Source organism: Scardinius erythrophthalmus (genome assembly GCF_964197995.2).
Source record: "Scardinius erythrophthalmus genome assembly, chromosome: 19".
Lineage (NCBI taxonomy): Eukaryota > Metazoa > Chordata > Actinopteri > Cypriniformes > Leuciscidae > Scardinius > Scardinius erythrophthalmus.
In genome coordinates, this window is record NC_138239.1 from 21,898,885 (window position 1) to 22,187,242 (window position 288,358).

The following is a 288,358-nucleotide window of genomic DNA, read 5'->3' on the forward strand; positions in this document are numbered from 1 at the left end:
CTTGTCTTTAATAATTTTTGAAATTTAAATTTAAATCTAGTTGTTGTTGCTGGGGTATTTTTGTTAAAACCATAGGCAAAAGTTCCTCTGTAAGTGTTTTTTAGGCTGCTGATTTTTGCTCTATATATAGCTAGGCTATAATGTTTGATCTAAATGCTTAACTTTATCATTTGGGTTACCTTATTGGAAGCGAAACTGGAATCGATAAGATTCAGAATCGACTAGCACAATCGGAATCACTAAAAGTCAAATGATACCCAATCCTAGTTTGGAACAACATGAAGGTAAGTAAAAAAAGACATACGTTTAATTCTTGGGTGAACCATTTCTTTAACACGTAAGCTACTTTTATTGCTATACTCAAATTCAATGTTTAAGGCAACTAAACAAAGTGTGAAATTAATGCATGATCATATTAAAGTACCTCTTCTTAGTGTAACCTGTCAAACATGAAGCATTTCTCAGCCACTGGAGTAAAAGTAAGACATGTTTACACAAGTATTTCATATGCAGAAAGAGTAAGACAGTGGCAGGGTCATATTAAAGGGCTAAGCTTTTGCTTTCCGCCCAGTCTTCAGGGCTTCCCGCTCAGAGCCGTGCGAACAGCCTAGTGCCCGGGTAGGACAAACAGTACGGCTTCAAGGTGGCACTGTGTAGTCTGAATCAGCGCTCTCCTCACGCCCCGCTGGTCCCCAGGGCATCCGCGCCAAGGCTGCTTTCATTTGCACCCACCACCACAAAAAAAACAAAAAAAAAAACGATGCAGGGATTTGAATAATTCTGCATCGTAGTCACACAACAAAGGTAGGGAGGCAAAAGGGAAAAAAAATATGGAAGCTGAAATTTCGCAGGCTTCTCCTCTTTGCTATGCTAAGGCTTAGCGCACAAGCAGCGGGCAACATTTCAGGTGCAGCAGAGAAAGGCTGATAAAAGCAAGCGTGGGATTACACTTCATGACCAAAGACATTCATCTCTCCTTTTTCTTCATTTCTCATTCCTTTTTTCCCTCCTTTTGTTCAAACGGCATCCTCGGCTTTTCCCTGTCAGCTCATCAGAGTAAAGCCACTCAAGCAGAATGCCTCAGCGCTGCTTGTATAATTAGCTGGACATCTCTTTCACCTTGCTGCACTGATAGTGGAGTGTGAGGCTTATGTCCCCTGAGGCATGTACAATCCCCTCCACCCCCCACCCCCATCAGGCCAACCAAAAGTCTTCCTCCAGAAGTACAGTACTGTACTGTACTGTCCTGTCCTTTAAGCCCGATGCACACTGTACAATTGGCCATGATTTAGCCCCTGAGACTCATGTTGAAAATCGTAAAAGATTTTTTCTTTTTTCTTTTTGGTCAAATTCATGCTCATGACAACCAATAGGGCTGGATCTTAGCATCAAAAAAAGTTCTGACAGGGTCCGGAACTCCTGCTGTGTGACTGCAATAGCAGATAAGAAATTTATGACGTTTGAACATGCCAGAGAGATATAGAAAGATGTAGGTAAGGCTGCTTGATTATGGCAAAAATCATAATCACGGTTATTTTTTGAAAAAAAAAATTTGGTCAATATTGAAATCATGATTATTAGCACGATTATTGGTGGGCGATATGATCAGTCTTTTTTGAGTAATTTTAGATAAAACTTCACAATTATCGATAGGTTACTTCAGAAAAAAAACGAATACTACTTTAACTAATATAGCTAAGTAAAAGGCCAGGGTGCCACAAAGGTATATATATATATATATATATATATATATATATATATATATATATATATATATATATATATATATATATATATATATATATATATATATATATATATATATATATATATATATATATATATATATATTAGGGCTGGGTAAAAAATATCGATTTCTCGATTTTAATCGATTCTCATTTTTACGAAACGATATCGATTCTTAAATCCCAAGAATCGATTAGTCATCCTGTTTTCAGTTGATGAATGAATGTAACATTGATGCGTGCATCCCATCCAATAAATCGCAATAATCTTTGTGCTTTGTTATTATTGATATGGAAAAGTCTCAGATTTCAATTTACGTCCATTTTCTTACGAAATTCAAAAACATAATTACCATTTTGGCGCTGTGGCGTGATATCGCTCTGGCGCAGCTCTAGAGAAGCACATGATCTTCTCTTCCGCCTTAATAATACCAGTTACAGCACAAAATAAACATGAATGAGCATCTGAAAGTGTGTTAAAAGATAGTGTACAACTTATCGAAGTCCGTATCATGTGACATGGAATCGCTCAATCAGTGTTTTAACCATGGAAAGACGTTAGTAAACAATGTCATGTAACGTCACATTTACCTCCGAAAAAACATATCCAGTGACCATAAACTCGTTAGTCAGCTAGAAAAATTAACTCTAGAGAGGAGCATTTTGTCAAATATATGCACCATATTACATATTCATTGTAATTTTTTATGTTCTTCAATATTTAATGCATTTTTGAATAAATCTGGAAAGTTTTTTATGACAGCCACCATTTCAATTTTTATATAATTTCATATAACTTTACTATTATAAAAATAAATAAAAGTGTATTTTAAGTGTTTGTATACAAATCAGTTAATTTTTACCTTCAATATTATAGTAGGCTAATGAAGCCTATAGGCTACAACTGACTCCCATAGTTTACAATAATAGTTAAGAGATTTTTTTTCCTTGAGAAAATTTGCCATGTATTGTACCTGATATCCAAAATAATCAATATTGAATCGAATCGTAGTCGAAATCGAATCGAATCGCAAGCTTGTGAATCGAAATCGAATCGAATTGTGAAATTTGGGTCAATACCCAGCCCTAATATATATATATATATATATATATATATATATATATATATATATATATATATATATATATATATATATATATATATATATATATATATATATATATATATATATATATATATATATATATATATCTATATATCTATATATCTATCTATCTATCTATCTATCTATATATATATATATATATATATATATATATATATATGTCATGCGAAAGGGTTTTACTGTGCAAACTCTCCAACAGTTAGAGTACATCATGCCCTTAATGTCGACTTCACAATCAACTGACTAATCAACTATTTTACTCAATTATCCCGTGTTTAAACAGCGATATACTGGTCTCTCAGCCCATCCACCTCACTCCCTAGAAACAATGACACATCTGAAATAGAATAAATGACTCAATTATGACGACGGAGCACGGCAGTACTGCGATGTGGAGGCAGGAACGGTGTGTGCGATCAGAGGCGTTAACTCAGCAGGGTGTTAATGCAAAATGGGCCAAACTCCCCAGCAGGGGCAGCAGCTGAATGACAACCACCCAACTCTGCCGACGGGCCCGATCAGCCCATGCTGTCCAGGCAGGAGGCTCCCCCTACAACCACTGACACCACAGGAGTCACACACAGCTGCCTTACCGACAGGACAGGTACTCGGATCCCTCACAACACACATTCTCCCTCTAATGAATAGTGTGAACTGTGAACACAGATTCGAATCAAATTCTAGGACAACAGAATAACTTTCCAGATAATTTTCCTATCATCTGACTGCTTTCTAAGTCATTAAAACCGCAAAATGACACAAAAATAAATAAATGTTCCTTTTAGCAATGTCAAGTCAAGTCAAGTCAACTTTATTTATATAGCGCTTTTCACAATACAGATTGTATCAAAGCAGCTTCACAGTATTAAATAAAATAGTACATCAGTGTTTGTTTCTAGTGTAAAACGTCCACGTTTGGTAATGCTGATCAATAGTATTGTTGATTGATTAATTAAATTAAGTATCCCCAACTGAGCAAGCCAAAGGCAACGTGTCCAAAGTACCAGCAACAGATAACCAAGTGACCAATAATAAAAAGTTTAAACTATTTTGACCAAATACATTTTAAAAAGTAATAATTTTTCATATACAAGTCAATTTAGATTACTTAATTTAGATTAATTACTTAATTTACATAAATTTAGCATTACATCATTATAATGTACAGTTATGAAAAATGAATATTCATTTTACAATTTTCCAACAATTACATTTAACACTATGAAATTTAAAGTGAGCTTTAGATGGCATCAAATGTATTCTAAATGTAAGTAATAAGCATGCACAATGAAATATCCACTATGTACGTAATATCGACTGATACAGATAAAAGTTTTAAAAAACTCTAATATCGGGGGATAAATCCCTATATTATAAAACAAAAAGTTTGGTGTCTGGAAAAGCATCATGCAAGTCATAAAAAAGAGCTCAAGAGAGCATGTAGATAAAACCACACTTTTCTGACTGGCTGTGGTTTTGTTGAGTAGCATAGCATTTCCATTTTCAATGTTGACGGCCACATTGCTTGTCATTAGAATCGTGGTACGTCATGTCTGGTAGAGACACAGACAATAATATGAACAGGTTCAGATACTAGTGTGGTCTCTTGGTTAAGAAATGATTAATGAGACCAAATGAATGCGTGACTGGTGAAAGGGGATTCAGAGGGAAATAATATCAGCTCTTTGCATCATGAATCTGATCTAAAGCGCTTTAATCGTGACGCAGGATGCCGTCACTTCCATCTAGAATGAAGTACTTATTCACTTAAAACTGATTAATATTCAGAAAATGAGATTAAAAACAAGTTGAAGTATTTAGTGCCTCCTCAACAGCATGAGAGAAAAAAACATTTATAGAATAAGCATTTATCAAAAGCAAAGGCAAATGTAGGCTACTAGTTGATTTGTGAAAAAAAATAGAGCTAAATATGAGTATGCTAATTGAGGTGACACTGACTACCCACATATGCCATATTCAAAATATAGTCAAGATGCACAGATTATGCAACATATTCCAGTGGACGATCAAATAACCAATGAATAAAATGAACGATAGCATGTAGGACTGCATGATCCATAGAAAATTATCACAAAGGTACTTACGGGTTTGGAACGACATGAAGGTGAGTAATTAATGACAGCATTTTCATTTTTGGGTGAACTAACCCTTTAATGTTATTAGGAGCAATAAACAAAGTACTCACACGCACCTTTCAACCCGCAAACTAAAAAAAACAACCCGTGGCAACAATGTAAAAGTAGCCCAATTCTGTGGGAAAACAGTGGACTTGGCAACACTGCTGCTTCTGTGTGTGTGCTTAATGTTAGTCAAATAACAAAAGACAAAGAGAAAACCACACACTGCTGTTGACGGAATAACTTTTGTAGCTTTAATAAGAATCAGTTTATATATATATATATATATATAATTTTTTATTTATTTTTTTTCGCACAAAAGAATGTGAAACATGAATGTTGGCAATATCATTTTCAGTTTTTAAATATATTTAAACATAACTGAAAATCACTTTACGCACTTAAAGTATTATCGTATCTCACATCGAATATTGAGTTATCACATTTTGCATTTTTATTCAATATCATGCAGCCCTAATAGCATGTTTAAATAGCCCCAAATTAATGTTTATGTAAGGGATGGGCAATGTGGCCAAAAATATTATCACAATACGATATTTACCACAATATTAATTTACTATTAATAGGTGTTCATTAATATGTTAACAATTTGAAAATATCACATGAAAATACAACAATTAATTAACAACAAAACGATGACGATTTTTTATTTTATTTTTCAAATAAGATGCTGCACAACAGAACTGCATAAATTTAAAACATGGATGAAAAAAAGATGTTGGTTGTGTGATATTGTGTGAAAAATATTATTATTAATTCGATTTTTTATTACTAGTAGTAATACATTTTAGTTTACAGTAGTGAGATATTTCTGTCATAATTTCTTGAAGTTAAACCAAACTTTTATTTTGACCGTTTGACGTGAAGATCTTTCAGTTTTAGTTTCAGTTTCAGTGTGAGATGAAGTTCATGTGTTCATGTCCTCATAAATTTAGAGGGCAGAAGCTGAAAACACTGTAAGCGTCATGTGTGTGAGTTTGGGTATCAGACGAAACCGTACAGTTTCATTCACAGAAATCACTTATTAGCGACATGAACTGACTGGCTGTTGTCGCATTTATGTCTGCTGTGTGATAGATGTTTGATTAATCCATATCAGGTAAAAATGTCCTGAGCTTACCAGCGTTATCAACGTAAATTTTGTCTTGATGGTATAATTTATCGCCCAGCCCTAGTTTATACAGTGTTTCCCATTCATTAACTTAGATTGTGGCGGCCGGCCATAGTCTAATCTGCCCCGCCAGTTTCATAATAAACTGAAAATATATTTAAACTTCTCACATAAAAGGAAGAACATTGTTTTAGTTGTGCATTGTTTTAGTTTTGCTTCGTCTCTGCATGACTTGTTGACTAATTAGAAACACTGATATTTCAGCCCGTTCTCATCCTAGGGCATCATATATTGACGCTTTTGACATTTCGTCGACATCGAACGCACATGGCACCCTTTAGCGTCAATATGAGACGCAGATGTAAATGGGCCAGAAGGCGCCTCCTAGCGGTCTAACCCTAACCCTACCCCAGACCTAAACCTACCCATAACCAAACAAAGCTCTGTGCGTGTCATATTGACGCTAAAGGGTGCCATGTGCGTTTGATGTCGACAAAATGTCAAAAGCGTCAGTATATGACGCCCAAGGATGAGAATGCGTTGGATATTTTTAAATTCATGACGTTACAAAAGTTATTATCATGAGGATTGCTAGTCTGATATGGTCAAAAGATGCAATTTTTTTATAACTAGCTAGCTAATAACACCTTCACTATAGGCTTAAAGGAGAACTCCGGTCAGTTTTAACATTGAGCTAATTTTTTTGTACATTTGGAGTGCTGTCAATACAGAGAACAACGACAAAAATCGGTGTTGCCTACACCGAGTTATTCTATTTTTAAAATTTGCACCCTGATTGCCGAGTTCACGCGCGTGATCATAGGTACTAAACCTATGTAAACAAAGGTATTTGCGCTGGCTTAAATAACATCATTTTTATACATTTCTTTCACATCTACTGCAGTCAGATCCACTCGTGTTCACTCTGAAGGAATCACTCACATTTTCTGTGCACTTGTAATGACACATCAAGGATGTTAAGGGGGCTAAAAGCAGGTTTAGTACTTGCCCTATTGAAGTCAACAGGGTGCAAATTTTAAAAATAGAATAACTCGGTGTAGGCAACACCGATTTTTTTCGTTGTTCTCTGTATTGACAGCACTCCAAATGTACAAAAAAATGAGCTCAATGTTAAAATTGACCGGAGTTCTCCTTTAAGAGATATAGTCAGTTTAGATGGAAAGGATCTCAAGTTGACTAACTGAAGACGTTACTGTAGCTATACCCATTAATAGATTAGATTAATAAATTTTCCCTATTTACGAATATGACGAGACACGCACAGGCGAGTGACATATGTACGCCATTTCCCGTGAAAACCATCCAGCCCGGTCTAAAACATAAACACTTATAATAGGCTTACCAAAGTGAATACAGGGTGATACAAAACATGTGTTTGAAGAAGGATTGATGATGATTGATGATTTTGTTAATTTTAAACAAAAAAAGTTACATAGTTTACCTTTAAATGAAAAAATAGTAAGCAACTCATAATGTTACTAAAATCTATACTCGACATTTAAAAATAGGGGCAAGCCTTTTGATCTGTCCAGACTTCCTGTTTATGTCCAGGCAGAACATCAAAACCCATATTTTATGAGATCTATAACATCTGAGATTTGTTCTTTACATTTGTTAGGATTAGTAAAAAAAAAGTTAAAAAAAATTGTTTGAATGAAATGGTGCTACCACTCAACAGTGTCTGAAGATACAGCTCTCTTCTCTCTCTCTATCTCTTTCTTCAGTTTTTTCCCTTTCAGGGAGCTCTTTTTCCTCTGGAGGCAATCACTCAAAACCCCTCCTCTGTGTGGTTCTCCACTCGAGACTTGAGCAGCTTTTCAACTTCATCTTGTCAATACGGGATAAGGAGTCCGCCTGAAAGTTCATTAATTCCTGAGTAACCTATGCTTCAGTTTTGCTAATACCCAGTTCTATTGATGTTTTCTTTCCCATGGAGTGGTCCAGGTTAACCCCTACACCCCACCCCAGGTCCTTGCCAGAAACAGCACATTGTCAAGCCCCACATTACGCCACAGAGATGTACGAGGGGCACAAATGGGGCATCATTATGGTACGACCCAGTGCAAGGGAATGCTGGGATGGTTGCGTACCCAGACCCACCTGCCCTGGGAGACTCTACGCTCAGCCCTCGCCTTACACAGCTTGGGGCCTGGGCAGGATGTATAGGCCCTGACCCCTGAGGTCATGTTCCGTGTGCAAATTCAAAAGCTTGACATCTGTTGCCTGGCTTTTTGATCACGCAGAGAAAGAAAAGCTCAGACCGCTTGTCAGCCAAACACTTGTCCTACGTGAAATAATATCCCTGCAAGCCACCTAGGCCATAATTAAGGGGTTTTGTTGTTTGTTTTCTTTTGTTTTGTTTTTGTTTAGACCAATGAAAAGAGAATTGAAAGTGGGATGGGTTTAGTTTTGCTGGGAAAGGGGTCTGCTCTTTGTTTTACAGGACAATGGTGTCCATAGAGCCTATGCAGGGAGGACTTCTGTCACGCTGGCCTTACCCTTATTCATACTGTATCATATTTGATATGTGAATTTCTAAGGCCTCTAAATTATTAACATGGTCAAACACAATTTACTACATGCCTTATGATCCATGGTTGTTAGTTCATACTTTTTTTTTTTTGCAAGTCTTTTAGTATAATTCGAAAAATGCCCACCTTCAGGTGATAGCCTACATTTTGCTTTGAAATCTTTGAAACGCAAGAGTAATATTTATATTGTTGGTTATATTTCAAAGTGAACATTGAAGCAACTTAGGTTTACTTGACTATCCATACATATTTGTTTTAAATCATGTTAAATGTAAGTGTCATATATGATACATCAGGCTTTTGAGGATTCTCTAGTCTAAATCATCATTGTATTGCATTGCATTATACATTGTGCGCCCCATAAGTAAAACTACAGAGCTTTAATCCTAAAACTAAGCATTTTAATATTGCCAAGATATTTTATTGGGAGATATAGAGTGATAACTTAGGCTATATTTACATTTTATGTAAATAGTCTGCTATTGATATAAAGATAAGCTATCAGAATTTCATCCTACTTTTGGCCATATAAATAACAACTACCAAGCAGAATATTTTTGTGCAGTTTGGTCCTCTGAATAAAAATTAGCCTAGTTGTTGTTGTTGTGTTTTTTTCTTCTCAAGTGTGAGCTCCATATTCTCCTATATCATAATATGGGATGTAAAAGCCTGTTGTATTAAATATGATACAGAACAATACTTTTTTTTCCCATTTTTAAAACAAATATTCTTTAAGTTTCGATCAAATGTTTCTAACCATTTTACGGGTTTTCCCAGGCCCATGTTTGCATTTTCACAGGATTTCATGCTTTCAAATCCACAACATTTTATAAGACATCAAACTCCTTCAAACATTAAAATAGTTTGAAACTGTTAAATGCATTTGAATGCGTTTTACATCAAATACAGCATATTCAGATGCTAAACAAATGAGTCGCTTTGAATACCACTGTTTCTCACAATTTCATTTAAAACCCACCCGAATGTGGGAGAGACAATATGTATGAAAATGAGTTTTGGATCCTCGCTCCCTCTCTCTTAAAAAAAAATAAAATAAAAAATGTCCTGTTCGGTGAGGAACTTTCCCAACTGATGAGAGGCTTATTCTGTTTTGGGTGGGATAGACCTGCATTGTGGCTTTTGAAGGTCCCTGTTTTTTGATGCGGAGATGTTTAATAGTTTCCTGGCACAGTTGGCATGGTTACCAGTGGAGAAAAGCAGCGACTTAAACCTTGTGACTGAATCTCCGTGAACCTGCGATAATCTCCGGCCAATCTCCGTATTAACACCCAACTTCTACTCGATCTGCCTTCATGCCCCCAGCCTCCCTGCACACGCTCGCTTCCAGGCGCCTCACAAAGGCTTTTGTATCGGGATAAATGGTGTAAAAACGGGCGCCCTTGGAATCATTTCCCATCAAAGCCCTTTTATTGCCAGACATGTGGCATTTGTCTTTTTAATTTAAAAAAGAAAATATCATGCAGTCAGTGTTGACTGCCGAGGACGTGCCGTGATTGTTTGGCACGATGCGAATGATGAAAATATAGATGAGGGGTTTAGCGTTCTTCCGTGGCGAGCTTACTGGCCCAGAAACTGTATGTAGGGTGAGTATGCCAGCCAAAGCCTTTAACAACCCCTGCCATGATTAAAACACTATATTAAAATGACATGGGTGGTGGAAACGCATTCTTGCCCTCAGCTTCTGAACCAAAGTCTGCATTATTTATTACCGTGGCCTATATTGACCGGGTTACATTTGCCATTTTCATTTCTGTATACATACACGATGATTGCTTCAGCCTGACCGAAAGTGCAAGTGTGTTTGGGCATATTCACAGTCACATTTATTGAGAACGTGCATGATTTATACCGTCTTTAAATAAATCTGGCCATATTCAAAGTTTCTAACTGGGCACTTACATACTGATGATGCTTGCTGTCGTTTGGATCAAATGGCGGGAGCGCGGCAACTCGAAACCTGTAGCAGCTAGGTCTCCATCAGCGGTGTCAACTGTCAAGACGAGATAAACATTTCACATGTGGGTAATATAGTGTGTTACAGCATACATACAGTGTATAGAATGTGCTGTGCTTTCTTCAGTTGGTGGAGGACTGTCAACAACGGTGGACCGAGAACTATTTCAGACAGGTACCATATTTACCGGAAGTGAATAATGTCAACAACTCTGCTGAATCTGCAGCGCGGCGAGTGTAGTTCGATTCTTGAACGAATTGCTGGGTCCGAAATTTACGGAAGAGGATTAGGGCCAGGCAATAATAAAAAAATAAAACCATCTCGAGATTAAAGTCATTATAATGCGAGATTAAACTCGTTAAATTTCGAGAAAAAAAGTCGAAATACAATCTTGAGAATAAACTCATTAAATATCGAGAATAAAGTCGTTGTGTTGCGAGAAAAAACTCGTTAAATTTCGAGAAAAAAGTCGAAAAACAATCTCGAGAATAAACTCATTAAATATCGAGAATAAAGTCGTTGTGTTGCGAGAAAAAACTCGTTAAATTTCGAGAAAAAAAGTCGAAATACAATCTTGAGAATAAACTCATTAAATTTCGAGAATAAAGTCGTTGTGTTTCGAGAAAAAAAGTCGAAATGAAATGTACAGAATAACGCATTCGATCAGTGTTCATTGCATAGCCTCGATATCAACCTCATCGAGGTTTCGTGGTTTCCCAGGATACCATAAGACACATTATTAATCGTTGTTGGTTGTGTACGCCTCCATCCACAGAATGTAACGACTGTAACCATCTATACAGCCATTAATGGCAATGCCGTACGGTTTTAATTTATCATGGCTGTCCATATGCCAGAATGTATTTGGGCCAGCGAAAGTGGCGTCTTCTCAAGCGTCTCCTTCGTCGAAATTCCACACCTTGAGGATCAACAAGTTTAATAATGCGTCTTATGGTATCCTGGGAAACCATGAAACCTCCATGAATTTCATGTTGGACAAAAGCGAGTACATCGCGCAAATTGGACTGATTTTTTCTTCTAAAAACACCTAGCCGACCTAGACCTAATGTTCTATTCTTTGTTACTGAAAGAAAGTCAAAAATATAGATTGTCTAAGTGATCTAACTCTGCCATGTCCTCTATCAGGTTATGCAATGAACACTGATCAAATGCGTTATTCTCTAACGTTACATTTCATTTCGACTTTTTTTCTCGAAACACAACGACTTTATTCTCGACATTTAACGAGTTTATTCTCACAATTACTTCGACTTTTTTCTCGAAATTTAACGAGTTTTTTCTCGAAACACAACGACTTTATTCTCGAAATTTAATGAGTTTATTCTCAAGATTGTATTTCGACTTTTTTCTCGAAATTTAACGAGTTTTTTCTCGAAACACAACGACTTTATTCTCAATATTTAATGAGTTTATTCTCAAGATTGTATTTCGACTTTTTTTCTCGAAATTTAACGAGTTTAATCTCGCATTATAATGACTTTAATCTCGAGATGGTTTTATTTTTTTTATTATTGCCTGGCCCTAATCCTCTTCCGTACTACATACTCTATTCACCTTATTTTTAACGGAAATACGGACGCAGCCAGTTGACGGTATTTTGTGCGAGACTTCCGGTCAGGCACTTCCGGTAACTGGCGCGCTGATCACTTTTCACCATATCGGTTAATTAAACAAGTGTTCCTAACAACTAACTCATCGTCATGGCTTCGGGGAAGACCGGGATTGTTTGTGCAGTTAGAGGTTGTCATAAACTGATACAAAAGAAAGGTTTACTTGGAGCAGGAGTGTTTTAATCATCGAAATCATTGACATTTTAATCAGGCGCCCTACGACCAGAGACACACTGGCTGCGTGGCGTTTCTGTTGCGTGGCGTTTTACATGTCTTTGCACACCAGTAACGTGTCTGACGCGGCACTGCTAGGTGACATATGATCCTCATTCATTGGTGATTATATTCGACATAATGGGGAGAGAGTTGTGGAAGGCCTTTAATGTTAAACATATATATAGCAGCAAAGACAACGTCGGCAGTATTGACGGCAAAACAGGCTACAGAATATTTCGTTCTGTATTGACAGGTGCAATATTAGAAAATCGATTTTTTTTCATTGCATTTATATCTGCATTTGTCAAAACCTAAAATTTCAAACATCAAAATGTAATTTATTAATATGTATTCATGTAAAATTAAATACAAAGATCTTTTCCTATTCTATTTTGTCTGGAAACGCTTCCAAAACGCTTGCGTGTCGCGTGAAAAATAGGCGTCGATTCTATTTATAGCATGCACGCGTTTTCCGCGCCTGTGAGACGCGCGTGTCACGCAGGCAGTGTGCACGTTCTAACCTGTTAACATGGGAGCCGAAATAAAAACGGACACGCAGTGTGTCGCCGGCCTGAGGAATCCCTTCGCCTGTGGTTAAAAGCTTTACATTTGAAGAAACCATCGAAACGACCGTATGTTTGTTCTTTTCATTTCGTGAGCACCTATAGAAGACCACCCGATACCAGAAAAGTGGCTGGGCTATGAACATAGGCGTCGATTTCGGGGGGGACGGGGGGGACGTGTACCCCCCGGTTTTCCTCATGAGTCATTTTGTACCCACCACTTTTAACTTCCCTCCATATTAATTTGACTTTTGGTTCGATTTTTTGACAGTTTTCAGTTGGGAGGAGCATGAGAGAGAAATTTGGTAATCATTGTCTGACCCAACAAAAAAACATTATAATATTCGTTTTATTTTATTTTCCATGTTCGCATTTATGAGGGAAAAAAGTTTACGGTTACGGACGTAAAGCGGTCTGAAAGCGGCACTAAAAGACTGCTTTAAAACTTTCACAGACACCTCAAACAGAACAGCTGCCTTTCTTTAAAGTGAATTTCGTTTTGTATTAATTATATCTTAATTTTAATCAGTGTTTCATGAACCATTTGCCTGGATTTAATAGCCTATATAGCTAAAAAGTAAATATAGCAGAATCATACGGTGACGCATTGCACATATATTATTTTTTCACCTCAATTATGTCTAATAACGAAATCTTATGTCGTTTTAAAATAACGATGCATTTTAATTGTTTATTAATGAGCTAGTCTTTTCTAAATCAGTGTAGGCTGCCTGCATCTCCACATCTCCGCTGTAATGTAGCCTAGATGCGCCTTTTATACGGACAGGATTACATAATCAGATGGTAGCTACCGTATTTGCTTTCGATTGGATTTTTTTTTCGTTGGTGGACATTTTTTTTATTAACTTTATTGTTATATTTCTCATGTCTGTGAGGCTTGTCTACTCTATACACTGTTTGTCAGTTCATTTTTGAGGCGCGCTCCATTTCACAGAGATCATGAAAGCGCGCCCTGTTCGTTTTCTTTTATTTTACAAAAGCACACCGTTTTATTGTTGTTGTGAGTTTACACAAGTAAACGTAGTTGCGACTGATGTATTATTATTTTCTGTATGACCAGAAATGGAGTATTTTAAGTTGTTTCAACTGTTGATAGGAAAATGCGAGTGATGGCACCGGCGCCTCTATCCATGTCATATAGTGCGCGCTCCACACTCCGCACAAACACTCGGATATGCGCTTCATAACAACAAACATTTAGGTTAACGTTAGAGCGAGCGGCCATGCCAGACGGATAATCATCTTCATGTTTAACTAATCAAATTCTGTTGCATTTTCTTGCGCCAGTTTGAAAAGGGCGTCTGAAACACTTAGCCTATAGCTTCAGATAAACGCCAAACGCTGGTGTTTTTCTTTAAACAAATTCGTTTAGGCTTTAAAATAAATATTTTTTATGGGCTAATTAATGCCACAATAATTTGTTTATTTTATTGGCTAATTGTATTTTTTAATTTTTGTTTTGCATTGAATACCATTGAATATTTTCATCGAATGCATTGAATATTTGCTGTGCACCGCTATGCCATCCTCCCATAGAAAGACACGTTGAGAGCCACCTATTTTAAATAATAAAGGGTTTCTATGGAAGGAAAACGCTTAATCTATAATTAAATGCATTGCGTTCATATTCTTTATCACTGAAGCTTTTTCTTTATTATAAGGGTGTATCATTCCATTAAAAAAGGGACTGTTTATAAGGTGACAATCCGTTATACATCTTAATTAAACAAAATAAGAACACAATGTTGTAAAAAATAAACAACTTATGTTCTGTTAGATGTGTTTTGACTACTTTTTGTTTAATTATATCTCTAGGTAATGTAGATATAGCCTATTAACAAAAATACATCTTATTAGGCCTGTATAATATATAATATTAAAAAAACGTATAGGCTATATAAAATATAAAAAAGCCTATATAAAATATATTTTCAAAAAGATTAATTCATTGATTAATTTTGCATGATTGGGGGCTGATACTATTTGCTTAAGCTTTTTGAGCGTGTGATAAAGATACACATTCACATTCACGGCGTATTTAGACACATTTAGACGCATTCATAATCATTACTTTTACGAAGTGGACCAGCGGAGCGGAATATTCAGAAATGCGCTCTCCACTCTGATCGGAACTAACCCGAACCTCACTGTCTGCTGAACTTACGCAGAAACATCAAAATATAACCAGCTTTTAAAAATGTTTTTTAAAACTAAGCACTATTTTAGCACAAATTATGAGGTTATTGGCGATTTTTTTTTAATAATTATTGATTATTTTTTAATCAAATTATTAATTATCAAATTTTTTTTTTTTTGAAAGTTTTGGGTGGGCCTGTTGAAAAGTGGGGCCGTGTCTGAGCTACAGGACATCGTCTTATAACCTGCGCGAAAGAGAGAAAAAAATGAATGCGTCATTGTACCCAGCACTTCTGAAAATGCACTTCCAAATGCGTCTCTGTCCCCACCACATTTCAAACCAAACTGACGCCCATGGCTATGAAGTCTCAATAAAAACCATGATAAAAACTCCAAGGAGAAACAAAATCATTATAGAAACCCCTGTATAAAATCTAGTGATCATGGCATGATGGCATGATCATGGCATTTATTTTGTATGATTTACAACTATTTATAGCCATCTACTTATTGCTATCCATCCTATGCTTTGGTTGCATTCTTATGGCATTATTAATACATTTGACATGACAAAATACCTCTATATTAGTCCAGCGTTGGCTCGACTATGTTTAGGGCGGGGCTGAAGGCGCCGGTGAAGTTTTGTCACTCTGCCAGCTAGATGCATGAGTGTTTTCAACCAGGTCCGGTACCCTAACTGAGTGAGGCGGGGCTTTAGTTCTTTGTAGTATTCATCTGCTACGGCATGTGTAACATTTTTCTATCAACTCTGCATAATCCTTCGCGATCGATATGTTATTTAGCCCAGGGAAGCGAGGAAACGGAAGTGCCGCACAAAAACCGGATATTGGACCCATGTTTACTTCCGCGTTCGAAAATAAGGTGGATTGAGTAGGTAGGCCTACTTATTTTAAATAATCACTTCACTACCGATAAAAAAAAATATAGTATGAGTGTGTGTACTGTAGTATGAATGTAATCTGGACGTAGCCTACTACATTCACCGTGTTGTCATTATCATGTGATCTAAAGTCAGTTGCATTGCTTATCTGCCATAGGCAAATCCTCTAATGACGATGATAATTGTTGTTAATGTTTTTTTATCCCCCTTTTTCTTTTTCTTTTTTTCAAGCATTTAATAAAAAAATAAAAATAAAAAAAATCCTCTTCCATGCCCTCATGGGATAGTAGCTAAAGTGTGCTTCAGAATCTCGCTGGAAGTAGTCCGGGTACTTTTTGCCTACTCTTTACTGTGAATGAAATCGGACATAGGGCCTACTTATTTTGTCTCATACTGTTTTTCGCCTATTATTGTTGGGATGTGTGATTTCGGATGCAGGCAATGACTTATGAGGTGCTTATCAATTGAACAAACAGTCATTCACGAGCCATTAATACAACAGAACGCATGAGTCGGAAATAGAAGTAATATTTTGCCGTTCAGCCAATGAGTCACATTAATTAAGTTACTACTTAGAGTAATTCTTAACTTTTTATACACTGTACTACAGCGTTCACGCTGTATATTTGAATCACTAAATAAATGCATATACTGGCTGCATCCGAAATCGCATAGGCTACTTCCCTACTATATAGTTGGGGAAAAACAGCATGTGACAAGAAGTATGTCTGAATTCACTGTAGGCCTACTCATAAAAGAATAGGCAAAAAATACCCGGATGACCTACTTCTTCCAGCGAGATTCTGAAGTGTGCATACGATGGACACTTTACTATCCCAAGAGGCCACAGGAGAGGATTTATGAATAGCAGTGAAGCAACCTAGGCTACCTGACACTGGTAGCTAGGTCACATGATAATGTGGCAAATGTAGTACGTCCATAGTACATTCATATTACACACATTCATATATAGAACGTATACTGTTTTAGCAGTTGTGAAGTAAGTAGCCTACTTATTCAAAATAAATACCTACTCAAGAGAGTATGCGATTTCGGATGCAGCCACTGGCTCACTAAAAAGAACTGAATCTTACAAATCATTTGTTTGGAGAATCAAACTAGTCCAGTTGCTTCACGATTCACTTAAATGAACAGGTGCATAAGGGTTATTTACTTCCTTTTTTTATTCACTTGTTGTTATTAGCCGTATTTTATAAAAGTAATGAAATTAATATAATAATTGTATTAATTGAATGAAACATATTACTATAGTTTTAGAATGCTTAGTATTTGTATTTAAATACAGGCAATTGTTCAGGTCAGTTATTGGACTGCAATTATGCTGTCTCTTAAAAGGTCATTTAAAAGTAATTTAAAGACAACACTTTTACAAGAACTAACATTTATCTCTAATATACTATGTCTGTTTTTTTAGAAATCTGAAATTATCTCATCATTTGGCAACAGACTGCATGCTGCGGGCAATCTATATACAATATGATCCAAGAATTTATTTTATCCTAATATTTCTTCCTCCAAAAAAAAAAAAGTTAGTTAATTCATTAAGGAACCAGGATCATTAAGATTGGAATAGGAACCGGAACTGTTCAATTTCTTACATCTCTACTGTCAACAGTGTGCCCAGTGAGGGGTCCAAAAGCTGTGTCTGAGCACACAAACACATATACACACTAACATAACAGGAAAGCAGCAGTCAGAGCGAAAAACACCAGATAACAAGGACAAGTGGACTCCTGCCGTCAGCTCAGTTCAGAGACAATGCATGTCTGCCTCAAAGACATGTGTCTGTATTTCTTAACAAACAAGCGGACACCCGGAGGTGTGGGCAGGGTCTGATCAGCTGTCAGTCGGCCCTTGAAAAAATCACAGAAACATACTTCAAGTATGCATTTCTATACTTAAGCCCTAGAAAATTGCGGTCACTTCTTTGACTTTTTGACTGCCATCTCTGTAAATATTCTTTTCTCTTTTCTTGTTGCTTTATTTTTATTTCTTTGGGGGTGGGGGGTAAAGTTCTTCATGACAACGCCTTTCTTTCTCATCTTTGGCTTCACTTTGAATGTCACCAGGATTGACAGAATAATATGCACTCATCATTTTGCAGATGCAAAAAAAAGAACTGTGAACACTGGGTACATTTTTGGGGGTATTTGCTTCTTTTTAATCAATGGAGAAAGACTGACGTGTCCAATCATAATAACACATCAACTGCTAAATGGGCCTTTGCAATCACTGTCAGTTCCATTCCATTAGGGAGTCCTGTATGTACGGACATCAATCAGCTTTTTGTGGCGTTATTTATTCATAATTTTATAATTTAACTATTTATCTATTTATTCATTCTAAACAATTGAATTCTGCACTTTGACTATGCCCTTGCCTAATCAAACAATGCTGGTACAACAAATTGCTTGTGTGCAGGTTGTCTAATTTTGCAACAATAAAGTGTACAGTTATTGTATTTAAATAAAATCTAAAAATCTTCCTGATTCCTGAAAAAAAGATAAGCACGTGCAATCAATGATTGAAATTTTATGCGGCATTAAAGAAACTGAATTCTGCATATCAAACAAACATAAACAAAAAACTTACTTAATTTTTCTAATTTCATGTTATGCTGTGGAAAAGCCTCTTAAGGACTTGTAACCCTGCATAAAATTGTATATAAAATAAATGATATGTAAAGATCAACTGTGGGAAATCTTGTATTAATATCTCAAATGAAGCAACCATGAAATTATTTGCCTTCATTTAAGACGGCATGCAATCCAATTTAAATATTGCTTACTTTAAATCCAGGCTGATTTCTTTTTATCCTCCAGAAAAGAAAATCCAGTGGGTCACCCACATACTGGCAAACAGATAAAGCCTGCATGAAATTTTAGCTAAACCATAACCCACTGTCTGTCCTGAAAGTTCATCAAAACTAGATCCTCAATATCCAAAAGCCATGTTCCACTCACATGTAGTTTCTGTTATCCTGTGGTACGCCATTGAGTTTCAAAGCAGTTTGCCAGAATTGTGAATAATTCAAATAGAATTATATTAGGGAAATATATCCGTTTTTTTTTATATAAATACAATGAAAGTCTACAGAGACCCTAAAGCAACATGGTCATGTTGAAAATTTGAAATGGGAGGAAAAATTACATTTTTTAAAATTATAGTTCTCTCACAAAAGTATTGCGTTTTTCCTGAGAAACTTTGCATTCATTGTAAAAGCACTGAAATATAGTTTTTCCTCCCACCTCATAGTATTTCCATCACAAAAGTTTTGCGAGCGAACCCAAACGTTTATCAGAGTAACTGAGAACGCAAAGCATTGAAATATAATTTTTCCCATCTGCTTTTTGTACCATCACCATGTCCCTTTAAGACCTCACATTCAAAATATTGTCTTTTGTGTTCCACAGAAGAAAGAAATGCATACAGGTTTGGAACAATATTAGGTTGGAACAACATTTTTGAGTGAACTATCCCTTTCAGATGATTTGTTAAGCCTAGATCAATAGCAATCGATAATCTTCATCTTCATCAAATATTGACGTACAGTGTTCAAGTGGATGAAGACATAATGCTTAATGCATTATCCAGATTGTAATGATGCATGTTGATAAGGGAAGAAGGAGACGGGAACTGGAGAACATTTAACACTTTAATATATAAATGAACACAAAACGAAAGTAAAAGCGGCAGCCGCACACACATAAACAAAACATAACATAACGTCCAGGCCTGGTCCTCTCTTGTCCTTCACTGTCATCGGTTCTCCTTTTCTGCTTCCGAAGCTCCTCCGTGAGAGATATGAGACCGGTACAGCGTGCAGGTGGCGCTCATCATCAATCACGCCATCGGCCTCACGCCGTTCTCTCACGGCTCTTGGCCCAGCCCTGCTTGCCACACAGATCACAAATATTAATAAAATGAGAAGCAGACATCATGCCAGCCTATGAAGTGTGCACACGGCACACCTCACTCCGATGGCCTTGGCCTTGGCCTCGTGCCCAGCAGGGTCAAAACTCAGAAACCTGTCTAGCTGCTCACGTCCATTAGTCCGATTGCTAGCAGCAACTTGGCATGGCCAAGATCCCCCTCTCTCCCTAACTCACCAGACAGGTTGTCAATTTATCACGGAGAGGTCACTATCTCTCATCTCTTCAAAGTGTCGTCTAAACCTGAGCTCTGCAGTGTGGATTCGACGGGCTATTAAGCAAATTACTGGCTGGTCAGTTATTGCACTTTGTGCACTGCTCATCACATAACTCAAAAGGCCTGCTCATCTCCTTTTGACCCCCAGGCCCACTCTGCATATCTTGCACTGCTAATTCATTGATTAAGTGCTTGTAGCTCTTGTTGTTGCTAAGAACGGCAGGAAGTGGGAAGTGGGAAGGAAAAAAACAAAGCACCGTTATCGGAATGGAAAGCAGCGGGAGGGTTTGTACAGGCACGCTGGCATAGCATCATTTGTTTGTGTTTGTAAAGCATGTAAATAATATAGCAGTAAGTATCACTGTGGCTACACATAGTTTAGGAAAAGAGCAGGAAGATTGAAGGTAATCAGATTAAGACCACATGCTGGCTATAGACAAAAAGCAGCAGTATAATACTCATTTGTACAAGAAAAATAATGATAATTCAGGTAGGTGTTATTGAACCTAGCTTTGCAGAGCAATGGTTTTGGATTGTGAGGAGACTTGACTTGAAAAGTAAACGGTCATAATTGTTTAGTATGTGGCCAGTGACACTACATCAGAGGTCAACATGCCTTTAAGACTCATTTCTGGCAGTAAACAGAGAAATAAAACAGCATACTTGTATTTAACGAGCACAATTGTGTGTAAACTACTTAAAATGCCTCTCTTTTTCTTTTCATGCTAGCTAAGCCTCTATGCCTGTACTCTCACACTGAGCTATATGGTAAAGACTGTGTTATTTTTTGTGTGTGAACATGTGTGGGTGTGTGTTCGTGCATGTTAATGTGTGTGGCGTATCTAAACCCACAAAAGTGTCTACCTTAATGCTGTTATCCAAACTAGGACAGAGGAGAGGGTATCCCTAAATGAGATTAACATTGCTTGTATATTGCATAGGTACACAGAGGCCTTGATCATCATGGATGGAGCTCAAAGATATTCAGAACAAATACAAACCTAGATCTACAGCAACCGCATTTTTAAGTGACATATCTCTTGAACTCAGTTTAATGTTGGACAATATCATAGTCTACACTGATACAAAATATATTTTTTATTTGCATTAATTTACTGTATGTACAATACAGGTGATAACTAGACACAGGATGGCTGATTGCAGTTCACTTTGCTTTGATTCCCATTGTGTGAACTCTGGTACGCCCTGCAATTTGTATTAAAGTAATCCATCTTACCTCATGGACCACTGGAAGTATACAATGAAAATAGTTTCGCAAAAATAAAAATGAGGTCTTACAATTCATAAAGGTGTTGATTTCAGCCAATTATATGAGTCACTTACGAGATTTTCTGCTGGCCTCAAAGATACCCTTATCTTGTCATGGTGATTACTGAAATAAGTTCCTTTTTCCTCTTTATTTTTGCAAGTTACTAACCATCTTTTAAGAGGTCAACACTCCCTGTCTTGATTGACATACTTGAATGTATAATGAACTGCTCGGCTGTTTCCCACAAAAAGCCTCAGCTGGATCTCAGAATTCCAGCGAGCTGCCCTTGATGTGCATGAGACCGGGCTGACGAACCCCTATCTGCGCTAATCATTACCCGCCAAGGCCTCCTCTTTTTTAATAAACGAGATAATTGGCTATCATTGTCTGGCTGGCTCTGTTTGGTGAGTGGGAATGGAAATGGCAGTGACCAGATGCCTCGCTCCCACTCTCAAAGCTCTTTAATTAGAGAGGGCCCAGCGAACCTAAGGACCACGCCATTACAAAAGCAGGGAAAAGGGCAATTAACGGCCGAGTGGTCCCCTCTCCGTCCATCTGTCAGAGCGCAGGTGAAAGGATGATGAAGGAGGTCTATCCTCAGAGGCCCATATGGAGATCCTTATGGGCAAAGTCTCTCAATGCCTTTCCTTTAAGAAACATAGTACTTTTTTCCATCCTTTTGCACTGGCATCAATAACTGCCTGGGAATGCAATGAGACAGCTGCGTGGTCAACAGACAGGCAGTCTACCTGTCTTGTTAGATGGTGCACATGTAAATGGGTTTTCTCCATGCATGGTTCAATGTGATTTTTTTTCTTTCTTTCAAACAATGCAGTCATCAGACAGCACACCCCCAGAGAGTACATATCGGGTGAAATTTCATTCCATTCACCAGTGTGATTTTCCCCTTACATAAATTTACCATACAGTAGTACAATGTTCAGAATAGCATACTACCTCTTTTCTTCATTTATTTTGACAATATACTGTATATACTGTATACAGAATGAAAATGATTTTTAACATCACTTTTTAAATTATTATTTGCATGGACTTCCAAAATTTAAGACATGATTACGAAATTGAATTAAATGTTAAATATCTTTTTATTATTACTTATTTACCAACATTCTCCAAAATATCTTCTTTTGTGTTCAACAGAAGAAAAAACTCATACTGTAGATTTGGAACGACTTGAGGGTGAGTAAATGATGACAAAATGTTCATTTTTTGGGTGAACTATGCCTTTAATACTACTGTTTTCATTTGGAGTGAACTGTTTATTGTTACAGTTTGTTTTCTGGTTTATTGTTGAGTCTGTTTTCTTCCTGTTTAATGCCTTACTGTATGTATTTATGCTTTCATGTGGCACAAGTCTGATTCCCGAGCTAATGGCCGAATTTGGAACCGCATAGTATTACTCTTTCTAGTACTATATATATATAGTATGTTAGTGTGTGGTTCCCAATTCAGCAAATGATCCAGTTCTTTTTAGTGATTTAAAAACACTTCTGAAAAAATTGGAGCAGTTCATGATTTAATCCGATTCACTAACTGAACCTTAAATCATTCTTTTTATCAAGTCCGACTACAACCAAGACATGATACTCTGTTAATGTTAGTTTGTGAGAACTTTCTGCGTATGATTCATCGACTCATCACAGTGAGTAGTTAGAGATAGACATTATAAGTTTTGATAGTGGTATTTATAATATATATATATATATATATATATATATTATAAATACCACTATCAAAACTTAGAATGTCTATCTCTAACTACTATATATACTATATATATATATATATATATATATATATATATATATATATATATATATATGGAGGAATTTGCTCAAGTTTCATTAATTCATCCATATTGTAGTTGCAAAGGAGTGTTTATTTATGTACATAAATATTTGTTACATATTTATTTACATTACATTTGCACATCTGAATGGTTGCAGGCAGGTGCGGTTTAGCAAATAATATAAAGAAAGGAGAAAAAATTCTGTACATTTCTATAACTTGCAAGAAATCGAATGTTTATTGAGATAGCAATGAAAGCTTCTCTGATTGGCCATTCACAGAGATTCAATGTCCGCCTTTATGTAGGCCTATTGCTATGTCAAATTCTCAACAACTTTACCTTGAGCAACATGACATTTTCTTGGCAGAGGTTTAGAGACACCTCACATAGGTGAGAAAAAAATCACCTTTTCAACAAATCCAACATTATTAACATGCTCTTAATTAAGACCAACAGTAATACAAAATTGTGAACATGAGGGGGGGCAGGCATGTACTTTTATGAAAAGATTATTCATTTGAAGCTAAGTGTACGTGATCATTAAATACTGTAATGACTGTGAACAGTGCGGCAGAACGTCTGGGGAATGATTGTTGTTGCGCTGAATTAATCCAAGTTCTCCACGCAGTATATTTACTTAAGCCATTAAAATCCATGACAGAATGCCGTCAGGCAGAATCAGTGGTATTCAGATGACCTGCTTTTTGTTTGAACGTATCATTGGCCCTGTGCCCATTCAAATGTCTACAGCCATTGCACTTATCAAACGGGATCTAAATGCAAATTCACATTTTCTCACCAGCCGCAAAAGCTCTGGCAGTTTACTATTTAAATAGAACTCTTCAGCAATTATATGTAATTAGATACTATTATTAGATGCAGCAAATTTCAAGCATTTAACTTCTAGGTTTTTTCTTCGACTGACATTTGTTTATATTTTACTAATATGACATTGGAGATTATACAATGGCAGAATTTAAATTTCTTAGCTGAACGATTTATTTAAGTCTCGACAGTAGCTCTCTCCCGTGGTGCTGACATCTTCAGGTCAAATTATTCAGTAGGCCTACCCTTGCAGGGCCATTTCTAGGCATAGGCAGAAAAATTCTTCTTTTTATATATATATTTCCGATAACGGAGCATATATTTGCACTAAGTGCTTGTCTTTTTGGCAAAAAGACACCTACTAAATATCTACAGTGGCATACACTCTTAAAAATAAAGGTTCTTAAAAGGTTCTTTGTTGGGGTATATGGTTCTGTGAAGAACCTTTAACATCCATGGAACCTTTCCATTGCACAAAAGGTTCTTTGTAGCGCCAAAAGGTTCTTTAGATTATAAAAAGGGTTCTTCACCATCAATCTCATGTGACCTCACATTGTTGGAGTAAATTTGTGTTTCCTATACAATGATTTATTTGTGGCGGCCTGCCACAATATCTACACTGACCGCCACAAATAGATTTGTGCTTCCTATGTTAACTAGACTGTAGCGGCCCGAAAATATATTTAAACTTATAATAGTAACTTAAAAGGAACCTTTGAGAAGGGTTCTTTGCAGTACCGAAAAAGGTTCTTCTATAACATCGCTGTGAAACCCCCTTTTTGATTCTTCCTGGCACCTTTATTTTTAAGAGTGTAGGTCATAGGGCGTGAGGTGCTTGAAAGTATTGGCGCGTTCGACCCGAGGTCGAAATCTGCCTTTTGCCGAACTCGCTCTTCTCCCTTTCCCAACCCATGAGATGTAAAATTTATAATAAAGGTCTCTAGCGTTATATTTTGCCAACAAACTAAAATCGAAATCGTGATATGGCTTTGTGCCTTTATAAAACAGCACAATACTTTAATTAAGGATCCTATATAGGCATTCTGTTTGTGCTACATGATGTAAAGAGAAATGCGCACTTTGCTTCAATAGGGGGATTCAATAGGAATCTCGCCTAGGGTGCCAAAAAGGCTAGAAACAGCCCTGCTAGTAGTGACCAGTGTTAGGGGTAACGCATTACAAGTAACTAGAGATACGTAATCAGATTACTTTAAAGTAACTAGTAAAGTAACGCATTACTTTTAAATTTACAACAACAGTTATTTTTTCAAATAAGTAAAGCAAACTATACTTTGTTTTCCTATTTATTGACTGACAGCTGTCTTGTCCTCATGTTGAGTGAAATCGGGAGTATGCAGAGACGCTGAGTGTGAACATGATGCTTATTGTAGTTCTAGACTAAATGTGAGCATGCATGTACTTGCACAAAAAAAGATTCAGTATTCCTTAAAGTCCAACTGAAATCAAAATTGAACCTATTTACTTTGTTAGCGCATATTACTAGTCGTGTGGTGAAAAATGAATCTGTGCAAGTTAATACACAGAAAAAAATTGTTTGCCGTCGTAATCTTTAATCAAAGTCTGAAAAGTTACTTCCGGTCTGGAATGGCGTTCCTTCTCTGATGATGTAGGTTTGACGGCTTGGGTTGGGAAACGCATAACCACTCCCCTCAAACCGTTAGTCTGTTATGAGTGAGAGATGGAGAGGAGGAGCGCTAGAGTAAAACCCTGCCCTCTGCTCAATTTTCCTTTTCACTGGGAAATACGTCACAACACTGGAGAAAAGTCGTTTGCAACTTCCGGTTCACGCGGACTTTAAAATGAATAAAATCAGTGAAATGCTAAATCAGAATACTACGCAAACCTCCAATAATTAAATGTGTTAAATAAAACAAATGTTTTCATGCATTTAATCTCACTTTTTTTGACCAATGTACTTGCTACTGACCTTCGATGGTTCAATTAAACCATAAGCAAAAATGACTTTAGATTTTTTTTGTCTTTATTGGTGAAGTAAGAATTATTAAAGTTTCTTCTCCATCCAGAATGGCAGAACAGCTGAAAGGTTTGTTTGAGCTGTGCCCTCTACTGTACAGACGTGAATTTGCATTTCCTTCAGCCTTATTATTTCAATTTTGATGTGAAAGCATTTACCAACGCCCCACCCCCCCACCCCAAAAAAAGCCAAGCCCAGGTGAGAAAAAGTAACGCAAATGCAACGTAACGCATTCCTTTTCTTAAAAAGTAACTAAGTAACACTTTAGTTACTTTTTAAGGAAGTAACGCAATATTGTAATGCATTACTTTTCAAAATGACTTTTCCCAGCAGGTAGTGATGCTGTGTGCTTTATACCACTATCAGATCTGTATGTGTGGGTTCTCCAAAGCAGCTTTTGGGATATCGATCCTCACTTTGTCCACACACACTCTGGGACAGCCAAAGATGCGGGTGGATGGTAGAAAACAGAGCGAAGGGGAGTTTAAACAGGTCTGCACCTGACATTAGCAGACTCTTGGTTGTGTTGATTGTACGTGTTTTTTTATGACATACCTGCTGAAACACTGGACAAGGATGAATAGGCGTCTCATCACAGCCGTGGTACTGACCCAGAGGAAGGCTTCAACCTTCAAGTAAAAGAGGCCCATGTCGATTTATCATTCTAATTATCTGAGGCAGCTCTGGGGCTGTGCTGCCCAGTGACTGTCTGACTAAGGGAAAATGCACCAGCAATGCACAGCTAAAGTGAATATTAATAGGGCTGGTGGTTGCAGACTTAGGATGCTTTTTATTACGAAGACTAATGGTCCACTTGAGCAAACCCTCATTGCAATATCTCAGCTTGTTTGACCCTTTATGGCCTGCTTTGAATATAATACCAAGATCTGGTCAGGTCACCATCTCAGAACTCAATATCACCCAAGGCAATTTCAAAGTTAACCCTGCAGCCGCCAGCGTCTGTCACGTCCTTTCATAAAGACCCTTTGCGCCGAAATTCCCTGTTCTCTTTTGGACTAAAAGGCTAAAGTTTGTTTTCACACTGCAAAAATTGATTGTAAATGTAATGATAATTTTTTTTTTCTAAATGTTGCTTCTTTACTGTAAAGGTCTGTCAACCACTGCTGCCACTTTTTTTATTTAATTTAATGTACTTTTTTATTTTTTTTTATTTTTACAATGCAGCAAAACAGCTTTACATTTCACCCTTTCCGAAACAGTGCAGTAAGTGTGTATTATCGCTGTCTATGAGGTGCTTCCTCGCACACACCCACATGCAATGTCCTGTGAATATTCTCCAGCCTGTCAACAAAATATTTTCTCCCTTAAGAAACACAAGACTGTTAAATCACAGCTCCACTGCCTGGTCTTGTTCACAAGGAATGCCGTCGCAACCAGAGAAAATGGTATGCGGCGTGTTTGGGGGGCGAGCCAAAGGGAAACTCTGTGTTTTATAGCATGTACAGTACATACAAATACCACAAAGCATTCAAAAACTGCCCTTTTTCTTTTAATCTTACCACATTGGAATATTGCAATAACCGCTCAATCTGATGCCGGACCGCGATTTCAGAAAGGTCAACTTATCTTTCAGACGCACATATGCATGCAATGGAGGGTGAAGAAAAAAAATGTGTAATGATAATTCACTGCACAGACAATGAAAACGAGAGACAAAAAAGATTTTATCATTAAATAAAATATATACATGGAAGAAGAGGCTTTGGATTGGACAGGGCGAAGGCGAAGTGTTTTGCTTATCAACTGGAATCGGGAGATTGAAAGACACAATCGCCAGACGCCCCCTTCCGAAACGGTCCCCCTCCCCTCCCATTTCCATTACTGCATCGGGATGCTTTCATCATCTAATTTGGGTGCAAAAACGGAGGTGAAAAGCTTCACACTATTAAAGTGAACTCAGCTAAGGTTAAGAAGCCTTGTTGTGCACACACTTCCACACACCTACATGTACGCTTCTCTCTTTCTGTTTCAAAAGTTAGTGAGCTTCCTATAAGCATCATAGGCTGGCTATGTATTTTAATTATGAAATATAATATATAAAATACTTAATTTAGACCAAATGCTAAGAAAGCATCACATGTAGGCCTATCATTTGTGGAAAATGTAATCCCAGAATGCAATATGAAGTGCTCAGCAAATATTAATTATAAATAGTGTATATATTTCACATTTCATTCTGCACTAAAGGCATAAATAAAAAATAGTGTTGTTAAAAAAAAATATTAAAATATGTTTAAAAATACCAAATATTTGTTTATGATATGTGTTTTTATGCTTTTTAGACTAGAGTACAGCAACATTAGCTTAGCAACATGCTATAATTAATTACTTTTTAAGGTCAGCATAAAATTAAAATTCAACATAACTATTTTCCAAATGCATGTTATAGATTTTATTGTGAATAATTCAACCATCCATTGATCTTGAAATTTTGAATAAAAAAGTCATAAATGGATATTCCGGTGAAAATGACAGACTTCTCTCTGGTGACATATGCAGGACTTTTCACATCATGTGGTTCTCTTAAACCCCACCCATGCAATCTCACGTTCATCAGCCTCCATTTTTGAGTGCAATGCACACATTTCAAAACCCAATCAACAGTTGATTGATTTAAGTCTCCGCCCTATTTTTATTTATTTTTTGATAATTTGTTACACTCGGATGTATATCACAATATGGAAGAAAAGATCTGTTGCTACTTCTATATCATCATTGCTGCGTCCGAAATCGCGTACTGTATGAGTAGGTATACTATACTGTATTTGAATTTACTTTGCATATGCTCTTTAAAAGTAGGCTACCCTCTATATATGAATATGGGTATGAATGAAATTCGGACGTGTACATCCACCACATTTGTACTGTCATGTGACCTATCAGCATCAGTGGCGTCGCTTCACCTACATTCATAAATCCACACCCGTGGCCTCATGGGATTGTAAAGTGTCCATCAAATGCACACTTCAGAATCTTGGAGTAAGTAGTAGTAGCTCATCCGGGGGCTTTTCGTCTACTGTTTTTTTAATACTATGTATCGAACATACTACTCTTTTGGCGTATTATTTTTCGTATACTATACAGTAGGGAAGTATATGGATGCAGCGCATGACTTTAATCAAGTGAAGTTGAGTCAAGTGGATCGCTATATGTGCCATGTGGATTCACTGCCTATGTAGAGCATAATAAATCATTCACTTATGAAGTTTAGGATGCTGTCTGAGAAGGTAGCTGCCTATGTAGATAGTGAGCCAGCTTACTAAGTTTTGGAAAAGAGCTTGTGTCTCTTCTCTCCTCCATAGAAACCATGTAATATTTAAAGAGAAAAAAGTGCTTGTTTTTTTCTGCTAAATGTTCAACCAGGAGGAGGGGCTGGATCTAGGGTTTCACTCCTTCTCTGGCTTGAGGGCTAGCAGGCATCTATTGAGAGGTATGTAAACCACGGGAACAGGTCAGGGCAGTTCAGACACTGAGTGGTTTCTTAACCCCTCACTGTCTCATCCTGAGACTCTTATGTGTTCTTGATGGACCTCAAAGTTGTAGAGCTGGCAGCCAAGTGGAAACTGACCCATTTGACATTTGACCCTGAGGTCAGTATTTGGAAGAAAATTGAGTAGATGGAATGATGGATCCTATATATCTGAAGGGAAATAAATAATGGGTCCCAGTGGTTTTCTAGAAAATGTTTTCTGCAAAATTTTACAGCCACAGGTGTTGATCAAGTAAATGATTTACATTTTCTGATTAAAAAAAAAAAGACAGAAAAATAAAATTGGGGCTTAGCAATTTGCACATGTACACTGTATAATGTGCTGTGGTGCTCATTTGAGCAGCATGAGTTTTGTTTCCTGATACCATCCTTCCTTGTTTCTCTCAGAATTTCCCATTTTCTCTCTATTAGCAGTGCATCCCACAAATCCAGTCAAAAATATGTCCAGGTCATTTCACCACAAAATGTAAAAAAAAAAGAATATATATATATTATAATAAAAAAATAAAGAAATTATATTTTGCATAAAGAAAATAGACAAGAAAGATTTTCTGCATTCTGTAGTCAAAACTAAGCCAGGGGACAGGGGCCCTCTTGTGGGCCTCGACCAACTTCCAAGGGGTGGGGGACGACAATAAATCTTAACGTTATTTAAATTGAGTTAAATACAAATATAATTAAAATGCTAAAAAGGAAATACACTAAAAACCAAATTATTTTTGAGTCTGTATATTTTTTAGTACAACAGAAGAACCAGCGATGCATATCAGCCTAGATAGAAGGGACTATGAATATTGTCTTGGACAAACCACTGCACTAGGTAATAATCAGGGACAAAATCAATTAAAGGCGTCTTATAATGCCCTTTTCACAAGATGTAAAATAAGTCTTTGATGTCCCCAGAGTGTGTATGTGAAATTTGAGCTCAAAATACCCCACAGATATTTTTATATACAACCCAGAAGCGCTGCGCTGTTAGGTGAACTCACTCAGAGGCCCACACAGAAGAAAATGAATAGTTGAATAAAGTTGTTGTTTTTTTGCGCACAAAAAGTATTATTGTCGCTTGATAAACTTAAGGTTGAACCACTGTAGTCACTTGGACTATTTTAACGATGTCTTTACTAACTTTTCTGGGCTGGCAGATTACATAGAAGCCTATGAAGGAGTGATCCAGCTCTCAGATTTCATCAAAAATATCTTAATTTGTGTTCCGAAGATGAACGAAAGTCTTACGGGGTTGGAACAACAAGAGGGTGAGTAATTACTGACAGAATTTTCATTTTTGGGTGAACTCACCCTTTAAGGGTGTGTTCACACTTGGCAGGTTTTCAAACAAAGCTTCTTCATTTTTGTGCAACGGAGGAATTCCTGCCGCTGTTTTGACTCCTTTACACGTTTTATGAACCCTTCACAAGTTCTCAGCTGGTCATAATACGCACATAAAACAAGCGCATTTAGTCCAGCACTCAGCATAGGTTTGGATGTTCGGTAAGTTCTGTCGCAAAATACGTTTTTTTATCTTTAGGTTCGGTCTTAAAAATGACAGTGTGAACGCTAAGCGAACCAAGACTAAAGGTATTATTTTCATTTTTGGTTCATACCAAAAAAACCAAGAGAACCAAACTACAAGTGTGAACATACCCTATAACTGTGCCTGCATTCATTCCTCTCTTCTCTCTCTCTCTCTCTCTCTCTCTCTCTCTCTCTCTCTCTCTCTCTCTCTCTCTCTCTCTCTCTCTCTCTCTCTCTTCTCTCTCTCTCTCTCTCTCTCTCTCTCTCTCATTTACTCATTCCTCCCTCTCTGTTTTGGACGAGTGCTTAGTTATCACAGCTCTTTAGCTTCTGCTGCCAGATCTCTCATTTTGTGGCCTTTTGATCATAGACTGGTCAGAGAATTTGGCCACAAAAACAGTGTTTAGTAACTCGATATTGAGAACAGAGCCAAACGGGCCCAGTCAGTTCAATAGGGAAAAAAACTCCCTACATACAAACCTACCCAGGGAAAAAACTCACACAAATGCACATAAGCAGCTTTTAAAGATCTAGGCTCTGGATCCACAAGCCGAAAGAACACCCTGTTTAACAGGGTCCTGGTTTTACAGAGGCCTGTCATTTCGGTCAGCTTATTGCATCGGCCTTTGTGAGCCACCTACAATCTCTACTGAGGGAAATTTCCTGTCATTGACTACATACAGCTCACTTAGACGGTCTGCGCCTCATCTCAGACACACATAGGCATTTAGAAAATGTGCATGGACTGTTTGCTCTAGTGTGGAACAGGATTACTGGGGTTTTTATACGTGAAGGACTTCATTTGTAACATGATATTTCTGTGGATTCGTTGTTAAAAGCCGTCTGACCGCTTTGAAGCAAAGCTGAGTCAACGGGAGACACTTTCTCAGGCTCTCCGGCTCATCGTCATTTCACATTAGGACAATTGATAGGTCTGAGCGTCTCTCCCCTGAAGGCGTGTCAAGATAATTGCATTGTATGACAATAAAATTAATGCAGTGATGATAAAGACTGAGAGTAAACTATTTTCATGCTAGCAATTTACATTTCACATCTGCATTTTGAGGAGGAAATGCCTCTAACAATATTGACCAATGGCGTACCTAGAGGCAGAGTGTGGTGACCCCAATCTGGAATCTTATTAAAAAGGTCTGCAAATTCTGGCCAAATTATCCACTAAGTTGTTATGAACATTAATATCGCCTAGGGGAAGAGAAAAAAAAAAAAAGCTGATACCGTTCAATACGCCACACAGGGAAAAACCTCCACCACAGAATTAAAGGTATGGGTAGGCAATTTTCAGAGAGGCTAGCAATAGCGAGCTAGCTTTGAAAGTGTAAGATCCCAGCTTTCCTTTAGAGCGTCTCCAAAACCACGTCTCCTTCAAAACACATGAACGTCCACAGCAGGGAGCAAACAAAAGCGTAACGAGTGATGGTGTTAAATTACTTCATGTCTCAAAGCACATAACATTACAATAATAATGAACATAATTTAAAGAGCAGTGTACCACCTGAATGCTGCAGTTTCATTTTGCCGTTGAAAGTGTTGCCATTAAAAAGCATACATTTTAGTCACAAACCGCTCTGAGTATTATGTCACAGGTTTCCATTTCTTCCAAATTACAGTAGTTCTGGAATATACGTTGCAAGCTCATTGTTTTGTGAACAATTGGAACTGTAAGGTGTCTGCTGTTTGTTTACGGCGCTCTGTTACTGACGTCTGTCTAACTCTGCATAGCATGAAACACGCTGATGACGTGTAACGTCTGCGCGACCATGTGCGCGGAGGCATGAAAATACATACGTTGACAAGCAGGTAGGACATCGTATTATTGAATTCGGACCGAATGCCAATCATTTTATGGTCCTACACCTTCCACAGATGATATATACATTTAGACATTTAGTGATTGCTACCATGATGTGAAGAGACTTTCGACCAGCATAACTAAAAATCTTTCTGGAACAAATCACCTACCCTGCCTTTAATCTACTATACAAGACCATTTAAATAAATAACAACCTAAGCATATTGAAATAAAGCACCACTAACATTAATTGGAAAGTATCTAGTATCTGCCAATAACCTAAGCACAAGCTCCACTCTTCAGCACAATGGTAAAAAAAGAGTAAAAAAAAGAAACTCTTCTAAATCTTCAATATAGCAAAACAAGAAACACTAAAAAGTATTTACCCTGACTCAAAACATAAAATAACACATACTGTAATTTCCCCTACTATTCTAGTCCATCTAGACAATCATGCTGGGAGCTAGAAATCCATGACCTACAAAAAAATAATGAATGCAGTCGAAAGGATTTTGTATTTTTCTGTGTTAGTAGCATGAACTAGAATAATAAGCAGATTCTACACTGTAAATGCAAACATCGTATTTAATTAAAAATAGTTAATTGACCTTAATCATTTTTTTTCAACCTGCTATTAACACTCACTTTTAGTAAGTTACTTGTACTTTGAGGTTGAAAAATCTTACCAGCTCAGTCTACTTGAGCTGGATTCATTTAGAAAAAGTACGTTTAGGACCTGTGAGCATGCGCAGATCAGTCCTCTCTACGCTAGACGGCGATATATGGCCACGCCAAGACTCGCCCTTCAATAGCTACTATTGGCTGAAGGTGAAAACCGTAATTTTAAGCCACCATTGTGGTGATTAGTGTTTGTTTTAGTTGGGCTCTTGACCCTTATATCATTAATTTAACATTTTGTTTAGCTGCTGTATCTGAGTTATATCAGCCAGATGAACAAATAGAAAAGGTGATCTGATGGTGATGGTTGTGTTTAAACTTAATCGTTATTTCACAATCATTTGACCTGATTCACTGAACTCATATAGAGCCCAATTTCTGAGTTAGGTTTACTTTATTAATTATAGCAGCACTGTCCTGGTACAGCATATTATTTTTATCCATTTCAATGAAATCCAAAAAAAAAAAAAAAAAAAACTTTTTTTGTAGGCACACACAGACATCAAGAATTAGCGTATGAATCTCATCAATGGTGACAAACAGATCACCCCTGATCATAAGCTCATTATTTATTCATGCAGCAATGCATGATGGGAGCCATGAATGAGTTTTGATTGGTTGCACCCAGAATGCACTGCAACATGCTTTATAATTGTCACCATTGTTGAGATTCACAGGCTGATTCTTGATGTCAATGTGTCTAAAAACTAAAAAAAAGATTAAAAAAAATAAAAAATAAAATAAAATTTGTATAATGGAAACTTTTAAGAAATTCTAAATATTATGCTGTACAAGGACAGTGCTGCTATAATTAATAAAGTAAACCAAACTCAGAAATTGGTTTCTTTAATTTAAGTGAACTTGAAAAATGGGTGAGCAGAACTAAAAGTGTTAAGTTATAGGTATTTAGTAATTCTAAGTGGGGTTAAATTTATATAAAGCAATCCACACAAAATGAAAAAACTAAGTTAACACTAATTATGGCTATTAAGTTACATGAACATAAAAAACGTGCTAGTGGTACTACTTGATTTAGTACTGCACACTTAAAATAAACAAGCTTTTCTAACTCACTAATCTTAAGCTTACTTTGCTTAATTTTTTTGAGGCAACGAGTTTGCATACTTTTTTTAAGTAAGGTCAACTAATTACATTTTACAGTGTACATTTTTACTTTATTATTTATTACTTGGGATTGTTGTATTATTTTTGCTTTGTTACATTTATAGTGAGATCTCAAGTATTGATTCTAAAGTAAAAAAAAATTGTATTCACAAATTTGAGTATGTTTCAATAGTTTAAAAAATTAAGTAAATCTACTTAACCTTACAGTGCAGGTGTTCCCAGCATGCACTGGGGCATGATTAATGAGGCAGCATTTTTCACAATTTCACAGTGTTATTTGCTTTTTTTTCTCTCTCTCTTTTCTTTTTCCATTTCTCTTTTCAAAGTTCATTTTCCACTCAGAATGATTCGCTTGTGAACAAAAAATAGTGTTATTGTGTTGTATGTACCAAATGTTAGTTGTTTTACTGCAAATAAATTTCCTTTTAGTCTTTGCAGTAAAGTGATTTACAAATGTTTATTATTTCCATAATGATTCATTCTAAAACTAAATCATCCTCAAATTAGAGCTGAACATGCAGAACATTACGTTTTCTGCGTGTGGACGTCAGCCCGCCGTCTGAGGAAACACAAAACGTGAGCTTATATCACGACCGCACTACACACAGATTCAGAGTGAGGTTTTTATTGCGCTGAGAACGGTATCCATAACAATATTTGGTTTCAGTCAAGAAGTCATCACCCGACTATTCAGAACAAAAGTCAATAAAAGCGTTATTGCTGCTCAGGGACGTGAAATGGCTCGCTCGAACTCCAAGCATGGCAGTGCTACACTGTAAGATAATCTAATTGGGATGATGAGTGTGAGGTCAAAACGATGAATGAAAAATCACTTGTCTCTCTACAAGAAGCCTCAAACATGTTGTACACTGCCGGTAAGCTGTGTATCATGACCTGATATTGAAGGTTTTGCTCAGTTTCTTTTAAAAAAAACTCAAGTTTAGAGTTTATGAGAGGTGAGTGGTTCTTAAATCAGTGTTTCAATGTCCAATATATCATACCGTGACTTCGAAAACACCTTTCAGATGGCAATGCAGTTCATGAGATGTTTTTCCCAAGCAATTCAGAGTGATAGAGGACAGGTTATGCTATTCTATTCACACTGTCCTCAACCCTCAACAGAACTGCAAGTGTGTGGCACAGAGATGTCAAGGCTCAAAGCGGAGATAATACAGAAATAGCCATCTCCAACTGTGCATGCATCTTGCAAGACATCACACCCTCACACACAGAGAGACGCCGGCATAACGTATGTTATTGCTCAAGAGCACTTGTCTATTTTTCAGAATGCTCCTATTGACAGACTTTCCTTTTGTATCAATACGAGACTGACTATTTTCTTTTCGCTCTCTAAGAGTGTGAGTTGAAGGTTAAGGGAGTCTGAAGCCTCACGTATGGATGTCAGAAGTGCTGTTTTACTCCTCGGTACAGCCGAGCCAGGGGCTAAATATCCATAGAGCAGACAGAAAATTAATAGGCATCGACATTTTTCTATGTATGTTCTGCAAGATGGGTTCAGGCCCATCAAGGCCATCTGGTCTTAATATAACATCAATTGATGTGAACAGGAAGAGAGACCAATTTGTTTTCTCACTGGGGGGTTTGGGGCCGATTTGTAAATCTTATGTCCGCACTCGCACACACTTGCTAAAACAGTCTTCCTCATTCTTGGCATTGCAAGTCGTGGCTTTACAGTAGACAAGCCTGAGGCTTCCTATGTAACGCGTGTGTGCGTTGTTTAAGTGGACGCAAACAGGAGAGGGCAGATTCCGCACTTCCTTAAGACGTTCTCCGGGCTATTATGAAAGGTTGTGTGCGTATGCATGTGTGCGCATGTGTGTCTGTATGCATTCAGGCGTCTGTTGAGGGTTTTGCCATTGTGAAAGGGGTTGAGGGAAGGCATGAATACCCTCAGTCAGCCAGCTGGCAGTCTCGGGTCTTTGTACAGCCCAGCTTTTCATATTGTCTGCTCAGTTTACAAATAAACATGGCTAGGGATGAGGCCTACAACAAACAGATAGCCCCATTCATTGTGCCTGACAAGCTGCGGGGAAAGCCCAGGTCCCTGTTTCCACAAACCACTCCATTTTAACACACGCATTCGGCCAAAAAACGTCTCCTCCTAGCTTTGTATGGATACATTAGATGGCATGCACATCATTTTCATCACTCACTTCCATCACCTCTCTATCTGGGATGTGTAAGTTTGGTTTCGTACATAGTGAGGTGCTAAAAATCTATGCTTCTAAAGTGACACTTTATATAAACAATATTATGTATTTATTGTTTTTTAAATATTTTGAAGTATTTTAAATATTTTTGTGATAAATTACATCAGCATAACAGTTTTTGTCATCCATTTTTCATCCAAAAATCATGCTTTTTGAAACCCATTTCATTTTTCTTCTCTTGAAACCACAGTAGGTTTTATTTTTATTTTATTTTTATAGCAGAGTGGCCAAGCAACTATTTTCCAAAAATATGATAATGAATGGTGACCATGACTGTCTAGCACGATTTTCAAGTGCAAATAACATGAGCTTTTAAAGACTTGGAATATAGTGGAATGTGAATAGTGTAGAAAACATTTGTTAACCTTTCAATGGTGATTCTTTGGGTTTTTGGAGCCCAGTTCACTTCTCGTCTCCATTCGCTTTTCATTTGTATCAAAAGGAGCACCAACATTCATCAAAACTTTGACACAGTCATACATGCATGGAGTGGCACTTAAGTTTGTCTAAGATCTGATCCTGTTCTCCAGAAAGATTTGAAACTATTCAAAGAGCAGCTTGTGCTTCAGTGGAAGCAGAAACATCTGACTGTCTTTACAAAGGAGTCACATGTTCAATGTAACACATTTGCATATTTAATGAGCGACCTAAAAATAGTGCAGAATCTTTACATTTTACATTTAATTTAACAGTAGCTTTTATCCGAAGCGACTTACACTACTATGCAAAATTGTTATTTACTTGCAGGTTTAAATTAGATTTTATATTCCATATTTTCAATATGGCCTCAGACGTTTGGATCCCACTGTACAGTTGAGCTTGTGTTTTGTATTGCATTAGCCTCATTGATAGCACATGGCCAGCTTGGAGGTTTAAGCACAGATAAAACATGACAAAAGACCTTTTGAATCAAATGCTCTCTTTTCACACACTCAAAGTACAGCCTCTCTCTCTTTCACATGTTCTCTCTCTCTCTCTCTCTCTCTCTCTCTCTCTCTCTCTCTCTCTCTCTCTCTCTCTCTCTCTCTCTCTCTCTCTCTCTCTCTCTCTCTCTCTCTCTCTCTCTCTCTCGCTTGCTGTCGAATTTTTATTTTTTTAAGGGAAATAATAGCTGGTTGTATGGATCCGCCTCCTGGCCAAGGGAGCTACTTTGTCTTAATTACCTCAGGACGAGTGAGTGGCCCCTGAAGCAATCATCTTTGTTTGTTAAAACAGCCGTTATCTGCTTCGGTAAGGTCCATAAATAAAACATAGCCCAGATTACAATGTCATGTTCCTTAGGACTCCAGAACCTGGGAACCGATCACAACACAACAAGAGCAAAAAAATCCCTGAGCGCTGCACACACACATGCAAATAGAGATGATCTCTGTACGTTGTTATCTGATGTCAGCTTGTCGAGACTGTCAGCGCTGAGTGATCGAGAGCGAGCTGATTGTGAATATCCACAGATGTAAATAACCTTTTTCACTAGTTCAAGGTGGGCCATCTGTCCACTGTCATTTATTTAGTTTATTACTATGAACTGAGGGACAGCACCAGTGTCTGCTGCAGGCGGGAAAAGCAATAAATAATGACCTTTCTGTCTGAATTATAATCACCAAAGTGTTGCTACGGCACAGATCTGTGGCACTTGCTCTTAGCAGCAGGGAAGCATCCAATCATATGTCGGACATATGGATCCTGCCCAGACCTGGTGCTGGAAATGGCTCCTTATGGAAATATATTCCAGTAAAATACACCTTGCACATTTGGGTCTGGCGTGAGTTGTGGAAAGTGTCTTCAGATGTATGTAGGCCTACAGGTGCATCCTCAACAAAAAGTGGCATTAAAGCAAAGTAACCTACTGCATGAGAAATTCAACTTTATATAAATTACCTTAAAGGAGAACTCCGGTCAATTTTAACATTGAGCTAATTTTTTTGTACATTTGGAGTGCTGTCAATACAGAGAACAACGACAAAAATCGGTGTTGCCTACACCGAGTTATTCTATTTTTAAAATTTGCACCCTGTTGACTTCAATGGGGCAAGTTTTAAACCAGCTTTTAGCCTCTTAACATCCTTGATGTGTCATTACAAGTGCACAGCCATGTGAGTGATTCCTTCAGAGAGATCACGGGTGAATCTGACTGCAGTAGATGTGAAAGATATGAATAAAAATGATGTTATTTCAGCCAGCGCACATACCGTATTTACATCCTGTTTTCGGTTGAAGTCCAAAGTAGTCGATTGCCGAGTTCACGCGGGTGATCATAGGTAACTAAACCCATAGACATCATATAGGTAGACGCCCTATCGACCGCTACTGCCTATTGGCACGGACGAGCCGTGGGGCCGCCATCTTAAACCGGTCAACCGCTCCGCTCAGTGTAATCTGTTTGGCAGGTGTCAGCACATTTAATTAATCATATCTCACTGAATACCGAACCGATTTTCACGCGGGTTTTTTTGCTGCAAAGGTCATACATGTAGCTATGATACAGGATACATTGCATATTTTATTCACAAAATACAACCAATAGTACGGTAATGTTAAATGTTGAATCTAACTTGTGAAAAGTAATCCCCGAGCGATGGTCCGCCGATTTGAGCAGGAATATGCTGCACAGTGCTCTGGCGTCTACTGCTGCTATGCAACGCAAATAGGAGTATGACCGGTTTAAGATGGCGGCCGCATTTCTTGCGCCCAGCGGCCAATAGGGCGTCTAGCTATATATGATGTCTATGACTAAACCTATGCGCGTGAACTCGGCAATCGACTACTTTGGACTTCAACTGAAAACAGGATGTAAACACAGGTATTTGCGCTGGCTTAAATAACATAATTTTTATACATATCTTTCACATCTACTGCAGTCAGATTCACTCGTGTTCACTCAGAAGGAATCACTCACATTTTCTGTGCACTTGTAATGACACATCAAGGATGTTAAGAGGCTAAAAGCAGGTTTAAACATTGCCCCATTGAAGTCAACAGGGTGCAAATTTTAAAAATAGAATAACTCGGTGTAGGCAACACCGATTTTTGTCGTTGTTCTCTGTATTGACAGCACTCCAAATGTACAAAAAAATTAGCTCAATGTTAAAATTGACCGGAGTTCTCCTTTAATGGATATGTAGTGTTGTCATGTTGGAAAATATGGGATTTAAAAGGAAATTTAAAAATGGAACAGTTTCTTTAATCATTTTGAAATTACTCATTTTAATTATTTCATTTATTACTTTTTATATTATTGTTATTATTGTAGGCGACTGAGGAATTACTAATTTATTAACTTATTTTTAATAATAATTGTTTATATATATATATATATGCATTATCATTATTATATTGTATTAATAATTATGGATAATTAAAAAGATATTATTATTAAAAGATATTACTAATCAAATATATATATTATTAATATATTTTATATACAGTATATATATATATATATATATATATATTATTCATATATATAATTTGAATATGTACAATATATTGCATTTATTTTATGTTATTTTTATAAATAGAAAGAGACCAAGAAATGTAGCCTACCATTTTTTTTCTGCACATTTCCAAGTGCAATAATTTCTCAGCTTTCATTTCAAAGTGTCATAAACTCCTCGATCTTGCAGGGTACAAGAATTATGAAAATTATCTTGGCTTATCAACTTTTGTTTCATAAAAGGAAAGTGGAACCAGGTATGTGCAGGAAACAAATTTTAGCAAGAAAATGTATGGCTCTGAGATTCAATCCACTCTTGAAAATCTGCATTCGACAGTATAACCTAGAGAAAAACTGTCTGATTTCAATCTCTTGCCTGTGATGTAAACCGAATCACAATCACAGGAAATGAATCCAATCATGGAGGGGTGGTGCAACAATCTAGGTCAGTTTTGGAAATGACTGCTACAGGCAATAAGATTAAGGAACGCGCCGATTCGCTGAAAGACGAATCAGTAAATCAGCTCTGAATGAGTAACACTTTGCTTCTGTTCTGTGTCTTCTGTGTAGCTAATGTTTATTTTCCCTGCTTATTTTTTATGATGAGGGCATAAGAAAGAGGCATTATGTATCTTTGTATCAACAGTACAGAGGATGAATTAGAAAAATATATATATTTCCCCCATCTCTCGTTCGCTAACACCCCCCTCCCTCCACACACACACACACACACACACACACACACACTCACACACCTTCCTTCCCATTTCTCCAGCTTAACTTCATTGTCTCAAACCCTTTCTTTCATCTTAAGACAAAGATTTATGTAAATCTTCGGGCCCGGCGTTAATGCGAGCCGCAGTGTGAGAAATAGCATCCCTAAATCGCAGTATTGTTGTTGAAAATGACAAGGCAGCCCCATAATCCCACAATGCGATCATCCAAATGTGTCATAATGCTCTGTGTAGGCAGGCAAATCTGAATATCAAAAAGACACCACGCACCTCGCCAGAGCCTTCAGTTCTTTAGAACTGCTTTTTTAAAGAACTCACCCTGTTGTCACTTAAGGAAAGGCAAAAAGTAGAGAGAAAAAAACACAGAAAAGTGACATTTGAGTGACTGGTTTGGTGTGCTGTTAAAGGAATTTCCTTTCTTTGTCTAAATGTCTCGTCTCTTTTTTTTTTTTTCAAGAGTGACCTTCTCAATCCACATCTAGAGACTGTTTTTCTTCATTGACTTTGATTAGAAAAGTTTGATAACTGACAGGATCACTGATATTTATTGATGTTTGTGTGTCTGGCGCTATCAGTATATTTCTAGATAACATTGTTTCATTGGGTTTTTTAATTGTATTTATTTTTTGCAGTTATAAAGTGGAAAGAGTTGGATCAGAATGGCCTGGTTTCACAGACAGGGCTTAGATTAAGCCAGGATTAGGCCCTAGTCTAATTATGACATCTAAGTAGGCTCATTTTTATAAAAGTGCCTTAGAAACAAACATCACTGGTGTGCATCTTGAGACAAAACAATGTCACTGACATATTTTAAGATAAGTCAGTGCAAGTTGCTTTCAGTTTAAACAGCTCAAACATGCATTTTAATTCAGGACTAGGCCTAAAACTTGTCTGTGAAACTGGGGGAATATGTCATAGACTTAAACTAGACTTGCATTGCCCACATGAGCACCACATGTTAGCCTTTCTGAAACATATGTGCTAGCTCTGATTATTCCCCCCCGGTTTCACAGACAAGGCTTAAGATAGTCCCAGACTAGAATGCATGTTGTTTTAACTGAAAGCAACTTGCACTGGCATATCTTACAATATATCAGTGCCATTGTTTTGTCTCAAGATGCACACCAGTAGTGTTTTTAAAGGATGTTTATAAAAGCTACTTAAATGTCCAAATTGAACTAAGGCCTAATCCTGGCTTAATCTAAACCCTGTCTGTGAAACCAGGCCTTTGTGTTTTCTCAAGCAGAACTATGCATTAATTGTTTAAATGATGATAAGAGTTTTACTATTTACACTATCCTATTTCAAATATTTAGTATGTCAGTACATTCCTAGATAACAAAATATTCAAAACTGATTTTCTTTTTACAGTTATATTATATCTTTATGCACTGTTTTCTTGCCAAGTGCCGATGTTTATGCATCTGCTGCAATTCCGAACGACTCTGACTTGAAATGCTACATTTGTTAAGCGTCAAATTGATTTAAACATATTTGATTAGTTTCCTTGTCATTTGTCATGCCGATCTGTCTGTCAGAGCAAGAGAAGAGGAGGAGAGAGCGACTGCTTTTGGAAACAGCCATGAAACAGCCATGCCAATCAATTGGACAAGGACAAGTTGGTTGAATAATAATATTAATAATTACAACACAAGTCTAGGGAATCCCTGATTTGCCATGACTCCCTCATTGAGCTATCTTCCACAGAGACTCCCTCGTTCCAATAATTAAGAGCACCATTCCTCTTTTCCTTTTCATTTTCTGCAATTCCCCCTGGATCAGGTACAAGTCCAAAAAAGAAGAAAAGAAAAAAAAGAGCAAGAGAGAGAAAGAAAAAAGATTCCACACCTCACTCTGAGCTCTATTTAGCAGTTTGGATTTGCCCCCACCCCATCCGACAGTAAAATCTCGGGCCGTTACTTGAAGCCTGGTGGGGGATTTTGTGGGAAAGAATAGCCATGTTGATCTTGAAGTCTTAAGTCTCACCGTACCTGTCAACACTCTGGCTCAGCAGTGAAGACTGTGGCTTAAGTCACTTGAAGTTGCCTTTTAATGAGAGGGGAGGTATGCGCACGCTGTCAGACTGAGCCGAAATAATGCCATACCTTCTGAATAACCCAAGCGTGCCTTTTAATCCTGCTGCTGTTTATGTAATGGAAATAAGCAGGAACAGGTTAATGAGAGGGTGAGCTCTGGCCTGCCTGCACACACACACACACACAGAGAGAGAGAGACTGGATCTGGTATGAAAGTGATATGTGTGTATGACAGACTGCTTCTCTCTCTTTTAACATATTCTAAATCAAGATGATTATAATATTTTTGGCATTTCATTCAAACTGATAATGGCACTTCCCTTTCCTCTAAATCCCAGAGGTAGGCTCTTAATTATGTCTAATACAAAAATTTTGGTTCGAAATTCAAAATACAGATTTATTTTTAGCATTTTACCTAAAAAGGCAAATGTATATACGGGATTGTGCAAAAGTCTTGGGCACGTTAGTATTTTCACATGCACAAACACGCGCAAAAATGTTTTAATACCAGTTATTTCTATATTTTGCTGTAGTATGTCAGTAGGAAATATCAGTTTACATTTCCAAATATTCAATTTGCCATTAATTGTAATAATACAGTGAGATTTTTATATGCACAAGGACAACAGCCGGGATGATCTGATCTCACCATCGTCGAGTCTGTCTGTCTGTCTTCATTACATGAAGAAACAGAAAAACCTGAGACAGACTAAATCCAGAAGAACTGCGGGAACGTCTCCAAGATGCTTGAAGAAACCGACCTGCAAATCTACAGAACTCTGAGTTTTAAACACTTGTGTAAAAATGCTGTAAAGTTGAGTATGCTTACAAAAATAATGTCATAAATAGATTGTATTCATCAATTAACTTATATTAACTAAATCTAATCAATATATGGTGTGACCACCCTTTGCGTTTAAAACAGCTTTTGTCCAGGTACACATAGTTTTTCACGTATTTGCAGGTCGGTTTCTCCAAGCGTCTTGGAGACGTTGCCGCAGTTCTTCTGGATTTAGTCTGTCTCAGTTTTTTCTGTTTATTCATGTAATCCCAGACGGACTCGATGATGGTGAGATCAGATCATATCGGCTGTTGTCACTCATTGTGCATACACAAATCTCACTGATTATTACAATTAATGGCAAAAGGAATGTTTGGAAATGTAAACTGATATTTCCTGACACACTACAGAAAAATATATAAATAACTGGCTTAAACTTTTTTTTTTTGAGAGAGAGAGTGAAAATACTAACGTGCATAAGACTTTTGCAAAGTACTGTATATATAAACTTTTTGACAGTTGCATAGTGGAGGAAGAAAGGATATTATGGCTTGGGAAGAATTAAAGGAATAGAACCATTAGATATAAATCATATTTATTAAATTATTATTATTTTTATTTATTGCTTGTTATTTAAATTTATTTCTTATATGCTTACCAAACTCAAACCTTGTTTTCTATCATTTTTTGGATATGGATGTATTTATTGTTTAAACGCTAATCAGAATTATTCCACTTTTCCCTAATTTTGGAAATTTACAGGAATATGTAGAGAATCTGATTTCTTCACAGCCTTCCTCACTTCTCCTTCCCTTCCATCTCTCATTCCGTCTGTATTTTTTCTTCTTCCCTGCTTTTTCCTCCCTCACTCCATCTCTTCTTTTCTTTCAGTGGGAATAATCCCCCCTACAGGAGACTTCAAAGAGCAGGCCAGGCAGGGACAGGCTTAATTACCCGCCTGCCTTAAAACTGATGCCAAATCAAAACTTGCTCTGGTCCATCTCTGTCCTGCTTTGGCAGGGCTAATTGTGGCTTTGGATTCTATTTTGGAGAGTTTTTTTTTTTTTTTAAAGAGGAAAAAGTCACAATTAAATCAAAACAAGAAATACGTGGGCAGCACATCACACATCATCATGTAGACTGCTTTATATAGCCTTCTGGAGGCCTTGCCTGATTTGTGTGTGTGTGTGTGTGTGTGTGTGTGTGTGTGTGTGTGTGTGTGTGTGTGTGTGTGTGTGTGTGTGTGTGTGTGTGTGTGTTTATTTATATATAGCTATTTCAGGGTATAATATAGCCTATACTGTTAGACGTTGATCCATTTACACAGTAGTATTCACAGTAAGCTAAATAACTCCTCAGTATATTTGTTATGTTTGGCCAGTCCAGAAAGTAAGTAGCCTAGTTTACTATACTTTTTCCATGTTTTTAATCTTACACTGAAGTAATCCAACCCTCTTTTATAAGCGCGTGAAGTTTAAACCCCATCGGGATGCGCCGGGAGGTGTCGATGGCTGGCCGAGGTAGAGCATTACGTCGGGGTTTTTAACACCGCGGAGAGTTGGATACGAGGAGGCTTAATGATGCCGTAGCAGTCGGGATGAGCGCTAATTCACCGCCCAGGGCCCACGACGAATGGGGCACCTGCAGAGCCAGCCATCAGTCAGCTTACCCACCCTCGACAGGTCCCGGGAGGGGCTCCGTATCCCTCCGACTCATGGAGCTCTGCCACTCTCCACAAAATGGCCTCATAATGACAGACGAGTGCGTGAGGTAATCTGCATCTTTGTTTTTTTCTTTTCAGTCTGACTAAATAGATCTCACTTGAAAATTGATTTCAACTAAAAACACATAAGAATTTAAAACACATATGTTTATGTGCTCTAAAAAGTCTTGCGTTCCTTTAAGAATTCCCGCACAAGAACGTGCCCGGGAGCCAGTTAAATTGAGATTACAGTAGTCTAGTTTTATCTGTGGCATCAGAGCAAACAGAAGCTAATGAAGCTAAGCTAGCTGAATATACTGAGTGTAATAGCCCCCCACCCTCACTGGTGTTATCATTTCAGTTTCATATAAAAGGTTTAATATTTTAGCTCAGTAACACATTTAAACATTATGATGAATCGTGAAGTGTGAAATAATGAGTAAACAGCATTAAAAAATCTTGTTTTTTTTTATTCAAGACCTGCATACCAAAGTTGCCTCAGTCCAAACAAGGGGCATCAGCTTCTAATGCTTTGGAAATACGGGAGAGAGAAAAAAAGACTAAAATATACACAGAAGGGCAGCTTTCAAAAACAACTAGTATAACACAAGTGAACATAATTGTCAGTTTGAGATGAATGTACTGTATAAATAAGTGGACAAACAGTCATACAGAGCTCTCTGACCTCCACAAAGTGCCACATCTTTTTTAAGATGCAGATACCAGAGGTTAATACATTCTGGGAAAGGGTTCGAAAGAATACATGGTGGGTCAGGCTGATTGATTCATGTCTGTGTGAGTGTGGTCAGTTTTAGTAGCTCTTAATGACTTTAATTGTAGCCTTTGGTTGGAGGCAAAAAGCTTTGATGTGAATTGCGCACAATTGAAGAGAAGATCATATACAGCAAGGTTTGTCTTGGCTTGGCTATCCTGTTACCTACACATTTAAAAAGTCCCCTGTGTCGATTATTTTAGACATATTATGAGCGAGACTGTTTCCTGTATGTGTGTGTGTGTGTGTGTGTGTGTGTGTGTGTGCAGAGAGAGAGAGAGAGAGAGAGAGAGAGAGAGAGAGAGAGAGAGAGAGAGAGATACCTTCCAAACTTTCCAGACCTTTTTCTTTACTTCCCAATCAGAAAATGATGACACAATAATGACTTGAATAGGTAAAACATTTTGTATTTGTGCTCTATTCTTCTCATGCTAAAAGACCTGGACTTTACGGGCCCCAGAAATCAGGCATTACGCTCCCAAATCAGAGGAAAGAAGGGGCTTTGTTTAAATAAAGACAGACTGCTGCCAGTGCTAGTCAGAACACACAAATTTAAAGAAAAAAAAAGGGGGTGGGGGGGGTGGACAGAAAAGTAAAAGTTTGGGCAAGCATATAAAATTATTTACAACCAAGATAAGAGTGAACAAAACATTTACTGTTGTATATGTAGCTACAGTAAAAGGTCAGACAACCTCTTAAACTCATCTGTACATTTTTTAATTTCAATTTTCACAATTGTATCCTGCCAAATGTGTGTACATATACAGTATATATATATATACACACACACACACACACACGCACACACACACACACACACACACACATAAACACATCATAGTGCCTACACATGTATTTCATTCCAGCCATTAAGAAAATTCATTACTGAAGAAGAAACCAGAAAGATACACATGACAGGAACCTCAGTATTTTTCCTGTGATCATCTTTCCATACGTAAAAGTCACTGGCCCCATTGCAGTTCTCTTTTAATCGATTTAATCTTTATTTTCTTACACCCAAGGCAGAAAAGTTACTAAAACTCAAGACTTTTACAGTTACAGTGACAAAACATTTTAAAGACCCACAATTTAAATTGGACTGTAAAATGAATCTTTAAAAAAAAAAAAAAAAAAAAAAAATGAAAAAGACAGAAAGAAATTATAACGGGGGAAAAATATTTTTTCTTTTTCTTTTCTTTTCTTTCCTTTTTTTTTTTTTTTTTTTTTTTTTGTAAATTGCCCAGGCATTCTCCAATATTACAAATACTGGTATACTTTTACAGTAAACAAGAGAAATGTCATATATATTTATATATATATATATATTTTTATATATATATATACTTAAAATCCCATCACCAAAAACCAATATACACACGCCACTATGGCATTCAGGAAACTTTATAAGCAAACTTGAAAAAAAAAAAAAAGAATTGTTTAAAACACACATACACAGAAATATCATTTTACCCTTGTACTTGTTTCAATACTGTAAACGTATTTTAAGACAGAGTGCACTAAACGTTTTACTTTTTTCTTTTTTCTTTTCTTTTTTAAAAAAAAGTTTCTGTAGTTCCTGATTTTTGTCCAGTCTCTTCTTTGACTATTTGTAGCAAAAGAATCATCCATTATTTTCAAGGGACGCAGTCCTGTCCTGAAGTGAAAAATTTTACATATATATTTATATATTTGCCTATTGTGTGTGTTTTTGTGCAGTTATATGTACATATACATACATATATACACACATAGACACACATTAGTATTGTGCTGGCTAATTCTCATTTTGTCCAACTTCTTTAAATGACCTACGTATCTGTTTTTATCATTATTCTTTTAGAAGCAGATTAAAACCACATGGACTTAATTTTTTCTTTCAATTCTTTGCATCACAAAAGTGTAGCATTTGTCTTATAAGACAATAAATAGGAAGATCAGTATTCAAGGCACACTCATGTCAAATTGAATGGCAGTACAAAAACTGTCCAAATAAATTAATTTCATTTTTATAGTGCCAGCATTGTGAAAGCCAAGCCTATCAACACTGGCACTTCAATCTCAGATGCTCCCTCTAGCAAGGCCTAATAAATCCGTTTTTAAACATAATTTCTTGCTCAGAAGCCGTTTTCGCCATTGTTCTCAAATATGTAAATCAAAATAATAAAGTGCGGGTCAACTGCGAAAAGCTGTGTATGTTTACTTTTCTTTCTCTCTCTCTTTCATTAGTTTGCTTTGCTCTTTTTAAACCACGATATTCCCTCGCTTCAATCGTTTGCGCTGGTTAGGGCATCTTGTCGAAAGAAGGCTGTTTAACTGCCAATAAATCAGTTGGATAGAAGAGAAAAGAAATGGGAAAATTCAGCTGTGCATTCTGTAAGCGTGTTGCTACTTCTGAGAATGCGTTCAACTACACATCACAGGAAGTCCTGAATGAGAGGAAAGAAAGAAAAAAATTGTCTTACTGTTTTAGCACACGCTCAACAGGTCATGACATACACTCTTTACTGTGCAATTGACTAATCTGCATACCTGCTGATGGCTTTGACACACGGGATATGACCACATTAACCAGATAAGTCAATATCATATACGTTTTTAACTTTAATCAGATTTACTGTGCAGTATAAATTTGTCTCTCAAAATGATTGATAAATATATATATATGTACAAAAATGCATAGGGCTGTTTCAAGTGATTTAAGAAACATTGTAATAGAATGACAACATTGTTGAACGTATAATTGAATTCATTCTAATCTAATCTGGTTAAAGTGGTGACTCCCTCTAGAACCGCAGCCCCTAATACCCAAAAATGACACAACAGAACTGAACACAAAATAACAATGTTTAGATTTAAATGTCAGTCAATGGAAACAGAACAGTGATGCTGCCTTGCTTTTGACTAATGTGCTTTTAGGTTTACTAACCCGGATTGGACTGTAAAGACCCTTCTCTCTCTTTCTCTTCCTGCGTGCGTGTGTGTGTGTGTGTGTGTGTGTGTGTGTGTGTGTGTGTGTGTGTGTGTGTGTGTAAGTCACCCTCCTAGTGTACAAAAACTGCCTCATCCTCTGGCCTAGATGTCTGTCCCTTTAACTTAACAACAATGTAGTATGACAAGCCACTTTTATGTGAAAGATGGAGTTGATTCATGACATTTAAGGGTGGTCGGCAGTGTAATATGAAGTGTGGAGACGAGACAAGACGAGGGTTGTGAATGAGCTGAACCAGAGGACTGGACTGCTTTATCAGAGAAGACGGCTGAGATCAGATGGCAGACTTGGCAGAAGTAGCTATGCAGCTCACCCTGAGTTGTTTTAAAGCCGTCTTCCTTCTACCATTATTGTGCTGTTCAGCAAAATCAAACGGGTTTGATTAAGTGCAGTGTCTATGGAAAGGGTGCTGGCGATTAAAATTCACTATTGAGACCTATAGCACAATCCATCCTATGACTAGCGTTGTCTGGGTCGGTACTAGGTACCGATAAGCAGCTGCCTTCGCTTTTGTCTGTTTTTATAGTCTCCTCTCCTTGATTTCGAGTAGACAGGTTTTCAGCCCCACAGTCCTCTTTAGATTTACTGTTAAAACTGATATTCAGTGCTACATTCCCAATTAGATTGACATGCTTATAATCAGTTTGTGCTACAAGGTCTAAGGATTGTTGTCCGCTCATTTAGTATGAATAATAAACAAAAAGGAAAACAAAAAGAAAGACATAGCTTTCTCAATTCAGCTTTTGAAATTTGAAGATTGAATGCGGCTTCTCTTCAAGAAATTACACGTGTAGCTTAAATAATCTACATTGTAAGCAGCGGCCTATGGATTTCTCAAACGATACTCTGTTTTGCTAAAAACAAACAAACAAAAATCTCAGGATGTTGTTTGGGTTAAAAAACAACAAAATCTCAGCATTTGAAATAAATCATAAGATAATGGAATAAAAAAATGATGAACTAAAAATTAACCTGCACATGCCAAAACATTTTTTTTAAAATCCAATAAATACAGAAATTATTGCACAGTTAAAGGCTCCATTTAAAATATTGTCTAATGTATCCACTCATTAATAAGGCGGTTTATTCCGGCTCCAAATTAAATTTCCCTCTTTTTTTGCATTTTTTTTCTCTTCTTTAATGTCTTTATCATTCTCAGATGGCAGTTTCTTAGGACAAACTAACTCAAACCATTAACTTGAAAACAAACAAAAAAGCAACAAAAAAACAGACTAAAAAAAAAAACAGAGTATCCAGCTACCCCTTTTATAATCAAGGAATTGTGAGGCAAAATAGGAAATCTGGCTTAGCTTCTCTCTGCTTGTTCAATTTTGACCTCATTTGTCATCAAATGTTCCCCATGCCACTTTTTCATGTGTTTCTCGAGCGTGCTGTAGACGCTGAAGGGCATTTGGCAAATGTCACAGCGGTACACTTCCTTACCGAGCTGGCCGTGTGTCTTCATGTGGCGGGTGAGCTTGCTGCTCTGGGCACAGGCGTAGTTGCAAAGCTCACACTTGTAGGGCCTCTCGCCTGTGTGGCTGCGTCTGTGCACTGTCAGATTGCTACAGTTCTTGAACACCTTCCCACAGTACTCACAGGTGTCACTCCTCCGGCTCTCTTTCGAGCTGGGCCGGCCCGGTCCGGCCCCCCCACCCAAGTGCGGGGTGCTGCCTCCGCTAGCGGTACCACTGCGGCCAGAGAGGCCCCCGTCCAGCAGGTCCCCAGGTGGCGTGGAGAATCGCAAGCTGCCGTTCTCAGAGGAGTGCTCCGAGGAGGTGGCGAATGGAGATTGTCTGGAATCGGTGAAGCCAAGAAAGGGATCTTTGATGAAGTGGCGGGATGCTGCATAGCCCACTAGCCACTGGGAGTAGACGTTTTCAGATGGGATTAGGGGGGCTGGGGGTATGTCCAAATCCTTTTCGATTTTGATCCTCTTGTTAGAGGAGTTGGAAAGGCTAGGACTGGTGATGGGAGTGGGCTTGCGGGGAAACAGGCCTGAGAAAGAGTCGCCCGAGCCACAGTTCCTTCCGTTTACAGTTGCCCGCTCCACTTGGTCCATTTCCCCCACTACTGAATCATTGTCGCCCACATCCCTCTGCCCCTCTGAGACCCTTTTGGAGAATGGAAACCTTTTCCGATTGTCGACTATTAAGTTATTGTACTGCTGGATGGAGCTGAGTCCTACGTTTTCCACCATCTTCCCCAAGGAGAGGTTCTTCTCATCCGAAGGTGGCTTTGTGCCATTCTCCCTATTCCGACAGAACTCAGAGTCCATACTGAAGTTTGACTCAGGCCTGCTCTCATTTTCCAACTCCTCCTCTTCTTCCTCTTCCTCCTCCTCTTCGTTGTCAGGGCCCATGCCCTCACCTCTGAAATCGCCATCCCTGTTCTTCATACCCTCCCCGGTTACGTCACTAGTGCCTGGCTCGGGTGAGCTGGTGGTGGACAGGCCATCGTCAGAGCGCCCTGTCATGGAGCCAGACTTGTGCATGTGGGTCTTCATGTGGCGTTTCAGTTTGCTAGCCTGAGAACAGGCATGGTCACACAATTGGCACTTGTAGGGTTTCTCGCCCGTGTGGCTTCGCCGATGAACAACCAGATTACTCTGAAACTTGAAGGTCTTGCCACAGAACTCGCAGGATTTCGACTTTCCCTGTGTCTGTGGCGGAGTGGTGCTGTTAGGGGGCATGGGAGGCAGCGGAGGGGTGCTCAGAAAGGGCGACTTCGGACTCGGCTGGAAGGGGTTGGGATTAAGGAGGCGATGCATAGGGTTAGCACGGCTTGGTGACAGCGGTGGAGTGGAGTTGTTGTTTCCAGCAAGCTCTCTAAGTCGGCGGGAGAAATCCATGGACTGGGACTCCATGGCCATGGGTGTCATGCGCATCACTCTCTCAAAGGCACTGGGATGCTGGGAGATTAAACCCATTTCCTCTGCACTAAGGCGTTCCAGGCGATGGGGATCTAAATGATGGCGTGGAGGGGGGCTGACAAAGGGAGGCGTATTGGGGAGGCGGTTTTCCACAAATCCTGGTGGGGGCTCTCGGAGTAGGGGCCCAGCCATCCGTAGGAGGTGGAAGGGGTTGTTGTCCCCCAAAAAGTTGGTTAATGGGGACTGTGGTATGGATTCAGCACCAATGGGGGGAGGAATAGTGATCCGTGGGGTCAGGGAGGTATTCGAGGGGTTGGTCTCCAAGTATATGCGGATCCCATGCGTGTTCTGAGCGTGCTGCAGAAGGAACCAGGCGTTGGTAAAGGGCTGTTTGCACGTCGTGCATATGTAACTCGAAGGTTCATCTCTACCTGCAACCAAACAGAAAACAACAAAGATCTTTATTTACGTCTCATTCTAAAACCTCTGCAGGTCTTTACCACAACACTTGTGCCATAGTGGTAGAAATTTAGCCCTGCTAAATAAATAACCCCCTAAAACCAGATCTGAATTGATGGAAAATGAGACATATGGTCAAGAATGATTACATGTTGCAAAGAACAAACTTTGAGGTATCTGACACCTCTCTAAATTTGCCTTGCACTTTGTGCAATGGGCATTGTCGTGTGCCCATCATGCTGTCACATGAACAGGGCAACTCATAGTTAACAGAGCTTTGACAAGTGCATTTTCATACTGCTCCACAAAGGGCTGGCGCAGTGTGAACATTACATTTCCCATTTCAGCTTGTCTTTAATCTTCGCTTTTCACAAATGGCTGACTCATTTTAGAAGTATAATGCAAGGCAAGAACACTAAACTGGGAAACCCTCCAAGCACCAAGACTGTCCAAGGATGCTGGAGTAATATGCCACCAAATTGGAAAAGTACAATTTAAACTGTGATTTAGGGGACTCTCATCACTATAAAACAAATAAACTTAAGTTGTCTCCTCAAAGAAACAACAAAAAAAAAAAAAAATGAGAGAGGAGGGTCTGGGTTGGGGGGGAAGGGGGAGCACACATCAAGATAAATGGTTTCAAATAAGGAGTGAAAACACTGCCTGTGATTTAAGAGGCTGTGGGGGGAAAAAGTGCACCGGTGTGAGCGTTAAAGTCTGTGGCATTTAAAACAGCTCAAGGGTATTATTTACTGTTCCATTAAGAATTTCTCAAGATTGTTTTTCTTACTTCCTCTCACGTTTTTATCTTATTCTATAGTTACACTTCCTGGAAAGCCCCCTCCCCCTTAATGACGTCATAGTGAATCACTGCTTTTCTGAGAGCAAGTTTGATTACAAAAAAATGTCTCACCAGTGAATTAATTGCACAATTTCTCTGATAACAATTTTATTCTTCATTCTACAGTTTTAATTATATAATTAAATACAAGAAAGTTAAATGTGTGAAGTTTGCATACACTCTGGGTTCAGGTAAAGTATAAACAGTATCAGTTCTCGGATCAGAGGATGTGTTAAAAAGTGGCTCCTGTGCTTGGTGCGGCTCTGGAGCTTTAAATATACATGACTAATTGATGCTACAACTTCACCGTTACATCGGTTCCGCCATGCAAAGGGGACTCATTACCATGGCAGCACAAACAAGCCAAGTGTACTGAGTATACAGTGAAAAAGGATGCTAAACCATCTCTGCTGTACTCCTGGGGCACTGGTGTAAAAAAAAAAAAAAAAAATCTACAAAGTCGAAATGGTAATTGTGCACTAGGAAATGAGTTTCATTTATTTATTTAATGAAAGCTTGCTGTTCTGACCTAATGCAGCAATTTAGGATACGCAGGAAAACATATGCTGCTGTAATTGTTCAGGTTTTTGATTTCTGGCTGTGCTTTGTGTACCTTTATGAGTGTTTTCATGTATATGTATGTGTGCGAGAGTGAGCAACTGCTGAGAGAACAATGGGGCGGCAGTCACACACAGGGCTCGGAAAAGCTGGGACTAGGAAGCCCTCATGGGTGTCTATTTCAATCATGGCCATTGTGAAGGATCAAAAAGAGCAGAGAGAATGAATGGTTAGTATCTGTTCTAGCATTCCTTTACATGCTGCCGAAAAGCAATGCTAAACAGTGGAGTGTGTTTTCATCTGAAAGAAACAGAGACAAGGGATTATATACAGCAATAGCCTGAAGCTTCATCTTATTGGTATACTGAAATGCAACATTTCATCAAGGAATTTGAATAGTAAGCACACAAAAATGTAAATTACCAAAAAAAAAAAAAAAGAGTAGTGCTATGCTCATTTAAAAAAATTCAAAACTGCCACATTAACATAAAAAAAATGAATAAATAAAAAAAACACCTGTAAATGCTAAAATGTGACGTTTTCTTCTGCAGGTACCATAGCATCCTTCTGCACTTAGAGAAATACCATCATCATTAGTTTAACCTTCATGTTCTGTTTGGGGTCTGAGACTCCAATGCCCTTTAATAATAAAAAAAAAAAACACATTTAGCATTTACATATGTTGATTCTGAATGACTTTCCTAACCTAATAAAATCTCATTATAAACAAATATTTTAAACATCTTCTATGAAAAATCAGAAATTCTGTCTCTGATACCACGGGTACAAAACATGTTTTAATGAAAAAAATGTTCACATACACAATTCTAGAAAAAATAATGCAAACATTTATATATATATATATATATGGGTTTTGATTAGCTCAGAGAAACATAATTTACAATAATAATAATTTAAAGGGGGAGGCTAAATTTCAATTGAGTTTCTTACATTAACCATTTGAGACCTCAAATATAAAGCATGAACAGTCACTCTTAACAGAACATGAGGGTTAAAACAAAAATCTTCTATTGGATGATATGCATTAGCTGATATATGACATGTCGATTTTTTTTTTTTTTCAGTCAATGTCCTTTATCAAAAAAACTTTAAAAGATAAACATTTACAAACACTTAAATGCATTTTAAAGGTTCGCTTGGAGGGGGTGGGGAGGGGGGGTGTATTATTATGTGGCTGATGTGCATTCATAAGAACATCTGTTTACCTCTACCCTTGTCCTGTAAAGCCTTTGACTTAATTACAGCGGACAGAGCATAAGCTCCAGCACAATGGCCATCTTCCCCCAGCCTCTCAAGACCTACATATATGCATACACACATAAAACACACACACACAGACCTCCAACCTCCTCTTTTTGTTTTATGGCAGATGCATTCAAAGACTAATGCTCCATGTAAAGAAAGCCTAGAAAACAAGTAACGTCTGTGTTTACCAGGCACTGTTCTTTTCCTCTGTGTGTGTGTGTGTGTGTGAGAGAGAGAGATAGAGAGAAAGAGAGAGAGAGCCTTTCTCTATGCTAACAACCGGGGCGTAAAACATAGGCTACTGTACTAGCTGATCCTTTTGCAGACAAACAGAAGTCATCAGGGGGCCGAATGTTCATTTCTGCCCCACAATTAAGACGAATCAATGGTCGCTGCCTGAAATGGTATTTGTGGCCGTGCTGAAGGGACTCGGGCGTGAGTTTATTGAGAAGTGTTCAGCGCCTGCACTCCCGAGGGGATTGGAGTCCGACGCAGATGGCAAATAAAGTATGCAGCCCGAGGCGAGAGCACATTATGCTAATTCTAATGTCAGCTGTACTTTAATATACAGCTCTATTTAATCACCCTATTATTTCACATTTCCATATGAAAAAAGGAAGAGAGAGGCAGAGAGGGGGAGAGAGGGAGAGAAAACCTGCAGCACTTCTCCTGCTACCAACACTGAGTGTGCTCAGGTTTAGGTGGATGTATCCACGGATTTTGCGTCGGCATGGGGCGCTGTAGCTGTTCGCTATCGGATTTTGTATCACCACACGTTTGCACACATTCATACCTAACATAAACCATAATGAATCATATACACTTAATGATCACAAAACACACATTTATACAGGTAGTATTTTCCAAAATGATGATACATAAATAATAAATGTATCTAATACTAGCTAATGCAATAATTAATAGTTAAGCGTTATCTTTATACATGCACATAAAAACACACTCATGAATGCATAAAATGCATGCATGCATACAGAAATAAGAATATATAACATAAGCATAATGTGTTTGAAAATTATGTGATTTGATTGGATTCTAAGTAAGGACTTGTTTTGAATTTTATTAATTGAATTTTATAAATATTTATATTTTTAATTTACATTTTTTTATATCAGCAGAAAGTGTCACATAAAAAAAAATCTATTCAAATAAATAAATAAATATAAATATATATATATATATATATTACACACACACAAATAAATATGTATATATTATGTAATATAAAACAATACTTCTGAATAGCATGCATTAATAAATCTAAATTTTTAAAAAAATTAGTAAGTAAAAATAATAATAATAATTTGGGTGTTAGTTTTTACATGCACCAATATGTACACATTTACCTTTACAAATACAAAAAGAGCACCACAAATACATTAAACATGACCTATAACTTAGACTTCCACACAGAGACATTTACTGATGTCTTTTTTTTTTTTTTTTTTGCATTGTTGCAATTAATTCTGACATCTCAGATTTCTCTGATTTCGAAATGAAAGGACCGAATTGCAGCCTGCCCATTCTCCTGATAAGTTTGGAGTGATTAGTTTCTCATGCTGAGCACTGGCTGATTCTATTTTCAATTAGATATTCCCAACGAGGCCCAGCTGCCGGGCGGGAGAGGAGAACGAGGACAGTATTGTGTGAAAGTGTGTGTCATCGGCAGTATCAGTCGTGCATGCAGACCCCAATTCAATTAAAGAGAAATTATCACTAATAACAATCGTGGCTCTCCGCACACATCGACTTAAACGGCATGCAAATGCCGGGCTTTAAGACACATTAACTGAAAAATAAAAAGATGACAGTTAATAGGTTTCAGCTTTGCACTGAGAGGTACAATGAGCCACTTTAGCTTTCATCCTGAAAATGAGGGGGGGGGGATACAAGATGAACAAAAATTATTCAACATGCATTCTCTGCTGTTCTCACATTTTATTTTACAGTTCACAGTCAGTGTCGCAAATTTACCATGACGATTATTTTGTGGTAGTCGTTAAAATCAAGGCCAATGCATGATTGTAAATTACACCTGAAGACGTGCTCGGTGAACGGATTGTCGTTTGTTGTTCACACCATTAACGAGATTAAAAATAAACCCTGAATCATTATATCATATAATTTACAATGGATAAAGAAAAAGACACAGATAATTAAAGAAAAAAAGATATTTGCTTCATTTGCCATATATTGTCACATAGTTTATGTAATTTGCTTTGAAAGGGCAGTGTGTGTGTGTGTGTGTGTGTGTGTGTGTGTGTGTGTGTGTGTGTGTGTGTGTGTGTGTGTGTGTGTGTGTGTGTGTGTGTGTGTGTGCGAGACACAACCAGATTGTCTTGCAAGGACAAAGGAGCAAAAATCTCCAGGAATTTGAGATTTTTGACACAATAAAGGCGGGTTATAAATTGACAGGAAGGGGGGAGTAAAGGGATATACCATCTTTTAATGAGGTGCTCATTTGCTGACAGTGGTTTTCACTATAGGGACTTCATTTAGGCTGTCATTAAGTTATTATCTAGCGTAAAGAATTTTGCCGTCCTGTAAGTAGCGTGTTGGGTCTGGAAGCTTTTCTCTCTCTATTAGTGGAAGCGTGCCGCGCTGGCCTGGACCGCTGCCTGTGTTTTGTTTGGCTGTGGTTCACACACAGCTTTGGCAGGGGGCTTCTTGGATGGCTTACAGAGGAAAGAGGGAAAAGCGCGCGCAAGAAAGAAAGGGAGAGCGAGAAACTAGCTCACTCGTGCACGGTAGCTTTTCTGGGCCCATGAGGGAGTCCGGTGTCCCATTTTTCGGCATTTACAGTTACGCCATCCAAATTTCCAACAGAAACTACAGTCATAGTACAGTAAAGACAGATCCAGAGACAGTTACACCGCTGACCGAGACGCCTTTGAGACATAAGTGCTTCATCATGGCTGTCTGGAAACAATTTTCAGCTTAAAACAGAAATAAAATGAAGCTGCTGAATAGTGAAAAATTACTATAATTGTTAATAAGAACAGGTTAAGGGTACTTGTTGAAAAAGCGTAGAAAAAGCATTTAAGAGCACTGTGATGTGCTAAATTTGGCACCTTGGAATTATGGGTAATTTTTTGTTAGAGTGTAACATTAAGATCACATCCTAGACTAAACCGAACTGTTCCTTCCTATTCCATGAATTTCATAAAAAAAAACCTAAAAAAAACCCTTCAGTACATCAGATGCATGTAATTCTGTGGATGCTCCAAAGCGAGACAACCTGGACTTATTACGGTTGTTTAGAGTAAGGCGCTGGGCTTATGAGGAGGCCCTGCCTCATGCGAACGTCTTCTGAGACCTCTCTAATCAGCTTCACCTTCATCTCTATCCCGGCATGTTCTCCTAGAATTTTTTTTTTTTAATATTGATTAAGTGTAGTCTGGTCCTTAATGATAATTTAGAGGGACTAAACTCCACAGGCCTCAGGATGACTATTCCGTTGAACGATTATTAGTGTGGACACCCTGCTCGAAAATTAAGTTAGATTCTCCTCGGATAGATATGCAGAGCGACGCATGTCCCATTAATTAGGACTCAAGCTGCTGTTTTGCGGAGCAGAGACGGGTCTCGTGAAACATGGCGGCAGCCTCATTCAACCGCGGCGTCTGGCTGCAAAGCACTGCGCAGCTGAGTGTAAAGAATCGCCACACGTCTCTATTCAAGCACATGAACGCATCAAACAGAGATGCAATTGTGAGGCAAAATAGTTGTTTATCTGAATCTACGGAGGGAGAGCTAGAGGGAAAAAAGAAGCAAATTAGAGTCCCTTGCGACAACAGGGGAATAATACATGGATACTTAAACGACACAGCACGTCACCTCACGCTAAACGCTATACGGTATGAAAGCAAGACTCGTGAGGTAAAACAACAAAATGAGACTGTAAACATTGGTAGAACTAAGATGATGTTATGGCTGCAGGATTGCGACACTACGGCTAGTCTCCCTTTGAGGAAGGCAGGGTGCGGGATAAGCCTGTAAATGAGGGCCGCGTGCATACAGTAACGCCAGTCTCTTGTGTGATGAATGCCATTGTACTGTAAGGAAGAGGTGGGTGGTGCAGACAGAAAGGGGGGGGGGGATGAGAGAGCCGCACGGCATTGTGGGTCTCCCCTGCTGTTCCTCCCTGGAGTACTGTGATGTGTGCTCTTCAAAAGGGCTCCTGTCACTGTCACTGCTTCATTTAAAGTCAGACTCCCCTGAATTTGCATCTTGCAACGTCTTACAGGACGTGCCATATGCCGTCCAAAAAAGACAATGCTCACAAATAAATTGGCATCCCCTCCCCCATCTCTCTCCGGCTCAGAAAAACAACATCTGAGGATGCGAGAGGATGTTGTTTAAAAGAAGGCACACAACAAAATCCAGCCACCGTCTGTAACAAACCAAACAACAAAACACCACCTCAGGTTCAGGGAGAAAATCTGGTTTTAAAAAAAAGTTGTTTTTTTTTATAATGCCGGTCTTTATATCCGTATGAGGTGTGAGCGAGAGAAGCTGGTTAACACCGTTTCGCGGTGCAGATCTGAGAAGAAATATTCAGCAGTGTTAATTTAGCTGGGTTTCCGTGTACCGGAATCCTCTCAGGAGCGTGCGCTGGCCCCGAGCGGAGACTTCATACCTCACAGCCCAGTCGGAAAGTGCAATAACGAATAAAAATGCTCATTACCGAATGATTTCAGTTTTCTCTCTGATTCAATTTGCAGTAATTACTGTGGCCTGCGCTAATAAAAACTGCTACAAAACGCGAAGGTCAACTACCAGTTAGGCGTGTTCATTTTCATCTCAATGTATTCATCCTCTGCGCCTAATGGCCCAATTTTCTCCCCTCGCTCTTCAATAAATATTGCTGGAATTACAGGTTAAATAGCTAAATTAAATCATGGCTATTATGGAAGGCTGCACCATTCGGTGAGGGAAACAGGTTTACCTCTGGATCTACAATTGCTGGGGAAGTGCCAATCAGTAGACAGTTTACGATTAATGTCAACTGTGTCAAGGCCATCAAATTACAGCGTTCATTCCCAGCTCGGCGCCCTGTGCACTGTGAAATACGAGAAACGTATGCAAATTCCTTATTACGGCAAATTCAAAAGGTTATGTGCTGGAACAGATTAGGCTTTTAAACAAACTAGATTACAGATAACTTGGATGAAAAGGACCCAAACATCTGATCTGGTTTTTGAGGAGGAATTGTGTTAAGGTCAAGCTTTTAAATACTTCGCTCAAAGTTATTAGATTACTGGAGGAAAAAAAGACCAAGACGATGATGGTCGAGATGCGCAGTGAAAGGTTTAATTGCCAGCAACTGGGTCTTGGAGGTGTTTTTTAATTGCTTGGGATGAATTTTGTTCCATCTGATTACCCAGCATACTCTAATGACCAGGGCTACTTATGACAACTGCAAGAGGTACAGGCTGATATTGAGGCTGGGAGGTAATTTGTGTAATGACTGCAGAGACCGAGAGTGAAGAGCAACTGATTTGGTACCTTCATTCATTCCGGGCTTTCTTACTGGAGCACTAGGCAGTCTGTTTGTGAAGAGTCCCCTCATTATCCGTCCTCTCGCCCCTTAACGTTTAATTAATATCTTAACCTTTGGAGTTATTTTTGGGAGACTCTGTCTTTTCATGCTGGAGATGAGCAAAGGGAAGAAGGAGAAAAAAATTGGTCACATGGGACTGCAAATCCCACTTCAAAACTGGACATCCTGTTAACCAGGACTTACTCAGATAACCTTGGAATTTCCAGAGCGTTAGAAGTCTCCCTTTCTGAGCCAGAGTCATCTCTCTTTGAACTGCCTGGAGTTTTTCACACACTGGAGTTCTTAAATTATTAAGTTCAAGATTATATTCCTTGTATTTCATGGTACCTGCAGACTAGGGGATTGAGTTCCTGCTAACAGACTAGCTCTCTTCAGTGCTTCGCTGCGTTAACGTCTTCCTGTGAGAGGACTGAAAAACAAGAAACAGAGAAGGAAAACACAAAAACAAGTACTCCGTGTTGGAGATCGATTGCTCAAAATGCCATGAAGTAGGCGGCGCAGGACGAGAGAGCCCGCCGCGTGAGCTAGAGTGGACCTGGGAGACTAAGCCAGACCTGACAGCCCGCTTCTGGGCCTGGGGTGTCGGAGCGCTCCACATTTGATAGAGTCAATGTCACGACAAACTGATTTGCATTTAGAACAAAGATGACATGAGCCCAAGGCACGGGGTGCCTCCCTCCCGTCCGCCCAGCTTGTGGAAAGTTTCCTGACATTTCTTGCATTATTAAGCCAGGGGCTTCATTACCATGTGTGTGATCTGGGAGTCTCCCAGGCCTTTAATTCCTCACCTTGAATTGCTAATGTCTTGTTTATGACTATCATGGCAAATCGGAGGCAACAATTACATGCAAATCAGTCCCAGCACATTGTGCTGCTGCGAACAAAGCTGTGGAGAGCCAGCACTGCGCCTGCCCCCGGTTTCCCCTTCGTTCGGAGGAACGCTTCACGCTTTCACGCACGTGACGTACGCTTGTAGGAAAAGCTACACCTGCTCCGAAAGCCTCAGAAAGGAGAGATAATCGGGAACTAGTGCCGTAAAGAGAAGCGGCGCCCTTATCCGCAAAGTTACGCATCTCGGAGAGTGCTCAGTGGGGACAGCGCTGTCTGCCACAAAGACAGTGGGCAGATCTGAGGGGAAGAGATAGCATTCAGCAGGGGAACAGGGAATCATGGGTGATTTACTAAGTGTAAATGAGGCAAAGGAATCTAGAAGCAGCTGTTTTTTTTACAGCCTGCTTGACATACTAGTGCAGACCTGGACTGGACAGCGCACAGCCATTTCCCACAGCTAACATCTGCTTTACATTCTCTGCCTCCGATCTGCCAAATCCCCAACTGGACAGGTTGAGTTCAAGAGGATAAACACACTTCAGCAGTTTGGACAACACTACTTCACTACTTTTCGCCTACTTTTTCTCCCTATTTTTCCTTCTTTCTGTCAATTACATGTCACATCTTGTCTTTAATTTGCCATTATCACCAATTTTATTTATAAGCAGATGTGAGAGACGGGACTGGAAATGATGGGGAGAAAGGGGGTCACCATGCAAGAATAAAGTCTTTTTAATCAGTAGCCTTTGACTTGTTTTTAGATATTTTAACTGGAAAAATTCACAAATCCTTGTTAAGAATATATTTTTTTGCTGTGCACAAGCCGGTTTCAATCTGGCATCTGCCACATAAGCCACATGGCTAAAGTTTGTGCGCTAACCGCAAGGTTACCTAAACTTTTTTTTTCTACTTATCAGCAAAAGGAAAATCAAGTTTGAGTTTGCAACTAAGAGAGTTCTCAAACACGTTCACCACGGGTGATTAGCCATTTCGACTTGTGCTTAAGGTGGAGCGTGGAGCCCTTGCAAAATGCCAAAACCTCTACTCCCATAAACCAACACAAACGTCCATTATCCTGTCATAATTTCACGCAAAGGATGTTATTTATATTCATCTCTGACAGGAAAAGTGTGTGACCGTGAGAACTGACATTTATATGACTGTCTGTGTAAAAGCTTTTCCCCTGACTGACAAAGACGTGCTCTCCTCTCCTTCTGCTGCATGGAGCGAAATCCGGGTGCATGTGGCAGCGCCGTGGCCCATCTCCTCACGTGAGATTAGGGGAGGCAGGGATTAGGCAGGTTGGGAGGGGGTACGGAGCTGAAGGGTTACTGGCATTATTTCTTATGAATTTAAACGAACGCTGAGCAGCTTAGTAAAATCAGAATGAATTAAATTCATTAACTCACTCAGTGACAGCAAAGTGGCAAGGCGGAGAGAAGAATTAACAATTTCTCTCCAATGAGGTCATGTCATTCCAAAACAGGCCAGCGGTAGATAGGCGGGGAGCGTGTGCGAGTGTGGGTCAGAACTTTGAACATCATGTCAGGAAACCGTGGCTTGCTGGGTCACTGTCAAGCAGAGGGAGCTAGAGGAGAACAGAAGGTCTCATCTCCCTTCATCCTCTCTGCGGACGAGGGAAAGGTGGATGTCAAACTGTCATTACCAGTCCACTGGATTTACTCCCTCTGGAGAACATCAGCTTTTAAATAAGGCTTTAAAATTACCATAAGTGTGCCCGCGTGGAATTGTGGCCATGTGTGTGCGACAGTGTGGAAAAAGGTAGATGCTTTCAGTAGTTTCTGGATGAGGAACCAGAGCTAATGCGGAAGGCCTATGTCAGCAGCTCTGTGTATGAAAGCCTGTGTCATGTTAACAAATTAAAAGGATTAGAGGTGAATGGGACAGACATGGCTTAACACCTGCATCAGGCTGGTCAGCACTGGGAAATAGGGGGGAGGTAGGAAGTGGGCAGCTTTTAGATGAGATTGGGGGAGGGGGGGCAATCTAAACCCCCTAATCCTGCTACACAGGTCTTAAATAGCACCAGCCTCACCTGCTTGTACCTGCCTTAAAATGCAAGAGAGAACTTCTCAGAATTCCAAATGTTGTGAGTTTAAAACACAAGAATAAAATCACTAGAAAATATCTCCAAGCAAATAAATGCAAAACAGAGGTACAAACAGGGTTATAGGTAAAATCCAGAATTGAAGATCAAATTTGAATTGCACTGGCCACGCCTTACTGGAAGTTGAATTAGCTGAATGACAGGAAGAAGAATTTACTGAATTACAGTTATTTAAAAAAATCAACAATAACAACAACAACATAGCTAGTTCATTGTGGGAAATAATGTGTTCTCCCACCCTGGTAAACAAATATCCATCCGTCCATCTGTCCTTCCTGTTCTTTTCTGTTAACCAGGCTTGAAGAAAACTTTATTTATATTAGCCATATATATATATATATATATATATATATATATATATATATATATATATATATATAAAATTGAAATTCAGTAAATTATTCACAGAATTTCTTGAAACTTCAAATAATTTTAATTGTTCTTCCTTCCATTCAATTTGCAATTCTGCTTTCCTCTATTAAATTTCAGAAAAATGAAATAACATTCTCGTTCAGTTCTGAATGCTGCACAACTCTGGACACTAAATCAAACAAAAACATCACAAGTGACTGGCAAGGTAATTATAGATAATCTCATCCATTTAGTGAGTATTAAAATTTTTAATAATTGTTAAATCATGGTCTAAATGTTTAAAGCGAGGATGTTTGTTTTGTGCCACTCATGTCATGTTTTTGTCTACCCGGGCACGTACCATGTTTTTTGCATCAGTGCCATGACTGGTGCTTCCACTGTGAACGCAGCATAAGCCTGATTTGCACGGGACTACAAACCAACAGATTTTTGGACAGCCTCTTCAGTCTGCCCCCATGCCAGAGTGAGAGGGTCCAAAGTGTACAGGCCCAAGAGGGAGCATACCCACATGATATGCTTATTGGCTAAACTCTCTCTATGATGTAACAAATCTCCAGTCGTTTGGAGCCCAGGCACTGCCATTACATCTACACAGAAACCTGTAAAATGTATATATATTCATAAAAAAATAAAAAATAATCAATAAATGTATTAATTAATAAAAGTAATGAATGATTTTATCAAGAATACCCTGCAGTAAATACAAAACTGCGCTCTCATTCACTAAAATAACTAAAATCAGAGAATGCAAATCTCAAACATTTCTCATCAAATTCTTCCAAGACCAAATTATCTAGCCTATGCAAATCAAATCAGATTTATGGCTACTGTATAGCAACAATTGTTTCATTTCTTATTCTATTTTTATTTCTCCTATAGGAATATTTTGGGAAAATGTATGAGACAAAAATGATACATAACTGCAAGAGCTATATAAAAAACAACAACTCTGAACTATATAAAAGTGGTTTCAAGAAGTAAAAAAGGAACTTGTGAAACTTTTGTGCTATATATAGGCAGAGATTTATAGAAAAATTACTTTCTGACTGGCTATTGCAATTGTCAGACTAATGTATGAGGAAGGTGACTCAAACATCTGCCTCACTGATCGGTCTGTCTAAACACTTTACACTTGGCCTCAGTAGTGGGTGTCTCCCACGGCAGAGCAAAAATTAGGTTTTGGCTTGTGGTTGGGCACCTTTATTTACCCAGCAGTTAGGTGCAGAGATGCCAGCTTGGGTGAAATTCGAGAGAAGTTTGAGAGGCATTTTGTGGCTTGGATGAGGCCAGGTGATGCTTGCATCCTAAAAAATAAGCAAGATATCATGTGAGGCATAATCAGACTCTAACAGAACCTAAATCGCTTCAAAAAATAGACAGCGTGTTGGAAGCATTTGCTTTACTACTGTTAATGCACTTACTCTCTTACTGAAAAAACAAACAAACTCTTCATTATCTTTCAGATGAAGTGTATTAGCAAAAAAGAAAATCATGTGAGGAGGGTACTTATAAGTAAAAAATACTAATAAATGGATTAAATAATATCTTATTTAAGTTAAAAAAAAATGGCAAAAGTTGTAGCTTGTGTTATGGTCAGTCTGGAGTACCTAACTAAATACTTTAAGCTGTAGAAAGTTGATGTCAGAGATTTTTTTTTTCCCTGAAAGGCACATAGAAAATGTCCCTCTTATCTGACAATAACATCTGATAGTTACATTTGATATGCAATCTGACAACTTTGAGGAACTTCTGTCATTGTCATATGTCTGTCATTCATAAGTGTCTAATTCGTGTGCCTGATTTTGCCGATATTTTGTTGATGCTGGAACGACATTCCAAATGAAAATTTTATCCTAACCATATCCCTACCCCTAAACTCAACCCTACCCATAAGTTATCCCTAAAATCAGAGGGAAATGATAGGTGAATAACACTGACGTAGAAGCACCTAACCCTGGTTGTAAGCCTAAACAACATAGATGTTGATCCAGGAACATGTTGCACTTGGTGAAATCAGGCTCTGCGTCTAATTCAGCTACGTGGTATAAGTTCCAGAACGTGTAACATAACTTACAGCACCATTAAAACCTTTAGCAGTCAACGGGACGCCCTCATAAGTATATGCGAACAAACCCATGAGTGTGTTTATGGGGATTGGGAGGCAGCGTCCGTGCGCTCTGGCCAAGGTCTCTGTGTTTACAATGCTCTTCCAGGACACAGCGCACAGGTTCTCTCTGTCTTAGCAGATTCAGACCAGACATGGGTTAGAGTGGGAATCCAGGGGCTGGAGAAAGGGGGAGGATGTGTGTCCTCTATCATAAACGGCCCTTATAAGGGCCTGATCACACGCGAGCTGCACCTGATGGACTGCACGGAGACAGGGGCAGCTGAGGCTGTTGGACCGCATGAGTGGTGAAAACCCACGCACACACGCAGACACATTTGCACGAACAAAAAACACATGACCTGTGCGAGAGGTGCTTCCTATCATCAGGCAGTCGGGAGTGTGAAAGGCTCGCTTTAACAAGCACCTGTAAAATGTAATCAGGCGTACCAAATGCACCCAATAATCGCGCCAGCCATTGTGTCCCGGCCCACTCTGTACTTCAGACCAGGGAGGAACGGCTTGCAATAACGTACTAATTGCACAAGCACTTGATTTCCGTGGCACTCGGCTGCACTGCAACTGAATGTAAATGTTATTTTAGAGCAGCACACACGCACACACACACAAAAAGACTGTAACTAAAGCCTTTTTGCAAACTGTATGAAATATTTAAATCACTGAGCCAGACCAAACACGGAGGATGATGTAGCTGCAATTAGCAAACAAAACAGAGGTTTGTGTACTGACAGACCGAGAGTTTTTAAAACGCATGCTCGAAGGGGGGCAGGTCTGCCTTATCCAGGCAATGTTTGGTGTCCCTGTCTGGAGAGCATTCAGCTAGACAAAATAATAAGAGAAATTTGGTGCTCCAGTCAGCATAAACAAAGTACCCCTCCCTGTCAGCACAAAGAAAACATTTTCCCACATGATTATTATAACCGTGAGTCGAAGTTGTAAAATGGCCCCGATGTCAAAGAGATGATGATAATCACATGACTCTCAGCGGTATGAACCCTGGCATGCTCAGCGTGTCAAACCACACACTTGAAAATGCTCTTTGTGAGTGTGATTTTAACTCTTTGCGACCAATTATTTTTCCCTGACAAAAAAAAGTCTCTCAAAATGGAAAGCTTGATTACAGGAGCCGTGAGCTGCTCTCCTTCTGTTTAATTCCCAAGCGAAAAAGGGGACTGGAAAAAAAATGCTTAAAAAAAAAAAAAAAAACAAGAAAAGAGCACAGCCGAAAGTAATGCTGGAAAAAACATGTCAGAGACTGTAAATGGAGTAAAGGGTGGTGGTAGTGGGGGGTATGGCATTCACACAGTACGCCTGTCTCCAGTATAACTGAAACCAGGCCCTCTCCCATAACCAGTCCAATCTGTTTTCATTTGCCAGAAACAGAGCTCCTTGAACGCCCCCTTCTCTCCTCCCAAAACCCGGTTCTCAACGAAGGAAGGACTTTAAATATCAACTCCTCACTTCTCACTGGTCGCCCATTGACACTCTAGCACATTATGATTATTGGAACTGAATTCAAAGAGATTGTTTGTTCTGATATACCTGATAAATACACTAGTAATACTCTGAGACTCTGAAAAATCGAATTAATTTGGTAAATCTTAAACTAACAGATCAACGTGTCATAATTTACTCACCCTCAGTCATTCTTAACCTGTATGACTTACTTTCTTCTGTGAAACATAAAAATATATATTTAAAAAATGTAGTATTGTACCCCCTTGACTTTCATTAAATAGACAAAAACAATTTAACCATTTCTCACAAAGTCTTCGTTTATGATCGACAGAAGAAAGTAAGTCATTCAGGTATGAAACAACTTGAAAATAATTTACTACTATTCTAGCTTAGGCTGAAAATGTGTTTTCAACTTGGATTAGCATTAAAAACAGCTTGTATTACATCTTATGACGGTCAAGCTGGCTTTTGAAATATGTTTGTTGGTCAACCAGCTAAAGACCAGCTAGAAATCAGATAGCATATTGCAAAACATTGTTATCCGCCTAAGGATAAGACGTGTTGAATAGCTTTAATCAATACCCCTCACTTTGTGCGCAAGTCAAATTAGTAGATAAAAAGTACAGTGCGGATTTAGCAAATGAGAAGGTAAACCTGCTGAAACATTTAACTAGGTTGCCCAACTCCATGCCATCAAGGAGAGCTGGAACAGAGGCAGTCTGACACTAGAAAACTGGAAAATGCTCACTGTCAAAGAGAGCAATGGTTCCTGGCACTGTCTCAGCAGAGAGGAAAAAATGGACTTAAAAAAAATTGCATTAGCTGAGCTATTCATTTCATTTGAGAGAATTTACATCATTGCCTGGGAACAATGTCGCAAAAAGAGCCAAAACGGACCGTCTACCCATGATTCCAGCTCTGTTATGGTTGAGAGTGGCCCTGAAATAATGTCAAAGTGTCTCAAACACCCAAAGAGAACTGTAAGAAAAGAGACAGAGAAAAAAGGCATTGTGCACACTGAAAGGATAATGATTCATTCTCGTTTAGTCCACAAAACCGGAAATTAGTAAAAGCCGAGCGATTTCTGCCAGTGCAACCCTTGGATTTTAGAGGGGAATCCACATGCATGTTATTGCTCTGGCGGGTTATTGATCGTGAGCAGACACTTGTGCGGTCTGCCGAGGAGTCCTTCAGAGGTGCAGAAGGAGCACAGAACGGAGGCCAGGCGGGTCTTGGGAGCCAAAGCAGCAAGGGAAGATGGGGGCCTGTGTGAGCGAATTAATTACACGTGCATTTTTGGATGGCGTATACCATAATGAGCCCCAGCTGGTCCAGGCATCCAACTCCCTTTAAATGTAACTATAAAAAGCTGGGCATTCAACAATCCTTTCACAAAGAGAGCAGGGCACTATAAAAGGTCCCTGTGATGTGTGTGCAGAAATGTGCAGGGGGCAGGCAGGGAGCCGTGCCAGCTGGGATGGCCAGGCGCACATTTTAGACGTCGAGGGTTGTAATTGCACAGATAACACCGGCTTGACAAGGGCACTCAAAATCATGGGCTGGTTGACGTGGGTTAAAGTGATGATGATCTGTGAATCAACACCAAAAACTGATTAACAGGGAAATGTATTGTAAGGTCATTGTGAAAAACTTAGCTAGCTGAACATTAAATAAAAGGTCTGCTTAGTTTTACTGACCGACTTCACACCACTCATTTCGCACCTCAGGTTTAAACAGGGTTGATTGATATCACTACCATCTGAGGACGAGGTCGATTACCTTCCGCTTTATTTCAGCTTTGCTGATTAACTTTTATGATGCTCATTTAGCCTTGCGATTCTTATCTGATTTCTTGGCCCAACTGAGCAGAGAGAGAGAGAGAGAGAGAGAGAGAGAGAGAGAGAGAGAGAGAGAGAGAGAGAGAGAGAGAGAGAGAGAGAGAGAGAGAGAGAGAGAGAGAGAGAGAGAGAGAGAGAGAGAGAGAGAGAGAGAGAGAGAGAGAGAGAGAGAGAGAGAGAGAGAGAGAGAGAGAGAGAGAGAGAGAGAGAGAGGGTGCCACTGAGGGAAGCGATGTTTGGAATAGCGAAAAGAGAGAGAAAGTTGACTCTCCAGTCCCAATTAAACTGGGCTGATGCACTGGCCTCCGTTTAATTTAATTTCACATGCTACCTCTCACTTTCAAATTAGGCAGATGGCCAAAGTTCCGCCAGAGGCGAAATTCCACATGGCATCCTCTTTCAACAACAGGGGCCACAGACTGCGGACGGAGCGATGCTCCCAGCCGGGGGTCTACAGATCTCTCCCGACCAAGACATGGCCACCTGGGACATAAGACAATTCTGCACATAAAGGCATGGCATAAAGACCTAGAGGTAAGTGAACAGGGTGGCCTAACACAACAACTGCCTAACTGTCCATGTGAAAATAATGCTTTTCTAAGAAAACTCTGGCCTAATTAAGAGGCTAGAGAGGGTAACTAAACAAAAGTGGCTCAATTAACTGAAAGAAATGCCTTTCATCTTCAATTTTTCCTTCAAGTCATGCCAGGTGCATTAACACCTTTCCATACAGACAACAGGGGTGCCATCTTAAAATAACAAGACTCTCTCCTCTACTCCACTCAACTGCCACAAGCAATTTCACTGGATTAACCGACGGGTTTCTCTGGTGGCTTTGAGTGCTGAAGAAAGTGATTTATTTTCCTGCTTCTAATCAGAAGGACGTGTATTAAAGCACAATAAGTGACTGCCGTTGGCTGAGGTCCAGCATTGTTTACAGCTAAAAGGTCCTTGAGCTAGCAAATGAATTAGCCTGCCAATGGGTGGTTTTGGCTTTCCAACAGGTTGCAACAACAGCGGCTTTTGTCAAATATGAAATTATCAGAAGGGTGCAGCTATTTGACGATTTTTTGTTTTTCAAATGTTCCAAAAGTAATCCAATTGATTCTAAGCGAAGCAAACACAATCATAGGCAGCCATATTGTTTTAATGGATTAAAGGGGCCACTATTTTTATGGCATTTTGAATGGAATAATTTGATGTGTTTTGTTGAGCTCATTGTGTTTTGATAAAGACAGAGGTTGGATTAAGTGCAAAAGCCTGAGCCTCTGATGAGTAATCGGGGGGAATGTGGGGCTTTGTGAAAGCAGACACTTGCTCTAGTTTCACCACGCTGCCACCCAGACAGTCCTGCAAGTAGAGTAAATAGAAAAGTAACACCAGAATTTACCCGCAGAGGAACAAAATAAACTCTAGAAAGCGACATGTGCCAAACCTAAACAGGACGGAAAGTTTGGAAATGGTTGCAGACTCACCGAACGCCAACTGGTTTGTAATGGTGAAAGGCAAGGGAAAGGGTTAACCTGAGAGCGTCTCGTGAGACGATCGAACGATGCCAGCGCCGTGATCCCCTACTCCAGCCAGCGCTTTGATAGAGCGCTTTCTCTAAACTCCACAGACGAGAGCAATTACTGTAAGAGAAGCATGATTATAGGTCTGCCATATCCACACAGGCCTGGCATTTTGCTGCTTTACATGCCGGGGGTTTCAAAAGAAGAAAGACAGAGGACAGTATAAAGCAAAGGGGAAGAAAGGCAGCAGGGGAAAGAGAGAGACCCTGGGGAACAAATATCAATATTGTAGGATGCATTTCAGCTTAAAGCGGCTAGAGTCATCACTCTGGCAGGGTGGAATGTCTAGGGCCTGCTCTGCGACCGTTAGCATGTGAAATTGGGTAGACTTAAAACCCCCTAAACAAGGGGATCAACACGCATTCGTCAAGCTGTGCCACCCGCCTGCGCACACCAGCACACGCAATCTCCATAGAGCGTTCCGGTCCTTCCGAACGCACTCCGCCACGCTTCCTACCTTCAATAGCAACAAACAGCCCCTCCATAGACTGTCAGTGGGCTTTAATTTCACTCTTAAAAGCTTCTCCCCCACCTCTCCGCATGATCCACAAACTTTGTATTATTCAACCGCTGGCCCCTAATCCTCTCGAGCTAACAGAGGGAAAAATTAGCTTTTGTTAAGTGGTGATTTCTCCTGCTAAATGGCAACACCCTTCTGTGGGAAATATTCCAGGCTTGAGAGGCTTCATTAGACGATTCGGATTTAAACCGGCGAGATGGACTAATTCCCTCAGACGCGCCATGTCAAAAAGCCTGAACGGCCCAGGAGAATGTGCAAACGCTGGGAGGAACCTGCGCTAACCTGGTAATCCCATCCTGTCCACTGCTTTCTACACCCGCCCCATTGTTTGCGGCGCCAATCCACTTTTGCCAAAGCGGCTTTAGAGGGAGGTATACAGGGACTGCCATCTAGGCCTGCTTAGACCCAGCCTGAGGGGCTTACAATACGCTCTCGTCCCCGGCATCTCCCCCGCTTTACAAATTCAAATCTTCATGGAGACTAGTTCACAAAACAAACACTGTCAGTTTGATGGAGCCCCTGTAACGATATGCAAAAGGCGAGCCGGGAAGGTGCTCAGTTTTCCTGAATAGCGCCACAGCTTTCAAACCTGCAGGAGGAGGACAGGGCTAAACAAATGAAGATAAATACGAAATACCATCATATACGTATTTGGTTTTGAAAAGTGGCTTCAACTCTAAAATCTTAAGAGGATTTAAAAACTGTTGGTTACCTTGAATAATTCCGCACGTGTGATGCAGGAGAAATCTGTGTGGAGTATACATCTCTGCTGACAATAAAAGAAGCAGAAAAATAAATAAAACAAAGGACAGCATGAGGGCGAAAGCCACCAGCGTGTGCACAGAGCTTTGCCAGCTCTCACAGTCCAAATTAGTGACAAGTTTATTCCCTGCCTGTGGTCGGGAGAGACTAAAATCCCGCCATACGACAGCCACAAAGTGGCACAGGGACTGTTTGATGTCTTCATGTGGGATATAGTAACCTCTTAAAGCTTGCACACAGTCCAGAGCACACAAGATTACACTCTCACAATTACAGTAGGAGGGCATTGTTTACTTCTTTACAGATTAATGGGAAATCTGTCAGTCCCTCGCCTGTGTCAAAAACGATAAATTATAAAAGTAATTGCAATTCAATTAATTGGAATTCACAGAAATTCATATAACTCTAAATTCTAACTAGAACAAACTTTGAATGTTGGATTGACAAAACCTTGTTTTCAAAGTTTAAAAAAAAAAGGTTTAAAAGCCTTGATAGATATCTGAAGAACACCTATTGAAATGTGTATTTAGTTAACATACTTCGTTATATTTAATAAATTAACATTTGTTGACATTTGTGTACATATATTTTCCAAAATACGTCCTGGGTTGAATTTATTTGAATAGCAATTCAGTTTATTCCTCTTCCTGTCATCCTCCTGCAATTCAACGTCCTTTGTCCAGTTCAGTTCACCAAATCAACTGATAAATTGAAAGGGAACTAAAAATAAAAAAATTGGCCCAACTTTTCTTTCCTAATTTAATAATTTATTTTAACAATATGTCTTTTGTACAATTTAGTTCTTCTTTCTCAAAGAAATCACTTGCTATGACGTTTAAGGTCTCATTGGGTGGATGTAACATGAGCTGGATGATTGACTGGTTATGATTACGCTGCCCTTGAGGGTTTAGCTTCGTTGTAGGTTCTTCTCGGCCATTATCACAACACTGATGGCACACATGGCAGCATTTAGAAAGCGCCAAGCTTCAGGTATGCCAGATCCGTCACACACTCTGTGCATTGCAGCATAGCACTCATATGCTGAGCGTCTGTTGGCTCAAAAACATATCTCTTTGTTTTGGATCCAGCCCCAGAATCCTCATGCTGGTAAAAGTTGTGTTTAATTCTGTCGCTATATCAAAATGACAAGGAGACCACCAGTTTCTGAAAAAAGAAAAGGAGAAAAAGAAACATGCATGCACACTTCTCAGTCTTGCTAGCAAAGGGCATTCACTCTCTCACACACACGCACGCGCACACGGTGTCGTGTGATGCCTTTGCCAAACCACAAGTAAGGGGCCAAAATTCCATAGGCAAATGCTTGAACCCAGCAGGGCTCTGACAAAGGGAAAAGAAAAAGCAGTGGAAAGGTAACGTTAGTGAAAAGTGTACACATTTATGTGCTTAAATTAAGGCAAGTCCCTAAGGACTGAATAAATGGAGCTCATTTCAAAGATAAAATACTGAGTTATAAAAAAACACACACAAGCAAGTAAAAAGACACCGCATTTAGAAACATTTTATCAGGATTTCAAGGAGGAAAAGATCACACAAGCCGACGCCAAGTAAACCGAGAAAAGAAAGCGAATCGTAAACATGTTACTTAATTGCATACTAGCAATAAGACGGATTAAACCAATCAGGTGTTAGACTAAAAATGGGGGAGGAAGAAAAGAGGAAGGTCTGGCACAAAATTAAAAATTAAGAAGGTAAACGGTCACATTTTCCTTTCTATTCTCACATCATCCATTCAGATAGAAAAGACACCAAAGCCCTCTATTGCAGAGAACAGTCATCTTGTTTAGAAATAAATAGGCCAAACAATAGATTTGAAATGCCTGTCTGCCATTGAGGGGCTGTTTTCTTCTGCTTGCTTTATGACGTTTCATTACATAGAAAGCCGTTTAAATGACTGCTCTTTTTCTTAGACCAATTACAGGAGATATCTGAGACAACAGCAAGCGAGCGATGCAATAAAGAGACCCGCACAAACACACAAATGTGCCATCTCCTCTTTCTCTCCGGTACATCCGACGCCATCTCCTCTGAACCTCCACAACCCCCCCCCCCCCCAACACAAATACGCAAATACACACTCACTCATACACACACACACACACAAATCCCCACATCCACAAGCGCCACCGCCACCAATCACAGCCTTGACGCCAGGACATCAATTCTCGCAAGTCGCAGAAAATTACCATGCATGAATGCAAAAAAGCCTGATCAGGAGTAATTAACACGGCTTCATATGCAAATTTTATTAATGCAGAACTACAAAGTCATTATGCAAATGCAACTTTCGTCAAGCCTCTTGACAAATATTCAGAGCTCCAGCCAAAGAACAGGTTTTTCTCTCTCTCTCGTTCTCGGTCTCTCTCTCTCTCCAACTCTATACTTTTTTCCAAGGCACAGAGAATGTATAACAAGTATGTTAAGTTATTTCGAACTTGGGAAATCTTTTTTTTATATTCTTATGGAAGTTTAAATCTTAGCAGTAAGGCGATGATGGCCAGGCATCCGCAATTAAAAAGCTGGCTCTTGGTAATGACTGTTTGGCTTTGGAGCGAGGTAATGAACCTGTAATTCTGGGGGAAGCGTGGGGGGGGGGGAGATGCGGATATGAATATGCATGAGGCTCACTGCCTTTGATGATTAAAGAAAATTTTAATATTTAAATGAGTGCATGCAAAGTGATTAACTGAAAAAAAGCAACGAGGCAAAAATCTGAAAAGGATTTCAAGATGCTGAGAAGAACATGGATGCAGCTTTCCTTTTTTATGGTCTATTAATGACTAAAACTGTTTTCTCTCGTTCTTTCACTCTCTCTCTTTCTCTCTCGTTTTCGGCTTCTCACTCCTCCTGGCTTTTCCTGTTCTTGCCGCTGCTGGACACAACCCAAATGCGAGGATTTGGAAGGCATTTCAAAAGCCAAGTAAAGGTAGCACTTTCCTGAATTTTGAAGTAGTGGATTAAACACACAGGAGGGAAGAAATTAAAGTCTGGTTCACCAAAGGGGATGGCTTTGGCAGCGTGTAAGGCCATGTTATAACTACGGAGGATGGTTCGACATGCACCGCAGAGGACCACGTAATCAACCGCAGATTAACAGAGATGTTGCTAAAACCAGACACTCTACTTTACATTATGGCCAAAAAACGAATAGCTTGAACTATATCGTTGAATAGATTTTAGCTTGATTACATGTCGCTCTAATGTAAAAACACAAGTTCTTTGAAATTTAAAGGCTTAGCATGCAGTTTAAGTCAGTAAACAAACTATTAATGCACATTTCAAAGTGCATAATCTGGTCTAGATAACATGACAATAAAATCCTTGCATGTTTGGTTGGACATCCCAAAAACTTCAATGCCACATTCAAAGTACCATTAAAGGGATTGTTCTGATAGTTCACCCAATTTTGTCATCATTTACTCACCCTCAAGTTGTTTCAAACCTGTATGAATTTCTTTCTTCTGCTGAACACAAAAGAAGATATTTTGAAGAATATGGATAACCAAAACAGTTGATGGGCCCCACTAACTTCCATAGTATTTTTTTTCCCCATACTATGGAAGTCAATAGGGCCCATCAACTGTTTGGAACAACTTGATGATTGCATGTAAATGATGACAGATTTTTCGTTTTTGGGAGAACTATCTCTTTAACATGCATTTGAAATGCATGCATGAGGGAAATAAAAAGAAAAATGCTGCATTGTAAATCTGAACTGCCAGTGGCTAGTGTGGCTAATGCAGACATTTAAAAAAAGAGAGGGGTGAGAAGAAAAATGGAGAAACTAGACAAAAGTGGGCAATTATCACTTCAAAACGGCTGCTTGGTTTGGCACTTCAGGCTTTATTGAAACAACTAAAAGGGAATAAAACAAGAAGACCGGCAAAAGAGCTATGTCTGAAGCAATATATAAAAAATCAAACACGCATCTATCTGTGCACATTGATTCAGGCATAGCCCCTGCACCAGGGCAGGCCGTCCTCCTGCCAAGCCTTTGTGATTCTTAATTGAAAAAAATGGCATGTGCATCATATTATGGAAGCATGTTTTCGATATCTCCGCGCCTGTTGTGTCATTATTTATTGAAGAGCCCTCCCAGTGTATATGTTGATTCTGAGAGAGGGACATGTACTCTCAATTGAGATGTTCTCCGCAGCGAGGGAGGATCCAGATATCTGTTTATTCTGGACTGTGCATGTTCATCTCTGCTGGGCAGAAAATAAGAAAAATATACCATCTTCTGATGTACTCAAAATTCTGTCTGCTTCATAACAATGTTAAACATCTAATGGCCAGCGCATGTTCTCTCAATTCCACTCTGTAAATATTGAATTTAGACATTACAATAGAGAAAATGTGAACTGAACATAAAAGATAGACTAAACCATGCTAGTTGATGAAACCTGAATGAAGCCAACTACCTACATAGTTACCCTAATACCTAATAACAAACAAAGATAAAATCTAAATAAATGCTAACATTCAAAACAAAGCACATCGTGCACAGTTTACAAAGCTGGCAAACCGTGCTGGCACCACACCACTGCAAGTAAAACTCAGAAACAAATCTTTCTGGGCAAAACCTCAAAAATAGGTAGGAAGTGAGGGCACGTAACAGGAACCGGCTGGCCAGGCTCAGTATCACTGAAGCCAGGACCAGATTGATCTCCAGAGCATTAAAACCTCTGAGAACAGAGATACACTACAGTCTCACTATTGAGATAAAACAAACGCATTAGTACAATGAAAATATATTACAGACTTAAAGGGATAGTTCACCCAAAAATGGAAGTTCTGTCATCATTTATTCGCCCTCAAGTTGTTGACTTTCCTCTCCTGAACACAAAATAAGGTATTTTGAAGAATAAGGGTAAGCAAACAGTTGATGGGCCCTATTGACTTCCATAGTATGAAAAAAAAAATAGTATAGTATTCAATGGGAGCCATTAACTGTTTGGTTACCGACATTCTTCAGAATATCTTCTTTTGTGTTCAGCAGAACAACGTAATGCATACAGGTTTGGAACAACGTGAGGGTTAGTAAATAATGACAGAACTTTTATTTTTGGGTGAATATCCCTTTAAACAAACCCTTATTATCATGTTTAACATTGTGCTGAATGTAGCATCTAAAGTAAAAATAAATAAATAAAAATGCTCAGTTGCCAAAGCAGAAATGTGCACAGTCAGCATGATTAATTTATTCTGTGAGCAAAGGTGTCCAATAAAATAATGTGATAATGTGATTCCAATTCAACTGGCCATGTGATCTCACCATGCAGTCTCCCATGAGGTGAATTTCTCCATGTTAAATAATACTTATTTTATACTACTGATAAGACCGGGGTCTTTTTTACTCACATTTTCAAGTACTATTCATTCCTGTACATGTTAACATTTTTAATTAAGTAATAAATAAATGACTGAGAGCACATTTAATTACCATTCACAATGAATCTGTGACCATCAAATATGCCGATACTGAGAGTGTTAGGCCCCGAACATCAAGCGTTTTTGGCTCCTGATGAATCGATTTGCATTACACCTACAAAGGGTTCTGCCACTAGACTCAAGACGGCATTAATGACATGTGCGGGCTCCGAAGCGACAGGGGCCCGGCAGTGTGATCACTCTCAAGGAGAGGCAGGGTGAGGGAGGAAAGTGTTTGAGGTAAATTTCTTTATAAATATAGCATGTCTCATGAAATATTCACCGCGACGATCTGGTGAGCCAAGGGTCAGAAATAACTCCCCCTGTCGCAGCACTTGTTAGACGTGTAAAGCTGTGTGAGTGTGCTTGGATGGTGTGAGAGGAGAGAGATCGAGAGAGGGAGAGAGAGTGAAACGCTGACAGAAACGGGCCCATCTCGGCAAAAGACACGTCCACCATCTCACCACGTGCTCCGCTGGCGTTCCTATGGTAATAGAATGCGAGTTAACTGATGCAGCCTGCTGTGAGGTTTTGACTGAGCACTAATGCGATTGTACAGCAATTTTTCAATCATTTATAAACATATATTTACAGTGCTTGCAGTATTGACATTCCTTCCTCAATACTGACATTTTTAGTACTTATCTTAGTATTAAAGTATTAGCATTATCTTAGTGTTAAACTTAGTTTAAGTAAGCCCAAACTGCCTAATATCCTAAAGCTCTAAGCTATCACATTAACACATCCATTACTGCAACCAAATATATCTGGACAAATCAAAAACTTTTAGTAACATTCTCCTCTTCCTATTTGCATGCTGATATTTAAGCTAACCTCAAATGCAATGTAGGTTTTGAATTGACACATGGCTGCATCACCACACATTCACACCAACAAGAGCTTGACTACAACAACACTAAATACTAAGCCTTTATTTACACCCCATTTGAATCAGTTTTCTTGAAAACTTAAAACACTACTACCATCCCTGTTGAGTACTGTACAACACAAGTATGACAAACAGAGCTTGACAGTCTTTACTTTCACCACTTTTTGCATATTTAAAATGTATAAACTACCCATCTGATCATATATGTCAGTGGCTGAGGATTCAAAAGCTTATTCAGAGAATTAAACATCAGCAGGCGAATAAGAGAGACAAATAGGAAGCTAACATTTCCTTAAGAGTTTCGATTTTAAGATTAGATTATTCAGACGTTATAATGGGACCACTTTAGACTTAGTCTACCTTAACCAAAAATACATATTCTAGGAATGTATGCATAATATTATCTCATCGCATAATCCTTTTGTTTCAGGTTCATGAGATCATATTACATTATTGCTCTTTAATTAAGGAATCCTCACAGCGAACGGTTTCTGCACAATGCATTGTGGTTCATAGCACCTCTATCGGAGATCTATAATTAAATAACAAGTACCATTAAATGCCTGGCCAGCTTCAGCAGGCTAAGCCATCTAGATGCATTAAGGGGTGGTAAATGTCTTATTTATTTGTTTATTTATGTACGTATTTCACATTTGGACTGCTTAATGGTGCACAGTGGCAACAGCTAGCTATGTCGGCCATCTCAGGGCCCTATTTTTCAGTTCCACTGAACTGTTTTAACCTTGCTGTGCTACACGAGAGGGGCTCTAGCGGCTCGTGCACGCAAACCAAGCCCTCCCTTTGCCCCCAGCAGCAGTTCCTATTGCCTGAGGGTATGCAGAATGTCATATTTTATTTAATTAGGGCCATTAAATATAATTAAATTCCGCTGAAACTTAAGAAGGCTAAGTGGCAATACAATACGGTGCCGAGCGAGCCTGTGTCCTGCTGATATTTATGCAAGAAATATTGAATTCAACCCTCAAGTGGTTCCTCTTCAATGGCTGTCCCGTATTGTCATAGATAACGTTGACTTTTTCATACACACTAATAAAGAAAAAGCCACTGGGAGAATTATCGCTAAAAGCAATTTCAGTAATCAGAATACTTTATCACAAGGTCTTTTTCGACTGATTATAGGGTTTCGGGAGCAAAGCACACAGTTTAGTTATCATTACGGAGTCTCAAGAGAATGGTTACGTATGGGACTTAATGAAGTTGCTGTTCAGTACCTTCACTCAACCAAAAACAAAGAATCACTTGGATGATTTTCTTCCTAAAGGCCCGTAATATACCGCAAGATATGAGCCATGATATTGGGAACGTTAACTTCAGGAAGTAAGGCCTGAAATGAGGCTCTTCTCATTGGACTATTGGTGAATCACACATGAAGGCCGGAAAGAGAGGGCTGATGTGATGGAGGCTGACATGTGGGAATGAAGCGGTGCAGTTTTAGACCTGTCACAACAGTGCTCGTGTGTCAAGGTTACACGGACGGCTTAATGAAAAGATCAAAATGCCGCTGTGAGGGTCTGGAAGTGCAAGGAACTCTTACGAAAATAATGTTGGTATGATCAGAGTTGGCTTTTGAAATCTTATTGATGGATCCAGAAGTGGTCTTCCTCATCCACATCTCTCTCTATCACCCGCATTCTCATGCTCTCTCTCATTTCTCCACTTGAAGCTAGCAGATGGATATATTATAGGAGAAAAAAAAAACAAATTCATGAAAAATGATCTGTGCTTTGCCGAGCAAGAGTACCACTGCTATTTTCAAGGCGGAGTGGCTGAGTGTTTTTTTTTTTTTGCGTGTCATTTTCTGTTTCACGTCGAGAACAAATGGAACGGGAAAGGTTTAGCATAAAAGAATACTTTAACCTGCTGGGAGGCAATTATGAATACAAGGCAGCCTGTGAGTGTTTAGCCGCATGCTCAAGCTGACATTCAAGCGTCTTAATCACTTTCAGAGGATGTTTCATCTGCCGTTATATTCTTCTCTGCGAACTGCCTCCCTCTCTAGCCCTGAATTAATAAAAGGTGTAAAATTTACTCTTGCTAACTGCAATATGATTTACAAAGGCAAATGAACTCCTTTCATTTTAAAATCCCGTTTTTCAAATTCTTAAGTTTAAATGAGATTAAAACTATTTTTCAATGCAGATCTTACCACAAAGGTGGCTCGAAATGAAGAGAGATTTAGTCATTTTGAATGGAATTGACTGAAATAACATGAATTGGGTAATCACAATTTTTTAAATCACTTTTCTTTTTATCCTTAAGCAAATGTTTTGTTTAACATTTACAAAATGAGAATTTTGTTGAGAACAAAAATTCTGTATACTCTGGAATAAGCAATTTAAAAGGTTTACATCATCAACAACAACAACAACAACAACAACAACAACAAAAAAAAAATATATATATATATATACAGGACAAAGATGCAAACATAGTCCAAACACCCGCAAGTGATCAGTTGACTTAACTTAAAAAAAGAGGAAACCCGTTGCCGATAAACTTCATGCATAATAGAAAAAATTACGTTATGTGGAACTCTAGTGCACACAACCTAATTTTTTTTCTATTATGCATTAAGTTTATTTACGTAATTAGCAGTTTATTTACGTAATAACTTTAAGGCAATCGGTTTCCTCACTTTTTTAAGTTTAGCTAACTGATAACTTTTTTACTTAATTGCAAGTGAAATTTACTTAAACTATAATAATTTACAGTCAAACTATAATGAAATTCAACTTTTGCTGACGTAAGCAATGTATCATGACTGTCACTTCAATTAATAATGTATCATTAAAAATGTTCAATTAAGGGCGCTTGTATATCTTTTCCTCTAGAACACCACAACACAGATACAGTATGTGAACGATATAAAGTCATCAAAAAATGTTTCTTTAGACTAGAGGAAGGGGGGGGGGGTATTTTCACATTTCACTACTGCACTGTTTGTCATTAATATGCAAGAAAAAAAAGCCATTAACTGTATTGTGCATTATTTTTATTTAAAAAGTAATTCTTATAAATAAATTCTAATACAGAAAATATAAAAGGTCTATTTGACTATTTACTGGTGCACTAAAACTTTCACTTTTGGACCCTGACCTCTTTATCTAGCAAATTGTGTGGTTAGCAAAGCACACGTTTACCAGTCAGTCTTTAAAAAAAAAAAGAAACATCACTGACGAACTGTAGTGGAACAGTTTGCACGTAACTGTGTGAACGCTTGCATCATATTTCACAACTAACGCCAACACTCTCTCTGTGCGAGCAGCCAGCCAGTCAGTCAGTCTGGGAGTGAAGTTTGCATCATGTGAGGTACTGAGTAATTTAGCAGCGGCCTCATTATTACAGACATTTAAATACACGAGGCATTGTGGTGGCACGGAATAAATTGTCTCCGATGCCTCGGGTAACTTTCGCAAATAAGGATTGCGAGGCATTAAAAAACGACGTTATTAAAAACCGAGGCAGTGTCATAAGCCGCTCCCCTGCGTTTCCCCCGGTAACTTTGTCCAACCTAGAATATTATTTTATGAGACCCATTTCCCAAGATCCCTCCGGCTTCTTTGTGAAGGACTTGACTGCGCTGTTTTGTAAGATAACTGGGAGAGTTCTCTCCCTACAGCTGGACTAAACTAAACTGCCTCTTTACCCCTATTCAATAGGAAACTCACTCTTTTAATCCTACTCTATTTCTTTCCTTCTCTCTTCTCCTCTCTCTCTCTCTCTCTTTTTCTTTTTTTTTTTTTTGAGCATTTGAATTTTAATGAGCTTTTCACCTTTTAAGCAGATGGCTCAGGCTGGATTTCTCCATGAAAGTAGGGTGAGTTCTCTGTCACGTCTTGCACAATTTGTTTCAACTACCAGAGTCCTTCAGGGGGTTTTAGGGCTTTGAGTCAGTAATGTGATGTTTCACTTTGCACGGCGTAGGCTCCCCTAATGAAATCAGCTGAAGGAAAAACAATCTCTCTTGAGGCTCGCAGATGAGCGGTATCACAATCACTACAGGACGCCCAGAGTCCTACCGAGGTAAATGAGTGCGTGTCTCCCTTTGTCTGCAACTCTGCAGGCTGTAAGTGTATGTTTGCGCACATCAGTTTTAGAAAACACGCTGGCGCGAGAGAACGTTCGAGTTCATTAGCGTCAGCTTCTTATGCCTGCTTGAAACTTTTCTGGAGAGAGTTTGACCTACCTGCCAGGCCACTTTCTAGCTTGGGGCAAATTCCTTTTGGGGGCGTCAACAGTCTCTCGTCCTCCTCTTCAGGTGTCACCTGGATTCCAATTTCGACCGGTTCCACCACTTTTCTCAGCTCGGCGCGGGGCGGCGAGGGGCTATTGCGGTCCGCCATCTTGTCGTAGCAGCCGTGGCCAGCCGTCAGACCCTGGCATTGCTTTTTCTTGTGCTCGATGAAGAGCAGAATGTCCCCCAGTGGGAAGGTTAGTTGGCACTGGCCACAGGTGAGGAGGTCGTGGTCGCCCAAGCCTGGAGGCAGAGTCCCAGGCATGCTGGGATCCAGCAGCGGGTGAGAGTGGAGATCAGCCACGGCCAGTCCCGCATCCACATGCTCAGCTTCCGCTACAAGGAAGACCAAAAGACAGAAGTGTTTTAAGACAACATGAAATCTTAATAAAATCTCCATATGTGCAGTGGTCTAAACAAAAAAAAAAAAAGATTAATAACTTAGTCTACTTCTGAAATGACTTTTCTTTTCTGCTGATGTAACCGAGGCCATGTGGTTGAGGAAAAACATTAACCAATAATACCACAGAATAACACGTTTAATCAAATTTCACAAACCAATCAGATCCTGATCAATGAAATCAAGTCCCACCCTAGATTATTTCCCACAAAATATTCTGTTTTTACTCTGAAATACATCCCTTCATGCAAATTAAATGCATTTACAAATTATCTTTAACTCTTCCAGATCCTTTAGCCTGCCTTCACCCTGATTTAAATACATCAGTATGGGAATTCAAAATAAAATACTGGCCACTTGGATGAGTAAAAATTATTTACTAATATTTTCTTTTCTTGCTGTTTCACTCTGAAATGCATCACTTACAAATGTTCATTCGTCATTAACTCATAAGTTGCCATTGATTCTTAAGCCTGCCTTCTTACACAAATTCATGCGGGAGAAAAAAAATGATATATCAGTATGGGAAGTTTAAAAAATAATGGATGACAAAAAATGATTAACCAAAGCATAATACGCCCTCACAATCCAATCAAATAAAATCAAGTGTCACTAAATTATTTCCCGTTTAATATTCTGTTTTACTCAGAAATACAATAGTCACTTTATGCAAAATAACTGAGTTGATAAATGTCGATTCTTTAACTCATTATTTGCAACTAAATCTACATCTTCCCATGCATTTTCCCTCCAAAACTGCATCCCTAGCCACCTTCATTCACCAATTCATGAAACAAAAACCTGACTTGAACACATCAGTGCAGGAAATTGAAATAAAATACAAATGGCGTGGAACTTGAGACACAATCACACATTTTCTGAGTTCAGGGTCAGATCATTTAGCATTTATTTATTTGGCAGCTTGTTAAAATAAAGGAAATGAATGTTGGGGCCCATTTAAGCATTCACCTATGTCCCATGACAGTCCCACTAAACTTCGAGAGCAGAAAATAAAGGCCGACTTCAATTTAATCATCCCAGCGGCCACACACGAGGCACCTCACTCTCGTTCGGCGTGTTCTGTCCTGTAACCAGCCAACGCTTGATAAACATCCATATGTGAGGCCAAGACCCAAGAGCAAAGAACTGTTATTAATACACAATACAGTACTTGTGAGGCTGAGAATGAGTCCGCCAGACTTGAAACAGAAAGAGAGTGAGTCTGAAGGGAGAAGAGAGAGAGAGACCGAAAAAAGCAAGAAGGAAGGAGGGAGGGTTCTGTTTTTGGCTGTGAGAGATATTTGCACAGCCATGAGAGCAAGAGGCCCTGCAGATCTTCTGGTTGATTCTGTCACCTAGATAAACAGTGCAGTGCGACGGGCGTTGAAACCACAGAGTACCCCGGACAACCTCAGTCCCTCTCCCTCCATTTTGAAATTTCAGCCTCACCTTTAAGTATGCGGCCACAATCGGCCCTTTGTAGCCCAACGCCGAGTGCAAGAGCAGTTTTATCAAAGACAGTAGAGGCCCTTGACAAAGCCCCCTCGGGACCCCCTGACAGACAGCTCTGTTGATGTTACATTTGACAGCTTATCCTTGCGCCATACTAATCATAAGATCTAGACAAACACCTCTCTGACTGCCACTTTACACTCTTCAGCTTCCTGTCACTGCTTTCATGCTCTCTCTACTCAACACGCTGCATGATTTGGGTGAAAGCAGGAAAAAAGAAGAAAAACACTACCATAGCAACACTTAGAGCCACACAGCGAGCAGGTGCGGATTTTTGAAGTGCACATAAATCTGGGAAGAGAATGAAGGAAGGAATTCTCAAACTGTCAGAGCCTAGATGACAAATGTAAGACATTTTTTAAAGAAACAACGACCATGTGAAACAACCCATAAAAGCACATATTAGGATCTAATTTATTAGATTGTTTTAATCATTAAATTTGGCCTGTGCACGGTTTTTGCTTTTCACCAGTACGAGGCCTAAAAGCCTCTCTGAGGCCAGAGAAGCGAGTGAATCCATGCCGCTCACTGGAACGGCATGAGAAGAGACAGACGCCGAGCGAGACAAAGATGGAGGAACGGACCACTCTGCTCACACAACACAGGTAGCCCTGTTTACATCTCCCAGAGGAACCGCCTAACCACTAATTTTCGATGATAAATTACGAGCAGCCTGCGCATCCATCTGCAATTTGTCCACGGTCCAAATTATGAATGCGGACAGATTTGTAATGTCAAGCTCGGAATGCAGCTTTGAAAACGAAACCACTAAACCCCCTCTTATCTCCATTTCAGACGAATACATACTACATTAGAGCGACTTTAGATCTGCATCCTGTTAAACAACAGCATCAACACTTTGCAATCATTAAGGAAGCATTACAGTTAGCATAAAGCATTAAAATTGTCACTAAAAGCACACATTTTCACTGGGTTCAGATTTTGCACCATAATGAAGGAAATAACTGAAGATGACTAAGGTACTTCAACCCCCCTTAAATCCAGCCCCCCGACCCCGACTCAGATATATAGGAGTGGAGCACAGACCTCCTCCGGGCAATTTCAGACCATCTGTGCATTAGATTAGTCTGCATGTAAATAAAGAGAAAAGCTTGCAGACTCATCAACCTACAGTATGTAATACACTGAACTGAAATTATGACTGTGACTTCATTGCGGTGACTTATTTTAAATATATATAAATATATTTTCAGATATATATTTTGTAATTATCTAATATATTTTTTCACCAAAAAATTATATTGTATATTACAAATGTATTATATTTGTATAATATTGTATATTACCATATCCATATCCATATGGATATCCATATCCATATTACCATATATATAGATAAGATAAAACTTGTATAAATTCATTGTTTTTTTGTTTTTTTTTGTGTGTGTTTTTTTTTTTTTTTGGATCCCACTATAAAGACATTTCTCCATTACTGGGGGAGGTCTCACAACAAAAACTGTTTTACATTTATCTGTAACTGTATTTGCACCTGTGAGCACATGCACAAAAAAGCATATGCGTTTGAACCGATAAATGAAGATTGCTTGCAGGCATATGTACGTGGGCAATATGCGTGCATGTACGCCTGTTTGTGTGTCACGCGTTTGTGCATCCTGGGAAGCTGCACCAGCAGAGATGCACACACACACACACACACAGGAACAACTAACCCTAACATACACATCATGACAGGAAGAGGTAATTTTCTATGATTTACAAGTTCAAAAAGACAACATGAACCACAGTGTATATTTTTGACATTTCTAATAGACTAGCTAAAATTCGCCAAACAGGTAATAAGTTGTACAATAAAAGAAAAAAACGTAATAAGCAGAGTTAAACTCTCAGACTGCGTAACAGGAGGTGAGAGTGAGATTGCAGCATCTCTGTACTGTGGGAGAGAATTTAAGGTGTGCTAGTGGAAAGCGTTAGTTTAATGTGTCATAGGTCTAGCACAGAGCTGAATCAAAGTGACAGCTGGAGAAAAAACCCAGAGTGGTTAAGAACGAGCGCAGCTGAAATTTTCTCTCTCCCTCTGTCCCCTTCTTTTGCTCTGTCTGTGCCAACCACAGGAAACACGCTGCTTGCAAGCAACGCCGCTAGTACGCACTTCAAAAGAAGGGACCCCCGTACACACACACACACCAGGTGTTGTAATCATGTAAACATACGGTACAGTCTTGGACTTGACTATAGAGTCTGAACTAATCCATAAGGGAGTAAAACACCATAAATATGTCATTAATTCACCCTTATGTCATTCAAAACCTGCATGACATTTCAAGCAGCTCTTTTCAATACAATTAAAGAGAATAATGACTGCAAAGAGAATTTTCAGTAAATAATAACTTAAATTCAGTCGAAGACTGAATATAGAATATGAACAATTATGATGGTGCTTTTATGGAAAAGAGCAGCTCAGACATTCTTACAAACCTCTCCGTTTGCATTCTACAGAAAAAAAAGAAAGTCATACAGGTTTGGAAAGACAAGCGGTTATATAAATGACAGAATTTTCACCTTTAGGAGATCTTTTCTTTTAAATAAGTCTCTTGAAGGTACGAGATTGAACTACACAGGCCCGATCCGGTGGTTTGCATTTCCTGCTCTAGGCAAACAGGTGAGAGTCTGCAATTCCTCACAGTCAGTAACACACACACACACACTCTCATCCACCAGCGATAACAATGCTGTCACCAAGGTAACATTACAGCTCATGATTTTCTCTGATCCCTCAACAAATACTCCATATAATTCTATCAGGGCCACCGAAATGTCAAATGTTATTTGTCTTTATCAAGCACTCTCTGGCAGGCGGAGAGAAAGACAGTGAGGGACAGTGGAAGTAAGACAGTCTGAATAAAATTTATAGGTGGCTAAAAAAGGATGATATGAAATTAAATCTCAACTTTGGATCAAATACACTTACTATTTTACCTCGATTTCATTTTTGAATGAAAAAAGCACAATAAATACTATAGGCAATATTTTTCATGCACATACTACCTTAACATCATGCAATTAGTAAAACGTGGAAATGTTAAAAATAAGCCTCATTCACCCAAGAAATCAACATTTATATGAGTCAGAATGCACACTAATGGGATTTCAGGAAAACATAAAACTAAAAAAAGACATGGCTTCCAAAAACGAACATCACAAGGCACGTCTTAACACAGGTCTGGGATTTATCCTTTTCCATTCTGGATTTGCGTACCATTGTTCACGGGCCCTCTGACTCATACTTACGAAGTCTTTTTGTTTGTGAGGAACCAAATTGCTGTTGACAGGTATTTGGCTGATCACGGTACAGTCTGGCTTTCCCTCCAAAACACACAAAGGTCTGCGTGTTAGGTAACAGCGCTTTAGCAGCCCAACGTTAGCGTACCTTTCATCCTCGGACTGTCGCCCTGCAAACCTCAACATTAACGCTCGGCGCTATTTGGCTCACGGTTGAGCTGTTGAGATTTTCCGTAGTGATATCAGGACGAAAAGTCTCAGACATCTTTAAGGGTTTTTTCAGCCATTGCTAATGTTAGGGCCTAATTAGACAACACACACCATTTAACGGATTTCATATTGTTTTTTACTGGGTCCATAAATTTTCGTATTTAAATCTTGAAAGACTTTATAATGCTGTCCAGATATAAAGATTTACCCCGTGCCAATTAAAGCCATTCACAGAACTGTGTGAGCGGAGGGCTGAGCGTGCTGAAAATGAAAGCCAGGGAAAGGGCCTAATCAAACAATAAAAAGCTCCGCTTTACTGTTTGTGCGTTATTTTCTTATGTTTCCCCATCAGCCCAAGCTGCACAGGAGAAGAAGCAGTGGGTGGGGGCTTCGCTTTTTGCGCTGCTACGTACACAAACCTCACCACACCAGCCCACAAACTAAAATTCTGAAATACCCACTCTGAGCCGCCCGCTACCCCCCAAGCACATACATGTAACAGAGATGCAGGCTAGCTGAGTAGGACAGGCTGGATTTGGGTTGAGTCTTCCACTCAGATGGCACGCAAACAAACAAACACACACACACACACACACAAACAGATTGACAAAGAGGTAGCGAGTCAACGGCAGCAGTCTTCACGTCCGCCGTGCGTGCAAAAGGCCTGTGTAACACATGCACATGTATCAGCGGCGCGTACAGGAATTTATCAGGAATTAATTAGTCTGTCATTAATCTGTAACCTACAGTCAAGCGTACCAACGCTCAAACCGCAAACCTCCGCCTTGCGCTAGGCCTCTAGTTTTTCCTGTTTTCTCTTGCTTAAAAACTTCTCTGTGACCTGTTTGTTTAGCTAAATTTGTGTCAAAATGCATTACATAAAACACTCTTCAATAAGTGACACCATCATGTTTTAGAAAACTGCTAGCCCGAAGGCCTTCGCAAATCCTATAAAATAAAAAACAGAACCACACTCTTTCAGGATATTTAGATGCTTTAGCTCGCAGAGCGCTTCTGTGCAGATGCAAAGCGCCTCGCCGAGGTTTTAAAACACTAGTAAATGCGTGCGCGGTGGTGGCGTGCATGTGTGAGCGCAAAGCGTGGTGCATGTGCAAATGAAGCTGTTAACAAGAAGAGAACAGGGATCATCGTGGCATGCGGCGGCGGTGGAATTTTAAAAGCGTGATCCTCAGCCGCCGCGGCGGCACTAGTCCATTGTTTAATTAAAAAAGGGGGGAAAAAAAGAAAATGAGTTGTCTTGCAGGTAAAAAGAGATTAACATGATGATGTCCACTGGGAGCCCGTCTAAGCATCACTAACCCTTTATCTGCAAATCTCATCAGGGAGATATTACCTAATATTTTCACAAGGAAAGAAGATGGGAGGAATTATGGGTAGCTGGAATGACTAAATATCACCTGAAGCTTAGCGTCTCTCTTTTTTCCCCCCTGCAAAGCTTTTGTTTCTAATGAAATAACACTAAAAGGCACGTGCTGCATATCACAATCGCAGAACTAGTAACACATTCCCACACAACACACTCATCTGATGCTCAGGAAGCGGAGCGTTTCCATGCTTGGAGCCGGTCAGAACTCAGCCAGCTGTGGGACGTCAAACACTCAAGCCACTATTACGAGTGTCTATCTCTCATAAATCAAGCCATGGAAAACTATGCCCACTTTTGATGCCGTCCAAAGGATTCAGTCGCCTTGATGCATTTATATTGACAGACAGCCATAGACTTCTGTACATTTCATCAGAGAGGGCTTTCTGTTGCTCTCTCCCTCTCCCGCTCGTGGCGCAAACAAAAGGCACCTGAAACTGAAAGGAAGAGAGAATATGCAAGCATATTAATCAAATGTGCCAGGCAGACATTTTGCCCATTGTTATGTGGAGTGTGTAAGCTCTGTAGAGGCTACCATTTTTTATATCACAGACTCAAATTTATTTATTTAGATGGCAAGAACAATAGGTCCTCAGTCAGAGGGGCCCACAAGTTCCAGAGACACTTCATCATTCACTTTTAAGCACGCTTGGAAAAACGAACGAGGTGACGTTCAACCTAAATTTGTTTGTTTTGGTGTCACGCTTGATGTCCTTTCTATATTTAAAGCTACACCTATCAAATACTTATTACACATCTAAATGAGCACTGAGAAGCGATCCAACTCTCACTGTAAATTATTAAATAAGTGCTTGAGCGCTAAAGACAAAGTAAAAAAAAAAATGGAGAGAGAATGACAGAGCCATCATGTTTTAAGAGCAGCTGCTGCTGTGAGGCGTTGACAGTTTGCATCTGAGCATGTGTTAATGGCAGTATCGTTTGAAACATCTATGCAGAGTCGTCGGAAGCCGCAGCCCCCTATTTCACTCGACTTAACCATTTAAGTACATTTAGGAAATATGTTTTTAGACTTTTTCAGAACTGTCTTCCACCCCCACTGGCAGACTTAGAGCTCCCCCTAGCAGGTCATGGCCAGCAAACTCTGCACTGCAAATGCAAGGTGGCCCAATTCAGCACCCAGACAAAACGAAAAAAGAAAAAAAACAAGGACATTTGATTCCCTGAACTCTAAAAGAGATTAATAAAATGAGCATTTAAAAAAGAAACTTGAATATATTTTCAGACCTGTTTAGTTTAACTTAAAATATGCTATTTTTTTAAACCCTGCCTATGCCATTCATATGTTTGCAAATTACATATAAATAAGCAAACATTTTAGACGTAAATAAACAGATAAAAAGGAAAAGACGATTTATTATGGATTTCTGAAGATGCACACCTGCATCCAAATGCACTTTTTTAGCTACTATAATCAAATATGTTAATGTCTTAACAAACAGGCAAGAATGTGTATTGATTCGAGCTATTATCATAAATTAAATTCTCTCAGATGTGATGACATGAAGTCATGGCTAAAATTTATGTCCTAAACACATTCAAAAGCAAAGTTCCGAAAGACAGTTTCCTGTGCTGGCAGGTCTAATGTGAAACATGCATCTCAAGCAAGAGCTGAAAATTTATGTTACAACTTCATAATTCCACAGCTCACCGGAGGAAAATTACCTTCTCGCTGTCATCTGATTTCCTTCATTTGAAGAGGACATCTGTTAACTCGCTTTTAGATTTATTTTTAAAGCACTACTGTATAAAGGCACTACACTGACATGTCAAATTGAACAGGTGTAAAAATATCCTTTAAATTCAGCTAAATCGGTGATGACATGCTCACATGAATACACTCAGTGAACGTAAATATTAAGAAAATGTATCTAAAAATGACAGTAATTTAGAAAACATTAAGGGCTTGTACGATACTTGATTTTCATAATTCTTATTTGAAAACGACAAAACTGTAAAATACTCTGGATTTTTAGTTCAGTCAATAAAATAGAATGAAAATTCCAACATGTATAAAGAAAATACGCTAAACACTGCAACCGTTCGCATTTCACGCAGAATTAATAAACCACTGGGTTTATAGAATATGTGTTTGAGTGGCGTGATGTAGCACACAAACCACAGGCTGATAAACCATTAAAACTACTGATGTACAGCACTGCAAAGTTTGCAGATCGCTCACGCCGAGAACACATAAATTACCATTTGGACGTAGACTACACACACACACACACACACACACACTCTCTCTCTCTCTCTCTCTCTCTCCTGAACATTTGAGCAGACAAAAATTGCCACTCACTAACTCGAGGCTAATCCAGCTAAGACACCGTGGTTAACGAAACTAAATACCACAGAAGACATGCTGACGAGCAGACATGCACACACACACCCTTGTTTACAGCTCCAAATATGTCCTCAAAAATGAAACTTTGAGGTTGGGACCTTTCTGTTTTTGACCTTGACATGTAAAGCAAAAAACAGAGATATCAACTGTCGTCCACATTTTCATTGCAATTTTGCTGCTTTACAAGAAGCTTTTTCCCATAATCAGCCACATATCAAATAGAGTAAGAGTGATCAAGCTGGCACAGGGTCTTTGAGCTTGCACATTTGCACACATGCTAGCATGCACGAACAAAAACACTCGTTACATCAAAATCATAGCCACAAACTCGTACACATCAGCATGTGATGAGAATTCCGAACTACGAGGAACGAACGTACCCCTGAGCTCAGATGACTATCTGCCAGCACCTGGCCTACATGTCCTCTGCATAAAAAAACACTAAGGCATGATACGTTTGAGGAACCTCTCTGAAGCTTATATATTCATTCTCCGGTGAACACCTTTCAATCTCTAATTTCTAAGAAGGAGAAAGTCAACCACCTTCTTTTCTCTCTCTCTCTCTTTCACTGCGTGCATGTAAAAAAAAAAAAAATACACAAAAGCTTGATGTCTAAACTGGCGTCTGCTTTACTCTGTGCACGTCTGCATTTGTGTCCGTTTGTGTGTGCGAGTGTGTGTGAGGGAGAGAAAGCACTCAGGGAAAGTTCCTTGGTGTAACTGGAGCATTCTGAAATTTAAAGCCCAAATTAATAACCACAGCCATTGTACATGCAATGACTGATGGGACATGTGATAACTATAGCGACAGAAATTCAAAAAGGGTCATTTTCTACTAAACCAGAACGATTGTTTTACATGCGTATTGAACGGATGCAATTTATGCAGTAAACAAAATCGGTTTGCACATGCACATGCTGGTGCACAATTAAATATGAGAAGGAGATATAAACGACTGTCATGATCGCATATGCGGATGACACACAAAAAGGGCAGCGCATGCCCTATGGCAAACCTAGCTACATGCAATACAAACAAGTTCATGTGCATTAAGCTTTAAATAACATCTCAATTCTCATTCGGTCATAAGTCACAGTCATAATCGTAAGGCTCAGGCATATTTGTAAACTCAACAGCAAATTCAAACACACAAAGAAAAGGCATGCTAAATGTTTACAGTGAAACCGCGTACATATGTGCACAAACAGTAATAGATTAAGCCATTAACAAAAGAATGGTGTGTGTTAGGGCATATATGCACAGCATACATGGCCCTAACCCTGCAACACAAAACAGATTTGGGTGGTATTACATCACTAGGTTCTGCTATGAATTATCTATGCTCTGTAGACTACACTTAAGCATGAACATGAAACTAAATCAGGACAGATTTCATTGTCTTTTGAGTTATCTGATATGTTTTACTGCAACAGTTGCATTCTAGGAAAAATACACATTTTAAAATTAGTTGCTGGATGTGTATATGCAATTATGTATAAATATATATATATATATATATATATTCATACAAACATGCACACACACACACACACACACTGTCTCCTAAAAATGATGCAAAAGTCTCTTAAGGAAAATCTAAAAAGGAAATTATCATCATGCAATCGAATATAACTCTTGTCTTTGTTTGGAACTTTGTCACGAAAAGTCTCTCTATTTCAGTATCTGCCTCACATTACCTACGCTGTACAGTCACAACCTTGACTCGGGGGCAAAGCTAAGTGTGAGAAACATTATTAGACCTATGCCTCCTTTGTTTCTTTGTATTGTGCAAACTTCTGTTTTCTCCATAAAAGTACAGGCATTGCATAAAAAGGTGAGTTACGTAAGAAGCCAATTCAAAAATTCATTTTCTTAATTAGTATAACAGCTAAAGTAAACTGGACATTTGTATCGCTTACTTTGAGATCAAGTTCAATTTCACTGAAATAATTTTCCTTGCTCTGACACCTCTTTTCCTTCAAGTGCACATCTAAGATTTAAAAGCACAAATGTTGCACAATTCCAATCAATTTAACCTAGTTCTCTGCAACCGTGCAGTGTGTGCACTGCAAAAATAAAACCTTAAACCGTTCATGTGCTCGTGGTTACAGGTAGCTTCTCACCTTGAGAACTACTACACATATCTTGTCAAAAAGTGCAAAGACTTTGGTTTAAAATGAAACATGATACATAAAGTTGCACTGCATTAGGATTCGAGAAGACAGGCCTACAACTCGAGCAAGCAATTTTTGTAGGCTAAATAAAATGTATTTTATCTTGCAATAAATTATTTTAATGATCATATATAGCCTATTAAAATGTCCGATTGATATATAGGGATTAAACTAGAGAAAATAAAAATAAACCATGTTCACTCTAAATTAGCATAATTTATGAAATTATGTCTAAATACTAAAATAACATACACCTCATTCAACCCACACTTAATTTAAACTAACAAAACTTAACTTTACATAAACTTTGCAAATACTTCAATAATCAATGCAATTTAAAGTTTTTAATCTGATCTCGTGGCCTGCTAACAATTCTTACATTAATCCAAACTATCTGATAGCCTATTAAAATTTAAAAAACACAAATAATACAAAACATACTAATGAAAGATTTGTATTTTAAGGCAGTCCAGAAAATGGTTCTATTAATTCTTTAAATACAGTTTCAAGTAAATCACTTTTTAATTCTTTTAAGTAGCACTAAGTCTATAAACCTGACTGTTTGCTTAAAGCTGAACTCATAAATATCTTAACAATTAATTGAATTAATTCGACTGTTCCAATTCTGTTCTTCTACTTGAGAAGATTATAATGATTTAACGCATTTTAATGTAATCAGTTCATCACTAACACCACAAATTCACACACCAATCGTTACTCTCATTCCTAGACCGATTTGAAAAAATTACTAGACTAAACATGGCTAAACAACCACCTAAACACAAATAATAATAATAAGTAAAACAAAAGATTGACTTACGTGTTATAATTTCTCTTTGCGACAAATGCTGAGGGTTTCCCTGCTTGCGACGGGACATTGCCCTGGCATTTACACTGGCATCGCCCAGAGACCCGCACAAGGAATAGTCGGCTCGCGTCTTCTGTCCTCCGTGTCCGTGGCGTGAGCTTGTTTCCTCCCTCGGTAACAAACTTGTTTCCTGGGACTTCCAAAGAACTGCCACAGCTCCGAGCCGTGGATAGAGATAAGGGGTTCCGTGAATGTGAGAGAAGCGAAAGTGTCTTTGCGCTCCGGCTCTCCAGATGACCAGAGACGCGCAGACGCTCAGTACCTCAGCGACACACACATGCACTTCAGCTGTGCCGCGCGAGATCTGTCCGAGGGCGAAAATATCCTTGACGAGTGACAGTTGTGAAGAAACCACTGGAAATGTCTCAGAATGTGATACCCGGTGCGTTTGGATAGGTTGGACCCTGTGGTGGCTCTCTCTTCGTCCGGTCTGCGCCTTGTGGATTTGTCAAAGGCAATTCTTTTTTTCTTTTCTTTTTCTCTGAGTCAAAATAATTCTAAAAAAGAAAAATAGTCTACTTATTAGATTGGATAAAAACGAATCCAATTTCTCCTTGAGTTGGCACTTGATTGTGCCAAGCACTGGACAGTTCTTCTTCTCTCCTGGGCTCGAAGTGCATGCGATGCCCGGTTACTTTGCACTCTCTCCAACTCTTTGCACTTGCTCCCCTATTCGGCTTTGCGCACTGGAGACCAGGGACATGGACTTGCCACCTCCTTTCCAAATGAATGAAGCTTTTTTTTCTCCCTTTTCTGCCTCTATGAAGATGGCGGAGTCCTGCTTCTCCGGGAGCTCTCTGTGTCTCTGTGGCGAGGGCTGCCTCCGTACAATGGGATAAAATTCAAGTTCAAGTGCGGACGTGACGTTAAGTCTACAGTGGGAAAGAAAATTGGAGACTGCAAGAGCACTGGGGGCGACTAGTGGTGGCTTTTCACAACTATCGGATCACCAGAACAGTGGTGGAGAGCGTGGACATCGCGAGCCGCTGTCTTACACACACACAGAGACACACACACACACACAGACACACACACACACACACACACACGCGCGCACAAACACACAGCACCTGACAGACCGGCGCACTGCTTGTCTGTATCCGCTTTAGTGCAAATAAAACAATGCAATATTGCATGCACTCTAACGTTAGCTTTTATTAAAAAAAAAAACAGAAAAAAAAACAGAAAAAATTATAAGAGTTTGCTCGTGATTATGTTAATGTAAATTACATTTACATCTTTTATGCATGCAAATAAAATAAAAATAAAAAAGGGAAACTGTGATATTGATATTCATGCATTAACAGAATATTCAAATCAGAAATATTCAAATCAGAAAATCTCAAATTATTTGATAGAAAGATTAAAGCGTGAATGCATGCACAAAGAATACACTTCAGCGATACATAAGTGTGCTGTTTTCCTCACAAGCAATAAATTACATGAGACAAGACAGGCGTTGATATACCCGCATCACATTTCTTCTTTATGTGTTTTATGTCCTACAGAAATGACATTATTGAATTAAACTCACATTTGGAGAAGGAAAAAATCTGAAGGAAGAAAAAATATTGTGAAGTGTACAATGTACATTTTTTAACCTGTTTTAGTAGGCTATCTAATGTATGTTTTTATCATTTAAATCCACGTATTATTGTTGTTTAAATTTTTTATCACATTTACAGTATTTGAACAAATTATTGAACACTAGAACTGTTGCATGCGTCGAAACGCAAGACTGAATACTGGAGGAAATGAAAATAGGGAGGTGTGTTGTGCAAATACTTGCATGATTTGAGTTTACTGGGTGAAATGCAAGCTGTGTTCCTTTGCTTCTGTTTTACACTCAGCGTGCATCAGTAATATGAAAGCTGGTCATGTGGCTCCGATTTTTTAATGCATTTTTGACTGTATTATATTTGGCGGCAGGTTCTTCGCTATTGGTATAGGTTCTTTAACATTATGTTTTAAAAATCAGGCTCTAAACCTTTTTTTCTCATTAGAACCAACCTTTATTTTTTTTAAAATGCTGGTTCTACTGAAGTCAAATCAACTGACATATGGTGACAAATTATATGGTGATATCAATATTGATTAAAAAAAAAATTCCAATGAATCATGCTTTCTGGGTAATCTTCTTTCAAATACACAGAGTTTGCACCTTTGTTTTAAAGTTCCAGTTTTAATCTGGACTTCTCATCCGTGTCACTCTATAACCTGCTAGTTTGTTTAAAATGACACTTCAATTAAAAAATTAGAGGTCACACTTTAGTGTTCATACATGTGTTAACACTAATGAACTACAAGCACAAAATATGTAATTATTTCCTAGAATTCTAGCACTTAATTATAGTAACATGTAATATGTGAACATGTTTAGTGTAAATTGAAACCAATTAGATGGAAAAAAACATGCTGTGGAAAACTAAGCTAATGGTATGGGATTGAGAGGGAACAGGGCAAGTTATTACCATTTTAATTCATATGGAGACTGTACCTTCAACAGTTGATTAACTTGGTGTGTAAAAGAGCCAAAGGCGCACAGAGGGTCCGGCTTGTGCCAGTTCAGAGGCAGGTAGTGCCCAAATGAGAGCGTGTCTGCGTCGTTCCATCTGCTCATTATCCATCATGGGATGTGACGCTGGGTGGCACAGCCTCGCCAACAATGCTGTATATCCTGCCACTGTCTCTCATTTATCCTCCGCCCCTAAACTCTGCTAAATGAAACCACAACTTTCACGTAAAGTATTTGAAGAGATAGATAGATGGATAGATAGACATATAGATAGACAGACATGTAGAGAGAGATACTGTAGGCAGATTCTCGTCACATATCAAGGAAACTGAGCCTGAGTTACAGAATTACATTTGAAATTCCAGGTGTTGCCAAAAAAATGACATTTTTATGATTTACAAGAATGTTTAAATCTGGAGACATCATCTTCCTGGAAATCAAGGTTTTTGCTGATACGGGCTCTGCTACTGCTGGATTATTCTCCCTATAAAAAACATGAAATGTTCTCAGAAAAGCAGTGGGTGCCCACAGCTGAGAATCCTATTTTATTGCATGAATTCATTGGACACATCCATTACTTTGCTCAGTTTCGTAGTGAGTTTTCCCCCCATATGCCAATACATTTGTCTCTATAACAATAGTTTTGGCTGAAATCACAGGTTTAAAAAAAAAAAAAAGAAATCCCTCAGAGAACCAACTTTTTCCTCCATACATTACCAGTGAGAGTGTGGGAATAGTGTCTTTCATTCTTGTTGACGCAGCAATTGCGTGCACATGTAGATTGTGAGGATCTAAAATTTTTGTTTTAATGGTAATAAAATTACCTGTATTTTGGGCCACATTTTCTTAGGTGCTTAGGGAATTTGGACACGTGAGCGTCTTCATTTATGGCTAGTTCCATTAAAGACAACTTCCATACATGTGCCTATGGAAGAAAGCAATGGCAAAATGATATAAAACTCATTTTGTGCATCTCAATAAAGTCCTAAATGCTGTCCTTTAAAAACAAAGTACTAACAGAATAAAATACAGACAACGTTGTTTTTATCAACTGAAGTGAATCACAAATCAAATACTGGAAGCACAAACTCTAAATTTAGTTCACTTCACCAGAATTCAGATACAGCGCACCATATTTTATATTGCAATGCTCATGCAATAAATATCTCCATATGTAATGTCAAACCCAGACATTAAATTCTTAAAATTTGTGTTCAGTTATAAGGACTAAGTGTGTCCACCACACTTGACGAGATATATTTATTTGCAATCTAGCTCGTCTATGTGCTGAACTTGCAATGCAACAGTACCCTCTATTGGCCAATTATTGCCATACAAATTCACAAGCTTGGATTTCAAACACCCATTTCCTTCAATTTCACACATCGTAAATCTTTTTTTTTTTTACTTTTTTTTATTCATGCCAAAATGAAACAACCAACCTCATTTGGAATGGCTAACTTGTATTCTGCTGGAATTAGTTATCTACATATGTACAGAGTTCCTGTTTTCCCTTCATCTACTTTGTATTTAATTAAAACTGTGGTCTAAAAGTGTCTTTACTTACAAATCAGTTTAATGATAATTAAAACAAATATGTTGTCTCTTCAACACTTTATAACAAAGACCTGAACAGACTTTTCGTATGTTGAAGGATGCCATCTAGACTGAATTTAATTAGCATTTAATCACCTTGGTTTTACTTCACTACTTGGAAAACTCACCATATATAAGCCAATCACAAACATATTGGATGTGTGTTTGCTTGGAGATAGCAATATAGCAAATGTAAAAGTTATTAAAACAAAAAATTAGCCTGATGTGCACTATCAGCCTGCACAAAACAAAGAATTGAAATGTTAAATTGTGGAAATGACTGTGGAAATGAAACCAAGAGGGACAAAATCTACCTCAATTTTTTAAATTCAGGAACAAAAACCCACTAAATGAATACACACCCAGCATATCCTCATCATAAAGCTCATTAGGATCAGTCTATGAAGATTCATCTTATTTCATCTGTCCCCAACTCTCTCTCACCCCTGCTTTGTCACCATCAAGAGAGAAACATTAATCTAGTGAATCTGAAGGAATGTCAGCCTTAATTGCGGTTCGTCGGGGGAAAAAAAGAGATAAAATGGAAAGACATGGCTTTGTCAAGCAATAAAAGATGTGAGCGATAAGACGTCTGATAAATCACATCTCAGCCTCCTGTCATCACTCAGCTCAAGGCCTGGTGGCCATCTTGTGGGCGGCTCTCACCTCAGGCCTGCAAATGAAACCCAACAGTTTTGTTTCTGCCCATGGGGCTTTCAGGACATCTCCTATCACCGACCCCTGTTGGGACGGCACATCCCCTGCACTCTCCGAGACCCGGCAAGGGGGTCCAGGGGGGTAAAACATGACTGTTTGAAAAGAAAAATGGCAACAGAGTGTGACTAAATCGGTTTGCTTGGCAGCCGGACAAAGGCTTGATTCCACCGCTCCCGAGAGAAAACGCGGGGCCCGCGAATCCTGGCATCAGATCGGAAAGTTGAGCGTTGCCAAAGGCGCACATTCACAACAATTAGCTACCTTTTCAGTCCCAGCCCCGTGGTTATCCATCCCCTAGGTGGTTATCTAATCGCCTGCTTTTGTTTAGAGGAACAGCTCTCTTTCACTCTGGGCTGACATCATTTACGCCTGCCGGCTGGCGCTTCTCTAAATCTGCAGAGGAGCGCGGGAGTGGCGGCCCATCAAGGAGTCTAAGTAGATAAACAGGGACGTACACAACCTCTTAATGCAACTTCTTAAGCCTCTAGTGCTCAAATAGCGCCACGAATGGGGCGATCGTCTGGTTCCTAGCACGCATGCGAGACGAGCTTTGCTGGAGAAACTTTCAGAAGAGGTGTGAGAGTGCCGGCCTGTCGACTTAAAACCACCACGGAGAGGGAGATCTGGCGTTTGAGGAGACCACAGGGATTAAACCGTGGAGAAGATCTCGTCTTTATCCTTTAGCTTCTTAGCTGATGTCAGTTTTGCTCAGCTGTCCCCTTTTTCAGTTCTCCCCTGGCAGCACATTTCCTCGCTGTGCTGTTTGTGGCATGAAGCTGTCCATCATTAAATCTACTATAACCTAATGGCTCATATGCACTCAGTGTTGGTCAGATGACCGTGTGTGCTGAGGTTACCCTGAGGTGTGTGCCTTTACAGTGATGAATTGTATGGTCGCCATCTCCTGCCGTCCTTACACAGAAGTCACTCCCGGTTCACACCGATAATGCCGCTCCTGCTGCAAATATGGGGCTCATTTACATCAAGCGATGACAAATGTGTGTGTGGGATTGCGTACAGGCGTGTGTCCTCCCACCGAGAGCTCGCGGGATGGTTCGGGGCTGTACCGTATCAAACGGCCTGACACGCTTTCAACAAGAAGACCAGGCGCAACTGCTGCAAAGTACAAAAATGATGACACAAATTAGTTCTTATTGTTTTCTTGTGGGCATGTTGCAGTGATGCAATCATGAGCAATGCTCACACTGCCATTTTTGAAGTGTCAGGGTACAAGAGAACGATGGCAATCCAGTTACCTTGCTATCATCCCTTCAGGAACGACTGAGAACAGCTTTGCCACAACCATCCTTATATCTGCAAGATGAAATAATGAAGCAGGAAGGGACAAGAGGTCATGCATTGCAATGATTTGATCAAAGTTAAGCACAACATAAAGCTTAACTGTGTCCTTAAATGGGCAGTTACTTTTAGAAGGCAACAACAAATGAATAAAAATCCCAACGTTCAACAAATTTCTGCATCACAAAAATAATGACCATCACTGTACTGATGTCAAAACAAATTGTTCAAATATTATTAAGAGAATATTTACTTTGAAGGTTAACAGCTCATCTTTTTTCTACCCACTAATCGAGTAATATGTGATGTATAAATAAATAAATACATTTTGAAAAATAAATAAATAAAATTTATTTATAAATAGTATTTAAAATTAATTAATTAATTATGGACACTAATTAAATATTACTTTATACATAATTTCCAGATAAATAAATAATACAATTTGAAAAGAAAGAAAGAAGAAAGAATGACCTAAAAGCATATTGAAACATTACTAATATCAAATTAAAATTATCAGGTAATATTAAACATCAGATGTCCTAATAATGGTTGCGTTAAACATATTTAATTAATCCCTTAAGCTAACATGTTAACTTTGACAGCCCTAAAAAACAATCTTTTTTCTTTCTCCCTCAAATGATCCGCAGACCCTTAAAGGAGAACTCTGGTCAATTTTAACATTGAGCTAATTTTTTTGTAAATTTGGAGCGCTGTCAATACAGAGAACAACGACAAAAATCTGTGTTGCCTACACCATGTTATCCTCTTTTTAAAATTTGCACCCTGTTGACTTCAATGGGGCAAGTTTTAAACCTGCTTTTAGCCTCTTAACATCCTTGATGTGTCATTACAAGTGCACAGCTAATGTGAGTGATTCCTTCAGAGAGATCACGGGTGAATCTGACTGCAGTAGATGTGAAAGATATGAATAAAAATGATGTTATTTCAGCCAGCGCACATACCTGTATTTACATCCTGTTTTCGGTCGAAGTCCATAGTAATCGATTGTCGAGTTCACGTGCAGTCGTGCATAGGTTTATCACGCGCGTGAACTCGACAATCGATTACTGTGGACTTCGACCGAAAACAGGAAGAAAATACAGGTATGTGCGCTGGCTGAAATAACATCATTTTTATTCATATCTTTCACATCTACTGCAGTCAGATTCACCCGTGATCACTCTGAAGGAATCACTCACAATGGCTGTGCACTTGTAATGACACATCAAGGATGTTAAGAGGCTAAAAGCAGGTTTAAAACTTGCCCCATTGAAGTCAACAGGGTGCACATTTTAAAAAGAGGATAACATGGTGTAGGCAACACCGATTTTTGTCATTGTTTTCTGTATTGACAGCACTCCAAATGTACAAAAAAATGAGCTCAATGTTAAAATTGACCGGAGTTCTCCTTTAAGCAAACCCTTGCAACCAGAGTTTAAAAAACTGGTCTGTAGCAAAATTGGCACATTAACATAGAATTCAATTAATCTGCGGTCACAGGTGTGCATACATCAGACAGCTTTGAATGTGGCTCATCCAATCAGATTGCAATTTTAACTTTTAGAAGGTAAATCATGTTTTTGGCTATCATAATGTTAAGACTGCCATTTGAGCAGTGGTGCAGATTCTTTCACAGCAGACTGTAAGCGGTGGACAGAGTTAATCAACACGTCTCTCACACACACACACACACACACTGACCCCACAGGCTGAACCTGCTGTATTTGTTTGTCGCAGTGACTTGTTATCAGGAATCAGCGTTTCGAAGGAACACCATACATACTTTACACAAATAGGTCTTTGCACACACACTATCTCTTAGACACACACACAGGCGTACAATCTTCGTGGGCCCTGCACTCTGATGGTGAATAATGGCGTCCTTTTTTGAAAGCGGCAGTTCCAGTCGTAGTCTTCTCCATCCAGCACCATCAGCACTTTAGAAGATTAAGTCCTACCTTCCCTTATCACACCATGCTCCCTCCTGCAGGCTCGACACGGGGTCCTCGCAGGCCGGCCATGTCCCCCCTCTGCCAGCCCCGAATCGCCGTCTCGACAGGGCCTTCGTTTTGGCCTCTCCGCCGACTATCTCCTTGTTTCACATTTCTCTCCTCCACACACCGAGCTCATCTCTCTTCGGTTGTGCGATTCATCACCCCAGGATCAGCAGCAAACGGCCTCTCCGTCATTGAGCGTTATCTACCATCTCAATGTCAGCCCCTTCAGCCAGACTGTGCCACGTTCCACAGGGTGGAATGAGAATAAGAGAAAAGACAAGCTTGATTTAGGAACTTTTGGGCTAGATCTATAATAAAAGATGTTAAAAATAGATTTTTATGGTCCTGGATGCTGACTGGTCAATACAATGTTCCATCCATACAGCTACAGTAAGTAAGCGCGTCTACGTATCGCAAAACACAGAAAAGCACAGTGTTACAGGAAAAGATCTTTAGGAATCTTTCAGGAATGGATTAATCAACCTTTTCAGCCTAATAATGTTTGATAGCGACCACATAGCGTGCGTCTCCCTGATGCGTTAGTTAGAGGAAATGTACTGCCTTGTATCTGAGTACGCTTTAATCCCTTATCAATACAGTGCTTGCCCTTAATTATGCAGAGGTGACGAATAAATTAGTTTAGACAGAATTGTGATTATCAGTTCAATCTGCCTCTATCTGGAATTAAAATCGATGGCTCATCAGCACACTACATGCCACACTAGCCCAAAAGGTGGAATACACAATACAGTGCACAGCGCTCGCAGGAACCGTGTGATATCTTTTCACACTCCAGTTCACTCACATTTCTTTTTTTTTTTCAACATTTATTTTCCTTATGATTATTTATGTAATCGGTTAAATGGATGTCACTTTGTTTTAAAATAGTAGTGGGGAGTAATAAAATAATGACTTGTTGGTCTACAGGTAAGCGTAAGGAAACCAGTGTCCAGTTGCCATAACCATAGTTAAGGCTCTGTCTTAAGAACTAGTCTGGCCAATGAGCAATTAGTTAGGCCAAGCAGTCTTACTTTTCGGATTCAGATTAGACCAATCTACCTTTTTTAACTGATAAAAAATTCTGGACCATCTTGAAGAAAAAATATTAGATGACAATGATAATTTGCAGTTTATGAATTGTTTGAAGGTTAAACAAGTCAATAATATTTTGCACATACCATAATTTTCCAGGCCAGCCAAATAATTAAAAAAGTTTTTAAAAAAAATTTCAAAGAAAGATTTTTTAAATATTTTTTTCCTTTACTTAATAATTAATATTAATACATTTTTATAAAACATTGTTAAAAAAACATATATACAGAAAAAAAAAATGCTGGGTTGCTTCAACCTGTGTTTGGATCAAATACGGATGAACGTTGGCTTAAATTTTTCCATAAAAATGTTAAACCCAATGGTAGGGTTTGTCCATATTGTGTGTGTGTGTGTGTGTGTGTGTGTGTGTGTGTGTGTGTGTGTGTGTGTGTGTGTGTGTGTGTGTGTGTGTGTGTGTGTGTGTGTGTGTGTACAGGTTTATATTACAAGATCACCTACATTGTGGCGACCAGCCAGCGGTCCCCATGAGGAAAATGGGTTAATAAACATGCTAAATTATATTTTTTGAAACTGTAAAAATGCAGAAAGTTTTCTGGGTAGGTTTAGGGGTAGGGTTAGTTTAAGGGGATATAATATACTTTGTACAGTATAAAAACCATTGCGTCTATGAAAAGTCCCCACAAAGATAGCGAAACAGACAAGTGTGTGTGTGTGTGTGTGTGTGTGTGTGTGTGTGTGTGTGTGTGTTTTATACAATGTTTTGGGCAGAATATGGGAAGTTGTGTGTGCAGTGATGAATCACAGTGAAACACGAGTTACATGGCGATGCTCCGGAACGGTGTCTTTGAAAATCTGCTGAGAAATATAATAATAAATACATCTCTACCACAGTGAAACATGGAGGAAGAGACTGTGTCATTGTGTGGGGAGACTTTTTAGTAATTTAATGCTTTAGAGTACAGGAGAATATTGAAGAATTGCTTGCTTCCCACAATTGAAAAGTTGTTATCTAAAGAGGAATGATCAGATGTTATTTTTCTACAAGACAATGCTCCTGCCCAAATTGCAAAGACAACCAAGTCCAATGCTAACAACGTTTTTGTTGGCCCAAAAAGAAAGATTTGATTTGATTTTTCCCCATGTTTTTCAGCCTTTGAATCAGAATTGAGCTGGACACCTTAATTACAGGATTTAACTCGTTAACTACCCACTACTGCCCTCCTCTGGTTGAATGCTTCATAGTGGTGAATATGACAAGCCATTGTACAGTACTCTACTGACTGTATGAGAAATAAGCAAGAAGTTGAATAGGAATAATCATCTTTTAACTCAAACATACACTCCCGCATTGTATCATTTAGGTATTATAGACCTATTTGCAAAGGCAACAAGCAATCAGTCCTGTACAGAGCCTTAACAAGCCCATTGTATGATTGCTCCAGCCCATCTAATGCCAGTTATGTTCATAACTCCTGCTGGTGTGTGTGCTTAGCACCACTCACTTTAATTAACAACAGTCGAGGTAGCACAGTCACATTTAAAAGGTTGCCATTCCACCAATATGAAAGCACAATTAAATATTAATTGCCTACTGAATAATAGATGAAGAGTATCTGTGTACAGTTCAGGAGCCTAATTCCTGTTAAAGTACAAGTCTTTAATCAAGCAGTAATGAGCACTGCTATGTCAACAGGCGTTGTGCCCTATCAGCAAAGAAGAGAGAGAATTACCATCGAAGGCTCATGCTGCCGAGAGCCTGTATCAATTTTAATGTAATTATGCTTTACTAATAACAATTCAACTCATTATAACAAGCGCTCGCAGAAATTGATTCTGTAAACAGCAGACACGCACAATTCTATTGTGATTATTCTCTTGAGGTTTGTTCCTGCTGTGTGGTACTTCGTGGTGAGGACTATAGTACATGCAAGTACAGACACAACACAAACTGGCGGTCTCCAAGTCTTCAGTTTTCTGAGCTATGATTGACCCGTCGGCTATCATTTTACCCATTATTATAATTGCAAGTGGAATAGTTCACCCAAAGAAAGTAGAAATTAAACCAACTCCATTAAAGTAGTCCATATGACTTGAGTCCACTTCCAAACTGGAGGAGAGAGAGCGATGCAAAGTAGCAATGTAACACAATTTGTGGTATTTTTAATGAGTAACACATTGCTTTGAGTAATACATTCTCCTTGATCCTTAAGCTATAATATTAGGGATGCATGATATATTGGTACTTTACTACCGTTCAAAAGTTTGGGGTTGGTAGTTTTGCGTTCCCCCCAGAATTTTTTCGTTCGCCCTCAAAAGCTTTGCGAGCGAACGCAGTTTTATAGGGGAATGCAAATCTCTGACATATTATTTTTCCTCCCATCTCATATTTTTTTCCCCCACCATGTCCCTTTAGGGGCTCTGTAGATTTTTAGTTTTCAGTGTTTTATTTTTAATTAATTTAGACAGTATAGAACTGTAACATTGACAATTTATCAGTTATCAGCTTCAACATGAAAATAATTATTGGTTTATCGTTATATCAGCCAAACTTTGTATGGCTTTAGACACGAGTTGCATGGCTTTACATGTTATGTTTCTGACTTTTTTGAGGCTCTACAGTGTAACTCACCATCCACTTTTGTTGTATGGACATGAGAAGCCTGGAAATTCTGCAAAACATCTCCTGTTATGTTCCTACGAAGAAATAAAGGCAAATGACATGCGTAAATGAAGTCAGAATTACACATTTTGGGTGAACTATAGTTTTTTATGGCATAAAATGAAAGATAATGTAAATTACTAAGAGCTTATGACTCTGCTGCCCGGTCAGTCTTTGGTCTTCCTGTTAAGAACCATTCAGAAGGATTGTGTGTGCCGCACTTCTCCATGAGCTAGAAAAGCAGATAGAGAGAGAGGAAGAGAGACGAGGTGACGCTGCATTCACCTTTGATCAACTATGATTTTTCACACCGCACCGGTGAACTGCACTTTTCACAGTCCACTCATGGAAAACGGGAGATGCTTTAGTGTCCAACCATATATGCATCACAGCCACTTTCCCGCCACCCTGACCTAGAAACGGAGGACCTGGTGAGCTGGCTGACCGGTGAAGGGGGCGAGGGGCCCCTGCTGACAGGAGCTGGCCGCTCAGGTGGAGGCACTGAGGAGAGGAAGACGAGATGGCTTGTGGCACGCTGACTTTCCAGCTGGCCAATTCGTCCCAATGTCAGGACCAATGTCTGTAGAGGAGGAATGCAGAGAAAGAGAGAGGGGAGAGTGTTCAGCGTAAAGGCAGACCCGATGAAGAGAGGCCAGTGGAGCTGAAGTCACACCTCAGGGTGTGCCTCGCTCCTCTGCAGGTTCAGAGTGTTCGACTACAGGGGGTCAGGAAAAGGTGAAGGAGAGTCTCATACTGCAGCTGTAGCTTTGCGTAGCCAGACTTTTGACCATCGGCTTAAAGCCTGGTCCACATTAAATGATATTCTAGCCAAGAACGGTCCAATTAGCCAGGAAAAAACATTTAAAGTGAACAATCACAGTTTATTTTTAGAGGAGTTTAGGGGTGGTTCAATCTAAAAAAAAAAAACGTTTCCAACATCGGGCCAACCGTTTTTTTTTTTTTTTTTGCTTAACAGTTCCATTCCATGCCAATCCAGCCAGCCGGTACAGATGTGGTTTAAATTTCCACTGTGGGACTGATAATGGAGCTCTTTGGTATGTAATACAAATGCGTCAGTCGTTGCCTTGATAATCTAAGAGTTTACAGGTGATCGTGAGATGTAAATAGTGACTGCTTATGGAGGATGGTCAGATATTTCTTTTAATTATTCATTTGTGTTTACGTCGCTCAAATAGCACGCTTAAGTCCTGCCGCCAGAGGTGGACAGTAACAAAGTACATTTACTTGAGTACTGTACTTAAGTACACTTTTTGAGTATCTGTACTTTACTTGAGTATTACTTTTTCTGGAAACTTTTTACTTTAACTTCACTACATTTGAAAGACAAATATCGTACTTTTATACAAATACAAGTCCTTGAGTAGAAAGTAGTAACATCAGTAAGGGGATGATTTTGGTTGCAGGGGTTGCATTTTGGTTGTAAATGAAAGTCGGGTTGAAGTCAGATTGAAGTCAACATCCAATGTCGGACAGACATTGGATTTTGGTTGGAAATAAAAGTCTGGTTGACGTCAGAACCCGACTGATGTTGGTTTCTGACGTCAACGCGATTTTCAACCACAATACAATGTCTGTCCAACGTTGGAGATTAATGTCAATCTGACATTGGATTCTGACATCAACTTGATTTTAATTTTCAACGTTGGGTTTGGTCTTCTAAATGCAAATTTTGTCATTGTTTTGGAGCACACTATCTTATAGATAACAGTAAGGCTAACATATTCATACTAAAAGCCAAAAAACTGGGAACATTTGGGTGTCCGAAACCATTGTGGACGTTATTGATTGCACTTATTTAATCCCACTACTGGAACTGTGTCCTATAAATACATTTGATATTGATATGAGGGTAGGTAGGCATAAATTCAGAGGCATAAGGTACTGCAAGTATTACATGCAACAATGCAACAATAATAAAACAACGCATTGACATTTACTTTTATACTCAAGTACTTTTAAAAATGAGTACTTCTGTACTTTTACTTAAGTAAAAATTGGTCTTTACAACTTTTACTTGTAACGGAGTTATATTTGACCAGTAGTATCTGTACTTTTACTCAAGTAAGGAAGTTGTGTACTTTGTCCACCTCTGCCTGCCGCACAAGTCCTGAAAAGTGAAGCCAAAACGTTTCGATCGCCCCCCAATGGCTGGATGCAGTATAGCTCATAAACCCCACCCTCTTCATGTAATTTAATGGGATGTGAGACAAACTAAACAGTCAAATTACACTTCAAATAAACTTTTGCCAAAGATGATCTCTGTCATTATAGGTAGTTTTTTTTTCCCACACTGATGTAAGTTCAAGTGTTAGTTTTTTTTAAATAAGTTTGGTTTTAGTTTGTTTTCTTTGAGTGAAGTAGTCACTGAGGCACCAACAGACAGGATTCGGAGAGGAGATTGGAGCTTCAACTTTAATTTCTACACTTCCATAGCGGTTTCTTAACGTGGGCGGGGCCTTGATACCGCGGCACCACTTCACGTTCACTACTGCGCAGACTTGGGCTCCAAGTCTGGAGTCTTGGACATTGGCAGCTTCACTTTACTACAATGGAAGAGAATGAAAGTGCATAATCCATCTTTATTTACAGTCTATGTTCAGCATGGTAAGAAAACCGTGCTGAGAAATTCAGGCCAAGAACGGTTTGTAATCGTGACGTTCCGAACCAGACTCAAGTGGAAATATAACTGGAACAGTTCCTTACTGTTCTTCGAACAGTTCAGCCCGATGGTGGAAAAGCGGTCAAAAAAATAAAATAAAAATAAATAAATAAATAAAATATATATTTTTTTTTATTATAATATAATACAACATTATTAAAAATATAAAATAAAAGCCATATTGCTTTCATAACTTCAAATGCTGCGTTCATGCCATGTCGTAATTACCGTAAATAAAGCTCTGTATGCTTTTGAATCGCTCTCGCGGTACTTTGATGTCATACACCGATCGTTCTGCACTCAGCTCTCAGAAAATTACGAGTTTACATGTTGTAAACACAAGTTCTGCAAGCACGGGAAGGTGCATGGCGTAAATGCACCTAAAGTGGTTTATAAAGTGTCATAAGTGGAGTAATTTGTCAGGGTTAGAGTGATGAATGGAACATTGAAGCACAGAGTAGCAATAGGCTTTATAAAAAAAAAAAAAAAAAACTAAAACAAAAAAACTACCTCGTGTGGGAAAGACAGACCAACGGAACGAGACTTGGAAAACAGGGCAAGGCAGGACAGGACACAGTGAAGCTAGACACAAGGAGTAAACACACAACGGCACTTGGCGACGAACTGCCACAGGACTGAACAACACAAGGTGAATAAACAGGAGGAAATAAGGAGGATAATGAGGGAGAGCAGGTGGGACAAATTAACCAATAATCAGGTAAAAAGACAATAGACAGGAGAGAAAAATCTTTGTTTTAGATATTTTTTTCACAGCGTAGCCTCATATGACCTTTGAACCTGAAATTGTGTGCATGCCAGCCAATCAGATCCTCAGCATTTTATCTAAGACTGAAACTACCCCAGCTGTAACTACAAAGTTCCTTACTACTCTGTTTGCATCAAACACATTCTACACCTATTTTGTCATATTCTTTAGGGTCAAGTACTTGAAAAAACAGCTGAAGAAAACCGTGGAAGTGAGAAACAGTGATGTCAGGACTGTTTTACAAAAATGCGAATGGTGTAACACAACATCTCACCTCTCTGTCTGCACAGTTCCTGTGACTGGCATTGGCGACACTGGTCTCTTGAGGAGTTCTTTCACCAGGTTGCATTTGTTAGGTCTCAGAGGGCATGCTGGTCTAGCGGTCATAGTATCCACCTGAAAGAGAGCATGACTTTTAATGTGTATATTCTCTCCAGAGAAAGAACATGAGTTTAAAGACAAACCAAGGTCCTCAAAGCCACATACCAAAACATCCATTTTCTCTTTCTCTTCCCCTTATGTTTCTCCATGCAGTTGTATATTGATCTCACAAAAGAGAAAATTCATTTTCCCCAACACAGAAATGTTATTCTTTTATTACAGAGATGTGTGCAGTGAAAACAACACATGCTCTCTATCACTTTCGGTGCGACACGAGCCACAATTCTATTATGGGAGAGCTGCACCAGATACAATGAAGTATTTTCAAGGGATCTTGAGGCAACAAAGTATATAAAATGCCATAAATAAATTATGGCAGACAATTTTAAGAGCATTAAAAGTTTGATCTCCTTCAGGGGAGGCCGCAAGGGACTTTTTGAAGCAGTAATTATTCATAAAAATGAAATGTCATATTAGTTTGTCCCGGTCTAATTTGATTTCACGTTGATACATTTTTTCCGCTTCGACAGGATTCGGTGGGACAAATGTGGTGCTCTCCTCACATAATTTTCTCTAATAAAGACACATTTGTTTGAATATACAGATGAGGAGTTCTGAACAATGACAGTAATTAAAACTATGGAGCCAATAACCGATGTTTAACGATTATGTCTCTTATTGCATCTGATTAGTGATAGAAAAAAATGAATACGTTTGAATGGATTGATACACTTCTAAAAAGGGGATTTGAATAGGAAAAAATGAGGACAACACCATACTTTTCAGACAACTTCCTGTTTTGACATTGATGTACTTGGTCCCACTCTTAGACTCAGAACAAATGTGAGCATGGGAGCTGAATATTCAGCTGAATTATTAATTTTATAAGGATGCTACAAAGAACCAAATAAATATAACATTAAATGTTTATGGTAAGAAACAAAAAACAGTACTTACTGAGTTACACTGTGGTTTCTTGTTTGGCTAGCAAAATCATTTGCTTGAACTTACCTTGAATGTTTAAGACTTCAGCAGTGAAAACACTAAATATATATATATATATATATATTTTTGGAAGAAGTCTCTTCTGCTCACCGATGCTGCATTTATTTAATCATGAATACAATAAAAATAGTAATACTGTGAAATGTTATTACAATATAAAATAACAGAAGCAGCCATTACTGTCTTCACGTGATCACATGATCCTTCAGAAATCATTCTGATATGCTGATTTGGCGCTCAGGAAGCATTTCTTATTATTTTCTATGTTGAAAACAATTGTGCTGATTAATATTGTTTGGAAACGATGGTACATTTTTCAGAATTCTTTGAAAATGATTTTGAAAAAGTCTGTAAAAGTTTTTCACTTTTGATCAATTTAATGCGTTTTTTGTTAAATAAAAGTATTAATTTATTTGATTTAAACCCCAAACTCTTGAACGGTAATGCTAAAATGGAGCCTAAACAGTGCACTTCATTGTTCCGAAAGATACTTTGTTTTTGAGAACATCGCCAAAATAATAATAATAGCAATAAAATAGATAAATTCAGTGTTGATTATAATATTTCTCAACTTTGTTACCAGCAGCCCACAAGGTATGTATGGATGAAATGAAGTCTGAATCAATACCTTTCTGATCAGCATAAAGCACCGGAGGACACTTGCATGGACGATTTATTTCAGCTTGTAATTCTCCTTCTGTTTGCCTGTTTTGCAACCACATAGTAAGCCGACTTACTTCCTTTTAAATATTTGACATTTCTAATATATCTACATACGAGACCTGGTCTGTTTGTTTTCCATGGTATACCACTGCTACTGGCTTACACTGGCACTATCCAAAGCAGATAATGAGGTGAACATGGACCTGCGCTGCAGTAAAAGGACACAAAGAGTACAATTGAAACTGAGAGAGACACTGTAGTGTAGTGGGCTGACATGTCCTTTGAATCCCAGACACACCTTGTTAAGGGTATTAGGATCAACACCGTGATTGATCTACATGTCAGATCGGTAAGTGAAGGCGTGGAGTCAGCTGTCCACAGCTCATTTTCCTCCTGGAGGTCAATTAAGACACGGAGAGGTGAGGAAACCACTAGGATGGGTGCCTTACATTGCATAGACCCTAATATGGAGATCTCAACACACATGCAAATAGATACACAAACCTAGCCTCATTTGATTGCCCAATGTCACTGCATGGGGGAGGGTTCTGTCATGAAAGACAGTGTCTTTTCTATAAGGTACACAGAGAAACAAAAGGAGGGGGTGGTGGATAAAAAGATTGATGAATAAAGGTAGAGCTTCATCTTTGACTGGGCTGAAGACTGTCTGTAGTCATTCAGTACTGCCTCATTTCCCTGTAAGGCTTTTCTTTTTCATTAGCGGAGCTCGGAGCACACAAGGAGTCAACCGTCTGGATATTCTGACACCCCTATAGCACTCTATTTACCACAGCTCTTCAGTGATGTATCAAGGGGAACGTCTTCCCTGCATTAAATATAGATGCAGTCGGATTAACATATCAGGAGAGAGCATGATTAATGTGAGATTACACTGGATAACGCTGCTGCTTTTTCCATCACTGTTGGAGTAATGGACTTTGATTTGATTCAAATCATCCTTTACCCCATCAACATAAGCAGCCGCTCTTAAGAGAGAGACGGGACATCACTTGACTGCTTTTGACCGCACATAATACAAATAATATATGCAAGTTTGAAAACAAACTTACAACAACTTCTCTTGCTTGCCACAGTTCTAGGTTGGCGTTTGTTGCCCAACTTGTGGCGTACTGTTTGTGCTACAAACATGAATGATACATCAAATCGTTTTGTTGAAGAGTGGTGTGCTAATACCTTTCTAAGTAATCTTACCTATGATTTTCACCAGGCAGGTGATCAATCAAAAGGAAGAAAAATCGAATAAACGTACATTTAAGGAGAGACTGAGACTTTTGGAAGTAAACACTTAGCAAATACCCGAAACACATTAACAGCTACATGCTAACCACTGCAGAATTGTGCTGACAGCAAGTACTCACATTATCTTAGAAACCATAAAACACCTAGCTTGTGAGTACTGAACCACCCAAAACACATTAAAACCACTTTTGCAGTCATGTCCCACTAAAATACGAATCAAGTTTGTGAGTACTGAATATTCCCACGCTGAATGCTCTAGCAATCACATAGCAAAATGCCAACCACTCAAAACTTAAAGGCAAGTACCACTCGCACTCACAGCCTACTACAGAAAATGTAAAAGTCGTGTTTGTTACTTTTGTAAAGCTAAATTGGTTCAATATCTTCTTCAAACAGAGTAAAAATATCTTTTTTGATTAAAGTGGTGGTTAAAATCAAAGTACCACAGTTTTATTTCAGTATTTTGGAGGACAATAGGCTACCATTTTCACCACTCAAGTACATTTGATATGAACTATGAATGCTATAGACCATGAAAGATGCGAAATGAACATGACCTATGTTGTGGTGCAAAAAACCCAATAACCTGACCAATCCATGACCATCTCATTTATTTTAGTTGCTCTCTGCACCTTAAGAGATACATCACAAGTCTACGTGTGCATATCGAATTTCACACCCCCAATAAATTGCTGGGCCAACGTATTGATATTTTCTGGCCTGGTCCTGTTTTGCCTTCTTCTTTCTCCTTGAGAGAGACACCCGTAAAGGGTTAAACCCTCCCCCCTGTTCTGCCCCGTGCCACTGCGTCTCTCTCGCTCCCTCACTGTGTCTCCCTGCATCCATTTGCAAATGATCTCGCTTGTCTGCATATTGTCACTTGCAGCCTGCCCACACATTCATCAACTGTCGGCCGGCTCGCCGCGCACTCCACGCGCCCTCTACACTTAATTGTTCCCACTCTGACCTGGGAGAATAGAGAATGATGTTTCCCTCATTCGTGCCGGTGCAGGGCGAGGAGAATTAACAACTCTTTGGGGATGGCCGAGCTGTGGTATGGTCGGTCAGGCTCTCCCCTCTCCCCCTTCTTTGTGTTTCTGGGGCACGATCCTACCCTATTACCAGAGGCAGGCGAAGATTCACTATAGCTGCATGAAGAAATCAGGCAGAAAAGATAGGTGTAGACGTCTTCTTCCATGGGCCGCAAGTTGGAGATCTAGACCAGATATATGTGTAGACAAACGGACATAACTTTCTTTTTTCATCAATCGATATTTTTGGTTAAACTTTATATTGTATAAGAGAAAATGTGTATTTTTAAATGACGTTTACCTTCATTATACTACCAGGGCTGCCAACTCTCACGCATTCATGCAGTTCCTCACATCCATTTTCTCACACAGTGGAAAAAAAACATTGAGGAGCAAAGAGGACACTGACAACACACCGACAGACAAGACATAGCAGGTTACTTTTGATATGAAGCAGCTTCCAAAATTCAAACAATAAATAAACTTTTGGCGCTCTTTAATGTCATAACAGATCCGTCCTCCTCTTTATTACTTGTCATAACACCAAATAAACATAAATGAACATCAGAAGGTATGTTGAAAGATACAGTATAGCCAGTGCTGTGTGGTAACTGATTACGTGTAATCTAGATTAAAAAAAATATGTAAACAGATTAAAAAAATGATGTACTTGTAATTTGATTTTATTACGTTTTAAAATACTCGTAATCAGTAGTTGCTTTTTTTATTGATTATAATCATGATTACATATTATTCACACAGTATCAGTAAATCATTCATAAATTTATTGAATTTCAAATTTAAAATGTCCTTTCTAAAAAATAGTATTGCTTATATACATTCAGAAAGTCTTCTTATTTTGTGAAATTGCACAGGCCAGCCACTAGTCAGGTGGCTTTAAAGGAGAACTCCGGTCAATTTTAACATTGAGCAAATTTTTTTGTCTTTCACATCTACTGCAGTCAGATTCACTCGTGATCACTCTGAAGGAATCACTCATATTTTCTGTGCACTTGTAATGACACATCAAGGATGTTAAGAGGCTAAAAAGCAGGTTTAATACTTGCCCCATTGAAGTCAACAGGGTGCAAATTTTAAAAATAGAAAAACTCGGTGTAGGCAACACCGATTTTTGTCATTGTTCTCTGTATTGACAGCACTCCAAATGTACAAAAAAATGAGCTCAATGTTAAAATTGACCGGAGTTCTCCTTTAATTACATAGAAAATTGAGAGGCCACAATGTATTTGACCACTGGATTTACAGATCCATACGGAAACCATTTAACTTTTAAGGAGTATTAACTTTGCATATTGAATCAATTCCTTACAAAAATTGTAATTATTATTTGAATTATCATCACAGTCTTTTAATTGTGTATTGCTTTGGAAAGGCATTTTCTTTCAAAAACATTTTTATTATATTTTTTATGTTAAAATTATTCAATTGAATTAGATTTTTTTATGATTTTAATAATTATTAGCTTTTAAATGGGACATATCATGAAAATATGATTTTTTTTTTTTTTTTTCGTTTTTAAGTGCTATAATCGGGTCCCTGGTGCATCTAGAAAATGTGAAAAGTGACAATCCAGTAACTTTGTTTTGGTAAGCCTTTCTCTGCAAGTATGTCAAAAAATAAACTGAAATCCGATTTTGCTCCCCTTCTGACATAGGAAGGGGATCTTATTATAATATTACCGCCCCTTAATCTGCACGTTCCACGGCGCCGCCATTTGGTTTTCGCAAGCGACAACAGTGTAACTATGGCGTTATTTTCCTGTCAAATGTCGAGAGCGCATTATTGTAGCGCATTATTCTCTCTGCTCGCACGCGGAATATAATGTGCCGAGCGCGAATCTCTCTGCTCGCGCACGGGAACTGGGTGCGCACTCTCAGATACTCGCTGCTCTTGTAAGATTTTTCTTTGGGCTCGCTCAGAGAATGTGCCTGCACTTAAAACTTGTTCAGTGCAATCGCGAATCTCTCCTCGCGCGCGATAATCAGCGCTCGCGCATTATATTCCGCGCGCGAGCAGAGAGATTCGCGCTCGCACATTATATATTCGCGCTACAATAATTCGCTCTCGACATTTGACAGGAAAATAACGCCATAACCAGCTCTAACAACACAATGTCAAAAGTTCTAGCAAAGCATGCAAACTGTTCTGTCGTTGGCTGCACTGACAAGCACAGAACAATTTGACCAAAAATGTTACAGCTGTCTTATAAAGACCTCAGGGAACTGTCAACTTGTGTAAAAGTTAAACATGACGGCACATGCAGGTCGATGACATGAATCAATGTACCTCCACACAACAACTAATGTATCCACTAACTAACCATTCAGAAACGTCCAGGTGCGATGTAAAAGTTGGAACCTCTTCCTGAGTCTCTCCTGCACTCCACTACTGGTTATTTCTGAGATTTTGAAAGCGTGAGATTATTGGAGTGTTTTGTAATTGCCGAGTCTCCGAAGCTCGTGTAAAGGATCAGCTGTCTTCTGAACTGAGGCGGGGAGCAGCAGCTCATTTGCATTTAAAGGAACACACACAAAAATGGCATGTTTGCTCACACCCAAAAAGGAGCAAATTTGTCAAGCTATAATATATTATCTGGGGGTATTTTTAGCTGAAATTTCAGACACATTCTGAGGACAATGAAATGTGATGTTTAATGCACTTAATGTTGTTAATAACAAAGAATGGAATATATTTTCTTTCTCTGTATGATTTTTTTTTTTTAAATTATCAATATGGAACAATATGCTATTCAATTCAATTTGATAAATGCGTTAGGTCAAAACTAGTCTAAAAGTAATCAAAAAGTAGTCAGATTACATTACCTAAAATGTGTAATGTACTGGATACGTTACGAACTACAATTTTTATCATGTAGCCTACTGTAATTTGGAATCAGTAACAGACTACAATTTGTAAGTTACCTACCCTGCTCTAAGTATAGCTTAAATGGTTAGTTCACCCAAAAATTGTTGTTCCAAACCTGTAAAACCTTCGTTCCTCTTCGGAACAGAAATTAAGATATTTTTATGAAATCCGAGAGGTTTCTGAACCAGCCATAGGCAGCAACGTCATTACAACTTTTAAAGCCCAGAAAGGTAAAGACATTGTTAAAGTGACAGTGGTTCAACCCTAATGTTATGAAGCAACGAGAATACTTTGTGTGCACAAAAAAACAAAACAAAAATGACTATTCAACAATATCTACGCTATTCATTTGTAAACAATGCAGCGCTTCCGGGTTCAACGTCAGAACGCTGGCTCATTATTTAATGAAATGTCTCATGAAATCCTTCAATGAGTGTTTCAACCAGGGAAAGAAGTGAATAAAATAGCTTGTGAACAATGTCACGTAAAGCCATTCAATGACCATATAGCATGTTAGTTAGCTAGAAAACTGAAAATAAATGCACTAAATAACATTCATTTTTTACTCTTAAATCGTTCAAAAAATTATAATCTTATTATAAAAACTGCATCATATTAATTGTAAAATAATGATTCGTTAATTTTAACCATTAATAATAATACTGTTTGACAGGTTTCCCTGTAGAAAATGTTGAGAATCTTGCCAAACAGACATCTTTGTTTTTTAACATCTCATTACAAGCGGCAGGTTTTTAAAATGCCGTTAAAAGTTAATTTAAAATAAAAAAAATATCAAATAACAATTGCATTTAGTTTTATTCTGTTGCACTGCATCTAGTGGTTTCAATCGCTGATGTCTGAACGGCCCTTCAAGTTCTTCACCCACCCAAATATATAACGCTTTAAATTATTTAGTGCTTAGTAATCACACTGCAGGACAGAGTCGCTCCACAAAACATAATTGGGAATGTGTAAATTAATGACAAATTAAAGATATTTTTAACTAATTATACCAATTAAATAATTTTGAAATGGTATTTGTCAAAACAATGTAATAATTATAGGGAAAAATCAGTGTGCATTTCTGTCCAACTAAATGAATAAATACAAGGCAATAAAAAATGACCCGCCTTTTTCATTGAGGACAGTAAAATTGCATGTCACGTCAACTGTCCATCTAAATATATAACCATCATCTCCCGGTGGGGCCCCCAGCTCTGTTCCGGTGGCGAGAGGTCAGTCTGCGTATGCATGTCACAGGCGAGCACTTCGGGAACGAGCCGGCACTGGGAATGTCACACACAATGGATTTATAGCTTCTTATCTGCATGCCATTTGCATTTGCGAGGAGATCTGCAGCACGGGCCCATTTTCTCCGTCTGGATATAGCGGAGCGGCCTCCACCGGTGCCCAGGGGCTCCTCAATGCATCACTCGCTCCCTCCTTCGGCTGCTAAACATTCCCACTGCATTAGCTAAGACAAGACATCAATTATACATGCCGTGGTTTCACTGTTGCAAAATACTATTTCCAGTTGGCTTAAATATTAAAAATTAAATATTGCTTGCTGAAAAGGAATATGAAATCAGCTTGAACTTCTGCTACTTTCAAGCAGGACGTTTGGGGCCAGTGTAAAGCAAAGGGCTTGTTTTGGGCGAGCTACACGCTTGTGTTGTCCATGTGACGGCAAAAAGGGAAGACTTTTAATTAGCTGTTTTTGGTCTAGCAAATATTTACCCAAGCATCTCACAAACAAGTGCTTTTAAAAGTTTGATTTAAAGCAGACCCAACAGATGGTGAACCAGGCGCTGGCTCATAACTCAACTCATAGCCGAGTTTCAGTGTGACCACAGGGTACCATTGCATATGTTAACTCAGAGAAAAAGATGCTAATATTGGTATCAGTTCAGCCATTAAAATCTTAAACCGCAGATTCAGAGCTACAGCACGAGGAATCTTTGAAACTACTTCGCTTAGGGAAAAAGTGCATACCCACCACCAAATGTTCTCTTCACGGACTCAACCACTCCTCCTTTCGCATGTCAGTTCCTTAAAGAGCAAGGGTCGACAGTGGTATGGGCCGGTCACGCCGGGCCAGGCCTGATGGAGCATCCCCAGACCTTCAGTCCTGCCTCGTCAATTATGAATAGCTACTTCCATTATGAGCGCCACATCTGCTTTAAGGGCACACTTGCTCCAAGGAAAGAGCGCTCTGGCAGTCATCATAGACATTCAAGAGTTTTTATGTATTTCTCCCTCTTTTTCATGCAAATAACTTTAAAGGCGATTGACTAGCCCATCTCAGCCTAAGTCAACTATAAGGAAGTAGTTTGAGAGGCGTTGATTCCATTGGTTTGGGGCAGGAATATCAATCCAACCAATGCAGACGATTTGTTTTCGCTTATTTGAAAACAGTAACATTTTCATTTGGTGGCTCTAGTGATGGAGAAATAAAGTGAACATGAGATCAAAATCTCCTATTTACTGTAATAAAGTCAGCATGGAACAGAAGTGGCGGCCATCTTTTTGTGACGTTTATCCGAGTGAAACAGCTTCTCGAACGAGGAAAACTGTAGGGTGGGACTTGATTTTGTCCATCAGGAATTGATTGGATCATAGTTGTTTGCTAATTGTTGCGATCTCATGGGAGTGACAGGTTGCTGGCAGAGAGGGAATATTGTCCCGTCCTTTCGCCAGAGCACAAGTCATCAGAGATGAGATGTCCTTGTGAGGGGAAGTTAATGGAAGAGAATACGCACCGATAATTCATCACTGTAAAATAATATATGATCAATAAGTTATGACATCTTATTTTTTACTCATTAAAATAAGTTAAGCAATTTTAAACTTTTTTTATAAGTCAGAAAAGACTAAACTAATCTTTAAAAGTCAGATTCATGTAATTTAAGTACATTGTACTTATTTTTTTTTTCTTTTTTTTACTCCTAGATTCCATTAAAAAACAAATTTAAGAATTCAATTTTGATTTCATGGTGCCTTTAATGTAAGTTGTTTGTCTTGTTGTGAATGATTTATGAGGTTGAACTTTAAAAAGTTTGTCTTTGTAGTCTTTTATCAAAGTGTAATACTTGCTTTGGCTTTAAAATTACTTTCCTTTTCAGCTAAAATCTTATTACTCAACCACCTGTCAAATAAAGACCACTTTTCACAATCCAATCAATTCCCAAATAGATAAAATCAAGTCCTTCAACAGTTTTTTTTTGTTTGTTTGTTGAGAAAACCAACTTTAAATGCTGTGCATTACAGGCCACTACAGAGATAAGGGTAACATGTCCAGACTCTTCTACAGTTGTGCCTCAAAACAAGTAGCTGTTATTCTGGGAGGCAAGAAACATTAGCCATCTAAATTGAGCTGCATGCATCTAACATTACTAAAAAAATATAAACACTGCCCAAATATAATTTACTTGTTTAACATGCAATAGGCTCTGTGGTCAGAAGAAGCCGCAGCTATACAAAAAGTTACACTTCACTTCGGAGGACAAAGAAAAAACTAACAGTGACCACTTTAAAGGGTGGGAGAACACAAGACAGTTTCTCTGTGATTGTTCAAGGGCACTTTATAAATATGACCGTTAACACTTTCCAGCCATGTGTCACCCTAACTAAGCCTGAGCTGAGAAACCACAGACCGGAAGTCATGCAGACTGAAGTATTCTCATACAAGAACAAAATAGTTTTCTCTCACCTGCGCCGCCTTCGCCTCAACTGGAGACTATTTCCCACCACCTAACGTCTCATGTACCTAAACTGTTTGTAGAAGCAGCTTAACGCTTAAAATACAAATAAGGGGATCTTCCCACGGGTAGAGAAGTACAAGGTACCAATAATCCTCAATTCAAGGCAGGCGGTGCGTGAACAAACTGTAGAGCTGCTCTTCTCAAGAAACACGCTAGTTGACAAAGCAACGAGACTGCAGACATTGGTTTAGCATTAGAAGACCTGAATAGCTGAAGAGTCAGATCTCACTGCATGCAGAAAGCTTTTATGAGACCACTTTTCCAATGTGCATTAACTGCTGGGAACTCTAACAGAATTTTACCCACACTCTTATAGAACAATGGTGTTGTAGTTGAGGCCAGCTGATTCGAGTTCAGGCATAGACTTGAGTAGGTTGAGTCATTGAGTCAAACCGAGACTAGAAGAGGGTCAAGTCTGAGTCAAGACAGAGTCCAAATGACCATAAAATACGGTCATGGACACAGGGCGTACAACACTGTTAACAAAGGCCCTGTTTACACCTGGTATTAAGATGCGTCTTGGTCGATCGGATCACAAGTAGACGAGGGAGACACATTCCCGTTTTCACCTGGTGTTTTATTCTGTCTCTTGTCCACTTACAACCTTTTATGTCCTGATTTCTTCAAAGGAAAGGTCTATGGGCGGGTAAATCTAATGGACGAAATAAGCTTGCGCAATTTACATATGAATGCGATTGGAGACAATGTTTTAGACCCTGTTTACACATGTATTTAGCGTCGTCCACTTGCGATCGGCCAAAAAGAGCCAAAGAACCTCCTTCTCATCACAAACAATTCTTGCTGTATTTGGGCTGTTGAGTTGCTAAATGCATATTTTGGTTACAAATAGGTCTTGAATAACTGGAGAAATGAAGCATTCCTGGGTTCTTTGAAGCACCAGTGGTGTCCAAAACTCTGAGGCTATGTTTAATTATGATTTACACATTGAAATACAATTCATGAGTAAAAATGTCATAAAAAGCAAAGATATTCTGCTCTTGCTAGTGAGCAAGTGACATTGATCATGTGACTGTTTACAGATGATCGGTTGTTTTTGCTTCCACTGGAGAACTTTTCTATTCTTAGATGAACTTGTGGCGTTCATGCACCTCAAGCGCTGCTGTCAAAAAAAGCAAGTTAAAAGTCCAAGAAGTTCATTTGAATTTAATTACACTTACACTTTCACAAGTAGTCTCAAACTTTGGACCTCATTGTAGATGGTTTTCTGAAAACAATGGTTTTCCCATGTCATCAGGCTTTAAAACCCTTTCTGGAACATTTATTTTTTAAGCATGCAACTTAAAAAGTCATCTCTTCATGTCAACAGTACCGGACGGGCCTTCCACCACTTAAAGGTGGTGTTCACCCAAAAATGTTGTCAGTAATTACTCACCCTCATGTTGTTCCAACCCCGAAAGACTTTCGTTCATCTTCTATGGAGGAGTGAGACAGCTCTCAGATTTCATCAATAAGTATCTTAATTTGTGTTCTGAAGATAAACGAAAGTCTTGCGGGGTTGGAACAGCATGAGGGTGAGCAATTACTGACAGAATTTTCATTTTTGGGTGAAGTCACCCTTTAACGCGCATGTAAATGTGACCTCGCAACCCCCCCTCTCTTAAGTATGCCACATGTATTGGTAAATACTTGCATGACAATGGGCCCTCCGCCCAGGGCCTGACGGCATTCTATATTAATAGAATCGCTGTATATTATTCATAGGCAGAATTACTTTGGTGGCATGGTCCCAGGCCAAAGGGAGCTTCATGCACTTCTGCTCTCAGCCCTGACAAGAGGAATTCTAACAATACCGGACATGTGCAGGGCTGCCCGAGTTTACCACTGCCCACACTATCGCCCATTATAATAATCTATTCAAGGATTAAAGGGGTTTTATCTTGAAGCTCATGAATAACGAATGTGGAATTTCAAAATTTAATTGCCCCGAATTAAATGATTCAAGATAATGTTTCTTTTATAAATTTGTAATGGGGCTTGGGGGGCAAAGAATGAAAAAATACATTAAATAAAACCTTTTTTTCCCCTTCAAATGAAACGAAGAATGAAAGGACAATGGACGAGTGCCCTTATGTCTCTTAATGGATTTTTTTTTTTTTAAGGCCCTCTTAAAGACAGATAGACAGGTCAAAGATTTGAAGAAAAGCACTCCACCTTATTTGATTCAGGTGAAAAATGCACAGAACTTTAATCTTGGACTTGTCATTGTAGACAGACTCTAATGGCTTTTACCTATACAGTCGTACCGATGTACTAGGAGTCAGTGCAATCCACTATGTATCTTCTTTATGGCTAGATCAAAGATTTGAGAATAAGTGTATTAAAGCTGTTAGCTTTCCAAAGCTATAAATCTATATACAGAAGCAGCAAGAACAAATGGCAGGTTTCCATACACTCAAACATCTTTCAACGAAAACAAACCATTCTGAACAGTATATTGAACAGTGCTGTTTATGGGCAGAACACATTAAAAGTAATGCAGTTTCAATTTCAACATGTGGGATTTCAAAAGGACAACAAAACACTGGGGGCATATTTCGATTAATTTCTCATCACCTCATACAAGTCACTACTGATGGATCATGTGATTCAAGATTTAGCAATTAGGTTACCCAAAAAGCAAAACGGAGTCATTATTTACTTAGCCTTATGTGGTACCAAACCATAATTGTGCTATTTATATTATTATATTAGTAGATCAAATGGCAAAAAAACAAAAAAAAAATTAACTTGGTTATCATTCATTTTTAAATATTTGTTTTGAAGAAGTAATCACACATCTCTTTGCCAGTTCATAGTGACCAAGGGGGGTAAAGCTCCAAAAAAAGACAAAAATAGCCATATGATAGCATTGTGTGAGGAAAAGATGCAAGATTATCAGTGAATAATCACTAAAATTTCCGTCTGTTCCTTACCTAAAGCTATCATATGGCTTCAGAAGACTTGAAATATAGTGCAAAAGTTGCATGTATGGACCACTTTCATGAAGCTTTTTGGTGATGCGGCCCTTGGTTACCACAGCTGCAATTTTAAGCTTTAAAGTCTATATAAAAAAATTCAAAATATAGATTTGAAACAACATTTGTGTAAGTGAATAATGGTAGAGGTTTCATTTTTGGGTGAACTGTTCCAAAGAATAATAGTCCCCAATGTTTTGTCGTTTAAAAGTTGACAGGAACAGAGTTTTGCCTTGTGGGAGATGCACATCTGTAAATGCACGAGGTCTTCATCCTGGATCAATATTTCTACTTCAACTAAATGGCATTTGTTAAGGCTTAAAGATGACCACATTAGGTGCATGACAAATGCGAGATAACCTTGCAGTGAATACTTAAATAAAATACGTAATACTTGCATTAAAAAAAATAAGGAGAAATAAGTAAAAAAAAAAAAAGATTTCCCAAAGATCCAGTATGAGGGAGTTAGTCCTCCGAGATCATAGTCTCCATGTCCATTAACTGCAAGGTTGTTCATTAGCACAGAAGAATTAAAATGAATATATATACCATACTAAAGAGTGAATGGTTTTAACACACAAACTTAGAATTACATTCACAGCAAAGAGTAACCATATGGCCACAAACAACCTCTTATCCTCTGGTTTAGGTTACAACATTCAAAACCGGAACTAATGTTCACTTTATTGAGACTTTCAGTAACCTTACTTTGTATGTGAGTAAAGTAACTAGCGTGCATCAGTGATGATCTCATCACAGATCAATGTCAGAACATAAAAGAGTAATGATTGTCAAGCGGCACTAAACGTCAAGCATGTTTCTGCCACGATCTACAGCAACGGCTGGTTAGAGAGAAGTAAAAAACCCTAAGTCAGCATTTTAGATGACTAAACAGAAACATCCTTGGCAACGTTACCATGTTAAAGTCTTCGACATATATATATTTTTTTCATTTTGTGAAGTCTGAGCAAGCCTTCATCTAGACAGGAGTCCTTATGATTGGTTACCTCGTCACCTTGTTACCAGGAACGTTTCTGGCAGCACGAGTGAAGCTACTACAAAAGAAAAGTTGTGGCACTGATTAAAAACTCAAACGAAACAAAAAATGAGCTAGCTCATACTTAAGCTGCATTTATTAAAAAACGAAACAAACAAAAAAACATTTAAACTGAAAACCTCTGCATTTTTTTTTTGTTTAGAAAGCGTTTGCTCCTATTTGTGAGTCTCTTAAACAAAAATAAATAAATAGCAGGAACTAAGATTGCCAACGCGCTCTGGTCATGACTATTTGCCACCATCTTTTGGTTCACCTTCAGTTCGTTTGGTACTCGGGTCGTGCTTCTCAACCTCACACCCTTCCACCGCTGCATCACTTCCTGGAGGATCCTCTTGAGTACCATTGAGATCTTTACACTGCCCGTTAAGAACAGGGGATTTGGAGGAGTCCAGGCACGCAGCGTCAGGCTTGATTTCGGCCAGGTTCATCTCCTCCTGAACATGCTCGTCTTCTTCTTCCAGTTTGCGCAGGATGATGGGGAGTTTGGCATCGGCGTTCTCCAAAAGGGCGATGTCACTTTCTTCGTAGAGCGGCAGCGGGGCTCCTTCGTCCAGCTGCTTCTGGAAGTGCAGGCGCTTGGCCTGACCGCAGGACACGGCGCGCTCCAGAATCTCTTTCTCCGCCAGCCGTAGCTTTATAGCAATGCGGGAGTGCAGGGACAGGTCGGGCTTCTCCAGCATCGAGCGATCCTCCTGATCAAGACGACAACAACAGAGATCTTAAAATAATGACCATATTGGCTAGCATGATCATTACTGTTTAACAATCAGTAACAAATGAACTGCTAGATTACTAAACCAGTTATCACAAAACTTTCAGCAGTTTTCTAAAAGTTTACATATACATACATACATACACACACACTATATATATATATATATATATATATATATATATATATATATATATATATATATATATATATATATATATATATATATATATATATATATATATATATATATATATATATATATATATATATATATATATATATATATATAATATACTTATTTGCAGCTGTATCATACAAATAAATTGTTAAAAAATCATATATTGTGATTTCTGGATATTTTTTTTTAGATTATGTCTCTCACAGTGGACAGACCCCTCCATGATTTCCAAGTGGGAGAACTTGCAAAATAGCAGGGTGTTCAAATACTTATTTTCCTCACAGCAAGGATGCATAACGAAAGACATTTATAATGTTATAAAAGCTTTCCATTTTAAATAAATGCTTTTCTATTCAAAACATATAGATAATAAGTCAACACTTTATTTTGATAGTCCACTTTAGACATTCTACTAACTATAAGTACATTTGCAACTAAATGTCAACTACCAGACAACAGAGAATTAATAGACTGTCTGCTTAATATCTGCTAACACTTTATTCTGATGCTCCTCCAACAGACATTCTACAGACTATAAGTAACTTTGCAAGTAGGGGTGTCACGATTCTCCAAATCCTCGATTCGATTACATTTTCGATTCTAAGGTCACGATTCGATTCGATTCTCGATTTTTACAATATATATATATATATATATATATACATATTTTTTTAAGCACAGGTTGCTACCAGTTTTAGACTAGACTAGGTCTGGGCAGTATGACCAAAATTCTTTTTTCACGATATGACTCATTTTATTTCACAGTAACAATATATTTCACAATATAGTTGCTATTCTGGAGAAATCGACAGAAAGGGCTTTATGTATAATAAATAAACCCAAATAGCCTACTTTAGAAATGAAAAGTACTTCACCTTGTTTGATTTTCTTTTTCTTTTATTTGGTAAATGATTTATTTGGTAAACTATTTTGATAGCTAAATATATTAAACAAAACACACTCATCAACTTTTAGATGAACTGCCCCCAACTGATTAATATTAAATACAACTCGTATGTGCAATTAAACTTTAAAGAAAGTATTGCTGAATAACTTTTCAATCTCATGTTATTGTTTCACTTCATCATTCAGTTTATAGTATCTGAATATTTTATATTGAACTATTCTATTCATAATAAATTAGTTACTTCCTTTTAATTGTATAGGATATTAGTAATACTAGTGGTTTAGATGTGTTCCTTCCCCGGTAAAGTTTTGCCATGCTTATACTGCGTTTTTAAGGGGCTTGTTTTGCTCTTTTTGTGATATCTGGCAACCCGTCTCCTGGAGCTTTAATCAAGAAAGGTTCAGAAGTGACTAGAAGGAGAGCAGCAGTAATAAAAACCTTACAGCAGCTACTGTTAGCATTGACTAAGTAGTTTAAATTATACACACCTTGTAACATTATTTTACCATAGCCCGGTGAACCGCGATCCCTCTCGGTGCGTGTGCACGCGCGCATCTTTTGTATCAGTAAAATACGATCGAGTTTGAGCGTCTTCAAGTTGTAATCACGTTTTGAATCAAATGAAGATTTTATCAGCTGGTTCAGTGGCCAATTGTTTGGATTTAGAAAATATAACGCGCGCTGTACATTTTGGCTCAGAAACAGGATAATATTATACATTCGCTTTAACTAGCAGGCTGTTCATTACCATGGCAACCGCTTGCGCGTCCTTTCTGAACATAACTGTACACATAATTGACAGATAGATACATTATATAAGGTTATTTCTATTCGTTAGAAGAATATTGATTTACGAACTTCTTGTCAAGTAGCCCCGTTGCGAGCATGTACGTCCCTCTAAACTTTCCGGGTGCTGCACTGCGCTCTAGTTGACTTCTGTTCTGCAAGCCGACCGGACGTGACATGGGGGCGTGGCAGTATCGACGATTCAATTTTTTAATTCGATGATCGAGGTTGTGGTTTAATTTCGATCGATTTCGATACAAAATCGAAATCGTGACACCCTTATTTGCAAGTACATGTCAACTTATTCTGCTAACCTTAACCTAACAGTCTAATATACTCCGTACTAATAGTTAGTTGACATCTAGTTGCAAATTAATGAGAGTTAAGCTGTATTCGGACAGGACGAGTTTTCTAAACAATGTGTGTGTGATTTCATGTACCGATTAGGACGGGAATAACATGGCTGTGTTTATTCCAGAGGTGGAAGTGGGAGTTTTCTAGATGTGGGCGTTACAGAAGGTCATCGGCTGTGCTTGTGTGCATCACTTATGACGTATGTGTTTAATTAATTACTTGTTTATATACCTTTCATTTATTATTAAAAACCTATTTAAATAAACTTCTCATGAATTTATAGAAGTGGAGGTTTATATTAAACCCACATAAGTGAGCAGAGACATCTAGACAAGTATCTTACTAGACATTGATATTAAACTGGGCAGTCTTTGCAGTTTCCACGATTTGGCTCAATTTATTCATTTTATAATTTAAAAAATTAATTTTTTTTGTCAGATACAATCCATATTGAAATGAAATGTCTCACAGACAATCGAAGACATTAGCATCCGGACATGATTAGATTTCTCAGAGGACCGTTTAGTTTGCCGAAAAACAGTATGTAATTTGCCATGGAATTATTTACTGAAGTTGTGTTTAAAATCACAAAGTACGCTTGTGAAACACGAATTTCTCTAACGTTCTCCATGAAAACTAGTCAGTATGAATAGGGCTTGTGTTGACATGTAGTTGCAAAATCACTTATAGTTAGTAGAATGTCTAAAATGGACTATAGAAATAAAGTGTAACGATAATATGAAATGTTTGTAGCATATGCTACCTTTGCTCCCTATGCAATTTAAATGTTTCAACAACTTAAAGATGCTTTGTAATATTTGTGTGAAAAGTTCAGAAATCGTTTGACATGGTTCCAGCACCTCTGAGGTCGTCTTGTAGGTTTTGAGAAGCAGCGCAGCCCTTGTTTCCAGGAACGTCCACAGCTTGATTTCGTTCTCCCAGCTGACAGGGAATTCGGTGTTGCCCAGGGTGAAGATCTTGTTGATGGCGTGATCGCCCACCAGGTAGTCCCTGAGTTCCTCTGCAATCAGAAATGCACACCTCTCTAGTTAAGGGAGTAATCTGCTGTGCAAGTGAGCCGGCAGGTCTGATCTGTGACGATTATGTAAGGTATGATTACACGGCTGCTAACGAGATGAAAGGGCTTGCCGAACGAGTGCGTCGCATGCGCACAACGCTGAATCCTGTCACACCAGTAAAAAAGAAGCCCCCAGCACAGGGGCCGCGCTTCGTTTAAAAATTAACATAAAAATTCTGAATAATGTATCAACTCAGACTTAAGAGGTCTTGCCAGAGGACATGGCCTTGCTTTATGGGATTTATGACAAAAACTTCTCTTACATGGATGCTAATAAATATTTCACTGACTCGGGATCAGTCCTTCCACACATCTGCCACACTGTCTTGATCAATTAAACACCTGAGGGGAACTTGTTTAGGCTTCGTTGTCCTGTCTAGTTTAGTGTAAGGATGTGATATGGAATAAGGCATCTCACTTCCTGATTTATGGACCATAGGTGACCACTGGTGTACCTTAGTGCCATGCGTGATGGTACCAGGACAAAAACAAAAAAAGATTCTTACCTTCAGTCATGCAGAAGACACGCAGGAAGGCCAGGAGCTGAGCGGATATGGGCGGCTCGCTGCAGTGCAGGGCAAAGATACTGGACCTGAGGAGGAGAAGAACCGGAGAGGGTTCAAAGCACCAACTGACTCCCCACCGCCCCCCTCCACCCATCTCAAATTAAACCCCAATTAACTCCAGCGGAACAGGCAGGTGCGAATGGAAGCCTCCTGCCTGCACGAGACCGCGGCGCTGCTCCCCGTCGCATGACAACTGATTGATCTGAAGCGATGAGAGGCCACTGAACTTGATGCATTTTTAAAAACACGCTCAATCATTTATAATTTACCGTTTAATTACTGGAGCATATCTATGGCCTCTTCCTGTCTGACTTACAGGGGGATGAAAAGAAGCATCTTGACTCTGACCTGAATCAAAAGGTAATTTCATATGGGCCTGTGTGGATTTTTTTTTAGAGACTTAAAGGATATTGATCTGTGTGATAGAAAGTTCACTGATAGTATTATGCCACAATAGAAGAGGTTTTACAGCACTGTAATTCTGTTACACTTGGATGATGATTCTTGCAGCAGTAGAACTCACCACTGAGACAGCCAGGATTGAATCGGATGTTAACATGCGATTCTAATACCTTACACATTACATTTACAAAAATGCTTTTCTAATGTATGGAGGAATTTTATTTTTTTTTATAATTACATGTACACTGCCCTCCAGTGCTGATGTTATCTATCAGCTAATAATAATAATTTCCTTTGTTTTATTATTAAAAAGTTTTAAAACTAAAACTTGATTACCAATTTTTGTAACATGTCTTTAAAGGTGGTATCAGTGATTTCAGGCCAAAAAATATTTTTATCACATTCATCTAATCTTTCCTAATGATCCGCTAGCTGCCCACCCCATAAGCATGCCGTCAAAAAACGCGTCTCTGTAGGCAGCCTAGGCTCTGAGATCTGCACACAAAAACAAATGGTTTAGCCAAACACTCAAAACCAAAACAAATAGTGTTCCAACCAATCACGACAAGGTGGATGGTGTTGTGAGGTTTTGTGCTCGTGCACGGCTGCACGCGAAGTCAGAGCTGAAGAAAAAGCTGGCTCAAAACCTCACAACACCCTCCCCCTGTCGGTGATTGGTTGGAACACTATTTGTTTTGGTTTTGAGTGTTTGGCTAAACCATTTGTTTTTGTGTGCAGATCTCAGAGCCTAGGCTGCCTACAGAGACACGTTTTTTGACGGCATGCTTATGGGGCGGGCAGCTAGCAGATCGTTAGGAAAGATTAGATGAATGTGATAAAAATATTTTTGGGCCTGAAATCACTGATACCACCTTTAAGTGGCTATTCAAACTTCTTATTCACTTGGAAAACAAATAATATGATGGCAAAATTTAAAAGCATAAATGACAGAGACACTTTTTCCATTGCCTCTTTTGGCTCATCTTTACTGAAGAAGAAAATAATAATGGAGGGAAAATATATCAGCTATAAAAATGTTTTCACAATTTAATAAATAAAATACATAATTTATGCAATGCAATTATGAGGTCTGATAAGTTTATATTGAATTAAAACTAGACTTAAAACTAAAGTAATAAGCTAGTCAAAGACCTGACTCTACATAGATCATGTGTCATTTCTGTACGGGATACTCACGCAGGAATCCCTGCACGTGCCAGAACCTCTGCCTTCATGGCATACAAACGCTCGCTCTTGCTCACACCCAGCTTAATTTTCACGCGGTCGTGTGCGTTGTCCTCAAAGAAGAAACCATTGTGGATCACAAACTCTGCATTGGATCTCGTACCATAGAATATGTAGATCTGAGGGAAAACAAAGGGAAGAACTTTGTAATTTGACACATTACTACAACAAAGCATAATTGGCACTGCCTTTTATTTCATAGCGGAAGTAGACATGGACACCTGGACGCACAGGTCAATGGGAATGGATGCAATTTACACAGTGACAATTTAGCCCTAAAAACTTCCTTCCCACACTACCGTCCTCTCAAAACACCGCTCACGTCTTCCCCTCAACAATACATCCACAAAATTTACAGATAATGCTGTGCAGAAAGTGTGTGAGAGAGAGAGAGAGAGAGAGAGAGATAAAACATAGTGCTGAAGAGAAAGAGAGGGGGCGAGAGAGAAGCACAGTTCAATCCTGTTCTCAGCCTCTCCACAGTGAGTTCCGGCCCAGTGCGAAATCAGAAGCAGGAATCAGGGATCAAACGGCTCTGTACGGAGCGACGCTCCCGAAACAGCCCCTCCTACTCCCCCCAACGCTTGTCCGAGTCCCACACGCCGGCCCCCGCACTCTCTTTCTTCTTCCACTGGCTGTCTCTGCGAATCTTATCAAATAATTCACATTCTGGAGAGAGGGGGGGGTGTCTACCTGGCCTGTCACAGTGTGCCCTGCATATCCGCTCTCCCCATGGCTGGATCTGAATGCCTCCGCTCTGATATTACCCCCGGGCCTTCGTAATGGCTGCTGGCTGATAAATGCATCACGGAAGCACAAGCATAGAGCAATAGCGTGAGGTGAGAGTGCGCGAATAGAAATTGAAAATGTACAAGAGCATTAAGTGGACAGTGCATGGCTCGAAATCCACCCGCTGATTTTTGTCAATCGCATAGAGAGATGTGAAACTGTCCGAGGTATTTCTGCTGTAAAAGACCAATGGTCATCCTGATTGGGACCTGTAAACAGTTGAGCTGCTGTGATGGTGTTGTAAGACTCACCTGTTCACCCTCTTTGTAATCTTTGAGAGCTACGCATTCGCATCGGTCATCCTCTAGATTGTAGCCTGTCGTAATCTAGAACAGAACAAAAAAAGTCTTGTTAACATTTGAGTCAAGTCATATATCTTACAGGTACATTAATACAAGATACTGATTCAGATATAAATGAGAGCTGTATGCATACATGCGTGTATTTTTTTTTTAAGAAAAAAAAAAACACTTATTTAGCAAGAATGCATTAATTTGATCAAAAGTGACAGTAAAGACTTTCACATTGATATAAAAAATAATATTTCCAAAAAAAGCTGTTCTTCTGAACTTTCTAATAATCAATGGATCCTGAAAAAATATATGTATTAAACAAATGTTTTTAAAACAGATGATAAGAAATATGAGACCACAAACGTTTGAACGGTTGTGTATATATATATGAATGATATTTCACATGGACAAATGGAGAATGAGTTTCAATAATTAAGCAGTACAATGGCACTAAAGTTAAAGGATTCCTGTTAGGCTTCTTTCATGAAATGTTCCACCTTATTTTATATGAAATATAGTCTCTAAGACTTATCTGTCCACTGACATCATCAAAAGCCACTTTTTAATGCCACTTTTCCCAGTTCAAGTGTTGGCATTGTTACTGAATTTTGTTTACACCTTTTCACACAGATTTTAATATCAGGTGTAAAACAGAGCTTGAGCTAGCAAAAACCTGTACCTTTCTGTTTTTGTCTTTTTTCCAAAATTTAAAATGTTAAATACAAACAATTAGGAACCAAAACTGCAAGGCTATTTCATTAAATATTTATGTGGGTGGGGAAAAGATCAAATGAAACAAAACAATACAATAGGGCAAAACCAACAAATAAAATGGCACTTACTAATGGTTATAGAGCCAACCTATTAAAATAACACACCCTAACAAATACAATCTTTCACTATTAAATCTCTCAAAATCTTCAGAAATCAACTAAATCAAATAATCTTTGAGTAAATTGTACGAAAAACACTGCTACCAAAAAATGCAATATGTTTTTATTAGACCTTAACCAGGGGATTACCAGAAAAACAATTCATTACACATTTTAATGACCGTGATTTTCAATGCACATGGTAATTTGAAACAAAACTTCATTTGAGGATATAAGTGCATTACAGAGTCATATGAACAGAGGCGATATATTGCTCTGTGGCAAGAGCTGCTGAGCACAATCAAAGACAAATTATCCAAATAAATATAAAAGAACCCTTGGGATGAAGGCATAATCTACCGAAAAATCGCATTAGACTTTGTGCCTGCATTCCTTAAAAGTAAATGTTTTCCCCCTGTACTTTAAGATTGCAATACAAGTGAAAGCACTGTAAACGTCCATGTCATGCAGGAATATTAAAAAAATAAAAATAAAATGGCTGAACTGAATTGGTTGCAAAAACCTTCTGCTAGTACCCATAAATGATTTGACGGGGAGTTCTGTATTGGTTTTGCAGAAGTGCTGTGGACTCACCAGGCCGTTGGTGTGGTTGCACATGTCCCAGAGAGGGATGAGGGCCAGTGTGACCCGACTTCCGTCTGCAGTAGGAATCTGATTTTGACGAGTCATTACAGAAGACACTGCCCACCTGATATACAAAATGGCATCGCTTCATTACAGATTCAAAACACAACTAAAACTGCTGTACATGTTAAAAGGAAATATAATGGAAAACTAATCATTAATTATAATTAATAACACGAAATTCCATTTCCAGTCTACCCAAAAAACATGTATGGACACTAAGGACACTCTATATCCTTTAGAACATCAAGTTCATGTGAACCGGACTGTTGCGACCTATTTTACTTTAGTATTGTGATGCATTTCCAATTGAAATTGAATATTGAAATGAGAGAAAAAAAAAATGCAGACGGGGCTTGATTTTAGCACCTCCATGTCATCTCTTGCTCGTAGCAGACAGACGGTTAGAGGTTAAGTATATTCTGCTGAAGATTATGAAGACACGTAAATTTTTCTGTTAACTAATTGTCTAGTAATGGGTGCGAACAAAGTAAATGGGGTCAATATTGATTTCATCTGGACTTTATTGCATCAACGCCCATGTTTACACACCAAGGCCTTTAGTATTCTGAATAGGCAGTGCTATTGTGCATTTCATTTGCAAAACTTAATCAAAACAGGGGTCAATTGCATACAAAATTCCTAAATGTTACCTTTTTAATTCTAAAGGCCAGAGAGAGGGTTGAAAATGGTCATGTAAAACTAAATTACAACTGAAAGAAAATCTTCCTCCATTGCAAGTGGACTTCAGATTTTTTTTTTTTTTTTAAGTACAGAATACAGCTGCTTTAATAGCTTGCATCAGGCAATATAATGACCTTAAATTTGAATTTGTCCAGAAGAGACAAAAAAAATTCTTACTGATCTAGTCTAAATAATCTGGACATCATTTATTAAAAGGAACTTGAAGTCCACCGAAGACAACATTAGCCGTGACAAGACGCTTTTCCATTCTCTTCACACATTACCCAACGGGAGCACAGACTTGCATCATATTCAACAATCTGAAGATGAAAGGGGACCAATGATAAATTATTCCTTCACAGATAATTTGGTGCTAATGAAAGAACAATGAGAACAAACGCCTCATTTTTAAAGGCCATCGCGTAGCCCTACAACCAACCTACGGCTCATCTTCCTGCTCTTTTCCTTTTTTGAACCTCAGCAGGGAAGAGAAGTTCCTTTTTTTAACATAGTAGGACATTTCAACCAACCTGTAGTCGTCAAAGGTAAAAGCATCCTTCAAGGGCAGTTTGCTGGCATTCGGATGAGTCTGGGAATTGAAGATGAAGAACACAGAGAGTGGAAGGAAGGAAAAAGGAGAAAAGAGAGTAAAGGACCAGAGAGAAGGAGATATGGAGGTAGAGGGGAAAAAGGAGGAAAGAAAAGAGAGAGAGGAGAGAAAAAAAAAACACAAATCAGTCAGTGGAATTTCATTATGTGGCTGCCTAACAGATCCTAACAAGAGTGTAGCCAGGCAAAGAGCGTCCAGTGGTGCTATGCAAGGATCATGGTGGCATTAGCCCCCCATACATCACTGTCAACTTAATTTGTTGTGCCCAGCAGCCGTCATAAATCTGCTTCATCAATTTGTGTGACAGAGAGCCACTGGTGCCACAGAAATCTACATTTAAAGCCACAGACTCGCTCCCTCCAAGGGCTCATTTGCAGCGGGTGTCATGGAGAGGGGGAAAAAAAAAGCTACAATCCCGAAGAAAAGGGAAAAAAAAGGTAGGGAGCAAAGAATGCCAGGGTCTAATTCAGCCGGCCCGTAGCACCCTCCTGAACATGCAAAATGAGCCATAAAAATAGATGTAGGTATGAAGCTGAGAGTGAAGGATATTCTTCTTTTCCCCCACAGGTACCCTCATGGCTGTGTGTGTGGTGCTTGTCCTGTGAAATGAAGCACTGTACTCCACAATGAGGTACCGTGAAAACTGTAATGGTGCTGATATGTATATAACACAGTACATCAAAAAGCTTGCGCTCGAATATCATAATCACGACTCAGGTGATCAGTCCATCACACAGAACGAGTGGTGAGATTGCCCAACAGACACAGGAAACAAAACAACAAAAGAAAATGTGAACTTTGCAGATTTCAAAAAATATAAATCACTTACAGATATGAATACAAAAAAACCTCCATAATAAAGATGTCTTTGACATGAAGGTTTTCATCTGCAAAAAAATGTTAAATTGAATGTTACATCAACATTCAGCAAATGTTTGAAAATCTATTTTAAATGTATTTTTATCAGATGTTTTTACACAAATAAGACAAATTTCTGATCAAAGTTCATGCAGACACGTTGTGCCAAGTTTTACATTGACACGTTCGATGAATCCAAATTCATGAGTAGGGTTGGAAATTGTTTGAATTCTTTTTAATTGAATTTCTGCTTATCGATAGTGATTCTTATCGATTCCTAATTTCGATTCCAATAAAGTTAAAAAACAAACTTGAATACCATTCACATTTATTTTATTAAGTCGTATTGAAAAACATTGTAGCTGAATACCATGAACAAAAATCAAGAGGCTAAAGAACACTTTAAAAATACCATAACAAAAACAACTAGCCTAACTAATATAAAGTTCAAGCATTATTAAAGACAAGTAAACACTCAGTAATTAAAAAAAAGAACAAATAAGCAAATCGCACAAATAAATACAACTGAAAGATTATTGAAATAAACAAATTAAGATTTTCAGGTATTCAGGTACAGAAACTATAAATCTAATGTAAAAAAACACCGCACTTTATAAATAAAATATACATAACAAGTATAGTTACAAAAGTTATTCAGTCAAGAACTTTTCTGTCTTTAGTTGTTTGATTAACGGCAGCAGGAATATTAGGCTGCTGTCACTTTAAGAGCTGCACGGATCCAATATACTGTTACACGTGTTTTCGTCAACTGTTTACCTTCACTCAAGACGTAATCAACTGTGTTTACGAGAATATTTTGACATTTTAGTGTGTATTATTTTTCCGTTCAAGTCCAAATAGAAGTGGAAGAGAAATCAAGTTCAGTATTGCGCACTATACCGCATGAGGCAGCTTTCTGTGCGCACGTTTTGGAAAACAGCATGCAAGACTTCATTTACTTGATTTACCTTTCAGTATGTGCGCTTTGGATGTATGTGCAGCACAGTAAAGTGTGTGGGTCTTCTTGCGCTTGAATGGTTTAAAGTTATATGAAAATGCACACACAAAGGAATAGATAAGAGGAATCAAAATTTGTATTTTATAACAAATATGTGGTTCCAGGATTGGAATCCCAGCCCTATTCATGAGTTCATAATAAGTTAATAGATTACAACAAAGTAAAGTTAAAATAAAAGCAATCAATATAAAACAATTACAAAAAAATTTAATAGTTTACAGTTTTTGTTTACCTGCAAGTCATGTAACCATTAACCAACATCAAAGAACTGGAAACATTAACTTAAAATACTTAAAGTGCACCCTAAGATTAGGCTAAGTCAAAGGGGTTCGGCTGACCAAAAAGTTGGGGAGTCCCTGCTGTAACCAAATGAGACTCATCAAGCTTGAATATACAAAATTCAGCGAATAGCATCTTTAAAAGACTTATTTTATGGTGCTTTTAAATGCAAACAATGCTTTTGTTGTGTGGAAAAGAGCAGCGTGAACACTCCTTTAGTGTTCCAAAAATATCTCCTTTAGTTGGAAAAAAAGTTATACGAGTTTGGAACGATAACAAGGTGAGTAATTGAAGACAGAATTAATTTTTCTTCAAGTAGTGTGCTCCTTCACAGATGTCTCAGAGACAAACGTGCGCATACTGGAAAGAGGGCGCAAACCCAAGCTGCACCACTAGGCTCGCAAACTGAGGAATAGAAGCATTAAATGCAAGCGCTCAGAAGAAGTGGATAACTTTTACCTTCCACGTCTCTCCCCATTAATCAATTTCCCTGACACTAATTGAGCCCCGTATTCCCCCTTGCTGCTCTGGAACCCACACACACTGACACAGTGTGGTCACATCATATCTTTGCCTGTAACTCAGTGTGTCGGCAGAGTAGAGTCCAGTTTTGAAATTGTTGTAGCCCTACAGCAGAGTGTGAGAACATGTACATCGGCTGCCTCTGCTGTGAGTAACCAGGCAAAGGTGAACACACTCAGGTGGATGAAGGTGTACAGGTCAGCTGTGATTTCATAAAGCATGACATAATAACAGAGCAAAGCCTGACCACTTTCTTTCATTTCAACCCCAATTCTAAGAAACAGGCTGACTTGGAAGCATCGCTCACGTACACTGACGGACAACCATTAAAAGATAAGCTCTGGGTAAAGCCGGCAAGTCAGAAATCTGTGTCCTGGGTTTGAGCCTCACATTGCAGATGTAGGGAAGTGGTTCATGTATGGATGGGGGGGAGAAGCATATTACAGGTTTTGATGGAAGTAATAGGGCAAATCTTCAGAGAGTCAAGCGGTTCTCCGCAGACTTCTTGCAAGAGGATGTGCTGAAGCCAGCTAAACAAAGTAGAAAGAAAAAAAACACTTTTGCGCACCGGTAACCATTACAGGCCACCTGAAAAGGGTTAAAGCGCAGTTAATGATATTTTCAGTCCTCTGAGAGCCAAATACTCGAGTGCCCAAGTACCGTAATAGATTCAATTAAGGCAATAATTAGTTGAACAGAGTGATACACCTCAGGGGGGGGAGGGCGAACCTGGCTGCAGAAAGGCCACGAAGAGGTCCGCCCGGATCCCTCTGAGTGCTGTGGGGATAGGATAAGGCCTCGAAGTCTGGAAAAACGTAAAATATGCTCACGTAAAGACTAGAGAGGTAGTTTGAGACGAAACAGAGGTACTTTTAGACGGCACGTTTGATGAGGTGTAGGTTTCGGAGATAAAGGGCAGCTGCACTGCTGCAGGTTCAGCTTGTGATGCATTAGCATCACCAGAGAGAGGTAATTCATCATGTGCCACAATGGCACCGCGGCTCAGAGAGAGACGAGGGGGGAACGGCCCTGTAAATCAATTAGAAAACAAAAGCTCCCACCACGAGTGCCTGCTCTCCTTAACAAGGACGGCGGGAAACGCGGCTAATTGGCCGGTGGCCTCCAGGAGGTCTTTCTGGAGCCGAGATCCCCAAGCACCCCATCCGCCGCCCTGGCCGGTATTAGAGAGCTTGATCAGTGCGCATGCTGAGGTTCAAAAAGGATTGATTTTTAACATCTTACTTCTGTTACGTCGACCGTTTCAATTCTCGACTTTGTGCACGTTACTGAAAATGACGAAAGAGACGCGTGCCTACATCGTCGTTCAACGTCGCAAACTCTCCCTCATTTTCCGGGCTGCATCAGGAAGGTCAGACAGATATCTTCTCAGGTTTAGGGAGAGGGGGTGGGATGAGAGCATACCACTGGGACCCTGTTCATTTCTCATCAACAACGGCAGATGCAGCACGCCAAGGTTACTTTGCATTCGCTGCATACCGGGGTCACCTTATGAGGTTCACCTCCCCCACACACGCACGCATCCGGCCCCAATGAGGAAGGTACGGTTATCATTGGTCCCCCGCGGACACGGGAGACGCTTGGATACTCCTCCGAGGGCGCTCGGCGTTGACAACCGCCTATCCCTCTTCACACAGGCAAATATATAAAAAGCTACTCAATTCCAGTAGGTGAAGGGCCTTGCTTTCTCACTTCTTCTCGAAGAGAGGAGGGGGGGCAAGGACCAGATAAAGCAGGCAGTGGGAGGAAGTAGAGGGGGGGCTGGGGTTGTCAGTCATGTGTGGAAGGTACATTCAGGTCAATTCAATTCAAAGCCAATGCGACAAGCTAATTTTCCAGCCCGGTCATCTGCGGCCGCCTCAGAAGAGAGGCTGACATTGACAGTAGTCATTACAGTGACACTGGCTCCCAACCTGAAGAGCCAAGAGGAGAGGAGAGGAGCGGACAGGACACTCACCGAAGGGCCGGCAAAACAACCCTCCCCCTCAACTGAACATCTTTGGGGAAAAAAAACCCACAGAGCTTTATATGAGCAAAAGAGTTATGTTCATGTAACTCTGAACTCCTGTTTGAACGCACAGAGAATGAAACCTTCTGTTCATTAAAAGGTTTACTCGGTGTGATCAATGTGTAATTCATTGTGCCAAGAGGTCATGAGTTCCTCCAGCTTTATTTTACCAAGTTCGTTTCGCAGGAAGTAACATTTCATTTAGACCAGTACCCTTGGAAGCTTAACTCACTTCTGCCACCTAATGGACTACATATTCAAATTGAAATCGTTCACTACAAATTGATTAACTTTCGGATGACTGATGCTGACGGCTTAAGTAGCAGATGCATTTCGGTTTATTGTGTTTCCTGTTATTTGTCTCAGTCGCTGTATAGAAAACAGTATAAATACACTTGATTAAAGTTATTAACGGAGAAACAATAATACAGCTCCTAATTACACTTCCACCCCCTTTTATAAACTAGAAAGCATTTAATAAAGAAAATGTCAACAGATTTGCAGACAAAATGACAAATACATTAACTATCTGCATGAATATTTGATGCCTTATCTTGACAGTAATGTGAAATATTAGTTTCTTTTCCCTAATTGACAGTCATCTAATGAAAGAAACAAAATGTACCAGCAAAGATTTCAAATGAAAATTGGAGAGAACTGGGAAGAGCATATTATTGCTTCCTTAATAGCTAAGAGGAGGTCCAAGAACCAGGATAAAACTTATTGGACAGATCGCAGGCCCGTTGAAATGAACTGCCATCTCAATGTGTCTGCATATTCAAGATTTGCATAACACTGAAATTACATTTTATAGTAATTTCATGCACTTTTTGTTAACAAAGTGGAAATAAAATACATCCTAGAACTTACCAGGTGATGCTACAACAGAATATTAAGCACTGATTTTTGACTGGACTCTGGACACTGATATTTGATCAAAACTTATTTTTGTTTAGTTTCAATGAGATATCTACAATCAGAAATCTTTACTTGTGAAGTAACAAGAAGATGTTATAGGCTAAAAGTACATTTCTGTTTAATTTCTAATTCCTTATTGTAACAGAGCAAAAAGTATCATATTTATCATTAGCATATATATTTTTTTTCTAGCACTAAAATCTAAAACTTCAGACATGCAGTTATAAAAAAAAAAAAAAAACTAATTCAAGCCCACTTATGATTTGCTTTGAACACTACTTTGAGGGATAAACATCTCCCCCTGCTGGTCAAAGATTGCCACTGCAGCACCATCTCTGAGCCATGTCAATGGCAGCTTATCAGGGGCCCTGAAATTGGGTGCAAGAGGGCATTATAAAGCTCCTTTTACCCATCTCCAATGTGCCTTCAACAGCAGGGATCCTTTTAAAACTGGATTTCCTCACCTCAGCAGACAGCAGTGTAAAGGACGGCTATTCATGTGGCTAGAGAGTCTGAATAACTTGTCACGCTGATTGCTCAAAAAACCCTGCACTCAAATGGCTTGCAGTCCATGAGACACAGATAGGGCTATCAGTCACCACACTCATCAAAACTGCCATACGTACAAGTACAACTCTAGTTTACTGAAGAAAGTTTGTACTTTTGTGTAGCTGAAATGTGAGAGTAGGTGCTTAAGTTATTTTTCTTTGAAAAAGTAGGTAAATATGTAAAACATTATGTAATAACCAATTAACCCATAAAACACTTGATCAAACCACACTGCATTTGTCAATCAACAAGAGGCTTTAAGGACTTAAAGTTTTTAAAAATGTGTTCATGTTTTTTTGGTAGTGCAATCAATCAGACTCAGATTGTGGTTGAAAGTCACTTTTTCATTTTTCACACTCTAAATGAAAAATCAAGCCAAATGAAGGAAGGAAAAGAATGAATAAATATATATGCATGCACACAGACAGTTGAGATAGCTGTAAGACTTACATGGATGACTTTGTAGAAGTAGGCGTACTGTCGCGCTGTGTTTTTATATTGACTGAGCACATCCTGTATGGCTTGTGTGGCCAGCAGGTGGCGCACTTCCTCCTCTTCAAAGTAAAGGGGGGTGTCGTAGTCGGCAGGCAGGGTCTTGATGTAGGGCAGCCAGGGAGAGCTGGGATTGGCCCGTTCACACAGCAAGTGTAGAGCCAGGGTCACGTTGCCCATGGCCTGTAGGATTCGGTCCTGACTGTACAGCGGCCCTGTGAATAAAGGTTCAATTAGGGGTCTGTCTGCAATGGTTTCCAGATATTAAAACAGACTTAATTCTTTTCACTTATAATTATGCTGTTTTCACGCTACCTTTTTGACGTGGACCCGTGTTTAATTGAGCAGAAAGCTTGGTTTGTTTGAAAGTTAATTCAAGTTTATATCGGGTCATGTAAACCACAGTATAGTTACATTTTGAAAATGTGCCACTGTGCAGATGGTTCGGATAACAACTAGTGTTGTTATTGTTAACTAAAACTATTACAAAACATTTTCAGCAATTTACATAAAGCTGAAATAAAACAACATATAAATATTAGATGAAAATTTTAGTTTAGTTAAAATAATTTTACTAAAAGAAAGTAGTAAATTACTAAAACTACAACTGAAATAAAAATAAATTAAAGCTAAATAAAATGTGAAAATTAAAGCTAAATAAAAATATAAAAAAGACAAATATATATAAAGCGAAACTAATATATACTACAAATATGCTAAAGTTAAGTATATAAAGTATATTTAGTATATAAATATACTAAAATAAAATAAAAAGAATGAAAAATATAAAAATAAAAGCAAATAATATGACTGTATACAGTATAAATAATACTAAAACAGCACTAGTTCTAAATCAAATGTTTTGTAAGTGTGAAAACAACATTAATTAACGTACATGGTAGGACAATTTTAAAATACAACAAAAATAAGTTATTATAAAATAAAAATAAATATAACAATATAAAATAAAAACAATCATATAAAAAAAAAATCATAGAAACAAAATTGTTGCATGTTTGCCTCACACACTTGCATGTATTACCATCTGTTGATGGAGCTAAAATATGTATTTAACCTGGGACATTAAGGTAATATTTATATAAATGTCTTATGGTCATTTATAGAAACATTTGCAAGTTTCAATGTGGCATTTCATGTGATTGTCAGAGTTTAAGGTCAAAGACTGACATTGCTACACTATGCGAAACTCACCAAGGACAGAGTTCTTGGCGGATTCCACAGTCATCAGCATTTTTCTAGGGATCCAAAGGAACAGCTCCTCAGCCTGAAATGGACAGAAATGAAAATAACACGGTCAAAAACTTACATTCAAAAGCCCCAATTGTTACAATGTACAATTGAATAAAGATTTATTTTGATTACAGGGCTAGTTCTTTCCTGACACATTCAAATTCCACTATTTTAAATAGAATAAATCTTTGAAATATTGTGTAAAACTACATTTTGTAAATAACAATTAGCTAAAGAACCACCCAAATACTGAACCCAATCAAATCTGGAGGTAAAATATAACCAATCGTTAACCTCTATGTATCAATCAGCACTCTCACTCCTAAAGCACTAACAAGGTTAATGGAAAAATAAATAAAAATAATCTACTGCCAGTGCCAAAATACAGTACAGGTTGGATTACTTGTTTCAACCTTCAACTGAATATATGACAGAACGCTGTGTAGGTGGCAGAAAAAGCAAGCACATCGCACATATAATTTGCAAGGGATCTAATCTCCATAATTTTCCATAAAGTGTGTGTGTGATGCTAAGAACACTATCAGCATGATGCCTGGTTCATACTGTACCTTATTTTGGCTAAGAAGAGCCAAAAAACGTATTATCAAGTCTCGCCTCAAACAGTCTGCGGACTAGGTGAGGAAAAACACCAACCTTAATATCTTTGGTGGCCTTCAGACCATATCCTTCGTCTGCAAAGTTGGAGATCTCAAAACCATCACAAGAAGCCCCGCATTCTGCGGCCCAGGCCATCAGCTCGGAGAAAAAGTCTTCCCTGATTCCCTCAAACGATACAGACATCCCTGAGGAAATAATACAATCCCATCACAAGCTGATTTAGCTATTGTATGTATATTAAACATCAGCGTGAGAAGTTCTCTCTGTAATGAATTCCATTATTCAACGGCACTCTGCTGTATTATGTTGCTGTAACACCACACAAGTGAACCTAAACGGTGCTACATATTACTCTTGTATATCTTACTGCATAATGTGCTGTCTAACGTTTATTCTAATGGATATTTATGTGTTCTAAATGCACATCTCAGAGACTCCCACTGAGTATTTTATCAAGTAATGTGATAGGATCATTCTTAAGTCTTTAAATCACTGTATAACTGAAGCTATTTCTGTGCTTGTTTCATCAACTTACTCTTATGTAATGTGCATTTTGTTATCAAATTATTTCTATCAAATAAAGAAATGTTCAACAAGCCAAGTTTTCTTGTACTCTTTAAAGGTAGTTAAGATTCTGTCAATATTTACTCACCCTCATCATGTCACACACACACCAAAATATCTAATTTTGTGCTTTTCCACAGAAAAAAAAAAAAAAAGTAACGAGAGTTAAAAGTTCCACACCATCTGTTTTTCCGTCCTCTTTATTCTTTCAACTAGGACGGTTAAATACTTAACAATAGCCAATGGCAAATCAAAGGGAAAACCACGCTACATAAAAGCTCGAGAACTGCTAAATCACATTCATGTGAAGCAATAACGTACCTTTCTGTTTCTTACGGATCTTCTCCACCAGAGCTCGGATCTGAACATATTCCTCCCACTCTTTCCCAGGAGAGGGAGCAGCGCTGCTGCACTCTGAATGGGGAAAAGAAAAGAAAACGTTCCAATCATTTATATTTATCAATCACTTATGCTTGGATCAACAGAATCCAAAAGGGGACTGTGGGGAAATAGCTTAGTGCTCTAGTTCCTGGAGTAACCAGATGCTGGCCGATTCATTTTCTCTTCCGGCTGCTTTTGTAAAATGTTGCGGCATCTATCGGCCTGGTAAAAGTCCTTGCAGAGCACAGACCGCAAATTGTCTTTGATATAAACAAATGCATGTCCTTCCCAAAATGACATGCTATTTTGGAGAGATGTTTGATGTATGGTTTAAAAATGTAGATTGATGACCAAATGATTCCATGAAGTACCACCGTACCCTTGAGCACAACCTCAGGAGGCTCCGTTCGTATAAAAGCTTCAGATGATTAAATACTAAATAGATTTACTTCTACATTAGGAAATCCTTCACACGGAAGACGTTTCATTTTCAGGATCCAGTTGCATCTTTAACACCACAACAAAATAGTATAACAATCATGTAATGCGATTATGGAAAAATCACAAAAGCCTTTTGTGTAGCAGCGATGCACACATCCATGGGAGAAAATCATTGCAACGGTATTTCAGAGCAGGAATGCAGCCATAAAGAATGCATTTATACTCACTCTGCAGAAGTTCAGAAATTAAATTCATCATCTCTTTTGGAGAAACCGCAGCTGTGGCACCGGTCCCCGATTTCTGGGTTTTCACTCTGCTCTTTTTGCCCATCTTGCTGGTCTGGGAGAGAGGATGGCTGTGAAAAAATGCAAAATGTGAAAAATACAGTAAAAATAACACTAAAATGTGACCAGGTTTCATTCTCCTGTATGCAGCCTATGTACAGTAAATGAGCCAATAGTCTGAGAAGTACTGGACTCCACACTTCTTATAAATATTTAGGTGTAGTGGACTAGGTACAGTATATTTATAACTAAATGGAAGAAACATGTGAATGTTTCACATCCAAATAATCTCTGAATCTGAAATCACTGCCAAGAAAGGTTAATGGTCTCTGTGAGGGATTAAACGGATGGCTACAGCGAGCCAAAGGGCACTAAATCAGGTACTTAATTGTAAACAATGAGTGTGTGCCTTACATGAAACTAATCAAATACAACATGCTTGTATGTAGTTAACTTCAATAAATGAGTCATATGGCAGCTGTTCCCATATTTCAAAAGCAAATTTGGGCAAGGTACAAAACTGAAAGAATATTTCAATGGTAAAGCATACGTTAAGAAAGCTCCACTGGCGCACTGTTTATGATTGCAATCATACATGCATTAACTGACTTTTATATAGAATGCCATTATACATAGGCCTAATACACACTATATGCATGGCCAGTTGAAGTGTCAAATTTTCAGATGAATTCAGAAGATGTCAAAGCTTAAATTTTAGATATTTCCATCAAATCACTGAAAGCCTACCATTTAAAAAAAAAATAATGAGAGGCACAATTGTGTTACTGAAGAGCAAATTGGATTGAAACACTTAAAAGTAAGCTACTTAAGACTGAAACCATCAGAGAAAAGGAGAAGCAATGCAATTATACTGGCTGACAGCAAAGACATGCAACTCAACAGATCAATATTCAGAATACAAGATATTAAATAATAATATCAGCAGCTCGATGCCTTAAAATAACTGGCCTTGCCCAATGCATCTATTCAAACCCACCAGTAGATGATCACCTTCTTCACACCATTGCACAGCATGCAAGTCTTCATTTTAAACACTGGGTGGTCCAGTGATCAAATGCATGAATTAAAACCTTAACATATATATTCATCCATTCATATTCATCTAGCTACCTGTCTGTTCCTGGCCCAAGAATCCTGGTTAGCTGCCTACAGACTTCATTTTAGGATATCATGAAACAGACAGCTTTCAAAACGTTCAACAACATTTTTGGGCAGCGTAAGTTACTCGTCGCTTCAAGCTCGCCTACGACGCCCAGATATGCTGTCTAGGTAGGCAGCTCACTAGTTTTTGAGACACATTCAATGTGTTAATACCCAGCATGCTTGTGTTTCGCAATTTGCTGAATTAGACACCATTTACTGCGTACATTTGCCACGCATATACATGCATGTGACGTATTACATGTTGTTTAATTATACAGACCTCGCGCGTATTTGCAAACATCATATTATGTCACATTATACACCAAAACTACCTTCCAATTGACTGCAGGGATCCTCCTGTCAACCTGGAATTCAATCCTCTTCAGCTCGGTTTACTGGTAAAACCTAACTTTTCTTCAGAGACAAAGCCACGCCCTAATAAGATTTCTAAAGAGCGGATTGGGCCATTGAAGCGTTTATCCCGCCCTAATCTTGTCCAGAAACCAATTTTAATTGGCTAATGTTACATACGCAACTGCATACGTGCGAGCCAATTGGTTAAAGTGTAAATGCATTTCACTTCGCTAAACTGTACGTATCTATTGGTTTTCGCTAAGGCGGTACCCGTTTGTCGTGACTTCACTGGTCGTGAGAGGAGTCGATCTGTTTATGGTTTGGTCAAGGTTGGGTTGACTACACAAACAGAAAAGGCTTGTGTGTCTTGCGATTGGAAGTTTACTTTGGGTTCATAAAGTGACCATAAAAGGATAAAGTTAGCGCAACGTGATTCGCGGAGGAAAATGTCAATCACAGCAACAACATATCAACGTAACACAACTATAACATACAGTACTTTAAACATTCTGTTGTAAAAATAAGATCATTTTATATTTAAAAAAAAAATGTATTGTAAAGTATAATCATAAAATCAATCATTTGTATAATTCTACCACTTTATAATGTATAATATAGTTTATTATCTTTTTTACTTCTAACATTTATAATTTTTTAATTTTGTATTTACCAATTGTGGGCATGTAGGATAACTGATAATTCCCTAACCTTGTTTAAATTACACCAAATACATGAATGTCAATTTAATTTAGGCTATATTTCTTAGAAAACAACCAAAATGTAGAGTTCAATGTTAAACTACATTCAGACATATCACAAATTGTATTAACCAGACTGGAAGCTCACCTATAATTAATAAAGAATAAATGTAATATTTATGTAATATTTTGTTTGACCTAAGCACCACTTTCTCTCATGTTTGGAAAAGACAAAAATTCACTCCCAAAATCTGTTAACATTAGGAGACTCCATGCAACTGCAGTAAATCCCCAGTAGAAGGCAGACTCTTCCTTTTATTCTGCTGTTCATTTCATGCAATACAAAAAAAAAAAGGAGAAACATTCTACAAAGAGGATTCTTTATTTCAAATCTACAAGAGGGTTATTTGCAATGCATTTAGATTTTGTTTTATTAGCTAAAATACAGGTCCGTTCTCAGCTACATACAGCTTATTAAAAATATATAAACGCATGCTAGTTACAGGTATTCTACAGTAATAGAAGGTATTTACATAGTCCTAGAATACAACTTCATGTGTGTTTCACATACAGATGAGCTACACAGAACATTGAATTTCATGAAAGATTCAAACATCAAATCCTCATTCACAAAAGAAGCAGTGCATTTGAAAAAAAATAGGAAGATTTCAGCATTTCAGATTCTTTTGTGCTTTGAACTTAAATACAAAAAAGTCAGTAGTTGTGTAGACTAGATCTGCTTATAAAGGACACTTTTAATTGGATTTCAAAAATAGTTTTAATGAATATGTGTACTTCAACACCAAGTTTTTAGGCGTTGTGTTCACATGAAACACTTTACAGCATAACCGAGACAATATTTACTGTGTACTGACCCAAATTCACAATGTATCTTTTTCATAAAAATATGCAATTATTTTCTTTACTTATTCAAATGTTTGCTGCATGCGCACTTTGTTCTCATAAACACCAGACAAAAAAAAAGTAACACACCACCAAAAGCCACCTGCTGCATCCACTGTGAACAAAACCATCCAATAAGAATGTGATTTCAGTATAGCACTGTAAAATTGCTCTCATAAATATACAATTTCAATGAAATTCCACACAACTTTAATACAAAAATAACTAGAACGGCTGAGTGATTTTCCGTCAATGCTCAAAATAGCTTCGATTTAAACAAACAATACAAAATTATGGCTTATCGGGTCACTGGTTTTCAGAAAAAAAGAGCTTTTGTGTGAATGCAGCATGCATCTTTTGAGGCAGTATACACAGATAATGGTTCTGAATCATAACAAACAAAACTCAAATACACTTCATTTACTGCGTTCTCATTAACATCCATTCAGAATTTGCTTTATATCATGTACAGTACGCACACAAATAGATTTTTGCCTGAAGGTCTCATGAACTAGGCCTATAAAGCAGAATTAGACGTTTTACACAAAATTCAGCAAAAGAAGCTCATTATTAATAATGCTAGCCTTATCCAGTTCTTATCATCACATATGGTCTGATTTAATTTAGTATATGCAGAAGCAATACGCTTGGTAAAAGGAATAATGTAAATAAAATGGACTGGCTGAGGTACTGTACTACATGCTTTACGCCATTAAAACTGCATGTGCTAAAGTTGCATCATATAATAAATGCTTTTAGAAATAGTGTAATGGTGAAACTTCCCACTGCAAACTGGAATCATTTATGCAATTCCAGGCTGAACTGAAAACACACAACACTTCCATACTTACATTCATCCAGACAGTTTCTATATTGCACCTATTCAGTGTCTAGAACCTGAAAGTGGGTTCCAGTTCTTTTCATGCAGGACTCAATCTGTAGACCTAATACAGTACTTTCCATTATGACACCATTAAGCCATTAGGTCTCATATGCAATTAAAAGCACAACACTGGGATACATGATAAAATAATGATATTGAATGTTGACATTTTTTGATCTGCTTTCATTTGATAGACCACAAAGATAGAAATAAAGGCATAGAAAGCAGCTTCAATTAATCACGATTGTCAGTTTGGAATTTAAAGTAAAAAAAGTTGAGTTGGCATTTATAAGTACTATTTGGGGAAAAAAATAATACTTTAATTAAATGCTTATACACATGAGCTGGCCTGCATATATCTTCTGAATATTTCCAGACTAGAATTTTGCCATATAAAGTATGTAGTCTTATTTTATTGTTATTTTATGTATGCCTGGGAACCTGAGTAAATGTATTATATGTGTTCATGCCTGGGAAAAAATAAATAAATTAAGCTTACTGTCATATTTTATTTTTCCGCTACGTGAACAGGTTCCAAAAAACAACTGTCAGCAGTAAATGAGTAATAACTGGCATTGCGGAGTAAATTAAACTTGTTATTTGTGAGTGACTAGCAACTTTCTAAGTACAGTTTATTTGTAATGATAATAGTCTATCACATTCTGATGTGATGTGAGTGGCTTAATACATCCATTCAAAGGTTTGGGGTCAATAAAGTCATATATACATATATATATATATATATATATATATATATATATATATATATATATATATATATATATATATATATATATATATATATATATATATACTTTTATTCAGCAAGGATGCATTATATTGATCAAATATGACAGTAAAGACATTTATAATGTATCAAAAGATACTTCTTCTGAATAAGGTTTCACTACTTTAGTTAACATGAACTAAGAATGAACAATGAATTTCTACAGCATTTATCTTAGTTAATGTTCATTTCAACAATTACTAATACATTATTAAAATCAAAAATTGTATTTCTTAACATTACAATGTTAACTAGCATGAACAAACAATGCACAATTGTATTTTTTTAAACTAACATTAAAGACTAATAAATACTGTAACAAATGTATTGCTCATTGTTAGTTCATGTTAGTTAATACTGTACATTAATTATTGAAAAGTGTAACCAAGAAATGCTTTTCTTTTGAAAGAATTGCTGTTTTCCACAAAAATATTAAGCAGCATGACTGTTTTCAACATTGATAATAATAATAAGAAATGTTTCTCGATCAAATCACCATATTATTATGATTTCTGAAGGATCATGTGACACTGACACTGGAGTAATGATGCTGACAATTCAGCTTTGCCATCATAGAAATTAAATTTTAAATAGCAAACGGTTATTTTAAATTGTATTATTATTTTACAATATTACTGTTTTTACTGTATTTTTGATCAAATAAATGCAGCCTTGGTGAGCAGAAGAGATAAAAACATTAAAAGATCCCAGCCCCAAACTTTTGAATGGTAGTAGTCTACAAAGAAAATTCCTTGGATGACAGAATATTATGAAGTGGTCTTATGCCAAAATCAAAAAAGCTTTTAGGAGTGGAAAGGTTTAATCTTGTATAAGTAACTCCGTGGGGCATTTATCTGTGTGCTTTCATTCCGTATCTGGAATGAGAAATGAATCCATTAAGCTGCCTTGTACGAATACTTGGAAGGTATGCATATAAATAGAGCAGTGATTTAGCTTGTGCTAATTGTGAGTCCATTATATATTAAACTACCACCTGTGTTGTAGGTAATAGGTTTGAAATGTCTCAACTGAATGCCATGAGAGAAGCTGGCAGTAGAAGCCAAGTTCTTTGTGTCGTTTCCCGAAGTTGCCCAGCTCTGTCTGCTCCTCTCGTCATATTCACAGATTTGTTTGTTTGTTCAAGGCCTGCCGTTCATTGACATGGGAACTACAAAGGGCCTTTGAACTGGTTCCCAGAGAGATGTTGGCGGATGGAGGGTTTGGATCCTGCTGCATCACCGAGCTTTCGCCACACCACCTGAACACACAAAGCAATCACACAGTTGGGTCAAGCTGAAATGAAAAGTGTCTTCAAAATATTTGTCCTGTGCTACTGTTCAGTATGTCCTAGAATAGACATCTGGTCATATTATATATTGTGTGTGATGGTAATTACGATGTGATTTTTCAGGTTCTGCAAATAGATCTTCCTAACGGACGGAACACATTAACTAGCAGCCAAAAAATAATAATAATTTAAGTAAATGTATATAGATTTTTTATGTATTTAGTATTTATTTATCTATTTTTTTTTCTAAGTTAAAAATTCTACTGAGCATTTTAGTAATGACACCTAATAAACCAACTCATCAACTTTAAATTAAATTAATATTTAAAATAAATTACTGCAAATTTTGTTATAAAAATGACAGACTATACATTTAAATTACAATATTTTAACTTATTATGAAAAAGTGCTAAGTATAACTTTCCTGATTTGAATTTTTTTTCTGTATTTATTAGATAAGTTGAAGAGTTGAAGACAAACCCCAAAAAATAGATTTTTTTTTGAGAATTGTACAAACTTAGGAAAAAGTCACATGTGGCACACAAATCATTATTTATATATACATTATATTATGTTATATTTTTCGAACCAGGAACCTGAAATGTAAAAAAAAAAATATATATATATATATATATAGTTGCTCAATGACTCAACATACAGAGAGATCTTCTAAAAGGGGGTTGAGTGGGACTGGGGACTAATTATAATCAGAAAAGAAAGCAGCCCTTGTGCTATCTGAGATTTTGCTTTTGACAGGCGGGGGTTCTCGGGGCAGAAACAAATCACAGGTCCCAGATTCCAGGGGCCCTTCAGGGAGCTGATAAACCTGCATTGTTTCAGCGATCAAGTTATTTTAATTGCACGGACAACTGTGCGATAAACACTCCGAGGACTTTTGCCAAGGCCTCTTATTAAAGTGGTCTGAAAGTAGGTCTCTGTTGTGAAACATTCAAACAGTGTCCTCAATCAAAGCTGGCGTGATTACACAAAGTGACAGGAAAACAAACACATGGGAGAGGGAGCACACACTTACAGCCTCTTTCTGTTGAACAGGGATTTATCAATGCACTAGAGGAATCTAAGCTGAGGTTCAGGGTAGGGGGAGGCAGATGGGAGATGCTACTAGGTAGACTCACATTACACATTTCTCTGACAATGGCTTTCTCTTTCTCACTGAGATCCTCCTCATAGTCCTCTGGGATCTTCCTGTCTAGGTTCTCATGGACTTCTAATACCTACAAAGCAAATCAACAGAGGGTTAAATGATTAGTGGTGTTCACTAAAGCAAGCTTCACTATTACTATACTTCACTGACTTGAATGAACCCTAACCCAAAGTATTTAGGATTCCGGTACCATTTATGCTACAAAATACCTCAGATCAAAAGTGAAAACTTTTTTTGTTGCCATAAAACGAATGAAAGGGGGACCTGAGTCAGAATTTTAAAGAGACTAGAGGCTGGGCTATTTTCACTTGTAGCAGTCTAACTCCCCAGCACACCTTAGCAACCACCTGGCAACGACCTAGAACAGCTTAGCCTAGTCAGTGTTTTTATTGTTAAGTAAAACTATTACATTTTTTGTTAACTGAAATAAAACTGAATTAAATTAAAATATAAATATTAGATGAAAAAATTAACAACAAAAAAACTTCAACGAAAATTAAAAATATTGCACTGGCAACTAACTGAAATAATTAAGTTTAAACTGTATTAAAGTACTAAAATTACTAAAACTTAAAATGAAATAAATATAAATGAAAGCTAAATAGAAACAGAAACAAACAAAATCTAATACAAACGCAAAACTTTGTAAGGGGGTAAATGCGCTCATAAAACCCCAAAATGACCCCCAACCCCTTCATCTGTTCTTTCAGAGCAGTTTCACTGTTAAACAGTCATATATTTAGTAATTAACAGTAATACCATAAAAAAATACAATTACAAAAAAATAGGACAAATACAATAGAAAAAAAAGATACAAATGAAATAATTTAGCCTATAGCCTATACAGAAAATTGAATAAAGTAATCAAATGTAAAAATAAAACTCTGCATAGTCTTCACCATATTGAATTAATATAGGCCTACATTGATTCACATTAAAGTTACTAAAGTTATTCAGTGAAGAGCAGTGAATGATTCTCTCATTTTCTTTTGTTGTTTGATTAACATGAAATGACAAAAACAGCAGCAGGTTTATTAGGCTGATGTCACTTTAAGACCAAATGCACAGATCTAATATACTGACAAGCATGCAACTACTTTCCCAACTGTTTGTTTACTTAAGACATAACTGACTGCGTTTAAGTATAACTAGCCAAGATTAGCCTGGCTAACGTCAGACCTCGTCTCATTGAGACGTGGTCTGGGAACCACATGTTCATTTTTTTCGTATTTGAGGCGTGGTTTACGAATGCCCAGAGCCGTTTATTGGGCGCTACAAATGTCTATCAAATGCGCCTGTACGTAGCTCATAGCCAATCGTTTCAATTATACCAGATGACGTATGTAGAGCGACAGAAATTCGACGAGGAAGAAGACGAAATAAACTTGCGTTCTAAACTACTTAGAACACTATCTAAGGCTGCATCGAAAGGTAACTTCGCGTCTGATGCCATGTTGGATCCATAGATATAAACAAACTGATTCGGTGTGTCGCATAGACGTCGTCATCGTCTTGCTGCTCCCTCCCCGTTCTGTGATTGGTTCCCTTTTTGAGGGGAAAATCTGGTCCATGGTATCCAGGCTGCCTAGCAGCGTGAATAAAATTGTGCTGCGCACAAGGCAGCATGGGGAGACCGAGGCTAAGCCAAGATGGGAATTTTGACATAACTTTGTGTATTTGTCCGTTTAAGCACACGCCCGAATTTCGCTCCGTCTCGGATCCGAGTGCACAGAAAGCCGCCTGGGGAACAGCATCTCTTTTGCAACTCAATAACTCTTGTTATTTTAGTATCGAGCACGTCCGACCGCAGACTGTATATTGCGACAGCTGCTTTAAAGGAAAGGAACGGAATGTGGCATCATGTTTTCATAATCGTTGGAAGCCAAAATCAAAACGAAACTAAAATACTAGTCATTAAATCATCTTTGAGAGCAAGGGGGCCCCCTGGTGGTTCAGGAGCCCAATACGCAACTTGCATACTTTGCATATAGGGAGGACCAGCACTGGGCTTATTTTCATTGTGTTTTGGTTTAGTTTTCACTGTTCCCATTTTGCCTGTGATCCTGATCTTTATTAGTCTCTTTAGTAGTTCATTAGTTCATGCGACTACAGTATTTAAGCACTCAGTTTTTTCGGTTCCCTTGTCCAGTATTGTCTTTATTTAACGTGGTCATATTAACATTTCCTTTTAACGATTTTTTCAGTGTGGATTTAATAAAGACTTGTTATCTACTCCTTTCGTTATGCACTCTCTGCAATCAAACGTGACAATAACAAAATTACAAAAATTAAAATGAAAACTGAACCTATAAAATAAAAGCTAATTCAGAATATTAATAAATATTATAAGTGTATATAAATAATACTAAAATTACACTGGACCTTGCACTGTGTCAGCAAGTTTTGCACAGGCAAGCACCACTTAATCGTAGAAAATGTAAAATAAACTATTTTCCGTTGTATTTTATTTTTGTTTTATGTGGTATTTATTGTCGTATTTATATTCTGTTTAGCTCTCTCTGCTTCCCTTGACCAATGTTTTGTTTTCTTTCAAATTACAGAGATCCAACAGTTCACAGAAAATCCTCTAGGTGACAGTATTAGTATAATAATAAGTTCAACTCATAAAATTAATGACGCGTCCATAAAACCTATTCAAGGGGAATCAAGCAAGAACGTTTCTACCATGAAACTCAATCTAATTCCTGTGAAATCAGGCTTGACCTTTAACTTTTAAATGATTTATGACACTTTTTATTGCGATGAGAAAGAAAGGGCGAGAAACGATTAAAAATGATGTGGGAATACAACTGGGAAATGATGATGCAAACCAGCCTTAAACAAAGTAGAATGCATGATCACTGCTAGGCCATTAAATTAACAGTAATATTTAAGCATGAAACAATTTAGCATAATATTTTTAGCATATCTAGAATTCAAACACAAGAAGTATGGCTTGATTTTGCAACATCAGCATCATGATCTTACTTTCATGGCATGTACAACAGCCTCTGGTTTCTGTGCTGCCGGCAGGTATCCCGTGACAGGGGGCGGCAGATCACCTCCAGGCATCCACGTGGACCCCTGTGGACAGATGGACACACATTCGTCATGATCAAAGATGACTCATACTGCTCTCTCAGATTACCAGAAGAGATCCGAGTACTGGAAAAGCCATTAGCTGTTTCTCTGAGTCAACTCAGGCTCGAAATGGGTTAAGCCATCTCATTATAACTCATCTCTGCTTGTACCCCCTTCATGGGTACCCATCAACAAAGAGCTCTTTCAGTGCACAGGGTCTTGTGAGCCCCAGTATAGACACAGCTCTTTGAATCCCGTTCTAGCGTTAAATCCACAACAATCGAGCTGGCATTTCAGCAGTGGGGTCGGGAGAGGACCCCTGGATGGAAACTGCAACTCGCTTTTGGCCTGAGAGAACAGGACTGTGATGTTCACTTGCAGTTGCCAGCAGGTTTATTGAGGGCTGGAGCCGTGGGTACTTTACCCTGAACTGGCCCGAGAACATCCCGACCCAATGCTCGCTGTCATGCATCGCCCCGTAGCCTGATTAGAGAAGCCCAGGAGTCCCACAATTCATTCTGCATGGATTCCTTTGCCAGTACAAGCCAAGCAGTGGTCGACGTTATGGAGATTTTAATAGCAAAAGCCAATGACTATTCGGGCCCTTAACATTTTATTATCTCATATAAGTTGTATACTCTACATCATAATGCAATTGAATTATATGATATTAAATATGACCAATTTTATTTAAAATTTATATATATATATATATATATATATATATACATACAAATCTTATAAATCTTATATCTAAATATATCTTCAAACCAAAATAACATACCTTATCAACCTGAATGAGATTTATATATAGTATATCAAGTGTTTACATGTTGTATATGGGTGCAGAATGATTCTAAATAGTCTTCCATGTGTTTATTCTACTGACCAAAAAATACATAATTTCATCAGATCATCAGATTATAGATTATTAAATAATCTATTAAGTAGTAAGTGGCATCTCAAGGCATTAACAGGAAAAGAGTGACCATCCTATTTGTTTTGGAGCCCAGTTTTGAAGCCTTGCCACGAGGAACATCTGTGTGTTTGGCTAGCGTGCCAAGTGCTGTCACAAACAGAGTACTGGTGATAGATGTAGCCAAATTCAATCATTAAGATATTTCTATAGTCCGATCAAATCCAGGACCAATTTTATTGGATAGTCTGAAGAGGCTTTCTATAATCCGCAAAACCATGCATTGATCATAAACATCACTTGGAAATCAGAATCACATAACAGGCCATAGCTGGATTAAACCAATCCAAAACTAGACTATATGGACTGGTCAGCAGCACAAACAACCTTACTCTGATGCGTGTGGCACTTCTCATTAAAAAAGACAGGAAAATGTGGATGATGTATGTATAAAGTTATAGGTCCATCAGCCATTAAAAGAAAATTAAATGAATTAAGTAACTGTTTTTTTCAGTCCGTCTGGAAACTAAGATATTTATAAGATCCTGGGCAGCTAAAACAAGCACTTAAGTAGAACAAATAGCTTTATTTCCAAAAGTTTGAAAAGATATTCAAAGGTTTGGGGTCAGTAAGATTTCTAAAAAAAAAAAAAAAAAAACTTATTCAGCAATGACTCATTAAATTGTCTAAAAGTGACAGTAAACAATAAAATAAAAACTATTATATTGTTACAAAAGATTATTTCAAATAAATGTGCTTATATTCATCAAAGAGTCCTGAATTATTATTTTTTTATCACAGTTGATAATAATAAGAAATGTTTCTTGAGCAGCAAATCATATTAGAATGATTTCTGAAGGATCATGTGACACTGAAGACTGAGTAATAATGCTGAAAATTCAGCTTTGATCACAGGAATAAATGATATTTTAAAATGTATTAAAATTTGAAGAAAAAGAAGAAAATTTCTTCTTTTAAAATGTAGTAATATTTTACATTATTACTGGTTTTACTGTATTTTTGGTGAAATACTGACCCCAAAAATTTGACCAGCATTGTCTACATATACATTCCTGTCAAAAAAATATTTTTACACAGTACATTTTACTAGGGTTAAGCAACTCTAAAACAGCTAAAGCACCAAACTACTCTGATTACCTCTCCTCAACTACATCCTCAGGTAACCCCTAACAACAGCAACCGATCTGTTGTGTCACTTGTACGAACCTGATTATTGTTTCAGCAGTTCGCTACTGCATTATTTAGTGCCATCTCCCCCCGTGATTAAAGCGAAAGTTCAAAGCCATGCTAATGAAGCGATGAGCTCGTAGACAGAGCTGAGACGAGCTGAGATAAAATAAGTGCAGAATCCTCTGAGGACGAGACCCACGCCACTCTCTAATTGATTTCTCTTTCCTGTGGAAGCTGTCTCTCATATTAAAGTGGAGCAGCTGCGCTGTCATAGCTGATGAGTGCACTTGTTAGGTAAAGCACCAGGTTCGCAGATGACCTTTTCTGAGGATACGGGTGTAGGGGAATGATGATGATGATGATATCTCAGGAGAAGAGAGAGAGAGAGAGCAGCAGAGGAGGAAAGAAAGAAGGGAGATCTGTTTAAACAGATTTCTTGATTTAATTGAGACATTAAGTGAGATATTCTCTAATATTTGAAGGAAATTGTTCGTAAAAGACATGATGAAAACAAGCCTGTGAGGTACAGAAAAACAGTTCAGTATATTGAAGTGAAAATTTTCAGGACTGCATTTTTTGCAAATTTCCAGTGGACAAAATTACATGAAACATTGGAGCAAATGTTCAGTACAAAACATATTTAACAGCATTCTGTTCCACCCCTTATAGCAATTGTGGGTTTTGTCTCTGATGTTTCTCCTAAAATTACTTATATTTATATGCAGTATATAAATATATTAGTGCTGTCAAATCGATTTATCGCGATTAATCACATCTACCATAAAGGTTTATTTGCGTGTCTTTATATATATATACTGTATATATATATATATATATATATATATATATATATATATATATATTTGCATGCATGTACTGTATGTATGTATGTACATACGTACGTTTAATATATATATATATATATATATATACTGTATACACACATATATTTTACACATATATATTATAAAATTTTACTTTTTAATCGTGATTAATCGATTTGACAACACTGATACATATTAAATAGTTCCTCTAAGGTCATTTTTAGGTTAGAAAGGATCTCTAAAACAAAGAACGGATCAGCACTGAGACTCCAGCAGAGATCAGAGCACAACAAACCCCTGCAAGGCCACAGGAAATGACCTATGAGCAAAGCATCTTTCACTCATTTTTTTTTTATCTATAAAAAAAAAAAAAACTATTATAATTCTAACTTCAAAAAGTTCTTGTCCTCAGTGGGGGATAGGAGCTCTGTTGTAGTACAATGTCAGGACATTAAACAGATTGCGTCTTTTAAATGCTTGGGGGTCCACATTAATAGTGAGCTTAAATGGCACACACGTGTCGAGTGTTCGTACAAGGGTTCACCAGCGGAGTTAGCAGCAATATTACGTACATTTTTTATAGAGCTATAGAGTCTGTTTTACGTCATGGAATCATCATTTGGTTTGGTAGCCTAACAGTCAAAATGAAAGCTCAAATAAGTAATTTGGTTAGAGTGGCAGGGAAGATCATGAGAAAACAGACACTCCGCACCTTACAAGACATGTTTCAGCAGTCCATGATTCAGCAGGCCGATAATATTTTATCGCATGTGTTGTACTCCCGAGTTTGCGCTGATGAACTAGTAGAAGACACAGGGTTCCGTTAGGCATAATCTATATAAATATTAATTTGTTCCACTGTCAGTGGTATTTATTATTGAGCAAATCAAGCAGGGGGTTGAGATAACTGCAGGTACTCGAAGGTCATGCAACTAAGGGTGGTTTATAAGCAATTTATAAGTTAAAATGATTTAATTTTAAGAATTCTGTTGTTGTTTTTTCTATGCAAGGAAATGAATAGTAGGCTACCTTGACTTTTACCAGTTCTTATAACACTAAATAAAATTTATCTAGTAAAAACTTTCAAATAAATGCAGTTTTTTAGCTTTCTAGTCGTCAAAGCATCCTAAATATATATATATATATATATATATATATATATATATATATATATATATATATATATATATAATATATATATATATATAATATATATATATATATAATATATATATATATATATATATATATATATATATATATATATATACACATATCAGGTTCTCCAAAATATTAAGCAGCACAACTGTTTTCAACATTGATAATTATAAGAAATGTTTCACCAAATCAGCATTAGAATCATTTCTAAAGGATCATGTGACTCTGAAGATGTGAGTAATGGCTGCTAATTTTTTTTAACTTTGCCATCACAGTATCAAATCACATTTTAAAACATATTGAAACCAGGTGTATGCTTATAGTTTCACATTTGGTAATAAAAAATAAAAAATCATTATAAAAAGCAACTTCTGCAGTTGTTCTCAAACTGTAGTTGGCAATAAATAAAACTGTGGACTTAAATAAATAAAACGATTGACAAAGAGCACCAACGCTGAGTTATTTGAATGATAAATTAACTCATAATAATGAACAGATTCTGCTAACGATCATTCGTGATAACGTTTTTCTGTTGTCTCAATTATGCAACAGTTGGTTCAGTTCGTGTATTGGCAAACAGTGTGGTTCATTTCAATGAAATATTAACAAAACAGTCTGGCATCTAAATTATCAGACTATTTCAAGATAGAGTTCAAGAACTTGTATAAAAATTGTACACAACTTAAACCTGTAAATACTTGTGTTGAGGTTTCTAGCTGCTGCACAATTTTTGTTGATCAATGTTGAGTTATCCGCTACCTGAAAAAGTTTAAGAACCACTGAACTAGTGGCACCTATTCTTTCAAAAAAAAAAAAAAAAAAAATAAGTAAATCAATAAATACATGAGACATGGTCCTGAATGGGACTTTACTCTGTCATTCAGGTTTTAAGCTCCTGATGTTTTAAGCTCTTTGGCACGGGTCAATTCTCATCTGCTTCTACAAAGAGCAATGCAGAATCCTGTAACCAGCTGGAATTGCGACAGCTAATTGTTGCCAAATCTCTTCCAAATCGGCTCAACGTGACAAATCTTTTTAAGCTCCACTGTGATTTAGGTTTTGGCTCTAATGCAAAATAATGGGGTCACGTTAGATTTCATCATTGGAATACGTACATTCTGTAAGGTGTCCTGAAACTGGGATAGTGAGGAGAGCTGGGACTCTGAGTGATACAGGGACAGTCCTTTCCGAAGTGTCTTCAGATCGCCCACGTTCCCCTGCTGTAGAGAGAAGCAGGTATGTGTCAAACACAGATTCATTTTGATAAATAGAAGAATTAACAGCAAAGTTAAATCAGAAACCAAAATCTTTCAGTTCCCTAGATAAATCAAAACCAACCAAAAAGAAATACAACGAACAGTATTATATATGAAAGATATTTTACAGTAGAAGGCAAGAGAAAGTTCAATAGAACAACATTCAATTGTAATTGAAATACTTTGTAACATTATACAATTCTTTACTGTCACTTTTGATCAATTGAATGCATCCTTATAATAAAAATATTAATTTCTATAAAAATCTCACTGACCCTAAACGTTTGAACGGTATTGTATATGTGCAGAGAGATGAGAAAACACAACCAGTGTCCAGACATAAAGCTTATGATGTCATGAAATGCCAGATCACTTGTTTTCCAAAAGGTCATAAACTTTGCATTTGTACTTGCATAGCAAACAAAAAATGCATACGATGCATAAATCCTCAATAATAAAGGCACTGATTATTTAACCTCTAAAATATAAAATATGAGAAGCCTTACAATAAGTCAATTTAAGACATGAGCTCACTTGTCATCTCTGGATGTGTAAAAAAAAAAGTATGAAATCAATCCATGCAACTAGAAAGATCCAAGACTGAGTGTGTGTACAAGATAGTAAGGTATCAAACCCTTTTATCTAGTCTCTCTTACCACTAGTTTAACCAGTACAGGTTTTTCACCCTTTCCTGACCTCTTCTCACAGCACCTGACAACTGCAAATCTCATAGTTCTTATCAGATGAACAATGATAATGTTCTGGCAGTCCAAGCACAAAGAAACCACAGAGACAACCACTTCCTCTATCATTATAGGCATGAAACTGGAAAAACAACTGTTACGACCCGTAATGTAGAATGTGCTGTCTTCAACATATTTGACTAAAGGATCATAACCTCTGCAAAAATGTTTGCGAATGAAAAATTGATAGCGGATGGCACGTGAGATCATTTCCTGAGAGGTGATCTGAGAAAAGGGTAAAAGGCAAAATAGCAAACCCAGAAAGTTCCGGAGCTGAGAGGTAATGTCAGTCACGCTTCATAAATAATGACCTAAGAAATTTAGCCAAAAGGCACCTGTCCGTAAAACTCTTACCGCTGCATATTTGAGTGTCACAGGCCATGAAATAAAAATTTCGAAAATCCCTCAGTACAATGGAGAAATGAATGAATATTCCATAGTAACAGCATCTGTGTGTGATTATCCCCATTTTGAACTTTCATGCCCCGTATGTTGATGGCTGTTGTGTGCAAACAGCTCACAAAGGGATTACTGGAGCTCAATTGAGGCTGTGAACTTTTTTCAGGGAAAAGTGGATTGTTACAAAAGTTTTCTGTGTGTGTCTACGTGCGTAAGTTGCATAACCGTCTAGCATGTTCTAATAAAAGTTCTGCTAAGAGAACATGAGACTGCAGCTAAACCCATGGTTGTACTGAAAGGGTCTCATATTTCTTTTATTTTTTAAATGAACATTGTTAAAAATGCAAACATAATCCAACTTCATTCTATCTATCTATATACAGTGCTGTGCATAAGTTTAGACACCCATGCTAAAGTTGACTAAAAAGAGGAATAAAAAATCATCTTTTGGAAATTGAACTTAATGCCTTAACTAAAAAAATTAGGAAAAATCCAACCTTTAAGGACACCAATTTTCTTTGTGAATGAATAATGCATCGTAAATAAATAAATGTTCTTAAAAATACAGGGTGCATAAGTCTGGACACCCCTATGTTAAATTCCCATAGAGCCAGGCAGATTTTTATTTTTAAAGGCCAGTTACTTCATGGATCCAGGATACTATGCATCCTGATAAAGTTCCCTTGGCCTTTGGAATTAAAATAGCCCCACATCATCACATAGCCTTCACCATACCTAGAGATTGGCATGGAGTACTTTCCATAAGATCATCTCTCAATGCAAATCAAACCAGCTATTAGGCTAACTGAAATAAAACCATGCCAAACTCTAGGTATGGTGAAGGCTATGTGATGATGTGGGGCTATTTTAATTCCAAAGGCCAAGGGAACTTTATCAGGATGCATAGTATCCTGGATCCATGAAGTAACTGGCCTTTAAAAATAAAAATCTGCCTGCCTCTATGGGAATTTAACATAGGGGTGTCCAAACTTATGCACCCTGTATTTTAAGGAAGAAGATTTATTATACGATACATTATTCATTCACAAAGAAAATTGGTGTCCTTAAAGGTTGGATTTTTCCTAATCTTTTTAATTAAGGCATTAAGTTCAATTTCCAAAAGATGATTTTTTATTCCTCTTTTTAGTCAACTTTAGCATGAGTGTCTAAACTTATGCATAGCACTGTATCTGTCTGTCTGTCTTCCAAACTTTTGACTGGTAAACGACTTAATCAAAAGATAAAAAGACTGGAGTGAAATAAATTCCTTTCTTCTACTGTTTTACAAAGCATGCATAATTGAACACAGGTTTGACCCATGAATGAGATCTTTGGCATGGACTGTTGACCCTGAAGGTAACGACATTCTTCTCCTCTTAAGATCTACATTACGCAGCCAAAGGCAGCTTATTATCTGGTTTACTACCTGCAAGAGGAATACAGTGACAGAGTTATAGCTAAATGATTGTTCTAAAAGTCCCATCAGCTAAAAAACATTCTATGAAATGCTCATATTTCTTATAGTAACAGCAAGAATGCCTTGATGAGCCATTCTTGAAGGTTATCGGGCACAATATAATACAGAACAAAATATACAACACTTGCAAATTCCGAGATATCTTTCTTCAAAGAATTGAGTTATCTATGGAGGCAATAAAAAGAAAAAGCAGCTCTATCCATCATCAGAGAAAGACAAAATGAAGAAGTATCATTAGAATATCAGAGATGAACGTATGCAATTAAACTGACAGCAACTAGTCGCATGTGCCGTCTATAAATATTGAGATGGATGTGCTATCTCTGTCTATAAATCTGGGCTCGGAAAATGGGAGATGAAGACCGTCTGAAACAGAAAATTGTTAGTGACAGATCTGTATCTTTGTCTCATATAACTGTCGGAGCTCCAGGGCTTTTTGTTCAAAGCTCTTACAGTGTCATAAAATGAAGTCGCATTTCAGCACCAAAGCTTTGAGATTCAGCCACAGTTAAACATGTAAGTCTTGGTGCAATGACCTGCATTTAAGGAACAAGATAATTAAAAACGACATCTTTAATGCATGTATTAGCCAAATTTGTGAGCTGATCACCTGAGCTGTGAAAGTCATGTGACTAAAATATTTGATACCATCCCTACTATCTACCTCTTGTATTACTACAATCTACAACACAAACACACATAAAAGTGCAAATGCTACTCTGCAGGCAAGCCTGAAAAAAGGGGCCCAAGCTAACCACAACATGAGCCTCCTGCTCACATAACCACACTCATTTTTAATTTTCATTATATTGCTGATCATGTGCTGTGTAAGCTACACTGGGGCAACATACTTTTAAACATCAGCACTTGATTAAAACCCTCAAGCACACTATTATAATGCTGCACTGCACACCAAATCCATAAAAGACTAATACTGTACATGGTTGCAAAACAGTTAACAAAGCATATTACATTTTTATCATATAAAGGGGCCTATTATGCCCTTTTACAAAGTATTGATTTTGTTTTTGGGGTGTACTAGAATATGTTTTCATGCCTGATTGTTCAAAAAACATATTATCTTCACATATTTTACATTATTACAGCTCCTCTATCCCCAGTCTGTCTCGAACGTGTCATTTTCGATGAAGCCCCTCCTTCTGAAATATGAAATGTGCTGTGATTGGTTAGCTAGCCCAGTGTATTGTGATTGGCAGCATGTGTTTGGCAAACTCTACTCAGGTGTAAATATTAACGATGGCATCAATTTCAAACCAATTCAAGCCCGATTCAGACCCTGACAATGTTAACAAACAAGAGGATTGTGCTGAACGGATGTCATGCACAGACTTTGCAAGCACAGATTTTACAAGACATTTCAGAGTGGAATACCACTTTGCAAATGATCCTAATATGATAAGCTATCCTCTGAGAGCTGGCCTGGGAAGGAAGCTTTTATGTTTTCATTTTACATACGTTTCCATCACATTGCCTGGCGGATTATAGCATAGAAATCTAGACGCACCCTGTCGGCAGCAAATTTTATTTTGCAGCCAGTGTCGTCTAACAACTCTCCATTGGCTTGCGAGCTGGAAAAACCAAACTCTAGTCAGGCCAATCACATCATGTATAGAGTCGGTGGGCGGGCTTAACATAATGACGGCAGAGTTGTGAGTGTGACGGTTCCGGTGAAGCAGGGTGAATTCCCTGCTACTTGAAAACAAAGAAGATGGCTGCTCCTGCTGGCGAACAGCAGCCTTTCGAATCAGCTTTGGCCGCGATTCTGAAGACTTGGAGTTAAGCTTTTCTTTGAGAAAAGAACAAAGAACAGCACTGAAGTCATTCTTAAAAAAAAGGAAGATGTGTTCAGAGTTTTGCCAAGTAAAACTCGTAATAAATAATAAAATTTAATCTATCAACTAGCTCCGCTGGTGGGAAAACGCTCTGGTTGGTTGTAGCGCTATCCTATTGCGTGCTGAGGGAATTTGAAAGACAACCATTTATCCTGCCCTTCGGATTGAGCCCTGCCAATGGTGTGTTCCCAGAACCAACATCTTGATGTGGATCTGGCTTTTCAGATTAGGCGTATTAGACTTTTACCTGGGATAACAATTGCTTGTGGTCATCCTCTAAAATGCGGACTTTAGTCTCCAGTTGGCGTATGTAGTTTGAAGATGAATCTGTACAAAGAAAAAAAAAAGGGGGGGGGGGTAGAAATATGGATTAGAAAGTTTGATCATAGAACATAAATCACATACACACCAATTCAAACATTTGAAGTCAGTAAGATTTTTTGTAAAAGACGTCTCTGATGCTCATCAAGGCTGCATTTATTTGTATTTTTTTCCCCATTTTATTTAAATTTATATTATTTATTTGATCAAAATACAGTAAAATCAGTAATATTGCAAAAAAATTATTACAATTTAAAAACATTTAAAACATTTATTATTAATATCAATGTTGAAAATAATTAAATTGTGCGCTGCTTAATATTTTTGTTGAAACTATTTTAAATTTTACAGAATTATTTAATATATAGAAAGTTCAAAAGAACAGCATTTATTTGAAATAGATTTTTTTTTTATTCTAAAAGTCTTTACAGTCACCATTGATCAGTTTAATGAATCCTTTCAGAATAAAAGTATAAATTTCCTTAAAAACAAACAAACAGTCCATTGAGATCATGCCAGTTAATGAAATCAAGATGATCTGCAGTTCTGTGTGGCCCTACATCTATGCAGCTTGGAAGATTTTTTTTACCCTCCTCATTCCTCAAGTTTCTCTAAACATAATTTCTTATGTTATGAAAGCTGGTTTACTGTAACTCCCTAAAAGTGATTTGGTCATCCCGGAATCGTAGTCATTTTGAAATGGTGCTGCTTTCTATTATAAACTGACATACAATACCATATCCCAGAATGCACTGCAGCTACATAAGTTAAATAGAAGACATCTGTCAAAGCAAAAGAAAGATTTTGAAAGACGAACGTTTAGCACAGTTCACATCCTACATGATCACATAAAGGTTTATACTTTAAAGAGCTCATTTAGACAAAGAAATCTTAAATCAGGAAATCTACATTGCCTTTGACACACAAAAGCTGCTTTCATTTAAGCCGCCCAACATTTGTCTCGAACATAATCAGATGTTAGAGAAACTAGAAGCACTGATGAACACACTGATTTCATGTCTGTGAAGTAAAAGCCAATGAATCAGAAAAAAAGAAAAGTTTTGTCATTGTGGCAGAGGGGGATATTGAAGAGTCTGGTCTTGTGTATATGCTGCATTCCCAGCATGCCTTTTATGACCTTTTGGTGATGGAGGATCTGTTGGCCTGAGGAGATGCCAAAAGTGTGTCTATCTTGTAATTTTACTTTTGCAATCCTTAATCCATTTTCAAAACCCTCCTGAAAGAGGCCAAGAGTTGCTTAGTTATCTAAACATACTGAAATATCTGAATCCAATCATGTCAAGTGGCCAATATTGCGAAATAAACCCAGACAGGGTGATCAGGACCCTGAAACAAAGGAGAAAGGTTTTGTTTGGAATTAAATGCAATATTTACTTTTATGTGAGATTAACAATAATACATCAATACTGGGAAAAATAATACAATTTAGCTGTCATTATGCAAATATATTTGCTTGCAGAATGCAGCGATTGACCAATCAGAATCAAGTGTACCAGAAAGTCTTTTAAAGAGGATCTACTAGTATGCTTTACATTTTCAACTTTCTTTAGCGTGTAATGTTGAGCATGAAAAAGGCCTGCAAAGTTAGAAATCACTCCAAAGGCAGTTATTCTCTATATCAGTAAACACTGTTTCTGAGCTCCCTGAAACACCTTGATTTGAAGTCTTGAGTTTTCTTCTGAGAACGTACAAGTCACAACATTCCTCATTTAAATAATTCCTGCTCATGGCATGTTATCGTAAGGGGCATGGCATTTCTGAAACACACTCAAAGCGATTAAACAATCACAACACACTGGTTCTGCCGACCAATCAGAGCACATTGTGCTTTTCGGTAGGAGGGGCTTCATAGAGACCGGAACTAAACAGAGCGAATTCCAGAAGACAGATTTCATGAGGGTGATATGGGTACCATGCATTTACACAAATCAGCAGCGAAGACTGAAGAAGAGATTAGCTGCATGCACACACTCACATACACAAACTCACACAGAGTGTGTGTGTCAAACAGGAACTGAGTGAGGTGTGATTGGACAGATAAAGGCAACAGGGCTCTTTAATGAAAGCAGAATGAGTCATCATTAGGATTTCTTGCTTCCATTCTCTCTGAAAGACCAAGCCCTTGGTGACAGAATAGAGAACCTCTGTTCAATACTGTATAAAAATGAATGCTGTATTTTAAGCATGGCCTAAAATAACATTAAATAAAGTGCCAATTTAGCATATTTACATTGCATAACAATAAAATGATCATTTAAAGGGATAATGATATGTTTGTCTTTGGTTAAAGTTACTTAATATTGTAATATTGTTTAATGCATATTTTTATACACTACCATTCAAAAGTTTGGGGTTATTAAGATTGTTTTTAATTATTTTCTTTGATTATTCAGCAAGGACTAATTAAATTGATAAAATTGATTTTTATTTTAAATAAATGCTGTTCTTTTGAACTTTTATACATCAGAGATTCCTGAAAGAAATGCATCCCAGTTTCAACAAAAATATTAAGCAGAGCACTGTTTTCATCACTGATAAAAATCAAATCAGCATATTAGAATGATTTCTGAAGGATCGTGTGAAACTGGAGAGTGGTGTAATGACTGCTGAATATTCAGCTTTGCCATCACAAGAATAAATTACATTTGAAAGTATATTCAAATGGAAAACAATTATTTTAAATTGTAATAATATTTCACAATATTACTGTCTTTACTGTATTATTAGTCAAATAAATGCAGCCTTGGTGAGCATAAGATACTACAATGTTCAGCCCACAGAATCACTCTAATACCCTTTGAAACATCAGAAAGATTTTAACAGCATTAGTCAAGGATGGGCCGCCCGGCCCTTTGAAATGAGATGCAAAGGTTCGTCTCCTGTGCCCTATGAACCCAAAACTAATAAACCATGGCCAATCCTCATTCTCCAATCAATCATCCATGCCATTTTGTATGGTTCATCACAGTGAAATTGATGATCTCCACCAGGTGTCACTGCTGCCTCTGACTTGTTTACAGAATCTGATGAACCCTTAATGAGCCCAGAACGAATTACTGTGTTAGGTTTCCATTCATCTTATTTCTGACAACAATACATGCAGGAAAATGCCGATTTGAAAGGTAATTTAACTTAAATGACTCAGATGGGATGGACATACGGTTGCGAGCCCAGTAGAACCGCAGCGGTAGGCAGAGGTCCTACTTCGTTAATCCTCTTTTCCAATCCTTGTGACCCTTTAATCTAACTAAAGTACATCTGATCACCTGACGCACAGCCAAGCTGATTAGGGAGACTGTCTACCAAGCCTGGCCGGTTCTGCCACGTACATAACCCCCGCCTCGACCCTCTTCTGGCGTGACCGGAGAAAGATGAAGCGGAACGCTACACTCCCTCCTGTTCCATTCACAGCCGGAGAGTCTTTTATCTCCGCAGGGGCTGAAATGCAGCAGGAACTCTTTGAACATGCGAGAAAAATTGTTTTCTACACCTCTCCATAATGTATTGTTGGGGAATGAGGTATACGCCCAGATTTGAATACCACCATTATTGGCGCAGTAGAAGATTAATGGAGAATTGTACAAGCAATTTCAATTGTTGATATCGAAGGATTATAAAAGGAACATGTGTAGTCACATTCAAAAAGGACAAAAATACACTCCTCTAGGTTATCAGACATCATTTGTTAGGCAACACGAGATAAACCTGGCAAACTATGTGACACAGGGACGGTCGTGAGAGCGTCGCCCAGACGCCCACCTCTAGTGATCTCGGCTAAATTAGACATCCTCAGCAGCACAACACTCGCCTCCATCCGCACAAGTGCTGTAGGCTCTCCAACAGAGCACACAACTTAACATTCAACTCTAACAAGCTGTCCTACTGTGTCTTTAGAGGAACGGAGTGAAACACATGTTAGCGGTAATGCACGATCTATCTGTTATCGTGCTGGCAACATCTCAGGGTGAGCTTGACTTAATTGGAGAGACGCTGTGATGTGGAATAGCCTCAGAGAAAGTCTCCCTCTGTCTTATTTGATCATGTCTTAGTAGTGACCCACTTGCAGAGCCATGGTTTTACTCTTTCTGTCGAGTCTGTCCAGTTGAGGTGTGGTGAGTGTTATTAGCGTAATAGCGTTAACGAAAACGATTTTTTTTTTTTTTTGCTGACTGAAAATAATGGTTTACACTTGTAGTTCGTAACTTGCTGAACATCCAAAACAATGCTGTGTCTTGGGCTATATGTGCTCGTTGTATGTTGGTACATACGGTGGTATTTTACCAGACTAAAGTAGTCAAAAAAGAGCGACATATGTTAAAGAGCAATTTATCAGTTCAATAAAATACCTTGCTCACGCATCGCTTTTACAACTTACAACTAAAATCCAGTTCTCGCCATCTCTGAAAAGCCAAGCTAATGTTGATTCTTGTTTTATTACGAGCAATGTCACGTTCTCTTTTTGCCAGCAGACTCTCCTCGTTCCAGCGTTTGTTTGTTTTTTAAAAGGGTGATTATATTTAGGTGATTATCTATATAAACCTTTCTCGCTCATTGTGACAACTAACCTATGCCACTCTCACAGCATATACGTGTCGAATGTAAGCAATTTCCTGTGTAAACCATCCCGACAGATCTAAAATATTACACTTATAATAGGCTTACCATGGTGAATCAGGGTAAGACAAAAACACGTTTTGGAAGAAGGATTGCTGTATTGACTGTGATTGTGAATTTTGAAGTGTACCTTTAAACATTAAAATCCCTGCTAGTGTCACACTGAAGTGACAAAACAGTCATGGATTAGTGGTTAGCAGTTAAGGTGTTCGTATGGGCAATGTGAAACTGAATCTGGCCCTAACTTTTATTCATCATTTCCTGTTCTCTATCAACTATAAATATGAATGTAGTCCAACCTGGGTCATGTCCTGATCTCATTTCCCCCATATTGACCCTACTTTCCTGTCTACATTCTCCTATCAAAATAAAAGTAAAAGCAAAATCAATAAGAAATAAAATAAAAAGTGTCTAAAACAGTTGGTAGCAGCAAACTCCTCACAAGAGTTTCTACATAATGAGTATTACAAAATAGCCATTACTGACAAAAAAGGAGGAAAACTTTGATCTCCAGCACACATTGGTTACATAAGTTAATATGTAATCTCAGTCTTGTGATGTCTGGAAAGATTGAAGATATTACAGTAAGGGTGTGGAAGAGGTGTTTTCAGTGCCAACTTTTGCAGTTCTTGATTTGAACACAGCCACCCAGGCAGGTTAACTTCTGGAATCAATAAAAAGCTCATTAGCTTTTCCAGTTGACCCCACATTCGATTCATACATAAAGTAACACTCTACAAAAACAACTCTACACCCCTCCCACCTTCTACGGGTGTACAAGTCCCTGAGCAGCACGGAGAAATAAGCTTTGGTAGGATGGAGGCCCAGGAATGATTTCAATTACTGCAAGATGTGGAAGTGGGGCTAGCCAAACAGTGAGGCATTGTTCCACGGCACTGTGGTCCGTCTCGCTGGTGTTAAGCATTTCCCCATGAAACCTGAAACGGGTTGACATTCAAAGGGACCTGAATACTGTCCACCCTGCAACTAGAACATTGATCCCCTCTAGCAAGGGTTACCAGGAACTAAATACGTTTCTCAGGTAACAATTGCTTCATGTTCTTGGTTAAGTTTTGCATTATGATATTGCTAAAGTATGCTATTGCTAAATACGCAATTATCCATTTGAAAGATTTCAGAAAGCCAAAAAACAATTTCGATCATCAAAATATAGTTGTAGCAAAAAAGGTGTAACACAAAAGCAAAAAGTATTTGGACACTAAAGTCACATTTAAAAATGCACAAATTCAATTGAATAAAAGTGAAAGCAAAAGTGTCCAGATACTTTTGTCTTCATTTTGAACAGAATATTGATCAACAATTTTATCTATATCTATCTATCTATCTATCTATCTATCTATCTATCTATCTATCTATCTATCTATCTATCTATCTATCTATCTATCTATCTATCTATCTATCTATCTATCTATATATCTATATCTATATCTATATATGTATATGTATATATATATATATATATATATATATATATATATATATATATATATATATATATATATATATATAATAAAAAAACAAATACATAATTATAAAGTGTTTAAATACTTTTGGCGGCTGCTGTGCTCTCCCTAAAATAACAAACTGACAGTTTACAGACATCAGAATCTCAGAATCAGTTACATAGCATAATCTTGGTATCTCACATTCCCTACTGTGAATAGATAAGAGCTCAGCATTATTCAGAGATACGGTGTCCCTGCAGGTCCTATAAACTACTAATGACTCATGTCCACTCCATCAAAGATTTTCCAACCATAAATGAAGACTCAGCAAAAAATACTGCTCAAAGAGCTCAGAATAGAAAATATAGCCTTCCTCTCATCAATGAGGCTGACCAAATTACAGCAAAGTCAAGTTCGACTCTCTCTTCAGAGCAATCGCTAATGACAAGTATAGAATTAAACAGTCTGCTTCCTGTAAAACAACCTTGGTACCGAGAGGCAGAGGCAGGAAGCTCTGGCGCAGGTATCCAGTTCAGATTGCGCAAGCTCAGCAGGGACACATTAACAATCATGAGATGTGCTGATTTCACTCATTAACTGTTATAAAACAGGCTCCTGTCCTGGCCCCGTGGGCACGTCTGCAGCACTGCTGTCAGGGCAAATACAGTGAGCCTTCTGACATGAGCTGCAGTGACAGCAATGAAACTACAGGGCATTAAACACACAGTAGAGGCATGTCCAGACTAATACTAATGTCAAAGTACATTGTATCACTCACTCACCAAGAAATATTATATAAGTTTTCACGCAGACTGTCATTTTCCTGTTTTTTCTTTTTTTCTTTTTCCGCAACAAATAAATGGTGAGTGTTTTCAAAAGCATTAAAAAACATTACTTTTGAATGTATATATATATATATATATTGTATATTGTCTGTAAATACAAAGTTCTGTCATGAAACTCTAAATGGCGCAGGTCCTGACTCAATCTGCTTGCGATGACATAATTCTCTATTAGGGCACAGCTGATTGGTTCCTGCTGTATCAGTAGCCAATAAGCTCGCTGCTCAGCCTTCGAATAATGGGTCAGCAGTGCAGCACACTTTCAGAAACTCCACACCTTCCCCAGCTCCACCTGTATAGATCTGCTACGGGTAATTCATGTACGCTATATTGTACAGCAGCAGCTTGCTCACAGCAATGTGTCGTGTGTGTATTGGCAGTAGCAAGTCCCGCACTTGCTCCGCAGCAACAGCAATAACCAACAGCAGCAACAATAACAATAACAACAGCAGCAGCAGCGTAGCACATCTTTTTCGCTTATATCTCACATCTATAATATTTGTCATATCCATAACCATGTTAAACAGTCATGACAGAAAATTATTTTGCATTTTTATGTACATTTAAAAACATTATTTAACATTTTAAAAATATTATTTAAAATATTTTCATACTTAGTAATTATACACAGAATTATCTTAGCAGCATCCTAACATTAGTTTCTATTAGATCAATTGTGTGCTTCACATGAGGACCGCTATTAATCTTATAAGGTTTCCTTTTGGTTAGTGAGCTGCCTTGCTCTCTATGGCCTACATAGCTTACTAGGTTTTAGAACAGCGCCGAAGTATTCTTCCCTGTAAAATTCCCAATGAGTAGATTTTGAATAGTAAATCTCAAACGTCACTGAAGATTTCAGGTTCCATATAAGACAATTCCAGGAAGAAGGAAATGACAGATCGAAGAAGTAAATATTAAATCTAAAACCCTTGTGATTCATTCACTCTGTCTTCATTCATACAAACCGGTCTTCAAAACAATGCCTCTGTGTCAAGCAACAAATATGACCTATCATTCTGGCAATGACATATCATGTTCAAGGAAACACCAGAAGGCTTCATGTGCTGCGGAGCGCAGCATGTGTCAGTGACGGAGCGTGTGCTTATATGACGCGGCCCACGGGTGTATTTGAATGTCAACAAATGCTTTTCCTGTATCCTCAATGGAGTCCGCAACCTAAACAGCCAGAGGCGGAGAAAAGATGGAGGAGGAAAAGAAAAAGAGCGAGAGAAGGAGACAGACTGAGGAAGAACGGGGAGGGAAAGAGATGAAGAGCGTGCATGTGCCCTTGTGCACGCAGCCTCGTGCAGCAACGCCACTGTCACTATCAATCTCTGTCTGCGGCGCTGAACGCAGGGGTGTAATAAGAAGGCAAGGACGCGAGTCAGTCATCCCCCCTCCGCCACTTACTCAAACATGATGCATGCTGCCTTGGCAACCACACCACGACCCTCATGTGCAAGACACATCCCTTGATGCTTAGTTGAGACACCCAGAATGCAGCAGTGGCACACAACAACCCACGCATTCTTAATGAACACTAAGGGAATCGTGCGAGTACAGAATCTTCCAGTAGGTGTTGATGTCTATTTGAACAAACTTCTAACCATATTTTGAAAATTACCGCAAATCATGAAGCTTGTTGAGGAGATTTGATCAGACTTGTGAATATTCAGTAGCCTGACTACGTCAGACTTCCTACTTCCGCTCAATTTCATTTCGCTTCTGTAGTCAGTCTGAGATAGCAGCCTATCTTTCGGTTTTCCAGCGGCCTTCGGACGGCCGGGCCAATCAACGAACAGAGGGCGGGCTGAGAGCCGTGACGTAGACGCTGATTGTACCGTGGATGCGTAGATTTACTTCACACAATCTGCAAAAGTCGTTCACAGCCATGTTTACTCCGGTATTTCGCTCGATGGTTTTGTTTTCGCATCATACATGTGTTTACAGTGGAAGTTAGATGCGGCTGAGCATGCGCATAACACACGCCATAACCAAACGTTATGTGATTGGCTTACGGGTAACCAATGACTTACCCCCCCCCCCCCCCCCCCCGCGAGAAAGAAAACACTTTTCAATTGTGCCATGCCAGACTCTGTCTACAAAGCAAAGCAAAGTAGCAGAGTTTGGTATTACCAGGCTAAATATTCACCTGTTGGATAGTAAAATAGGAGAAAAAAAATCAGTATAGTGAAAATATCATATTACAGTTCAGGGTACAAGCTCAGATTTTAGGCCTTTACAAATGACAAGATGATTCCCTCAGTCTAAAAGACATTGGCACTATTTTTATGCCCTATTGTGGCACGACTAAATTAGTCTCTTCTTACTGGGACAGTTCACCCAAAAAATGACCATTCTGTCATTATTTACTCAATTCTAATAGTCGTTATTTAATTTAATTTTTCTGTTGAACAAAAAGTGACATTAATGAATTCTGTGTAGCTATTTTCCATAAAACAACATGATCAATCTAAAAAAAGGAGAAAAAAAACATCCTAAAATTAGTCCATGAGTAATATTCAAAGTCTACAGAAGCCATCTGATAGTTTGTGCAAAACAGACTTTACATTTAAGACACTATTCTCTCCAAATGCCTTTATGGTGCTTTTTGGTCACTAAATGCTGTTATTTGGGAAATAGCTGCACCAAAATATGACAAATCAGAGTTCCATAATGCACTATTAGATACATCCCACTGTCAGAAAATGCGAATCAATCTACACAGTCCATTAGAAACGCAGCAAGCAACACAATTAAGGCGAGAAACAATAAAACAGCTTTTTAAAGATTTCTTTGCTGTTTGACCCTGTACTGCGGAACAACCAACTGCTGAGCGTCTAATTAATGAGCTTCACTCTGCCAGGGTGCAGAATTCCCTTTAAATGCCCAGTTACTAAGTTGTTTTGGATGGACTATAGCCATTTTGCCCACTGAGTTTTTCAAGCAGGCCGTTCTGTAATCATCTTACAGCTGAAATCTGTAGATTAGACGAGGGGCATATGCTCTCTCTCCCATTAAATTTCCCCCCGTCTCTCTCTCTCTGCTTTATTGCCCTCTCTCTCCATTTTGATCTCGATGTCTGTCTTTTTAAAGAGGTGTAAATTGCCCAGGGGTCATCTGTTTGCTTTACTGACCTCATAAGAGTGAATCACGCTGTGTGTTCTCTTGGTGAAGAATGATTGCACAGTGTGTGTTTACTGCCAGGTAATTGTCACCATGAGTTTTGCGAGTGACTTTGGAAAATACACAGCAATAAATGTGCCTACGGCATCGCCATATTACGTGCTTATCTGGTCATATGGTATTTTTATCGCTTATCTACAGGTTTTAAAACAACATCAGGGAGTAAAGCACTTAATGGCGGTGAAGGAAAAGCAGAGCATGTCTCCAGACAGCACTCTGGGGAGGAGGAGCCATCAGAGGATCTGCTGACACCTCACTTACCACGACTGAATGGAGACGAGCACAACTACCATGCTCAGAATGCAATCCTAATGTACTGCTTACACCAGGGGCGTAGTTTGTGGGGGGGTTGGGGGGGGGAGATACCACCCAATATTTAAATCTATGCATTACAACCCCCCAATATTTATACCATGATCACATGAAAAATATGCAGACCCAAATTTCAACCCCCCCAATGTTCAAACCAAATCTACGCCCTTGGCTTACACCCTAGCAGTTTTAAAAATAAAATGTGAAACAGTATGTATGATGCAACAATACACATTCTAAAATATCAGTATGCTACATGGTTACAAGAGACAGACCCAGCTAAAAAGAAAATTATGTTCTAACGTTTTGCTAACGTTCCCATTAAGTTATGAAAATGTTTTGTTATGATGTCACATGCTTAGGCCCCACCCATGACTGCTGACACTCAACCCTATTAGCATAAACCCCGCCCTGAGTGAGCTGTACACAGTCCGCAGCATTCAAGTAAGAAATTAATTCTTATTAAAGCTACTAAATTTATTCAATCAAGAACAGTGAGTGATTTTCTGTTTGATTCATAATAACAGCACATATAGCAGTAGGTACTGTATATTACACTTTAATGTGTATTATGTATATGTATATTACACTTTCACTTTAATACTCATGCGATTTCTTTACTTGTTGTTTACATTCACTGACATAACCAACTGTGTTTATGTGAACGTTGTGTTTTTTTGGCAGCCTTGTGTGTATTTGACAGTTTAAGCGCAATAAGACGTAAAAGAGAACTTATAGTTTAATACTCAAGGGACGCGCTGTCTGACATCCAGTGTGTCTGTGTGTGCGCTCAGAAAAACATATATCAGAAGTTTAGATGATATGGCTGTAAAACACATGCAGATATTAAACTTTCATGATGAAGAACTGCAATGTCACGTGAGCATGACCGCGATAGAGATGATAATCAGATGTTTTAGTTTTTGGCAGAGTATACAAGGCACGAGTGGTACAGGCTCCGCCCTCTTCTGGAATGCAGGGTGGGGAGCAGCAGCTCATTTGCATTTAACAATACGCACGAAAACAGCATGTTTTTCATTCCACGCAAATTATGGGCATTTATAACATGGTATAATAAATGATCTGTGGGGTATTTTGAGCTGGAACTTCACAGACACATTCTGGGGACACCTGAGACTTATTAGGCTACATCTTGTAAAAAAGGGGCATGATAGGTCCCCTCTAAGGAAACAATTCATTTTAAAAACGTTATGGGATTGTAACTTTTTAAATGTTCACTGCACATTCTGAAAAAAAGGACTATATATTAAAATACAAAAAATAAATAAAAAAATTACTAAATACATTTTAGAAAGTCACATTTTAAAAGGGGGAAAATCTGCATATTGGCGGAATTAAACCAAAATAATTGTTATTGTTAAAAAAAAATGTGATTGATAGATCTCTATATGTTGAGTTATCGTCTTAAAATTAACATTATTTTACATTTTGAATAAAAAAAATAAAAATAAAATACAGTTCAATTAAGGAGAGAACAATATCACTTCTAGTTCATTTCTCACTCAAGATTGAATGTCAAGTTTAGCATAGTGCATTGTGAAATTGTACATTATGGGATGCACATTTTGGTGTGTGTAATAAGTCATCCAGGTATTACTTACAAGATTTGCACACTGTGCACGCACATACAGTACTACTGCATTCCTAGAGGAGTTGTGCGGTATAGCCTACGTCATCAACTTTCTGCTTACAGTAACTAATGCATTGCTCTCATTTGTCTTGTCCATCAACGCACAAAGGAAGAAAGCAAAGATAAAAGAACCCATTTGTTTGCACACAACTACGCAATATGGAAGCTATGCATTTAAGAAACTATGCAACAGTTTTGAGCGCTTGCCTTAAAAATGCACTTTCAATGAAAGATAACCATTACATACAACTGTCTGGACGCATTACGAGACAAAAGAACCGTCTTATCACAGACTGAAATGACTGAACACACGCCCTCTGAAAATATGCAGACATGAGTAAAGTTCAATCCAACTAACAGTGATTTGAAGAATCGCTTTTTTTGTTGTTGCACAAATTAAAGAAGAAAATGATCTTATGAACGCATGAATAGGGACTAAAAACTGTTTGGAAAAAACCTAAATGTATTCTGAAAAATTAGGAAAAACGACACATTCTAGGATTAAAACACACACACACACAAAAATCTAAAAGAAAAAAGTCTTAGTTATTTTTCTCCAGAATGCATGGGGCGTCTCGTCAACATTAAAAGTCAACACAGGGGTTTTGGGGTCTCCCAGCTTGCTGCAGACTTGGCTTGATTCAAAAATAGAGCAGTGAACAAGCGAGTGGCGGAGCGCAGCTCTGAGAAACGTGTGGGGAAGATAGACGGCATACCAAGGTATTGATAAGAATGTATCCTAGCAACAAGCGCTAGTGTTTGACTAAAGGGCCTGCCAGTGCTTTAGTATTACACCTCCAGCCTCTGCCAAATGAGCTTTCTCTTTCCTTCTTTAATTCTCTCTCTCTCTCTCTGCTTTTCTCTACACACACACACATGAATTCAGCATGCATAGACTGCAGTGTAGCTCATACTAGAAGAGAAAATAGCATTATCCTGGTATTTTCTTATACAAATATTCTTTTACAGGGAAACTTATACAAATCTACATGCAGTACACATGACTCACTGTTTGATTGCACATCTTATCCTGAGCAATCACATGATTATCGGGCAAACAGATCACACCCAACGAAGGAACACTAGTACAGAAAACACAATCATATGATTTTCCTCTACTTCTACATACTGAATCGGTAGAGGAATGATTTGAGAGATGTTTAAGATGTCCATCTCTAAAGCTGAGCAGTTCATGTAAAAAGTACATGCAACACAAAGTAATAAAGCTTAGTGCGTTTTAAACTATATTTAATTGCTCAATGAGACAGGAAGTATTGAATATGGTATAAACCATATTTTCTGGTGGAAAAAGCCATTGCACTTTACTGAGACAAGAGTGACATGTTTATGTTTATGCCCACAACAAAAACAGGTAGTAACAAGTACAAGTATGTCATACGGGCAATGTATACGCTATTTTCCCTCCCATGAAGTGTGAGGTTTCCCCCTCAAGGTTTCGAGCTGAAATTCAAACTGGCAAGTGAGAAATTACAGTCACTCCGCCACTGGAGAATCTTTATAAACTCACGCTATTTTAACTCTGTTGGATCGTGTTCAGTGGGGGAAATCAGCGTACGTGGACAGGTGTGCTGATGCAGTGATTTCCAAATACACCTCGCCTGGCACAGCTTCAAAGACATCTCATGAGACAGACCTGACAGTTTGAGGGCACCCAAAACACACAGGGTGCGTCTCAATCAGCTCCCTAGCTTCCGAGGTCATGAATCAGTATATCATGTTCACAAATCCTATTTCCTGCGACATGACAATGCCCTCATCACTAAAGGTATTTATGAAGAACAGCAGAACTGATATCTTTATTATATTATGTTCTAATGTTATTTAAAGTACATTATGATACATACTTTGCTTGTTACTGTAAATAAACTATAAATGTTAGCTAGATTATGTTCATGAGATTATGATTATGTTACCTATCTTGTGATGTGTTTATGATTAAACAATGGTTTTTATTTTAAAAGAACATCTATTGCGTGTCGTTGTGTGTGAGTTGGCTCACGTGATTTATGTTTCACGCTTCAGAACTTCTGTTAAGGGAACGTAGTGAAAATCGATGCTCCCTGGTTTTCACGGTGCATTGTGGGACTTTTTAGGGAGCGAACGTTTCAGTGGACTGAAAGGATTTTGTGAATTAGACAGCCCTTAAAATGGTCAATTCCTTGACAAGTGCCCTGACTATTGAACTATGGAGCTGACTGAGATGGACACACAGTATTTTACAAAGTAGAGTCCCCCAACCTCACGAATTAAACTTCAGTGTGTATACCGTAATTCATCCCATCAATTTTTTGCCTGGAGTTGACGGGGAAAAAAAAATAATACCATGGAGACTTAGAGATGGTTTCTTCTATGTTGGACCAGTATTTTTTTTTATTTAGTATTATTTATATAAAAGTACAGTACTTGTTTAAGTAGCTTTTATTTTTATATACTTAATTTTAATTTAAGTTTAAAGTTTCTATTTAGCTTTATTTTATTTCAGTTTTAGTCATTTTATTACATTATTCACTAAACTTTTTTTAGTTAACTTCCAAGGCAACCTTTCTAATTTTTATTTATTATTTTATACTTTTTTTTTTTAAATACTTTTAGTTAACAACAACAACACTGACTTGGACCATTGAGCAACCACCAAAAAAACACCCATAACAACCAATTACAACACCCAATCAAGTTTTGCACAGAAAAACGAAATTTTCTTCAAAAAAGTAGCCTAAAAATGCAGTTTTATGGAACAATGTTTACACTTTTAAGTGTTAGTAGTACAAGCAATGCAATGCCAATGTGAAGTGCATGACTTTGTGACTCACAACACCCAGGAAATCAAGTATTGAGCCTAACAATGACACATTAAACCCATTTGACAATTCATAAACATACCATTGAAATATCTTCTTATAGCAAATACACTGATGTCACCCGACTTCATGTTCTCACATGTTTGTCTTTACAGAAGAATGTAAGCAATAAACTATGTCTCTTCGGTCTTTTATCAGTGAGGGACTGAGAACAGTTAAGACAGTGGATCGCAAGCGTTTGATTGGAATAAAAAAATAAAGTGGGAATGGGGCAGGAAGTAAGGATCAGGAAACAGAGATGCTCCAGAACTAGAAGACGCTCTCATGCTCAAGCAGAATGACGTTATGGCTCTATTCACTTAGTGGTCTTTGAAGGGCTCTTTCCCCTTTGTGTGTTAAACAATACTGTCGGACAGATGGCTCAAGCGAACCGACAACCGAGGGCACACAACCTCACACCCCCTCTAGACAGTGGCAGGGGTCCGCCAGCCCCACTCCCCCCATCTAGTGAAGGGATGCATAGAAGGACAATAGTGAGAAAGATCCATTTCACATTCAGAGCGGTTTAAAAACTGGTGACGTGCTCTGCAATGGTCTGGATATCAACTGTAAATACGAACATGATATTAGGGATGCACCGATATGAAAACTTTGGCCGATACCGATCATTCTTTATATTTGAAAGCCGATAACCGATATATTGGCAGATAAATCTAAATTTGTATATAATTTTTGAGAGCCTGATTACAAAAACAAAAAGTTTCATCATTAAAAGCCATGTCCTAAGCACACAATTATAATGTTCTCATTATAAGTTTATGTAGCCTATATGACAGCACATAACTGTATTTTCCTTTTTTGACGTGATTCCAACCATATTTCAAGCAGTTCAAAAACAACATGGCGAACAGTGTGCATCTGAAGTGTTTTAGCTATAGAAAATAATCCAATATTTATTAACTTTAATATATAGGCCAAAATTTCTTATCGGGCCGATAACAATGACATTAAAAATGAACATATATCGGCCGATACCGATATGGTGGCTGATATATCGTGCATCCCTACATGATATAAATTATTAGCGAAGAAAAGGCAACAGATTTTGATACTAAAATAAACACAAAGGATAGGGTGAGTGTGGAAATAAGATATAAAGTGAAATACTTGCTATTCTGCACAAAGAAAGTTGTTAATGAATGTCCAAAATGAATATGGGTCTCAGCAAGCACAACTGATAAAACTGCAATCCTTCATAATTCAATGAGACATACAATATAGGTGTGTGCTGGAAGATAACTAAGTCACATACAGTCACTGGAATATCAAATTATTAGCAGACCATTTTCCAAAGAAAAATAATTCAGCAATATAAGACTCATCCGACCGGATTGATTCATGCTTGGCTATAGTTTCCTCCAGAGGTAGCATGCCAAGACAAGGAACCTGAGTCAACAAGATCAGTGCAATGGAGCTGAAATCTGACCTTCCATTTGACATCAACTTTAGTACCCAGGCTGCTCTCTGGAAAACACTGACCCGTTTCAGCGCTGCCATGGAAAAGTGGTTCCATTAAAAGAGCATCAATTCACATGGATTCTGAACTATTACAGAGAAAGACGTGCGCTAATAATAGTACTTGTTGTACCTAAGAGCAGGCATTTTCAAACTGGAATCCCGCAAGCATTAAAAGTGTTAAAAATTTTTTTACGAAAAAACCCATACCAATATAATACCGTAATAATAATATCAAATGAAATAAATAATCAAAAGTAGTTAAAATAAGACATTACTGTTTTATAGATATATTTCTAGAAGGCTGCAAGTCAAAGAAAAACTTAAATATAGGCAAAACGTAATAAAAAATGTAAATATAATAATAGTTCAAATGAATGATTAATTGTAGTTGAATTAAGACACTAAGATCTTCTCAAGTCGTGCTTGCAAGGTTGGTTTCCGATCAATCGGCTTGATCATCAGCTTTTTTAGGCTCGAACTGATATGGTAATACCGATGACATTATTAACTGCGTGTTTACAATTGTTTAAAGCCTTGGAAGCTGAAGCTCATGATTATGGTAAGAGGCGTTGCATTTCCGACACACGCTTGAGGCATTTGGCCAATCACAACGCACTGGGTCTGCTGGCCAATCAGAGCACTCTGTGCTTTCCAGAAGGAAGGGCTTCGTCAGCACGTTTCAGACTGGAGATGCAATAAAGTACATAATATGAGAAATCATGTTTTTGGAACATTCATAATAATCAAAATGATGACCTTTTAAAATAGCATCATATGACCAGTTTAAGTTTCATTCTTAAATATAGCTGCGAGCAGCGATTGCGGGCCCAAGCCGGTGGCACCGCCACCCTGGTGCATTTAGTTGCACTAAAGGCACCGGGTGGCGGTGTCACCGGCTTGGGCCCTCCATCGCTGCTCGCAGCTATATTTTTATATATATATATATATATATATATATATATATATATATATATATATATATATATATATATATATATATATTATATATTTATATATATATATATATATATATATATATATATATATATATATATATATATATATATATATATTATATATATATATATATTTATATATATAAATGTAATGTAAAACATTTGGAACAAGTGTCGTAATACATCATAATACATGTCGGACAAGTAATATTCTCTGTCTTGTCACTTTAAAATATATATATATATATAAAATTCAGAGGCCGATTTTGCAAATAAATTCACATTCAAACCAAAATATCTGACTTCCTGTTGGTCAGAGCTAATGACTGTAAAATAGAAACTTGTCCGGCTCGATGAGACCAATATATGTACTGATTTTTGTAACTGTGGGTAAAAGTAACCCCCCATTTTGCCAAAAGCATTTTGAAAGTGTCACAGTTATTGTTGCCAGTTGGTGGCGCTATAACTTTGACTCACAATAGTTACATCCATCTGACTGGCCTCTTACCACGAACACACTACTGAAGTTTCATCAAGATCAGTTAATGTGTGCAGAAGTTATAACACTTCGTGTCTCTCTTTTCTCGCCATAAATTCGTTTCCTCGCCACGGCCAAACCGTTCGAGATATCAAAAATCCGTCCGCAATTTTGCATCCTCAAAGTCTTGACTTCATGCACACCGAGTTTGGTGGGGATGGGATGAATTTTCTAGGAGGAGTATTTCACATTCCACAGCAAGCGTTCTCCAAACAACCCATAATAGCCGACTTCCTGTTGGGCTGGTGTAAAACTTGACCGGGGAAAAGTTGTTTGGCCCGATGAGATCTATATGTGTACCGAATTTCATATTAATTCATGCAAGCGTGTTTGATATATGGGCCAAGTTTTCAGACCCCGTTTAAGGGGGCGCCGTTGAGCCCCCCTGCCACGCCCGTTTCTGAAACATTTTTGACATGTCTACTGGCTAATAAGTGTTATGTGTCTGTCGAGTTTCATCCAATTTCAAGCATGCTAAGAGTTTCAAACGCATCCGAAAAGAATATTAAAATTTGATGCGTTGCCACGGCAACAGTATCTAAGATATCAATAATCCTTTCACAGGTCTACATCTGCCGTGTGTTTACATTATACACATAAAGTTTGAAGCAAATCGGGTAAAAGTAAGAGGGGGACTTCAAAGCATTTTGAAAGTGACACACTTCCTGCTGCCAGTTGGTGGCGCTATAACTTTGACTCACAATAGTCACATCCATGTGATCGGCCTCTTACAACGAATACACTGCTGAAGTTTCATCAAGATCAGATAATGTATGCAGAAGTTATAACACACTTCCTGTGTCCCATTATTCGCCATAAATTAGTTTCCTCGCCACGGCCAAACCGTTCGAGATATCAAAAATCTGTTCGCAAGAATTCATCCTCAATGTCTTGACTTTATTCTCACCGAGTTTGGTGGCGATCGGATGAAATCCCTAGGAGGAGTATTTCACATTCCATTGTATGCGTTTTCCAAACAACGTATAATAACCGACTTCCTGTTGGGCTTTTGTAAAACTTAGAGCACGAAAGTTGTTCGGCCCGATGAGATCTATATGTGTACTGAGTTTCATATTATTACATGCAAGCGTGTTTGATTTATGGACCAAGTTTTCGGACCCCATTCCAGGGGGCGCCGTCGAGCCCCCCTGCCACGCCCCAGTACCAGCTTCAGCCCGGCCCTGATGGCCGCGGGTTCTGACGTGTGTGCAAAATTTCAAGAGTTTTTGAGCATGTTAAGGGCCCCAAAAGTGTCAAAAAGGCAAAAAAAAAAATAATGAAGAAAAAAAAAAAAAATCCTTACGGAAACAATAGGGCCTTCGCCCTTTCAGGGCTTGGGCCCTAAATATCAGACTTTTTTGGAGCTTGACAGCCAACTGGTCAATATCTAGTTTTCTTGTATGGAAAAGAGCAGCCTGGGTGAGAAGCTGGTGACATGAGGAAAAGAAGATGAAGGCCAAATTTTCTTTTTATTTGTGAACTATTCCTTCAGATCCATTAAATATGAGAAAACAGACCCAAAATCCTCCACAAATGTCACATACTGACTTGCATTCCCTTTGTTGCCTTTGGCTTGCTCAGTTGGGGATACTTAATTTAATTAATCAATCAACAATACTATTGATCAGCATTACCAAACGTGGACGTTTTACACTAGAAACAAACACTGATGTACTATTTTATTTAATACTGTGAAGCTGCTTTGATACAATCTGTATTGTGAAAAGCGCTATATAAATAAAGTTGACTTGACTTAAGTGGTCCAGAAATCCAAACATACTTTCTCTCAATCATCTCACCCCAGGTGCCCTCCAGTCTCCTGACCCACTATCTCTGTATACAAACAGTGGTGCCCTTATCTTCCTCTACAGGATCAATCAACCAGCTGATAATTACTGTTGCTATGGCACTCACCAACTACCCAGTGCTGCCACCCACTCTGTGACCCCCTTTCCATCTACTGCCTTCATATTTTCCACAGGGTAAAAGAGAGGAGGGGACATGAAAGGGAGGGAGAGCAAAAAGAGGAGGAAAAGTAGAGAGCTATACCAAAACCAAATTTTTTCGTATGACTGGTTAATTAATTCAATCTGGACGTTCTTCGGCTTCGGTGGGCAGGAATTTCAGGCTCATGTAGGCATGTGTAAATGTATTTATTCAGTAGTGACTTCATTATCTTACATCTGTTCAACACTCTGACAGGGTTAACCAGTTCACTGAATACAGCTGATGGCATTTTTTTTCTTTCTGCACATTCAGAGTACAACAGAATTCAACAGTTAAACCCTGACCGCCCCCGCCCCTTCAGCAGTATTCACATAGTAACAATGTGAAACTTCCACTATTGTTGTTACGGAATGTAGTAACTCCGGATAGCCAACTTTTTTTAATACACACGAGTGGCAATATCTCAGAAAAGAAAACTCACTTGGGATGCTTCATTTATACATCACAAAGCATACATAGGATGGGTGCAACAGCTAAACCTTCAAAAGCATTTTCAAAAAGTTTACACCAAATGCCAAAAAACAACTTTAATATGATTTGGTTCACTCAGATTTACACGTTTCAAATCTGTGTTGTTATTTTTTTTTCTTCCGTAGAACACGAAAGGAGATATTTTACAGGATGTCTCGACTGCTTTTGTCTATACAAGGAGGATGCCCAGTTTTAAAATACATAAAAAAGCACCATTGAAGTAACATAAACGTATAGTAAACGTGACTAATAAGCAATACAAGATTTCTGAAGACATGACAGCTTTATGTGAGAAACAGACTGAAAGTTTTTAGTATAATTTCTTACTACTATAGTATTAATATTTTAAATTAGCTTTATATATATATATATATATATATATATATATATATATATATATATATATATATATATATATATATATATATATATATATATATATATATATATATTTGTATTTAGTTTTTTTATATAAATATTGTATTTATATTTACTGTAATTTTACTTAAACTTATTTTTTGGTTGGTCACAAAAATATTTTCATCTTCATCAATATTTACATTCCGTAGGAGCATTTAACATATTTAATTTTATTTCAGCTTCATTTTAATTAATAAAAAATATTTTAACAGTTTTAGTTAACAATAACACTGATTCAATAAAAACACATTCAATCATACACTTAAATATGGCATGTTGAGATGCTTCGCACCAAAATGACGTCAACTACATTAAAAGTTCATTCTCATATGTCTCTTGACCTCACTGACGCCAAGTCTACCACGATGCACCTTGACACAGCATGTTCAAATGTACGTAAAATGAAGCTTTAGCATAAGTTCTGCCAGGAAGACTCAATTACTACATCACTCTTCACATCTATCCAATCATGTCCTAATACTTGCTGTATAAAAGATCGGTACTTACACATGTTTGAATTCGCAGACGCTGATGCAAACAATTACCTCCATCCTCCCCACCACCACCAGGATGGTCCTGTCCATACCTCCCGGGGAGTCGGCTGCGCCCCTGCCTTCGTCTTCAGGCAGGAAATGCAGATCCGCTACCCTCGGATTGTGCACTACAGACAACGCCAAAGACCTTTATAAATAGGCTAATTGCTTGCTGGGCTGTCAATAAATGAATGCTTTGTTTACATCATTCTATCTCCCGAGTCTTTCTGGTAGAACTATTGTAAAAAACACAATGAAGCCTAGATTTCTATTGAGAGAAAATTCTTCATCCATCCACGGACTTCTGTCCTTCCTGAAAAGTAATTCTCTAAAAGATTATTCTAAAACTCTCCAATAATCTCTAACGTTTTTAGTTTCATTTCGAGTAGACGGTTCTTTCCAGGAACAACCAGTCAGCTTTAAACATTGGCAATGTGCTAAAGACTGGAGTTAGGTGATTATATTCATTAACTTTAGAATCTGATTAAGGAGTATTGAGAGGACTTTTCGCATGTAAAGATGATTGATGAGGTTCTGTGAGAGAAAATAAGACTCTTTTGCACTTTTTCTTCCTTCCAATTCACACTTAAGACTTGGCCAATGCTTTCTGATCATTATCATAGCACGACTCAGAGCTCAATACAAATCAATCAATATACAAATCACACCACATCAGCGACAACGAAACATTGTATAAAAAACTCTGGGGCAGGCTTACTAAAAAAACAATATGTACTTTACGAGAAGGCCTTAGTTCAATTAGGACATTTAAGTAGCTTTTATAAACGTGCCTTAGAAAAAAAATATATCACTGGTGTGCATCTTGAGACAAAACAATGGCACTGATATATTGTAAGATACTGTATGTCACTGCAAGTTGTTTTCAGTTAAAACAGCTCAAACATGCATTTTAGGGACTGTGTCTTACGCCTTGATTGTGAAACCGGGCATATATGTAGGCTAATAATGTAAAAATGAACCCATCATACTTCTTTAAAAGACAAAACTAAACACCATCTTCCTCTCAGCCATAATCATCACTAGCACTATCAGAGCTGCTGGTCCCAGGAGACCATTTTGTAAATGTCAGCGGACTGAAGTGGGACAGCCCAATTACAGGCCCATTTAAAGCTTGCTCTGGCAAAACCGCCTCACAGGGACTTTGCATGCTTCGTAAGATTATTATTTTCTTTATGAGGCAAAGACGAGCGGCAGGGAACAAGCAATAACACGGAAAACTTCAGATTCAGCAGAACCAAAGACTCCCGCTGACAAGTCTGAGCAGTTGGGGAGGTGCACTCCATCACTGTTTGTTTTTAAAAGAACAATGCCTTGCACTAACAGCACAAGACGGTCACTCGACTGATAAAAATGTGATCTTTACTGTTTGGTTACCACCTGAAAGTATGACTGAACAAGAACTGACATGGGGAATTAAAAGGTGCAACCACGTTATCCCATATTTGGCGTTCCCAGGAGAACAATTCAATTATCTCACAGATTACTTGAGGGAATTCATGAGTTCCCATCATTGGTAAAGAACTGTGAGTTAACTGAATTTAGAATGTAATGCCAATGAATAATAAAACAATGCTTTTAAATCCAATTCAACTTCAATCAAACACAATGGGTTTTTTCAAAGGGGTGACCTCCACACTGAAAGCTTCACTCGTAAATTGGGATCTGTTTTATGACAAGCCAGACATCTGTACCTTTGAGTGGCGCAGAAGGGCTCTAAAGGTTTGATGGAGGGTCTTGAATGGGGGCAACTGAAGGCCTTTTCACTTCAGCCGTGGGAAGAGTCAGGGAGGAGTGTTATCTGAACTCTGAAACAGAATCTCGACCCCAGCCACTAAACTTTCAGTCCATTGGTGGCTTGCTGGGGGGCCAGAGTCTTTTCAAAGCAGGACAGAGACACTTTTACCTCAAAAGGACAGATACATACCTCAAAGTCAGGTTTCGGGATGGCTTAACCATAAAATGATTCTAACTCAAAAAAAGAAAGTAATATAGTGGATTACACTTAAAGAGATAAAAAATATATATTTTTTTACATTTACTCACAGATATGTTTTTCCAAACCTGTTTGACTTACTTTCTTCTGTGCAGTAAACATAAAAGATATTTCGTAATGTCTTTTTTGGTCAAGTCAATGGTAACCAAAACTGTTAAAATATCTTATTTTGTCTTCCACAGAAGAAAGAAAATCAGACAAGTTTGGAACAATACAAGTATACAAAATAACAAGCATCTTTTGATTTGATACTATGCAGTAAAGAAGTAGCTCTTTCGTTTTAATGCAAGCCACGTCAGAAAGAATTGGAACTCTTTCATTTTTTCAGTGCGGTATGGAGAGGATGGAGGAGAAATGTTCTACTGGTTGGTTGGCAGTCCAAGTTGGTTGTTTTGAGTTTTGTAAACAAGGAGAACCGTGGGTCAGATTAACTCATTGGGGGGTCAGGCCTGGGAAAGAGAACGCCGGCCAGTCTAATCTCTCTCCCTCACTGAACACAGGCTTACATACAACACTACTACAGTTCTGAGAATGCGTCACAGTTTGGAAAGGATCATGGAATTTTTTCAACATTTTCTTGAGAAAAATGGATTCTGCTAGTCTATGCATAACTAGCCGACGTGATGTTGCTATGCGGCTGCTAAGGTGTTCTGAGTAGCTTTTAAGCTTAGTAAATGGCACTAATTATTTTTAGAAGGACAAATATGTTAATTAACCTCCAATCTTAGGGGTTGCTCTGCAAACTCAACTATGGAATGTCTGTGTATGTGCATAACATAATTAAACAAAGTAATCTAAATTCAAATCATATGGAAACGCCACTTGCACAACTATGATACTGAAATAATAATTCTATTGTAAGTCTGTTTTCACTTCAGAGTAAAAATTAAAAGGTAACTGTGAGATAAAGTTTAAAATAAGAAATAGTCACAAGCAACTGCAAGATATAGTTACATTGTGATATTTTTTTTTTCACTCTGAGGTGGAAACAAACGTCCATAAATTCTCAAGTAACTAAACGTACTAAAAACGCTAAAGAAAACCCAAAAAGACTAATCTGTCTAAACGACTTGTGCTTCATACACGTGACTGACAGCACGGATGCTATGGCATGTCACGATAGGAGGAAGGTTGGAGGTGGAGTTGCGGCTCAGCAGACAAACTAAGAATCACTGAACAATAAGACGAAAACATCCTGGCAGGCGTAGGTCAAATGGCACTGCTCACGAGCCAATGACAGACTCCTGAAGAAAAGTGCGAGCAAAGGTATAATCGCATCAAATAGAATGCGGAAGTATGAAATAAATAGCAAAGAGGAATCCATTGGATTTTAAAAATACTTTTTAAAATCATTTGAAATATATACTCACATACCACTTTTGAGAATGTCTAAGCATAAAAGCCACATCTTCACCGATGCCAGAGGCTTCAAGCTGACACTATCAGCAGTAAATAACAGGCATTTCTTTCTGCTACAGTTACGTGCCGCACTAGAGGTGGTGAGCTTGTCATAAATCACCAGTCATGTAGAGGGAACGAGTTGAGAACCCTACTGTTAAGTCTTGTGAATCTTGCAGGTTGAATAGACCTGCTGCATGAACAAGCACATATTGCATATATTATAAAAAATTTGCAAGTTATGCCCAAAGCACATAGCTTGTTCCATTCAGATAATTTTGTATTAAATTGCATTGTAGCATTCTTAATTTATATCTGCTAAAATTGATAAATGTGATGCAGATAACAAATAGAAAGCTCGTATTCAGTGTACAACTTATTGAGAAGATTGTGGAAATAAAAAGTGGAACGGGGGAACAAGTTGTGAATTAAAATGAATAAAACAAGCTGCACTGGAACATGTGGAATGAGCATCAAAGCATGAAACTAAAGACAATGCAACTAATACAGGTATGACCAAGCAGTCAAATGTGACGTTGTGACATCAGATAATTTGGTATCTGTATGCAAACCAAAAGTAAACACATAAAAGTACATGACGTAATAGCAGATACACACCCTCTATGGTCACAGGTTAGCAGCACTAAAGGTACAAATAGAAAGGAAATAAATCTCTATAATACCCTCTGAAAATGTACATTACATATTATTTGATTTATATACTATGGTTCAAAAGTTTGGGATCAGTAAGATTAAAAAAAAAAGTTTTATTCAGCAAAGATGCTTTAACCCTAACAGTGAAGACATATATAATGTTACATAAGACTTATATTTCAAATGCTGTTCTTTTGAACTTTCTATTTTTCAAAGAACCCTGAAAAAACTGAGTTTCCAGAAAAATACTAAGCACCACAATAGTTTTCAACATTGATAATAATAAGAAATGTTTCTTGGTGAGCTTGAGAGACTTCTATCAAAAACATTTAAAATTATTGCTGACTCCAAACTTTTGAACAGTAACCTAGTGTAGGCCTGTATCATATTTTCCACCACAAGAAAGATTTGAAAGAATGAAAGTGTCTTAATGAAGTGTCTGATGGTCTATGACAGACCTGACAGCATGTACCAAAGCCACAAGGCTAAGACAGCATTAAATCCTCATTAGTTCTGACTTCACAGGCTGAGGCAATTACTGCAATACGGTAGCATCTGTAGCTCCAGCCTATTTGGATAAGTTGTTGGTCATGTGTTAATACTGTCACATATGCGAGGTAAACCTAAGGCCATAAGTCCCAGTGATCCTGTATAGTCTGTGTTTCCCTGGAAACCCTTTAGAAGTCTCAATGACTGCATTTTACTCAACGGTGAGTTTCCTTTTCTATATTTGGATGCTAGTGCACACAATTGCATAAGACTTTCAATGTTGAAAGCGCACCATCTACATGCTCAAGAGTCGACTATTTCAGCTCCATCAATATGCCACCCATATTCCTGACCTGCACATCAACTCTCCATTAAATATTACATGTTCTTCATGTAAAGGAACTGCTAAAACACCAACATTTGGGAAAGAGATGGGATGTTTTCCACAAAACCCTCAATTTAAAAGCCCAAACTCACCATTGAGCCCATTCGGTATGCTTCTGAGAAGATGGTTGGTTGATAGATCGTCCATAGACCTTCTGATAGACACTATCTTTCCCTCTGAAGGCTTGTGAATATGACTGTGGTGGTGATCTGGGCTTCCAGCACTGCCCGTGCTGGAGGTGCTGCTCCCGTCTCCAACGTCCCTCACGGTGGCAGAACTTCCATTCAGATTGGTAAGACTGGATTGGCTGTCTATGGAGCTCCTGGATCCAGCTCCATTCCTCTCATCATCCAACATGAGGACGATCTCCTTGAGCTCCACATTCTCTCTCATCACACTCTCCTGGTTGCTCTCTAGGTCTTTCAGTTTTTGCTGGAATATGCCAACCTCCTTCCACATAACACTGGCAGTGTACCTGCCAAATCTCTGCCATTCCCTGGACAGCTTCTTCCCTTTCTGCCGATCATCATCCAAGAAACAGCACAGTTCTCTGAGCTCCTGGTTGTCTTCTTGCAGTTTCTGGTTTATCTCCTTCAAGCTCCGTATTTCGTGAAGATGCACTTGTAATCTCCGGTTGACGTCCTTCATCATGTTCCCGTGCTCCACCATTAAGTTCATCTTTTCACTATCCACTTTTCGGAGTTTCCTAACCAGCTCCTCTCTGCTACATTTAATCAGTTCTTCATCGGATACCTTACTTAAATCATCCCTAGGTACGTCTATAATATTTTTTGCCATATTCCTGTCGTTAAAAGTGGTCTGACGAGAGAGATCTGGTCACGGTTTTCTAATCATTCCTTCGCAAAATCGTAGCGAGCAATATTAAACTCATTATTAAAATTAATCCAGTTATTCGAGAGATGAAACGAACGAGAGAGAAAAAAAAACTCACGTAACTGACCCAGATAAGTAAACACTAAGCCGTGTTTATACGAATTCCTTTTATGTCGTTATTTCATATTTGTTTGCGCTGGAATCTCCTGTTTCTGACAGTGATGATGAGACTCTCCGGCCGCGAGACAGATGAATGGTGAGAAAATGCGCTTCAGCTCAGCTCAGCGTTCAGTGACGTCAGCGATGTACGCGACGCGCGCGCTGCACTGCATGCTAATAGTAATGTCCTATAGGGGGCGCTTGACGTCTCAGAAAGTCGAACTGTTTTGAGCTGCATTCATTCAAATATCACGTTTTTGTCTTACTACTGTAGGCTACATAGGCCTATATGTATAGGTTAGTATGTATATATTGATATATAAATGTATTTTATAAAAAATATGTAGGCTATAAAATATAGAGATAATGGAAAGGGAACACAAAATTGGGATTACAGACAAAGACTGGACTAAATATGATTTTGTGTAGAAAGAAAGAAAGAAAGAAAGAAAGAAAGAAAGAAAGAAAGAAAGAAAGAAAGAAAGAAAGAAAGAAAGAAAGAAAGAAAGAAAGAAAGAAAGAAAGAAAGAAAGAAAGAAAGAAAGAAAGAAAGAAAGAAAGAAAGTTAGTTAGTTAAAGGGTTTCTGAAAATGAAACGAGTTTGAAAGTTGAAAAGTTTCACCCAGTTTTAGGCACAATCTTGGCAATAATTAGGCTAATAACCATTAATAACAGTCAATAACAATTTATAGTAAATAACTGGAATAAGAAACACAAATAATGCTTAATGGCCATTGAATTAAAAATAGCATATAGGCCATTTAAATTATCTTAAACTTAAATTTAAACACATTTTCTTTTTTCTTTATGAAGTATCACATAAACTTAATGGTCCATTCCCTTGCTCCATTCATATTTATACAAAATGTTTTTTTAAGTGCTAGTTTTTCTTCTTTTTAAAATTCTTAATTCAAAATATGAATACTAAGGATTATTCAATTCAATTAGATGGAATTTTACTATTAATTGAAATGCGTAAATCTTGATAAAAGGCTTAATATTTTTTTAAGTGTATAGTCCTTCTCACTAATTCATCCAGCAGGGATTCAGAATTGAGTTTCATGATATGATTCCTGATTTAATTCAAATGATCTGAAAATTAGGGCCCCTGGCCCCTCGACACATACAATCCAAGCCAATCACCTGGCTACTGTTTTAGATGTCTAATGTACATCTGTGTAAAAACATTGTACAGTTTTTTAAGCCAAATTGCCCATGTAGTTTAGACATTTGCGGACAGGTTTTACAGGACCATGATTAATTGAAACACTTTACATCGTTTAGATAAAGAGATAAAGAGATGAGATAAAAAGCTTAAAAGAAATACTCAGCTTGGCAACGTCAGCAACACATTAAGTATATAAAACCAACAATGTAGTGGCATTTATAACTCAACAAAGTGCCTGATTACACTACTTGAGATGTGTGAATGACAAATGATAGGGCTAAACACAAGCAAAAGAGTGGTAGGCATGTTTCAGCCAATAGGGAATCAGTGCAATTCTGTTCCCAAAAGAAGTTCATAATTTCCATGTGAATGTAGTTACAAAAATAGCCACCAAGCTTTTTGTGAGCATTCAGACGGGGCTTAATTTAGTTAATAATAACGTTCTACTAAAATTTCTGACCTATATTGAAACAATGAAGAATTATAGCAGGAACATTACAGTGGATGTTAAAGACTAGAGCAACATCGGTAAATTGCCTATTCATATGTTAATACATCATGTAATGTGAATGAATGAACAAAAACATTTCAATATCAAATGATCTCATGATCTCCCTTAATAGGCGTGGGTATTGAAATAGGACTCTTCTTAGGGTTGTGGTGTGAACACACCGCCATCTAGTGACTACAATGACTCAACGTTGCTCATCTGTAATTGTGGCATGGGATCAACATGATTACAAGGAAAGATAAGAATAAGATGGAATAAGTTAATAACTGCTGTGTGACCTTAAACAAATACAATGGCTTGAACTGACCCAGAGATTGCAAAGAGTTTGCAGAAAACCTTAAAAACAAAAAAACTATGCAATAAATAAACCGTGGACCTATTTATATTCTTTAGAAATGAATACTAGCTTATATAGTCCGATTCTCTCCATCACCCAAATGGATAAGAATGCTGCACATTAACAGCCATTAGAAAGTATGCAGCTACTTGACTGCTATTTTTGTTTTCAAAATGTTTCCAATTGAAGGGTTAAAAAGTCATTCACTCCTTTAGTTACAATAATTGATTAGAAACACCCCTGCAGCTTTATGTTCATTCAGATAAAAAAATGTGAGTAATTAAATACAATATATTTTCACATGCTGATTTATATCTGATTTGTGTATACACTGTGCAGTCCTGCCATTTGTATATAGATTTGCTTTAATTCGACTATGCATACTTGCTAGGGACACATTGACTTAAAACAGACATGTTACTATCCTGGATTATAATCACCTTTCTGAAGTTCACAACTAGTCATAGAACAATGGGCTAATATTTGATTACTGGTTTTAATGCGTTTTTTTTTTTTTTTTTTTTTACTGAGGGGAGATTAAAGGTAGCCTATGTAAAAAAAAAAAAAAAAAAAAAAAAAAACATGAAACTCTCTTCACATCATGAAAATACTAATTTATGTAATCAGTAATAGAAGTGGTCTAAAAAAATAAATAAAATACAAATACACATACTGTATCTTCTGTGGAAGTCTCAGGGCCAAAAAATGGCGGTCAGTCGATGTTCTTCTTGCCTGTCAATATATACTTCCATCCTGCTCGCGCAGACATCACACGTCATCAGTGCGTTCCAAGAGGCTGCAGAGTATAGACACACAGGGGTGTGCATCCTCGTTTCCTTTCCTCACGTCTTAGCTCCACCCCCTAATGTTCGCCTAACCGTACGAGATGGCAACCCGTGACGTTCCTGTACCCATAGCTGTTCATGTCCCCAGTCTCAGATTCATGCGTTTCTATGTCAACGCTATCAATGCCAAAATGAATCTGCAGCAGTCAGGTGCAAATAAGAGCTCTGCAAGTTGTTTACACATTATTATTTTAATGTTATGTGCTTTGAGACATGAGGTAGTTTAACACCGTCTCTCGTGGCGCTTAGCAAACTTTACTGTGTGCGTTCATGTGTTTTGAAGGAGACGAGGTTTTGGAGACGCTCTGAAGGGAGGGTGGGATCTTATGCTTTCAATGCTAGTTTGCTATTGCTAGCCTCTTCGAAATTGCCTACCCTACCTTTAAATTGTTTCATTTTTTAAATTAGGCTACTATTATTATTTTTGGCATAGGGATTTTGATACACCAAACAGATAGGAAGTAATGCCAGTTTCAACATAACATGAGTTAAAATAAACAGCACAAAGTGAGGATATCCAAGTGTTTGAAATATGACTGTGATTGCATAACAGAACAGATGGAACAAAGATTATTGTTTCGTTTTCGTACATTCAAAGCCAGTGCAAGAGTACTTTAAGCCTCTGTTGAAGTTGACTTTCTGTTTGGGTTCAGTATTACTATGATGATAATAATAATAATAAACTTAACCCATTATTTTTCTCTTCAAATGGTTAATGTGGTAATCTGACCTAATAAAAACTGCATGTGCAGACATGCACTTTTGTTATTTTGTCCAAACATGCACTGATTGTTATACAAAATAGAGATTTCAATTTTACTCCAGCAAGAAAACATACACACACAGCTTTACAAAGATCAGACATTACAACCTGTGGTCTCCGAGACCCACGTTTAGGATTTTTGAAACATGAAATTCTCCTAAAATTAGCAAAAGACATGCGTTAACATTATACCTAAGCATGTTTTAAAGCAAGGTGGATTAAAGGGTTAAATTAAACACTTAACCTGTGATAATGAGTCTTTTTTTATTATCGTTTCTATAACTGCAGCATAGGCTAACAGGTTTAGAGAGACATGAATTATAGTCTCGGGGAATTGCTGTTCGGAACTGTGTGTTTCACAACTGCTCAGGATTAAGACTCGTCTTAACTCAAACAAGGAGATGGGATGTGATAGACGTCCAAACGATTTGCGATTCGCAACACAGTAAATAACTCGTGAATTTGTTTGGAAATGGTTGATGATTAAATTCAGTGCAAAGTGCACGACTAGGCTACATAAGTCAGTGAGGACACACGTCGAGTATCCTCGCCATTGCATAACTTTTACTTCCATGTATCTGAAGTTGCGCACCAGGATTTGAGCGCTATGTGGTACTTTTGCGATGTTTTCGGCCGTATATGGCAATCGCCGTGTATTTTGTTTTATTTGTTGGCGTTTTGGGTCGCACCTGCGTTACTGCATCCACAGTGTTTGGATTTTAAACCCCCCTTTCAGCCTCAACAAGAGCTTCAGTTCTGTGAAATGTATAAATACTTCGGCTGCTGTGACTATGCCAAGGACCAAGAGCTGAAGGCAAAATACTATCGGATAATGGATAACTTCGATTATTATGGATATTCGAACTGTGCCGTGTACGTTCAGGATATGCTTTGTCAGGTAAGTTTGTTTGACCGCACAATTATGAAACGATATTTTTTGTTTAGTTTGTGGCTTTATAAATGTACTCGAACCATTTTTTGTTTGCCTCTCAACACGTACCGCAATTTGCAGCCATAAATTGTACTAAACGATGATGATGTCCAGCTCTCTGTCTGAGTTGCCAATGATTTGAAACACAGTTGGTTGGGGCCAAATGACGTCACTAGAGGAATCTCTTTTTTGCCAATAGTAACAAACTTAACCTTTCAAATAGTTACAAGGTACATGCACACTGCACAGTCATGTAAATGACCACACAAAGAGCATGACTAAAATAAAACAACATAAAACACCAAATAAAATTATATAAAAAATGCATAGACTATGTTTCAAACAAAAAACAACAACACGTAAACAAGTATGAGATACAATATAGCAAATTATTACATGGCTTGGTTGAATTCCAATGTAGAATGCGGTCTGTTATTTCTTGATAACAGACCACTGCTAAGTATAACACACCGTTGCCATGAAAAACAGAGCGTTGCTATGGATGCAGGATTCTAACCATAGAGAATGAACGGACATTTTTTATTTTGCTGATTTTTAAATCAATAAACTCCTTTTTAAATCAATATTTTGTGTCAGATTATTGATTTATTTGGTGGGTAGCCATGTAATAAGCGGGATAATGTAGAGCGAGGCGGTTGTTATAGCGAATACAACCCCTTCCTGCTGATTCAAGACCCCGATCAGCCTGTCGGGGTTGTATTCGCTATAACAACCGCCTCGCTCTACATTATCCCTTACATAAACACCCAAGGTAATCAGATGAGTCGAACATTTCAAAAGAATAGCATTTATTTTAAATAGAAATCATATAGGCTAACATAAATGTCACTTTTGATCAGTTTAATGCATCCCTGCTGAATAAAAGTATTAATTTCTTCAAAACTCCCTGGCATGCTATAGCAACCAGCCAGAACACCCTAGCAAGATTGACCCTAGCAACCATTCACACCAAATTAGAAACCTATTGCTAAATATAGGGTTCAGAAGTAAGTTACACGTCTAGGGGTCACGTAAAAACTTCATAGATTGCTTTTTCCCCAGTGCAGTGTGGGCCACTGTAAACACTACATTGATGTTTAAGTAGGCTACTTGTGGTTTTCACAGAGTGTTGAATGTGGGAAAGCGGACATGACTATTCAAATGCATTGCTTGAGGCTGTCACGATTCAGTTACATCCCCCCACTTTTCCTGTTTCTCTTCTTCAGGAATGCTCTCCATATGCTGCTCATCTTTTTGATGCCGAAGACCCCAACACGCCTTTACGGACCATACCTGGACTCTGCCCCGACTATTGCTCTCAATTCCATTCCAAGTGCAGATCCTTTCTTACCTTGTTGTCTGACGATCCACGTCTTCCAGAACTTGAGCATGACCAGCGCAGGCTTTGTCAGTACCTAGAGCTGGATGACCCAGATTACTGCTATCCTCGTATTCTGAGCAATGAACGCTTGACCAAAAATCTGGGCCGCACTGTAGCGGACTCTCAGGGCTGCTTGCAGCTATGTTTGGAGGAGGTAGCCAATGGACTCAGAAATCCTCTCGCCATGGTTCACGCCAATGATGGCACGCACAGGTTTTTCGTTGCTGAACAAGTTGGCCTGGTCTGGGTATACCTTCCAGATCGATCAAAGCTTAAAAAGCCATTTCTAAACATCACAAAAGCTGTGTTGACATCTCCATGGGAAGGTGATGAAAGAGGATTTTTGGGACTCACCTTTCACCCCCGTTTTAAATACAATGGGAAGCTGTATGTATACTACTCTGTTGAGGTGGGCTTTGATGAGAGAATCCGTATCAGTGAGTTCCGTATCTCTTCTACGGATATGAACGTGGTTGACCACGGTTCAGAGAGGTGAGCAGCTGCTTTTCTTTAAATTAAAGGTTCCAAAAGGGGGGGTTCATTTCGTTGCAACAGAACCATTTTGGGTTCCTCAAAGAACCGTTCTGTGAACAGTTCTTAAAAGAACACTTTTTTTTTCTTATTGTGAAAAATAATTGAATAATCTGAAGAAACTTTTTCCAATTTAAAGTACTTTTGAGCAATGGAAAGGTCCCATGGTTGTTAAAGGTCCTTCATGGAACCATCAATGCCAATAAAGAACCTTTATTTTTCGAGTGTATGCTTTCAATAGTTTCAATTGGGTTTAGAGCGTCAAATACTCCACATACAGTATCTTCATGTCCCCTCAGAATCATTTTAGAGATCGATGAACCTGCTTCTAATCACAATGGTGGGCAGCTTCTCTTCGCCGATGATGGATACTTATACATCTTCACTGGAGATGGTGGAATGGCAGGAGATCCATTTGGGAAATTCGGAAATGCACAGAACAAGTAAGTTTAGATGAGTAGTCAACTCTGATATTATTTGAATATTTTGTACAAGAAGATAATTTCAGTTTGGTACAAGAAGGACAGATTGGTTGTGATCATTTTCCATCTCTTATCTGGATGTTACTGCTAGATCTGCCCTTTTGGGAAAGGCTCTTCGCATTGATGTAGATGACAACGAGAGGGGGCCGTTGTACAGAATTCCACCGGACAATCCATTCATACGTGAACCCAACGCTCGTCCAGAAGTGTATGCCTACGGTGTGAGGAACATGTGGAGATGCTCTGTAGACAGAGGAGATCCGAACACCAAGGAAGGAAAAGGACGAATTTTCTGTGGAGACGTGGGACAGAATAAGTATGAGGAAGTGGACATTGTAGAGAAAGGCCGGAATTATGGCTGGAGAGCAAAAGAGGGCTTCTCTTGTTACGACAAAAAACTCTGTGCCAACAGCTCCTTAGGTGGGAATACATTTACTTTAAATTTCCTTTATATTCTTAACGTTTGGATTTTTTTTTATTGGATGAATGGACGAATTATAGTGTCTTTTTCAACCTATAAAGACTTTTTACGCTAAATTCTTTTACTTCTAGATGATGTTCTTCCGATTTACGCATATCCACACAAAATGGGTAAATCGGTCACAGGTGGATATGTTTACAGAGGCTGTGAAAATCCAAATTTAAATGGCATGTACATATTTGGAGACTTCATGAGTGGGTAAGTAATTCTTTTTTTAAAGAAAAAAAATGAATGCTTTCAGTCAGAAAGAGTGTATTAAAGTGACGGTGAAGACATTAATAAAATGTTACAAAATATTTCTATTTAAAATAAATGCAGTTTGAACTTTGTATTTTTCAAAGTAAAAAATGCCATGGTTTCCACAAAAATATTAAGCAGCACAGCTGTTTTCAGCATTGATAATGATAAGAAATGTTTCTCGAGCACCAAATCATCATATTAGAATGATTTCTAAAGGATCATATGACATTGGAGATTGGAGTAATGATGCTGAAAAAGCTTAACCATCACAGTAATAAATTGCATTTTCCCAGAATATATTCAAATACAAAACAGTTATTTCATAGTGTAATAATAATTCTCAAAATTATTGCGTTTACTGTATTTTTGATCAAACAAATGCAACTTTGGTGAGCATTGGACTTTTTTTCAAAGCATTAAAATCAAAATCATTTGAATGGTAATGTATATGCTGTTGACAATGACAAACATTGTTTTTTAAATGTGAACTCTGTGAATTTCCAGACGCCTGATGAGTTTAAAGGAAAACAGAAACACACACAATTGGGAATACAGTGAGATTTGCATGGGTGAGGGTCTGACTTGTTCATTTCCAGGGCTTATCAACAATTACTATCCTTACATCATTTCGTTTGCAGAGGATGAAGCAGGTATGTACAAGAAAGGCGACATGTTCCTTTTACACACTTTATATGCTGCATAAATTAGTTGCTATCACCTCCTAGCGGGAAGAAAACTATGTAGAGTCTAATGTTAATTTGATCAGTGTTTCATGTGACTTAACTTGGAGTTATCTGTGACCAGGTGAACTCTACTTCATGTCCACTGAAATACCAAGTGCAACATCTCCTACAGGCGTTGTGTACAAGATTGTTGACCCTTCAAGGTATTCGTTTTCATCACTCATAATAATGTAGTCCCTTGTGTTCAAAGATCAGCTTGTGTTGCCTCTTAACAGACTTTACTCTCAAAATGCTATGTTGGCACCAATATGTTGTGCTGTAATCTCTCTCTCCCTCCCTCTCTCCCTCTCTCTCTCTCTCTCTCTCTCTCTCTCTCTCTCTCTCTCTCTCTCTCTCTCTCTCTCTCTCTCTCTCTCTCTCTCTCTCTCTCTCTCTCACACACAAAAATCAGAGTTACAGTGAGACACTTACATTGGCAGAGAATAGGGCCAATGCGTAAATGTTAAAATACTCTCTGTTTTAAAAGTATGGCCACAAGATTATACATGTTAACATGATTTTAGTGTGTCAATTCTGTGTAAAGCTATATCCACTTTTACAGCTATGACAACTTAACAGTTCAGTCAAATAATTTATTTGTTATGACAGTAAATTAGACAGGTTAAGACATGGGAGCTCCTGAATGCATTGCAATTTGCTCAGTAATAAGTTTATGCCAAGATGGTGGATGGAGCTTAACGTCTAACACAACCTTAAAAATGATGAGAAAGACTTTACAGCTCAAATAATACACAAGTTTTAACAGAATAACATAATAATTTAGTGCTTTTATCAAATTTAAAGCTTCATATTTCGGGTTATAAATCCTCCAGAAATTGGACCCTGTTTTCTTCCATGTGTCTTGCCGTAACCTGGATTTTTGCTTCTATTAAAGAAAACAAGAGACATAATTCTGTGATAATCAACATTAGGCCACAAATACTGTTGATCTCAACTTGTATTAAACCCAGAACATTCATTAAAAGATTAAAATGCTCTCCCTGCTTTATTACAGACGTGCACCTCCAGGAAAATGTAATTATGAGCCACTTTCAGTTCGTGTTAAGAGCAGTCTTATACCATTCAAGCCAAAGGAAAGTAAGTTTGCTTACTTCATAAGAGATTTAGTCAATCTGTCCATCCAAAACTGTGTTTTTGCCATCAAATTATGCTTTTTTAAATTAAATGTTCAATAGAGTACCACAATTAGAGTAGGCCTCACAGAATCATCATCACCTTGGTTCCCTTAAAATTCCAGAAAATAAGCTCAGCGACCAACAAAAGTTTATGATTCTTATGTTTTGTTCATCATGACAATCGTCACTAAATGCAATTGCAAGAAGTCAAAATTAAAGTTAGGCTCTAATGAACTACACCATGTACGCACAACTTCAACCTCACCACCACTAAGCTTCCAAAAACTTTCAATTTTGATTTCATATCTACAATTTGGAAAGTTTGTGTTAGAATAGTTTTGAAGATCTTGAGTACAAACACAATAAGGCTGTGGAAGCAGACTAGCGAGTAGAAGAGTTTTCCTGTTCGGTGTGATGTTTAATGTCCCCGAAAGCCCTATTTAGCCAATTTTACAAGATACGTAAAACAGGACAATAGAACCAGAGTGAAAATAAAAATTAAACTTTTTTCCAGGTTTTAGGACTCTGCTGCACTCTATAACAACATGATTGAGTAACTGATTTTTGTATAAATCCCCCTTTTCACAGCATTGATAGGAGTCCATGTTCCAACAAAGCTTCCTGTCGATGACTCAAAAGGCTGGTTTCAAGAGCTGCTGGACATCTTAAATGAGCAGGATGGGCAGATCACCACCACACCATTCACCCCAACTACACCCAAGCCCAAGAGGAAAGGCAGACGCAGGAAGGGCAAGCACAAGAACGGAGTGGTGAGATTAGTCGGGGATGAAGAGGGCCGGATGGATCGGGGAAGGGTGGAAGTATACGCTAATGGGGAATGGGGGACCGTTTGTGATGATCTCTGGAACACCAAGAATGCCATTGTGGTCTGCCGGCAGCTCGGGTTCCGCCATGCACTCAAGGCTGCCAAGCACGCTGAGTTTGGGGAAGGGACGAGCCTGAAGATTATTTTGGATGATGTGCAGTGTGAGGGGACTGAAGAAACTCTCTTGGATTGTCAGCACGCTGGGGTTGGCACACACAACTGCGCTCACCATGAAGATGCAGGAGTGATATGTGGAAATTCAGATTCAGGCCTAGAATAATCTGAAACGTTTCAGAAACAACCTTTTTGTTATTAGTTGTAGCACATAACTGATCTTTTCCAACTGCAAGAGAGAAGACATTTGGACTATAATACAGTTTTTCTCAGTCGCTTTAGGGCCATTTCTTGAATCATCCTTAAAGGGATAGTTCACCCAAATAAATTTAATTCTGTCATTACTCACCGTCATGTCGTTTCAAAGCCCTAAAATTTCGTTTATCTTCAGAACACAAATTAAGATCTTTCTGATGAACAGATTTAAGGCTAAATCAGATTTGTTCATCATATAAAGTGATTGTGTCTCTTCAGAAAATTTGGACTGAACGGCTCAATTCCTATGATTAGTTTTACGATCTCTTTATGAATTTTTTGAAGCGTCAAAGTGGTAGTTGCGCAGCCGTCTAAGGAGGGACAGAAAGCTATCAGATTTCATCAAAAAGATTTTGTGTTCTGAAGATTAACAAAAGTCTTACGGCTTTGGAACAACACGAGGGTGAGTAATTAATGACAGAATTTTCATTACTTGGTGAACTAGCCCTTTAAAATTGCAAACCAGTAAGTGCATTTCTCGAAACAATTACGTACAAGCAGGAGTGATATGTGGAAATTCAGATTCAGGCCTAGAATAATCTGAAACGTTTCAGAAACAACCTTTTTGTTATTAGTTGTAGCACATAACTGATCTTTTCCAACTGCAAGAGAGAAGACATTTGGACTATAATACAGTTTTTCTCAGTCGCTTTAGGGCCATTTCTTGAATCATCCTTAAAGGGATAGTTCACCCAAATAAATTTAATTCTGTCATTACTCACCGTCATGTCGTTTCAAAGCCCTAAAATTTCGTTTATCTTCAGAACACAAATTAAGATCTTTCTGATGAACAGATTTAAGGCTAAATCAGATTTGTTCATCATATAAAGTGATTGTGTCTCTTCAGAAAATTTGGACTGAACGGCTCAATTCCTATGATTAGTTTTACGATCTCTTTATGAATTTTTTGAAGCGTCAAAGTGGTAGTTGCGCAGCCGTCTAAGGAGGGACAGAAAGCTATCAGATTTCATCAAAAAGATTTTGTGTTCTGAAGATTAACAAAAGTCTTACGGCTTTGGAACAACACGAGGGTGAGTAATTAATGACAGAATTTTCATTACTTGGTGAACTAGCCCTTTAAAATTGCAAACCAGTAAGTGCATTTCTCGAAACAATTACGTACAAGCAGCACCACACAAAAGCCTGTAACTTGCTAAAAATCCTTAGTTCATCTCTCAAAAGTGTTTATATCTATGAACATATCACTGCTAGAATGACAAATCTGTGTCGTTATTCACAAACAAGCTAGTTAAAATGCTTAGCCATGTTGTCAATATAACAGTGTACTCTGACTGTGTTTCCTGATGTGAAATATGGCAACGGTTTTGCAAATGGTTATACAAAACAGTGCACTTTTTCTATATGGCATATATCTATATCTATTTTTCAACAGTACAAATTTACAGATTAGTGTATTTTGGCAGAAATCCCATTTTTGACAGGATTTAGTTAGATTGTGGTCTGTCAACAAATCATAGTGCAATGTCATTGTGATATAAAAAAGAAAAAGACAAGTATACCATATTACAGTACAGTGCACATTTTTGGATTACATACATTTACTGTCCACAAAACATTTGAATGTTCTCTCAACCATTTGCCTCCATCCTTCGGCTTGCCTTGGACATTGTAAGGCCATGATTGAGAACATGTTTTACAGTGGCCCTTATTTTATCAGAAATGTGCCTATGTCCTCTGCCTCTTCTACCTCTGTTTTGCCCCGCTAACCTTCCATCATGCATCCTTACCTGGCTTTTGACCCTGTTCATTTCTTTGTTCTTTCATTCTCAGAAATTGTAACACTGTGATGTGCCCTGTCTATATATGCTTAGCCTAAATTGAAGGTTCATCAGATGCACCTCTGAGGTATTTTACAGAACTGGTTACAGACTTGTCTTCATTAGTGAAATCCACTAATGATTTTGATTTTGAAATTGTACAAAATCATTTGCATGAATGTAGGCCTACCAAAGAATTGACAAGTTGTTCAAAAGAATGAGAAATTGATTTATGATGTGCACACGTGAGATGTGGAGGTTGAACAAGTAGTTTTGAGAATTGTGATTTAAGAAATGTCCCAAAGTGGCTGAGAAAAACTGTAAAACGTGATATTTGAGTTTAGTTTAAATCATGTCGAAACAGAATGTTCATGACCTCTGGATGTATTACTGAATCAATAAATTAAGTTTTGTTGTCCCATAAATTATATCATTACATAACATTTGTAACAGTTCATTTAGCGTTATTCATTCAAATAAATCTGGAATGATACCGTTTTTGTGATTATTTTAAACCAACCCAAAACATGAGAAACAAAATCAGCGTATCTTAAAATGTCTTTGGACCATAGACTGTAAAAAAATATGCTTTGGACACTCGTTTGTTGAAGTACCTTGGCGAACAAATATGAATATGGTAGTCTGCTCATTTGTATAATTTTTCAGAGTATGGTATTAGCTACTATCCATCTGTATCACTTTACAAATTTACACTTCAGCTATAGGCTATCGTGAATAGGAAACAACTGGCAAACTAGACGTTTTGTTGTACTTTTAGAGATAGCCTAACGTTACCGCTATTTTCTTTTTTTTACAGATACAGATTATTTTTTTATATTTTCTCTAAACAGTAGCCTAACTTTTTTAAATAGTTGTAGCAAATGAATATTTTTTGCCTAGCAAATGGCATTTTACACAGTTGCTAGAATTGGTTTGCTAAAAGTTTTTTGCTAAATACGAGATTCAAATATAGCCTATAGATGTGTAAATAAATGCAAGGAAAATAATCTGGTATAATATGTCTTACTGTTTTCGTAGTAATAGCCTAATGCTTAATCATGTAGCCTACAAGCGTATATTAGCCATTAGCACGTTAGCATACAACAACATGGCTCCATAGCTCAGTGGTTAGAGCACTGGTCTTGTAAACCAGGGGTCGCGAGTTCGATCCTCGCTGGGGCCTTAATTGGGATTTTTCTTCTTTTTTTTTTCTTTCTACAAGAAATTGATTTTTTACAATCACGTTAAGTTTTTATTGTGAAGTGAAACTAACTATTATAAGAATAACAATTAAAGCGTAAAATTAAATATTGATGTAGCCTACTGCAAAATGCCTTTTCTTTTTATGATTTATATTTAAACATTATTTTTAGATTGCTCGGGAAGTTGTTTAATCATGTTTGTCTTAAAAAAACAACAACAGGATTTGAATGTGATATATTCATCTTAAATCCACATCCAAAACTAAATAAGCTGTGTTATCCAAATGTGGGTAGATGACATTGTTCTCATTTCAATGATGTCTTTGTGTGTTGAATTCCAGCTCTGCTTTGAACAAGGTCATTGATATGCTGAGCATTCAATCACGTAGGTAGTGCCAGCCATCTCTGCCAGCTTCCCTTCCAAAATTGGCATCCCTTTGAAAAGTAATTTAGCTCTCTGCCTCCAGAAACACATCATTTACAATGCAGGTCTTCCTGTTTGCAGAAATGGAGAGATGAATGTCATTTTAGTTCCCTTGTTGCGCATGCCATCATAATTCAGATTTTATTTTTTACTAATTGGACTAAATTAGCTGTCAAAATAGTTTTAGTTTTCACACTTTAAAATGCAAATTAAGCCTTTGTAAGAGCACAAAACAAATAAGGCATAAAAACTAGATTATTTTTAAGTGTCTAAAGGTCCAGTCAACATATAATTATGTTTATTGTAACATCCCTCATGTAATAATGCACAAAAGGTGTGCTGTATGATGTGCTGTTTTGCCAACAGTCATATTAGACTTTTTATTAAAATCTGCGCTGGACCTACTGTTTATTTCAAATGAATTAAATGTGGGGTTAGACTGACACCTATTGGCATTGTATTGAATTGATTTGGGAAAAGATATTTGTGTAGTAAACGTAAACATATTATACCAATAGATGGCAGTGTTGCACTGCCATAATTATTCAGTGGAAGATTAAAAAATGCCCTTCTTTTGTGAATTATCAACTAACAGTTCAACAATGCTCGATTTTAATAATAAGAGCATTTTAACTTATATGTTATGTTTTAAATAAATTCAAATAATTTAATTTAAATAATAAAATATATATATTTTAAAAATTCCTGGTTATTTACTGTAGGCCTATGTATTAGGCTACACGTAATATATATATATATATATATATATATATATATATATATATATATATATATATCTGTTATATATATACACAGCAAATTTATGGAGTTGAAAAATCCAGAGTTAGGCAAAAAAGTGCGAAAGAGTTAGATTTGTGAGTTTATTTTTTAACTCTGACTACAGTTTGTGTTATGGGATACTCCCTGTTTGTGTTGTATTTTGGAGTTTATTCAATGGTGTTCAGAAGCGTGTTTTAACACTACATCTGGAGTTAAATATTAAGAAGTGCGCCACACGATCGAGTCACGACCCTGGTGCAGCACTAAAGGCCTAATGGATCCGCCTTGAGGTATGTAAAAACGTTTTTATTACAATATATATATATATATATTCAAAATGTTCGATATTTTCTGACAGAAACACGTTTTGTCGTAGCTGTTGCATTATATGTGTGTGTACTAACGTCAATGACCGTGGCGAACGTGGTGTTTGAATTGAGTGGCTGTTAGCCTGTTTTGTGAGTTTTTTTCCCCTCGATTAAACGAACTAACATTAGATAGGCTAACCGTCTTTCACACCGTGTTTCTGAAAATTAGTTTTTTTTTGCCGTCAAATGGTGACTCAACTCAAGAAACCTTCTTCTGTTGAGCTTCCATACGTTAATGCCGACGAGGTAATACACTTTATACAGCCATGGAACTTTATGCCTGTTTTACAGACGTCCTAACTGCAGTGTCTACCCTGGATAATAATATATTTGAGCCGTGAAAGTGTAACGTTTGGCCTGCAACGGGTTTGAATTGTAATGATAAACGTTTTAGACTAGTGAATAGTTAAAAAAGTGCGTAGTTTTCAGCTTAAACATTTTTTTATTTTATTTTTTTTTTGCATTTTCAATCACACTAACATAACAGTTAACAAAAATTACATGTTTTCTCTTTAATGTCAGTTCACGATGTTGATAATAGTGCAACGTGAATGTAAAGCAAATTCTCTCGTCAAAGCCAGCAGGGATGACTGTGATTATGAAAATTGTATCAAAAATATTACATTACATTAGATGTCTGAATGGTTGTCTTTCCTTTTTTAATTAGATTTTGCAAGACTTCTTACTGATGTTTGGAGCAGAGGTTGCTTTAAGTTTCCTGGAAAAATGGAACACCAGTTTTAAAGAAAGTCATCCAGGAGGCCAGGAGGAACCTTAAAGAGACTGCTCTCCTAAAACAGCTTTTGAAAGCTGCACTGAATGAAGTATCTGACACTACTGATGATCCAGGTACAGTCATCATCAAAATAGTAATGTTGTTACTTGAGCCAATCAATCTTCTGGTTAAAAAGTTTTTATTGATTATTTCCCAAAAAGTCTGCTAAAAACACTTAATACACAGTTATTTCTTAATGTAATTTATTATGAAAGCTCATGAATTCATGCTTTGTGAATGCTTTTCATAAATTTTACATTAAAAAAAATCATGATGCATGTAAGAACATAGTAAGAGTAAGTCCCCTTGGCTTTGGGCATGTACAGTATCCAGTTTGCTCTCCAGCACACAATAAAAAACTACTAATAAAACTACCCCAATAATATTTCATCATTTTGATATATTATGATACACAATTCACAGGGCTAACTTAGAGATGCCCTAAACATACTTTGAAACAACTACGTTTTTTTCTGTCTCCAGAATGGGACAGCGACATGGCTTCTTTACTTGTCCTGCTGCATCTTCTCACTCCACAACTGGTGGAATCTGGTGAAATTTCACAAGGTTTGTTAAGACAACACTATCCTACTCCAAATATTGTAGTTAATGCCTATTTTTAAACAAATTGTTTATAAAGAGACATTTATGTTGTGTTTCAAGTCATTCCAAAGCCTTGATGATCATATCCTGACCACTGAAGGAAACCCTCAGCTATACCTTCTTGCCTCAGGGACTTCGAAAGCACAGGTTTTCACCTTTTACATTGTCTTGGACAAAAAACTCTTGCCTTGTCAGTCATGTACATCCTTGGGTGCTTTTGACAAGCTGTTCAAGTCCCATTTAAATGAGTTCACTGTGAAGTTGTTCATTGTTACTTCATCTGATGTATAAGTGTCTATCTCAGGTTACACAATCCTACTGCACTACATGTTTTTCTATATAATCCTGCAGTCTTGATTTTATATAATGAAGTGATGTGTTGTTGACATTGTTTTATACAATTTAATTTTTTTAGTTGGCACTCTGTTAGCTGCATAAATGTAAATGTTTTGCTGTTAGATTTTTACAGTATTTTATTTTAAATTGTGTCCATACATGGAATTTTTAAACCAATGTATGAATTTGATCAAATAAAAGCACTGAGTTGAGAGTATGGTGTTCAGTATATCATTTTCACATAAAACATTATATTATGTTAAATATATGTTAACTCTAAGAAGTGTTAAATGCAATATTTTTTAAGCGTTGATTTTTGACACTGTTAAGGAGTTCATATTATAAATAACTAAATTTTAGAGTTACAATTACTCTCTGTATGATTTGTATTTTAACTCCAGAAAGAGTTATATTTTAAATCTGAAAAAGTGTTAAAAATTCAACACCAAGAGCGGAGTTATTTTAACTCTGCGTTGAAGTCTATTTGATGGTCACGCATGTACACTCAAATTGAGTTGATTTTAACTCGCATGGAGTTTATTCCAAAGACCAGAATTTGCTGTGTAGGTGTCTTCAGGGCACCTATATTCAGGTGCCCTGAAGGGACAGATCATGCATCTATTAAAAAAATATAAATATTATAATATTATAAATATTATATTATATATATATAATTTATTTTTTTAATAGATGCATGATCTGTCCCTTCAGGGCACCTGTCATATATAAGAGGAATTTGCCATTCATGGTCAGGTCATGGAATAAAATATTAATTAATAGTCTGCCACCCATATGGTGCTTCTATTCATCCCTCCCTTTGTCAAGCACATTAAAAGTGTGCATTTCAAAAAATCATATTATGTTTAAAATGCCTATTTAATTTCCTTATGACTCGCATTGGATCAAAAGGCATCTGAAGCAGAAAACTCCATGACTGAAAACTGAGCCGCCTTCTGTGTGGAACACTTTTCCAGATGAGGACACAATGATTAATACATGATGCAAAATCAGCAAATGTTGAAAGATTTGACTACTACTTCCATTATAAAGGATGGATCATGTGGCTGTATGATGTAAGTGGTTTTAAGCCATTTCAAATCAGAACAACAGTGTGACCCCAACATGACCCCTTTTCATATCTCACATTAGTCTTCCTGTTAATTATGGTCAATTAATGGGACACTAGTGAGTGCTCTCCTCTAGCAAGCTTTAAGTGGAGCGCTGAACCTGAACAAATCCCATTTCCTGTCATGTTTCCCTCTTCTCTTATCAAAAGGTTGGTCATCTCCGCCACACAGACCCAGATCCTGCAGTTCTGGAGAGGCGCTGGAGCATTTCTCACGGCTCATCACAGGGGACACATTATCGCATGTGTACAATAACCAGGCCACGTTAACTAAAGGAGTATCATCCTTATCAGAATAAATATGAATTTGCTAACTAACACAAACATAATAATAAGACATTTTTGAGCTCATGTGACACTGAAGACTGGAGTAATGATGCTGAAAATGTTGCTTTGTCACAGGAATAAATTACATTTTAAAATATATTAAAAAGAAAACAGATATTTTAAATTGTAAATATTAGGTTTTAGTATTGTATTATATTACATTATAATTTTTAGTGTGTTTTTGTTCAAATACAGCTGGTTAAGCATAAGAGACATTTTAAAAAAATCTTAAAGACCCCAAACTTTTGAACGGTAATATATAAACCTATTATCATTATAGGCCTACATCATTATAACATTTTTCAAAAAAATTATTTAGACACTTTCTGGTTGTCAGACATAAGTGAATCACGATAAACTTAAAACCTTTTTTTTTTTTTTGGCAACTGATTCAATTTTCTGAAATGAGTTTATCTTCAGTATGATGTAACAGTTCTTGCTTTATACTAGATTTTACCAAACAATGAAACACAGATCTGATGAAGGTCCATTGTTGTCATGCCTAACGTTTTTCCGTTTAGAAGTGAGTGTATGGCTGCAGGTCTTGTCTATTAGGATTGGGGTGACTGACACAAACGGGTCAGTGAGCGGGACTAGGGGTCTGTGCCTGGCTCCAGACCGGCCGGCGATCCTACATACAGCTGTTTACTCACAGCTTGAGGCCTTCCTGAGGACCTGCCCCCCTCTAGAGACCCTGAGTTATGGAAGCTTGTTCTGCCACAGGATAAAACATTTTAAAAGATAATTGCTACTATTTATCTCACAACTGCGAGTTTATATCTTACGATTCTGACTTCTTTTCTCAGAATTGTGAGATCTAAACTCGCAATTGCGAGTCATAAAGTCTAATTCTGATGAAAAAAATACTTTTTTATTTTTTTCTCATAATTGCAAGTTTACATCTCACAATTGTGACTTTATATCTCGCAATTGTGACTTTATATCACACAATTCAGAGTCAGAATTGTGAGATGTAAACTTGCATTTGCGAGAAAAAATGTAGGAATTTTTATTTTTTATTCTGTGGAGGAAACAAGCTTCCATAAGATATAAACACAATTGTGAGAGAGAAAAAAAAGTCAGAATTGTGAGATAAAAAGTCACAATTATCTTTTAATTTTTTTAATTCCAAGCCATAAACATGGAAGCTTAATTTATAAAATTAAGAAAAATGGTAATCCGCCACAGAATAAAAAAGAAAAATGGTAATTTGCGACTCACAATTTATCTCACAATTCTGAAATTTTTCTCGCAATTGCAAGTCTACATCTCGTAATTCAGACTTTTTGTCTCAGAACAGCATGATATTAAGTCACAATTGGAGTTATAAAGTCCGAATTGTAAGATATAAACTCGCAATTTTGATTTTTTTTCTCGCAATTCTGACTTTTTTCTCGCAATTGCGACTTTATATCTCTCAATTCTGACTTCTTTTCTCAGAATTGTGAGATATAAACTCGTTATTAAGAGTTTGAGGAAAACTAACTGACTTTTTTCTGAGAATTGCGAGTTTATATCTTACAATAATGTAAACTGATGTAAACTCGCAATTGTGAGAAACAAAGTCAGAATTGTGAGATAAAAAGTTGCAATTACCTTTTATTTTTATTCAGTGGCCGAAACAAGCTTCCGTAGGAAACAGGCTTCCATACTGAGCACAAAGCAGATACTGCCCCAACACACAATGGGGCTCGGCCCCAACCCCTCGCCCTAGTTAACAGCAGGTTACCATTGCATTGCTGGCAAAGATGCAGATTGCCCATAAAACTAATAAAGTGTGATAAATGCATCTGCCATTACTAATGATTGGCTTAAAATGTTATATTCAAACTTTCACCTTAAGGAAAGCACTTACTATTGCTCTTCCTACAACCACCCAGAACAGCCTATCATTGTGGAAGTGAGTTTGGCATGAGTAAGCAAAATCCACCCGAAATCTAGTTTGCACTGCTTTTTGGTTGACTGAAAAAGCCCTCTTCCCAGTTCTCAAAAGCTACACACTGAAGCACCACGGATCAAGGGTTGCCCTTTGGAGGCTGTAAAAGCTAGCTAAACACAGAAAAGCATCCGTTAAAAAATAAACAGTCATAAGGACCTGGGAGCTCAGCAGATGTGGCGCCGCACGTAGAGAGCCAGAAGCAAACATTTGGTTAACTCTCCTATTGAACAACGAAATATCTGGCTTTACGGCCATCTGTAGCAATACCATTCTCTTGTCTGCATGGCCAGGTGAGTTATCTTCTGCTATTGTGCTCTGTGAATGAGAATAGCTGAAATACCCTCCCCAAGTGATAACATCTCTTAGGCATAGGTTTTATGAAAAACCAAATGTGTAGCACACAATAGACTGACCCCAAGAGGTTAAGTTCCAGTCGCTCTGATAGTGAATTATCTCTAATACCACAAGAGCTGAAAACAGATATGTGATTTTTGTGCAGTACACTGGTAGTGTTCAAATAAATTTACTTTAAATCTACTTAAAGTAGCTACATTTAAAGGTATATATTAAAGGAGAACTCCGGTCAATTTTAACATTGAGCTCATTTTTTTGTATATTTGGAGTGCTGTCAATACAGAGAACAACGACAAAAATCGGTGTTGCCTACACCATGTTATCCTCTTTTTAAAATTTGCACCCTGTTGACTTCAATGGGGCAAGTACTAAACCTGCTTTTAGCCTCTTAACATCCTTGATGTGTCATTACAAGTGCACAGCTAATGTGAGTGATTCCTTCAGAGTGATCACGGGTGAATCTGACTGCAGTAGATGTGAAAGATATGAATAAAAATGATGTTATTTCAGCCAGCGCACATACCTGTGTTTACATCCTGTTTTCGGTCGAAGTCCATAGTAATCGATTGTCGAGTTCACACGCGTAGGTTTAGTTACCTATGATCACGCGCGTGAACTCGACAATCGATTATTATGGACTTCGACCGAAAACAGGAAGTAAATACAGGTATGTGCGCTGGCTGAAATAACATCATTTTTATTCATATCTTTCACATCAGTCAGATTCACCCGTGATCACTCTGAAGGAATCACTCACATTAGCTGTGCACTTGTAATGACACATCAAGGATGTTAAGAGGCTAAAAGCAGGTTTAGTACTTGCCCCATTGAAGTCAACAGGGTGCAAATTTTAAAAAGAGGATAACACGGTGTAGGCAACACCGATTTTTGTCGTTGTTCTCTGTACTGACAGCACTCCAAATTTACAAAAAAAATGAGCTCAATGTTAAAATTGACCGGAGTTCTCCTTTAAGTAAAAAAAAAAACAAAAAACATAGGAACATAGTAGTAGCCTATATTTAAAGTTCAAAAATAATAAATAAATGGTAAACTATAAGTATGATGTTAAGTTCACTTAAAATAAAGGTCCCAAAAGGGTGTTTTCTCAGTGATGCCATAGAAGAACCATTTTGGGTTCCATAAAGAACCTTTCAGCAATCAGTTCTTAAAACAACAATTTCTTATAGTGTGAAGAACAAATTAATAATTTAAAGAACCTTTTTTTTACAATTAAGAACCTTGCACAACACTTGCACATAGTTTTTCAGGTAGCTTTGCAAGCAGGTTTCTTCAATTATTATTATTATTATAATAAATGAATAAAATATTTTCTAAGTTCTGGAAAATAACGCTTTTAGGTACAAGTTTTTCAGTTCCAAACATATGCATTTTTGTATATGTAGCTCTTAGAAAATAAGATATAAAAAAGAAAAACATGATTATTTTGATTATTATTATTATTATTATTATTCCCGTCAATGGTGGCAGTTCATTATTTTTGTAAAAGTTTTGCAGTTCTGAACGTACAGGATATGTATAATATAATAAAATCATGACTAATATTCAAATTCATATTAAATTGCTGAAATAAAGCAAAAATGTATTTTACATAATATATATTTAAACATAAAAATTAGATTTTGGAACTGATACAAGGCCAAAAACTTTTAGATTAATTGGTCTGGACATTATACAGTACCAATCTATCAGAAGTACATCTACTTGAGTTCTTGAGGTAACCTATGAAATCTCTGTTTTTTATTTGATAGCATTATATTAAATAAAGTAAAAAAAACTAGTGTAAAGGAACAGTTGCGGATAATCAAGGCTGACATCATTGGTCTGTCTGTTATTCGTTTCATTTGTGCCTGTGGAAGAATGAACCTGAGCGTAACACATGAGCTGAAATCCCCAACTGATAAAACCTAAATTAAACTCAGCTGTGAACAGACCAGCAGGGTCATGGCTAAAATACACATGCCATTTCAAACACATCCACAGAGGAAAGAAATCACAATAACTCTCAAGCTTCTCCAATCGGATATTGTGTTGCTATGCTAAAACTTCTTCATAAATATGAGTCTTAAGGCCTGTTCACACCATGAATGTAACTATAACGTTAACTATATTAGAACTAACACCAATGCACGATAATGTTCTGTTTATTATAATTGTGCACTGCAATTTTATCGTCTACCGCTTAAAATGCTCAAGCTCTTTAAAGCAAGATGGTTTGTAATTGGCTATCAATGTTTTTTTTATTATTCATAAGCTGGAATTTTCTTTTTTTTAAAGTGACGATATTGTTTCTCTGTGCCGTTATCGTTATAGTTGTGGTGTGGACTCTGCTATTCTCTAACACTTAGAACGATTTTAAAACAATATCTTTATCATTTTCATTATAGTTATCATACGTGGTGTGAACGGGCCTTGTTAATCAAGGGTCACTAATATAAATCACATGATTAATAAGAATGTTAACAATAGCTTTCTAAAGGCTTTACAGACATCATTGATTTAATCAGCAATCTGGAAGCATGTAGACGTTTCATATGCACTTAATAGCCATATAAGCCTGTTTTTGTGGGGATTTTTAGACATACAGTACAAGCACAAATATAAATGTACACTGCTCTTTTGTGAGGGACAGAGACTTGGTTGCCAGTATAGATTGCTCATAGGCATTTGTGGCTCCCCTGCAGGAAGCACTGAGGAAATCTGGGATTCTTGTTGGTCAGGAAGAGTAAACATGGCATAAACCACCAGGCCAGTGGCTGTGCCTGTGTTGTCTGTATCATAAAGTAGCTCCTCTTTCATGAGCTAGCTAACGTAACACAAACTCTGACTTAAAGCTAATGACTTTGGAAAAGAAAGAAGGGATATGTCTCCTAGGCAGGTGGGAGCCCAAATTAAGGAATACCTAATTGTGAAAGGTCACTCAGGAGTTTAAAATGATTAATTATCATTATGCAATATAATTCTAAAGTGCATTATAACAACACATAGCCTATCTAAGCATTAAACATTAGGATAATAAATATTTATGAGTATGCAGCTTGCACTGGATGTTCGTCATGACATACTATGACATACAACGAATCTTGAAGCAATTAACTGCAATGCTTTCCCTTTACTCACTTTCCCTCGATATGGTCTACACATCTGCTGGTGATTCCTCATCTTTTCCAAGGACTTCAATGTGGTCTACATATGTTTGGCCGTGTTTCCTTGTCCATTTAGCCCCAGTTCCCTCTGAATTAGTAATGTGCTTTATGCCACCATGCAGATGTCCACCAGCAGGCAGTTCTCTCAAATCATATTTGGATCGACCCTTTTCAAAGCTAATTGGTGATGAATTAGCAATGACGCACCATTGCTCAGACTCTCCTCACATCAGATGTTAAATGTGGCTTGTGTTCCTGTCTTTCTAATGCTCTGTGTCACAAATTTGGAGGTCTGATGTTTCACTACAAATGCAGACTTTTTATGCAGCGACATTCAATGGAAGTAACAGAGCAAAGCTTGCAGGCACATGTCATTCATTTTATCTGTAGTTGCCGACTCAGAGCGGCCATGGAATCTTCCCAACATGCTGGGGAATAAATTATATCAGTTCTGGGAAGTTGCTGTAATGCAAACAAACAGTAATGTGCTAATGGCTGGAATTTCACACCCAGCAAACCAGTGTAGTGTATAAGTTTATGAGTGTTGATTACGTAATAATGGCTGGTAATTTTCTGCCCAACAGATGTGTATTTTGCATCATTTTGTGTGAGTTATATGTAAGAATATTAATGACTCGATTTTTTATCTGAACTGTCACAGAATGGAACCACAGTGTAGGATATCAAAGGCAGTGAATAATACATTTATGCTGCCTTCAAAAATAGATCGATCATATGAAGGGATATAAGGAAACAGGAAATGAAGCTAACATTGGATTCGACATAGGGTGACCACCTGCTAATAAGCCCAAGGGGGGACAAGGGGTATGTTTTTGAGGGACAATGTGGGACACTGTCTGGCACGGCGGTGCCCCACTGGGACCATTTCAGAACCCCATTTATAGCACATACCACCTTGCATAGTATTAATAATGCCCTATTCTCCTAAACGTGTAACTTTTGATGTATGCTCATGAATAGGCCAACCAATGTATTTTTTTCTAAATAAAGACTCTTTATGAATTGACAGATGTACTTCCACTTAAGATTTACTATATAATTTTATTTATTTTTCATTACAATTTATTTACTTTAAATAAATTAATAAATTATAATATAAATTTATAGGATTAACGGAATTGTAGTTGCTCAACACCACAGGAACAGTAAAAAATTGAACGATTGACCTCGTATTCCCCTCCCTCCATGTCCGATTGAGAAGGACGTTTTGCAAAGGTCACAAAAAGCCCTCTCGGTATCCCCCTCAACACCTTTTTAAGCCACAAATATTAATTTCCCCATTCTTGTTTCTTGTACTTACACCTTCTCTTTTTATGGCGTTGGCTCTCAGACAGTCTCTTTCTCGAATTTTCGAATTGGAAAGCGCGCATCTAAAAGTTCCTTCCTTCCCAGTGTGTCTGGTATGCGCGTGCGTGCGCTGTCATGACAACAACGAAAAAGTTGACAACGACCCAGGCTGCGTTCCAGTCCAAAATTGTCATGCCCTTCACTTGCTAACTTCCCTTCCTCTCGTTCACTCGGATGTACGTCATTGCGAGTGCCCACTACTGGCGGAAACTGCAATGGGCTGAACTGGAACGTCCTAAGCCCTTGATCACTTGGAATCAGCTGTGGAGTTGATTTATTATTTACATTTTTTTCCCTTTAAGAATTTGTTTAATGCAGCATCCAAATGTTTATAGGTGTGTTTGGGTTGTTTTAAATTTAAAAAAAAATTATAATTAATATATCATAGAGTTGTTTGTGTGGTGGTGATTAGACGAGATATGCGGTGACGTCACAATCGTGTTGCATTGTGGGACATATAGGTGCCTGAAGTGTACATTTGAAGCAGACTCGCTCCCTCGGTCAAAATCGAGGGAACGAGGGTCTGTCCATATAAACTTCCCTCGTCCACTTCACGAAGTGGAACGCACTTCAAAATGGCGGCAGGGATTCCCCCGAGGGGAAGTGCTTAGGGAAGTTTGCAAGTGCGTGTCTAAAAGTGGACTGGAACGCAGCACTAGGCTGTGTCCAAATTCAGGGTCTACATCCTCCTTAGGATCCTTCCTACCCGGTTGAAGGAGGAGGGGTCCTCCGACGACCGCAAAGCCCGGAAGTCGGTGTTTGTGAATTTGGACAGCCTACCCTTCTTTCACATATTTTCAGAGGAGAAAGGCCGCGAAATTTAAAAATACTACTGTTACTGTGTCACGAAATGTAGTTTTAAGAGTTTTTCAGTCGACAATGTAGTTGTGTAAAGCTCAAATCTGTGGTTTATTTATAAAGAGAGCGCCTTTTTAAAAATGTTTTCTGACGGTTTCGGAGTTGTGAGATCCAGGGATCACCGGGCGCTCAGCGCTCATGTACCCCGCCGAGAACAGCTTTGCCTCGGCTAGAGCTTCTAGACGTTCGCCGCTGTCAGTCTAGTGAGAATAATTCGTCTTGTGTATATCTAACAGGCGATCTTTGGTTTCATAAATCTATAATTTGTTCCTTGGCAGATTGTTGTGGCTGAGGGCAAAGTGAAGTTTCATAACTTTATATATTTAGGCTTATTTAACTTTAACGGTGTAGCCTGCTGTATGTTTGACTGAATCGTTTACTTTATTTCTTGACTTGTAGCTTCTTATACCTTTTAAAAACCGAAATTTAACAAAAAGAGACAGGGTTGCGTCATTTTATTTTATATAGCTTATGTAATAATATGTTAAAATGTATAAATTTACATTATTTATTATTGTTATTATAATAATATACCACTTGCGATTATCAATCTATTATAGTTATGCTGTTAAATTATTTTACTATTCATAGTAACTAACTATTTAACTTATTATTTTTATTTTCTATTCTGTAATTGATATTTCATATTCTATTGCTATTATTATAGTATTATAAATAAACTGTATGCTATTATCAATATATTATTATTATATTAGTACTTATGATATTATATAATTATACTTTTCATTACTATTTTATTTGCTGTATGTTTGTTTATTTTATTGACTAAACTATTTACTATTAGCCTACCTCTCACTTTATCTTATATTTACTATTTGCATTGCACTGTAGTTGTACCATATCATATGTATTACCATAAAGGACCCCACAATAAGAAAACTTTATTTAATTTAATGTGAAAATTAAATTATATCTCAGTATGGGGGTGTTCACAATTCTTATTCAAGAATGAAAAGTTAAATACATGACAAGCCTGAGCTTTGGCCATTCCTTATTTAAAAAAAAAAAAAAAAAAAAAAAAAATTAAACCACTGAAAAAAAATATTTTTTTGAAAAGCCAGTTTTTAAAAAACTTAAATCGAAAAGCATACTCCTCTCCCACTCCACTACCGCTCGCTTCGTCCGCCATTACGCTCTGCCGAAAAGAATTATGGGATAGGTAGGACGGGAAAGGATCCACCACACCCATCCTTCCAATTCGGGGAAAAGGAGGACGTATTTGTGGGCCGCATTTGAAGGATCCTACGAATTTGGACAGCCTTCGTCGCGGCGCTGTGACGTAACATCCTTCAAATGAGTACTCCGAAGGATGTAGACCCTGAATTTGGACACAGCCCTAGTCAGCAGTTCAACTGAGGGGTGGGTGTGGCAACAATAGGGGTTATGCGCAACATACTTCCGGGTTCTACAAAACGGGTATAACTACTTCCGGTCGTCAGCTACTGAGGTAAACACAGCGTAGGAATGGTGACCTTTTATAGCAGGTGTTTACAGGAGCTACCCATTCTATCCATTTCAGATGTACATCGTATTGCCAAACGGACTTCCAGAGCCCCGAGTACTCCGTTAAATAAAGGATTTAAGTTTTTAAGCCTCCTCATTTATTCATGATTATGAAGGTATGTAAGTTAGTATATGTAGCTTTTGGTAATGGCACCCGATGTAGAGTTAGCTAACTATCAGTAAGTTCGTTTAGACTTGTATGCTATCATAGTAGTTTAACCTTTTATATTTGCTTGCAGACGATTAAAACAATCAAATGAAGACTGCGTTTTATTTTTTTATAAAAAAAATTTTTCTGATACTTAAGCATTCGTGACTTTTTAACTAAAACAGAAATAAGAATTGTATTCTAAAAAAAGCGCAAAATAAGTTACCTCAGAGATCACCTACCGCTGCAGATGCGTACGGTAATGCAAACCGGAAATGTTTATACCCGTTTTCCGGTTCGAACGTTGGGCGTTCCGCATAACCCCTATAGCGTGCTGAAATGTCAAGTAATGTTCGTTTGTCTGCTTGGGGCTCGAGTATATAGAGCGACCAACTTTTTTTTGAGCAAGCATAGATTATGATTATGATTAATTTATGCGTGACACGGCCTCAATTTGCGTGACGCGTTTATTGAGCTTCAAACGCTGTGCGCGCACGCGCTACGCGGGACGGGTGGTCACCCTAATTCGACATGACTTTATAGCGTATTCTTACCTTGGAAAGCATCCTCCGAAGACAGCATTTTTAAGCTTTCAGACGCAGTCCCCGTCTTCAACAGCCTTTGAATCGACTTAACTGATTCGTTCACAAACCAATTCATTTAGGAACAATACTTCTCTGTGTTGCTAGGTGATGAGCGATGGTTCTGTTGCTGCTTTGTTTGGAATAATCCTTGGCGGGAGGAAATTTCATTTGACAAAGGCTAAATGTAAGTTAATCATTAATATATTATATCTATTTAGTGCATTTCTATGTGTCCCTATATGTAGCTCCTTAGTGTATTTACCGCTGTTAAAGGTGGTATCAGTGATTTCAGGCCCAAAAATATTTTTATCACATTCATCTAATCTTTCCTAACGATCCGCTAGCTGCCCGCCCCATAAGCATGCCGTCAAAAAAACGCGTCTCTGTAGGCAGCCTAGGCTCTGAGATCTGCACACAAAAACAAATGGTTTAGCCAAACACTCAAAACCAAAACAAATAGTGTTCCAACCAATCACCGACAGGGGGAGGGTGTTGTGAGGTTTTGTGCTCGTGCACGGCTGCACACGAAGTCAGAGCTGAAGAAAAAGCTGGCTCAATCTCAGAGCCTAGGCTGCCTACAGAGACGCGTTTTTTTGACGGCATGCTTATGGGGCGGGCAGCTAGCGGATAGTTAGGAAAGATTAGATGAATGTGATAAAAATATTTTTGGGCCTGAAATCACTGATACCACCTTTAAGCGAATATTTAATATGAAATTCCACATGAGGCCATACCAATATAATGGACCTTTTTGCCTACGAAATTTGGCTAATTTGACCGCACCTTATGTCTATGGGATTTCACCTTTTATATCGACTTCTATGCGCTGATACAAGCACGGATGCGAGCAGGTGCGCAGAGATATGGAAATACAAGTGTTTAATATAAAATTGCCTAGTCTACATTTACAGTTTCAGAATTATTGGCACCCCTGGTAAATAAGATCAAAGATGGCTGTAAAAAATCTGCATTGTTTATCCTTTTAAATATTTCGTTAAAAAAATGTGCAAAAATCTAACCTTTTATTGAAGTAAATCACATTGGGGGAAATCAGCCCGGTCTCACCCCAAAACGTCACATACTGACGCGTCTTGACCAAACGGCAATATACGACGAAAAGGGTACCCCTAAAACGTCCATATGAGACGAAGACATAAGCGCACCAGCAGCGCCTCTTAGCGGTACCCTAACGCATACCTAAACCTACCCATAACCCGAATAGTCACATACGGACGTTTTAGGGGTACCCTTTTCGTCGTATATTGCCGTTTGGTCAAGACGCGTCAGTATGTGACGTTTGGGGGTGAGACTGTGTTAGGGAAATCACATTATGAAATAAATGTTTCTCTCCAAAACATGTTGGCCGTAATTATTGGCACCCCTAGAATTTTTTATGAGTAAAATATCTCTGAGGTATATTCCCATTGATATTTACATTTTTTAGCACACCAGGGTGACTATGAACATGAAATTGTCTAGCTGTGACTTCTTGTTTCACAGGAATATAAATATGAGGAAACACAAAGGCTAAATTCCCTCAATCATTCATCACAATGAGTAAAACCAAGAATATAGTTCTGATGTGCAGCAAAAGATTGTTGAGCTTCACAAAATAGAAAGCGGCTGTAAGAAAATAGCTAAAGCATTGGAAATCTACATTTCCACCATCAGGGCACTAATTAAGAAGCTGCAATCGACTAAAGATGTTACGAATCTGCCTGGAAGAGGACGTGTGTCTACAGTATATCGTCCTAATGCTCAGTGAGGATGAAAGTTTGAGTCTCCAAGAATCACAGATGGAGAATTGCAGAGATTAGTTTAGTCTTGGGGTCAGAAAGCCCCCCCCCCCAAAAAAAAAAATCATCAACGCTACATCACCACATGTTGTTTTGGAGGGTTTCAAGAAAAATCCTCCTCGCTTTTTTTTTTGCTAGAGATCCTGGACATCTTGTTCAGATACAGGGTATCGTGAATTCTAGCAAATACCTGGCAGCCTCTGCTAGAAATCTTGTAATGGGCCTTGGTTGGATCTTCCATCAGCACAACTATCCAAAACAAACATCAAAATCAACACTAAAATGCGTCACTGAGCACAAAATGAAGCTTCTGCCATGACCGTCCCAGTCCCCTAAACTGAACCCTATAGAAAATAAGTGGGGTGAACTGAAGAGAAGAAGCACCAACATGGATCTGGGAATCTGAAGGATCTGGAGAGATTCTGTATGGAGGAATGGTCTCTGATCTTTGTCAGGCATGTTCTTCAAACGCATTATAGGAGACAACTCAACGTGTTTTGAAGAAAAGCATTTCATAATGTGATTTACTGCCCACTTTCAATTCTTTTACTTCAATGAAAGGTTAGATTTTTATGAATTTTTTAATGAAAGATTCAGATTTGTTTTTACAGCCATCTTTGATCATATTTACCAGGGGTGCCAATAATTCTGTCCACAACTGTAAGTCTTAGAAGATAGAAATATGTAGTTAATATAACGAAGTGATAGCATAACACAGACTTCTCTATTTGGGAGGATCCGTTGTTAGTAAAAGGAGACTGGTGCAGTGGAGTTTGTGCTGGGAGCTGTACTCATTCAGAGCAGAAGGCTTTGATCTTGGCTCATCACGGACCATTCCACCGGCACCCATATGGACTCACTTTTCTCAGGTCTGTTTTGGATCTCTCTCTCCCTTATTTATAGCCCCAAGAGTGGTTGTAAAACAAGCCCCTCTCAAACGTTGCTCTCATTCACCAATGCTCACCACGGCCCATGATACTCAGGGACAGGAACATCACCATAAACGTCACCTTAATTTTACTACATTCATCACAAATAAAATATGCAACAACAACAACAACAAAAGGTCTGTAAACCCTAGATTTGGTCTGTTGAGGTTCAGTGACTAAATAAATCAAATGAAAGATAAGTCAAAAAAGAAATCAAATTATTTCTAAGGATTAAAAAAATCTGTGGAAAAAAACCCAGCTTAAGCACACTTCAACGGACCTGTTTCATGAGCCCCTAAACCATTTCCCCATTATGTGTTCAACAGTAATTATGCCTCCTAATGCATTAATGGTTTGCAGTACATTGAGAAGACATATGCTCGGAAATAGACTTCCTAATTATTCATAATATACGAGCAAGAGCAAAGGCCATAGTCGTACACGGAATAACCCAATTTGGTTGTCTGTCTTTAGAGCCGGGTCTTTATGTTTAAGCAATGTCCTGTGACCATTCACTCCTCTATTTATTTTTGTTTCCTCTCGTTGTGAGGGACAAAGAGCAGGCGTCCCTCTGGCCTCCTGGGGTTCTCCGGGAGGGGGGTGTTTTCTGTGCAAACAGCCCCAAATACAGGTACAGTTATCTTTGCCTGACTCCCTGCACCCAGCTCCAACCCGCCAAGCTTTGAGCTCACTGAAGGGCTGACCTCTAATAAATATTCTGTTTTAACTCTGCAGTGAGTGTAATTTCTGCTTGTTATTTTCACTGATAGAAAAGAAACATTACCACGAGAGCTGTGGGAGATCCAGAGGGTGCCATGTTCACTTCAAAGGGCTTCAAACGACTTCATTGAAAATATTATACCTACAATAAAACATACACTGTTTCCACCAACTCTATCTAATGGTTTATTGCTTTTTGCAAATGTTTTAAAGCATATCTGAACCAAAGTTACCCCTGGTAACTCAAGAATACAATGTCAATGGTGATCGCCACCACAATGCTAAGGTGTTGTGGCTAGGATATCATTCAGAAACTAATCTCAGATTACAAACATTACCAAAACCGCATGACGTTCGGTTCTCACACGCGCATTCTTCCGCTGATGTGGACGGAATATTGTATAGGCTAAACTCTGACAGAGTAAAATGCGCCACAAACACTGCAACTGAATCTGTGTACGAATGACTCACATTAGCCAGTTTTGTAAAATGCATCTGAGGCAGATCAGACAAAACCGCTGAGGAAATCCACTAAGTTGGCTCCCAAAGAACAGAAGGGGAGGGGAAAAGGTTACTGACCTCCGTTGTAGCACCTGACTTGGACTTGGTTCAGGTTGTGTCCTGGCTGAGGCATCCAAGCGATACTTAATATGAAGGCAATTAGATCATTAGAGCAGCAGATGGCAGTTACATAGCAAGATTGCTATTCAATGATAAGCAGTGCAAAAACCCTTCAGGGCTTCAATCTTTTCTCAGCTTTGTTACCCTATATGTAACATTAAGCACAGTTCTAATAAAGACATGATACCAAGCCAGTTGTCCAATTCATTTTGCATTAGCTAGACTTAAAGCTAATGCTTCTTTTCGTCCAAAAACAAAATGTTCTTCCTCTTAATTGGTAATTGAGAAAAGGAGGCAGCACATGTGTTCAAGGCAACCTAATCTCCAGCGGAAAATGAGAACACAAATCTACTGTTAACTCCATCACGCTCAAATTAAAAACGACTGCTGGTGTCCGTTTGCTGTGACAGCTGTCCACACTTCATGTTTTTGAGCTATTTAAAACATTTATGAGATGTGCAGCCATTTTACAAATCATTTTTGAGGTTATTAATAAAAATAAGACAACTTGTGGCTGTAAGAAGGCTGTGGGTGGACCACAAATGAGACGCTAGTTCTGGAGCTCCCATTAACATTATGTTCTGTATTAAAGGAGAACTCCGGTCAATTTTAACATTGAGCTCATTTTTTGGTAAATTTGGAGTGCTGTCAATACAGAGAACAACGACAAAAATCGGTGTTGCCTACACCGAGTTATTCTATTTTTAAAATTTGCACCCTGTTGACTTCAATGGGGCAAGTTTTAAACCTGCTTTTAGCCTCTTAACATCCTTGATGTGTCATTACAAGTGCACAGCTAATGTGAGTGATTCCTTCAGAGTGATCACGGGTGAATCTGACTGCAGTAGATGTGAAAGATATTAATAAAAATGTTTTTATTTCAGACAGCGCACATACCGGTATTTTCTTCCTGTTTTCGGTCGAAGTCCATAGTAATCGATTGTCGAGTTCACGCGCGTGATCATAGGTATAAACCTATGCGTGTGAACTCGACAAGCGATTACTATGGACTTCGACCGAAAACAGGATGTAAATACAGGTATGTGCGCTGGCTGAAATAACATCATTTTTATTCATATCTTTCACATCTACTGCAGTCAGATTCACCCGTGATCACTCTGAAGGAATCACTCAATGTTAAAATTGACCGGAGTTCTCCTTTAAAACAGTTTTAAAAAATGATACGCTGCTGTTCAAAAGTTTGGCATCGGTAAGACTTTTTAACGTTTTTAAAAGAAGTCTCTATGCTCACCAAGACTGCATTTATTTGATTAATAAAAACAGTAATATTGTAAAGTATTATTCCAATTTAAAATAACAGTTTTCTATTTGAATATATTATAAGATGTAATATATTCCTGTGACGGCAAAGCTGAATTTTCAGCATCATCACATGATCATTCTAATATGCTGATTTGATGCTCAGGAAACATTTATTATTATTATTATCAATATTGAAAATAGTTGTGTACAATTTTTTCTTTGATGAAAAGAAATTTCAAAAGAACAGCATTCATCTGAAATATAAAGCTTTTGTAACATTATACACCGTTCAGAAGTTTGGGATCAGTAATAATTGTTTTTTTTTGTTTTTTTTTTTGTGGAAAGAAATTAATAGTTTTATCCAGCAAGGATGCATTAAATTGATCAAAAGAGACAGTGAATACATTTATAATGTTACAAAATACTTTTTTATTTAACTTTTTTAACTTTCTATTCATCAAAGAACTCTGAAAAACACACACAACTGTACACAACTGTTTTCAACTTATAAGAATAATGTTTCTTGAGCAGCAAATCAGCATATTTGTGACACTGAAGACTGAAGTAATGATGTTGAAAATTCAGCTTTACCATCACAGAAATAAATTACATTTTAAAATATTTTCTAATAAAAAAAGTTATTTTAAATTGTAATAATATTTCACAATATTACAGGTTTTTATTTTTTATTTTAATAAATGCAGCCTTAAACACTTTTAAAAAACATTTTACCCCCCAAAAAATTTCAACAAATTAAATCTCTTCAACTAAACTCCACATAATTATTTACAGGACTGTAATTAAAACACACATGATATTATCAAAGTTACATTTATTATATCTGGTCAAAGAGTGTTTAATACAACGAAAGATGACTTTAGAAACATTATTGAAGTAGAACGGTGTGTGGTATGGCACTTTCCTTTTCACAGAATAGAAATCCAAAATAACTCAGATTTATATTGTGCATAGAATTATTTGATTATCCACTTCATAGCAATGTGTTACAAAATCAAAAGCAATAAATACTGTACAATGATAAATCTGAAGTTAAAAATGACATGCCAACATTTTACATTAAATACAATATTCTTAAAAACTTTTACAATATCATATATTTTTTTTTAAATCAGTAAATTATACAAGTTTAATTCAATATACGATTATATACACATATAGTACATATATTCCATTATCGGTATTTAAATAAAGTGCCTTTCTTTTTGAAGCTCTGAAAGGTGAACTCTTACCATCAAATGTACCTAGAAAATAGTGTATTGTACGTAAACTTCAATAGACAGTATTGCAAATTAGAAAAAGGTACAAAGTTTCCCTTTCCAATCGAAATACCCTCATTCATCAGATTATTCACTGAAAATATTGTGACACAAAGCCAAAGTCAATACTCGGGCAGGTATACGTTCTGATTTACTTGAATTACTTGTCAGAACTATCCCAGGCTCATTGGAAATACGTACCTGTAGCAACATTTCTGCAAAATGATATTGCGTTGCTTCTTGCACATTTCATTACACTTTCAGGAAAGTGAATATGGCAATGTTTTATTATGCTGTATGTTTTATGAATCACAGCACAGCTGTGCAATGCTAAGTCATTATTAATCAATAATCTGCCCCCGTAATCATAATTTGAGTTAAAAGGAATGAAGGTTGTTGGTGCTTTACAGCCTCTAGTGTTCATTTCAGCTGGAAACTACAGTGAATTATATGCATAGCTATGTTTTTTTACTTTTGCTCAAATGTAATTATACCAAATACCACAAATACCATAAAATCCATGTCTGTAATATTTAAAGTAAATATACCATCACAAAGTATTTGAATGCTTCCAACGTTCTTACAGCTGGACTGAATGATGTTTTCATGGCTGCCATTTACTGTTATCTCAATGAAAATATCTTTATGGTTTTGCTCAGGTCTGACAGGGATCATAAGCGATTCTAATGTGCTTGGCTTAGTCCTACACTTGTATATCTTTTTCTGCAGAGTTTAGTTTTAGCTGCAACCTATCTGTATTTTTCAAGCGAATGCAAATACCATGATCATCTTTTTCAGAAGATAATCTTTTTCAGTTTAGAAGTTTAGAGTTATAACTAAACTTTACAGGAATGTAGATCTTGAGATGAACCAAATATGAACCATATGCAAGCTTCTGGATAAGTGCATTGGAGATAATTGATCCAATTCACAACGAAAACGGCAATTACATAATGGTTTTGAATCAAAGTCCCTTGCTTAGAATGACAACAGCATTGAAAACCTGTAGAAGTCTTTACTTTGCAGTCTCTATCCTGGGATTTGAACTATGCACCTTTTAGTAACAGGTTCAACATCACTCTTGAGCGTCTGCAACAGTAATCCATGCAAATACTGTATTCTTATTCATTTTTCTAGTAAAAAAGTATAAAGCAGATTTGATAGAACTATACTGTGCTTAAAATCACAAGTTGGGTGTGTTCACTGCTACATGGAACAGTCATCTGTCAGTGGGAATTTAGGAATCAAATCACCAGCATTCCATGTCAACATCTCACAAAGAGATCATGATAACACTTGTGCTGAAAAGGGTGGCTTAGGTCCTTCAAACTACATCCCTTGTAAGCCTCCAGGCTTTAATTGGGACTCAAGGATGAACAGAGACACTGAAAGAGCCATTGTATTTAAAGAGATGTTCGTTTACAACGAGTGTCACCTTCACCTCACCTTTAGAGGAAGACTTCAATCCATCAACTGAGCTCTGACAGCCCCCTACACTGGTGTCAGGCGGCTGTCTCATATTGCATTCAGTACAAAGCTGAGTTGTGTTGAAAGGCAAAAAAGAAAACAGAATGGGATCCAATTATACTTCAGATTTGAAAAAACAAGCCTCCCATTGCTGAGGGACGTCTTCTCAAAGGCAAGTTCAAAAAATGGTTTCCTAACGTTTCTCAGAATCCCCAATTTCATTCCGCGACAGTTATGTGCTAAAAGATAGGTCAAATGATCCTGCATAAATATCTGTCCAATGACACAAGGTCTGTGCATATTTGGAGTAACAATATACAAGCTCTAAAGAGTTGAATTGGTTTGCGAACGGTGTGGCTTGTATTTGATTTGTTTGGACTGATCTCGCACGGGTTGAAGCGAGGCCAGGAGTGAGTTTCAGGCCTAAAGACAGCAAAATCGGCATTCTGTTGCATTTTTGAATATCTCGAAATTCTAGCAGCTTTACTGGAATTCCTAAAATGGTGGATCAGAGTCTTTGAGGACACTGAAGGAAAACAAACATGCACCCAATGAAAATACAGTGAACTTGTTCCAGAGAATGCCATTGAAGAACTGTCGCTGAACTTTGTTTGGAGCACGTATGTAACGTCAAAGAAGAAAGAACACAGAAAATTGCATCATGGTCTTCCAATCTGGGCTTTGGACCAACATGTTCAACCAGTGTTGTTGCAGTGGAGCTGTACACAACAGTCTGTGACAGTATCTAAGCTTTAGTCTCCAGACGAATCTCTCTCTACAGTTCCATTTAGTATCAGCTAAATAGTTTGACCAATGAGAGGTAGGAGGCTTTTATTGCCTTCAAGACTGGTGGAGCGCCAATACTGTACCATGGAATCAAGTGAACGCTGGTTGATTCGATTTGAAATCCAGTATTCCCTGGATCAGTACTCCCTGGCCTCTTCCAGTTCATTCATGTAGACGTCTTCCTGCGGGTTCTCGGCACACTGTAGGCCGTTATTGGGAGGCCGAACCGAATGAAAGCGGCTCCAGTCTCCTTTACACAGGATCCACGGGAGCACGTCCACTTTGTAATGAAGTTCCGGGGAGAACTCTGTGCTGATGAGGTTGGGTGCTCCGGCCCCTTTGCCTCGAGTGATGAGCTTCATGTGATCGTCGTAGCAGCAGTGCTGTGCAGCCAACGTGGTGCTGTCGAAAGAGAGCATCGAGCGAACGCAGAACCTCGCAGAGGGCTTGTAGATGTCCAGTCTCTCTTTGGGGCCGCTGGCATCTCGCCAGCGATAGGTCTTTTGCAACTTCCTATCGAAAATGTTGACAGCACTGTAGACCACCTCGGATGGGTAGATGCAAGGGCAGTTGGGCAATTCGGTCAGGACCTGGTGTAGGTATTTCTGGAGGAAGTCGTTCTTGCAGTTAAGCCACTTCTCACAGCTGTCAACATCTATGGGGTAATTAGATCAATTTAATAAGGGTGGCAGACATCATTTTCTTTTCCCCAATAGTATAAGTACTTAAAAATCCTTAAAACATAATACATTTCCAGATCTTTTTTTTTTTTTCAAGATAAATCTCACATACATTTTGTAGAAAAAAAACAGTAGAAGGAAACAGTAGAAGTAAATCTGTTATTTTAAATATGTTAAGATACACCCTAACCCTAACCCTAACCCTAACCCTAACCCTAACCCTAACCACACACACACACACACACACACACACACACACACACACACACATATATAATGTATAAATTAATAAATTAAATTACATTTATTTGTATATATTAGTAAACAATTTATTTAATACTAATATACTCAACTTCCTTAAAACTACAAACATTTATTTAAGATATTAAGCCTTATATACCCAACTCTCATATACTATGCCAAACAAATTATGGCCATATTGAGATTCATGGCTTAACACGTAATGGGGGTTGTCTCTGTTTGCTGCCAAAATGTAAGATACTGTACATAAAATTTGTGCTGCAGGCAGTGGTCATGCTGAAACAAAGTTGTTATTAACATTTATGTTCCATTGTGAAGAGATTAAAAAAACACTTTATTCTGTTATGTTTTTAAACGACTTTCATTATTATTACGGTTAAATGAAAAGAGCTATTACGATCAATGTTCAATGCCAAAAAATGAGAGACCAACAAAAGACTCCAAAGCAAATAGTGGGGGTTTTGGAAGAGGACTCTTTACTTTGTGGTCTCAGTAACACTCTCTGTGGAGCATTTGTGAAAAATGTGAACATCAGATCTTTTACAGTCTAACAGGGCTCCCACAGAGTTCCTCCCGATGAAGTCTCAAAGGAGCAGTTTCTACAATGATGCTGATTAAACGGGTTTTGAACTAGACATTAAGTTAAATTAAAGCTAAGACAAATCAATAATCATTGATTAAACTAATAAAAGAGCATACTAGAAGCTTGAAAGGCAGTTTGCTGAAACTTCCATTAAGAGATTCAAGTGCAGTATAATGTTGCCTATATCTTAAAAATAAGTTGTGTAAATAGTAGACCATTTTTTTTTTATAAAAAAAATTAATACTGTAATGGAAATGTGGGCATGTACCATGTAAATACCACATTGAATAAATATGGTAATCATTCTGTACCATGGCACAAAAAGTACTACGCTACTACCAGAATTCTGAATTGTTGAATGCCCACACAAACAAAAATTACCAACCTGTGTCAAAAAGCTCTGTGCTGTTTGCCAGTTCGTGAGGAGTCAGTTCTGTCACAGGAGCTATGTCATCTATAGATGTAAGAGAGATAGAAGATATTTAAAATCAACATGACATTTGAAACAAAACACACAATATGAGCTTAACAATCGTGTTGAAAAAACAACAACTGATTTACACTTAAAACTGGCGGTAACTTGAAAATTCAGATTTGAAGAACTGGTTAAAATTTTTAAGTTTCAAAAGTTGGAATTTGAATCAAAATAACAACACCAGGGGTGATTTATTTATTTATTTATATAACTCATCCATTTTAAATTATCTTAAAGGGTTAGTTCACCCAAAAATGAAAATTCTGTCAGTAATTACTCACCCTCATGTTGTTCCAACCCCGTAAGACCTTCGTTCATCTTCGGAACACAAATTAAGATATTTTTGATGAAATCTGAGTGCTGGATCACTCCTCCTGCAGGCTTATGGACACCTTAACTTGCTGGCTCAGAAAATGTATTAAAGACATCGTTAATACAGTCCAAGTGACTCCAGTGGCTCAATCTTAAGTTTATAAAGCGACAAGAGTACTTTTTGTTACTTTTTTTTGAGTACAAAAACAAACAAAAATAACGACTTTAATACACTTTTCATTTCCTTCTCTCTGGGCCTCGAGTCTTTTCACGTAGTGTTTATGCGTAGCGCGTCTATGTTGCACGTCACCACGTAGGCTCACTATTGGCCGACGCTGGTCATGTGTGTGATACGTGGTGACGTGCACAGACGCGCTATGCTTAAACACTACGTGAAAAGACTTGAGGCCCAGAGAGAAGGAAATGAAAAGTGGAATAAAGTCGTTATTTTTGTTTGTTTTTGCGCACAAAAAGTACTCTCGTCGCTTTATAAACTTAAGATTGAGCCACTGGAGTCACTTGGACTATATTAACGATGTCTTTAATAACTTTTCTGGGCCAGCAAGTTATAGTGTCTTAGAAGCCTATGGAGGAGTGAGACAGCACTCAGATTTAATCCAAAATATCTTAATTTCTGTTCCGAAGATGAACGAAAGTCTTACGGGGTTGGAACAACATGAGGGTGAGTAATTACTGACAGAATTTTCATTTTTGGGTGAACTAACCCTTTAAGCCTTAAAGTTGTGCATAATTAAGGGCTTGGCCACTTGAGTGACAGCTGTCACTACTAGCCGTTTGTCTGCTGTCTGTTAGCCGTCACGTCACCTCAGCTAATCCCGCCTCTTTGTCCATTTTCGGTTATCCAGGAGTGACGCACGGTGACGCGCTGCCAAGATGGCGACGGCCAGCTCTGCCCACTTTGGGCTTCAAAAATGCTCTTCAGAAACCTACGGGTGACGTCACGGACACTACGTCCATTGTTTTATACAGTCTATGGAGCTAAGGTTATCCCCTGCTAGGAGATGTCGAAACTACACTGATTGGCTGCAAAAAAGCATCTTTATCCTTTGACTGCCGGTGTATTCCAACAAAAAATTTCACAAGCAACCTATACATTACAAATATTTCATTATAGCATAGTAGATGTTTTTTCATCAATCAATTTCTTTTTGAAGACTTTTTTTCAGTAAAGCTAACTTTCTCTTATTATCTAGCTGTTGTTTTTCAGCAGCTCAAAATGTTAAAATAAAGTTTTACGGTGTTTATTCAGCACTGTAGAGCCTCACTTAGTGTGTGTAAGCGAACTCATTTTGTGTATGCACATTTGTGGACCGCCCTGTATCAGGGGCTTTTAAAATGAAAGCCCTCATTGAGCTGTCATTCTGAAGCCAAGTAAATGCCTGCTCCTCTCAAAGAGCAGTTTCATAGTGTATACAGTACACACACAGAAGGCCAGACTGCTCCTTTTCTAACACGAGTCTGGTGCCCCTGGTGTTTGTTCGACTTCTGCATGCCTGACAGAGATGAATGAGAGGCATTAGTGGAGATTTCCATCACTATCAGCATAATTAGGAGTCGGATGGAATTAAGATCAAGACGTTTTAGGGAAGAGTATCGATAAACGGTGTGCTAACTGCTAAATACATTGTGCATTGTGGGGTTGAAAAGGCCTAAGTATAAGTGACAGTATTGACAGTCTCACCAGGACAACGCTCTAAGTCACATGTCCGTGACTCTGTGGCAGTGCAGGCGTAGCCACATGAACGAATCCTCTTCTGATTCCCGTGTCCACAGGTGACACTGCATGGTGACCAGTCGCTCCATTCTTCCTCCTCATATTCTGTAGATGAAAAAATAATTGATGACCTTTTCAATAAATTGAGGCTAAGGAATTCCTCACGCAGCATGTGGGAATGTTATGCAATGCAGGTCAGACCACAAATGAGTTGGAGTAACAGTAAAGGATTTTTTTTTTTTTTTTTTACTTGTGGAAGTGAAATAATAATTTAGCTCAGTCCTTGTACTGAGGTTACACCTTTAAGCGTTTGAAATGTCCGACATACACGCATTGACAAAGAAAAAAAAATCCCAAAACAGCCAAGATGGTAAGTGCATCACTCTGTTGTTTGCATAAGGAAGCTAATGATGCGCAACTAAATTAATGTTGCGTATTTCTCTGTAAAATATAATCTCTCTAATGAACAAAATGTGGCCCTCCTGGCAGGCCAGGCACGCTTTTTTTTTTTTTTGGGTAATAAATATGTCAGAGGCAAAGTCAGCCGCTTACAGCTGTGAGAACTGAGCCAATACAAACTCTTACGCAGGAAGGCAAGGCCTAAGAGCTTAGACGCTTTCCAACAATGCTCTCTTTCCACCACCATGCTAAAGAGATTAAAGTTTCAGAGCACTCATGGCGGTAGTGATGGAGAGAGAGAGAAGATTGAAAGAGAAATAAGTGCACTGTTTCCTCGCTAATGCATTTTGGCTGCGTTGTTGCTGGTTACCAGGTGTTGTTGCTAATTGAAGGCCCACATTCTGATGATGAAGATGTCCACTTGTACTGTCACGGTAAAAAAACAAAACACTGATGACAGATGGACTTTATTGCAAATCATTCGAAAAACTCTCAGAGAATTATAATAAATAATAATAATAATAATAATAATAATAATAATAATAATAATAATAAAGCTTCACTGTAAAATACAAAAAACAAAAAAAACATAGTCCATGAATAATTTAATTTAACTGGTATTAATCGGGTGTTTTATCCAAACATCCTAAATTAAATTCAAATGAAGATCATTTGCTTTTTTAGAAAAAACTGAGTAAGATAATAAGATACTTTTTTTTTTCTCGGTTTAAATATAAACTTTATTACATTTTATTCAATTTATGAATAATATAAGAAATATAAACTTTTCAATGGGGTGAGAGCAATTTACACGATTTTTTCTTCTAACAGTTTCAACATAAATATTAAGCAGCACAAAGAAATATTTTTGAGTACCAAATCATATTAGAATGATTTCTGAAGGACCATGTCATGTGACACTGAAGACTGGAGTAATGATGCTGAAAATTCAGCTTTGCCATCACAGGAATAAATTACATTTTAACATATATTAAAATAGAAAACCGTTAATTTAAATTATAATCATATTTCACTATATTAGTGTCAGAGTTATGTTCAGTTTATCCATATTTCTTTGTGTATTTACTTTGCCTTTGTTGCCTGCTAGTTTGACCTAGTTTGATTATTCATTAAGTTCACCTGGTGTTCATCTATCTCATTAGTTCAAGTATAAATACTCTCTGTTTTGTTGCATTCATTGTCCTGTCTCTTCTATGTAACGTGCTTGTGTTTTCCCTTGAGCTTCTCCTGTGTTCTCCTATGGATTATGATATTAAAGACTAATGATATTAGGTTTCCTTTTGAGCCATTCATCTCCGTGTACTATTTACTACAGCCACTCATGACAATTAGTGCTTTTACTGTATTTTTGCTCAAATAAATGCAGCCTTGGTGAGCATACGAGACTTCTGTCAAATAATTTTTTTTAAAATCTTACCATTCCGAACTTTTAAAAGGTAAAGTGTAAAAAAAAGAAGTAGATTGCCTCATTTGCCTAACACTGTGTCCAAGCCAGGCATAATAAAACAACAATTGTTAAAAGCAAACTTTTCTATGTAAATTTGAGTTTCTGTTCTAATAAGCTGTGACTGCAAAAAGAGTACCAGGACATTTTAATTTCTATTTAAGCAGAGTTGACATCCGTACCGTAGCCCCATCCGGTGTAAAATCCGATTGGTCTGAAACCTAGCAGCCTATCATATATGTTTTGTTATTGTGTTGTTTCACACAATGACACTGGTTTGCAATGACAAAGTGACCAGACATCATTAATTTCAACGCATTTTCATCCTAGGGTATCATATACTGACGCTTTTGACATTACGTCTACATCGAACGCACATGGCACCCTTTAGCGTCAATATGACACGCACAGAGCTTTGTTCGGTTATGGGTAGGTTTAGGTCTGGGGTAGGGTTAGGGTTAGACCGCTAGGAGGCGCCTTCTGGCCCATTTCTATCTGCGTCTCATATTGACGCTAAAGGGTGCCATGTGCGTTCGATGTAGACGAAATGTCAAAAGCGTCAATATATGACGCCTTGGGATGAGAACGGGCTGTTCATTTCCAATGACAGCTGGCCAATTCTAGCAACACAAGAGTTTGAGACCACACACACTGAATAGACATACATTTGCTATCAGAGAACTTTGTTTCAAATAAAATACCAAAGGCACTGTAATAAGTTACTATAGTAAAACTGTGGTAAATAATTTTCATAAGGGCAGTGGAGAGGAAAAAACGACCTACAGCTATAACATTCGACCGAGCTGTTGCCGAACATGGCCTGCCTGTAATTCTGTGGCTCACCATGATTGCAGAAAAGCGCTTCATTACTGTACGCCTCTAGCGTAGACCACATCATTAATAATGAGGCTCATTTGCCCTTCTCGGTTTCCCATTCAAGCTTGTTTGTACACAACACACTCCCACTCCAAGTACACTCATTAGGTCTATTTTAGATCCACTGGGACAACAGAGAGATGCCGTTTCGGTTTCGTACCCACATCCTCAGAGGCTCTACTGCTGACATGACCGCAGCAAGCATGCCGCAATTGCTTCTTTTTTGGCTGGGTGTTGGATTTGACCACACACCACCAATGCACTTTCCCTCTAATGATGCTGACAGAACATGGTGCAACACAACCTTAGTGGAGGATCACCCTGAAAGTCAATGACAGATGGAGTTGAAAAATGCCCTAGTGAAATAAAGATGGTAAAAGGATATATGTAGATTGTGGAGGAGTCGGACACTGCAGCAAGTTATAGTTTAATAATCCAAATAAGATCCTATCCCCCAGTTTCACAGACAAGGCTTAAGCTAGTCCCAGACTAAAATAAAATATGTCAGTGCCATTGTTTGGTCTTTTTGCACACCTGTAATGTTTTTTTTAGTTTTTTTTTTTATAAAAGGCACATGCTTATAAAATATACTTAAATGTCCTAATTGAACTAAGGCCTAATCCTGGCTAGTGTTAATATCTTTAATATACACTTAAAAACAACACAGGTTTTGGTGCCAAAGATTAAAGAGACACTAATAAAACACCTTGTTGCTTAACTTCATCACTACTACTACTAATAATAATTGTAAACAACACACAACCATACAGAAGTTTGGGTTGGGTGAAAAATGTTGTAATGTTTCTGGAAGTATCTTATGCTTACCAAGGCTGCATTTATTTGATCAAAAACACAGCAAAGCAGTAATTCTCACTATTAACTAGTTGCTTATTAGCATTCATATTACTAGGATATTGGCTGTTTATTTGTACTTATAAAGCACATTTTAATGCCTTATTCTGCATGACCAAATTCTACATCCCTTAATCCTACCCTATACCTAAACTAAACATCTACCATACTAACTATTAATAAGCAGTAATTAGAAGTTTATTGAGGCAAAAGTCGTAGTTTATGGTTAGTTAATAGTGAGAAATGGACCCTAATCTAAAGTGTGACCTTCTATTTTTAATGTATTTCAAATGTAATTTATTCCTGTTATGGTAAAGCATAATTTTCAGCATCATTACTCCAGTCTTCAGTGTCACATGATCCTAGATAAACCATTCCAATATGCTGATTTGCTGCTCAAATTTTATTATTATCAATTTTGAAAACTGTTGTGCTACTTAATGTAAAGTAATATATTAGTGGAAACCATGGTACTTTATCAGGATTCTCAATGAAAAGATGGTTCAAAAGAACAGTATTTACTTGAAATAGAAATCTTTCGTAACATTTTAAATGTCTTTACAATAAAATCTCACAGCCCCAAAACTTGTGAATGTTAGTATATCTCGTGAGTTTGCAGTTAAGCACTACCTGTTTGGAAATATTTTTTTCAATCATTAATGCTGCCACCTAAAGGCACTAAAAATGTGCAAAAAAAGCTTCGAGTACAATATTATACTTCCCAGCAGTTGATATTGTTTGCCAATTTTTAAAACGTCTCACACATAAAAGCACAGTGACTGAAGGCTTTAACAATATACTCAGGCAATGAATATAACTTTGGAGTGAAAAAAAGGAAACTTTCATTCCAAGGCCTGAGAACTGCCACAAATTCTTGGGAGAACTTAAAGGGCTAGACCGTGTGAATCGCAGTGACCCGCCAGTCGTGGGATGAAAACACAGCAGACGTTTTCTTTGTCAGCCCAAGCATGCTGGCCCTTCTTACAATCTGTTGTCTAATTGAACACAAATATTGGTTGTTTAGCCAGTGAAGAGGCCCTATGCGTCGGGACCCAGGTTTCAAACAGCTACATTTTCCAAGCACTGGTGTCAACTTCAAAGACGACACACAAAGCTGATGCTCAAGCCCACTGTCACTAACGTGAACCAGACGTAGCGTTTAGTTTCCTCCTGCAATCCCTTATTCAATACGTTCATTGTATAATCTTTTCTTCACCGCGAAAAGGTTCAGAGCACTTGATGATAGGTTGTGTTCAGCTTTTTAAGGATAAAAATTAAAATGGTATTTCAGCACTACGGTTTGCCCCGTATGTAAACATTTTGAGGTAATGATCTGCCTAACCGACAAAGAAGCAGTTTAGTGGCCAGATAACATGCGTACCACAACTAATATTGTGATAATGTATTAGGACACAAAGCACTGGGTCGCCTTTCACTGTTTACCGCTGATAGGCATCGAGAGAAAGTCTCTAGAAGTGGCGACAGGAATGACATGTTTATGTAGCAGTTCTTGAGCACAACCCTCAAAGCATAAATCATAATGTCAAGACTTAAAGAGGAGGCTGGGGCCCGCATTACTGAGGAAATCAGCTAGGCATACGTTCCAAGAAGCCCCAGCATAAGCGCTGATACTTCCGATAACAAGGCTGAGGAAAAACAAAAACTAAAAAACTCATGGTTTCTGATTACACAGTTGGAAAAACATGAAAAGAGATTTATTAGGGTCAATTATTACGATTTTTCACCATTTTTGCACAGCAACGGGGATGTGCGTCCAAACTCTCTCTGGCAACAACCTCCTGTGCTTACCGTAATTGTCCATGGAGTCCCAGCCCTTCCATCGTCTGTTCCAGTCTGTACCCACACCACTCAAAAGGGAATCTTCTCCCTCGTAGCTGAGGTCCCCCTCGTTTTCCTCCAGACTGCCTTGCCCGGGACCTTCTTGACTGGAGTCATGGTATTCCCAGAACAGTGGCCAGAAGAGCTTTTTATGGCCCAGCCACTCTTCTGAGCTCAAAGACCAGTCATTCCTGCTCTCCTTGGCCAGATCCATCTCAATCTCCATCTGTGGGTTGTCCACAACCTCAATGGTAACCTATTGGAGAGATAAAAGTTATATGTTGATATGCAAAAAATGGATATGAGAAAGTCGTTGCTCTACAAAACCCAGCTTAAGGGGGTCAAGCTCATTTTTGGAACCAGGTCCAGCTCGACCAGGTCCAGTGTCAGATCAACAAATAACCTTCCATAAGCTCTAAGTCTTCCTTTATATCTTTTCCTCCAGGTGAACTATTGTCATAGTGGAGAAACATTTCAGTTAGCAAGTTAGTTCAATTCAATATACAATACACACTGCCTGTCCAAAAAAAATTGGAAAATGCTTAAGATTGGATCATTATTGCAGTGATTATGTTTCTAGCATGTTATATGTTTGGCAACAGTTCTTCTAACCATAATTGATGGAGTGTGTAGCTTTTAATTTCTTAAACAAGCATGTAGTAAGACACATCATGGCCATATTCCAGGATGACAATGTCAAGATTCATCAGGCTCAAATTGTGGAAGAATGAGGAAGGGAGCATGAAGAATCATTTTTACATATGAATTGGCACCTCTTAGTCCAGACCTTAAATTCAATGAAAGTCTTTGGGATGTGCTGGAGTAGACTTTACAGAGGGCTTGACTCTTGCATTGTCAGTACAAGATCCTGACCAATTATTGATGTACCTCTTGATGGAAATAAATGTTGTAATGTTATTTTCATCCTTTTTTGGTCAGGATCTTGTATTGACAATGCAAGAGTCAAGCACTCTGTAACGTCTACTCTATCACATCCCAAAGGCTTTATATAGGCTATATATATAATATAATATATATTAATTTTGTTCCAGTATCCTTTAATTAATAATTGTATACCTGAATGATAGGATATTTGGTTTAATGGCACAGACATCTGACGGTAACTCTATCGCTCCCTTGAGTACTGTTAAGTATGTTCAAAATATTTCCTGTTTGTTTATTTTGAAGGATGTTTTGAGGTGACATATTTGTTCTCTGCATGCTTGGGCTCGTAGTGCCCGAGCCAGGCAGACCAGGAAAACGATAGCAAGTGTTCCAGCAGGCCGAGACAAAGGACTGGTTGTTTATTTCCCCTACAGCGTAACAATCTGATGGCTGCAGCAGCTGTTTATAAAGGCATGGAGCAGTTTAGAGCGGGTGATTACGCTACTGTAACTGCCCTGTTTACAACAGTCGGCCTCCACCTCCTCCTTGAACTAATCATGACTGTATTTTACTCTCATACTTCCAAAAAACACAACACATCGCTTTTAAGGACAAAAAAGATCCAAGGTTTAGATCATTGGAAGTCCATTAAACTGGAAATTTAAGTTCAATGGCAACAAAGATGACATGTTTTACTCTAAAACTGCAAGAAAGTTAAAGCCCTAAACCTAAACAAGTTGTGTTCCAAAATTGAGGTTGATATCTCAAAAAAGTTAGCTTTCAGTGAGATTTTGACTGGCCGCAGTATCAAAAGTTTTCACTAGATGAAATTCATCGCCCATTCATTTCCAATGCGGTCATTTTTGACCCGCGAGAAACACAAGTGTGACTATTTTTTCAGGAACATTTAATCTTTTCGAATCATGCTCATGACTTTTTTTGTGTTCACATAACAAGTGCCAAAACCTTTACCAAGTTCAGTATCATTCCGATGAAGTAAAAAACAAACAAAAAAAACCTAAAAGTATTAATAATTTTTTTCGGTCAAAAGTGACCGAAGAGCAAAAGGAATCTCCACTGCATTACTTTATTAAGTTCTTATCAAATTTGTTACCGCTATGAATGGGGGAGTCAAATTAGTTTTAAAAAAGATGATAACATGAGAGATAATTTCTCACAACGTAAGAAAGTGTTCAGTACTTTGGAGACCATTGCATACTGATGTATTAAAAGCAAAATGTTCACATATATTTACATTGGCTGCCGCCATATTAAAGACACATAAAAACAAAATAGCTTTTTCTAAAAAAGTAGAGAAGATGGACCCGTCCCACTTGGAAGACTCTGGAATTTTCCCTATTATAAAAGTCAATTTGCTTACCAGGGATCTCCTGTGTGTTTTTTCCCTGAAGTCTAACTTCGTTTCCTCTCAAGTCCACTTACACACATAAACTTCATAACAGTCCTAAAAATATAAAAATCCCTTCTTTACCGGTGTTGTAAAAGCATTTAAAGATTGGGATCTGCTCTTGGAGGGAGCATTAAAAGTGGCTGTTAAAATAATACTATGGCCTTTCACCTTTTGGATTTTCTTTTTGGTACACTGTGCAGAAGTTTGAGCGGAATAGCTGAAATGAGCTACACCGGTATAAAGGTCTCGCTTGGGGTAATTTAAGAGGCCTCTCCGGTTTAGGAGCAGCTGTGACATGACCAGCAACAGCGCAGAAACCTGAAGTCCCTACTGCAATCACAGCAGCAATAACAGTGAAACAATGAGTGCATAGGTTAATTACATACACCACAAACTGTTGCCAAGTAAAATCAATCCATTACCCAACTCATTATACAATGATTTAGTTCACTCTAAGGAATGAAATGACAAGGTTTTGGGAACGGCGAGATGTTAAACATATCTGGAATAACAAACTACCGCCATAATATTAACAACTGTCTTTAAAAGAACTAATGCCAAAATTATAGACGTACAACAAAAGAAACCAAGACCCCCAGGACACGAAATGACTGATTCAGTTCATTTCCCTCATTTTCTTGTGGTCCAACAGTCTGTAAACACTGTATTTTTTCTTTAAAAGCATGTATACACAGGAAGAAACTTGACTCTGAGGCAATCAAAATGACAATAAGGTGTGATTGGGCCTGTTCTTACTTGAATGTTGGGGTTTTGGGAGCCCAGGTCTGCGTTGGCAAGGTCGGGAAAGTTCTTCAAGTCTAAAATGAAGGGTTCATCTTCCTGTGGAGCAGGTTTGGGAAGGACTCCCTCTGAGCGAATCTGCGACCATCTCCTCTTATGACGTTGTGGCGAAGGCGGCGCACTCCTAAGTTGGTTCCGCCGCTGTATGTCCTGTAGCGATTGTCTGACATCTTTGGAGCCCCCGTGACCTCTGACCTGGGAAGAGCACACATAGTATCCTATTAAAATAACATCTGGTGATCGGACAAGCTTTATTTAGATAAAGGCACATAATTTCTTTACGTATAAAGCCCCCAGAAAGGCCCAAAGATAAATGCTTCTTAGAAATTTCGTCATGCACGTAAAGATGGTTAGAGGATCTGTTTTAGTTCAACACCATATCAAATCTATACAGCTGTGACCTTATAGCCCATATGAAAAAGATGTCTGAGCTTCAAATAAACCCATCTGGAGTGAAATGTCTAACACATGACAGCATATCAGGTGGATTTTGGAACAAGAATAGTAGAAATCATGGAAATAATTTAAGACCCTTCTTCTGCTTTAATGATCCAGGAAAAGCCTGTTTCCCAGACCTTTGGAAGACTCCTTCAGTCTCTTTTAGGGTTTTCGTATACAAGAGCACTCTTCGAGTTCTTTGATTTCCATGCTGCATATCTGTCAATCGATGCTCCATTGGGTTACCATTAGTAACATTACAAAACAGACAGCAGAGAAACATCAACAAGGAAGAGGAATTGCACGCTTGCTCATTCTTTCTCACAAGTCTGAGACAGTCATGGCTCACTCTCTTGACAGCTGTTTGACATTACGGGTAATGCTGCGCTCAGTGGATGGAGAGGGACTGTGAATTCCTGGACGAAGACTCAGGAGTCGGGACAGTGCATGCAGGTAAATGATTACACATTAAGGGATATGTATCTCTTTCATCTGGTTTACTTTAATATGGAGACATAAAGTCTGTGGCGGTACAAAAAAAGTCTTCCCAGTTGTCCTCAAACCATGAGAGTCCTCCAATGCACTTTGCTGCTTGTTACTAATCATATCAACCTAAAGTCTCAAGCCTCAAGAATGAGGCAGGTGATTTTCAAATATATGAAATTTTCTATAATATGCTATTTTCAAATAGCCATAAAGTGCTGAAACTCTTATTTTATTTATAATGTATTTAAATATCACATTAATATAATTATCTAAATATATGATTTATCACTGTCTCTTCAAGCTGCATCAGTTCCTGTAATGTCCTAATTATTATTTATAAAGTAAATCTGAAATCATAAATCAACTAATTATTATTCATAAATTAAGCATGAAATCAAAATTGACCTCTACTTAATTCATTAATAAATGTAAAAATGATCAAATAATAACTAAGTATGTGTGTTATATTTATAGACATAGAAATTAAGCAACATAGAAATCACAGATCATTATATATATAAATAATGAATTATCTGTGATTTCTATGTTGCCTAATTGATTACATTTTTATGTTGAAGAACATGGTTTGGACCAGTGAACAGAATTGATTGAACGGAATTTAGAACTCTTGGTCATGGATCATTAAAAGTAAGATACAAAATTATTGCTAATATTATTTTTTTCCCCACCCACACATCCTGCAACTGAGTTGTGCAGGATAAGATCAGGGACATTTAAGTGTTATAAGTAAATGGGGTCAATGTTCATGTTGTCTTTAACTGCATGCATTCTCCAACATGCAATAAGCACCAGATGAAACTCAGTTTAGACTTTACATTTTGGGTCATGCTGCGCTTCAAAGACTTTTTGTGGAGGCCCTGTCAATGAGCAACCACAGACTTCAAAAAGAACAGCAACATACACAAGCATAACTCAGAAAGCAAGAGACACATATGTCCTCATCATGACCACATCATACTGCAAGCCTTCTCTTTCAAATCTCCATCTCAAATCCTCACAGATTCAGAAGATCACCTTAGTGTGCTATCCCTGCTCTTCCTCATTTACAGACTTGGTTTGATGGCCCCAATGTTCCCTTCTGATGCTTCAGAGGAGAGAGGTGGGGAGTTGGGGTCTGTCTGATCAAAGCCTCTCTCTACTGATCATGCGTGGCCTGCCTTGTCTCACTTCACTGCCTGTGTCTCTCCCACACGCAAAACAGATGTCCTCTGCCCCAGACGATAAACTCCACCCTGGCGCTCTACTGAAGTTCATCATCACAGGAGGTGGGGAGGAAAGGAAGCTCTTTTAATTGTTTTTACACAATTATTGACATACAAGCGACAAACGTTTCAATCTAAATTCAGTATTTTATGATTTTATTGAGATTTGTTCTGCACAGATTACATTAGATAAATTGGATTACTGACCGTCAAGGCTTGATAAAGTGGTCAAAATGCTTTAATAATAAAATAAAATGTTTGACAATACTCTAAAATCTAGTCGAGAAAGCTTTGTATGCATCTATTTAAGGTTGTCATCGTCTTGTGCGCGTGAGTGGTAACTCTTCCTGTTTGAATGTTCGTGATGTCGGATGCAAACAAATGGCTCCTACTACGAAATGTTCTTTTCGAATGAGTTTCTTTTCGAAATTCACTTCACGAACTAGCTTCCTCCCAGTTCACGAACCATTGCATGATTCTATGCCATTTTGTAGTATAAATAGTGTGAATAGTGTGTTGAAAATTCAAAAAGGCAACATGCTCTTTAAATACCCAGATGATGCATTTTTACAAGCAAAAAGATGAAGTGTGGAATGTTGGAAATTGAACTCACTCAACTGTTCAGTTTTAGACTCCAATGTTGGAAGACAATACCTTCTAAAATCCATGTACTAAACGGTTGAGGATAGTGCATAGTGTATTCAGTAGGGGTGTGGCGGTACATGTATTTGTCCTGAAACGTCACGGTACGGACGTCACATTTCGGTGCATAAAGTCAGACTACGAATACAGTCAGTCACAGGCGATCCACACTCCAATCCAGAAGGGGGCGCGTGCAGCAATGTAATGCTGTTTGCTAACTGCCACAACAGGAAAAAGAGCAGAAAAAGACGTTCTATGCACCAACCCAAAACAAGGGATGCGTCCCAATTTGCATTCTTATGCTCTTTTCTATTACATTTTTAAGTATAAAAAGAGCGAGTAGTGTATTCACACTGAAAATTCCAAAAAGAAAAAGTGCCATTTAAAATTGTTTTGCATGTGACAGGCTGATATTAATAATGATATATCTACTGATATATGTAACTGCAGGGGCGTCTGACATGTGACCCAAAACCCAAATCTTTTTGGTTGGCACGTTTGCATCAATGAATGACAAAAAAACAGTTAGTATGTTCATCTGCATGAATATTCCATAGCCAGGAATGTATTGTTTCTATTTAAATCTCGTTTGTGCAGAATATTCATGTCTGACGTAAAGGGCATTTAAAAGGCAGCAATACGGCTCACTAGGATTTTAGCAGAGTAAATGTGTCAGCTAAATGAACCTGTTGGAGTGCACAGTTGGAGTGCAGTTGGGAACTACTGTCCATTTTTTACAGTTGAGTTAAAAACCAATGGGATGTTACCATCCACAAAGTTTTCTCTGCCTGCCTGTAGTGAGTCCAATGAAGGATCTCAAGTGTTTCCTCACTTTGTGAGCCTTCCAGAGATCTTTCATACCTTTCCCTTCAATCATTCTATAATCAAACCTCTGAGAAAAAGTCACGCCAAGATAAGCTCCTCACTCAGCGCCGCCATTTGTATTAGTCTCTTTCTTCACATGGGTGAAACTGCTTACCCACCAGCTGAGACGAAAGGGATGGCTAAGATTTCACATGAGTGCTACAGGTTAATACGAGAAAAGGAACTTTAAAGAATACTTTCCTCAGCTCACAACAACTGACTTGAACAGAAGTCCCTGAAGGCAGAATTCCTGATTCTTCACAAAGTGGGCCAACAGAAACAGAGGAGGCAAGACAGCAAGGCCAGCAGAGTGACATGGTAAGGATGGAATCCTGCCCAGATCCTGGCAGGACCATCCTTGTCCTCATGCCTTTATGTTGTTCTTTCTCTATATTTTTTTCTTCCAGCATACCGCCATGTTACAATCTGATTCTCTTGGCATGCCTCGACAGCATCAGTGTACCATGTGTTATCTCCTCTCACAAACAGTTATTGTGTTTTATGGGACGTGCCATCTGGACGGGCGCTGAGACCTAAAAGAATAAACGAATACGCCCCTGCCAAAATAAATACCACACACACATGGTCTCGGGCTGCTTTGAGCTGAATATGCTGGAGCCGAGGTGCCACTACAACAAGGGCAGGGCATCAGGGCACCGAAGCTGGAGAGGCAACAGATTCCCAAAGCACATGAAACATTTAGAGTCTGATTTCCCCAACACCCTCACAAAGCATTACCTCTGACCGCCTAGAAAGAGAGCAAATGGGACGCATTAGTGACGGAAAACTGAGCGGCTTGTTCATAATTCAATAAAATGGATGGATTTGATTATTCTCTTCCAAAAAAAGAGAAGTAAAAGCACGTTTTTCTTTGAGTAAAGGATTAATCACATTGTCAGAAGTCCTTATTCCTAGCCGACATGTCATGCAGTTAAAACTATGGAAGCTCATTTCTGCCTCAGTGTGAAAAAATAAAAAGGTAACTGTGGCACTAATTCATTTCTCATTAATTCTTGATTTCGTAAGTTGCCAATTCATATCTCAAAATTGCAACTTTACATCTCATATTGCATCTTTTATTTTATCATAATTGCGACTTTATAGGTCACAATTGTAAGTTAATTACTTGTAATCGCAACTTTCTCGCAGTTTAGACTGCATGTCTTACAATTTCAACTTTGTGCTTTATACGATTGTGGTTTTATTTCTTGTTTCTTTATTTCTCACATTTACCTGGATCGTTTTTTACAATGGTGGAAATAGGATTCCATACAAACCCCCTTTGTGTGCAGCAAGTGAAACTCAAGGATATAATGCCCTGATGGATATATCCCACACAGATCCATGTCTGGCTTCTCTCAGATGCCTTGTGTCAAAAACTGTTCATTAATGTCATCTGTCCTGCAGAAATCACATTCCATGTGGAGAATTCCTGTTGACACTCAATTACCAGCTGGTACCAAATGTACCAGCGGTACTGTACACATTGATATCAACTCTATTAATGTTATAAATAAAATAAAAATAAGTGAATTGGATACATATCTGCTCTTTTACGAGCTTCAGATGTTTATAATCAGATCTCGGTGCTGCACAACATGTTTTGTAGGGCCAAGATCGAAAAAATAGTTGTACTCAGCAACATGCAGGCACGTTATTAAATCTATTCCTACATTCAAGCTGATGTGTGTGTTCTGGTGGTTTTTGTGAAATATTATCTGGTGTTTCTTCATTAAATTCTGAATATAGCTTTCACAGCATCTAAACCAGGGCATTCGCAATATACTTTCAAACAGATTATGGTTTACAGTTTCAGCTTAACCTCAATTAGAGCACTGGACATTTGAGAGGTTTCTGCGCCCGAGTCATCCAGCACAATGCTAAGAAACGGCAACATGAACTTCAGAGCGGGGCTCAAGAATTTGGCGCCATTTGTGGAATTGGTGTCTGCTTGGGTCGAGGAGAGGAACAGCCCTGTGATTATTGGGCTTATCAATTATAGCACCAAGGCCGCTGAACTCCTACCCGGCCCTTTGGAATTTTATAAGACGTTGGCGTATTGGATTCCAGCTGGCTGTTTTGATTAGTAAGTGTCCATTTTTGTGTAAAGCAAAGACTTCCTGTTGCGCAGGGGAAACAATGGCCCTCCCATGTCTGCCTGAACCCCGGTGGCTACTTTAATAAAAACATCTTTCCCAGTTGGCTTAAAAGGTGGGGGAGACGTGATGTTTTCAGACAGTGCACAAAGACAGTCTTGTATCACCCGAGTATCACCGCATACTGTTCTGCTTTCTGAAGACAGATCTTCGCACCCTTCGCAAGATGTGTTCTTAACCCCCCGCTCGGGTTGTGCGTAGTGAGTCGAGTATCTGCTATATTGATCGATTCACATGCACATGCAAGAGGGGCCTTAGTTTTACATCTAGGATAGTGGACTTATGTTCAAAATTCTTTTCAGAGGGGAAATGACTATTAAAAGGCAGCCTGGGGTGGGTTTGCATTTCCTCTCTGCGTTAACACTCCATAAAGCTGATCCATGAAAAAAAGTCACAGCATAACCCAGGAATCAGTGTGACCTCACTTTGTTGCTGAAGGAGAAATTAATGAATTAAATACCCAAAACAACCTATGAACTGTGGTTTATCATTTAACAGATGGGGGAAATTAACCACCCAGCCATTCCAGGCATTAAGCACACATTAACTATGGAAACTGTATTTTCAGTGTGGTTTGACCTCAAATAAACTCTATTCTGGTTCTTTCTGGATATATGATATGATATGATGTGATATGATATGATGTAATAAAAAGATTCATACCTGTTTGACACCTGATGCTTTAAATGCATTGAGTTTTGAAGCATAGTGGAAGAGACAGAGGCTAGTTGTCACAGCAAATATCAAATCACTTTTCTGGCCTATATTGCAATTCATAAATGTATCCTTTTAAAAAGACAACATGTGACAACGTTTCATGACCAGACATTTATGACAGCCACCCTTGTCTTGACAACACAGTTCATACTTTCAGTTAAGAAACACATCCATGTTTAATTGGATGGTATAGTTACTGGAATATACAACTAGGTCTTCCTTATTGGTTGAAAGACCTAATCAGGTGACAAAAGATTTCACAGACAGTTATTGTGATTTGATTTGATTTTCAGAACATCTCTGACCAAGATGTCCATATAATCTGGAACATTAAGGCCTGGTTCCACAAACAGGGTTTAGATTAAGCCAGGATTATGCCTTAGTTCAATTAGGACATTTAAGTAGCTTTTATAAACTTGCTTAAAAACAGTACTGGTGTGCATCTTGAGACAGTGACAAAACAGTGGCACTGACATATTTAAAGATATGTCAGTGCAAGTTGCTTTCAGTTAAACCAGCTCAAACACGGTAATAATTATTCCATGTGACTGCAGATCTAGTTTTAGATCTAAAACCATCATATGTTGAAAAAGATTCGAATGTCATTCAAGTTAATTTGATCTTCTGTAACTTCAGTATAGCTTCTTTTAAAATGTACAATAAGTGCTAATGGGATCAAAAACCATCCAAACAAATTTGATCCTGGATCTAAACTGAAAATAAAAGACAATATATATTAATAAATAATATATATTATCATTATTATTTAGGATTTTCTGACAAATTAATTTGTAAGTTGTGATATGAGATAAAGCAATTCATTTATACATGGATCTGCTATTACTGTAAAATGAAATGTTAAAAAAAAATCTTAAAAACTTGACTAATAACAACAACAACAACAACAACAAAAATAATAATTGTAAGTGTCAGTCATTGAAACCATACCTCTAAAGATGTACCACTCTTGCTCTTGATGTGATTTGCTGTGCGTCTTTTTGCAGGGAACCCCTTCGCCAACAGAAGACAAAGTGTAAAAAAAACTGCCCACCGTAGAGCCTGGCTTCGAATCAGCATGACTTCGTAAAAATAATAAGAAAGAGTTTTTACAATGTTTTGCGACTATGCACCACTTTTGATATGTTACTATGAACTGCACTCAATCCTCTTCAGTTCCAAGGTGCATTTGTGTCTATTTCCATCCCTCATATAAAACCAATCCATTTAAAACGTCAGAAGGACATTAAACATGCTCAGCAGATTCTCAATGAGCAACAGAACAGTCTTCAAGAGTCATGTCCGCGTGTCCCTCAGATCCTCTGACTCTGAGAGGTTCTTGGTTTCCAAACGCATTTCAGCAGTTCCCAAACTTCAACATTCCTCTCGGAGTTCTTCGGATTATCTTCCATGTGTAGTGAGTTCGCCTCTATCCTGTGTATATGTATGAAGAACAGTCTTCTTTAAGTGTGATTCTGCGATGGATAGCTCCTCAATCACGCGTCTCGCGGAGCGCATTGAACAACTGAAGCTCCAAGGCGCAAAGAACATCAATCCTCGCTACCCGTGAATGCAGGTCTATGATGCTCTATATGGTGCACACAGAAGTCTACACCTCATGCAGGTACTGTGGTAAAGGACCGTCAGTAATTCACTGGCTGGATGAGACTTTCATCTATACCTCCGCTTGTGTGACGTCTCTGGAGGAGGGGTTCATATAACCCCACTGACTGACTGAATGAATGAATGACTGAAGCTGCGTGGGGTATAAAATCCTCATGAGACCCAGAGAAGAAAATGTTTTGGTGTAGCCTATCTAAGACATCATGTTTGGTTCATATTATAAATATAATTCAAAAGTTTAAGATTTAAAAAAAAAACTTTTGAACATTCTTTTGACTATAAGTAACTTCCAAATTGCAACTGCATGTCAACTAACTCACATTAGAGTATTGGTAGATGGTCTGCTTAATATCTGCTAATCCTTTATTGTGATGGTCCTCCACCATACATTCTACTAAGTAAACTACGTCAACTTATTCTAACCCTACCAGTCTACTAATACTCTACTAACACTCTAATGAGAGTTAAGTATGTAGGTGCAGCATACTTAAAGTCAAATGAATGCAAAGGGACCAAAATGTGTTAAAGGGACTCAAAATCAAATCAAATCAAATCACTGTAAAAAAAGAATTTGCTGCCTTAAATTAAGTACAGTTAACTTGGCTGTTTAAGCCTTTTCAACTAAAATTACATTAAACTGACTTTAAAAATTGAATTGAATCTTCAAAGAGTTGAAAATCGCTTAACTTATTTTGACGAGCTAAAGCAATTGTTGTCATTACTTATTGATCATAAGATTGTTTTTTACAGTTAGGGTGCATTAAATTGATCACAATTGAGAGTAAACAGTTTTATTTCAGCAAGAGTGCATGAAACTGATCAAAAACGACAGTGGATAACGTTCCAAAAGATTTCGGTTTTAAATAAATGCTAAATTCTACTCATGAAAAATATATCAGTTACCACACAAATATTATGCAGGACAACTGCAAGAAATGTTTCTTGAGCACCAAATCTGTAGCCTACATTAGAATAATTTCTGAAGGATCATGTGACATTGAAGACCGGAGTAATGATGCTGAAAATACATTACATTACATTTTAAAATATATTAAAATAGTTTTGATTCAAGATGGATGGCGTGCTCAATTCCTTTTGAGTTTGATTTGGGTGCTCTTCGGTCCAAGGTCAAACATCTAAGAGGCAGTGTGGAGAAAAAGTTCTCTGATAGTCGAAGGCACTCCTTAATTAAAATGCCTTTATTGCAAAAATGACATGTCCTAACTGGACAACTTTAAAATGCCCGTGCGTAGCGGCATGGGGCCTTCTTCAGGGCATGGAGAAGAAGGCCCCATGCCGCTACGTGTGGGCATTTTAAAGTTGTCCAGTTAGGACATGTCAGAGAATTTTTTTCTCCACACTGCCTCTTAGATATTAAAATAGTTATTCTAAAATATCGTAATATTTCACAATTTTGCTGTTTTTGTGATCAAATCAATGTATTCTTGCTGAGCATAAGAGACTTTCAAAAATGTTTGTACAAACCACAAACTTTTGGACGGTAGCATGTATATATATATTTTCTATAATAATATATATATATAAATTAAATATAATTATAAAGTATACATTTATTAAAAGTTTTATTTCATTTTTTTAATATAATTTTTGCAAATATAATATAAATTATAAAACTCCCGTCTCAATATTATGTAACTTTTTTGTGAGTTGTGTAAATCAAAGTAAAGCAGAGTTGTGTAAAACCATCAATTCCAATAATCTTACAGTATGTTTTCTCTAATGTGGTCTTGTGGTCATTTATATGAAGACCTCAGAGGTAATAATTCAAAATTATCACACTTGTAATCTAGCAGCCACTGGATTACCGATATAATTTAATTCTGAAGCGAGTCAGGAAATGTCAAAAATTGCAAAGTGAGAAAAAGAAACAAAAGACCTTAACAATACATTTAGTCATTGTAATTTAATTTCCTTAGTAAAACAACTCCTGAACTGATGAAGCCCACAGTGTACTTTGATTCAAAAGTAGGTCTTAAAAACAGTATGTACAACAGGCAGCAAAATCCAAATTGTAGCCTATTAGAACACATACATTGAATTACTTTCTTAAATGCCAGTGTTTATAATATCAAGAAAAAAACGATTGTTCCCATCCTTTGCTTTTTTAAACATCTCTCAATGTAAAAAAAGAAAAAGAAAAAAAGTTTATGATAAAAAGAAATATCCCTGGATTTTGATGTCATTAAAGGCTTGTGCTAAACATGGGAGAACATCCGAACTCACAAGACCAAAGCAACAGAAGCCACAAAACAGAACATAGAGTGTACAGTTCAGCACCTTTAAAGCTTCATAAACCAGCCGATTCGGTGATTACATCCCACATGCTTTGCTGGGAACAACAAAATGATCTAAAAATACTCATCAGTAGTATGTGCACTGAGAGCATGCACATCAAGCATGTGCAAATGAGAGGCATCTGGAGCTGCCGTTGATGATTAAAGTACACTTCTACAACAATAAAAGATATGAAGCGCAAATAATAAATAAATATGTACATTAGAGAAACACATACAACAAACTGAAAAGTGTTAGGACTTTGGGGAACTTCAGTCAATACTGAGGGAAGCTTATAAAACTAGAGTAAACTCTTGATAGAAAGCAATATTATTAGTTATTCATGGCATCCAACCGCACAACTTGTGCTGCAACTTTGGCGATAATGCATATAATCAGCATCCAAGTTTCCTCAGAGGTGAAAATTTGATAAATATGCAGGTTTCTATCTAATCTTCCCTCAGACATAACCAACATCGCCCTCCGCGATTTGTATCTTGACGAAAAAATAAATATCCCGGTAACACAAGAAAAACGATAGCCAGATTGAAGCAAGACACCGGAGCTGGCCGCAAGTCAAAATCTGTGGAAAAAGCAACATCTCGAGAGCCAGGTTGTGGAGCTTTTGGAGTTTGATTAAGGTAAGCCAGTGAATGTACTGACAATGCAATAAGAAGAACCTGTAATTCCTTTCATAGGTCAAGATCCTCGGAATTATGGGTTCGTTGCATGTCTGTTCTCACTTACTTGGAGGGAAAAAAAATGGTCTGAATGGTTTTTGTACACAAAAATGGGTTTGAGGGCTGCAGTGACATATGGCTTCAGTGTGGCTGGCCTGAAAAATCGAAGTATTTATTTCTCTAAACGAATGCCACAATGAGTTAAAAACAGACACAAAACCTGTATTTCTTTTTCTAAAAGCATCAGTGTTTGTTGTAGTTGTTCAGAGTTTTAAAATAAAGATGATATACCTAAGTTTAAAAAAGGTTATATTTATTAAGTGGTTCAATGCCTCCTTTCGAAGAGCAGAAGATGAGCAGTGCACATTTGGTTCAGATAGGAAGCATGTCACTCTTCGTTCTCCTCGTATGTGGTCTCGTCAAAGGGCCGGTCCAATGAGGGGAGAACTTTGTGCCGTGAATACTTCAGCTGCAGCAGATCTCCTACTTCACTGATCACATCCAGCGCCTGAAAACAATCAACACGCCCCATTACTTTCATGGTTACACGTGTAAGTCATAACATGCTAACGCTGAGAAACGGCTGCCACCTACCATGCAGTACTTTAAAAGTTTGTTATAATATAGTCGTGGAAATGCTAGTTGCATTATTTCTAGTTCTATGAAACATCATAAAAGGCAATTATTATGAAAACCTGTTCATTTTCAAAGAAATATAAGACCATACGCAATAGGGCGGATCAACATTTTCTATATTCACGGTACATTCACAATGATTAACTGAGCAACACTGTGAAAACTAAAATGATTTTAAAGTGCTTATTAGACTAATTTGTCTTGTTACATAAATATGAGAGCATTTTACACATTAATAGGGTCTCTGATTTAAACTTCTGTTGCAAAAACCGCATTAGGTGGGTTTGATTCAGGATAAACTTTCAATGAACTGATTCAAAACTTTGATTCAATGATTCGTTGGCATCTTCAAAAATGTTTATAAAAGCCTCTGCTTGACACATTGTCAATGTTGGGGAAAGTTACTTTTAAAAGTAATGCATTACAATTTTGTGTTACTCCCTAAAAAGTAACTTATTGTGTTAGTTACTTTTTATGGAAAGTAACATGTTACGTTATTTTTGCGTTACTTTTCTCATCTGGGCCGGGCTTGTTTGTTTTTTAATAGCAAAATAACAATGGCAAATGTAAAGGCCCTTTCACACCAAAAGTGTGAATTCAAAAATGAATAAGCTGAAGGAAATGTAAATTCACATCGGTACAGTAGAGGGCGCAGATCAAACAAACCTTTCAGCTGTCCTGCCATTCTGGATTACAGAAGAATAAGATGCAGGAGAAGAAAGGTCAACACTCTTACTTTAGCAATAAAAACACAAATATGAGGTTTATCTAAAGTCATTTTTGCTTAGTATGGTTGAACTGGATCATCGAAGGTAAGCAGCAAAGACATTAGGTAATAAAGTATATTTGTGTAATTTAACATTTAATTATTACAGGTTTGCGTAATATTCTGAGTTTGCATTTCACTGTTTTTACATGTTCATGTTAGCCTAGAACATGTTCACATTAGCCTAGAACTACAATAACCATCATGTTCACACAGTGCACACAACGCCTCTGCACCTTATTCACGGTTTCTCTCAACATCCATCCATCAAGTCATCAACATGTGAGACGAATGACCACGAGTCACGACCGATGGTGAGGTTCCATTCATGTAGAAGGGAGGAAAAGGAACCGTCACCTGATGAACCAATGTTCGACGAAGGCGACCGGGTGGACTTCTCCAACCATTAGGAGCGTGTCTTTCAGTACGACAGGCAACAGCGCAGACTAAGTAATCTGATTACGTACCTCACGTTACCCCAACACTGTATATTACAGCACAATTGTTGATACACTTATTTTTGGTGGATATTAAAACAAATGAATAACTAATATTTTATTTTTTTTAATTGAAATATTCTTCTGTGTTCATTTAATCAAAAACTGTGTACATATTTTTAATCTAGATTACTAATTTTATTTGAGTTTTTACAATACTTTAATACTTAAAATACTTAAAGGGATAGTTCACCCAAAAATGAAAATTCTGTCATCATTTACTCTCCCTCAAGTTGTTCCAAACCTGTATGATTTCCTTTCTTCTGCTAAACACAAAAGGAACTATTTTAAAGAAGGTTGGTAATTAAACAGTTGCTGGTCCCCATTGACATCCATAGTATTTTTTTTCCTACTATGGAAGTCAATGGGGTCCATCAGTCGTTTGGTTACTGACTTCCTTCAAAATATCTTCTTTTGTGTTCAGCAGAAGTAAGTATGGAAGCTTGTTTCCGCCACTGAATAAAACATTTTAAAAGATAATTGCGACTTTTTATCTCACAATTGCGAGTTTACATCTCGCAATTCTGACTTTATTTCTCAGAATTGCGAGATATAAAGTCGCAATTGCGTCTTATAAAGTCAGAATTCTCGCAATTGCGACTTTATATCACGCAATTCTGACTTTATATCTCAGAATTCTGACTTTATTTCACGCAATTCTGACTTTATAACACATAATTGCGAGTTTATATCTCGCAATTCTGACATCTTTTCTCAGAATTGTGAGATATAAAGTCCAATTCTAAGGGGAAAAAAAGACAGACTTTTTTTTTTTTTTACCTTAGAATAGTTTATATCTCACAATTCTGACTTCATAACACGCAATTGCGACTTTATATCATGCAATTCTGACTTTATATCTCCCAATTGCGTGATATAAAGTCAGAATTCTGAGATATAAAGTCAGAATTCTGAGATATAAAGTCAGAATTGCGTGATATAAAGTCGCATTTGTGAGAAAAAAAGTCAGAATTCTGTCTTTATAACACGCAATTGTGACTTTATTTCCCGCAATTCTGACTTTATATCTCGCAATTCTGACTTTATATCTCGCAATTCTGACTTTAAAACACGCAATTGCGACTTTATTTCACGCAATTCTGACTTTATATCTCGCAATTCTGAGAAATAAAGTCAGAATTGCGAGATGTAAACTCGCAATTGTGAGATAAAAAGTCGCAATTATCTTTTTTTTTTTTTTTTGGCGGAAACAAGCTTCCATAAGAAAGAAAGTCATACAGGTTTGAAACAACTTGAGGGAGAGTAAATGACAGAATTTTTATTTTTGGGTGAACTATCCCTTTAAGCCAAAAATGTCTGTTTGCTTGAAATATTGGTTCCTCTAATAAAAAAAAAAAGTAGAAAATGTAATATCAAAGAATAAATGACAAATACATAAATCAAGATATATACTAAATATCACCAAAAGGCAAAGAAATGTTTTATCACAATTTTTCCATTAAAAATGCCCATCCCTAAAACCTTCAAAATTTTGTTATGCACTTCATACAATCTTAGTTATTCAGCAATGGAAGAAATGCAAGAAAACATGTCAGAAGGACACTTAAAAATGTGTTGACGTGATAACCGGTCACATCAAAGTACACAGTGTTTTCTTAAGCACGGGGAAGGGGGCCGACGGCCTGCGTGCTTTTCACCATAGTTAAATCAAAGTGTCCTTGGGGAGGCAGATTAAGATGCTCTTTGATCTCCTGCCAGTGCAGACCCCTGTGGCAGGCGCTGCTTATGTAAACGGCCTCAGTCGAGACCTGCATTAATTTATAGCACAGGACAGTTTGAGGAGGAGCCTGGAATTCTTTCGACAGTGATTATTTTCAAACATAAAGGGTGTATCAAGTTTGAGATACTACATTTCAGAAGATTGATGGACAGGGGTTTGAACTTGACATACAGAGTCTACAGACTCTTCTGGTCTAATTCCTGTTGAAAGTCATCCTTTCATCCATCTTTTTTGAAATGCAAAGCACATTTCAACCAAACTCACCGTATGGGGCTCTGTACTTCGACTTTAACATCAGTATGTCATCAAAAGCTCATCGTTTTTTCCATTAAGTCAACATATTCCATTGTAAACACCAAAATTTATGGCATGAGAAACAAAGGCCAGTAAAAAAAAAAATGGTACAATGCTGCTTTGAAGTAAACTAAATTATTGGATGTATTCACTGTGGCGAGAAAATGAGTAGTTACCCGGTCCAGCATTTCCTTGGAGTGGGCCGCAGAGATACAGAAGCGGGCTCTGGACTCTATGATCGGCGTGGCTGGGAAGCCCACCACCACTACTCCAATGTTTCTCTTCAACATCTCCCGACCAAACGCCCTGGAAACACACACGGCCTCATCAATTTTCAAGAAGTTCTTTCCAAACTAAGCTTTCCCCTGTTTTTGTTCTATTATGAGGAACTATTATGAATCGATTACGAGTGTAATACGTATACATTTGGACAGTTATAGACCTGAAATCTCGAAATTTGTCGTCAATAATATTACTTTAAAGAGATAGTTCACCCACAAATTTCTGTCATTAATTACTCACGTCATGTTAAACCAGTAGACTGTTAAAATATATATTTTTGGAAATGCAAATAAAGCTAAAATAAAAGATAAATATCAGATGAAAAATATAAATAAATAGAAACTTAAATTAGAAAATTTGCCCAGAAACCTACTGAAATAAATAAAGTTGAAGTACTAAAATGACTAAAACTGAAATAAAAATACATAATGAAGAAAACTGACAAAAGCACATTACAAAATTACTAAAACAAACTAAAATTAAAATGAAAACCGAAAAGTATAAAAATAAAAGCCAACTCAAAATATTAATAAATAATATAATAGTATATAAAATAACATTGAAACTCAAAGGATGAATGCCTAAAAGGATGAACACCATACACTATAGAAGTCTTTGGAAGACTGAGGAACAGACTGAAATTCAAATAATTGACTTTTAATAATGCTTCACTTTTGGCTTGTTCATCACACAAAGCTATCATGAGGCTTTAAAAGACCTGGAATACAGTGCATACGTTTTATAAGTTGTATAGTATATTTTATGACCTTTTTAAAAGCTATGTAATATGTACTGGCAGTTGGAAATTATTAAAAATTTCTCCTTTTGGGTTCCTTTGAAGAAAATACCAACATATGGGTTTGGAACGACATGAGTGTGAAGAATTGTTTTGTGAACTATTCCTTTAATAGAATGTTTATACTGAGAGATTGGAGAAAGACTGAGAGGAAAAGACTAACCCGATTTTGGCGGGCATGTAGAGCATCATGGGTACCACAGGTGAGTCATTGTTGCCATAGATGATGAATCCCATCTCCCGCAGTCTCCTACGGAAATAGACTGTGTTTTCAGCCAACCGCTGGATACGAGAACGGCCTGAAATCAAGAAACGCACCCAAAACAGAGAAAAAAAGCAAGTGAGATTCTGTCATCTGGCACTCCACATCTTTTTCCACAGCCTTTCATGCGATCAGACAATTAAAATTCACCAAGCCACACAACTCATTACTTCAGATACTAGGAAAGTCGACCACCTGAGCTATAAACTTTATACTTAAGCCTCCACGATCTTTAGATCTGAAACTGTTCAAGAAAAAAAAAAATATTTAAAACCTGCTGATTTTATACCACATTTTAACTTTTCCCCGCGATATCAAGGCACATGCTCTTTGCACACAGAAAAAGTATCAGATGTTTACTATCTATGTTTCCAAAGTGATTTTTTATCACAATTCAGATCCATCAAAACTTGATGTATAATGCCAGAGAGATTTAAATCAGCTAGCTAAACAGGTTACAAGAGTCTGCAATGCGTGATCGGTGCGGAAGAACACAGTAATGAGAATTATGCTGCAAACAATCTTCCGCAATGGTTCCAATAATCCTGACGAAAAGAGGAAAATTAGCGTCTTGATTTTTCAACAGCTCCCACTTCAAGTGGGACGTATGTTCCCTGGGGGAGGATTGCTTAGTGATCCACATCAATGGAGCTCTTAAAACACTTAGTCCATCGCAGTGTTATAAGAGCCAGGCTAAAAAGGTCTTACGTTTCTGAAAGCCTTGGTTCTGCTTCGTCAAACATTCCACGCGTGCTAAAAGCTTGAACAGAGGAATTTCCTGCTCTCTGACAATGTCTCACCCCAGTTTCATCCTGATTCCTGACGCCAAAAATCTAGCCATTGTCATTCTTGCCGTGCCTGTAGAGTGACACAACTACAAGGTTGCTGTTATGACTTATTCTGTCTGGCCTTGTAAAATTCTGCTTTTTAGTGGGTTTGCAAAACAAGGGTCATAAAGGAAAACAAATGGTTGAACAATTGGGCCCGGTCTATAATATGACAGGGCTATATTGAGGTTCTATCTGATGAGCCCTTGTTAAAGAAGACTTGACTGACTGTGAAACTGGACTCCTTCCTCAATCCCCCAATGTAAATTGGCCAGTGACAGATAAAGCAAGGTTCCACGAGTCATGACCGGGTCAGACACTCTGTGGTAAGGAAATTAAGCCTGGCCAATAGTGTTAAACACACTGGAAGCCCAATTTCGTTCCTGGTGATTTTTCAAAATATCTTCTTTTGTGTTTCACAGATAGTTAATTTAATTAATATCATATTTTCATTCATATCAATATTTCTGTAGTTCCGGTTTAAATTAAACACATATTCAACGAATAAAAACATACAGCACTGTTCAAAAGTTTAGGGTCAGTTGCTATCTGTAAGAGTTTAAACAGAAAGGATGTGTTAAACCAATCAAAAGTTGCAGTAAATACATTTATAAAGTCAACATTTCAAATAATGCTGTTTTTTTTATTTTCTGTTCCAAAAAATCCAAAAAAGTACCACAGTTTCTACAAAAAAATATTAAGCAGCACAACTGTTTTTAACACAGATGATAAGGAATGTTAAGAAATACATATTAGAATGATTTCTGAAGGAAATCATTACTCAATTTGAGTAATGATGACAGCATTTTCATTTTGAAGTGAACTAATCCTTTAAGATATTTTAAAAATGTAATCAAATATTCAAAACGAAACAAAATAAAACAATATTTTAAATGAAAATTTATATTTTTTGTTTCTTAGTGTACGTAGTAAGAAGTAGCTGAATCAGAAGCCTGATGAGAATAAAATCAACCGAGGTTGGAGACATAACAATCAGGAAGACAAGAGTTAAATCGTGGCTATTATGTTTGACAGCCCTAACAATTGAGGATCCTGTGGAGGTTCTAATGAATGGCTAAAGAGAATTGATCACCTACGCAAACAGCTAAGGTGAACAACTCTATGAAAATGAGCATCTGAAAGCAATAGCCATTAATGGAAGTTCAAGCTGCCCAACATTGGTCCATTGAGATAGCAAGCAAGGGCCATAGGGCGTTGGGGGAGGGCGAGTGCACCGAGGTGGAGCACGAGTCTCCAAAGTAAATCTTTCTGGGGTACCTTTTCAACAGCTAGTTTCACAACGCACACCCCCGCTAACTTCTTCCAGACCAAGAGCTGGAGGATCTGAAGCGAAAGAGGCAGCGAAAGGGACCAAAAGAGCTTCCAGATGTGGGGACTGTTTCCCTTTTTTGAAACGCCAGTTCCTTCTCACTTCCTTTTCATCTGAAGGGAGGAGATAAGTAAAAGCACCAGTATGGAGTTGAGAGGCGGCTGACGTGCCGAAAGCCTCCTCGCCCCTTACGAGGACCTCTCAGGAGAAGGGCAACAGGAAACACAGCAGATCCTTCCAGGCTCAAATCTGTGGCCTCAATCATTCATAGGTCTATGATGGTGCTCACTAGCTAGCAGCTGTCCCCGATCCTGATGTTGCCATCCAAGTCAGCGGAAAGTGAATGGGGATTTTACACCCGTTTACAGGTTGATGCTTTTCACAGCCATCCACATTCATTCAAGTTATTATATTTATAAAATACTATTATTTGCTTTAGATGCAGGATTTCAATTACATGTTGTTGATTTAAAAGCTAAATTTAAATGTCCAACAACAAATTGTCTACATTCTTGTACCTTTCTTTCTGCTGCACTGCGTTTGATGCGCAATTGCTGCCAAGGATGTGCCTTTTTGCAAAAATGAAATTGAATTTTTAACATCTGCAGGGGAAAACCCCCTCTCAAGTACATTCATCAGCACATGCACCTGACAGAGCAACTACCTCTATTTTTCAAATGTGTTTTTCCATAGAAATGCATTTTTCACTGCTTTAAAGGGATATTCTACTTTAAAATGAAAATTCTGTCATCATATACTCACCCTCATGTTGTTTCAAACCTGTATGAATTTCTTTCTTCTGTTGAACAGAAAGGAAGATATTTAGAAGAATGTCAGTAACCAGACAGTTTCTGGTACCATTGACTTCCATAGTATATATTTTTTTCCTACTATGGAAGTCAATGGTACCAGAAACGGTCTGGTTACTGAGTATATGATGACAGAATTTTCATTTTAAAGTGGAGTATCCCTTTAAAGAGACAATACACTTGGTATACTAAGTACAATCTAAAGAACCCTTTTCCACTAGAAAGAAACGTTTGTGGAATTGAGAACTTCCATGGATGTAAAAGGTTCTTTGTGGACTCATCGATACCAATAAACCTTTATTTGTAAGAGTGTACTGACAGAGTTTATGTGTGTGCCGTGCAAAGACCCTATAATAAATTGATAATGAAGTCAATTATTTGCATTATTCAATTAGATGTTGGAGGTTGGATGCTGGTAGGTCTGTTGGTCTGAAATACTTCCACAACAATGGAAGTGTCAAAGAAACAGAAGCACACATAACATCTGGAATAACAATCCATTACCCTGCTCTACGGGGGGTGTGGGTAAACACATTCTTACACCTAAAACATGTGTATCTGCCCTCTCTCGCAGAGCAAGTCAACACCTCAAGACAAAGGTGAATGTCCAGTGTTTGTCGAGTCCGCCTGTGTGTACAGAGAAGTAATCAGGCTTAACAATGAGATCAGGTATGCCAGTCAACACAAGGTAACACAACACAACACATGCCAACTTAGGTAACTACTGTGATTTACGAGGCAGAATCGTCCGATTCTCTCTTTGAGCTCATTTTCTCCTGAGAACAAACAAGGAAATGCATATTTCTCAACTGCATATGTTTGCGTGGCGACGCCAGGAGTTTTGGATGGTTTGAAAGCCAGATCTGATCGAAAGAAAACTGGTTTTCCCCTCGGGCCAGGGACACGTCGGACTGTGAAACCACTAGACTGTGAAAGCATCTGTATTCAGAAACAATAAATTAATTGAAAATTTAGGCCAGCCCGGGACAAACTGGCTCATTAAAAAAAGCCAAAAAATGAATTGTTTTCTAGTAAAAAAATATTTAAAAATCGTTAAAACAAGATAAAATTATTTGAGAAGCCACGATGCATAAGATTTTAAGACTTGTTTTCATTATCTTGAACATAAGTGTTTTTTTCTCTTACTGCACTGACATTCACTTGTTTTTAAAAAGTTTATACTTAAAAACAAGTGGGAGAAAAGTCAATTACATTAAGATTTAGACAGCATATCTTTTATTTTCAAAGTCTTAATATTGTACACAGTGTTGCTTCACAGCTAAACTGGTCTTCTTTTAAAGATTATTAGATATATTAACCGGAAAATAAGACAATACTCCTTGAGAATAGGATTTTTGCATTGTGCATGGAGGAAACAACAAATGCAAATGAATAACTAGAACAAATAAACAGCAACTCTATATAACAGTCATCCTGATGATGAAATCACCACATTGACTAAAATCAGAGTGAACAGAGAACCTCCAAGTATGACATCCAAAACAAACTGGGCACATGAATTAAGTAGGTGTCAAATTGTCTTCAAGAACTATTGAAACTATTTAATATTGCATAAACTATAAAACTGTGATTGGAATCTTTGTTTTATTAGTAAAAGTGGAATTAAATGGCATGTTATGAAAGAATATAAATTGGCAGCCTGGCAGTAAATGAGTGCTGGAGGCAATTTGTTCACACTGAAGTCACTTGTCAGATCAATACAGCGCTGCAGGCTTCAAATCAAACATGACTGCCACTGACTTATGGGTAAAACAGAACAGAACAAGTGCGGCAGGAGTGGGCCACAGAATGAAAGGACCATAGAAAGAGGGAACGAAAAGGTTTCAGTTCCCATGAGGATACACAGGATGTCTCCCAGTTGACCTTTGCTTGATTAGTTTTCTTTGTGCATCAACCCCCAACAAACACTCTGATTGTTTGGGTCTCCCTTTGTTCTCACTCTGGCATGCTCCAATATCAGTTAATCTACAATAAATGTCATCGGTTAATCGGTAACCTGTTATTACTGTGTGCACCTAAAAAGCCCCAATTGAATTCAAATAATGTTGCAAAGCAATTCTTTGAACTTCTGGATAAATCCTGAATTTATGAATAGAAGGGTGTATAAAGAATGTAAAAAGAATGATTGGTTTTCTGTTCCAAGTGATAAAAAAGATCCCCAAAAATGAATAACACTAAAATAAATAACACATATAAATAATTATATAGAGAAAACACCTTACTAATGCCAGAAAGAGCAGGACAATCTCATAAATCAACAGTCTAGAGTTTTTCGCATCAATGTGTGATGCTGGTGAAAGTCAGGAGGTCCATCAGGAGGTGAATGAGAAGAGAAAAGACACTGTGGGCCAGCATGATATTCTAAGGAGACATCTTCAAGGATGATGGGAACAATAATCTTTGCGGGGAGATGAAAATAGCCCTCAGGTAAGCAAAGTTATACTCATATTAGTCATATTGAGCACTTCACCTGGGCCCGAGCCTGTTTGTTGTCGCTGCCGACGTTGATTGAGTGACAGAGTGGAAAAGAGGCAGTTTGGTGGGTCTAACCATAGGGCCAGATCATACTAGTTACATGGGTAATTGTTAACACATTTCTGAGGTTTAAACTTTGAGCTAAATATTTTACCTGGACGGAGTTTGTGTACAGCTGTTGAACTAATCAGTCTCATTTTATGAGCGCTGGGAAATTGTATGAAGAAAAATCTCACATCGACAGATCTCCCTCCCCCCTCCTCGTCTCACTTCAAAGTGATCCTCGAGAAACACTTATTTCAATTTCTGAGCCAAGTTTATCCAGAGCGCACAGAGCAAACAAACCTAAAGATTGTATTTTCACAGTGAAATAAAACAGTCGATAAAGCAAAGACAAGAACAATGGAGTTGACAAAGTAAAGGGATGCTGTTCAGTCAATGATGTGCAGATGTACTATATATGAGAACAGGAAATTACATAAGGAAGAGGGCAGGGTATGTGTTTACTAAACGACTGATTGCTAGACCAAAAAAAAAGAAAAAAAGAAAAGCATATTGGTGATTGAAGGCTGGACTGATTTTGCTAAGCCTATAACACCTTCATCTTGTGAACAGAACAAATGACTCATGATCTGTAGTGATACAACATTCATGTGATGTCATATCTGGCATTTTGATTTGTATCTGTGCCACATGAATTTACTTTTGCAATATGCAAGTGCTAGCATGGCACATTAGTTAAAAAAACAACAACAAAAACTCTACCAGGTAAATAAATGTACATATATAAATGACCATCCATAGTACATCCATGCAAGCTGGTTATCTATTTTTGGGTCAATCCTGCCACCTTGTGGAGCACTCAACAATTCACATTCATTAACATTAATATGGTAAAAAAGAGGCCATTATTGTACTCAATTTCTACCTTAGTGTTCCATGGAAGAAATACAATCACATGGGTTTGGAATGGCATCAGGGTGAGTAAATAATGACAGTATTTATTTTTGGATGCCTCAGATTCTTAAAAGAAAGCATGACCAAAGTTAAGAAAAATTTGTAAAGCTCACCTATTGTCATTCCATCCTCTCCCATAATGCACTTCATAGAAGTGATGATTTGCTCCAAGACAGGAGGCGACATGGAGGTGGCGTAAATTGCACTGTGAGAGTGAGCTCGCAGGTAGTCTATCAAATCCTAAAGGATGAAAAGACGTTTCTGTCAGGGTGTGGCTGTAATGAGGCGCATGACAAATGAGTAGAAAACGAAAACAGTCTTTAATAATAAATTCAACAAGGAACACACAGGCGAATCACAGGAATAAACTACAGTAGAAACAGAACCACGATAAACAGACGACACCGAACAAAGACCTGAGGGCAACTAAGGACTTAAATATGTGCAGGGCTAATCAACGGAATAAAGAACAGGTGTGTAACTAATAAGTAACCAGAGTAACCAATTAGGGACACAAGCGGACAGATCAAATTTAAGGGCCCATTTACCCAACACCATTTTTCCAATTAATAATGGAAAACTTTTTATGCGTTTTGACCGCTAATTTACTTGACAACAGAGTTTTGGGGGACTGAAAATTGAATTTTTGAAAACAATAATGTAATCGTCTCCATGTAAACTACAAAAACGCAAATTTGTGAAAACGGTGATGTCATGCGCATTACATGTTCAGTCTATAAGTGCGTAGTGTTTCTTTACAAAGTGACATCACCAACTACTGCCCTGGCAGTATAATACAGTGTTTTTAGACGTTTTCGTGGATCCGTGCGAATGGGGATCATTGATGTGTAAACATACCCCAAAATATAAGGAAACCAAACAACCCTTACAGTTTCAAAATGCCTGAATATTTTGTAGGCTTTGTATATACTGTAAGTTAACTGTAACTGTGAGGTTTACAAAAGAAGCCACAATCTTCTGAATGGTAGTGTATACATGCTAAACCTTTTTAATATATAAAATACAAAGAGTATATATATACACAAGTTGTTGTTTGGGCTTCTGCTATTGGTCAGAAATTGGCACTTGAACTTCATACCTTCCTCCCTCCTATGTATCCACCAGATGCACCGAAGCTCTTTGTGAAGGTGCCCATCATGATGTCTACATCTTTGGGGTCCAATCCAAAATACTCCACCACCCCTCGACCACTTGGTCCTAATGCCCCAATACTATGAGCCTCATCCAGGTAGAGGTACGCCTTGTACTTCTTTTTCAGGGCTATAACTTCTGGCAGTCGTATGATGGAGCCCTCCATACTAAGTAAAGGACCGGTTAGAGTAGATTAAACTTTGAAATGTGTGGCAATTCATTCGATGGTTAAACTGTAAAAAGCGCAGTATATAGTGTACATGTGATAACATGTTTCATATCTGAGAAAACCACAGGAGTACAGAATTGCACATTTTGATGAATGAGATGAATTCCAAGAAAGTGAGAGTGTTTAATCACCTGTAGATGCCCTCAACAAGAATGAGGATTTTCTTCCAGGGCCGATGTGTTCTGGGCTGGCCATGAACGATAGCATCTCTGAGCAACTTCTCAAGGCTCTGCATATCTGGTGCGAAACAAATAAAATAAGCTAAATAAATAAGTTAATAGTTGCAATTTAATGATTAACACACTATAGTTCGTCTGTAAGATTTTTTTACTGTTTTTGAAAGTAGTATCTTATGCTCAACCAGGCTGCATTTATTTGATACAGTACAAACAGTAATGTTGCAAAATACTATTACAATTTAAAATAACTTTTCTTTTTTTAATACATTTCAAAATGTAATTAATTATTGTGATAAGAAGCTGAATTTTTAGCATCATTACTCCAGTCTTCAGTCACATGATCCTTCAGAAATCATTCTAATATGCTGATTTGATGCACAAGAAATATTTCTTATTATTATCAATGTTAAACACAGTTGTGCTGCTTAATATTTTTGTAGAAATTGATACCTTTTTCAGGATTCTTTGATGAACAGAAAGCAAAAACAACATTTATTTAAAAGAATTTCTAACAATGTTAGTCTTTACTGCCATTTTTGATCAATTTAACTGTGTGTGTAGTATACATACACACATACATGCCTGATAAAAATGTTAATATTAAAGAAAAATGTTAGACGGACTTATGGCTTTTGCACCTGAATTAAATAAATAAAATAAATAAATAAATAAATAAATAAATATATATATACACGTGCGTGCGTGCGTGCGTGCGTGCGTGTGTGTGTGTGTGTGTGTGTGTGTGTGTGTGTGTGTGTGTGTAAATGTACAATAACAAATAAAGATTAAATGTCAGGATATTGGTGACATAAGCAACTGATTGACTGGGTTTCATTCATTGGTCATTTGAGAACTATGTGGTTTTCTGGGGCCATAGTGTATTAAAATGTTGCCCGTGTCCTTGGTCATAATTTAAGAAACCACAGCACATAGATTCATAACAAACTGTCAGTGAAAGAACTGCTCTGAGCACTTTAGTAATAAGTGATCAGAGTGCTGCTGAAGGGTTTCAAGGATCATTACATACACACTTCAAGTTACTTTATGAGTTTAGAAGCTCATTTCTTAATCACTGACAGACAGTTATCTGTCCAAATTGCCTATTTAAATGATTTATTTAAAATAACACAGCTAAACTGCAATTGAGAGCTGACCTTTCCAGTGATAACATTTGTATTCATAGTGTTTGACGGACATTAACCAAATTGGCATTCAGAAAGAATTTCGAAAACCATCCAGACTACAAATAAGGAACGTCATTAAACTTTAAGACCTTCAAGATTTGAACATGGATCAAGGTCTGTTAATCTTCCACTCAAGCAGATGCAGCGTCGTGGGTCGGGGTTTGTGTGCATTGGAGCTCCACCAAAAGTTAATTCTTTACCTTGTGCTGTTAAAAGCTGTGAACACTGAGTAAGGGTGTGTGTGTGTAGATATCGTAAGATAAGAGATGTGCCTGTGAGTGTAAACTCACTATTGTGCTTAAAGACCCGGATGGTGGAGCCGGACAGCCGGGCTCCCAGTACCAGAGAGGCATGGTTCAACTCGTCACTTAGAATCAGACATCCCTACAAACAAGATAAACTGTGTTAGGTCACTGTAAGAAAATGGTCATTGAGTAGACACTTACTTTGTAGTAATATTATATAAATAGTGTATGATATATATATATATATATATATATTTATTCCTGTGATGCAAAGCTGAATTTTCAGCATCTATACTCCAGTCTTCACATGATCACATGATCCTTAAGAAATCATTCTAATATGCTGATTTGATGCTCAAGAAACATTTCTTATTATTGTTGAAAACAGTTGTGCTGCTTGATTTGTTGAAACCTTGACACATCATTTTCATGATTCTTTGATGAATAGAAAGTTCAAAAGAACAACATTTGTAACATTGTTTTTACTGTCACTTTTGGACAATTTAATGCATCCTTGCTGAATGAAAGTATAAATTTCTTTCAAAAATTATATATATTTTGAACTATAGTGTATATATAAAATTTTTCCACCAAGCACACATGATGATGTTTACCTTCTGCTCCTCCCTTTCTCTGGCTATGTGGTATTTTTCTATTTCCCCCTCCCTCATGAAATCATTAAATCTGCTGCTCATGAAATATTTCTTATTATTATCAATGTTAAACAGTTGTTCTGCTTAATTTTTTTGTGGAAACGGTGATCATTTTTTTTTTCAAATTCAGAATTATTTGATGAACGGAAAATTCAAAAGAACAGCATTTATTTGAAATACAAATCTTTTGTAACAATGCGAGTCTTTACAAATCACTTTTGCTCAATAAAAGCTAATTTCTTTCAAAATTACTGACCACAAATTTTTGAACAGTAGTGTATTAAAAAATATCTTTTTTGATTAAATTATTTTTGAAATTAGCTTTTGAAATTTCTTTAGACACTTTTTAAGATGTGACTTAAAGCCTTTAAACACTATTTCTGTTGCTTCTTTTGTCTTGTTGTTTCAGTGACATGTTGAAATTGTTGAATGGCGTTTCAGTGCTAAATCACTAGACCTCTCCTGGCCTGTAACAGGAAGTGAGGTTGGGAAATCTCTCTGGTTCACTTGCAGCGAAGCACGTTTCCTGTGGTCATTTTGTGCCTTATCAAGTGCATTCCATTGTGTGAGCTACGCAAACTGTTTGAGTTGGAACCGTTGGTCTATCTGTACTATTACAGTGATCTCCTCCCACTGCACTAGTGATAAAACATTACAAACACAATTAAACCAACAAAGGAAAACATTCACACTAGAAGTGCATGTATCATCTAAACAAGCACTGACAGGTCAAGACGGGATCCGCCTGTGCTGACACTCCTACAATTTTTAGGAGTTGCCTGGATAGATGATCACAGCAAGAAATACTGTAGGAAGAGAGGAGTTGGCAAACCGGAAAATAGAGAATGAGGAAAGTAAACAGTCTAGAGCTTCAAACCTTGCCGGCTATCGCAGGAATGTTCATAGAATTGGTTGCAAAGCCCATGGCGAAAGCCATAGCCGACTCCACTCCCAGGAATGACGCCACTAGTTTCTCCAACTCTTCATGCCTGTCGAGGTTGCCTATGAAAATCACACAAATAAATCAGCTAATGCAACAAACACTCAGTTATTATAAACAGTAGCTAGAGAACAAACACCTGTGTATATTTCGAAAGCAAAGTCATCCTAGTAAGCTCCTACATAACTCTATATAATAACAAACTAGATTTAAAGTCGGCATGAAATAAAAAATTTAAACTATTTTCTAAATATGTGATAATGATCTCTCTGGGAACAATTCTTCCATGTATGTTTCATATTGACCTTGTAATTTCTTTATCAAAATGTCAAAACTGGATCTTACAGTGAAAACTACAGACTTTCTCTCTGTTGACGTATGCAGAACTTTAATCATTTGGTCAGCTTAAAACAGCGACTGCATGCTCACATTCAGTCATTCTGCCTCAATCCGGTGAACAGAACCAATACAAGTCTATGACTCCACCCTACCTTTTTTCGATAATCCGTTATACTTAGACGTACGCCACTATACAGAAGAAAAGATCGGTCGCTACTTCAGTTTCATTGCGACTTTAAAGGTGGTATCAGTGATTTCAGGCCCAAAAATATTTTTATCACATTCATCTAATCTTTCCTATCGATCCGCTAGCTGCCCGCCCCATAAGCATGCCGTCAAAAAAAACGCGTCTCTGTAGGCAGCCTAGGCTCTGAGATCTGCACACAAAAACAAATGGTTTAGCCAAACACTCAAAACCAAAACAAATAGTGTTCCAACCAATCACCGACAGGGGGAGGGTGTTGTGAGGTTTTGTGCTCGTGCACGGCTGCACGCGAAGTCAGAGCTGAAGAAAAAGCTGGCTCAAAACCTCACAACACCCTCCCCCTGTCGGTGATTGGTTGGAACACTATTTGTTTTGGTTTTGAGTATTAATATAAAAATATTTTTGGGCCTGAAATCACTGATACCACCTTTAACTTTATTAAGAACATTTTAAAGGGGACCTATTATGCCCCTTTTTACAAGATTTAATATTAGTCTCAGGTATCCCCATAGAGTGTCTGTGAAGTTTCAGCTCAAAATACCCTACAGATCATTTATTATACCATGTTGAAAAGGCCATTTTTTGGATGGGGAAAAAAGTGCTGTTTTTGTGTCTTTTTTAAATGCAAATGAGCTGCTGCTCCCCACCCCATTTCCAGAATATGGCTGAGCCTTTACAGCTCTGATTCAGATAACTACATTAAATTTTTTTCACATATTTTACATTATTACAGCACCCCTCTCCCCAGTCTGGCTCGAACATGCAGATTTCGATGAAGCCCCTCCTTCTGAAATACAAAATGTGCTGTGTTTGGTTAGCTGGCTCATTGTTTTGCGATTGGCACTGCTTAGCGCATGTTCGGGAAATGTCACGCCCCTCCATAACTGCGAGTTCTTCTCTAGTGTAAATATTAAAGACGGCGTCAATTTCAAACCAATTCAAGCCTGATTCAGACCCTGACAATGTTAACAAAAGGGAGGACTGTGCTGAACAGATTTCATGCACAGACTTTGCAAGCACGGATTTCACAGGACGTTTCAGAGTGGTATGTTTCTTGTAATTTTTTTCATACATTATAGATACGATATTATCCACCATTTAATCATATTTGTTAGAAAATATGGTATTACAAACAGTAATCGATCACAAAACCATGGCTAATTTTCCTATGGAGCGGTGAATAATCTTACAAAAGCAAAAGCTTACCAAAGCAAAAGAAAACAATCTGTTCTCCATAAAATGTGCAGCGCACAGATAAACGTTGGGGTTATGTTTAGGAACAGTGTTTAAAATAAATTAACCACTAAGTTCGTAAGCCTTAGAAAAGTTCAAACAAATGAGTTCTGTCTCTTTGACATAGCGACAACACCGTCTTCTCTAATGCAGCTCAACCAGACCTCGTCCCCTATTTTTGTGTATTCTGTGGGTGGAGATTATTTAAATGAGTAACATTAGGACTTCATAAGATCTGGAAAAATTGTGTTGTTTTCAAAATGAGTTGTTTCGTTGTAGTTCTTGAAACGTGAATTTGGTTAAATAAAATATCTCCCTTTGGAGTGGACTTTTGAGCGTTGTAACCTTGCAGATCTTTTTTATGCTCAAACAGCAACATTACACACCGACTCAAGTTGAAAAAATGGAGACGCATAATAGGACCCCTTTAAGAAATCAGGAGAATCAATATGACTGTCGACGAAAATACTGGTGTCATATGTATTAACCGGAGTCAGACACTGATGAAGGAGAGACTCCGGAAGAAGCAACAACTTTGAGAATGAACCAGGAAGTTCCGAATGGTTATTTGAGCAATTTAGTTAGTTGTTGTAGAGTTTTTTTCAGCCATTTTGTAGCGATGGGAGAGCAACACACACACACACACACACACACACACACACACACACACACACACACACACACACACACACACAGACATGTTGAACATGTTGCAACATGTTCACTTATTAATTGTTGTACAGGTGCTCATGTGGGAAATGTGACAGGATGCCTACCGAACAAGAAAATACATGCTGCATGGAGATAGAAGATGTATTATTTTATTTAAAAAGTTTAACTTTTGCAGTTGGTTGGCTATAACAGGGTCATTTAGAAAATGGGCGTGTCAAAATACACTCAAACGCCTATAAATCCTAAATGAAAACTCAGAACTTCACAAAAATTGGTGAGCATATGTGACATAACATCACTAATAAGCATGCCAAATTTTCTGGAGATTGGACGATAGGTGGCGCTATAACTGTCAAAAAGCTTTGAAAAATTGCCTGTATTGGCTGTAAATGGTCTTTTCCATCTATTATGTCAGTGGTTACATGCTTGCTAAATAAACCTTAATAACTTTGGATGCTTTTGTGCTTAAAGGCCTTAACTGCTTGAACCCCGATAAATGCTGCTTGCAGCTTTAATTTTATTTATAGTTGTAATTTCTGTAAACAAAGTTAATTTATGAAATACCATTGCCTATCGCAGTTTAATTTAATGAAGGTTAGAAGACGGATAAAAACAACTTGAAGAGAAGTGATAAGCACGGCACTGAAGTTAAAAGAAGTTAGAAATTTTTTACATTTACATTTAATCATTTAGCAGACGCTTTTATCCAAAGGGACTAGAAGCAGTTAAACTGACAATAGGACAACAATATGTAAGTGCTATGACTTTTTCTTTTCGTAAATAGATATAGAAGAGAATAGAAGAGAAAATAAATTGTTAGTATTAATTGATCAAGTGTTGCCGAAAAAGATGCGTCTTCAGCCGTTTCTTTAAAATGGAACGAAAATTTTGATATTCTGTTTTAAACTTTTTTAAAACATATTTATATTCTGTATAAATGGCCCCTTAGTCCTCCAGTGTGTTTTGGGTGGATTTTAGGTGGTTGCTTACTGGCCAAAGTCAAACAAATTATAAGCACATTTTTTTCCTGTGTAATCTACGCAATTGAGCTTTGATTAATGTCAGTAAAGCAATGGTATGTCATGATGTGTCTGTTTAATGCTTAAGGGTTGTGTGCAAGCACCAATAAAAAATGCCCAGTATTTATATATACAAATATAGGGACATAAAGGGTATTTATGTCCCTATATTTCCTAAAAAGTAACCAACGAGTACTCACCCATTTCCTGTCTGGTGCTGGCCACGCCCACCCCAAATTTCACCGTCACATCTCCAGCAGCTGTGGCACAGGAGCCTGTGTTCTCTGCAAAGCCCAGATAATTATACGAGCCCAGGTTTATCACATTCTTCACCACTCGCCCAGTGTATCTGAAAGAGCACAATACAATTGCGTTAAGATTTCTTTTGAGCAAACGCTAGTCCTTGACAACCCTAAACTGGATTGTAAGTTTCATTTAACCTCAGTCACCTCATATTTCTGGTTATACTTTAAAAGTAGCCTTACTTTTGAAAGATTATTGTACCTGGGCTTGTAAGTGACCTTGATATTAGCATCATTAGATTAATACAGCTCTCATCTTGGTAGGTAAAACTGTCAAGACGTGTTTTCCGTGTGTGTGTGTGTGTGTGTGTGTGTGTGTGTGTGTGTGTGTGTGTGTGTGTGTGTGTTCAGGTTCAACACAGCCTCCTTACTCAAAGGTCCAGTTGTAATCATTGGAACTCCGCTCAACAAGGTCAAACTTGGCCCCAGGAACACCGCAAATGGGCCTGTTCCAGCTGTCCCGAATCCTCATGTATAAATTCCTTGTGTAGAAATTCTCAAAGTCTTGATAAAGTGGAACAAAGTCCTTGGGGAGGGAGGTAACAGGAACAGTCATTTACTTGACATTTTTGTTTCACCAACAGAAAACAACCTTCCATACATTTTAGTGACTAAGTTGTCATGTATTCAATATTTTAGGAAGAACAACATCCATTAAAAGCACGTAGCAAAACAAAGCGCAACCTTTCAGTGCCCTAAAGTACTTTACAGTAACGGTAAACTGCACAATATCCTTCCTCTGACAAAATGACCTCTTCCTCTCAAACTTACACCAATAAATGACCAATACTAGTTGGCACTTCAACACAGTGCTGAAGTGCCAACTAGTCTCTCCCTATGGAGGATCCCTTTACCACTCTACAGATAAAGCGTTGTCTGGAAATTCGTTTTGCATACCTACCCCGAAGTGACAAAATAAAATAAAATTCTGTATCAAAATTTATAAGGAAAGACCAGTACTTTGTTTAGGCTTGGTTTGTAGGGAATTTCAAACCTGCGCACATATATTCAAACGCACATAACTACAGAATCATTTAATAATTTAATAACAAATGATCGTTGCGATGGAAGCTAATCAATCAAAACTAACTTTAGCTGAAAAATAACTTTATTAAAGAACCGCTATAAAGCCAAAACAATCTCTGTTACCATAAATTATACGTTTATCTCTGTAAAGCTGCTTTGAAACAATCTACATTGTTAAAAGCGCTTATATAAATGAAGATGACTTGACTTGACAAAATAAATTAAGTTTAAAAAAAAAAGTCACAGTAAATTACTCTCAAAATATTTTCTGGCATATTAATTTTCAGTTTACATTTTCAGCATCTTTACTCCAGTCTTCAGTGTCACATGATCCTTCAGAGATCATTCTAATATGATTTACTGCTCAATAAACATTTATTATGTTTTTACTGTCAATTGAATGCATCTATGCTGAATCAAAGTATTAATTTCTTTAAAAAAACAAAACAACTTTTGAACAGTAGTGTATACATTTACTTTTTCCCACCAAGCACACATGACAATGTTTACCTTCTGCTCCTCCCTTTCTCTGGCTATGTGGCATTTTTCGATTTTCCACTCCCTCATGAAATCCCGCAGATATCCAAAGATCGTGAGGATGCCGTAGCCCATGTACGTGAGCACAGCAACCAGCATGGGAGTTTCCTCGAAGGACTCGATGAACGGCCTGCTGTAAAGTTCTCCATTGCACGCAGCATGGTAAACCTGTAAAGCAAAACCCATCAAAACACTGTAGCCATGGTACCATCACATTATAGTTACTGATTACAAGTTATGTAAATTGCCTGTGCAATGCAAACGTTTGCAGAACAACGGATCCCTTTTGATTCATTTAACAGTTTAGTAGCTTTATTAATGGAACATTTGCAAAAGTCAGATTAACTTAAGTTTCAAAATTTGGTCTCCCATTGTCAAGAACTCTGTTACTCATGGTGACCAAATGATCACATACAGGTTTTGGACCAAACAGACCAAGCAGTTCATTCAAAACCCTGTGATTTGCAGGCACATGTGACTAGTCATGCCCCACTAACAAATACCACAGAGTCTAGCAACAGTGACATCCACGTGAGCCGCCGCCAGCTCCAAGACAGCAGCACAACTTTGTATTCAACCGCAAGGCTAAGAGTGGTGTCCACTTAAAAAAGTTAGATCTGTGTGATATAGCCTACCTTTAAAGGCTGTTGCTGAAACATTACAATGCAGAGTGAATCAGAGCTAAAGTCAAAAGACTTTATAAGACTAAACAAGGGAGATGTGACAATAACAAAGTAGGGAATATCTCGAAATAGATTAGGCTAACCAATCTCCCACTCAAAACACTCATAGGAGGCACATGACGGAAATTCCTAGAGCTTTAACTTGAATCATGAGATGCTTCCAAACACTGGAATGACACCAAGATCCTGACTTGCCTTCCTCAGTGCATTTGGCTATTTAGCCATTACATTGATTGATTTATTATCAATAAACTTAAATGAAACACAAAATACAGATGTAAATAATTATAAAAAATAAGATTTGCATATTAATATTGCAATGCATATATATAAGATATGCATGTTACTAAAACCCACAATATATTTAATGCAAGGACTAGCCTAATCAAATATAGAAGCAGGATTTTATTACCTATATAGGTCTTTTTGATAAATCTATAGATCTATTTTCTATAAACCTTTATGAAACCTAAAACTACATACACATTATAATTCTAAAGTATATAACTAAAACCTACAGGCACATTTTATCCAGGGAATAATTCTCTGGTTTATATTTAAAACTCCCTGAAGTTTTAGGTACAAAAAAGACATCCATATCTTGGCTTGTCTCTCTCAGTGCATTTGACTTCCAAATGCAAAGACAGCATGAGGTTGCATTTTAACTTTCTGGTTCAACAGTTTTCACTTCTGGCAGTAATATGACATAGATCATCATGTTTCAGATGTTAAGATGCCCAGGGCTCATAAAAAAGGTATTATGAGGATAAAGTCTACATCTCATCTGGCTGTCAAACTTTACTTTTCCACATGTGATCATGTCATAAACAGTGAAACTGCACGTCATGCACTAACTGAACACTACCAAGGAAGCCACGGTATTGAGAAGAGCTGTTGTGTTGCCATGCATCATCATTATCAGCAACAAAATGCACTAGTAGACATGAAATATTAGACATGCATGATTCGAAGCTCTCGATGCATGATGTGGCCTCACCTTCTCCTGCTTTTGATACTGATGATGGTGATGATGGTTCTTCACCATGCCATTTCTTCCTGGTTTCACACCATTCGCTGCATGACAGTCCTCTTTTTTATTCCCCGCGCTCTCAGTCATACTTATCCAAGACTAAACACATACGATCAAATGCATGAAAACGGGAGATGGAAATGTGTCGGTGATCAGGGAGACGCGCGTCCCCGCTACGCTACCCCGAGACCCACAAGAGGGAAACCTGAAATTCCAGCCTCCGCATACCGGAAATCAACACCCCGTTAGTCGCGCCAGCCAATCAGAACGCGGAGTTGAGATATTGGGCGTGGTTTGTATTGCAAAGGGCGTGTCCCTTCAGGAATGAACTCCAGTAACCTCTGTGTGTTTCACCTGTGTGTCCCTGCATAACTCGAATACTTGTATGATGCTCGCGGTTGCTAATGAAATCAGATCAGCTATTAAATGTGAACAATCTTATGTTTGGGCTCGGCAAACACGCGCAGGAGGAAGCAAAATGACAAGATTAAGACGTACAGTTACCAACGAACCGTATCCATTTCCCTAGTGAAATGCATTTCCTCTTTTCAGATAGGCTTACACATATTCCACAATATGAGTCCCATTAAGGTGAATAGATGAACACCATATATATATTTTATGCTGTGTATTTTATCAACAATATTAGCTATTAGATCAATTTAAGACTTTAAAAATCTGTATAAAATATAGATTTATATACATGTGGCCTGATATTATAATAATTTGAATACAAATTATGATAATAAATTATAATGTACATGACTAAAACCATAAGATTAATCCAATAGAAGTTAGCCTATGGGTATAGGGGAGACTGTTGCTAGCTGTCACACTTTTTAATCCAGTGAAGGTTTATTTTCTTATAAAGTTATTTTCTCTGTATATGTTCAAATCTGGGAAACATTTAAATTGTTATTTACCAAGGAGAAAAAGTACAGTTAACTGAGCACATTTGATGAGACATTATGAGACGATTTAATTGTCATGGTGCAATTAGCTAAATTAGCTAAATGTCAAATGTCAACAAAAAAAATAAAAAATACGAACAATACAATTAATGAAACAGCAAGTTACAGATAAGATGCACACATTTATTTTATTGTGTTTTCTTGTTTAACCATAGATAGATAGATAAACAACATAGTGCAACATTAAAACAAAATAGAGACATTTAACATTGTATTAATTTATTTATCTAGCAGACAGTTTAAACCAAGGCAAAAATCCACACTGGAGTAAACGCTGTGGGCCTGTTGGTGTCTCTCTTACATCACCGGTCATACAGTTTTTTCTAGGAATTATGGGATTTTGCCCGAATCAGCGCATTGCACAGCATAGACTACACCTTGTGTCTTCTGCTGATAGAAAAGCTTTTGAACGCCCTTTCTCAACCACAGTTAAGACATAAACAATTCTTTAAATTTATAAGCCCGAGAAGGACCTTCCCTCGGTTTTTCCACACAATTACATCATTGTCGCTTTGAAAATGCTTGAGTCTTGAAAGGCCTGGAAATAAATTAACATATAAATGAATGAATAAAAACACAAAATCTCGTGCTGCCCAAGCAAGATAAGATTGTACTGTTCATTTAGCACACATTAAACAATAGCTGACACTTTCTGTTTCTGTTCAAAACCAAGATTGTAAAAGACATTAACCCCCTGCATGAGAGTGATACATATGAAGAGTGAAATATCAGATAAAAAATGTGTGCGCATGTTCAGTAAAGCCTCAGGGGTAGTCTTAACTGGATCATGGACTGGAGTCATTACTCTGCGATAAAACATCTGTGAGATTCAATAAACAGCAGGCAGGGCTGTTATCACCATTGACATTGAGCGGGACATTGCCTCAAATATTCACATTAGTGGTAACAGATATGTACATGTTATATTACATTGGTGCCCCTAATCCTGAATGTAAAGTTACATCCTTTACAACCGGTATTTGCATAAACATAGTTAGGGCCTATTTTATCTGTATTAAACCATAATATATGTATATATATATATATATATATATATATATATATATATATATATATATACAGTGCTATGCATAAGTTTAGACACCCATGCTAAAGTTGACTAAAAAGAGGAATAAAAAATCATCTTTTGGAAATTGAACTTAATGCCTTATAAATAAATGTTCTTCCTTAAAATACAGGGTGCATAAGTTTGGACACCCCTATGTTAAATTCCCATAGAGGCAGGCAGATTTTTATTTTTAAAGGCCAGTTACTTCATGGATCCAGGATACTATGCATCCTGATAAAGTTCCCTTGGCCTTTGGAATTAGAATAGCCCCACATCATCACATAGCCTTCACCATACCTAGAGATTGGCATGGAGTACTTTCCATAAGATCATCATAAGGTCATCTTTCAGTTAGCCTAATAGCTAGTTTGATTTGCATTGAGAGATGATCTTATGGAAAGTACTCCATGCCAATCTCTAGGTATGGTGAAGGCTATGTGATGATGTGGGGCTATTTTAATTCCAAAGGCCAAGGGAACTTTATCAGGATGCATAGTATAATTTACAGAAAATTTGAGACATTATGAAATCACTATTATAAAACATAGAATCATCAAGAAATCAATTTTTGAACTGTAGTATGAAGTAGGAAAAGTCTCAAAGTCTCATGGAAAACAAACTTTTCTTCAAATTGCGGCTGAATTATACAAAGAAGGCAAAGAGCGCTCATTTTATATGAGTAGAATATATAAAATTTTCACTATGAAAATTAGGTTTTTGCAAATTAGGTTTTTTAATAAAAGCTCAAGGTCAGTGCTTTACAGTGAAATGTGCATTTCCAAGAAATAAATGTAATATTATTAGTTATTGCACTGAATGCGCTACCAAATCACCACCATTTGTAGGACTTAGTGGCACTGCTACTTCTCTTAGATGATAATCTGTAAAAAAATAAACTAATTTAATATAGACCCAATATCTCACAATGGGATGTTAATATCTAAAATGCTAATTTATTTCTTAATTGTAACTTTTTGTAAGTATATGAATCAAACCTGAAAGAAAGAAAGAAAGAAAGAAAGAAAGAAAGAAAGAAAGAAAGAAAGAAAGAAAGAAAGAAAGAAAGAAAGAAAGAAAGAAAGAAAGAAAGAAAGAAAGAAAGAAAGAAAGAAAGAAAGAAAGAAAGAAAGAAAGAAAGAAAGAATTCACACACACACACATAAAAATGATTTTAGGGGAAAAAGATCCAGTGCATAAAGAGAATTGTTTTTGTTACCCAGAAGCTGTCAAACCAGCATTCTACAAATCACTTCTATACAAATACTCTGTTACAGTATGTTCTTATGTTTCAGCACACTATCTTGACTCTCCCCTTCCAGGCAGACTAGGAATTTTTTCAGCTCCACCAACAAATCTCTGCCAGAAACATCATACACACGCCCTTTATCTCCGCTCTCCCTTCTTTTCCACAGAAGCCGCTCTGTGTTTAATTAAGAAAAAAGAAACAATAAGGGAAAGAAGTGTAGGAAAGCATTTGCCCCTAGCCTTTAAGAGCTCTAAATGCTCGTTTTCCCCCCACTTCATCTTCTTGCTGCATTGACTTTTCACACACTGATCCTAGACTGTGGTTTATATAACCGTTTGGGTAGAATGTCACTCAAGGAGATTGGTGTCAGTGCTGATAACATACCAAAGTGATCGGAGACCGAGATCTCGCCACCTAATTATGGAGCCTCTTGCCCGACGTGCATCTGGAAGGGAGTGATAAGAGGAATGCCGCTGATGGGAATAAAGCGTTTCTGAGGAGGGGGGTTGCAGAGGCAGGCAGGGGTACCACAGCGTCCTGCGCTCCCTCTATATATCTCTCCGCCTGCTTAGATTCATGTTTGCTACTGGCTCCAAATGCATTGGAGTTGGAAAGTGAGTGGGAGAGAGAAAAGGAGGTTAGGAGAGAGAGGGAAACTGAGTAAAGGTAGCCATTTTCTTAAGTCGCAGAGCAGATGAGGAGATCAAAATGGGATGTGTTTACAGTATATGAACAACTTCAGGTTTATCAACAACCCATAAGAACTCATCAAAGTAGCTGTGGTGGACTGAGCTACTGAGGTCACCCTTCAACAGGCTCATCTCATGTTAGGTAGCTACGGTGGCCCAGTAGTACACAACGCAACAATATTTAAAAAGCAAACATAAGTTTACAACACAACAAAATTAATCCACAACACAATGGAAATGAGCCACAACACAACGGAAAATGTACAACACAACGAAATTAAGCAGCAACACAACGGAAATGCTCCCAACCACAAGAGGGCTCTCTGAGCGCGGTAAAGTTAGTTTTCCTTGCCATTATTCAATAGACCTTATGCGCCAGAGAAACAAGGGCGCCGCCATCTTTAGAATATTGTCTTTTAACTTCCGTTTTTTGCGGTCGCTCTGTATATTTCTATGGCGCTGCTGTCCAGGAGTAATTAGCTGTTGAAGTGGATTTACTTAATGTAAAGTTAACGAAAGTTATCATGAGGGCTGTAGGCCTAATGTTTAAAGCAGATGACTTAACAAATATCAGTTGACCGGGAATATTTTAAAACGAGCTGTTCATTAATAAACACGCAGAATCGCTGTGAAAATACAGACCGGAAGTCAAAAGACAACGAGCGCAGCGCTGAAAAGGGGCGGGGCTACATAAGGTCTATAGAGCTGGTAAGTCCCACCCCTTCCGCTAACCCCACTGGACCTCTAGGTTGAAAAATTGTCAATGCAAGTGAATGGGAGAAAAAAATTATTTTCTGGTCCCGTTTGAATTTTGCCATGAATGTGAACATAGCCTATGTTGTCTGTGAATTTTTTATATAATTTTTCATGTAAAGAATAGGGCTGTCACTTTACGTTCGAAAATCGATTGCACAATCGATCGGACCAACCAACACAAGTTTCGAAAACGAAAATAGGGAATCGATTTTAACGGTCTTTTCTCGGAACGCGTCCAGCTCGTCACGATACGCCCGCAGCGAACGCGCATCACACAGCAACTGACGCCTCATTCGCGCCGCAGGAATTTTTACGCGCGTAACGCGTCTTTGCATTGACTTAACATTGAAATCACTCGCGCCTGACGCGCTATTCGCGTCCGGTGTGAACGCACCATGACAAACACACATTATACTTTTGCATAATGTTTCTATTTTTACTACAAAAATGTGAATTCTGCCGGTATTCGGCTACAGTCTTCAACTTTTCTAACCGTAAACACAGGCATGTTGAAGACTGCAGTAATATTTTTCATTGATGTTATGGCAGTCCACTCTGCTTATTGCTTTTCGAGAATGTTGCACTCCTGTTTGTCATTGTGCACGAAACTTCACGCCAATAAATCAACAGGAATATTGCTGACTTGTGCGCGTCTCAAGCGCCCTCTTTACGTTCGTCCTAGTTGTCTGTGGATTTGTCCATATTTGGCGTTTAAAATGGAAACGTCTTTAGACATGGAAACTCGATTTTACAATCCTATATAATCTTTTAGAGGTTCCCATCATTTGATGGTTTTATTGATTTAGTTTTAATTCATTTTTTATCAAATTTTGTGAATTAAACAGCTCATAAACATAACTAGAAAAAACCTGTTAAACATAAAAGTACTATGCAATAATTTAAGACATTTCTCCTTATATAAGATTGAGTCAAGAACCCTAGGGTTCTACATGGAGAACATTTTTTTACTAAGAGTGCAGGCTCATTTTGTGCATGAGTAATATGTTCTTGGGTCTGTTAAATGTGTTAGAATAGACATCAATGTCCTCACACTGCCAAAAAAATTGTTCTGGCCGAAATATATTTCAAATTAATGCTAAAAATATACCTGTGAACAGGGCGGGGCCAAGAACCGCGGGAACGGAGCGAGGCCGGTGGCTCAGTCGATTGCCCCAGGCCTGAGACATTTATGTTGTGTTTTACTATGTTTAAGTGGCAGTCGTCTTTAAGGGGCTGTCACTTTACTTTTTGTTGTCCATCTTAAAATACCATAAACAGCAAGGCTTAAGAAAATGTTTAAAATTAAAAATGTAAAAACATTTAATATAAATCTTCAATTACACTGTAAAAAAAAACTGTAAATTTACAGGAAACGGTCTGTATTTTTTAACAGAATTTTGTCGTTTTGTCATTATACAGTGAATACCTGTTATTTTACAGATATTTGTTGTAATTTAAAGGTCCACTATTAAATTTACAGGTAATTGCTTTTATTTTGGTTTTACATTAATTTTACGTTTTTAAAAGGAAATTCTCTGTAATTTTATAGGGTTATGTGTAATTTTACATAAAAAATTAAGTAATATTTTACAGATTATTTCTGTGGAATTAGAAAACAAAGAAAATAAGGTATAACTGCAGAAATCAGCAGTCACTAAACATGTTTTCCTTAAAGATTATTAAGCATGTGGGGGTTAAAGTGAGTTTTAAGATTTGTACACACATTAGGCAAGCCTATTTAATTATTTATAGTCTTTTAATTTTGTCTTGCAAATAGATGTTCATTTTGATCATCATTTGTAGGCTATTTGCCCGAAAATTTCATTTAGGCCTATATTTTATGTCTTTTATGAATCGTTTTTCCAAATCTGCGTGGCTTTGTGTGCGTTTGTATGTATGTGTGTGTGTGTGTGTGTGTGTGTGTGCCCGCGCGCGCGCGCAGATTCAAATTATCCGCCATTACGTTTCGTTGCTGCTAGTCCCGCCCACAACAGTTAGCTACAGATCTGTCTCTGTCGTCGATCTGTGTCAAGGGCAAGCGGGAGATTTGAAGTTTCAGTCTACGCTCGTGAAGTAGTCGTGGATTGTGATCACAGTGGTTCAAAGCTATAATCGTATTCGACAGAAGCAACCAGCCGTGAGCAGGAGCGCTGAACACATATTAGTTGTTTGTAGTCTGTCAGTCAGTCCAGAAATAATGCGCCCTTTTTCAGTGAGCCTGGTTCGTCGTCACAGCGGACCTCATCCCGACCGACCAACGGCTGAGGTAAGAGTCTCATACTACATGTGTGTACGATATTTTATATTACATTTGTGTTAAGTGGTTAGACAGTTTCCATGCTAACGTTAGCATTCTTAAATGATGTTCAGTTATAACTGGGTCAGGGCAAAACACTGAAAATGCAGCATGCGTTTTTAATTATCGATCTGTGTTAAGAAAGATCAGTTGAACCCAACCCACATCTCTACTTATTAACTTAAAGACCTAAAACAATCTTTAGTAGACTTGTTATTCATATTAAAGTCCATAATTGTGTATAAAATCTTCGTTATGATAGTCAGTAACATTAAATCAATAAATGGCGGGATATTTTGAAACACTGTCTGGAAGCTGAAAACTTTTCTCTTAAAAAAATACTTTATTTTATTATAATAAAATTGTAGTAAACACGTTTTTAGCTGATTTTTTACCATTGTAATAGCCACAGTTTTACTAAAAATAGGCCTACCGTGTTTCTTTTGTTTATTTCGTAATAGTTAACATGACTAACTTTATTAAGACCGTTAAGAAATCAAAATACTGTAACTTAAGGTACTTGTTGATGATACAGGAAAGCCTAGAACAGGAATACTAGAATATGAATACAACATGATGAACCCCTAGGACCTAGGTGTGCAGCTAGGTCACAGTAAATCATATTCATTTAACTTTACTTTCTATAAATGTAACTTAGCTAAAATCACATGGCAGCTCAAAATATTACTGTTAGCCTTTCCAGCTCAGCTTCAAGATCATAGTCATTTGAGTTTTTGCATTGTCCCAATGGAACATATTCTGACATGTGTAAATCTAATACTGAGTTTTAAAATAACTTGTGTGTGTGTGTGTGTGTGTGTGTGTGTGTGTGTGTGTGTGTGTGTGTGTGTGTGTGTGTGTGTGTGATTTCAGGTCACGTGGAAAGCAGATGATCATGGCAAACAAGGTATGGGAAGAATTCATTAAAACATAAAAATCATAACGGTTCTGATTCCATATGTTCATAACAGTCTTCTGATTCCATATGATTGCACTAAAAGTATGCACAAGGTTTGGATTTGCTACAGCAAGATTACGATTACGATTGATTAGATTCCACCCATCTTTCTTTATTTTTTTATTATTTTTTTAACTACCCACTAAGCAAAATTATGTCCGAAAGACTTCTTTTCAATGTCTTTGTTACAAAAATCAAAGGTTGAAATGCCGTCCACTGAGGAGCCAGAATGAAAGTTATGACGTCTTTTTTTGACGTGTTCTGCACGTCCGATATAGACGTTCATCGAACCTTCGTACAAGGTTAAAACTAGTTCAGATGTGGCCATTGTGGACATATTTCAACATCATTTATGGTCTCATTTAGACATAATTACTTTGACTATTGCTGTCAGATGATCTTAGTGAGAATTAACAGAGGTTTAGATGTTGATATTAGTTTAATTTGAAGTGTCACCATTGTGGCGATCCGTGTTTGCTTTAGTTGGGCTCTTGGTCCCCGTTCCTTTTATTTGAGCTTTTCTTTGGCTGCTGTAACAGTGTGTTTGTGTAACACAATTGTTGTGGCAGGGAAAGCCTAGAAAAAGTTTGAGGTGTTATCAGTTCAATGTTGATGATGACATAATTATCACAAAATGAGCCTTTAATATTGTGTTTAAAGTTTTGTGTTTATATTTGCCGTTAATAACCACCAACCTTTTGGAACTGCATTATTGGTGAAGGTGTATTTATTTGAAGGTGTGTAAAAAGCATGTGCGCATTATGTTTTGAGCAAGAGTATCATACAGTCACACACAGACATCAAGATTTTGGATATGAATCACAACAACGGTGACAACCAAAAAAAGCTTGGGAATTAAGGATGAGTTTTGTACTATGAAAGCTACCCATCATGCATTGCAGCATGAAGCTTTTTTTTTAATTGTCACCATTGTTGGAAATCATATGCACAATCTTGATGTCTGTGTGTGACTGTATGATACTCTTGCTCAAAACATCATGTGCACATGCTTTTTACACACCTTCAAATAAATACACCTTCACCAATAATGCAGTTCCACAAGGTTGTTGGTTATTAATGGCAAATATAAACACAAAACTTTAAACACAATATTAAAGGCCCATTTTTGTGATAATTATGTCATCATCAACATTGAACTGATAACACCTCAAACTTTTTCTAGGCTTTCCCTGCCACAACAATTGTGTTACACAAACACACTGTTACAGCAGCCAAAGAAAAGTTAAAGTAAAAGGAACGGGGACCAAGAGCCCAACTAAAGCAAACACGGATCGCCACAATGGTGACACTTCAAATTAAACGAATATCAACATCTAAACCTCTGTTAATTCTCACTAAGATCATCTGACAGCAATAGTCAAAGTAATTATGTCTAAATGAGACCATAAATGATGTTGAAATATGTCCACAATGGCCACATTTTAACTAGTTTTAACCTTGTACGAAGGTTCGATGAACGTCTATATCGGACGTGCAGAACACGTCAAAAAAAGACTTCATAACTTTCATTCTGGCTCCTCAGTGGACGGCATTTCAACCTTTGATTTTTGTAACAAAGACATTGAAAAGACGTCTTTCGGACATCATTTTGCTTAGTGGGGCTCTGTCATTTAGAAACATGACTTTTCCTATCACTACTATCTTAATGACACATATCTTTTAATCCAGCTAGATGATCTGACGGTTGCTGCTCGCATCTCAGCCTACCTGATGGAAAATTCTTGCTGGATGAATGACCTTCACCTTTAAATCAGCCTTGCCAAGACAGAACTGCTTATGGTTCAGCTTTCAGCCAAAACATACTTGCTGTGATCCTGCTGATTTGCCTTATCATTAGGAGGATCAGGCCCTTCCTATCGGAGCTACACAACTCTCTTGTTCTATCCAGACTGGGCTATTGTAATGCCCTCCTGGCAGCTCTTCCAGTGTCAGTCAAACCTCTGCAACTGATCCAGATGCTGCAGCAAGAGTTGTCTTTAAAGGTAGCCCTATGCCTAAACTCACTACTTCAGATCTGTGTGTCTCCAGAAGCATGTGCTCTGCAAGTGAACGGCGCCTTGTGGTGCCATCATCCCAAAGAGACACAAAACCACTTTCACTGACATTTACCTGGACTGTTTCCTGGTGGTGGAATGACCGGCGCAACGCAACACATTTTCAAGAAACTGCTAAAGATCCATCTTTTTCATAAACACTTCACCCAATAATACTTAATCTTTGTTACAAAAAAAAAAAAAAAACACCTT

The 288,358-nt window shown here is 37.9% G+C and overlaps 6 protein-coding genes and 1 long non-coding RNA gene across 9 annotated transcripts; 2 read left to right on the forward strand and 5 right to left on the reverse strand.

Moving 5' to 3' along the window:
* Positions 1 to 46,221: 46,221 nt before the first annotated feature.
* bcl11ba (BCL11 transcription factor B a) lies at positions 46,222 to 97,273 on the reverse strand. Of its 2 annotated transcripts, XM_081394396.1 has the most exons (4): positions 95,426 to 97,273; positions 83,248 to 83,635; positions 50,969 to 52,824; positions 46,222 to 48,962 (listed from the first exon to the last, which is right to left on the reverse strand). In XM_081394396.1, exons 1-4 carry the CDS (start codon positions 95,481 to 95,483, stop codon positions 48,940 to 48,942), a joined length of 2,325 nt encoding a protein of 774 aa, XP_081250522.1. In that variant the 5' UTR covers positions 95,484 to 97,273; the 3' UTR covers positions 46,222 to 48,939. The 2 variants fall into 2 exon arrangements, with proteins under 2 accessions (XP_081250522.1, XP_081250521.1); XM_081394395.1 differs by having other exon boundaries at positions 46,222 to 52,824.
* Positions 97,274 to 124,198: 26,925 nt separating this feature from the next.
* Positions 124,199 to 147,703, reverse strand: setd3 (SET domain containing 3, actin histidine methyltransferase). Of its 2 annotated transcripts, none has more exons than XM_081347654.1 (13): positions 147,599 to 147,703; positions 146,046 to 146,173; positions 145,318 to 145,410; positions 144,469 to 144,617; positions 143,776 to 143,848; positions 142,522 to 142,778; positions 135,822 to 135,880; positions 134,557 to 134,671; positions 133,049 to 133,123; positions 131,961 to 132,127; positions 130,302 to 130,387; positions 129,578 to 129,738; positions 124,199 to 126,469 (listed from the first exon to the last, which is right to left on the reverse strand). In XM_081347654.1, the coding sequence occupies exons 2-13, from the start codon at positions 146,146 to 146,148 to the stop codon at positions 126,005 to 126,007; spliced, it is 1,803 nt and encodes a 600-aa protein (XP_081203780.1). In that variant the 5' UTR covers positions 146,149 to 146,173; positions 147,599 to 147,703; the 3' UTR covers positions 124,199 to 126,004. The 2 variants fall into 2 exon arrangements, with proteins under 2 accessions (XP_081203780.1, XP_081203779.1); XM_081347653.1 differs by having other exon boundaries at positions 129,578 to 129,762.
* A 4,209-nt stretch (positions 147,704 to 151,912) lies between these two features.
* On the reverse strand, positions 151,913 to 193,656 carry ccdc85ca (coiled-coil domain containing 85C, a). Its single transcript, XM_081347264.1, has 6 exons — positions 192,950 to 193,656; positions 166,490 to 166,569; positions 161,630 to 161,734; positions 156,333 to 156,428; positions 153,316 to 153,414; positions 151,913 to 152,149 (listed from the first exon to the last, which is right to left on the reverse strand). Exons 1-6 carry the CDS (start codon positions 193,653 to 193,655, stop codon positions 152,060 to 152,062), a joined length of 1,176 nt encoding a protein of 391 aa, XP_081203390.1. The 5' UTR covers position 193,656; the 3' UTR covers positions 151,913 to 152,059.
* A 4,154-nt stretch (positions 193,657 to 197,810) lies between these two features.
* hhipl1 (HHIP-like 1) lies at positions 197,811 to 206,849 on the forward strand. The gene is made up of 9 exons (XM_081347791.1): positions 197,811 to 198,372; positions 199,632 to 200,278; positions 200,617 to 200,760; positions 200,891 to 201,219; positions 201,352 to 201,478; positions 202,025 to 202,170; positions 202,325 to 202,406; positions 203,258 to 203,340; positions 203,967 to 206,849. The coding sequence occupies exons 1-9, from the start codon at positions 198,082 to 198,084 to the stop codon at positions 204,482 to 204,484; spliced, it is 2,367 nt and encodes a 788-aa protein (XP_081203917.1). The 5' UTR covers positions 197,811 to 198,081; the 3' UTR covers positions 204,485 to 206,849.
* Positions 206,850 to 208,912: 2,063 nt separating this feature from the next.
* On the forward strand, positions 208,913 to 211,052 carry LOC308707559. Its single transcript, XR_014032186.1, has 4 exons — positions 208,913 to 209,047; positions 209,793 to 209,974; positions 210,384 to 210,467; positions 210,564 to 211,052. It is a non-coding gene; the product is annotated as an uncharacterized lncRNA (long non-coding RNA).
* Positions 211,053 to 228,463: 17,411 nt separating this feature from the next.
* On the reverse strand, positions 228,464 to 251,766 carry ism2a (isthmin 2a). Its single transcript, XM_081394229.1, has 6 exons — positions 251,139 to 251,766; positions 243,620 to 243,859; positions 240,538 to 240,823; positions 235,104 to 235,241; positions 233,000 to 233,068; positions 228,464 to 231,745 (listed from the first exon to the last, which is right to left on the reverse strand). The coding sequence occupies exons 1-6, from the start codon at positions 251,265 to 251,267 to the stop codon at positions 231,228 to 231,230; spliced, it is 1,380 nt and encodes a 459-aa protein (XP_081250355.1). The 5' UTR covers positions 251,268 to 251,766; the 3' UTR covers positions 228,464 to 231,227.
* A 1,654-nt stretch (positions 251,767 to 253,420) lies between these two features.
* sptlc2a (serine palmitoyltransferase, long chain base subunit 2a) lies at positions 253,421 to 278,689 on the reverse strand. The gene is made up of 12 exons (XM_081347049.1): positions 278,074 to 278,689; positions 276,367 to 276,561; positions 275,202 to 275,356; positions 274,729 to 274,877; positions 270,998 to 271,122; positions 269,513 to 269,606; positions 267,991 to 268,096; positions 267,578 to 267,797; positions 266,592 to 266,718; positions 259,961 to 260,096; positions 258,896 to 259,025; positions 253,421 to 255,293 (listed from the first exon to the last, which is right to left on the reverse strand). The coding sequence occupies exons 1-12, from the start codon at positions 278,191 to 278,193 to the stop codon at positions 255,174 to 255,176; spliced, it is 1,677 nt and encodes a 558-aa protein (XP_081203175.1). The 5' UTR covers positions 278,194 to 278,689; the 3' UTR covers positions 253,421 to 255,173.
* Between the last annotated feature and the right edge of the window lie 9,669 nt (positions 278,690 to 288,358).

Coding starts and splice junctions, on each gene's coding strand:
- hhipl1 (XM_081347791.1), top strand. CDS start 198,082: ATGTGGTACTTTTGCGATGTTTTCGGCCGTATATGGCAATCGCCGTGT. Junction 198,373..199,631: donor TTCAGGATATGCTTTGTCAG/GTAAGTTTGTTT, acceptor TCTCTTCTTCAG/GAATGCTCTCCATATGCTGC. Junction 200,279..200,616: donor GTTGACCACGGTTCAGAGAG/GTGAGCAGCTGC, acceptor ATGTCCCCTCAG/AATCATTTTAGAGATCGATG.
- bcl11ba (XM_081394395.1), bottom strand. CDS start 95,483: ATGTCCCGTCGCAAGCAGGGAAACCCTCAGCATTTGTCGCAAAGAGAA. Junction 83,636..95,425: donor GCAAAGAGAAATTATAACAC/GTAAGTCAATCT, acceptor TCTTCCTTGTAG/CGGAAGCTGAGCATGTGGAT. Junction 52,825..83,247: donor GAAAGTGGCCTGGCAGGTAG/GTCAAACTCTCT, acceptor GGTTGCAGGTAG/AGATGAACCTTCGAGTTACA.
- setd3 (XM_081347653.1), bottom strand. CDS start 146,148: ATGGGCAAAAAGAGCAGAGTGAAAACCCAGAAATCGGGGACCGGTGCC. Junction 133,124..134,556: donor GCAACCACACCAACGGCCTG/GTGAGTCCACAG, acceptor GTTCTGTTCTAG/ATTACGACAGGCTACAATCT. Junction 130,388..131,960: donor GCACGTGCAGGGATTCCTGC/GTGAGTATCCCG, acceptor TCTCCTCCTCAG/GTCCAGTATCTTTGCCCTGC.
- ccdc85ca (XM_081347264.1), bottom strand. CDS start 193,655: ATGGCAAAAAATATTATAGACGTACCTAGGGATGATTTAAGTAAGGTA. Junction 161,735..166,489: donor ACAAGCAATTGTTATCCCAG/GTAAAAGTCTAA, acceptor TTCTCTCTACAG/CAGGGGAACGTGGGCGATCT. Junction 152,150..153,315: donor TTGTCAGAGAAATGTGTAAT/GTGAGTCTACCT, acceptor TTGTGTGTTCAG/GTGGTGTGGCGAAAGCTCGG.
- ism2a (XM_081394229.1), bottom strand. CDS start 251,267: ATGCTGATTCGAAGCCAGGCTCTACGGTGGGCAGTTTTTTTTACACTT. Junction 243,860..251,138: donor AGAGTGGTACATCTTTAGAG/GTATGGTTTCAA, acceptor TGCTCTTCCCAG/GTCAGAGGTCACGGGGGCTC. Junction 233,069..235,103: donor TGACTTAGAGCGTTGTCCTG/GTGAGACTGTCA, acceptor TTACATCTATAG/ATGACATAGCTCCTGTGACA.
- sptlc2a (XM_081347049.1), bottom strand. CDS start 278,193: ATGACTGAGAGCGCGGGGAATAAAAAAGAGGACTGTCATGCAGCGAAT. Junction 276,562..278,073: donor AGTATCAAAAGCAGGAGAAG/GTGAGGCCACAT, acceptor TTTGCTTTACAG/GTTTACCATGCTGCGTGCAA. Junction 266,719..267,577: donor GATACATAGGAGGGAGGAAG/GTATGAAGTTCA, acceptor TTCATCCTTTAG/GATTTGATAGACTACCTGCG.